Source organism: Natator depressus, chromosome 9 (genome assembly GCF_965152275.1).
Source record: "Natator depressus isolate rNatDep1 chromosome 9, rNatDep2.hap1, whole genome shotgun sequence".
NCBI classification, from domain to species: domain Eukaryota; kingdom Metazoa; phylum Chordata; order Testudines; family Cheloniidae; genus Natator; species Natator depressus.
Window position 1 is genome coordinate 90,192,733 of NC_134242.1, and position 266,341 is coordinate 90,459,073.

Below are 266,341 nucleotides of genomic sequence, written 5' to 3' on the forward strand. Positions count from 1 at the left end.
AAGCCAAACATGACACAGTTTAAGCCATGGCTTTGCTGTGAGCTGGATTGTGCCACCCTGGCTCCCACTGATAATACCATGCACCAGGAATAGGCCCATTGAGTTCAGTGGGGCTGTTTGCAGAGTAATCTGCTACTGCACATGGTTAAAGGAATAGAATTTGCCAGTAGCATTTGTTGCTTGCTGAGCCCTCTCTGCTTGCAGGGATCTGTTTCATTCCTGAGTTAGACTTATCTCATTACTTCTGTTCTGAATCCCATTATTTTGACTGCTGGCATGCAGCCATCCTGATTGCAGTCAATTTGCAAGAGGAAAAATAAAATGTAAATGAAAAAAACAAAACCACTGACACGAATGCAATCTCAGGGGAGAAGTATAATTAAGGAATTGGACATAAATAAATAGCTTGCTCAGGTATCAGAAGTTGGGAGGAAATAATAAGAGGGAGAACACAGTTAGGAGAAAAAAAATTCCTCCATAATTTAATTATGACAATGGAAAACATTTTGTCTGAAAAATATTTAAAAGCAAATATTTAAAGCCTGTCAGCAGGAGAGATTCTGGAAATCACTGATCAGACAAAGGCCCAATCCTGTTGTCCTTACTTAGGTGCGTAACAAATCTTTAATGATTTGACATTGATGACTGACTCATGTTGTAAATAAAAGGTGTCTCTCGTGTGTCTTATAATTAACATAGCCGTCTGTGGAAAAGGGGCAGAAGGAGCAAACTACATCTTCAGGATTTGAAACTCAGTTTCTCCTTCCCTGGGGGGGGGGGGGGGAAGAAGGAATCAATGATGCTTGACTTTCATAAAAGAGAAGAAAGGTTTCCAAATAACCATGGGTCTGATCCTGCAAGGTGCCGAGTGCCCTCATGGGATCATGTCATCGTATGTCGAGTCTGCTCCTGCAAACCCTTCCCCACATGAAGTTCCCAATGGCTTTGGTGGGACAGTTTATATGAATAAGGGTTTGCAGGACCGAGGCCTGAAGTCAACACAGAAGCAAACGAAAATATTAGTTGCATTGATGTACCATGCAGAGACAGTTTCCAGGTATATCTATTGAACAGGCTGATGGTGTTCTAGTTAACTTATGTGCAAAGCAATGGAATCCTTCAGCTGCTGAATAAAATATTGTACAAAGCTGATCTATAAGATCCTCCACTGTTAGGGTGAACAGATATCCTGATTTTATAGGGACAGTCCTGATATTTGGGGCTTTGTCTTATATAGGCACCGATTATCCCCCACTCCCGTCCCGATTTTTCACACTTGCTATCTGGTCACCCTATCCGCTGTACAAGCTCCATTGTTATATCTGAATTGATACAGTGCATGCCAATGCTATTAGTGCTGTGATATTTCATTTGCGTTACTCTTTATTTGTTGAGTTAAAAATATAAAATCCATATTGAATTTAAGCCAACTCTTTAAGTACCTCATTATGTAGGCCAGGCCCAGTCTAAAGAGCTGGAGGTGAGTTCTGATTAGTGAGACAAGTACATGTTTTTTTCCTAACATTCAAACACACACATGGAGTTTGATGGAAGAATTGTTCTGGAGTTGAGGTTGGAAAGCAGAGAGAAAGAAGTGATTGGTGGTGGTAGGGATGAGAGGAAGTGCATAAATAGCTCTTGAGTCTCCTGGAGCTTCAAAGCATAAGCCATCCTCGTATATTCAACAGCACTAAGCATCTCAGGAGAGCTGTATGTACAGCCAATTGTCTCCTGTGACACCGATTTCTGAGGTTGGATTTTCTCCTCTGTATTTTTTAGCTCATTTAGTTAAGCAGGAAACAGCTCACATCAAGAAACAAACAGACTCAAGGATCAAGAAAAGGAAGATAAACCCTATCTGATGGGTGCATTAGGAAATGCCTAGGTTAACAGTAGTCAACCCATGGAACATTTTCAAAGAATCCAGGCTTTGATGCTTTTGGAGTCCAAGGATTTCAGTTTTGTGTGTCATCTCCCACCATTGTACTTCATGGTTTCTCAAAGGAAATAAAGAGGCACCAAAAAACAAATCCCTCACTTTTAAATGTGCAGCAGTAATTTCTGAGATGAGTTGCTTTTAGAGACTGAAGTAAACAAAAAGTAGCAAGTATGGGAATTAAAATGCCCACCGGCACTTTGCTGAACTCTTGTGAGTCCTGAAGCAATTTTATCTAGCACACAAAAGGGGGCTTACAGCTTGGCTTTCCTGCAGTGCAGAAGCGCAGTAGAGGTATTCAATTATTCATGTTCCCTAATCTGACTCAAAGAAGAAGTGACAAAACAATTCTGACATGCACTTTTTCAGAGACGGCTTGTCTGCTTTACTACAGGTGTTATGACAGAAGTGCAGTTAAAATCCTGGCCCCATTGAAGTCAATGGGAGTTTTGATGCTGGATGTGTCTACACTTCGAGCTGGGAGGTGTGATTCTCTGCTGGAGGAGACATACCCACGTTAGCGCTCATCAAGCTAGTGCGCTAAAAACAGAACATAGCCACGGCAGTGCAAGCAGCGGAAGGGGCTAGCTGCCCCGAATGCAAATTTAGCATCTCAGACTAGCAGGGACTTGGGGTGGCTAGCCCCACCCACTGCTCATTACTGTTGTGGCTACATTCTATTTTTAGCACACTAGCTTGATTAGAGCTAGCATGGGTACATCTGCTCGAGCTGGAACTCACAGCCCCAGCTTGAGGTTCAGACACATCCACGGACTTCAGTGGGGCAAGAATTGAACCCGTATTTTTAAGAGCTTAGAGAACTAGTGTTCATATTATCCACACAGCTGATCCATGGCCGCATGAGCTCTCAGCCTTCATGGACACAGAATCCAGGGCCTTGTGATTCAAAATGCTCCTTTCCACTAAAAGTGAAAGGGTAATGAAAGTTGCTGTATAAGTGCAAGAAATTATGAATAGCTGTAATACCGTAGTAGTAAGCCTTATGGATACTCCAGACCATCCACGCACTCTAGAGGAGGTCTGATACGCCAACCAATAAAGACTGCATATATACTAGTCTGTACACACAGTATCATCAACTCTTCCTGGTCCCACCTGCTCAGCACAAACTAAACAACCGCACACTCTAGAACAGAGGAAATCCTGGGAAACTACTTGCCAGAGACTATGAAGTAAGTTAGTTCCCATCCTGCTTGCATAATAATTAGAGCGGAGTGGGGAACAGTTTCCCGTTCTATGAGAATTTTCAAGATTTTGACATTTTTTCCTGTCCTGAACTGGGACAAAAAGTCAAAATCTCAAACATTTTCATAAACCACAAATCCGCAAACGTTTCAGACTGACTCAGGCTAGATGTTTTGCTGAGATAATTTTGAAATGTTTTGACTTTGTCCTTTTTAAACTATAAATGAACTTAAACTTTGAAACAAAAAATCATTTCAACCCCCACAATGGAAACCTTTCATTTTCAAAATGCTGAAAAAGGACCGTTGGACAATCTTGAATTTTTTTGAAACAGGAAATTCATCAAAACCAACCCTTTCCTGCAAACAACTTCAGTTTTGACAAGTCAGCATTTTTCAAATGAAAAAACGTTTTGTCAAAAAGTTTCTACCAGCGCTGATAAGAACACTTAAGCCCGATCCATCAAACCCTTACACTTGTCCATAAATTTACTACTGCGTGTAGTCACATTGATTTGGCATTGATTACACATTCCACTTTCACAGTGTAAAATAAAGCATGTGCATATGTGTTGGCAGGATCCAACCCTTACATAGCACTTTTCACCTTCAAAGCCTTGTGTATTAATGAGTCCCCATAATACTCCCATAAAACAGTAATTTATTAAACTATGGGGCAGGTGGGTGAAATGTGCAGAGTGATAGCGTGCAAGGGATAACATCCAGCATTTAAAAGTGAGGGTGAAAGGATACATTGGCAATATTTCATTCATCTGATCAGGGAAAAGACACAATTTAATGTGACTAAGGCAGTCAGATACCAGCAACAGGTATATAAACAGTTTGCAAACAAGCTCATGCAGGCCACAGCCCATTCAAAACAAACACTACACTGGCGAAAACCAAAATCCATTCACATCATTCATGAAAGTGAGAATGTGCCACCAAGACACACAAAAAAGGAAAAGGGGAAATAATAAGGTGCTAAAAATACATACCACTTGTCAAGGAGGAGAGTGGAACCTGCAGAAGTCAGCTACAAAATGGCCACCTAAAGGCAACAGCTGCTCATTTCTCCTGGATTTAAAGGCCCAGCTGTGAGAAGAGCATGATGGGAATTGGGGAAAGGCTCTTCTAAGAGGGTGAAGCCATTCTGGACAGCCTAGTTGGTAGCCAGTCACTCACAGCTCTCACAAAAGGGGCTGAATTCTCAGCTTACTGGGGGCCAGGAAGCCAATGGAAGCTTTTCCCAGCTGCAGGCTGTTGTGTTTGATACAGTGACATCCTTTGATATTTTGTTTCTGTAATACAAAATCCAGCTGTTTTCTGCACATCAGCTGCTTCCAGATGAAGTCTCCCCCTCCCCCCATCACAACTATGAACAGTTCCCCCAGCACTAGCAAATATATATAATTGGCTCTATCTCTGGTAAACAGTCAATGTGTTGAGGACAGTGATGTCATTATAAATTGGATATCTATATTTATATCCCATTTGTAGTGGTACAGTACCACTGTCCTGGACACGTTGGCTGTTTACCAGAGATACAGCCAAGTTCAAAGGTGGGGACAAGCTTTTTATTTCCTTCTGCTAAGCAGAGCAGGTTAGAGAGACAACCTTTATAGTCTCTGCCTAGGACAACAGAAAGGGTTAACCTGTTATTGCAATCAGTTAGTGGGGAAGTACTGTTTGAAATGGGACTACATTAACACACAGTAGGGAACTTTTAGTGCATGCCAGCAGAGTCCACGTAGGCCAGTTACTGTGTGACATGCTGGTGCCTACTACAATGTACACCCCTCTAAACCACTGTGTAGACAAGACTTAAGTGTTATTTTCCTCCTTTGACAGATAGGGGAAGTAAAGCAAATAATGGTTAAGTGAGTTATCCAAGGCCTCAAAGGGAGTAAATATCAGAGTGAGGATTAGAATTCTGGAGTGTCTGTGGCCAAGGCATGGGCCCAGATTTGTTCTCATTCAAGTCAGTGGGAGAAGGAGCAAGACCCTATGGCCTCCCATCTTAATAGAAATGGTCGTAGTAATTTAATAGCAGTTGAAAAATTCTTCAGTTCAAACATCACATATAAAATAGCACAGCCTGCTTCTGAGTAATGTAGGGAGGAAACTAGTTCTCACCTCTCTCCACACAAGTGAGGATCACACTGGTAAATGCTATTGGTGGCTCAGAAACACGCACTTTAAATTAATAAAACTTTATTTTATTTGAAATTCATGGTTCATACGTGCAGAGAATATGAAGAACGCTGACCTCAGCAAAATGGCCCAGTTCCTTGGCTGTGGCCAAGGAGTGAACAGCACAATTCAAGAGGGGGACTCAGAGGTGGCTCTCTCAATCCTGGGCTGGCCGAGTACTGGGCCAAACTCTGGCATGTTAGAGTAGCCCTGAGGTTGCTCTAGTTTACATGACTGTTAATAGCCCCAACAGAAACCTAATTGTGTCTCTCCCTCCGCCCCCCACAACCACATGAAGGAAGGAGACACTATGCTGTGTCTACCACACTAGATGTCCCCCTGCACTGGGTGATCTTCCTGGAATGCCCACACTGTCTTTATGGCCACTTTGTACTAGTAACATTGTGCAAAGGGGCCTTAACACAGAGAAGAATCTGACCAATGAGTGCAGTTGTCTTTGAAATAACAACCCACCTGTGTTGCCTGCCAAGAAATTACAAATGGAGAAAGACAGACAGACTGGTCTTTAAATACTTTTTAATGAGACTGTTACGAAAATATAGCAACATGCTCCCTAAAGCTTTTTAAAACTGCCTAGCAGAATGATTCAGGAAAAGTTAGGAGGGAGAAAAAGGCTTTTTAAGTGTTGTTAAAACACAAAATTTTCTAAGCCTATTGATCCTTGCTGTTAGCAACCAGTCCCCCTGAAGTGGTGCTGGAAATTATTTAATTGCTAGTGTAGACAGGGCAAAAATCCTGCTCATCCTCCATTACAGGTAGCATGCTTAAGTCCAGCAGTTAAACAGTTCTCAGCCCCAGTTCTGGGGGACGTGTTGCTGACCGTAGTTATCAGCAACAGATCAGCTGCCTAGTGCAGTCAGGGTCTTAGAGAACAGTCCTCTCCCATGATATAGCAGGCCTCCGTTTTCTTTGTACCACTTGGGTTCCCGGCTGGTTCACACGTCAACTCATTCTTGCTGCCAACACATTTATCTGAAATTAAAATTAAACCCTCCACTTGGTTTCAAAGTTTCCGTACTCTTTTGTTCTTAGTTTCTGGGGTAATGATTTATACGTTGCCATTTCCAGACCCTGTGGAACGCCCATTTCACCTAGCATTACTCCAGTCTTTCCAGTTAACACCATGCTTTCCATTTCTCCATGTCCAGCTCACTTAATTGGGTCCACCTGTGTAGTTCTCACTGCAGGATCCAACTGAACCTCCGAGCAAAACATCCTCAGGACAGTGACCTTCGTCACAATTTAGGCCTTTGGAGTACAATGTAAAGTTATGGCATTCATAAACAATAGCCATTCTCTATTTCTAACACTCTGGGTTTCTAGGTCCCCAAGAAGGTAATCTCTACCTTGAACATTTCTCTCTTATTCTGTAGCTGTCTTGTCTTTACCCTGCTCACGCGATTCAGACAAGACATAACTCAAATGGGATAGAAGGAAATGAGATTCACCCTCTGGAAATAACCTGAGTTTTTATTTAATCTAGATAAATATGTGAGAAGGTATTATGGACTAGTAGTCTGGCCACAGGACTCCTTAATTCTAATCTTGGCTCTAACAGTGGCTCCCTCTGGGGACTTGATTCTCTGCCTCAGTTTCCCCATTCATTAAATGGCATAGTAATTTTTCACCTCTTACCAGACTGCTCAGACGATTAACTAGCTAATGATTATAGGGCATATGGGAAAACTCATCATTGCTAAAATAAGGATTAGAGGTTGGCAAAAAAAAAATTCCTTTGAAACTTTCACGGGGGTGGCGGAAGGTTAAAAATTCAGAATTGGTGATACTGAAGCTTTTCACAAATTCATGTTGAATTTGCTACATTGTTTCAGTAAAAAAAACAAAACAATCAAAATTGAAATGTTTTGACATTTTTCCAAAAAAGAGTTTTGTTTAGAAATTTCATTTCATTTTTTTTAAGTGAAAAAATGCTCAAAAGCAAAATTAAATATTTAATTTGGCTCAGACACTGCACTTTGTTCAATCCAACATTATTAATTATTATTATTATTACTTTTTGGAATTGCTGGTGAACAGAAAAATCCATTATTCACACAGCTCCTTAAGGGCAGGGCAGTCTATAAACCCACTGATCTGGTAGTGCCTGAAGATGTAATCCTAAACACCCAGCATATGAATCCATTAGCAAGCGTCTAGAAACAACAAACAGCGTTGTGCAATGCACTTAAATTAGGACTGCAATCAAATAAAAAAACGTGAGATCGTGCAGCTCATGCTAAATTTGGTCATGTCATTAACTTCAGTACAGTCTGTTTAGCTTTTTGATTTTTTTAAACTGGAAAATAAAAGTCAAAGTCTATCTCAGTCTGATGTACCCGAAATCGAGATGTAAGAAGCTGTTATCTCAGGAAATGATCACTGAAAAGCAATAGATTTTCTAGAAGACCTTACTTCCTTTCATTCAAAGAGAAATCTATATTTTAAGGAGACTTAAGTTTTAATCAAAGCTCTTCTTTATGTTTGTCAAAGGCAGGAAAAGTGAACTTGAGCAAAGCAATTGCTTGTCGGCTGTTGATTCTTGATGAGTAATACTATTTGAATATTATTACGGCTGATTAAATTTGCATTGCTAATAGGGACCATGCCATATGCCTCACACACCTGTAGGGTGCAGCTCCTAGTTTTGAAAGGTTATTAGCTTCTCTGTTCTGGCAAGAAAGAATGTATGAGAAGCCCGCTGGCAAATGGTGATGTACAGGAATGCATTAGGTTTTGTGCTGCCTCTCTCGTTTCCAAACTTGCAAAGTGGGTGCGCTCTGCTTGTTTAGCCATAGAAGACCTGGAACACACAAACTGCTTGCCAAGATAATTGTAGTGTCAGGGGAAAGAGGAAACCTCGTGTTGGTGCAGGACAATACATCTTAACACACGGCTCTGGCATTGCAGTTGCTGCTAAACGGCCCAAAGCCTCATGGGGGTGGGGGAAAAGACAGATAATTATGTCTCTGTCTCCACTTTAAAAAAAAATCTAATGACTTGTTCTCTAGATGGCTTCTTCTGAATTCTGAATGGTGTGGGGCGGGGAGAACTTGACAATGGGAAAAATAAAACCCTATTTTAAGAGTTTTGTCATCACTAGGGATTGCTGAAATGACCTGCTTCTCCTTTAGGTTACATTCCAAAAATGAAACTGATTCCTCCCCCCCACATATGATAGTGTGCAGGGATTTTATCCTGATTAAAATCATTTAAAAATTAATGGCACAAAGACAAGTCCCTCCTGATTCTAAAGAGTAAAACAACTACATGTCTCCTCTGGTATTTAAATCTACTTACCTGTAATTAATGATACACTTCTTACACACTGGCTTTCCTTCAGGGAATTTTAAACAATTGTAAGGGGACTGTTGCCCCCTTACTAACATTCAGTGGGGGTGTTTTAGTTGCTAGCTCCCAATACTAAAAGGGGGGTCGATAGGAAATCAGGACCCTGAGACTGACAGTCCCCAGGAGCAATGGGGAGAGGCCAATGCTCCAGGTCAGCCTGAATGACAGAGTGAGCAGGCTAATCAGAGAGTCAGGAGGCCAGGGAGGTCCCGTCCTCCGTGTGAGCTGGAATTGCCTGGGTCAGACAGAGTGGGGCTGAACTAAGGAGAAAGCAGGGGCGCAAGCTGAGCTGGGGAGCAGAGCTGTGCCAGATCCAGAGAGAGCAGCCTCTGTCCTGGGAGCAGAGCTGCAGCCCCAAAGCCAGAGGCACAGCCCAGAGAGAGCAGACTTGCCCTGGGAGCAGAGCTGCAGCAACCAGAGCCAGAGGGGCCAGAGAAGCAGCCCAGGGAGCTGGAGGCAGAGTGGAGCTGGAGCTAAGACAGAGTGGAGCAGAAGCTGGAGCTGGGGCTGGAGCAGCCCCGGGGCCGGGTGTCGTGAGCAGCTGGGGAGAGTGAGGGGGGACCCTGAGCAGTGGGCCCAGCACAGGGAGATGCCTCAGCCAGGAGGCTCTGCAGGCCAGACTCGGAGGGGGACTGGTAACCCCAACAAGTGTGGGGGCAACGCTGGGAAGAAGGGCCCTGCCACTGGGAGCGTGTGGCCACCACCAGAGCAAGTGTCCAACCCACAGCATCCCTGCAGCACAGCCAGGGCCGGAGAAGGAGGCCTGGGACTTACAAGGAACAGACTGTGAACTACCCTGACATTCCAGAGACACTGTTTGTGATGTTCCCTGCCACAGAGCGGGGTGATGTGTTTCCTTTAACCTTTCCCATTTTTCCTTATTCTTTTTTAAATTAAGTGTTAATTAAATAACTTGCATTTGTTTTAACATGTATGTAATGATCAGTGGGTCAGAGAAGTGCCCAGTGCAGAGAGAGTACCTCGGAGTGGGGACACCCTAGCCCCTGCCCTAGGTGTCCAAAGCAGGGTTGGGGGTCGAGCCCCCCAGGAATCCTGGGCCCAGCCTTGTTGGGACTTTGCCAGACAGGAGAGTGGAAGGGGAGCCCTCAAAGACAGGGAGGCCTCTGGGTAAAGAAAGTGGGAGCGAGAACTCAGATCCTTTCGCTAGCCCCCTTCACTGGGGTAGTGCAAAAGCCAGGAAAGTTCCCCACAATAGCGGGACTATTCCCCCACTTACACAATGCCAACTGTGGGCTTTCCCAACCTGTTCTAAAACAAAGCTCACAATCTGGGCACACTTCAAAACTCACCCTCTTTCTGGGATGTGGCTTTATTAACAGAGAAACAAACAGTATGTTAAGAAAATTCAGCTCAAGCCTTCTCCAGACTCGCATCTCATCTCTTTCAAATTCCACTCCCACCTCTCTGATATCCAAAGAAGCTAATGAGCCACATGCGGTAGGTTAACCCATTAACACTTTCCTTGGAAGGGTCAATACCTGAAAACAGAGTGGTGGGGTTTCAGGCAAACCCTGCCAGTCTATTACTATATGTGAGACACATTTGCGGCCGTGGAGGATCGTTGACTGGCAATTGTAAACATTTCAACCAGGAGAGTCCATAAAGGCTAACTTGATGTGCCGTGAAAAGAAACCTAAACCAACCAAAGTTGTAAATACTGCCACTACCAAGAACTAATCAAACACTATGGAAACAGAATATGTGAATAGTCGTTCAACTTCCAAAGCCTTAACTGTTTCAAAATGCTCATAGAGCCTATGCTAAGGGGAGTTAGGCACCAAAATACCTTTAAGGATCTGGGCCTAAACCCACATACTCAGAGCACTCATGGTAAAATTAACCATGTGTAGATATTAAAGTATTTGTTACCTGCTTTTACTAGCTTCCAAGTAACTTCACTCTTAAGCAGGGGGCATCTTCCTACAGAAGGATAATAAATAGCCAGCACATCTACAGGATGTAAAAGTGTAACGTACAACAGGTACCTAAGGCTCATTATTGTGGGAGACCCAGAGTCAGAAGGGAGTCTATGGTTGTGAAAACATAACTAACTAATAGAACAAAAAAGAAGAATGACCTTTTGAGGTTTACAGGCAAAAGCGACCACTTTCTATGAGACATCTAGGCACCTTAAACATAGCAATGGGCAGGGTCATAAACCACAAGAACATTGTTTCTTCGTATAGGTTTTCTTTACCCTACCCTGGCATTTGTTCCTTCCTAGACAAGAAGCCAGTAACACCGGGACATGAAAACTGCCAAGTAATCGAGAGATTCCAGTGGATAACGAACACCCTTGGGTAGAGCAGCATGTTACTAATATAAACCAATCAGACCTATATTAAAACAAACTAGGGGGTAATGAAACACGTGCAAGGATTTAAAAATTAATTTCTCACAAAATACTAGAGATGCCTCACTGGTTTGGTGTTGACGTTGCCACGTACTGAGACACCTCATTAGAGAATGTTCCTAGTAATAAGTATGCAGTGTAGCTGTAGCCATGTCAGTCCCGGGATATTAGAGAGACAAGGTAGGTGAGGTAATATCTTCTATTGGACCAACTTCTGTTGGTGTAGGCATAGCCTAATACAAATGAAACACTTTCTTGTCACTGTAGATAATTCACCCAGAGGCAGTAGGTAGGTCAATAGAAGAATTCTTCCATTGACTTAGTGTTGTCTATATCAGTGGTTAAGATGGATTAACTAAGTTTCTCGGGCTGAAGACTTTTCACGCTCCTCTAAGAGACACAGCTATGCCGATGTAACTTTTCAGCATAGACCAGTCCTTAAAAAACCTTCCTCCCTCTCCCCAAAAAACAACCATGAGACACTGCCAGGTTGGGATATGTTTGGGTTATTTATTTTTCTGCAGATGACATGTTTTGAATAAAAAAGAACATCCAAAGATTTCACAATTCAGGGATGAAGGGAGGAGGTAGTTGAAAAGATTTAAGGGAGATTTAGCTGTGTGTTTCTGAGCAATTTATGACAGGAGTCTACTGGCTTAAACCCATCTTAAAATTTGCAGAAGTAGAGCCTGGTCCACCACTTCCCAGAAGTCAACAGCTAGACTCCTCATTGACTGCAACAAGCATAGGGTTGAACCTTGAAAATATTATGTTGCAGTCTGTCTCTGCTACTTACATTGAGAGGTACCATGGGGCTGGATCCTGCACCAATTAAGGGAGGGATTTACAAAATGCTTATGTGAGTTGGATCAATTGGACTTGTGTTCCTAAGTTGCCTAGACACTTTTGAAAAATCCCCCATAAATGAATGGGAAGATTGCAGTTGACTTAAGTGGGTGCAGGACTAAATGCAAGTACTACTCACTATGAGTAACAGTAATAAGAATCAGGCTCTTTGTTTTCAGAGTCGCTAAAGATATGATTCCACCTCTCTAACTCCTGATGAGCGGTTGCAACTTACTCGCTGATTAGTCCCATTGATTTTAGTGGGATTCCATGTACCACTCCGGGAGACTAACGGTGGCAGAACTGGGCCTTCATACTTTTGCGCAGCCCTGACCTTCATGCTGCAAAAGCCATCTAGCACTTTACGTTCACGTAAACATCCTTGTCTCCTTCTCCCCCAACTCCTGCAGTGTGTAACTGATGCAGATTCCCATTCACAAGACAAAAATGAATAAGAAAGGGTTTCTCACTCTAGCAATTAACACACCATCTGAATCAATGGAGGTTTACACAGTGCTCATTGCATATGGTGCCCCACAGCCATGAACAGTAGCAGGATGAAGGCACAGGAAGCAAATACCAACCTAAAGAGATTGTTACATTTATGTGTCATTAAAAGGACAGGAGGACTTGTGGCACCTTAGAGACTAACAAATTTATTAGCGCATAAGCTTTCGTGGGCTACTGTTCTTTTTGCGGATACAGACTAACACGGCTGCTACTCTGAAACCTGTCATTATGTGTCATTGTCACTGTTCAGCTGACACTTCCTGTGGGTCTGGTGGCAGACTGAGGGATTTATAAATTCTCTTTCAATATAATGGACATATGATAGGATATGAGACTGTATTACCGGTACGGACGAAGACCAATCTCTGCCTGGATTTATGGGATGCAGAATGTGGGGGGATGGGAGAAAGTAAACAGCCTTTCTTCCCCCTTGCACAGCCCATTAGCCCCCTGCAAAATTCAAGTCCCTGAGGAGGGCCAAAGGAGGCAGGGAGGGAGAGGGTGGAGCCATGGCCATTCCACTATGTGCTGCCCGGCAGAGCTGGCTGGGTATGCAGGATGCTGTGGGGGGTGTGACACTGTGTGGCACCCCGTACAGGGGTATAGCAGCATACACCCTCCCCATGTGCACCAGGCCTTCTACCACAATGCTTCCCGGTGATCCCCTTCTGTGGCAGTATGACGCCAAAATGCCATCCTAACATTGCCTTACCCTCGTGAATCCCCCAATGGAGGCCAACTCACTGCCTTAGGGGGCTTAATTGCTGGACCCCCCCATGTGAGAAAGAGGGTGAAATTTACAACTCTCTGCACTGTCGAGTGAAATTCAGGTTGCCCTGTATCTAGCTTTGCCATAAGGCTAAGAGAAGCTAATGAAACCTACTTAAAATCTTAATGACACCCTCATCTCTTTCTCCAACCTTAGGAAACTGTAATGTCAGCCCTTCTCATCCCCACTGTACAGTAAGCTCAAGGGCATGTAGCGTTTCATCATGTAAATCCTTGCCCCCTCCATGCTAAATTAGGAAGGCCCTTGAATGTTCTGTTTAAATTTAATTTATAAACAAGAAACGCAAAGTTTCTTAAAAGAGCACGTCAGTAAATTAGCATAAATTTTTGCAGCCTTGTCAAGGATTAGCAATTTTAATCAATTTCAAGCGTGAATTAGGAATTAGAAAGTAGAGCTGATATATTAATAACAAGTAGTTCAATATGTGCCCTTAATTTGCTTGAATTTAAGGGGGCGGTAGGAACGTTCATGCACACTGTAGAATGTGCTGAGTAGTGACAAACAAAAATGAGCTTACTGGTATTATAAATTTAATAGGACATTTGGGATAAAGCCCTGTTTTCCTCCTGGTTTCCACATCAGTCTTTCAGTGCACCCTGATTGTGCTCTCATTAACTTGGGTGTACAACACAAGTAATTCCACTTACATCTCTGGAGTAACAGGTGTAAAGCTGTGCCGGTGAGCACAGAAATCAGGCCTTGGGGTTGCTGTAGCATGTGCAGTCTGGTGACAATGTGCAGATATGCAGTTCAACTTTTAACTTTAAAACAGTCCTAGCGATTACTGTGAGCCTCCTTTATATTCCCATCAATTAATTTCACATGATAATGTGGGCTCCTGACCCTCAAGAACGAGGACTCATCTGATATAATGAAACATAGGCGCTGACTCTGTAGGTGCTCCAGGGCTGGAGCACCCACGGGCAAAGAAAACAGTGGGTGCCACCAGCCACCCACTGATCAGCTGTTCGGTAGGTCCTGGGAGAAGGGGTGATGTGGGGGCAGGAAGAGGCGGAGCGAGGAGGGGGCATGCTCGGGGGTGGAGGCGGAGCGGGGGCGGGAAGGGAAGAGGTAGAGCAAGCGTGGGGCCTTAGGGGAAGGGGTAGCATGGGGGCATGGCCTCAGGGTGGAGTGGGGGTGGAGCACCCACCCAGAAAGAATAAAGTCGGTGTCTGTAATGAAAGGTTTTAACCTAGGAGGAGACCAAGCACGTTTCTCAAGTGGAGACTGGATTTCAGTCCTTGCTTTATTCCTGTAGTGAAATAGGGACGTCAGTTCTCCTCCTTTAAGACCAGAAGTCTCTTTTTTCACTACAAAGTGGAAAAACAAGAAGTAGTTTACAAGCGTGCACCACAACCTCTTTGGGGGAAAGGTTACATTTAAACCGCTGATCATGACAATTAGTATATTATATATAAACTTGTTATCTAGGGGTTTGCATAAACAAACACAATATTATCAATATTGAAAAGAGAACCACCAAACCAAAAATCCCTCTTGACACAGCAATCCATATGTATGATACTGGCCTACAGAGATTACCCAATGCATTTCAAAGCAGAAAAATTCCCACATGTAAATCCACTGAGACAGAGGTGGGATGATCCAGTAGCTATGGTCAAGGCTAAGACTTGAAAGTCCTGGCTTCAAGGCTCTGCTCGGCCACCACCTTCCTGTGTGACCTTGGACAAGTCACTTAGGCCTTGATCCTCAAAGGAATTGAGGCTCTGACCTTCCTTTTCCATTGAAATCAATGGACTTTAGGAGCCTAAATACCTTTGAGGACCTTGCTCTCTGGGCATCAGTTCCCCACTGGTAAAATGGAGATATGAGTACTTCCCTAGCTCACAGGGGGTGCTATGAGGATAAATTAAAGATTGTAATATGCTCAGATATTATGGAAAAGTGGGCCAGAGAAGTACCTTAGGTAGATAAAGATCTGATTCCACTTTGTCAGAAATAAAGGGCAGTGTCCATTAAAATTGTGGGAAGTAAGCAGTCTTTGGAGCTCAGTGTCATCTTCAACCTCAGCAATTTGATCATCACGATTATATATAATAGATTGTTACAGAGGAGGGATTCTCAAACTTTCTCCACTCAGGAACTCTGCACCAGCCCTGGTTTCTCCTTATGATCGACAATCTGGCAATCCTTTGCAGACATTCACAGTACAAATCATTTTTTGCATTGAAGTCAGTAAGTAAAGTAAGTCCTTCCCTTCTAAATTAACATGCTATTTTGCTGGAAAGGTAATTGATACTTTGGCACCTTCAAAATGTAAATGCATGTCTGAGTCTAGCGCTGAATAACCCTTATGTGAACTAGGAACTATCATACCCATATGCGAACAATTAAGATGCACGGTTAGGAGATACTTCTTGTGACAAACATGTCAATTTCCTACAATATCCTGGCTTAATGAATTATGTTGAAGGATTTTTATATCACTGTATTAAAAACCTTAGAGACTAACCAATTTATTAAAGCATAAAGCTCCTTTTCTTTTTGCGAATACAGACTAACACGGCTGCTACTCTGAAACCTGTATTAAAAATGCAAATGCAAACCTTATTCATTATAGTGGGATTGTATATAATGTTCTCCAGGGGGCAGATGTGACTAAAGTAACCACTGGGAAGCGTTAAGAACTTCAAAGAACTATTTGAAACCATGGGCCAGACAAGAATTAACTTTAAAGTTAAGTGAGTTTCCTAAGAAATCTCTAGAGGAAGGTGTATACAAATGTACCCTCTTCTGGTTACGTAAGAACTCAGCCTCTTGAAGCTTCTCCCTGCGGAGGAAACCTGATCACCTATTAAATGAGGACAAGATCAGAGACCCAAACTGTATTAAGGAGTGACTCACAGAGTCACAGGGGCTCTCATTCTGATCAAAAGGTGTATGAATTTGTAACTACATAAAATCCCCTGTGTGGGGTTTGAAGGACTGACCACCTGCCAGAGTCCTTGTTGGAGTTGGGGGGGATCTCTGGTAAGCTTATTAGCATGTGTGTAGTTTATTGTTTTTAATGTTTTCACCATAAGAACAAATGTGCTTGCATAGAAAGGGCTGTGTGGTAACTTACCTGTGGGTAATTATGCTGTTTGTAGCCTCCGAGGAGAAGGCAAAGCAGACCGGCTGAGACAGTCTGACTTGCTGAGGAATTCACAGTGTAGGCAGGGAACGGAAATAACCCTGTCAGGAGGGAGAGAGATGCGTGTCTCCGCCCAAGAGAGGTGATGGCTGAGAAGCCAGGATCCTAAAAGTGAGTGCTCTGCGGCACCACAGATGGGGAATAGAGGTGCAGTTGCCCTGAACTGTGACACTTCTAATTTATGCTCTGCTTCTCATTTGTCCCTATGGACAGTAAAAAGCAAAGAATAGCCACAGTGCAGTGCACTCTGACCCATCCACTCCCTATCTCTCCCAGCCTCCATCCCACCCTGAGCATGCCCACTCTGCTAGCCTTACTCCCAGATTACAGCAAAGAGCCTTTATGCTGGTTTCACACCAGTTGGGAGACACCCTGCATGTGGTACTGTCAAGGGGCTATTTCTGTCCACTTTAAGGTCCCTTTATGCTGCCAGAGTGGCATTAAGTGTAAATAAGACACGTCATCACTTTCATATCTAAAATTGCCTGATTGGAATTAAATTTGCATGCATATGGCTTTGAACTTTTTTTGGTGGGGGGGGCGGGGCAAAGCCTAGATTCATTTTTTCGCTTCACTCCCTGTTTGCAATGTACTCAGTCATGCAACGCTACACACGTGGATTAGCAATAGCGACCTATTTCGGGATATACACCACACTGTATTCCTGGCATGTCCCCTTAAACATGCGCACAAGCCTGGCACAAGCTTTTTGAACAACTGCCACTGTTGGTCTCTATAGACAGGATGTACCATTTAAATGTATTATATGGGCTGGATTGCGTCTCAGACTACACCCCTCTGCAAGGGAGCAACAATTCTCCCCATCACTGTGGTCTACTCAGACCTGTGGAGCATGTGCCCTGGAGACAGCAGGGATACCCGCCCCCCGCCAAAATGGGTGGGAAGAGAGTAGAGAGGGAGGGTCAGAGAATGGGTCGAGTTTTGGCTCCAAGAAGGTCCCTTTCATTGGCCTGGGTAACTGAGCCAGCCCAGGTAATAACTTAGCGCTGGAATAGAACCAACAGTTAATGATCACAGCAGCAAGGATGGAATCCTGACTCCAAGGTCTTTCTCCAGGCTAATCCTGGGGTGATCCAGTTTATCCACCAGCCCTTGCCCACAATTGTGACTCAAGACACACTCTGCCCCAACATCCATGTTGTCACACCGGGTGTCACACTGTGATTGTTGTCACACCGGGTGTCATTCTTCACTGTGAAAAAAGAAAATAAAGACACATTTGTGTTGTTGGTTCCTCTACCCTCAGAATAGAATTCTGAAGAACAGATACACTTAAGGCTTTTAAGCTGATCTTTAATGTTTTAGGGAGAAAAATAACATGGCTTGTAGTCCTGGAGATCATCCACAAAGAATGCTTCTCCCTAATGAGGCATCACTGATTTAATGAGGTTGAATAGGCTGGCACTTTTCATGCTTTTCTATCAGCACAAAATGTTCACCCTTTGATAAACTACCTTGATCATTTAATCTACTAATTATTTTTAACTCTCAAGATGTTCTATGGACTGTCTAAAAGCAGACCTTGTGACGTAGCATGGTGGTATCCATTAGAGTTCTCTAAACATCTGCCAGCCAACTATCCAAAGTTTGTCCACAGCTGTAATAATAAAGTATGATCAATATGGATTAAGTTTCTGTTTAAGCTCCCCTCCTCATCCTCCAAGATTATTGTAGATGAAATTTAGATAAGTCAGCCACAAAGGACTCGACAAGAGCAGAACATCAAGGCTGTAAATCAGAATGTCTTGACATCATGACCTCCTGTCCTATGTCCATTTTCCGCTCTTATTACATTCATCATCGCAAAGAAGGTACAGGCAGCAGCAGCAAGTTTAGCAAACTGAGAAAGGATATAAAGGAAAATTTAACTGGAATGTAAAAATATTTGAGAAAGAAGGTTCTATCTTTGGCCATAAGTAAGGAGTATGGCTCTCTACAGCTGGGAACTCGCACCCTTGGTTTTTATCCTGGCTTTGAAAGGAGAGTGGAGGTCGTTACTTGCTCTTGCAAAACCTGAATTTGTCTCCCCAGTATCTGTTGTTTTGGTTTGCATGCCAAATGGATTGCGGGAGTGCTACAGAGGACAGCTTTCTTACTTACCAGATCAGTAGTCGGGGGTCACCAGTGTGGTTAGATGTTCGGCTGCATGTGTGTATTCTCCCTGTGTGCTGCCCCAGCTCTGTACAGACAGCCGGCACAGCAGACCTTGAGCGAACCGCCTAATGACCACAAGATCTGTTAAGGTACGAAGGCACCAGCCAGGTTTATTGTTGACAAATCGCAGTAATAGCCCCTGGCAGACTCTACGAGGATACTAAGACACGTATGCCTGTGACAATGGACACAGTTCAGTGAATGGCAGGACTTTCCATTCCCCATCAGCTGACCAAGACACACTCTCAGAGATACCTCTTTATACCCTGATACAAACAAGTTACATACTGCCCCTCTGACATAGTTGGTTACTGCCCTCCGACGTGGCTAGTTATTTTTACCCATCTCCTTGTACATGTTAAAACATCTCTATTCATCGCACTGTCATCCTGACCTTATCTTTTAGGAGGGGTTAGTGTGTTCCTGTTCTCCTTGGGGAATGTTTTTGTACCATCCTTGCGATCGGGATGTTCTGGTACCACTCTTCTGGAATGTGTTTGCGTGAGTGCTCTGTGCCCTGAGCACTGCTTCGGAATGCACGTGTGTCTGCAACATCAGCCCTGTGCTTGCCCGATGCTGTGAACTTGCACGCAGGCAGAGCCTGTCATTTGCTCACAGCCTGACTTGTGCTAACCTTGCTTTAGATCAGCAAAGCTTGCCCACGACTTTAGCTCAGGCCTCCTACCAGGCCTCTGATAGAAGGGCTGATGTCTCAGGCTCTCTGCCTACTATACGTACCTATACCGCACCTTCCACCAAGGATCTTCTTTTAAATTGAGCCACTGAATCTGAAACACTACCTCATAGCCCTAATCGAGAACGGGGCACCACGAACCTATCTTAAGCCTTGCGCTGGTATTTTTGTACCCTGTTCTTGACATATATATTGCTCATATAGCTCAGGGCTCAGCTTTATGCTGGAAGTGGGGCATGGAGAACGCTAGGGCAATGGTTGCAAATTCCTGACATCTGAGGCATTCCAAAAGTCATAGAGTTGCTCTTCAGAAGTATTTCAGGAAGCTCAGGGTTAAGTCACCAGTGGCAAGGACGATTTAGCAGTGTTCAGACAGTGGGGTGAATTCCAGCACAGCAATGCAACCACCCCCATCTCCCTTTCAGTTTGGTGGCAGAATTTTAACAAGGGGCTCCCCGGTGAGTCGCTTTTCAGCAATAGCGCAGGAGGCGTGAGCTCCGTGGGGCTTACTAGAGCCAGGAGAGTGCATCGTTGCCACGGGAGAACAATGGAGGGATGCTCACCTGATGCTCTTTAAAAGAAACAACTGGAGCCTCTGCCCAGGCTGTGCTGTGCACTACACCCTTTGGAGAGCAGAGGTCCTAGCCGAAAGACCATGCGTCCCTGCAGTTGTGGTGTACCAATGGGAATGGTATCTGGGCCTGGCTTTTAGCACAGAGAGCTGCCTCAAGCCCATCACGTGTTACTTGCCATAGCAAAGTTTAGCAACCGCTCTTGCTGCACATTAAGCCTTTAACAGGAATGGTTTCAACAATTAAAATCAGCCAGATTGCTGCCTACTGTACCCTTTGTCCTCGCTCTGCCAGTACTGTTCAGACGCTCTTTGGAAGATGGGCACTCAAAGCAGTTAAACTCCTTTCCTGGGACAAATGGGACAGCTCATTAGTCCCATTCATCGTGAACAGGCTTTGGAAAGACAACCACTAAAGGGAAAGACAAGAAGTTTTCCCCACCCATAAAGCTATACCATCCATTCCTCTCTACCAGTATAGAAACCCTCCCAAAAGTTAGCAAAACTTAAAAAAAAATTTTTTTTAAACTAAAGACAAGATTATCTGAATCTGTATTTATGCTGTTTCAAATTAATCTTACTACACCTAGTGATGCTGGGATAAACCACTAATTCTGGGCTGGAATAGAGGGAGACAGTGGAATGCAAACCAGCATATAGGAAGGAAATTCTTTTCTATGTTTAAGAAGAGATTCATTTCTTTCCCCTCAGCTTTATTTTGTGTTTTGGAGACGTTGGAGGCATTTGTAACAGAGTGGAAGCACGTCAACCAAAATAAAGGCATCAGCTTGTGTCATCCCTAACTGAGAAACAGTCATTAAAGCACGTTGAGTAGAAATGGTTATTCCACTTTAGCTATAGTTCCAGGACACGCTTTCAAAAAAGAACTAGCTAAGTTCATGGAGGATAGGTCCATCAATGGCTATTAGCCAGAATGGGCAAGGATAGTGTCTCTAACCTCGGTTTGCCAGAAGCTGGGAATGGGCGATAGGGGATGGCTTACTTGATGATTACCTGTTCTGTTCATTCCCTATGGGGCACCTGGCATTGGCTGCTGTCTGAAGACAGGATATTGGGCTAGATGAGCCTTTGGTCTGACCCAGTATGGCCGTTCTTATGTTCTTCATTAACTTTATAACAGGCCACATCAGCTTTCAGTTCTTCAACGTTGTTACTACTGTTCCAAAAAGTAATCATGTTTCCTTCTAGAAGAGGTAGATTGATGGGTATCTATTTTGACGGACATGATGATGCCGCTAACCTCAGGTTTCCAAGGTTATAGTTTGACAGTCATTAAAAAAGTTATTTCTTGCCTGACAAGTTTTTGATCATCACAGAAAAAAATCTTATTTTATAAAATAAATTGTTTTGAGCTACAACACCACAGTTGTTTTATTAGCAGACCTTTGTAGTAACCTTCTCTTGTGCAGTGGATTGGATCTGGCAAGGACGTGCTGTTTCCATAACATGAGGGAAATTTATGGAATATTTCATAACTCGTAGGGAAAGATTTTTCTTTTCTAATACACTTAGTGCTGAATGACATGTCGGGCACATCCACGAAAGCTTCTAGAGAGGAGAGTAGCGTGATGCATGCCAGAACATCACATCGGATTGGGTGCAGCCATCAGGCTCACTCCCGAGAAAAGGGTGCTGCATAGCTCTGCCACCCCAGAAAGACACCTGATGTAGAGTCACAGCTGATCCCTTCTGGCCCTTTGGGGGAAATAAGCCGCAACACCCCTTTACAGGAGGGCAGCTTTCAGCATGTTGCTGGGAAAGGACACTCTGCACTTCTCAGGGTTGGGCCCTAGTCTTCTGAGAGAGGTGAAGGAAGGGTCTCAGGACCTGAGCTCCAGGCTGATCAGGAACATCTACACTAGTATTTTTAGTCCCATAGGCGCAAACCCTGCGAGCCTGAGTCAGTCGACCTGGCTCTGAGACTTGCTGTGGCGGGTTGGGTTGGATTTTTGCAGTGTAGACCTACCCAAAGTGACAAAGGCCCAGCAGGCACCTAAAATCAATGGTAGTTGAGTGTGTAACTCACATGTTTTGAAGATCCCACCCCTAGATGGCCATCTTGGCATGGGTGTAGCAGAGCAACTTTAGAGCAAGTTTATATTTAAAAAACTCCAGGTTTATTTAATCTAGGATTAATACCAGAGATCAATGTGTTTCTTATTCCTCTGCTCTCATTTTTCAGTCGATAGATTTAAGTGCAATCCATGGACCCCCTGTGCATCCATATTAGTCACTGTTCTTTACCAACATCTCGAAGACAGGCTTGTAGCAATTGCACCACTTTATCATTATTAGAGAAAAAACATATTGGACTGTATTAGAGCCAGGCAAACTACAGATCACCAGCTTTGTATTTCTACTTGTAGAGGACAAATACCTCCCTCTTTCAAGCAAGTATACACCTGAACTCATTTCTTTAATAAGCCAATTATAAGCTCGAAAGCTTTTCTCTCTCACCAACAGAAGTTGGTCCAATAAAAGATATTCTCTCACTCACCTTGTTTCTTTAATAAGCAGCATTATATGTATTTTTAAATATAAAGTGGCTTAGGGGTATAGTTAACTCCCATCAAATGACATCATATGATGAGCCTGGGGCAAAAACTGGGGCTTGGTCCTGCTTTGAGCAGGGGGTTGGACTAGATGATCTCCTGAGGTCCCTTCCAACCCTGCGATTCTATGACTCTATGAGACAACTATCTATTATACTTATATAAAGCATTAAAGGTTTTACGTGTGGAAAATAACCATTCAAAAAGGGTACAACCATAGGGCCCAATCTTTCATTCCTGGCACAGCCCAACTGCTCTTTGATTTCAATAAAGTCTTAATCAAGTAAAGATTTCTTGTGGTCTTTTGGGGTATGCAAGGAGTGCAGGAAAAATAAACCTCCAAAGCTACAACCAAATAAGGTTTATAGGAAAACACAAATGGGAATCCCATCAGTACCTAATGAATGGAGATTTGACCCTTCAAACCTTTGCTCACTGGAAAACCCCTAATGGAGATTAGACTGAGTGAAGTCAATGGGTCAAGTTTGTAAATACACCTGAGTGATTTAGGGCATATACAAAGGGACTTAGGTGCCTAATGGAATTTACAAAAGGATTTCAGTAGTCTAGAAGCCTAACTCCCACTGACTCCAATGGGAATTAGGCCCCTAAGCACTTTTGTAAATTTCACTAGGTACCTATCTGCATCTTTAGACCCCAAATACACCTTTGTAAATCTGACCCTTTGCAGCTTATGTCATTTGGTGCTTTTGAAAATATTAACCATAATCCTTAACTGGAAAATGCCCTGCTTTTGCCAAATTGCAAATAGGTAGAATAAAAAACAAACATGACCTGTACCTTTAACGGTGAGCATGTTTTCATTACAGTGTCTGTAAACTCTTACAATACGGGTTTAAAATGGGAACAAATAGACCTTCAGAGACACTGGTTGTGTGCAGGAATTCTAAAACTATTTTAAATGCATTGCTTATTACAATCTCCCTTCTCTTTATGCTCCATTAAGATGCAATTTAGGCACCATTCCTGCAAAGACTTATGCACGTGCTTAACTTCACACACAGTCCCATTGAATTTTATTCACAGTGCATACAATTAAGCATGTGTGAGAGTCTGCAGGATCACGGCCTGAACATGGAGTGGATATTACTTCAGGTGTGCAATTACCAGGATCACCATTGCACAGGTCAGCTTCTGCCAATAGTCTCTACACTGAGACCTTGCAATTTTCCTCTGTACTAACAGTAAATAACTTTGGACCCCTACTCCCAGGAGCAGTCCTTCCTCATGCAAGTAATCTTGCTGAACAGAACGACTCATATGAATGGAGAGGACTTGCTGAAGGTGATAGCATCTGTATTATTATTTGATTTATACAGTGCTCAAGTTGTGCTAGTCCCTGCACAGCACTATCTCAGCCCTGAAGAATTTAAAATATGAACAGAGTTGGCACAACAAACATGCACACAATTCAAAAGAGGCAAGTAGGGGAAGGAAGGACAAGAGTTGAAACAATACGACTGTGGGGGGGTCTATTAGAAGTGTGCGGGAGGGTTAGTTTCATGACACAGTTTTTGTTAATTTTATACATTTTTACATTTGGAGGCAGGCACTGAGGTTAAAAAATGACAGTTTTTCTGTACGCAAAAGATGCCATTGTAATAATGGCCACTGTACTTTGAAAATATGACTGAACTACGTAATTACTTTTGACGGTGTTCATTTTCCCTCTTGCGTTGTGGTTTAGTCTTTCTCGGGAAAATGTATTCCACCTGGAGTCATAAAAATTCGGAATGACCCAAGGTACGAACCTCTGCCAAGTATATTTATCCTTAAAGAAAGATAGATGAAATAAAGTAACTGGAAATTAAATGGGATATTCTCGTCTTGGTGCATGAGAATTTATGAGGTGAACTCCCTTTGGAGTGCATAAAAATTGCATGCATTAATTCTTGTGCATCAATAACCTGTTTCTAATTATTTTTTTAAACACTAGATTGATGGGTTGAAAAATAAATTAAATTTTAGGCCCTGGCACAGCAAAGGTTTATGTTTATGTTTATGTTTAACTTTACACACTGGGTAATTCCTTTGAACCCAAGTTAAAACACATACATAAGTCTGAACTGGAAGACAGCCTCAATACTTCTTCAAATACTTAAGAGCATTTGTGATTTTACATGGGTGAGTAATTTATAAGTAGACCTGGGTGACATTTATTTTTATCAATAAATCTTTTTAATGAAAAATGGCTTTTCAACCAAAGCATTTTCATGGAAAATGTTTGTGTTGTTTGAAATTTTGCAGGTTTTCATTTAAAAACAAACAAAAACTGAACATTTTGTACTGAAAACCAAACTTTTTTCATTTTTTAAAGGGTTTTCAGTTTGTTTCTGTTTTCTTGTCAAAAAACCTAAACCTAAGCAGCCTAAAATGTGGGATACAGGTGAAAAAGTGAATATTTTTAAAAATTTCCCATGAAAAATAATTACCATTTTTGATCAGCTCTACCAGTAAGGGCTAATTTCATTGAACTAATCTGTTTTATGAGGCAGTTAGCATTTATTTTTATTCAGTATTTTGTTACCCAGCACACAGTAACACACTACTTTGACTCCTTATATTGGAAAAACAGTGATGTACAAGTATATACTATATTGTATCTCTTAGTATATTTATTGTATATCTATTTTTACTCCCCCTATTCCTATCTCCTCCCTTAATTCTTTTTTCGGTTAATTAAATTAAACAGAAGTTAACAAGGAAAAGTCAAAGTACAAATAAATATAGGCTGTCACTCTGTGGTCTTTAATTTTTAAAATCACTCTATTTTACCCACTTTGGAAGGAATGCCCCTTCCACTATGGCCCCTGTATGCTGCTCCACTAGTGTGCTGAGGTAAAAGAACCTTTGCTGGCTTTGGGAGAATTCCTCCAGTGCCCCTGTGTAAATCAGTCTATGGATGGCTTGTGCAGAGCACCCCTTACAAACGTTGGCATAGAGGGTTTGCTTGAGGCTATGGAGACTGGGGCAGCTCTAGGTTGTGACTCATGGATGCTGTTGTAACTTACAGCCCAAATCTCCTGGTTCCAGGAGGCTAAACTACTAAATGACACTGCTTCCTTTCACAATGAACGTTCTCTGGTTAGCAAGTGTGTCTTTAAAAAAACAAAACAACAAACTTCAGCTTGCTGGAGAGAATTGAACACTGAGGTAAAAGCCCTGGATGCTCCCCAAATTGTAACATTGCCCAAGATTTTAGCTTCCAGTTCAATGGAGTTTAAAATTAGAAAGTTCCAGAATGTGGCAAGTGTGTTTGGAGAATTGGAGGCCCAAATTCAGCAAAGCACTTAATGTGTTCTTATGGCTGAATTGGGGCTTTAGTTAATAACTTTAAAGATAATGAACCAATTTTCTTCGACTTAGCTCATTTTGAAGACCTCATTTGAACTTAATCAAGCCAAGCTGCAACTGCCTTGTAACTCACTGTATGAAAGGTTATATAACTTTCCAGCTAGGATTATATTATATATATTATTAAATGACAAATAACTTATGAGATAAAGAGAATCTCTTATTTTAAAGGTTTAAGAGCTGAAGGAAAGAACTAAGGTAGAGCTTTCAACTATACCTCTGCATTTTTGAGAGCTTGACTTTTCAACCTCAGCTAAGAGGGCAAATGCAATCCTTAGATGTATAATCAGGAGAATATTAAGTAATAGTGAAGCGGTATTACCTCTGTATATGGCATTATGAGACCAATACTGGAATGCTGTGTCTATTTCTGGTATCCACTCTTCAAAAGGCTGTTGAAAAACTGGAAAAGGTTCAGAAAAGAGCTAGAAAAATGATTACACTACTTTATAATGCCTCTAGAAAACATGCCTTACAGTGAGACTAAAAAAATTCAGCCTATTTAGTTTATCCAAAAGATGGTTAACAGGTGACTTGATCATGGTCCACAAGTACCTACACAGTGAAGAGATTTCTGATGATTAAAAAGGCAAAAGGAGATCCAATGCTGGAAACTGAAGCTAGACACATTACGACCAGAAATGATGCACAAATTTATAATACTGATGGTAATTAACCGTTGGAACCTACCTAAGGATGTGGTGGATTCTCTATATGATATGACATCATGTGGAAGTTCACAGCTTATTGAAAACTTCAGGGATCTTGGAAGGGAGCTGAAGAAGAGGAAAGTCCAAGTTATCTTCTCGCAGAGCCTTCTGGTCCCATGAGCAAGAGAAAGTAGAAAACTCCAGAGGTGAACCTTTGGCTACACAACTGGCATAAAGCTGAAGATTCTGGTTTTGTGAAACACTGGGCTACATTCCAGTGGGGTGGGGGGACTGTACAAATGGGACAGCTTGTGTCTCACAGGTGAGGGGCCATTCTTCTTGGCTAGAGACTAGCTTGAGTAACCAGGAGTGCTTTAAACTAAAAACACAAGGGGAAAGAACTAAGGGTGCAAGTGCAGTACAAACTCAAACTCAGGGTGTCGCGAACAAATTGAACTGAGGTGGCAAAGAATGAAGAGAAGACATTTTCCCGTTGATTATACGCAAATGCAAGGAGTCTGGGTAATAAGCAAGGGGAATCAGAAATTGTTATGGAGAAGAAATGTGATGTAACTGGAACCTGGTGGGATGAGTTCCACGACTGGAATGTTAAAATCACTGGTTACAACCTGTTTAGGATAGTGTGGGTAAAACAGTGGGAGTGGCATTCTACATCAAAGCACCATTACCCACTTTATTGTTATTGATCGTTTAGAACCACAGGATCTCGAATACATATGGATCAATGTTCTAACTTTTTATTATCAGGTTTTTTTCCATTTCATGAAAAATGTTGATAACCATTTGATGATTATTTTCATTTTTTTTTCCACACTCCACGCTACCTCCTTTCTCGATCACTGTGGACAACACCATCATCCTGCTGGCCACTCAGGCCCATAACCTGGGCATCGTCTTCAACTTGGACCTCTCTCTTGGTCATCACATCCAGGCTACTTCTAAATCTTGGAGGTCCTTTTTCTGCAGACCATCTCTGATACGGCCTTCCCTATCCATCCACACAGCTAAAACTCTCGTCCGGGCTCTCAGCATCTTACATCTTGACTACTGCACTATCCTTCTTTCTGGCCTTGACAGATACCATTTTACTGTACTCATATCCATTCAGAATGCTGCTGCAAAGATCACTTTCCTAGCCCATCACTTGCATCATTCCACTCCTCTCTTTGCATCTCCCGCACTGGCACCCCCTTCTCTCACATCAAACATAAGCTTACAGTGAGACTAAAGAAACTTCACTTTCAAGGCCCTGTCCTGCACCCTGGTCATCTTTCATTCACTATTGTGATGTGGACTCCCACCTCCAATCGGCTCATGACATCAATTTCCGTCACCCACTTGATATATTTTCAAACCAGCATCTTTGTGCTTTCTTTCATGCTGCCCCTCACGCTTGGGAGGAGCTCCCCAGAAACACTCACAAAACACAAAATTTTCCTTCAAAACCCTCCTTTGCCATGATAGCTACAAAAAAACTTAATGGTTAGGCTGCTGGTGTCGTAGGACCACTGCCTGCCATGCTGACCAATATTGTCTCATTGGTTTCTTTGTATTCCCCCATCTGTCTGAATTCATCTGTTGTCTCTGCTTTTATACTTCGTTGTAAGCTTTTGGGGGCAGGGACCATCTTTTTGTTCTGTGTTTGTTCAGGGCCTACCACAATGAGATCCTGGTCAATGACTGGGTGTGATCAGTCATTCCTGAGCCTGAGCTGGGGAGTCATCTGAGATAATTACCTGCGAGTCCTACGATAGGCACATCCCAATTAACCAGGGCCCAGCCACTCCACAAGCTAGGGTCTAACCAGGTATATAGGCTCCTAATGTAAGCAGCCACTCCAATCTGCTGACTGTCACTACCTGGGAGGAAGAATTCCCAGCTGTATAGTACTTCTAACAGACTGCACCAGCCTCCCCCAGCTATCCTGATGCTGGGGCTCCTACAGTAACTACATATACACATCGTGAACATAGCCTATTTCCTTCCCATCTGAAATAATTCATATTGTCAGAACATTTTTCTAGGCATAAATTGGAAAGATTAAAGATAACATCTAATTTTCCGGCTACATCTGGAGGCTTAATCTTAGCATCTATAACAGCATCCTGACCCTCGTGAATTTTAATTCTTATAGACATGAGTGTGAACCCAGTAACAATCATGTGCCCAACATTATTCAAATTTTGCCCAGATGGACAAGGACTAGTGGGCCTAACTGAAATCCTTATATAAGTAAATATAGCCTCCGGATTGTTAGATCTGCTCAGTATGTTCCCCCTTGAGGTTTCAGAAAACATCTCTAAAAGGATTGTCACAGCTTCCATTTGGCTTGACAAACAAGCCTCCAATCTCTAACATTGAAGTGCAGACTCCCTGAAGCATGGAAAGCCATGTGTCTTTCTAACCTTCATCTTAATTAGCAAGCTTATCTCATGGAGCCCTTAAGCAGACAGTTCTCTTCCTCCTCTCATGCCTATATAGGTTTGCGAATAACGCATGTCTGTTGTGTTCATTAGATCCACCACCCTGCCAGGAGATTCCTCTTCTAGTCAATAAAATCTTGTTTTAAATTCATCTCAAGAGCCTCTTTGTGTGGGGCCCCTGGGAAAAATCCTGAGTTGTTAGAATATGCAAAAACACTAGTTGATTCCATTCGGGAACTGCAAAGTGTCAGAGCTTGGGACAGGTCTGCTCAGGCCATGTCTACACCATAGGGACTAAAGCAGCTTTGGCACCATAGCTACACTGGCATAACCCTGTAGTATAGATGTAACCTATGGAGATGGAAAGGGTTTTTCCAGCACTGTAGGAACACCACCTCCCCAAGTGACGGTAACTAGGTCAATGGAACAAGTCACTGGGTGTTAAGTTGGCATAGCTACAGCACTCAGGGGTGTGAACTTTTCACATGCCTGAGCAATGTAACAATGTTGACCTACATTTTAAGCATACACCATGACTCACACAGGGGAACTTAATGTGTACGAGTAAGGCCAGCAGGATTTTGGTGCTGGTGAATCATCACAAGGCTTTGCCATTGACTCCATTCTACAACCCTACTCAAGCTGATTCAATGGGACTGCTCACATGAGTCGGTACTAATCAGCATGAGGAAGGATTGTAAAATCAGGCCCATTGAGAGGCAGCCTCAGGCTTCAAAGCTCCTACCATTTTACTGGGATGGCAGATTTGCTCCAAACGCAGCCCTCAGGGACCTCAGTCCTGTCCTTTAAAAACCCTGATCCCCACCACCAGCCCTGCCCCAGAATAACCAATCTTACTCCCTGTCATAAATATAAAGGGAAGGGTAAACCCCTTTAAAATTCCTCCTGGCCAGAGGAAAACTCCTCTCACCTGTAAAGGGTTAAGAAGCTAAAGGTAACCTCGCTGGGACCTGACCAAAATGACCAATGAGGAGACAAGATACTTTCAAAAGCTGGGAGGAGGGAGAGAAACAAAGGGTCTGTGTGTCTGTCTTTATGCTGCTTTGCTGGGGACAGAACAGGAATGGAGTCTTAGAACTTTTAGTAAGTAATCTAGCTAGGTATGCGTTAGATTATGATTTCTTTAAATGGCTGAGAAAAGAATTGTGGTGAATAGAATAACTATTTCTGTCTGTGTATCTTTTTTGTAACTTAAGGTTTTGCCTAGAGGGGTTCTCTATGTTTTGAATCTAATTACCCTGTAAGGTATCTACCATCCTGATTTTACAGAGGTGATTTCTTTACTTCTATTTACTTCTATTTCTATTAAAAGTCTTCTTGTAAGAAAACTGAATGCTTTTTCATTGTTCTCAGATCCAAGGGTTTGGGTCTGTAGTCACCTATGCAAATTGGTGAGGCTTTTTATCCAACATTTCCCAGGAAAGGGGGGGTGCAAGTGTTGGGAGGATTGTTTATTGTTCTTAAGATCCAAGGGTCTGGGTCTGTAGTCACCTAGGCAAATTGGTGAGGCTTTTTACCAAACCTTGTCCAGGAAGTGGGGTGCAAGGTTTTGGGAAGTATTTTGGGGGGAAAGACGTTTCCAAACAGCTCTTCCCCAGTAACCAGTATTTGTTTGGTGGTGGTAGCGGCCAATCCAAGGACAAAGGGTGGAATATTTTGTATCTTGGGGAAGTTTTGACCTAAGCTGGTAAAGATAAGCTTAGGAGGTTTTTCATGCAGGTCCCCACATCTGTACCCTAGCGTTCAGAGTGGGGAAGGAACCTTGACACTCCCATTAAAAATCAATAGGAACTTTGCTAACTAATCCAGTGGGAACAGGATCTGGACTTTAGAAAAGAGAGCGGGAAATAAGAGGAAAAGAAAAAGTCACATACCTCGTTAAAACTTAGCTGAGTTTGGAAGAGAAAACTCAGTGACTCCATTTCTGCTCCATGCTGGAGACATAGGGCCAAGGTTAGAAGGAGACAGGTCTAAAAAAAAAATAAAGTGTTATTCAATAACTAATGTTGAACACACTTTGAAATTAAATAATTCTGCACTTGCAGGGAGACAGGGTTCAAAAATCATTGTGTCCTAATACATTTTTCTCTATAAAACCCACCCATTTTATTTACATTAGACACCCACTGACACTAAAAAACTGGTGCTCTGATACCTAGCTTCTCCCTTTCCCTCAAACCCATTCATTCAAAATATTCATTCCTGATGCACAGTAAACCTACTAATTCTTCCATTAAATAGCAGCGCCCAGTGTAAATTGGGATTCTCTCCAGCCGGCTAACTCCGTTTCTCTCCAGGCTTGAAAGAGTACGCTTTTCTTCTGGCCAGCACCTGTATAAACAAGGTCCAGCTCTTTCCCCTACAGTGATAAAGATCAAATTCAGGGTTATCATCGCAAAGGGATGTAAACTAAAGGGCACAGTTTCAGCAGTGAGTGTGGTGGATGGATTAGCTAGCCAGTTTCAATTAGTGCTAATAGGATTTATGTATCTATTCCTCTGAGGATTGTGCTGAAAATCTACACCAAACTGACATCACCTGTGGGTTTGTTTCTTAAATGTAGCTGAGAACATCCTGCTTTTATAGGCATACGCATTTAAAAGTGTGGTGTGTACAGACCACAGCCTGGGTTTTGGACGAGTGGCAGCTCCTCTGCTTCTGCAGAAGGTATACGTTTGTGTAGAAGCTCCTAACCCTTACAGTGGTGAAGCAAACCCTCTGGATGCAAACCGCTAGGATCCTGTCTTCCTGCCTTCTCATAAGGCTGACCTAACAGCTTTGGGAGACGTGCGAATTAGGCCCACTTGTCTCGGTAGTGGGGGCTAAGTGTGATGTCATTTGAAACCTTAACATTGTTAACTATTTCCTGGCTGATCATTTTAGCAGAAGTATCCAGCTACCCTGATTGTCTAATTAGGCTAGATTTCCTAAGTGCTAAAGGAGATCAGTGGAAAAGGGCCAGGGCCTGACCTTGGCTTCAGTGGAGGAAGAAAGTCGCAGTGGGAGTTGGGGAGGAGCTTAGGGAACGATAGATAGGCTGAGCCTCTGGGGAGGCCCACCACCAGCAGAAGCAGCTAGCAGGCGAAAGGGAAAATTTTCAAAAGTGTCTCACGGCAAGATATGTAGTCACATGATTTCAATGGGAGTTAGGCACTGGGGTTCTTTTGAATAAAGCAAACCTACTGGGCACCTATCTACATCTTTAGGGGCTTCAATCTGGCCCTTCCTGATTTAGGAACCTACATCCCAGTCTCAAACTGAGATTTAGGCACTTAGGACAGTGACTTGGAAAGTGGTTAGGACGTGTAGGCTCCTATGTGACGTAGGCTTTTAAAAATGTACCCTAAGTTTTTGCAAGCTTTACCAGTCATCTTCAGGATTCTGGTTTTAGAGCCTTTTTCAGACTTTAGATCCAGGTTTAGTCCCAGATAGCATTTTCTCATTGTGATGCAACAATCCCTTTAAGGCATCTGCATGCTGTACATTATACAAATACCAGTGACTGATTCACTGATTGAGCCTTCCTTTTAACTTCTGGAGTAGAACCTGTGAATGGTAATTTTCCAATGTACCCTATGGTTTTATTGTTGCAAAAATAGTCAGAATGATTTGTTCTGAGAGCCTGTGTCTTATATTCAGTTAATTCTTCTTGAAAATGTAGCTTATTTGCCAGAAGACACACTGCAGTCAGAGCACAGAACACTTAATCCACTCTGGCAATATTGTTTCGGTGTAATATGCAGTCAAAGGGAAGATCCACACAGCTAGGACTGGACTATGTAAAGCAGTATTAACTCAGATGGGAAGGGAGAAGCATTCTGTGAAATAAAGAGAGAGAAAGATAATATTCTACAGAGGGAAAACAGACTTATGGTTTATACTGAGACCCAGGGCAAACGTCTGTTCTGAAGAACCATGAACCCCTTTGAATCTCACGTGTATGTGCATTTCACATTTGAAACCCTGCATCCAAACACCTCCCACATAATTTTTATTCCAGGTTGGATCCAAATCAAAAAAGGGCCTATTTTCCAGTTCAGGTTTGGCTACAGCTAAAATCTTGAGCTGTCAGTCATATCAGAACCCTGGATTCTGGCCTTGATTTGAACCCATAGCCTAAACCTACCCCTGATCCAGCTCTGAGCACAGTCACTCTTTGGAGCCCATTTCTGTTCTTCCTGGAATGGAACACAGTGTCTAAGCTGAGTATTTGTCTTGACATGCTTGTGTTCACTACATATTGATAAAGCCAGCTGGCAACTTTAGGAAGGCTGATAAGCTAAGATCCATTTTAATCCACCTTTGAACATATGCTGCCTCTTATCCCAGTCTGTTAGGATTGTCAAGCGCAGACAGGAGATCATTCACTATGAAAATTGTACCTCTTATAGCTTTCTCCTCCAGCAAAATATACAGTGCTACCACAAAAAGAAAAGGAGTACTTGTGGCACCTTAGAGACTAACCAATTTATTTGAGCATGAGCTTTCGTGAGCTACAGCTCACTTCATCGGATGCATCAGCTCACGAAAGCTCATGCTCAAATAAATTGGTTAGTCTCTAAGGTGCCACAAGTACTCCTTTTCTTTTTGCGAATACAGACTAACACGGCTGTTACTCTGAAACCTGTCAGTGCTACCTCATTTGCTTATCTCCAATATTTATGCTGTAATGATACAGTATAGAGATCACAGGGTGGTATGAAGCAGTAAATATAGAGATGACACCAAAAAAGCCATTTGGCTGGCAGGTGGAAGAGACATTATCAGACAAGTAGGCATTGCAACGTGTCAAGAACATTCTGGAGGTGAATACATCTTTTGTAACTATCTTCCTGGTTGTTTGGGCTGCTTTTTACTTCCTCTATTTTTTCAAACTTTAGCAACTTACCCCTCACCTATTTTAAAATCTTTTCTCACCTTTTTAAAGCTTTAGCCAGCTGACTTTTTCCACTCTGCATGGCACTCGCCTGCCGTTTGCTGGATGTGCTAGGAAGACTGTTGGAATTATTATTTATGCAGGATATTATCACGACACTAATGTAACCATAAATTCCTTTATTAAATCCAAAGGCCAAATGGTATTTACATAATTGCTCCAAACATGCCTAAAAAGCCTAAATAATAAGCACTTTACTACATCCAAACAATAACAAAGTTGATAAACATTTAATCAAGATACTTACAAACGGGCTTTAAACTCAGGGGTGCTTAGAGCGATAGTGGTTGGCTCCAGCATGGCCAGGCAGTATTAGCAATGAATCCTTTAGGAGTTCACTTTTTCATACCCTTAAACTAGCAAGTGATGGAATTGCCAAGTGCTGACTTCAGCTAAAAAACAATTTGAGACAGTTCACTCTTATTTCTAGTCTTAATCCAGATACGATTTGCAACCCTCTTTCTCCACATGGCCATTCCTCCCTATCTCTTCCTCCTCCTTTCTGCTGACCAACAGCTTTTCCTTTGCACCTGAGTTCACCTAAACCCTAATTTTTGAGATAACACTGGTATGTGGGGTGGCCCTTTTTAAAGACAGATTCTCTTTGTCTTATTTAAAACCATCTGGAGTCACCCCCTATTGGTCAGAGCCTCCTTTTTAGAAACTTGCCCTGACTTCATCAGTTATTCTTTGAACCAGACCTCCTCCCGACTTCATTCCTTCTGGCCATACAACACACCTTCAAGGCCTTCCTTTTCAGCACATATTTCTTGAACCAAATTTAAGCTAAGTTTGATTCTCTAATTTCCCATTTATTCTACAAAGGCTGATCCAGGCTGTGTTTTCTCACACGTGAGAGATGAAAGGGGTTTACGTGGCCTTTCTACAAATCTCAGGACCATTCCAGCTACCATCGCAGCTTGAAGCTGATGAAAGACGATGAAAGGGATGGCTCTGAAATACAGACCAAGGTATCCACGGCCTTTGCAGTTCAGTAGCTACACCCTCACCCTAGCCACTAGTGACAATGTGGCCCTGGCCATCACTCAGCCTAGCTCCTCAAGAGCGCCACATCCCCGACACCACAGCAGAGGAGCTATGAAAGTAGAGAGCTGGTACAGAGGAGAGGCAGAGCTGAGACGCATGGGTGTCCCAGACCTGTTTAGTCCAAACACTGCCCTTATAGAATTATAGTCAAATGAATGAGACTTAACATTATTTTTATGCTTTTTGTTCAGAGATCCATTGCTCACCAGCATTAAGTTCCACATGGAATTTTTCCTCAAGCAGGTGAGTCAAAGGTCTAACGAAATAGACCCCCTTCCATCCCACGCTGCTGACAGAAACATTGCTAGATCACTTGGTATACTGGGCATAAGCAAACAATATACATTTTAGCATGGCTACAGGTAAATGTATGGAACTAGGAACAAAGAGTGTAGGCCATACTTCCAGGATGGGGGACTCCCTTCTGGGAAACAGTGACTCTGAAATAGATTTGGGGGTCATAGTGGATAATCAGCTGAACAGGAGCTCCCAGTGTGCCACTGTGGCCAAAACAGCGAATGTGATCCAGGGATGCATAAACAGGGGAATCTCGAGAAGAAGTAAAGAGGTTACTTTACCTCTGTATTTGGCATCAGTGCAACTGCTCCTGGAGTACAGTGTCTATTTCTGGTGACCACAATTCATGAGGGATGTTACCACCTTGAAGAGGGCTCAGAGAAGAGCCACGAGAATGATTAAAGGATTAGAAAACCTGCCTTATAATGAAAAACTAAATAGATTGAGCTCTTTGAGTGTAACAAAGAGAACATTAACTGGTGACTTGATTACAGTCTATAAGCATCTACATGGGGAACAAATATCTTATAATGGGCGCTTCAATCTAGCAGAGAAAGGTCTAACACGATCTAATGGCTGGAAGTTGAGGCTAGACAAATTCAGACTGGAAACAAGGAGTACATTTTTCACAGTGAGAATAATTAACCATTCGAACATATACCAATTAACCATTTGAACATATACCAAGGGTCATGGTGGATTCTCCATCACTGACAATTTATACATCAAGACTGGATGTTTTTCTAATAGATCTGCTCTGGGAATTAATGGGGAAGTTCTATGGCCTGTCTTGTACAGGAAGTCAGACAAGATGATCTCAATTGCCCCTTCTGATCTTGGAATCTCTGAAACCTAGCTAGCACTTAAAGGATGCAAATTGCAGTATAAATTCTAAGTGGCATTGCTAGTGACCTGGCGGGCCAATGCACTGAGTCTGCTCTCTCTTTTCCCACAGACAGGAGACTGGTAGATTGCATACTCACAGACAGCTCCCATGGAAAAAACCCAAACACTTGTGTTGGAATCCTTTTGACATAAAATTGAAATTTCCAGCCATAACAGCAAGTGCAGTGCTGCTGGGAGTGTCTCTTTATTGTTAGCTTAAGGAGAGAGAGTTTCCCCATGAAGAATAGTTAAAGAAAAGGCTCTTAAGCCTGAAATGGCAGCTGTCAATCTCTCTCTCCAGATTACTACACAGGTTCTCTTGTCTCAGTCCCTCCCCCCCCCCCGCCCCCATTAAAAAGCTTATCCAGTATGGAGTATCCACAACAGAGAGACAGTATATGTTCATTTCCTCTGGGCCCCATTCTATCACACTTTCCCCTTACTTTGTGAGTAGATCCACTGATTTCAATGGAACTACTTGCAGAGTAAGTTACTTACTACTCAGCATCAGCAAGGGTGGCAAAAACGCTTTGAGCGTGTCTGATTTATTGGGTGATAAATGCTAGCTCATCACTGAAAGAGGTGAAAGAGAATGTCTAGTGTGTAGTGCTCCATGAAATCCACTGATCTACATTCAGATAGGTCCAGCAAAACAAACCCAGCACGTTCAGTTCATACCACCTGCTTGGCTCCTTTGCAGGTTTCAGCAAACAATGCAGGTTTCATGCAACAATACATGCAAGTCTCAAAGTCAATTCCAGGGAAACCAGTGAGTTTAGCAGAAACAAATATGGTGACTTTGGTTACCTGCTATGCTCCTTGGGCCGCCACTACTCCTTGTGTCTTACAGAAAAAAAAATAGCCTTTCTGAATGGACTGTGGATGAGTAAAGGCAGAAACTTTGCCTTGTTTGAGCTTCTGTCTTGCATGACATTTTTTACTGATTGAATTGTCTCAACCTTCTTCCATAGCTTTTGTGACCTGTAGATATGTCCTTGGTTCCTCAAAGACATTATTCTAGTCCTTACAGAACCATAGCTGGATCTAAAAACAGATCTAAGAGCATTTTTAGCTGATTCCAGAATGCAGATCATGTAAGATCATACTGAAACTGTACTTATAAGCCTCAGTCCTGGTGCATTAGCCAGACCCTGCCATCTATATCATTAAGCCCAAACTCTGATTATTCATTGGGAAACAAACATGCAAACCGATCCTGATGGAAAATATTACTAAGCTGACAATTATCAAGTGGCATTTTAGCACTGCTGATGGGTTCTGCAGAAATTTCTATAATAAATCATTATCAAGGCAATTTCACCAGGGTTCTTATTTTTATGAGTATTTTCTCATCCTCATCACTATTAAATGCAAAAAATGCAATGCTGAGATGGAGCAGGGAACATTTAAAGAGTCATAAATGCAAATATATTATTCTTTCCTATAGCAATCAGGACTTCATTTTTTATTCTTTATATTGCAGTATTGCCTAGAGGGCCCATCTCAAATTGGGATACCCCTGAGCTAGGCATGAGGAAAGTCTATGGAGGAACTTATGCCCAGATCCCAAGAATTAGGCACCTATATACTTTGAGGATCTTGGCCCTAGAGTTTACCTAGACCAGCTAACTCATGTGAAAACTACAAACGGCTGTGCCTTCACTAGATGTCACCTCGTGGTAGCTAAATTGAGTTAAGAACACAACCTTTCCCCTAGGGAAGAGAAGGACCCTGGGGCTCGTTTGTGGAACAAATGGACTGTTGGCTGAGAGGGAAGTTTTCTAGCCTGCCAAAACGTGGAGAGCGAGCATGAAGCAGCACTGCCTGCCATGATGAAGACGAACACTGAAGAGGAAGGAAGTGGAACTTGCGCACAAAGTTTAACTTTTTACTTTTATTTTAAAATTTCTCACCGGAACCTCCAGGCCCTGGGGAGTTTGGTGCCAGCCCTGGTTAAGCGAGAAGCAGCCACAAAGCACATTATCCGAGCCTCACATTATCATTGAACGCCAATCAAGTTACAGCTGCCAAACTGATCATTTGTCCCAATAGCTGGGGCCAGCTGGCCTCTGTAACACAAAATGCCAGATGGGACCTAGTGTGTCTAGTGACCCTAGCTAGCAACAACAATGCTGCCTGCAAGCTGTGGCTGACACATTTGGCTCAGGAAAGAAGTGAAAATGACGGAGTATAAGAAGAGTGGGGATGGGAGTCTCTGAGGACTGCTCTGGGCCCAGCAGGGAAGCTCTATCCCCAGACCACTGTCAAGTGACTTCCAACCCCTGCAGACCCACAGCCTGTCTGGTACTGATGGAATTAGTCAGTTACTCTGCTACCACAACCAGCCCAGTCTAGCTTTGACCTCCCAACCCTCCAGCCTTCCGTTCTGCTGTCATTTACATTGGTGAACGTGGGGAGCAACTCCACTGAAATCAGCTCCTAGAGTTAGCTGGAAGCTACCGACTAAGAAACGGTTACACCTGAGTTTGGCTTTAATTATTGTAAAAGGTGTAGTGCTGGCATGATACTTGTTAACACAATAATACCGTCTAACTCAGTGGTTCTCAACCTTTCCAGGATGGCGACCCATTTGTAAACCTTGATGGCCTGTCACAACCCAGGGCCTGTCACAACCCAGACCCCGTCCCCGTCCCATACAGGGGTCCATGGGCTAGGGCCTCAGAGCTAACATTCCAGCCACTACGGTCAGACGTGAATAACTAGAGAAACCCCCCCAACAACAAGTGGGGGAGGGTCAGTGAGCAAAGACACCACCCAAAAACACAGTCCCCTCACCCCCTTGGGGACAGAAGGTAAGGGGGGGAGGGATTTAGAGGCCTAGTGGGGTGATCTGAGGATGTAGTGAGGAAGGATATAGGGGCACTAGGGTGTGGAGGAGGCATGGCGAGCTGATAGTGCTCTAAAACCACACACAGCCTCCACACACAGCCCATTGGAGGCAGAGGGTAAAGGGATGGGGGAAGAAGATGGAAGAGCAGGGAAGGAAGATCTGGGGGGCTCGGGGCCAGAATGGGTGGTACGAGAGAGGGGAAGTTGCCCATCTACGAAAGAGAGGTAGATTGGGAGGCCCAGGCTGGGGGGCAGGTCAGAGGGTATGGAAGACAGGGTGTCTCCTGGCCACAGGGCATATATCAGTGGGGCTAGCGCTCACTGGAGAATGTGACACCAACTGCTTCCTCCCAGTTCCTGTCCTGCAGGGCTGGGTCTCAGCTCCCCACTCTGGGCATTGAGAAGTGGTGCACAGAGGTAGAGTGCCACTCACTCAAACTTGGCCTGGCCAGCCTCGTGACCCCACGCGCCCCCGGAGCGGGGACCCGAGCCCACCCAGCCCCATGACCCTGTAACGCACTCTGGCAACCCAATTTTGGGTTATGATCCATGGGCTGAGAAACCCAGATCCAACTTCCTTTTTATGTCACAGTGCCATTATTGTGGAGACCATGATTTGGGGCCTGATTCTGGTCTCATTTTATGTGGTCATTAAGCAGTTAAGCCCAGATCGTGAAAGGTATTTAGGCACCTAAACTCTACTTGACATCAATGGCAGTTAGGTTCCTAAACACCTTTGAGGATCTGGGCCTTAATGCCATAGCCCATGAGAAAGAAGCCTGAAGCTTTAACAGCATCAGGACCAGTCAACCACCACATGACCACCTCTTTACACAGGTTGATACGATGCCTCTTTGTAACCTTTGTATTTCACTTTTCCTAGATGGTAAAACTCTTTGGGGGCAGGGACCATTCTTCCCTTTGTGTTTGTACAGCCCCTAGCACAATGGGACTCAATCTTAGGGGCACTGTTGTAATAGAAAGATCAATCTCGTATTAAGAAAGGCACGATCTGTATATTTAAGTTGAGAATGCATCTATCCAGGAAAGTATTCCTAAAAGTTTTAGCACATGACCATCTATCTACAGCGAATTAGATTACAGAGAAACTTCTAGGGATGCCGAGTGTCTGAAGCTTGCTCAGGCTGGTCACATTTTAAGCAGAACAAGATACTTTACAGCAGACCTCTTTTTATAAATAGATCCCCCCAAACTGCTTCAGGTGGACGGTGTTGACAACCTGAAAAAAAAAAAGAATTTAGCAAGTATAATCGGAGATGAATTTAAGGGAGTACAGTTGTATAATATCAGTGTTGCCTGTGAAAGTAAACAGAACCACAGAAGAGATCAACACAAAAACCGGAACTGCTGGAAGTAGTCTAAATGCTTTAAAATTCTCCTGTCCTTCCCATCTAGCTTGACTTGTGGTACTAATGCCAGACTCCAGGCTTGCCTACACTAAAGAGATGGTCATTCTGAGAACCAATTGTCCCCTAGATCAGGAGTTCTCAACTTCTTTCTTTCCGAGGCCCCCCTCAATATGCTATAAAAACGCCACCGCCCACCTCTGCCAAAACAACTGTTTCCTACAATAAGAGCCAGGGCATTAGGGGGTAGCAAGCTGGGCAATTGCCCAGGACCCCATGCCATAGGGTGCCCCACCAAACTAAGTTGATCAGGCTTCTGCTTAAGCTCCAGGTGGCAGGCTCAGGGCCCCAGGCTTCAGCCCTGCACAGTAGGACTTAGACTTTCTGCCCTGGTCCCCAGCGAGTCTAACTGTGGCCCTGCTTGGCGGACCCCCTGAAACCTGCTTGCAGCCCCCTGGCCCCTGGTTCAGAACCACCTTCCTAGATCTCTTGTAGAACATCTCGTCTCCACAGATGGAATTGCCTCTAATGGTTTACATGCAGATCAAGTGCTATCTGGATTAGACTTACTTTCAGCAGGACTTAAATACGATTCATTAAATACGAACATTAATACCAGTGTGGATGGAGGTCGCTGGCCTAATAGCACAAATGGCTCAAAGATGCCTCCTATTACTGTCCCACAATGCCTCAGTAGCCATTTGAAATCTCCCAAAATCCACTGCTTCTGGGGCCCATGCTATAGGTATCCAGACACCATTGCCACTGAGGGCCAAATTCTCAGCTGGGTGTAAATTGTCCCCAAGGGAATGATTGCACCACCTGAGCTTCTAGCTCTGAAACCGTTTAAAAGAGCCCTACCTGGTTACAGAACAGCCAGGCCAGTTCAGAACAAGACTCAGCAATGTATAATGTGGAAAAAACTGAAATGTTTGTGCTTACACCAATTTTATCCTGCCACTTCCATCAGAAACAATTCAATTCTTTGATTAGACATGGAAAAAAAAAGTGGATAAATACAATTTCTTGGTGAAATCAGAAAAAATCAAATAGGCTTCCATCCATCTCTTATACTATACTGCTAATGCATTTGGAGCGTAATGATTTCCATTCCTACCGAATCCCATTCCTAGGGACACTGAATATCATTATAGTACTTTCTTGTTTCATTAAACTTTTCACTATGTTGCAAAATGCCAGGAAGCCTTATAAAAATTATTTGTAAAACAGGGTGTGGGCAACCTACGCAGCCTGACAGGAGTAGAGAGGACAGTTTAAAACCATTTTGTGATAGGCTTTGAGTTGCATGGATACACAGTTATTAGTTTAGCAGGTGTGCTGAAACCTCTCTTTTCCTAGTAATTTCATGATGGGATGCTAAATGCAAGCAAAACAAGAGAATTACGAGACCAACACTGAAAACCATGCGCCCTTGCAATTCTTTTTAGTGAAGGATGCTTGCAATTCTCTATTCGTTTAATAATACCAGTGTTCTTTAGACGGAGCAACTGATTCACAGTCGCTTCTAAGTTTCATGTGAACTTGAAACTGTGATAGGAGAGAAAGGTTCTCAAAGAACCCTGTCGCTCTTTTGCCAAGTGGTAGCAGATTTGGGGGCCTCGCAGATTGCTCTCTCATGGGACTAGATGCGAGTGGGCGTGGCAGCTGGGTATTTTCATAGCATGACCGGTTTTAGTTACACCACTCCTTTACCAGAGGCGGTCACAAAGGTCACCCAAGCAGTCCCCTCTTTCAGAAATCCCAGCCAACACTGCAATGCCCCGCTCCCAAGGAAGCAACAGTGTCCCAAGGCCTGACTCTAGTCAGAGAGCCGAAGAATGATTTGAAGGAAAGATTAAGACAATTAATTACCCTGCGGATAGCTGAGCTAAGCTATGGCGAAGGGGTGTGTGATAGCAGTCTACAAATTGATGAAGAGTGTTAAGGGAGAGGAATTAGAAGGGAATAGACAGAGAAGCATCGTGGATTCATCATTCAGGCATCAGAAGACCTGGGTTCTGGTCCCAGCTCTGTCATTGGCCTTCTGTGTGAGTGAGGGCAAGTCATTTCATTACTCTATGTCTCCTTGTGTATTTAGATTGTAAGCTTACGAGGAGCAGGGACAGTGTCTGACCATGTGCCCGTGCGGACCCAAGCACAACGAGACCCTGATCATGACTGAGACCGCCAGGCACGGCAGTAATATACATTCTAACATAATAAGGAGGAATAGGATATAATTATAATTTAGCCTGCAGCACATGAAATGTCCTCAGAGGGGATACAGTCACCAGTGAAGCTACATTCAGAGAATCACCAATACAGCCATGGAAACAGAAATCCACCCAAACTGAGGAGGGCAGGAGCAAGTCAAGGGAAAATTGCAACTTGGCAGAAAAACAGAAGCGAACAGCAGAAACACCATGGAAATAAACACACCAGCTACAATGGAAACATGTGCATCACCATCAGAAGGAAAATAAGTGTCCATCAGGGTAATGCAGGCACAGAGGAAGAATCAATAAAGGTAAACAGACTCGTCACAGTAGGCTCAGAACAACTGACAAACAAAACAAAACAAAACAAAACCAGACCGGCTTCTATCAGTAAACTCATCAGCCCCATAAAATCCCCAACCATGCTATGTATTGCAATAGAAATTTCCCTAGGAAGCATATAGACAGGAGTGTTCTCTGGTGGTTAGAACAGGGGACTCCAAGTCGGACTTCTTAGGTTACCTTCCCAGCTCCACCACGAATATGTTATGTTTGACTTTAAGAAAATTATTGAATCCCTCTGTGTTTCAGTGTTCTCATTTATATAGGGGGCGTTATAATACCTGACCTATTCTGGAGGGTATTCTGAACATTCATTAATTAATTACTGAGAGGTGCTCCAAAAGGATATTGTGATATTCATTAGAACTAACTCCATGGTGCGGCACATTTCAACAGCAGTAGTGGGAGTTGTCTGGAGAGTCTCTTATCATCCTCGGAAGCACAACACATTCTCATTAAACTACACTCCGCGCATGCCCCGTGGAATCTGGGGTACTATAATGAACCTGGTGTAGAAACAAAAATAAATGCCAGATTAAAAAAAATCCTGCAACCAAGTGAATTTCAAGTTTTAGTTCCTAGTCTGGGCAGGTGCTGCATCCATGCCTCCTATGTGGTGCTGAGTACTTTCAATTTGTATCGACTTCAAAGGGAGTCGAGCTAGCAGGAGGAAATCCACACTTGCAAGCAAGTGGAGTTTTGAAAATTGGTGATTTCATGGGATGCATCAGTGTGTCTGTATTTAAGCCACGGACTGGCAGGCGGGAACTACACTGTGTCGTCTGAATAACAGTCCATCTTCGGTGCCTAGTGAGGATTAGCCGTAACCAAAACTTAGCTATGTCATATAATAATGGCATGTTTCCTGAGGTTTTGTAGGGAGCTTTTATAAAATGTCCTGCTCATGAGCAGTTCTGCTCTGAAAACTGCTGTACAAAGATGGATGGGAATGAGGTGGCCTGGGTATTCCAGTCTGGCCTGCAAGATCTTTATCTTGCACATGGGAAGGAAAGACCTCAGACTGACTGTCAGATCCCAGGCTGAGTCTGCAGGGCAGGTAGTTGATGGTGGAGGGAAAAAATCATTTTTATACTTGTAAATTGAGTACCTTTGACATGGATTATGCCGAGAAACAGTAAACAGAGTGTCATTAGTATGCCATTTTTACAGTCATGTTTCAGAGAAGAAATACACTTTTAAACCTTCACAACTATTCGTATTCCTACTTCATGCCAACTCCCAGCCTACTTGAAAAGACAAGAAGATACATTACAAACGAAGTGGCTGGAGCAGTAAAATATTAGGGTCTCACAGTAGCTACTATACTATAATACTCACCAGGCTTCATTGAAAGAGGAACCTCCGGCAGAGTTAGCTGGTAAGCTAGAGTTCCTATTTCATACAAAAAAGGACATCTGGGGCTTTACTGAGGTCAGTCACCATAAGTACAGCTGAAGTCTTCTTATTTGCAATTCCTAGTGAGATACCGCTGCAAATTCAAAGGATTGATCGCAACCAGCAGTCTGTCATTCTAAGTGATGAGGGAAGCAATTGCTCCTGATCTCTCGAGGATAGAAAGGAAGAAGCCAGTCAACATCCTTTTCCTTCAGAGACAAGCAGCATCTGACAAAAAAGAAAAACTCATTGATACCCTTATCTTTAGGACAGACAGAGAAGGCACAATGCAAGATTCCCGCTATTACATAACAAGTGGTTAGAAGTCTCTTCTGATAAGAGGTATAAATTGAAGGAATTAATAGCACTTCTGTTTCTGTGTCCCTGCTTGACATTGTCGTGCTGCAGTGCTCAAGAATAAAATATGAACAGTGTTCCACTGAAGAGGCATTGGAAATTCTTAACCTCTAGTCTGCAGCTGTACGGTAGGATGGATAAGGCTCACGTCACTAGAGGACAAGCAGGGCTGTGCTGTTGAAGACTTTAAGTGGCAGAGCACTGAAGGCAGCAGGTGATAATGGTGACAGAAGAGTCACCATTTAAGTCTTTATAACTGCCTTGTCAAGTGATTCATATTCTCACAGCATTCCCCAGACGTCCCCAATACGAATAACATGTAGTGAAGTACAAGGACTACAGCAGTAATGTTATGGACTTGCAAAGGAAAAGCAGTAAAGATGTTAATGGAAACCATTGAACTGATTGTTAACTAGCATTTAAAAAAAAACAAAAACCATTTTTCAAACCCCAAGTGTGAGCAGCATTATTAAATGGGCACATGAGGATCCTGTTAGTCTATCCTGAAACAACACATAATGCTGTGGTCTGAAGTCAGCTGGCTATCACAGGCCCCCAGACTTCAGGTCAGGTTCAGACCTACATGTTCTGATCTAGGGTTTTGTTTGAATCTGGGCACAGGTGCTGTTTCCAGTCTGCTCTCAAACAGTCCACACATGGTGTCAAGCAAACATGCTCCTTTCCTGGGATTTGGCTTTAGTTGTCACAAAATAAGCAAGGATACAAAAAGGTTCAGCTTGGATTTTTCCCCCCAGCTTGGCTGCTCCCAAGGATCGGGACCATTCAGTCCATACTCTAGATCCTCTCTCTAGAGAGTCACTGCTACCTGTTATCTCCAAGTAGGTTGGTAAGTCATCTACTTCTGTGAGTCACTAGAGCCCATTTAACTTTCCCTAGCACAATCAACAACTGCTAATGTAACCCCCACACCTCCTGGGTGTGGTGCTCTGTCCCCTCTAGTGGCACCGAGAACACTAGAGATTAATGAGTCTGCTACAGCCTTAGCTAAGTGGTATGTGGCTTTTAGCTCATGCAGTAGAGGGTCATGCACTAAGATCCAGAGGTTCCAGGTTCAATCCTGCCCATCAACCACTGGGGTCTGTCAGCGTTACAAGTGGGGGGCTCATCTGGGATATCAACTGGGAGGTCTCTGAAGCTTGGGATGCACTTCCTCAGCTGGGGGAAGTACGTGACCCACATGCCTCTTGGGTGTGGTGTTCTATCCTCTCTTGTGGCACCGAGACCGCTAGAGATTAACGAGTCTGCTACAGCCTTAACTAATGGCCATGTGGCTTTTAGTTCATGCAGTAGAGGCTCATGCACTAACCTCCAGAGTTCTTGACCTAACTTTAGCTGAAGAAGGCAGGGGTGGCTAACATGAAGATTCCTGCCACCACCCAGACACACACACACACACACACACACACACACAGAGTATGCTGAGTTAGTTAGATCTGGGTATTTACCAACCCCTGATTTTGTTAAACCTCCCAGAAATCGTCAGGTCCCCTTTACACCCCTTTAAGGGTGTGATCTTAGTGAACAGAAGTTAGTCATCCATAGCAGTTAGCCTAATACAAGACCAAAACCCGGGGAAAAGCAACAATACCACATTGTCCTATGGCTCAATACTGAAAGGTGCTAAGCACTCTGGGCCTGATCCAGCAAAGCCCGTAAGCACATTATGGGACTGCTCATGTGCTTAAAGTTAAGCATGTGCTTAAGTGCTTTGCAGCATTGGAGCCAGAATGCTCAACACCTTGTGAGATGGAGCCTCGAATCATTCCACTGGCTGTAATTTTAGTCTGAGTATATTTATTTTTTTTACATACCATACCAATTCTCATTTTTGTTTTCTCTCTCCGTTATCCTCCTTTTATGGACCAATAAACAATGAAGTAAATTCAGCTGGATTTTCATCAAGGCTTGTGGGCATGTGGAGCCAGGTCTTTGCTTTTGCTGAAACAATTCCACTGAAATTCTTCATATTGACACAATCTTGGAGCTGTAACTCATGAAAGCTTATGCTCAAATAAATTTGTTAGTCTCTAAGGTGCCACAAGTCCTCCTTTTCTTTATGTGTCCTGTGTAATTAGACAGTATACTGTAGAGTGAATGGCGTGGTCAGTGAAATATTTTAAAGGCTGAAGTAGTGCTTAGTGTTGGAATTTTTGCATTTAAATGAGTGGACGGAGTGTCATACAATCAGGAATGCTTCCCTAAACAGCTATACAGCGTGTAGGTCTCAGTTTACTGGCTAAGTGGATCAGATGTTGCCCCAGACGGAGCTAGCATTTTAGCTATTTGTGGTTAGCATATCAAGAGAGCAAGAGGGTTCAGAACGTTGGGTAGGGATAGCTCCGGGGAGCTGACCAGACAGCAAGTTTGAAAAATCAGAGTGGGGGTGGAGAGTAATAAGCGCCCGTGTAAGATGAAGCCCTGAATAATCGGGACTGTCCCTATAAAATCGGAACATCTGATCACCCTGCCTGCAGGAGAGAAGAAAGCAAAAGCTGCAGGCAGAGAGTACGTCTCCAGGCTTCTTCTAGCCTAGGAACAAAAGTGCAGCCAGTTATTTAAAAAAGAGAGCAAACAGGGAAGAAAATAAAGCACGATTCTTTTTTTCTGCAGCCTATCAGCTTTGGAATCAGACAGCCTCCTTGTGGGGCAATGGTCTTTGCAGGAATAAAGAGGCTTATGTTGAGGAAACAGTATTTCTGTGGCAGCGAAAAGGGAGGCTTGGTCATATCAAAAGTGGGACAAGTAGCTACAGCATGGGGCATCCAATAAACAGACCATTCACTATGGAGCACTGAATGAAGCTGGGGTTATTGTTCATTGCTATTCATGACATTAATACGTGATTTAATATTCCTGGGGGAGATAGGAGGGTCAAGGTTAAATGCAAACATGTAAATTAATGAAACATTCATGTTGCACAATTACGCAGTCCAAAGAGAGATTTCATGTTGAAGGTATATGGTAACACAGCTTCCTATGTATATGGCACATTATTATGTAATCACATTAAAAAAATTACAGGTATTTTTTAAAAACTCTAAATTACTAGAACTATCACATGATCACTGCATACAGAAAGCTAATCTTGAGTTGATACAACTTACACATTATCCTGGGCTGCACTTAAAATCAGAATCTAGCCCTTACCTATAGGAGTATCTATATAACTCACAAATATCATTAAAGACTATATTCTTTACTGCATACATGCAAAGGGGAAGTTAAAGTTGCACAGGCGGAAAGGCAGAAGTCAGGAAATATGAAAGTTAAGGTTGAATGTGCAACTTTAATGCTCTGAATTTAAATTTTCTACATTTGTTAAGGAAAAAAGAGAGGGTGACAGAAAAGCCAGAAAAAAGTCTCCTGCAGTGTTCTAACACAAATGTGCTCTAGTGTCTACCAACGCCATTAGTAAACAGAACATTAAGAGACTTAAGAAGCAGCAGTGAGCCAAACATTGTCTTGAATCTATTAATAGCATAGCAAAGTTTGCATTTCCATGATGTGCATGTCCTAGAATATAACATTAAAAGCACAGCATTCAGATGATCCCAGGACTTGCTGTAATGCTCTGGTTCACCATGGTTAAAAAATTTTAAACCCAAAAGAGGTCATTTCTTTCCCATCTTTGTCAAATTAAAAAATAATGTACAGGAATTTTCTACAACTTAAAATAAAAATTAACCCAGGCAGAGGCCAGGCACAGAACATTTCAGCTCAAAAGCTGAACACGGCAGATACTCGTAACTTTCCAAGCATATGGGTTGATCACTGACATTGTTCTAGAGCTGAGGTTGCAGTAGGCTGTGTAAGAGATTTACCGTTCAACAGAATTCCTCTGAGTTCATTACCCAGTGGGTTCCCTATTTCAGTGGCTTGACTTTGAGTATGTCACAGATTCATGAATCCTTCCTTTAATTTACTCTTCTTCATTTTCTGTGAAGCCTCTAACGTTAAAGACTGCACATGGATAGTAGACCAAGCTCTTTGGAATCGAAGCAATCAGACAGCATGTTAAATTGACAGCTTGACCATATCAGCAAGAACCACATGTTTTTCTTGCCAAAGCTCAAACAGGTCAAGGCCTTTTAATTTCATGTGGGCTTTATCTGTATCCTTAGAGAAGACAAAAATGTTAGCCTAGGCCAGCGACATCATCACAGAGCATAACAACACTTCAATAGTCCAAAGATGATGTTTTGATTGACATCACGTTATCAGTATTGAACCCCCCTGCTGGAATACTGCAGGCAGATATACTGTGCATTAGAATTGTGGCACCACAGCACTAACACACAGTACCACACTGATGATCATATATCAACCCCAGAATGAACAAGGAAGAATTATCACAGACGGGTTATGGTACAAGAACGCAAAGATCTCTAGTAGCTAACAAACACTCATATTTAAAAATGATCTTTTCTGAGGCTCAGTGAACCACTGAGGTCGATTAGCCAGGAGGAAGACAAGCTGATTTAAAAAAAGCTTTGACAAGCTAAACACCTCTGGGAAGAATAGTTAATCAGGAGAAGGGAAAGCATTGAGCAAAAATGTAAAAACGCATTGTTTGATATCGTATGAGATTTTTAGGACCATAACATGACGATTTTGCATAGAAAAAAGCAGGAGAGAGAACGAAGAGAAATATTTGAACGAAACATTAATAAAAATATCAGCAAGAACAATTTGGTTTTAAATTTAAAAAATTCCTCTACAATTTTGGAAGCCCTAACACGATAGCATTGTGCCAGGAGTACATAAGAAAGTAAAACTGACTATAAACAAAAAGTGAAAAAGGCAAGCCTAGTTTTGCTGTCCAGTCTCAGTGAAATGAAGAGTGTGTAGCATGAGGACACAATCACAAAAACGAAGAGAGGGAAGGCTCTATCTTGATTAAGCTCCTCCTGCAACACATCGTCTCTGGTAACTGTGGAGGACCAGTAACACTATAACCACTCCATAGAGTAAACAAAATTTTTTAGATGTATAGTTTCACTTATTTCTGTTAAGAACAGAAATAGAGGGGGGTTTGTTTTTTTAAAATCACTTTTTTCTTGACAAGTGTTCCTAAAAATAATTGACTTTTTAGGGCCTAACTAGACTTGGGAAATTTTCTAACTGATTTTAAAGCCATTTCCAATTGAATTATTTAAGACGGGTTGGAGCTGTAGTATAGACTTTTGGCAGTTTAAGATGATCTGAGCCATTTTTACCAAACTAGTTTCACAATCACTTTGAAGACTGTCTTGAGGCCAGTTCAGTGAAATTGCATCATGCCATTTTAAACCACGCAAAGGAGGGTCTGCATTATGGCTGGCAATACTTTTAAAATGAGTTTAGTTGACCCAGTTTTAAAACCAGTTAGACAATTTCTGAAGTATATACAGGGCTCCTAGAGAGCTCATGAAGGCCAGATTTCAAATAAAACAGGTGGTTTTCTGTAGCAGTGGCAGCTCAACCAGTGATTTAAATGCTTTATGTACACAGTTCCATCGACTTTACATTTTCAAAGTACAGATCAATTAACATCATGTAGTTTCCAATTTGATTTTTTTTAAATGAAAGTTGAAATGAAGTTGAACCTACCAAAGGCCCTATCCATCTTTTACAGTGGGAATGTTGGGCAACTGAAGCAGCTGATGTCATTGACTTGTCAACATGGATCTATTTGTTTGATTTTACTCTATAGACTGCTTAAGTGTCTACTGATCATTTCATTAGAGCTGGGTGGAAAACAGTTTTCCTGACTTGCAAGAATTTGAGATTTCAGAAGATTTTCCCATCCCAAAAATCGGTACAAAAAGCTGAAATCACAAATTCCCACAAACCAAAAATAATTCAGATCAGGTCAACAGAAACACTGTTCCAATAATTTTGAAATGTTTTGATCTTTAATTTTTCCCCTCTAATTTAAATTTCAAAACGAAGTCATTTTGTACGGAAAAACAGAACTTGTTTCAAAAATGTCAAAATATCCCAGTCTCAACAAATTTCAAAAAAATTTCAGTGTCCCATTTTGACAATTTCAAGGGTTGTTTCTGTTTTTTAAAAACAAAACAAAAACAAGAAGAGGAGGAAATTTGTTGAAACCTGTGAACACTTTCAGTTTCAACAAACGAATATTGTCTGACAAAAAAACATTTTGCCAAAAAATTCATGACCAGCTCTAGAATTAATCTCACATGTCTTAACCCTGCTGAATTACAATGTATTACAGCCATTTTACCTTTGAAGGATTCATCTGAGCTCTGGATTTGACCATGATATTGTGCTGGGACTGCAGAGGGTCTTCATTAGATCTCTTCTCTGATACTGACTGAGGAGTTTTTTCTGTTTTCTTTTATTAGACCGTATGGCAACATTCCATACAGTTGATCAAGGATGGGGTTCTATTCCATTAGACCCAAAAGAGAATTTTGTAGATCCAAGGGCTGCATGTGTTCTTTGTACAATTTGATTTATGTCTTTCCACACACATTGCCTGTTTGGCCCATAAATGTTCCCCAAGTCCTGTGGCAGCTAATGAAGAGGTTCTGCTTTTGGGCTAGCTATGTGCTTTCTTTGGCATCTGGTTTTCAGTTAAAAAAATCAAAAAAACAAAAAACCCACACATAATTGGCATGCTAATCACACCCAGATCCATTTCAGTGCTCTTCAGTCTCATCCAACCCAGCCAAGGCACTCTCTCTCTCTTCCGTCATCATGCCTGGCAGAGAAGCAAAATATGGATGCCACAAAATTTCTTTCAAGGAGTGACTGTTGATAAAAGGAAACAAACAAAAAATTATGAGTGTTGGCTGCCTGCACAAAGTGTACTTCTAGTCCTTAATTTTATGTGATAGCGTATGCAATTTGTCTCTGTCAATACCACCAAGAATTAAAAATGCAGTAAGCAACCCAACTCTGTTTTTTGAGGCTCGTCTATTATTGTTTCATGATCTGTTTGCTGTCCTAGAACCATTATTTATTTATGCAACACTGATGTGGTGCAATGGCACCTGTTGCACCAAGTGTTGGGACTGAGACATTATTAAGGGCACAAGAGGAAACTATCCCACTGCGTACGAAAGATAGGAAGTATGGCAAGAGACCACCCTGGCTTAACCAGGGGATCTTCAATGATCTAAAAATCAAAAAAGAGTCCCACAAAAAGTGGAAACTAGGTCAAATTACAAAGGATGATGATAAACAAACAACACAAGCAGGGACAAAATTAGAAAGGCTAAGGCACAAAACGAGATCAAACTAGCGAAAGACAAAGGGTAACAAGAAAAAATTCTACAAATACATTAGAAGCAAGAGGAAGACCAAGAACAGGGTAGGCTTGTTACTCAATAAGGGGCCGAGGGTGGAATAAATAACAGAAAATGTGGAAATGGCAGAGGTGCTTAATGACTTCTTTGGTCTGGTTTTCACCAAGAAGGTTGGTGGTGATTGGATGTCTAATGTAGTGAATGCCAGTGAAAATGAGGTAGGATCAGAGGCTAAAATAGGGAAAGAACAAGTTAAAAATTACTTAGACAAATTAGATGTCTTCAACTCACCAGGGCCTGATGAAATGCATCCTAGAATACTCAAGGAGCTGACTGAGGAGATATCTGAGCCATTAGCGATTATCTTTGAAAAGTCTGGAATCTCTCCTGTCTTCCAGGAAGACTGGAAAAGGGCAAATATAGTGCCCATTTAAAAAAAGAGAAATGAGGACAACCCAGGGAATTACAGACCAGTCAGCTTAATTTCTGTACCCGGAAAGATAATGGAGCAAATAATTAAGCAAATAATTTTGCAAACATCTAGAAGATAAGGTGATATGTAACAGTCAGCATGTCAAATCAACCTGATAGCTTTCTTTGACAGGGTAACAAGCCTTGTGGATGGGGGGAAGCAGTAGACGTGATATATCTTGACTTTAGTAAGGCTTTTGATACTGTCTCGCATGATCTTCTCATAAATAAACTAGGGAAATGCAACCTCGATGGAGCTACTATAAGGTGGGTGCAAAACTGGTTGGAAAACCTCTCCCAAAGAGTAGTTATCAGTGGTTCACAGTCATGCTGGAAGGGCATAATGAATGGGGTCCCGCAGGGATCAGTTCTGGGTCTGGTTCTGTTCAATATCTTCATCAATGATTTAGATAATGGCATAGAGAGTACACTTATAAAGTTTGCGGATGATATCAAGCTGGGAGGGGTTGCAAGTGCTTTGGAGGAAAGGATTAAAATTCAAAATGATCTGGACAAACTGGAGAAATGGTCTGAAGTAAATAGGATGAAATTCAATAAGGACAAATGCAAAGTACTCCATTTAGGAAGGAACAATCAGTTGTACACATACAAAATGAGAAATGACTGCCTAGGAAGGAGTACTATGGAAAGGGATCTGGGGTCACAGTAGACCACATTCTAAATATGAGTCAACAGTGTAACGCTGTTGCAAAAAAAGCGAACATCATTCTGGGATGTATTAGCAAAAGTGTTGTAAGCAAGAAACGAGAAGTAATTCTTCCACCCTGATTAGGCCTCAACTAGAGTATTGTGTCCAGTTCTGGGCGCCATGTTTCAGGAAGGATGTGGACAAATTGGAGAGAGTCAACAGAAGAGCAACAAAAATGATTAAAGGTCTAGAAAACATGTCCTGTGAGGGAAGATTGAAAAAATTGGGTTTGTTCAGTCTGGAATAGAGAAGACTGAGAGGGGACATAACAGTTTTCAAGTATGTAAACGGTTGTTACAAGGAGGAGGAAGAAAATTTGTTTTTTCTTAACCTCTGAGGATAGGACAAGAAACAATGGGCTTAATTTGCAGCAAGAGAGGTTTAGGTTGGACATTAGGAAAAACTTCAGGATGGTTAAACACTGGAATAAATTGCCTAGGGAGGTTGTAGAATCTCCATCACTGGAGATTTTTAAGAGCAGGTTAGACAAACACCTGTCAGGAATGGTCTAGATAATTAGTCCTGCCACAAGTGCAGGGGACTGGACTAGATGACCTCTCAAGGTCCCTTTCATGTTATGATTCTATGATCATTGAAACACGTATCTGTATGGGTTTCCTGTTTGGCCCTGAAGTGCCTACAGATGGCTCAGATTACTTCAACTAGGATACTCAACCAGACTGGATGATCTGGTTATTACTTCCATTTTGCAACTGTTTCATTGGCTTTCTGTCAAGTAATATGTGGCTGATAAAATTGCCTGCCTGACTTCTTGTATAAGACAATGAGATGCCTTGTTCCTTCCTGTTTAATGGATTCGCTTTTCCATATGTTGCAGTCTTCTGAGTTAGCCCATCCCCCCAGATTATGCGTACCTTTCTGTTACTGATGGATGAACTCATCCAGGTCACTAAGATGCCCTTACTCTCTTCAATCAAACCTTAACCTTTGAGCTGAAGGCGAGTTTTAGTTAAGGGGCTCCCCATTTCCTGCTCCCATTCTCTATCCAATTTCTATCCCTTGCTGTAGCCTTCCTCCCACTCCAATCCCCACCCTGCAGAATTCTTCCCCAAACACAACCCCCCCACTCGGTGATTTTAAATCCCTCCTCAACTGCAACTTGGCCCCTCACCCACGCTGAGATCAGGGCCCAGCAGGCCTGCTTGCCCCCATTTCACCTCTCTGTACTCTGGGCCTTCTTTATTAGGTCCATACCATGGGCCAGATGCTCAAATTCCTCTGAGCTATGCTTAACACATCCCAGGAGAGGATCCAAAGGTGGCTTAAAGCCAAATTTATGTCCCACTTCCTAATCATGGGGCCATCTGACAACTGGTCCAGTCCCCAACATAGAGCAGCCTTTAGAGGCGCTCTACTGTATACCATAGACAATGGCTCCCAAGGACCATTCTGATAACCAGAGATCACAGGAATTCCCCATGGATGCCCCTTTCCCTGGGTTGACACTCCTGCTCCATGTGATTATAAAGAAATGTCTTTTAGATAAGAATGCGACAACAAGGGGGAAAAAACCCCAAAAATTAAACTTCAGATTAAAAACTGTCCATATTTCACATAGTGTGTGGACTGTTTGCTTTCCTTAATGTCAAATTTCCTGGCTTCTGTCAGTTTATTTAAATGTAAAACGTGGATCAAATAACTACAGCAACAAAACCTTAAGTAAATATTTAATCATTCTGTATTTTTTCAGGCATGTCTCCCAGACCCTGTGTTGTTTTAGCATTTCTAACTATTAATTCCTGGTTCACAAAGTCAGGGGATAATTTTTATTTGTTTTTCTTTAGCCTCAGTGGATGCAGAAGTCATTGAAATAATCAAGATAAAAGAGCTTGCCCCTAAGTAATAAAGGACAGTTTTCTTATTCGTTCCAAAAGGCTCTCATAGTAATCCTTCAAATGCTGTTGCCCAATAGCTTAGAGAGAAGCCAGAAAAAGAAATCCTCACATAAAGTCATATGTCTGAGAGCGTCTAACTGATATATGGAACCTACATGCAATTCAGAAAGCCACAGAAATCCCAGACTCTGAGAAATATTGGAGATTAAACTATAAGGAATAAAGCCTTACTGTACTTTTAATTCATCCATGAGCTATCCATAAAACAAAGTCATAACTAAAACATAACTTGTTATAAATAGGCCACAATCCTGCAAGCACCTATGTACATGTTTAAATTTTACACACAGAAGTAGTCCCATTGAGTTAAATGAGGGTTTATTGAACTAAAGGGGACTTAAGCACTTGCTTCAATGCTTTGCTGAGTAGGGATGAGATTACTTACATGCTTAAAATTAAACATGTGCTTAAGTGCTTTGCTGAATCTGAATCTTAAATCCCATATTCTAAGAGGTCAGAGGAGCTGCTCTGGATCTATCCTAGTGTAACTGAAGGCAAAAATTGATTCAATGGGACTAATAGTGAGTTAAGTGCTAATACACATGCATAAGGGTTACAGAATCAGGCCCTGTGTAAGAAGGTAAACTCTTATGGTGTTAGTGAGGACAAGGGGAAGTTTAATAATTGGAGCTTCTAGATCATTGGGTGGGCTTTTATAATTACACCATCTCAGCTCTACTAGATTTTAGGGAGAATTTCACACAAAATCTGCAGGATTTTGACCTTACTATAAATTTATTGTCAGCAGTAGTGCTCTGGACCATTACTGGAGAATATGGTAGTATTTCCATAGTGATAATAGGGGAGATATGTTTGAAGTATCTGACTGTGATAAGTTACACAGTAACTAGGGATGAGCAAATATCAAAAGCTAGACTTGAAGTCACACATTATTGGGCATATGTTCTTCTTAGGGCTGGACCAATGCCTGCTAAAAAGTCAATGAAAAAGTTCCCACTGACTTCAATGGTCAGTGGATCAGATGCTAAAGAAGCAGAGAGAAAAATTTCATTGGGAAAAAACGTGATGAAGCCAAAAGCTTTGGAGTGAAAAACAAATAGAGAAAGACCAAGACAAAATGGCAGAGGAGCTGGGGAGACAGGAAAGTTCTTATGGAAACGTAGCTGCAGTGTGGGCTTTTTGTAGGGCACTCATCTGTACCAGGCTAACTTTTCAGAAGGTTTGCTATCCCTAGCACCCAGCCAGCCTTTCATTTAAAAAAGCATGATTAAAAATAGAATCCCTTTTTAATAAAACATGGCTTTGAGATTCCAAGTAAAAGGGTTCAGGAACTCCGACTAGGCTTGAAAAGCCCCAAAATAACATGAGAGCTGGCAAACCACACAGCACAAGAGGTTCACCTCTCTCATACTGAAATGATTTGGGCCGCCTTAGTTCTACATGCATATGACACAGTCTTTCATTCCAGGATCAGGTCAGGAAGTTTGTACCGACTATTTCCAATAGAAATAAATGGGGCCATTTGTTTCATAGACACCTGAAACCTTAACACAGCTCTCATTCAAAAGCTACTACTTAAATTTATAACAGACACACAAATCCACTATGGGCTAAATGCATTAGGGATACAGAACTAACATCTCACCTCTGACAACCACATTTTCATCTACCCCTGGGATGTGCATATGTGAAGTACTTTGGTAACATTTTTCAAAGGCCTTTTAAATGGGCTTTTCTTGCAGCCATGGTGACCAACATCTAGATCCTCAAAGTCATTTAGGCACCTAGTTGCCATTGAAATCAAAGGTTTGACTCACCAAAAATATGTCTGAGACACCCTAGCACCCCAATATTCACCACTGTCATGTAATTAGGGCATGTTTAGTACAAAGTATGTCTTGTGAGGTATCATTCTAAAAGCCTTGATCTGCTAGACATTAATATCTCGTTGGATTGTGTGTGCTATCGTCGTATGTGAAGTGATGAAGTTTGGCTCTGTATGTGTTACTGAAACATGTTGTGAGGTTGAGAACACCCACAAGCAGCCTTTCAGGTACAACAGTAAAAAGAGCATATAATGTGAATTGCTCACTGAAGAAATGCACACAAGCACAAGGATTACCGCAGGAACTGTATACAATAGAAACCTCTCTGAGATAGCACTATACAATGGGAACTGTTTGACCCAGGTCACAACAAAAGAGCTTTCTAGCAAGTGGGAAGAAGATATAAAAAGGGGAAAAAGACATCATGATAGGACCTCACTCTCCCTACAACACCACATCTGGAAACACCTGAGGAATGAAGATTGAACGGGGGAAGGTGATGGTCCCATGCTAAAGGGATTTCTAGCCTCTGTATGAAAACCTGGGAAACCCAAGCTGCAAAACCAACACAGCTTGTGCCTTAATAATCTGGCAGCCTGTTTATCACTCAGGGTGAGAATTTGCTAATTCATATCCTACCTATCTAGTATATTAAGCTTGGCTTGCGTGTTTTGTTTATTTGCTCGGTAATCTGCTTTGATCTGTTTGCTATCCCTTATCATCACTTAATCTATCTTTTGTAGTCAATAAATTTTCTTGCTTTGTCTAAAACCAATGTACGTGGAAGTCATAACTCGGGACAGAAAGCTGTTGTATATTTCCTCTCCACATGGAGGGAAGAAGTGAATTTCATGAGCTTATGCTCTACAGTTCTTTGAGCAGCGCAAGACGGTATAAATTTGGGTTTACACTCCAGAGAGGAGGTGCATGCCTAGGAACTGGTAGCTGATCACAGCACAGTATGTAACTACAGCTGGGTATGTCCCTACCTTTATGTGTACTGGTAAAGTGCAGGCTGGAGCCTGGGAGAGGGCTTGGCAGGCTGGTCACAGCAGTACAGTGTAAAGGGAGTCCAGGCTGGTGGGTCAGGGAGGCACAGTGGTACCCAAGTTCCAGGTGGCACCCTGGGAGGGAACCCGTCGCAATGTCATTTTAAAATGCTTACAACAGATTTACCAGAACAGTCTGAAAATAAAAATCATTCTGTTCTTAAATCATAATCGTGCTGTAAGTGCTTGGGTAGGACAAGAAGCAAGGTCTTAAATGGCAGCAAGGGCAGCTTAGGTTGGACATTAGGAAAAGATTCCGAACTGCCAGTCGCTGGAATACATTGCCTAGGAAGTTGTGGAATCTCTGTCATTGGAGATTTTTAAGAGCAGATTAGATAAACACCTGTGAGGGATGGTCCAGTAAATACTTAGTCCTTCCATGAGTGTAGGGGACTGGACTAGAAGACCTCTTGAGGTCCCTTCCAAGTCCTATTGTGATGCATGACCAGAAAGGGTTAAGCATCCTGCGGGACGAATGCCTCAAATTCAACCTTTAAAAACATATGGGGAAATAATGTTTGTGTATTTGCATATATATTGGAGTAGTCAACAATGTAATCAACAGTCCCTGACTATGCTGTATTCTGTTAATTCAGAGATCAAAAGAACATCTTAGCATTTAAATGAACTGTAAACATAGGATGTCGCTGTATTCATCTCTCTTTGAAATGTATAGCCAATCAGCTGCGAATGGTCAAAAAACAGGAAATTGCCTTATGTTAATTCATGTCTCTAAGTACTGGTGAGGGACCTACTTCAAAGTCTCCCTGATTATCTATTGTAAGACAAAGGACTCCGACCTGTCAAAGAAGGCCTGAAACTGTATGATAGATCCTTGGGTCCCAATCCTTTTTATCTCAGATCTGCTTAAGCTTCATCAGGGGAAGTTTGAGTCACAAGATTGAGATCCCAGTTAAGCTGGTACATCCTGAATATAATATTGGACATTGGACTATAACCTATGGACTAAATTCTAAAAGAACTCTTTGCAACTACAAAGCTCACCATCTCTGCTATGAATCTGAACCTCAAGAACTGAACTCATGTCTGTATGTATATTGATCTTTTAACCATACTATCTCTCTTTTTTAATAAAATTTAGTTTAGTTAATAAGAACTGGCTGTAGGTGTCTATTTGGGTAAGATCTGGAACATTTATTAACCTGGAAGGTAATGAGTCCGATCCGTTAGGACTGGTAGAACTTTTTTATATGATGAAATAAGATTTTCATTAATCCTCATCATATCTGACTTGGGTAACTAGGTGGAAGCCCGAGGCTGGGTTACTTTAAGGGAACTGTGTTTTGGACTTCTGAGTAACTGGTAAGATATAATAGAAGCTGTTTAGTGCTGGCTTGGTAAATCTAAGTATTGGAATATCCACCAGCTTTGGCGATTGTCTGCTCCATTCTTTGCAGTTCACCCTAATTGAGTGACCTCAGCTGGCTCTCCCGCGACCCCGGTCACACCTATGAGTCTATAAGTTTAGAGAGAACACACCATACCAGAGAAGTGTATTCCCTGCTTTAAGTGCAAATCTCAAGTATGCACCACTATAATACAGAAATTCTCATCCCTCAGGAGTTAGTCAACTTCTTAAAACAATTAGTTAAGGAAATTTCAGAATGATGTTCTTTCACAGGCTGGAGACTTTAAAATGCTGGCAAAGTACTCTTTCCAATGCAATTTTTAAAAACTCCCAACTGACTCTGTATTTTGATTTGAGCGGTCATGTCAGAGTACGCCAGTCATGTTGGGCTACATGACATCACATAACTCGATGCGCCTTGCAAAATGCAACTTGATGTTTTCACATTCGACTGTCAGAGCGTGATGCAGGTATTTCTGTGCATTGCCAGAGGGGAAACATACAGAGATCTGCACGGAAACACTGCAGCTGACAAGACACACCAGTAACTGGGACAGCTAGTACATGTAGATGTGGTGTGCCATTTGGCTGGGCTACTGCAGGCAATACATGACACAGAGAAGGGTATATTTGGAAGCATGACGCAAGACAGCCTTGGGAGTTGAACAGAATTATACACTCAACATATTCAAGGAGCAGCCTGCAACAATGCCAGACTTGGTGTTGCTTATGTTTCATAAAGTTTAAGACCAAAAGGGACTATTAGGACATCTCGCCTGACCTCCTGTATACCACCAACCATTACAGTTCACCACGATACCTCTAAATCGAGCTCAATGGCTTTAGTTAGACCAAAGAATATCACTCCTCAAGAGAATGAACTGTTGAGTGCCATAGGCAGAGAACAGAAGAGACCAAGGAGCACCAATGCCAGAGGCCCTTGCAATGGCAGGGGATTGATTAGGTGAGATACCCTGATGATCCCAGCAAGCAATCCATGTCCCATGCTGGACAGGAAAGCAAAACATTCCCCAAGATCCCTGCCAATCTGACCTGGAGGAAAAATTCCTTTCAGACCACAAAACTGGACTCTGAGCACATGATCACCAGCCAAGCATCTAGGAGGATTTTCTGTCCCACCTCAGAGCACTGCTCCACCAGTGTCCCGTCTCCAGCTGTGGCCAATCCCTGATTACTTCACAGGAAGATGAAAAGACCCAGAACACATCTGGCAAATTTGGAATTGTGGGTAAAATGTCCTGCCTGAACCCTACAGACAACCAGCTGAAGCCCTGGAACATAAGATTTGATTATAGTCATTGTCTTAATGCAGAACTCTAAGTGTTATGAACATGCTGAAGGCACTGTAGGCAATCCTCTTCTTCCCATGGCTTCTGGAGGAAGAGGATGAGAAGGGGGATATATAGATTCACAGATACCAAGGGCCCACTAGAACCATCCCGCCTGACAGCCCACGCACACAGGCCAAAGAACTTCTCCCACAAGATGAATTAAAGCATCTCTTTTAGAAAAATATCTAGTCTCATTTCAAAGACTCCAGGTGATGGTGCACCCACTCCTCCCCTGGTAAGCTGGTCCAGTTCTTAATCCCCTTGCTGCTAGGAAATTGCATCTTATTCGAATTCAGTCAAACATCTAAACATGTTGTCTACCGAGAGGACAATATTTTAGGTGGAGGAGGTGATGTTAGCATACATAAGGAGCTGTTAGTAAAGCTCCAAAGAAGCTAAAAGTTGTTGTTTAGCTCACGTTGTGAAGAATTATAATACACATTTGTACTTTGATAAGCTCTGTAAAAAACAAATAACCTGAGCACTCCTCTTCTGTATTTACATGATAGCATAACTGTAAGCCCTTCAATATTCAGGGTGTCATGGTGTCCAGTGAAGGTCTGCTGCTCCCCTCATACTCTCAATCCGTTAACACTCCCTCAATGACATCACAGGGATTCCATGTTCCTCCTGTCCTCTCTGGTGTCACTGAGCACAGCTGAATGGAGCGGCTAGTGCTCCCATTGAAAGCAAAGGCAGGAGTCCCATTAGCTTTAGTGGGAGCAGAACTCGGGGCTCAGTGCATATAAAAGACTGAGCTCAAAATTAGGTGTAGACCGGGCCTTATCCTGTTGTGTGGCCGAAAGCACAATGAGCGAATCTGCTCCTGGAGTAGCTTACATCCCTCCTTTTGATTCTGGCAGACACAGGCTGCATCAAAGCAATTTTCTCTTCATTCATTCCAAAGTCAATTCTCTACAGCAACGGATTATTTTGTTCTCTGGCCATTCATGGAGAGAAGTAGCTGAAGTGCAAAGTGTCTGTTTTTTCATCCTGGATGGCTCAATTACACTCGCTTTCAAAAAAAATGCAGTTTCCAAGGTAACGCATGTAACTTTCAATCTTAAAAGAAAAATCCTGAGTAATTGCTAAGGTCTTCTTTAGTATGAAGCCAGAGCCCCAGCATAACTGGATGAGGCTGATTTCAGAGATGGCACTGATGTTTCTGGGTGGGCTGAAAAGCAGGTGCCCATACTAACACTGGGTTCTTAACCCTGAACTTTTGGTCTAATTCTGTAGTAGTCAGCTCTATAAGAGAGAGCTCCTGTTCTCCTGGGTATACTGACACTGACTCATCTGTTTGGTTTTTCTAATTTATTTTCCTTGGGAATTTTATTGGAGTGCAATTCTGAACATTTTTCAGTAAACATTTTAAAAAGAGCAAGTTGCAGTGCGGACAGTGCTTAAGAGAAGAAAGGAGAAAGCACCGAAGACCAAGCTGGGTTTGTATTGTACAAGGATAAAACATGATGATGCAAATTGATCAGAAGAGCCATGTGTGGAGGTGGGGAGAAGGGACAAATTGTGATGAGTAATGAAAAACATTCTGCATTGTAACCACTCTAGCTGGCTGCTGTTAAGAGGAAAAGGAAAGTCGATAAGAACACTGTTAATCTGGAGACTAGTTAATGATGTTGGCCTTAATTAGGCTAAAGCAGCATTCTAAAGTTTCTCAAACAGTAAGTCATTAGATACCTTACATGTATGGTCCAAAAGCAAACTTTCTCATTCATAGCTCTCAGCTGTACTTTACTGATAGCTATGATACTCACTTTAAGTCCACACAAACCTGCTTTTCTCTTGCTCTTTATTACCATCAAGTATTGACGTCACATATACTGATTATTAAAAATCAGTGAAAACTTGAATCCCACATTATTTCAAAAAGAAAAGGAGTACTTGTGGCACCTTAGAGACTAACAAATTTATTTGAGCATAAGCTTTCGTGAGCTACAGCTCACTTCATCGGATGCATTCAGTGGAAAATACAGTGGGAAGATTTACATACATAGAGAACATGAAACAGTGGGTGTTACCATATACACTGTAACGAGAGTGATCACTTAAGGTGAGCTATTACCAGCAGGAGAGTGGGGGGGAACGTTTTGTAGTGATAATCAAGGTGGGCCATTTCCAGCAGTTGACAAGAACGTCTGAGGAACAGTGGAGACTGGGGGTGGGAATAAACATGGGGAAATAGTGTTACTTTATGTAATGACCCATCCACTCCCAGTCTTTATTCAAGCCCAATTTAATGGTGTCCAGTTTGCAAATTAATTCCAATTCAGCAGTCTCTTGTTGGAGTCTGTTTCTGAAGGTTTTTTGCTGAAGAATTGCCACTTTTAGGTCTGTAATCGAGTGACCAGAGAGACTGAAGTGTTCTCCGACGAGTTTTTGAATGTTATAATTCTTGACATCTGATTTGTGTCCATTTATTTTTTTACGTAGAGACTGTCCGGTTTGGCCAATGTACATGGCAGAGGGGCATTGTTGGCACATGATGGCATATATCACATTGGTAGATGTGCAGGTGAATGAGCTTCTGATAGTGTGGCTGATGTGATTAGGCCCTATGATGGTGTCCCCTGAATAGATATGTGGACAGAGTTGGCAACGGGCTTTGTTTCAAGGATAGGTTCCTGGGTTAGTGGTTCTGTTGTGTGGTGTGTGTTTGCTGGTGACTATTTGCTTCAGGTTGGAGGGCTGTCTGTAAGCAAGGACGGGCCTGTCTCCCAAGAGTGATGGGTTGTCCTTCAGGATAGGTTGTAGATCCTTGATGATGCGTTGGAGGGGTTTTAGTTGGGGGCTGAAGGTGATGGCTAGTGGCATTCTGTCATTTTCTTTGTTGGGCCTGTCCTGTAGTAGGTGACTTCTGGGTACTCTTCTGGCTCTGTCCATCTGTTTCTTCACTTCAGCAGGTGGGTATTGTAGTTGTAAGAATGCTTGATAGAGATCTTGTAGGTGTTTGTCTCTGTCTGAGAGGTTGGAGCAAATGTGGTTGTATCGTAGAGCTTGACTGTAGACAATGGATCACGTGGTGTGGTCTGGATGAAAGCTGGAGGCATGTAGGTAGGAATAGCGGTCAGTAGGTTTCCGGTATAGGGTGGCGTTTATGTGACCATCGCTTATTAGCACCGTAGTGTTCAGGCAGTGGATCTCTTGTGTGGCCTGGTCCAGGCGGAGGTTGATGGTGGGATGGAAATTGTTGAAATCATGGTGGAATTCCTCAAGGGCTTCTTTTCCATGGGTCCAGATGACGAAGATGTCATCAATGTAGCGCAAGTAGAGTAGGGGCATTAGGGGACAAGAGCTGAGGAAGCGTTGTTCTAAGTCAGCCATAAAAATGTTGGTATACTGTGGGACCATGCGGGTACCCATAGCAGTGCCGCTGATTTGAAGGTATACATTGTCCCCAAATGTGAAATAGTTATGGGTGAGGACAAAGTCACAAAGTTCAGCCACCAGGTTTGCCGTGACATTATCGGGGATACTGTTCCTGACGGTTTGTAGTCCATCTTTGTGTGGAATGTTGGTGTAGAGGGCTTCTACATCCATAGTGGCCAGGATGGTGTTTTCAGGAAGATCACCGATGGATTGTAGTTTCTTCAGGAAGTTGGTGGTGTCTCGAAGACAGCTGGGAGTGCTGGTAGGGTAGGACCTGAGGAGGGAGTCTACATAGCCAGACAATCCTGCTGTGAGGATGCCAGTGCCTGAGATGATGGGGTGCCCAGGATTTCCAGGTTTATGGATCTTGGGTAGTAGATAGAATATCCCAGGTCGGGGTTCCAGGGGTGTGTCTGTGCAGATTTGTTCTTGTGCTTTTTCAGGGAGTTTCTTGAGCAAATGCTGTAGTTTCTTTTGGTAACCCTCAGTGGGATCAGAGGGTAATGGCTTGTAGAAAGTGGTGTTGGAGAGCTGCGTAGCAGCCTCTTGTTCATATTGCGACCTATTCATGACGACGACGGCACCTCCTTTGTCAGCCTTTTTGATTATGATGTCAGAGTTGTTTCTGAGGCTGCGGATGGCACTGTTTTCTGCACGGCTGAGGTTATGGGGCAAGTGATGCTGCTTTTCCACAATTTCAGCCCGTGCACGTCAGCGGAAGCACTCTATGTAGAAGTCCCGTCTGTTGTTTCGACCTTCAGGAGGAGTCCACCCAGAATCCTTCTTTTTGTAGTCTTGGTAGGAAGGTCGCTGTGGGTTAGTATGTTGTTCAGAGGTGTGTTGGAAATATTCCTTGAGTCGGAGACGTCGAAAATAGGATTCTAGGTCACCACAGAACTGTATCATGTTCGTAGGGGTGGAGGGTCAGAAGGAGAGGCCCCGAGATAGCCCAGCAGAAGAATCTGTCCTCAGAGTATAGCTGGATAGTTGGATAGATTAACAATATTGCTGGGTGGGTTAAGGGAACCACTGTTGTGGCCCCTTGTGGCATGTAGTAGTTTAGATAGTTTAGTGTCCCTTTTCTTTTGTAGAGAAGCAAAGTGTGTGTTGTAAATGGCTTGTCTAGTATTTGTAAAGTCCAGCCACGAGGAAGTTTGTGTGGAAGGTTGTTTTTTTATGAGAGTATCCAGTTTTGAGAGCTGATTCTTAATCTTTCCCTGTTTGCTGTAGAGGATGTTGATCAGGTGGTTCCGCAGTTTCTTTGAGAGCGTGTGGCACAAGCTGTCAGCATAGTCGGTGTGGTATGTAGATTGTAACGGATTTTTTACCTTCAGTCCTTTTGGTACGATGTCCATCTGTTTGCATTTGGAAAGGAAGATGATGTCTGTCTGTATCTGTACGAGTTTTTTCATGAAGTTGATAGATTTCCACTCCATACGGCTAAATTCAGTGCCTTGCATAACGACAGGTTTTAGAGTAGCAGCTGTGTTAGTCTGTATTCGCAAAAAGAAAAGCCATTATTTCAAGGCTCCTACTGCATCAATGTGTGTATCTGTCATCATGAGATTAAATCACATTGCAGGGTGTTTAAACCAAGATCCTTGGGGCAGGGATTTCCTTTCTTATTGCCATGTTAGGCACTGCGCGCGCGCACACACACAGCCATCCATCCTGACCCCTGGCTGGGGAATCTTATTGCTACCACAATACAAATAAAATTAGTAAATAATAATGAAGTATAATACAATGGAGACTGATCAGGCAACACACTACTCTGGACCCTTAGTCATTAAGAAGTTGAGATTTGGTATAAGCTTAGACCACAAAATATTTTTTAAACATAAGAAGGTTTTTATGAATTATACTTTGCACAGTCCTTGAATAAAATTACGGAGGCAGAAAACAAGCATGGTACTAGTGCATAAGAAGGGTAACTGCATATTGGTACTTTTTGCGAATGTTTTCACTAAAATTTGCAGAAGTGCCTAAGTGAATTAGGAGCTAGAGTCCAATTGCTATTCACGGAGACTTTTGCTAAGTGACTTAGGAGCTTTTTAAAGTTGTACCTTTGTTATCGATGTGCCCGATACATTGCCACTGAAATCAACAGGACCCTTCCCATGGACTTCACTGAGCGTGGAATCAGGCCCCACACCCTTATCATCGTGTAGTAAAAGTTCTCTCTGCCATGGACTCACCGTCTGCGATACTGTTGGGGGAGAAGAGAGACGGAGGGTGATTTCAGTAACAGCCCATTTCCTGTTCAAGGCTGAGATCTTCAAAGCTGGCTAAGGGTTTTGGTCACTCAGTTCTCATTGAAATTATTGGGAACAGGGCATCCAAATGCCCTAGGCATTTAGAATCCCACCCTAAATTTTGCTCATTAGATTAAAGGATTATTCCCTGAACTACCAAATAAATTACACTTTCACTGTTTAATTGTCACAAGCCTCTTCAAAATCATGTCCAACTGAAGAAAAGATTTAGTGCTGGAGAGCCCCCTCGTGGCTTGGTATGGTGTAGCAGGTTCTCTCCTCCTTAGCACCCATACTGACAGATATGCTCCAGGCCCGTGGTGGTCTGCCTCCTCTCCCGACTCAGCCCACTGCCAGGTCATGTTTAGTTCCATCCCTTCTGGGGCAACAAAGTCCAGCAAAAACAAATGTTGAATCCCTCCATCTGGCCTGCCACCCTCTATTCTGGGCCCAGTGAGTCATACATCCTAAGGCCTTTATTAGTCCATATCCTCTTCTCAGGGGCTTCACACATCCTTACCAGTGAGCCAAGGTTGCCCTCTACACTGGGTTCTAGTCCAGGGACCCTAGGACAAGTGGTCAAGGTTCATTCCACCAGATTCCTTGCCGCTGTCTCCCGAGACGATCTTCCAACCCAACATTTCTCTGGCTTTCTCCTTGCCCTTTATGAGCCTTCTTGTTCCTTACACGTCTCTTCATTCCTTACTGTCTGGAGAGTGATTGCAGTTTCTCCCTGCAGCCTCCTCCTTTTCTGTTTGTTTTTTCATGCAGCGGCCTCATCACAGAATGCTATGAGCACTATTTTCTTCATTTGTTTTTAACCAGTTGGTTGGGGGGGAGGGTTGGTTTTTTTATATATCCTTTCAATCAGCCTGCTATCCTTAAGAAAACTTGGCAAGGCTCTTTTTGCATTACTGCATTTTCACAAGTCCCTTTAGTGAAAAAAAAATCTTTGATTCCAAGCTGACTCAATTTTTCATAAAGGAAACTTTCTTTCCTTAGAATATTGCCCACTGTGATTTCACTCACCACTCTGGCACCTCCTGCTGGCTGTAATGGGAATTAATTCTGCTTGCCAGGGTGCCCTCCTCTGGTCGTGCCCCGTTGCCCTCACGTTTGTTCCAGGACCCTGCCACTCCCAGGACTGCAGCGCCCTCTTCAGTGACACTGCCCTGTGGCTGTGCCACACTCTGTGTTCTTCCCTTCTGGGGGATCTGCAATCTCTATCCAGCCACTCCCTCAGTGGCAACTGCAGCCTATTGTCCCAGGGCCGCTTCCCATGTGGCTCCAAGAGTCGAAAGAATAGTAAATATGGCAGGCGACCAGCTTGGCTTAATGGTGAAATCCTAGCGGATCTTAAACATAAAAAAGAAGCTTACAAGAAGTGGAAGGTTGGACATATGACCAGGGAAGAGTATAAAAATATTGCTCGGGCATGTAGGAAAGATATCAGGAGGGCCAAATCGCACCTGGAGCTGCAGCTAGCAAGAGATGTCAAGAGTAACAAGAAGGGTTTCTTCAGGTATGTTGGCAAAAAGAAGAAAGCCAAGGAAAGTGTGGGCCCCTTACTGAATGAGGGAGGCAACCTAGTGACAGAGGATGTGGAAAAAGCTAATGTACTCAATGCTTTTTTTGCCTCTGTTTTCACTAACAAGGTCAGCTCCCAGACTGCTGCGCTGGGCATCACAGAATGGGGAAGAGATGGCCAGCCCTCTGTGGAGATAGAGGTGGTTAGGGACTATTTAGAAAAGCTGGACGTGCACAAGTCCATGCGGCCGGACGAGTTGCATCCGAGAGTGCTGAAGGAATTGGCGGCTGTGATTGCAGAGCCCTTGGCCATTATCTTTGAAAACTCGTGGCGAACGGGGGAAGTCCCGGATGACTGGAAAAAGGCTAATGTAGTGCCAATCTTTAAAAAAGGGAAGAAGGAGGATCCTGGGAACTACAGGCCAATCAGCCTCACCTCAGTCCCTGGAAAAATCATGGAGCAGGTCCTCAAAGAATCAATCCTGAAGCACTTACATGAGAGGAAAGTGATCAGGAACAGTCAGCATGGATTCACCAAGGGAAGGTCATGCCTGACTAATCTAATCGCCTTTTATGATGAGATTACTGGTTCTGTGGATGAAGGGAAAGCAGTGGATGTATTGTTTCTTGACTTTAGCAAAGCTTTTGACACGGTCTCCCACAGTATTCTTGTCAGCAAGTTAAGGAAGTATGGGCTGGATGAATGCACTATAAGGTGGGTCGAAAGCTGGCTAGATTGTCGGGCTCAACGGGTAGTGATCAATGGCTCCATGTCTAGTTGGCAGCCGGTGTCAAGTGGAGTGCCCCAGGGGTCGGTCCTGGGGCCGGTTTTGTTCAATATCTTCATAAATGATCTGGAGGATGGTGTGGATTGCACTCTCAGCAAATTTGCGGATGATACTAAACTGGGAGGAGTGGTAGATACGCTGGAGGGGAGGGATAGGATACAGAAGGACCTAGACAAATTGGAGGATTGGGCCAAAAGAAATCTGATGAGGTTCAATAAGGATAAGTGCAGGGTCCTGCACTTAGGATGGAAGAATCCAATGCACCGCTACAGACTAGGGACCGAATGGCTAGGCAGCAGTTCTGCGGAAAAGGACCTAGGGGTGACAGTGGACGAGAAGCTGGATATGAGTCAGCAGTGTGCCCTTGTTGCCAAGAAGGCCAATGGCATTTTGGGATGTATAAGTAGGGGCATAGCGAGCAGATCGAGGGACGTGATCGTTCCCCTCTATTCGACACTGGTGAGGCCTCATCTGGAGTACTGTGTCCAGTTTTGGGCCCCACACTACAAGAAGGATGTGGATAAATTGGAGAGAGTCCAGCGAAGGGCAACAAAAATGATTAGGGGTCTAGAGCACATGACTTATGAAGAGAGGCTGAGGGAGCTGGGATTGTTTAGTCTGCAGAAGAGAAGAATGAGGGGGGATTTGATAGCTGCTTTCAACTACCTGAAAGGGGGTTCCAAAGAGGATGGCTCTAGACTGTTCTCAATGGTAGCAGATGACAGAACGAGGAGTAATGGTCTCAAGTTGCAATGGGGGAGGTTTAGATTGGATATTAGGAAAAACTTTTTCACTAAGAGGGTGGTGAAACACTGGAATGCGTTACCTAGGGAGGTGGTAGAATCTCCTTCCTTAGAGGTTTTTAAGGTCAGGCTTGACAAAGCCCTGGCTGGGATGATTTAACTGGGAATTGGTCCTGCTTCGAGCAGGGGGTTGGACTAGATGACCTTCTGGGGTCCCTTCCAACCCTGATATTCTATGATTCTATGATTCCATGATTCCAGCACCCTCTTCTGCCCTTACCTCAGGGCCACAGCCTGCAGGTGCTAGCAGCCAGCCAGGAGCTCTCTCGAGCTCTCCTGGTCCCTGCTTGCAGCACTGCTCCGTCCCAAGTGCTGGCACTCCTTCCTCTTGCTAGGAACCTGGTCTTCTCCCCTCGAGCTCCAGTCAGCTACTGAACTCTACTCTGCCCTGCAGCCCTTCTTCTATGAGCCTGCCAGGCCATGATTGGCTGCTGCTCTCAGCCCCTTTCTAATTAACTGCCTCCAGCGCAGCCTCCCTAGGGCTGCTTTCAACTCTTTTACTGCCAGTGAGGGGCAGCCGCCTCATCACACCCACAATGCCATAGAACACAATCAATGGTGTCTTTGGTTTTGCACACATTACACAGCCTATCTGCATGTATTTTTAATAAGTTTAATTGATCACTTGAGGCTCAATGACTGGTTAACACTCTAAAAATGACTACTTTACGTTTTCTATCGTGGCTATGGAGTATAGCATTAGCTTTGATTTGAGCATATATCATAAAATCTTTATCCTTTTGTTTTCTTAGTCCATAGTTCTTGCCATTTCTTCACAAGCTCTTTCAGGACCACACTTTTAAATTCTTGACTACTTACGGGTATGTTAATACCTACCCCCTCATTTTTTAGTGCTTGTTTGCTGCTTTGTCAGTCATTTCATTCCCAGGTATTCTGCTATGTGCTGGAATCAGTGCTATAGTTACACAAATCTGCTTGCATTATTTCCACAGTTAGGAACACTATTTCAGTTATTATGTCAGTTCTGTTTTCCAAAGTTCCTGTTCTCATCATCAGAATGCCTGACAAGGAATTGGATAAAATTACAGCTGCAGCCAGTCGAACATCTCTAATTCATGTTGGTGATAACATTATCTCCATTAGGAGAGCCATCAGCATGGTCACATAACTTGATAGCCTCTTAGATCTCTGGATTACAAGACTAGAAACACAGAAGGCTGTTCCCACTTTACCTGTTCGGTCATCTTTTGATCCATCTGTGTAGATTTATTGTTCATAAATAAATTCAGCAATGTCAGTGGTGATAATGTGTGGGCTTTTTCCCTTCCCTTCGTTTCTTCATATGGTTCCAAATCCACAAATGGGGGAATAACTGTCCAGCTGAAATTTGACTTCCCATGATTAAAAAATGTTTTGTTTTCTCAATTTTTCTTTTTTACATATCTCCTTTACGCATTTGTTGACCCTGACAGTATGAAGAAGTCTGTGGCAATCCATATAGTTTTATTTATTAAGGTCCCAGCAATCCTCATAAATCTGTTGTGTATTTCTATTTTCATGATCCCCTTGTACCTTTGCCCAAAAAGGTTAGATCCTTAGATTTATATGTGCTTCTCCAGTGGCTATTTGCTTCTTTTCAGCAGTGCAATACATTTTACTACCTTCTAAATCTCTCTAATACGTTTTTCATTAATGAACAGGCTTTAACCTTCCCTTATTGATTCATCAAGCAATTCCCTGCATAGATTCATCAAATCAGATGAAATTAAACTCTTGGTTACTGTACATGTAGAGCACATAACTTCAATTTGTTATTGGTTCCTTCCACCCATTAAAACCACCAGGCTAACACAAACTAGATGGGGGGGGGGGGTCTGTGTAAATTGCTATTACACTTTACTTGCTGTAGCAAGGCAGGGACACTGGGCTTGAGCATTACAGCTGGTGGTGAGATCCAACCAGCAAAGATCCTGGCTATGTGGTCTCTGCTATCCTGGCAGCTTTATCAGAAGTTGAGAGTTGTGCAAATCCACCTTAGATGGAGCCAATATAAGAGCCTGGGGAGATGGAAGTAGAGAGCTGGGTAAGACTACTGAGATTTCTCTCTTTGTCCGTTTCGCCTAAATACTGCTTTTCCATTTTGCACATCCTCCAGGCAAGGCAAAAATGTTGCCAAGCTCACCATCCTAGGATGGCTTTAATAATGTCTCTAAGGAAGGCAGCAAAGCATAAGGAATTGGTGCACAAGATTTAGAGGAGCATCACCCCCCATCGCTCAAATTAACAATATGATCAAAAAACAACCCCTTATGCATCAAATCCCTCTGATGGTCAGGAAACAACATCCTCCATGGCACGCTCAGAACTATACTCTCCTCCTTCCCCTAGCACTCAGGTCTCAATCTTGCCCCCCAAATAATTCTCTAGGATTTTTCCCCTTGATTTCAGTGGCAGCAGGAATAGGCCCTGGCTTGCCTAGATCCTCAATCTTCAAGTTTCTGAGAGGCCCAATCCCACTGAAATCAGTGGAAATTGTGGGCGCTATCAGAGAGTTGTTAGAGTTACCAAATTCTCTGTGCTATATTAGAGATGGAACCATATCAAAACCCCACCTCCAAAGTTTTTGTAAAGTGCAGCAAAAAGAACTCTCTGCTCACAAGACTCCAAGCGGAGGAATTTGCTGCTTTATCCACCTGCAACAAACTGAAGCCTGGTCTACACCTAAAACTTAGGTCAACCTAGCTACATCGCTCGGGGTTGTGAAAAACCTGACACTCCTGAACAACATAGTTAGCCTGACTTAAACCCTGGTATAGACCCTGCTAGGAAAGAATTCAACAGAAAAATTCTCCCTGCTAGGGAAAAATTCTTCCATCAACCAGCTACCGCCTCTCGCAGGGATGGATTTACTACAGCAGCAGAAAAACTCCTTCCATAGCTGTAGCAAGTGTTTACACTACAGCGGCATAGCTACAGTTGTGCCACGGAAGCATTCGTAATGTAGACATAGCCTTCTGGGAGGTAGTGGAGGGATGTGTAAGGGGGAGGACTCCCACTGAGAAACAGGAAGTAGGGAGGAATGAAGCATAGCTCCATCCCATAATACTCTGGGGTAACCCAGTTAACCCCATGGTGGCCACTTGACTAAATCCTCAACCTTTGGAGGGAGAGAAGTGGGGTGAAGAATCAAAACCTGGACATGGATTTGAATTTGGCAAATGGTCCCTATCTTTACAATAGTTTTAACCAAAAGCCTGGATACAAACGCTGGCGTTTTCTTGATCGGCGCCCCGATCACAATTCTGCAACTTGAGTCCATCTCTAACCAACACGCTTGTTTTTCTCTTTAACAATTTTAGACCAAGAAACTTCCATAGAATTATGCATTCCGAGCATGAGGGCTTGAAATAAACGTCGGTCCACGGGATCAAGACCATTTCAATCATCCTCTCTATTATTTTCCCCAGCAATCGCTATTTTCCTATGTGGCATAAGAATGTGGATCACCCATACTACAAGCTTGACTAGGGAGATAAGTAATAAGTGTCTGGTTTTGTTGGCAAATTAAAATTAACATTTTAGGCCAGGGATGGAACATTTTTGCTTAAAACATATTTGGGGAAAGTCCTAATCCACGTGTGTGCACACATACGGCATGCCACGTTCACGTTCAGATCTAAAGGCCTTTAAAGCATTTCAGATCCAGTGAGAATCGACCCAAAGGGCCGTAAAGCATTTCAGTTCAAATAAGCACAGATTGCAGTGGCTTGTTCCAATGTGTCAGAGCTACACGGAGCCTCACTTCTTATTAGCAGATAAGAATTCACTGAGTTTCAGAGTTATTATAGTTATAAAGTTCCCAGTGCAGAAGTATCCAGTACTTTAGAAATAATACATTGAGTCTTTAGAGACAGCTGGGAAAACCAATTAGCTGAGCTAAATCTGCATATCAATCACGGAAAGAGTATCCCTTGTTCTGCTACCAGGCAAAAAGCATCTCAGAAATTCAAGGTGCACATTTATAATGTTCTCATCCCCCCGCACCAGATTAGTCGTCGTGTGGAATTAATGTCTGGAATAAAATAGAAAGAGATGGGTTAACATGTGGCAGATGTACCGTGCACAGCTCAAGCCAGTGCTCCTGGTCCAACACTTCAGGAGCAATAAATTCACCCACAGTTATTTGCAGTTGGCCAGCATGAGGCTTTCTGTGCCATTTTAATCCTGCAGGGCTCCTGGGCCCAGATGCATAGGAAGTAGGGCTGTCAAGCAATTAAAAAAATTAATCACGATTAATCGCACTGTTAAACAATAATAGAATCCAAAAATATTTAAATAAATGGTATGTTTTCTACATTTTCAAGTATTTTTATTTCAATTACAACACAGAATACAAAGTGTATAGTGCTCACTTTATATTTATTTTTTATTACAAATATTTGCCCTGTAAAAACAAAAAGAAATAGTATTTTTCAATTCATCTAATACAAGTACTGTACTGCAATCTCTTTGTCCTGAAAGTACAACTTACAAATGTATAATTATGTACCAAAAAATAACTGCATTCAAAAATAAAACAAGGTAAAACTTTAGCGCTTTCAAGTCCACTCAGTCCGACTTCTTGTTCAGCAATCGCTAAGACAAACATGTTTGTTTACATTTGCAGGAGATAATGCTGCCCACTTCTTATTTACAATGTCACCTGAAAGTGAGAACAGGCGTTCGCCTGGCACTTTTGTAGCCAGAGTCACAAGATATTTACGTGCCACATGAGCTAAAGACTCATATGTCCCTTCATGTGTCAACCACCATTCCAGAGGACATGCCTCCATATTGATGACGGGTTCTGCTCGATAACGATCCAAAGCAAAGCGGACCTACGCATGTTCATTTTCATCATCTGAATCAGATGCCACCAGCAGAAGGTTGATTTTCTTTTTTGGTGGTTCGGGTTCTGTAGTTTCCGCAACAGAGTGTTGCTCTTTTAAGACTTCTGAAAGCATGCTCCACACCTCGTCCCTCTCAGATTTTGGAAGGCACTTCAGATTCTTAAATCTTGGGTCGAGTGCTGTAGCTATCTTTAGAAATCTCACATCGGTACCTTGAGTTTTGTCAAATCTGCTGTGAAAATGTTCTTAAAACAAACATGCGCTGGGTCATCATCTGAGACTGCTATAACATGAAATATATGGCAGAATGTGGGTAAAACAGAACAGGAGACATACAATTCTCCCTCAAGGAGTTCAGTCACAAATTTAATTAATGCATTATTTTTTTAATGAGCATCATCAGCATGGAAGCACGTCCTCTGGAACGGTGGCCAAAGCATGGAGGGGCATACAAATATTTTGCATATCTGGCATGTAAATACCTTGCAATGCTGGCTACAAAAGTGCCATGCAAATGCCTGTTTTCACTTTCAGGTGACTTTGTAAATAAGAAGTGGGCAGCATTATCTCCTGCAAATGTAAACAAACATGTTTGTCTTAGCGATTGGCTGAACAAGAAGTAGGACCGAGTGGACTTGTAGGCTCTAAAGTTTTACATTGTTTTGTTTTTGAGTGCAGTTATGTAACAAAAAAAAAATCTACATTTGTAAGCTTCACTTTCACGATAAAGAGATTGCATTACAGTACTTGTATGAGATGAATTGAAAAATGTTATTTCTTTTGTCATTTTTACAGGGCAAATGTTTGTAATAAAAAATATAAAGTGAGCACTGTACACTTTGAATTCTATGTTGTAATAGAAAACAATATATTTGAAAATGTAGAAAAACATCCACATTTTTAATAAATTTCAATTGGTATTCTATTGTTTAACAGTGAGATTAATCGCAATTAATTTTTTTAATCATGATTCATTTTTGAGTTAATCGCGTGAGTTAACTGCGATTAATCGACAGCCCTAATAGGGAGGGATCTCTCCAGCCCAGAGTGCTCCACATGGGCTCAGTGGGGTGAGCACGTGGAGGAGCAACAATGGATGTACATGAACTCAGCAGCCTGAAAACCCAACTGAAGCAGGGGCCATGATTTCTGTACAAAGCCGGAAGAGAAACTGCGGAGGGGCTGTGCTAAAGCCCTGCCCCATCTGTGGGCTGAGAAACTGAGTTTAATCCACTCCAGCCCCTGCACAGTTCTCCTCACAACACCTGCTGGTGACTCAGAGTTCATGTGGGGAGAGCTGGACAACACCAAAAGAGGGGGGGGAACCATCTAGAACACCACCATGGATTCAGCAGTATTGCTCCACATTTAGTGATGAGCTGCCAAAATCTTAACAACCGGTTCCCTATAAAAAGTTCTGATTTAAGGGATGTGCCACAGTATGTATTTTTTGTAGTTATTTGTCAGTATGTAGTTTTGTAGTTTTTGTAGGGTTACCATAGTCCGTATTTTCCCAGGAGGATGGCGATTTAAGAACCAAAAAGCCTGACATGTTCGGGAAAATACAGATGTATGTTAACCCTGCCTAAAGTTCTTTTTTAAAAAGATGGGCCTTAACTAGAAACGAGCTCTGTTTCAAATGTGTGGGTCCCCGCCACTCCCTGGGGGTGTGCTAGGGTGACCAGATGTCCCGATTTTATAGGTACAGTCCTGATTTTGGGGTCTTTTTCTTATACAGGCTCCTATTACCCCCCACCCCCTGTCCTGATTTTTCACACTTGCTGTCTGGTCACCCTAGGGTGTGCACATGTGTGGGTCCCAGCTGCTCCCTGCCCCCCTCATTGAAGCAGGTGTGCAGGGTTACTGCCCTGGGAACTGCAGGGCACCAGTGGACATGGGGCCAGCTGCAGACAGGGGCGTGGGCCAGGGCTAGCTGGAGGCTGGGGGTGTGGGGCTAGCTGCGGGCAGGACAGGGGGTGCGGAGCTGGCTGGAGACGGGGGTGTGGGGCTGGCTGGAGACAGGGCAGGGGCTGACTGGAGATAGGGGCTGCTGCAGGCAGGGCAGGGGGTTGCAGGAGTGGCTGGAGACATGGGGTGTGGGGCTGGCTGGCTTCGGGCAGGGCTGCAGGGGGGTGTGGCAGGGGTTGGCTGGAGATGGGGGGGTGTGGGGCTGGCTAGTTTCAGGCAGGGGGTGAGTGCAGCAGGAGTTGGCTGGAGACAGGGCAGGAGGTGCGGGGCTGGGGCTGGCTGTGGGCAGGGCAGGGGGTGCGGGGCTGGCTGGAGATGGGCTGGCTGCGGGCAGGGCACGGGGTGCGGGGCTGCTGCAGGTAGGGCAGGGGCTGGCCAGAGGCGGGGGCTGGCTGCGGGCAGGGGGTGAGCAGGGGCTGGCTGCGGGCAGGGGGTGCGGGGGCGGCTGGAGGCGGGGGCTGGCTGCGGGCAGGGCAGGGGGTGCGGGGCTGGTGCAGGTAGGGCAGGGGCTGGCCAGAGGCAGGGGACTGGCTGCAGGCAGGGGGTCGACAGGGGCTGGCTGCGGGCAGGGGGTGCGGGGGCGGCCGGAGGCGGGGGCTGGCTGCGGGCAGGGGGTGGGCAGGGGCTGGCTGCGGGCAGAGGGTGCGGGGGCGGCCGGAGGCGGGGGCTGGCTGCGGGCAGGGCAGGGGGTGCAGGGCTGGTGCAGGTAATGCAGGGGCTGGCTGGAGACGGGGGGCTGGCTGCGGGCGGGGGGTGCGGGGGCGGCTGGAGGCGGGGGCTGGCTGCGGGCGGGGGGTGGGCAGGGGCTGGCTGAAGACGGGGGGCTGGCTGCGGGCGGGAGGTGCAGGGGTGGCTGGAGGCAGGGGCTGGCTGCGGGCAGGGTGCGGGGGTGGCTGGAGGCGGGGGCTGGCTGCGGGCAGGGGGTGGGCAGGGGCTGGCTGAAGACGGGGGGCTGGCTGCGGGCGGGGGCGGCTGGAGGCGGGGGCTGGCTGCGGGCGGGGGGTGCAGGGGTGGCTGGAGGCAGGGGCTGGCTGCGGGCAGGGTGCTGGGTACTCACGGGCAGGGCGGTTCGGAGCAGCCTGAGCAGCAGGTCGCAGCCCCAGCCCAGCAGAGCAGCCGGGGACCCACCAGGCAGCAGCGGGAGCCCCAGGGCCAGGGGAGCAGCAGCACCAGCACCAGGGCTCGTGCCCAGGCCAGGCGGCTGCCCACATGGCTCCCGCAGCGCAGCGCCCCCGGTGGCCGGAGGAGGAATTACATCACTTGTTGGCCAGAGCCCATCAAAGCCTCAGCACCCCCTGCAGGGAAGCGGGTTAACAACCGGCTCTAAAACTGCTTCAAAATTTAACAACCGGTTTGCGCGAACCGGCTCCAGCTCACCACTGTCCACATTCACATTGGTCTCTCTGAGATCAGAATCAAACACCCTAGTATAACTGTTTCCCATCAGCACGTATGCTGATCCTTAGCTGTATGGGTCATCTTTACTTAGTATTTAAACTTCTTATGCTTCGAGCTGCTGCTTTCTTCTCCCCACCCCTGGTGTCATCTGGAACCTGTAAATACTCCATGTTACCCATGCACTTATATACAGGATGGGTCATAGTCATCTTATGCAGGTGTTTTCCTGTTCTCATTGACTTCAGTAGAAGCAGGATTGAACCCCGAGCTCTACTGAGCATTTGCCATTAAGATAAATGCAAAGGGAGGATTTTCCATGGCAATATCTGATGTATAACACATCTATACTGAAAGCACAAAAATCTCCTCTTTTTTTTAAATCTGGCCTTATTTTAGCCAGTTTCAACCTGTTCTTTCTTTAATCCATATCCATCTCCTCTCTGTTTTGCACTTCTGGTTTTCGTTCAGATGACCTCGTCTTACTGCAATGACCAAAAAAAAAAAAACCCCCAAAAAACCAAAAGAGCCCATGTGAACATCTTGCAACTTCCTATGTCTTTAGGATAGGAAATTAAAACCATGTTTTATTTACTAGCTGAGCGATCTGAACATCCTGTATCCCAACATCTAAGTGTGGCTGGTTACATATGGGCTGATGCAATACTATGTTTAGAGCATGACATCACAATTTTATCTATATTATTACTTCTGACAGTTGGCCATAGGAAAATTAACAATTCTATAAAAACATAGAAACGGAGCAAGGGATGTGTTAGGATAATTGTCAACACCATCTCTGAGACAGGTTTTAACTGCCACCAGCATTTGTACTTGTATTGATACGTCTGCCGGCACATCAACCTATTGCCAACATTTAATGACTTGAATGCTTCCAAATGAGCCTGAACAGATCACGAAAATCATCTGATTATGTGAAAGTCACACAGGAAAGTGGCAAGTCCTTATTCCTTTAATATTGCCCTACAGCTTTTGTAGCATCTCTCTGCAATGTTACTACCTAAGGTTCACTGAGTAATGCCATTAGAAGCCTTTACTTTCCAGGTTTCATGACTCGTTCTCAGATATTCACTTGGGCAAACAAAAGCTACAGCTGAGATTCACTTTTTTTTTTCTTACATTTTGTCTATTTTTAAATTAAGATTGTAAAAAAAATTTGCCGGGTTGTGATGGCTGATTCTGCTTGTAAGCTTCCAAAATGGCTCTGATTTGAAAGACAGTTTGCAAGCAAATAGCCCATTTCATGGTCCAATGAGTTTTACGCTTTTGAAAAAAAAATGAAAACAAAGAACAGAGCTGTTGCAATTTAAAAGTTGGCTGCCCTGTTTAACCAGTAAACAACTCCGATGAATTTACACAAGTGATTTGATTATGTGCTTAAATACATATTTAAATTTTGGAGCTGTTCCAATCTGTTGAGTAAAGAAGGACTTTTACAAACATCTTCTAAAATATAGAGTTCATTAGGTACTCTGAAACGTATCTATATATTAAGAGGTAGTATAAGGCACTGGCACGGGACTCAAAAGCCTTGTGTTCTATCCTCAGCTTTGCCTCTGACCTGCTGCATGACTTCCTTTCTCTGTGCTTTGGTTTCCCCTCCCACTCTCTGGCTTGTCTATTTAGACTGTAAGCTCTTTAGGGCAGGCACTGTGTATGAATATACACAGCACCTAGCTCAATGGGTGAAGCACATACATAGAGTAAGAGATGCTTCTGTAAACCCTTACACATGAGAAGTCCTAATGCACCCAATGGGATTACATCTGTGAAGAGGGGTTGCAGGATGGGGCTTCTTAAAGGCTGGGAAAAGACACCAAATTTAAAAAAAATTACTGGCATGATCCTGCTCCCTGCAAAAAACTCACCTTGACTTACATAGGAGCAGGATTGGGCCCCCTGCTAGTGAGAGATTGGTTTATCAGAAACTAGAATCTATCAAGACAGGACTTGACTCAGTAAACTGAATGACAAAGGCCACACCGCAGTCCTGATCCTAGTAAAGTCCATGGGACTTAGCAGCAGATAAGCCCCAAGCCTCTACTAGTGCAGTGGTACAAAATACCCACTCCTAGGCAGCTTTGGTGAGAAACTTTTGAAAACCTCTGTCCTTGTCAGCTGAAGAGGAGCAAGCACACTTACACAGACTGGCTCTGGATGCTGGTAAAATCTACAACACTGAAAACGCTAAAGAACAAAGCTGATTTTGTCCATGCTGTTTATATATCCCTTCTGGCTATTAAAACAAATAACAATGCCTGGAACAGCACTAAGTTGTATGCAAGTAAGGATCCCCAGGTCCCATTAACATCAATCCCCACACCCATGCAGAGCACAGGGGTCCGTGCTATCTGATCCTGCTATAGGATCAAGACCTAAAATTGCATTTCCTCCCCGATGTCAAAAGACCACAAGCAAGACTGAAGTAAGAGGGGACATTTTAGGTAAAGTCCTAGAAACCTCAGCTCTCAAAGCACTGCAAGCAAACAAGACAGCAAAACTACACAAGAAGCAGCAGGAACATTTTTCACAATTAGTTTAGTTGTGATACATTACCTGAAATGTACAAACAATGGGACTTAATTGGTACGTAGGAATTGGGCTGGCTTTCTGCATAGCGGTGAATTTCACCCTAAGGAGAAATATAACTATGTATGTACAGAGGAAAAAATGTTTTTATGGTTAAGACAGCAGAACAGGAATCAGGGAAAGTGTTCACATTAGGGAATCCAAATCCCACTTCTCACTGGGAGTTTCACTTGTTGGGGAGAAATGGGTCTCAAACATTTTCCCACTAAATTTCTCATCCAAAAAAAAAAAAAAGAAAAGAAAAAAAAATATGATTGTGGTAATCCAGACAGTAGCTTAGAACAATCATGGTTCATTTTCAAGTCCCATAAGCCAAGCTAAATTACTGCCCAAAGAATTATAGAAATGTAGGGCTGGAAGGGACTTAGAGAGGTCCATTCCCTCTGCACTGAGGCAGGACCATCCCTGACAGGTGTTTGTTTAGTCCGTTCTTTAAAACCTCCTGTCAAGGTTCCTCCCCCACTCTGAACTCTAGGGTACAGATGTGGGGACCTGCATGAAAAACCTCCTAAGCTTATCTTTACCAGCTTAGGTCAAAACTTCCCCAAGGTACAAAATATTCCACCCTTTTGTCCTTGGATTGGCCGCTACCACCACCAAACAAATACTGGTTACTGGGGAAGAGCTGTTTGGACACGTCTTTCCCCCCAAAATACTTCCCAAAAACCTTGCACCCTACTTCCTGGACAAGGTTTGGTAAAAAGCCTCACCAATTTGCCTAGGTGACTACAGACCCAGACCCTTGGATCTTAAGAACAATGAACAATCCTCCCAACACTTTCACCCTCCCTTTCCTGGGAAATGTTGGATAAAAAGCCTCACCAATTTGCATAGGTGACCACAGACCCAAACCCCTGGATCTGAGAACAATGAAAAAGCATTCAGTTTTCTTACAAGAAGACTTTTAATAAAAATAGAATTAGAAATAAGAAATCCCCCCTGTAAAATCAGGATGGTAAATACCTTACAGGGTAATTAGATTCAAAACATAGAGAACCCCTCTAGGCAAAAACCTTAAGTTACAAAAAAGATACACAGACAGAAATAGTTATTCTATTCACCACAATTCTTTTCTCAGCCATTTAAAGAAATCATAATCTAACACATACCTAGCTAGATTACTTACTAAAAGTTCTAAGGCTTCATTCCTGGTCTATCTCCGGCAAAGACAAAATGTAGACAGACACACAAACCCTTTGTTTCTCTCCCTCCTCCCAGCTTTTGAAAGTATCTTGTCTCCTCATTGGTCATTTTGGTCAGGTGCCAGCGAGGTTACCTTTAGCTTCTTAACCCTTTACAGGTGAGAGGAGATTTCCTCTGGCCAGGAGGGATTTTAAAGGGGTTTACCCTTCCCTTTATATTTATGACACCTCCATTGATGAGGATTCCGCAACCTCTATTGGGAGCCCATTCCATTGCTTAACAATCCTTATAGTTAGAAAGTTTTCCCTAATATTTAACCTAAATCTCCTTTACTGTAGAGTAAGTTTGTTACTTCTTGTCCTACCAGCAGTGTACATGGAGAACAACTGATCACCGTCCTCTTTATAAGAGCCTTAGTATAGTTGAAGATTGTTATCAGGTTTCCCCCTCAGGCCTAAGACTAAACATGCCCCTTTTAAAAACCATTCCTCACAGATCAGGCTTTCTAAGCCTTATCTCATTTTTGTTGGTCTCTTCTGGACTCTCTCTAATTTGTCCACATCTTTCTTAGCATGTGGCACCCAGAAGTGGACCCAATACTCCAGCTGAGGCCTCATGCAGAGTAGAGAGGGGCAATGACCTCCCATGGCTGCATGTTAAGGCTGAATATAGCAACCATCACGAGAGCATTATCTTGGATGGACTGGCTGGCAGGTTGACTGTCAAAAACTAGGCAAGAGTGAATGAGGGAGGATTTGATAGCTGCTTTCAACTACCTGAAAGGGGGATCCAAAGAGGATGGATCTAGACTGTTCTCAGTGGTAGCAGATGACAGAATGAGGAGTAATGGTCTCAAGTTGCAGTGGGGGAGGTTTAGGTTGGATATTAGGAAAAACTTTTTCACTAGGAGGGTGGTGAAACACTGGAATGCGTTACCTAGGGAGGTGGTGGAAACTCCTTCCTTAGAAGTTTTTAAGGTCAGGCTTGACAAAGCCCTGGCTGGGATGATTTAGTTGGGGATTGGTCCTGCTTTGAGCAGGGGGTTGGACTAGATGACCTCCTGAGGTCCCTTCTAACCCTGATATTCTATGATTCTAAGAGGAAGACTTCACCGCTAACAAAATGGCATCAAGCAATGTGGTAAGTGCACTCAGGCTCACACAAAGAGGATGGGGTTTGGATGAGCGAGTTTCCCTGAGGGAGGGGGAAGGAAAAAGACTGGGGAACACATTCTCAGGAAGGCAAAGTGAGAACCGGCTAGGTAGGATAAAGAATGCAAGTTAGGTCTGTTCTGTCCCTGTATCTCAAGAGGGCAGCCCAATCCAACATAGCTTGGAGTGAAGTGTAAGATTACAGGAGACTAACCATACATGTTGGCTGTTTTGAAATTATTTTCTCTAATGCTTTGTTCCATTCTCTAATAAAGTATTTGTTTTCTGAAAGCAGTTGATCTTTCTATAGCATGGATCACAAGGCACAGACAAGGTGTTGCACCTACAGCCCACTCAGAGCTGGTCTATACTTGGAGCTAGGGGTTTGATTCCCAGCTCGTGTAGACATACTTGCACACACTCTCAATGAGCGTAGCACGCTAAAAACAGCAGAGTAGCTGCAGCAGCACGGGTCACAGCTCAGGCTAGCCGCCCAAGTACATACTCAGGGGTCTGGACAGGTTTGTACAGGGAGTGGCCCTTCCCACCACTGCCCATGCCACCTCAGCTACACGACTATTTTTAGCCTTCATTGAGCTACCACAAGTATGTCTCCTCCAAGTGTAGATGTACCCTAAGAATGGGAGAATGGTAAAATCTTCCCCCCTACCCCATACAGATAAGGACACAAGGCTAAACATCTGAGGGAGTGCACACTGAGAAACCAGAAAGGAGACAGGTGTAAGCAGTACCATAACCATGTCAGCTTGCATATGGTAAGGGGCCAGGGTGTAGGCAGTATGGCCTAGAAGCCACAGCTGGGCTGTTGTCCACAAGTCAAGGACAGCCACAAGGTAGCAGTCAGTGAGCAGGGAACAGAGTAATCACTAGAGCTGGGATCAGCAGGTAAGAGTCAGAGACCAGAGATCAGAGGTAGTTACTAGACTGGAATCAGGAGTCAGGCTGGGGTCAGGGACTGGCGATCAGAAAGCGAGGGGAGGTTTGCAGTCAGAGCAAGCCAACAGCCGGAATGTGTTGCCCAGCCAACTCCCTGGGCCACTCTCCAGGTTTAAATAGTGAGCACAGGCCAATCAGAATGCCACAGGGTGCCATTGCTCTGGTCCTTTTGGGTGGTACTTCCTATGGCATCTGATCTTCATAGTGTTCTTTGGAGATGGCTCTACAAAGCCTCCTAATGGCCATATAGGGACATCAGCTGTCCTAGGCTCTAGAGATCCTGGTTCTAGTCCCATGGTTTACATATATATTTTACCTTTACCTAAAAGAGCTAAATCCTTAGCTGCTGTAAGTGTACATAGCTCAGTTTGGCCCATTATCTCAAAGATAAATACAATTGCTATAAATCGAGGCCACATTTCAAAATATTATGATGCTGATTACTGGGTAGATACATCCAGTTACCTAGAAGATTTTATAAACTTTTTGAGACCTGTAAAATTTGCTAACCAGTGCTATGTAAACTAGATTGATTTTTTTTAAAATGATCTGTAAGAGAAACAAAATTTCTGGAGGAAAATATATCTTGAATAAAATAATTACAGATTCATGAAAACTACTAACAAACAGATGCTGTACAATTATTATAATTTACAGATTTGATGGGTGACAGGGGTGGAAGCTCAGGCTTGTCATGATTAACTCCTTACTGCTGTAGAAACTATTTCAATCTGCTCAGTGAATATCTAGGCCTGATGTATTTCATCCAAAAAAAGCAAAGGTTAGAACTAGTGGTATTGATCCTTCCTTGTAAAAATTGTTAGGGAGGTGATCATTTGGCTATGAAGTTCTGGTATTTCTATGCATCCATTTAATATTCCTTTTTAACATAGCCTGCAGTCAGTGAATAGCATAATTTTAACTAGATTTAACTCACCATCCCCACCAGGATAAAGCCATGGTAGAGAATACCATCAAATCAGTGACGTGTGTTGAAAGTTTATGTTAATGTGCTCACCTCCTTTGTAAAGCGCTTTGAGATCTATTGATGAAAACACTATTTAAGAGTTAAGTATTATTGATACCATTTTTCAATACCACGTCTACTGAAACCTGATGAGCCAGGCCGCCCGCAGAATTTCACTGGCATTGGGCTAGCTAGGAGACGTACAGCACAACACATTCTTGTTCACTGTCACTAGACTGAGTTGGATCCAACAAAATACCCTTTCATTGAATTATTTCTGTCGCAAATACAAGCAGATTCATTGATGGGAACAAAATAAAGGAGGAAAGTCAATTAAATTAACCTACTCACGACTCCTACTTCTGTGATCAAGGACAGGCATGGTCAGACCAGGCCAGGGCTTGCTTTCCCTAATAGCGATTTAGACTTTTGCTAAGATGTTTTGCTAAGGAGTCCTACACTCAGAAGCTTCGCAAATTATGGGTTTTGCACCTGAATCCCTTTGAGGAACACTCGAGAAGCCTGATAACAGCTAAGGTAAAATGTATTCCCTTCACTCTTTCACAGAGCTCACATTCTTCCTTTCCTTCTCCTGTCTCTTCTCCTCCCCCACTGCATCCTGGTGATGTGCGGCAGTACAAAACTCTGTGGCAGGTAGGTAGCTAGATAGATAAGTGGGTGGGTGGGTGGGGAGCTGTGGGAAGCACTGTTTACCTAAGCCAGGGAGAGGAAGGGGAGCTTTTAGCAGAACTGGAGAAGCTGTGTATCTCCCACCCACACCACAGTCCTCCTTACTGTTGATCAATGAAAGCTACACAAGCTCAGAGCTTTGAAAAATCCAGCGTTTAATTCAGGTATCTTTCATACGCTGCAGGCCAAGTTCTCCCCTCAGGTATACAGAACCATGCCTGTGTCTCCAAAAGCCACCCTGGACCCTGTATACCCATCTTAATCCACAAAGGTCGACCACAGAGGCCTGCCTACCAACATTACAAAAAGAAGGATTCTAGGTGGACTCCTCCTTAAGGTCGACCACAGAGGCCTGCCTACCAACATTACAAAAAGAAGGATTCTAGGTGGACTCCTCCTGAAGGTCGACCACAGAGGCCTGCCTACCAACATTACAAAAAGAAGGATTCTAGGTGGACTCCTCCTGAAGGTCGACCACAGAGGTCTGCCTACCAACATTACAAAAAGAAGGATTCTAGGTGGACTCCTCCTGAAGGTCGAAACAGCAGACTGGACTTCTACATAGAGTGCTTCCGCCGACGTGCACGGGCTGAAATTGTGGAAAAGCAGCATCACTTGCCCCATAACCTCAGCCGTGCAGAACACAATGCCATCCACAGCCTCAGAAACAACTCTGACATCATAATCAAAAAGGCTGACAAAGGAGGTGCTGTTGTCATCATGAATAGGTCGGAATATGAACAAGAGGCTGCTCGGCAGCTCTCCAACACCACTTTCTACAAGCCATTACCCTCTGATCCCACTGAGAGTTACCAAAAGCATCTACAGCATTTGCTCAAGAAACTTCCTGAAAAAGCACAAGATCAAATCCGCACAGACACACCCCTGGAACCCCGACCTGGGATATTCTATCTACGACCCAAGATCCATAAACCTGGAAATCCTGGGCGCCCCATCATCTCAGGCATTGGCATCCTGACAGCAGGATTGTCCGGCTATGTAGACTCACTCCTCAGGCCCTACCCTACCAGCACTCCCAGCTACCTTCGAGACACCACTGACTTCCTGAGGAAACTACAATCCATTGGTGATCTTCCTGATAACACCATCCTGGCCACTATGGATGTAGAAGCCCTCTACACCAACATTCCACACAAAGATGGACTACAAGCCATCAAGAACACTATCCCCGATAATGTCACGGCTAACCTGGTGGCTGAACTTTGTGACTTTGTCCTTACCCATAACTATTTTACATTTGGGGACAATGTATACCTTCAGATCAGCGGCACTGCTATGGGTACCCGCATGGCCCCACAGTATGCCAACATTTTTATGGCTGATTTAGAACAACGCTTCCTCAGCTCTCGTCCCCTAACGCCCCTACTTTACTTGCGCTATATTGATGACATCTTCATCATCTGGACCCATGGAAAAGAAGCCCTTGAGGAATTCCACCATGATTTCAACAATTTCCATCCCACCATCAACCTCAGCCTGGTCCAGTCCACACAAGAGATCCACTTCCTGGACACTACAGTGCTAATAAACGATGGTCACATCAACACCACCCTATACCGGAAACCTACTGACCGCTATTCCTACCTACATGCCTCCAGCTTTCACCCTGACCACACCACACGATCCATCGTCTACAGTCAAGCTCTGCGATACAACCGCATTTGCTCCAACCCCTCAGACAGAGACAAACACCTACAAGATCTCTATCAAGCATTCTTACAACTACAATACCCACCTGCGGAAGTGAAGAAACAGATTGATAGAGCCAGAAGAGTTCCCAGAAGTCACCTACTACAGGACAGGCCTAACAAAGAAAATAACAGAACGCCACTAGCCGTCACCTTCAGCCCCCAACTAAAACCCCTCCAACGCATTATTAAGGATCTACAACCTATCCTGAAGGATGACCCAACACTCTCACAAATCTTGGGAGACAGGCCAGTCCTTGCCTACAGGCAGCCCCCCAACCTGAAGCGAATACTCACCAACAACCACATACCACACAACAGAACCACTAACCCAGGAACCTATCCTTGCAACAAAGCCCGTTGCCAACTGTGCCCACATATCTATTCAGGGGACACCATCACAGGGCCTAACAACATCAGCCACACTATCAGAGGCTCGTTCACCTGCACATCCACCAATGTGATATATGCCATCATGTGCCAGCAATGCCCCTCTGCCATGTACATTGGTCAAACTGGACAGTCTCTACGTAAAAGAATAAATGGACACAAATCAGATGTTAAGAATTATAACATTCATAAACCAGTCGGAGAACACTTCAATCTCTCTGGTCACGCAATCACAGACATGAGGGTCGCTATCTTAAAGCAAAAAAACTTCAAATCCAGACTCCAGCGAGAAACTGCTGAATTGGAATTCATTTGCAAATTGGATACTATTAATTTGGGCTTGAATAGAGACTGGGAGTGGCTAAGTCATTATGCAAGGTAGCCTATCTCCCCTTGTTTTTTTCCTACAAACCCCCCCCCAAGACGTTCTGGTTAAACTTGGATTATTGCTGTGCACATTGTAAGATGAGCTATTGCCAGCAGGAGAGTGAGTTTGTGTGTGTGGTTTTTGGAGGGGTGTGGGGGGGGGGGTGAGAAAACCTGGATTAGTGCTGGAAATGACCCACCTTGATTATCATGCGCATTATAAAGAGAGGTTTCAAAGAGGGATGGGCTATTACCAGCAGGAGAGTGAGTTTGTATGTGTGTCTGTGGGGGAGGGAGGGGGGGGGAAGGGTGAGAAAACCTGGATTTGTGCTGGAAATGGCCCTCCTTGATGATCACTTTAGATAAGCTGTTACCAGCAGGAGAGTGGGGTGGGAGGAAGTTTTGTTTCATGGTCTCTGTGTGTATATAATGTCTTCTGCAGTTTCCACGATATGCTATGCATCCGATGAAGTGAGCTGTAGCTCACGAAAGCTCATGCTCAAATAAACTGGTTAGTCTCTAAGGTGCCACAAGTACTCCTTTTCTTTTTTCTTTTTACGAATACAGACTAACACGGCTGTTACTCTGAAACATAAAAAAACAAATGTGTTGTGAGCGAGCAAAACATTCCTCCAAACTCAAATGTCTTTGGAGACCTAAAATGCCCAGGGAGATTAAATCCACTTCATCCTGCAAGAATAACTGTTATAATTTGTGACATTAGAGCCATTCCCCCAGGAAAAGAGCAATGTCGGCAACCCAAGGCTGAGACTTCACTGCTTACGAAGCAGACATTTTATCCAAACACAGTAATAATGACAAAGTGAACAGAAAATTAGCAGCAAAGAAATTGTTTTGTAGTTTTGGGAAGGTTCCACTGAAGTAATTGTTCTACGGTGTGACACTCCAATGCATTCGGAACAGTTTGTGAATTTTATTTTTATGTAAAGTTTCTAAGATGAAGTGTGAACACATAGTGGCAGATTAATTTATTAACGAGTATTTATAAGCAGTTGGATGGGACTGTAACTTTTTCATAAATAATAATGATATACTTATGTGAATATGGGACATAACTAATGTGCATTTAACAGGGCTGTTTTGCAGCTCAGGATCTGCTACTAACAGTTACCTGGCCACATTTTGCTCTGGAGTTTTACATCAGTGTTAAACTAAGACTTACTCAAGTATTAGACAAGTGCAAGTGACAGCAGAATTTAAACCAAAGTGATCACAAAGGTGACTATTGCTTTGGTTCTATATCCAAGTTTTGCTTTATTTCTGCTGCAACCTTTCCATGCTTTACTCCCCGGCAATCTAGAGTTGGCTTGGTATCCCCACTTGCTCTGCTGTTTTGTTGAGCTGAACAGTTGTCATTAATCCCCACAAGCACGCCATCGTGGCTCATCCTTCCCTTTGCTGGAGCCTTTAACTGAAAGCAGTTATTTGTACCGCAGTAGCACCTGGAGGCTTTAATCGGGAATCAGGGTTCCACAGTGCTAGGTGCTGTACATGCATTAACATAAAGCTAATCCCTGCCCAAAACAATTCACAATCTATTGAATTTGCAGCATCACTTAGGGTGAGGAATGCTTGTGTAAACACAGGTTTTCAAGCTCAGGCCATTATGCAAATAATAGAGAAGCCGAAGGGAAGACTACGCAGCCATTCTAAGGGTATGTCCACATTGCAGCCAGAGGTGTGAATGGCAGCTGGTGTAGACAAACATGCACTAGCTATACTCCAGCTAGCTCACTATACATTGTAGTGAGGATGCCAGGGTGTGGGCTAAAGGGATGTCAACATGAGCTGCCATTCACACCTCCAGCTGTTATGTAGATCTACCCTAAGCATGGTAGGAGCAAACATTTAGTTGTTCCAGACCACTGGCTCCCAAAGTGTGTGGACTACCAGTGGTCTGCAGAGCACTTGATGGTAGTCTGAAGGGGACTGGGTGGTCAAATGGTGCTGGCTGCACTTATTGGACCAGATCCAACTCATCCCTGACCTTAATCAAACTATACAAATTAACTGCACCTGGGGATCTGGTCCCTTGTTTCCAGCTGTTGAATTGTACTGAAAAAAGATACATTCAATATTTCCTTAATATTACTTAGAGAGATCTTATTCGACTAACAATGGGAGAGGAGGTGATCCATGAAATCACAAGCAAGTTGATCGCGAATGGCACAGTGGTCCACAGCATAAAAATGTTTGGGACCCCTTACTGCAGACACACCAACCAGCAACACATTCAAAGACATGTAAGAAATCCTACAAAATCAATACCTGTGGATTGCAAAGCCGTTTTGTTCACAGATAAGAAAAGACAAATCTCTTGTAAGTCATGTAACAGATAAATGAAAATTAGCTGACCAATTGCCACTCAGGTGATGGTTACACAATTGGGATGGGCTGAAATATTGGGGGAAAATTCCCTTTTGTTATGCGTGATTTAAATTTAACTAAAAGGAAATGTCCAAAACAATTTGCCCTCACACACCACAGGGATGAGCATCTAAAATTACGTAGAGAAAGAGAAACAATGTGAACAGCGGATACCTGTGGCGTGGAACTGCAACATTCACTTAATGCAGCACACAAGACTCAGAGCCTGGTCCAAAGCTTAATGAAGTCAAATAAAATAGACTCCCATTAACATTAGCCCTCATTATATAAGCAGCCAGAGTTTTTTCATTGCTGACTGCATCCTTCTCAGACTCAATGAGAAATTGAGAAAGCTGAGCATCTCAGTACAGTACAAATTCCAAATATCTGGAAATGCTCATGAAGATACATGGTGAGGGGTCGTTTTTGACAAATGAAATCACACAAACAAAATCCTCCTTGGAGTCAGATAAACCTTATCTCACAACAGAAACAGCTGTCAAGCTATGTGGGGAACAGAACGTCTGTCCCATGGAAAATTTTGCATTTCAAATTGGAAATGAAAATTTTTCCCTTAGGATGGGAATTTTCAAAAACTTTCATTTTGGAAGATCCAAAATAGAATTTTTTGAAAATGTCCTCGCCGGCCATGCCCCAGCTGCCTGCCTGGCTTGCAAGCTGGGTAGCATGGTAAACCAGGGAGCCAGGCAGCCCACCCACATGCCAGGTGGGTTGATGGGATCCCAGGACGCCAAGCCTGTCTGCCTGGTTTCCACTGAAAGTTTTGACTAAGTCCACACATTCCCAGAGAATTTTGATTCTATCTGTAGCGAGGAGGCGTGGCCTCCCGCAGAGAGTGACAGGGAGGGACCACAACATGCCCCCTGCAGTGGGCTGAACCAGGAGAGCCTCATCCGCTCCGCCGGAAGCGGAAGGGCAGGACAGGAGGGGAAGTACAAAAGGCGGGACCTGCAGCTCCGTTGTGGTGAAGCCACCACAGGTGACAGACGCATCCCGCCTTCTACTGGAGCTTGCAGCGGGGCTTCCGGGGTTGCCTCCTGAGGACTGGCCAGAGCTCCTAGGACCACCAGCCGACCAAGATGCTGAGGAGCTGCTGGGGCTGCCGCCTGAGGACTGGCTGGATCTCCCCAAGATAACAGACGCAGGTACACCCAAGGGGGAAGAGTAAGCAGCAGCGCAGGGAAACCAGGCAACAGTCTGATTGGGACCTGGCCTGATACAAAGTCAGCGTGTTGCGGGCGGATCCCAGCTGATCCAGTGGCGGACCACTCTGCCACTGTTAGGGCCCTGGGCTGGGACACAGTGGAGTTGGGTGGACCCATGTCCCACCCTGCCATGCCATCCCACCCCTGGAGTGACAGTCCTCCCGCTCCTTAGGCAAGGACACCTGTGCTCCTCAGGTCACCCTACTGGAGCCCCATAGACTGTTATTGGTGCTCAACCCTGCCTGAGCCCCTAGACTCTCTTGGTGCTCACTCTTACCTGAGCCTCTAGACTCTAGACAGTGTGGAGCAGGCTGTCCAGCACCATCTGTGATTTGAGGGGGGCATGTCATAAACATACATAAGGGTAGCATAAAATCCCTCCTTTACCTGTAAGGGGTTAAAAAGCTCAAATAACTTGGTTGGCACCTGACCAAAAGGACCAATAAGGGAAGAAGCTCCTTTCAAATCTGTGGGGGGAGGTTTTGTTTGCGTGTTTTCTTTGTTGTTTTCTCTGAGACGAAGAGAGAGACCAAGCAAGTAATCCAGCTCCTGCTGAAATGATACATCTAAAAATTACAGAAATAGAAAGTAATAGCAAGGAAATGTGTTAGATTATCTTTTGTTTTAGCTTGTGAATTTTCCCTTTGCTAAGAGGGAAGTTTATTCCTGTTTTTTTGTAACTTTAAAGTTTTGCCTAGAGGGGAATCCTCTGGGTTTTAAATCTTATTACCCTGTAAAATTACCTTCCATCCTGATTTTACAGAGGTGCTTCTTTTTCTTTATAATAAAGTTCTATTTTTAAGAATCTGATTTAGTGTCCTAAAAACCCAAGGGTCTGGTCTGGGCTCACCTTGTTTACCTATTTGGCTGGTATATTATTCTCAAGCCTCCCCAGGAAAGGGGGTGAAGGGGTTTGGGGGGATATTTTGGGGAAACAGGAATTCCAAGTGGTCCTTTTCCTGAATCTTTGTCTGACTCACTTGGTGGTGGCAGCGATACCATCCAAGGACAAGGAAGAATTTGTACCTTGGGGAAGTTTTTAACCTAAGCTGGTAGAAATAAGCTTAGGGGGTCTTTCATGCAGGTCCCCACATTTGTACCCTGGAGTTCAGAGTGGGGAGGGAACCCTGACAGAGCCCCTAAACTCTCTTGGTGCTCACCCTTACCTGAGCCTCTAGACTTTATGGTGCTCACCCCTACTGGGACTCATAGACTGCTTAGCCGCTCTGCTCTGATTGCAGGCCAGAGACTACCCATTGCTTTGCTGCCCCACCCTGACTGGGCCTGGAGCTCATAGACTGCCATGCTGTTCTGCCTAGCCGAAGGACCGGAGCACTACGTGAAGCTAATTCCCCTCTTTGAGCTCACCTTTACAGGTACGCAACAGCGAGGCTGCATGGCCTCCCTCAGAGACTGACAGGGACGGCCAGCCATGTAGCCTACACCATCAAATCAGCTTTGTCCGATGGACAACTGTTCCATCAGAAGACTTTTGAACCGCTATTCATATTCTTGACCAGAACTGCTCAGCTCAAACATCAAATATTATTTAGACTTTCCAGTAACGAAAGGGGAGGTTGCTCACTCAAACAAGAATTTGCAGCAGATTTGGTCATGTCACAACTAGACTGCAAAAATATTTTTTGTTCACACAATTGCAGAAAAGAAGCGTAATGCTGGGAACATACCAAGTAGAAGAGCTCAGTCCTGACGGGTGCTATTACTCTTACTATAAAATTATCCACAATAAAAAAGCTGTCAAGCCTTGAATGGAAAGTATATATGGAATAGCACAGGATCACATCCCTCAAAATGCTGACAAAGCCGATCATGTAGGCACAAAAGTTTGTTCATACTTTCTTAGCTCCATCAAAAGGCAGCTTATGGAAATGCCTGGGTCAGATGGAAGTGCTCAGACAGTACCTGATTTTGCCCGGAAGAGAAACCTATCAATCAGTTCCTAATGTGCCCATTCCTGGGGCATGTAGACACCAGCTTGCTGGAATCTGACATTTTGTTAAAGGCTAACAGGAGAGGATGGGCTACACATTGCACCAGATAGAACTCAGAAAGGTGCTGCTATTGAGTGAATACAGTAGCACAATATAATAATACCCTTCAAAACTATCTTTGGGTCTGAACAGTCGTTCTCCTGCTCCCAGGAAGGGAAATAAAGAAATTTTTAAAACATACCGGGGAGTTGTGATTTGGCTCTGATCTCAGCAATGGGTGCCAACAGCAACTGCAGGAAGAAACATCATGAATGCTAGTTTTCATTAGCCACCTCCACAACACCACACAATTGTTCTCCATGAGGACGCAGTAATTGTCTATGTGGCCCCCATCTTTAGAATTCACCGCTAACCTTGGTCAGTAGCAGTCTGAATTTGCTGATCTTCAGAGCATGCTGCAAAGCTCACCAGTCTATTCACTCTGGCCCTGGGGAGAGCCAAGATGTTTGGGGAAGGTAGCATCTTTGGGAAGGTCTTTTTGGTTGACTGTCCTTTTTGAACAGAATCTGCTATTTCTGGGGTTAATTGTGCTTCTAGCAGTTGTTTAGAGACTGAGAGCCCAGGATAGATGTTCTTGGTGCATAAAGACCAAAATAAATAAAAGATGCATCAAATAAACTTGGAAAAATGTAATACAGGTTTAAAAACAGAATTAGGTATTAAGAGGAGTGATACCCAGGTTAGAGTCCAGTCTGGAAACTAAACAAAACCCTCAAAAGAACCAAGGTTGGACCATAACTCACCTTCATTAGCAAGAACTCCTACATTTAAAGCCAGTGATTCATAACCATATTTTTATAGTGGAACAGACAGACATTCATTAGTTACCTCCCCAAACGCCTCAGGTGTCCTGCCAAACAAAAGCAGAATCTATTGCTATTTGCCATAACATAATAATTAAGGGCCCACTCCAATACCCACTGAAGTTTATGGGAATCTTGGGTCAGGTTTTAAATAAATAGTCCCGAGGAACCAGCCATCAAAAGGTCATTTTTCTTCATCAGGTTCAAATAATACTTCCAAGGCCAGACAACACTAGGTGTACTCAACTCTCAGTGACACCAAAGTGTGCTCAGTACCTCACAAAACTGAGCCCCAGGTGTCTGTAGTAGACTTCCCCCATTGATGATGAGCATAGTCTAGATGAATGCTCCTGACCCTTCACACCTTAAATGAGTAGTTCTAGTGATTTCAGTGTGACTTCTCATACAAGAAAGAGCTGCAGGATCGGGTCAATATTGATAAAGCATTCAGGCCCTGATTCACAAAAGCATATTTACTTGCTTAAAGTTACACACTTGCTTACGTACCTTGCTGAACTAGGGCCTTAGAGATCCTTGGATGAGGATCATACATCAATACATGTGCTAATAAAATCATTAATTTTATTACTACTATTCAGATTCATCTGACTGTGCATGTACTAATGAACCCACAGGTAGAAGCAGTGAGTCCATTTACCCATAAAATCCAGAGATTACTGGAGCTGTTGGATGATTAGCTCATTCACTGGATATTTATAAAGAAAGTATAATAGTTTAGAACAATGTAAGAAATCTTTTCTAAAGTAAAATGATGGCACAGGCTCCAATTTCCAAGCAAATCATTCAGAAAACTCAGCAACCATCTTCACTAAGACCTGATCCTGCAAGCTCTTACACATGAGCACTTCCAATGAACTCACGTCAGAATTACAGTGTGAGCCAGGGTTGCAGAATTGGGTGCATGGAATGTGACTACTCCCATGAGTCAAGTTCCGTGCATAAGTGTTTGCAGAATTGGGGCCTAGCACTAAAACATTTGACAGTTTATCAGTTAATGTCAATAGTTTCAGACTTTCACGGCAAACTAGCGTGAAACAGAGGAGCACAAACACGTTTGGCCGGCTTTGGCCTGGGATATTGCAAAACTGCTTTGTTAGTTTTAAAAGCAAAACAAAATTCTGGCCTCTGTCCAAGTTTGTACAACACACTCGTTGGCTGTGGAGCAGCCATGGTGTCAGATTGTGGCTCAGTCGCGATGAATTCCGTTTCACCCACTCTGTCTGGCAGAGGAAGGGGAAGGGTGGGATTCTGTCTCAGCTTCATGCCAATAGCAAATCACACTGGTACAGCTGTGCTGGCCAGCACATCGAGGAGAAGAGTGGATAGGACAACGGTTCAACCAATTCCAAATCCCCACCCACCCATTTTCCCAGAAGGGCGAGACACTGCCCCACCAAAGTTGCTCTCCCTTGCACGGATATACAGGTAGGAAGCCACAGGCTCTGTTATCCATAGTCCCCTGTGCAGGTGCTCACCAGAGTCACAATCTGGCTCTGTGTCAACTACACTCAAACTACTTCGTTCATGTACAAAACTGCTTTATAATGGGGTGCCTGATTCTGCAGGACTTGTGCAACCAAAACCCCCTCTCTGTTTAGAGCTGGGCATCCTTGAACGAAAGTCGCTATTCAAGCACTGTTGTTGTTATCACAAGTGATAAACCTCTTGTTGAAATGTCCCCTCCGGGTCATTTTCATTGTAGGTGGAGCTAGGAATGCCACCGATAGTTCAAGTTGCCTGACCCTTCTGATTATAAGGCCCAGTTGCTTATAGCTTTTCCAAACATGAACCATTTGGGCTGAAATTTTCCATGCTAGTCATCTGCTTCAGGCTGGATTTTAAAAAAACAACAACTTTCAGCTCAAATGGTTCTGAAGGAGGAAATTAAGGGAACCAAAGTTGTTCTGCCCATGTTAAAACAATTCTTACATGCATTTTGCTGAGACGCTCTAGAACCCCTATACTTTGGGGCAGGGACATGAAATTTGGCAGGTGGGTTGCTGTGGCGTCAGGGATGTGCCTTGTGCTGTCCCTGTGAAATTCACCCAAATTTGGCCAAGATAATAGACACTGAAAAACCTGCACATTCTCAGTAGAGACACGTTAGATTTGGGCCTCTAAATTCTCTAAAGATTCTGTCCGCATGGAGCGTGCGCCAAGCTCTCTCAGCTCCGACATATCAAATGGGACTCCCACGTGCCATCCCCACAAAGTAACTGAGTTTGCTCCATCTTGGGGCTGGGCACAAGAACTGAGAGCAGGGAGACCTTCTCTCTTCCGTGACTGCCCCCCAGGCAGCATGGAAGAAAGGGAGGAAGCAAACTGACTTGAATGCAGAGGAGTAAGAAATGGAGGGAAGTAGGACAGGAGGACAAGAGGAGTGGGAGAAGAGGAGATTGCAAAAACCAGCTGGGGAAGGCTGTAGGTGCAGAGGGGGAGGGAAGCAGGACTCAGACTGGGGATGTGGGGGGGAATGTTGGATAGAAGCAGGGGGGGGGAAGCGCACTCTAGAAACCCCCATGAGGAAATTAGTAATTTTGCATTCTGTGCAGGGCTTGGATGGTGTGCAATGACTAAATCCTGGGACCACACATTGAATGAGAATAATAGAGAAATATTGAAAAACTACTCACTCATTGAATGAAGCAGGAGACCTGTGGAACAAAAGTAGTATGTGATCATATAATTAAAGACTGTATCATAATACATATGCATTAGCATAAGGGGGGCAAATTAATTCTGGCATTTCTTCACTTTGGAGTGCTTGACTTTGCAAATTGTTTGCGTTAACCATTTGATGTAATATATGGTAACCTGAATGGTATTATTCCTAACCACAGAAGCACTATAGCAAGAATCCTAGATAAGATATTTAGATGATGTCCCTCAACATAACAGAGGCATCATCAAACCCCCTCCATTATGCTTCCGTTCCTGCACAATCAATACTAATTACATCCATTCTGTCACACTTTAGTGATGAGGAGAATTATGATGATGATAATGGGGTAATAGAATTTTTTATCCCATGCACATCAATAATTTGAGCTAATTCATATGTTTTAGATGCATTACCGTAGATGCTCTCTAGAAACTAAAGATTCAAATCAGTATCCAAAATAGATGTGCAGAGATTCTAGTCCTCAACCCTAAAAGTTAATTAAAATATCTAATGCTTCTAAATTAGTGTCTCATAAAAAAAATTTCAAGAGCAATCTTTGATGAATGCTTGAAAAACTAATATTGTGCGTCAGTGACAAAACAGCCCCCATACATTTTGACTATAAATATCCTACATAATGCAATATTAAAATCTGTATTTTATACACACACACACACACACACACACACACACACACTAGAATTGCAGGACAATCCCATCACCTTTCTCCCTCCATTTCCTCTCACTAACTTTTGGTTACTCTGGAAGTGACAGCTTAGAAATTTACCAGTTTTCTATTCTTTGAAAACGGAGGGCCAAGAGCTTTTAGTTATTAAGGCCTCGATTTTGGTGGTAAGTGTTAAGCCAGGGGTGGGCAAACTGCGGCCTGCGGGCCAGATTCCAGCCCCTCAGGGCTTTGCCACCCCCGTGGTGCCACCCCCGTGGCGCCGCAGGCCCCGCGCTGCTCCAGGAAGCGGCCAGCACCACGTCCCTGCGGCCCCTGGGGGAGGGGGGCAGAGAGCTCTGCACACTGCTCTTGCCTGTCGATACCTCCCCCGAAGCTCCCGTTGGCCAGGAACAGGGAACCAATGGGAGCTTTGGGGGAGGTATCCACAGGCTAGGGCAATGAACTCTCTGCCCCCCCCAGGGCCACTGCCACCCCGAACCCCTGCCACACCCCAACTCCCTGCCCTGAGCCCCCTGCCGCACCCCGCATCCCAACTCCCTGCCCTGAGCCCCCTGCCACACCTTTCTTGCACCCCAACTCCCTGCCCTGAGCCCCCTGCCACACCCCACACTCCTCCTGCACCCCAGCTCCCTGCCCTGAGCCCCCTGCCACACCTTGCACTCCTCCTGCACCCCAATTCCCTGCCCTGAGCCCCCTCTACACCGCGTACTGCTTCTCTGCCCCACCCCTTGCCCTGAGCCCCTTCCTGCACATCGCACCCCCTCCCACACCCTGCACTCCCCCCCGCACCACAACTCTCTGCCCTAGCCCTGCATGCAATTTCCACACTCAGATGTGGCCCTTGGGCCAGAAAAAGTTTGCCCACCCCTGTGTTAAGTACTTTGCATGATCAGTTGTGCATCTGTTCTTATCACTAGATCTTCCTTATACTACTTTGCAGTATGCCTGGCATCAATCATAAAACTCAAAAGGACAGATCTTTCATTTAAAAAAAAAAAAAGATTGAGTCTTTAACAAGAATAGATTTATCCACAGTAATCTCATGACAAGAGAATCAATTACTTCCTTAGAACACATTCAATCCTTTACTCTAATGGTATCTTCCAGCCATTTCCAGGAAGGTTAAGTATTTCTTTAGAGCAGTGGATTTAATTTAGTTTTGCAAGGCAATAACTGGAATTCTGAAGAGCTATACATTGGGGCTGTCAGTTAACTCACACAATTAACTCAAAAAAATTAATTGTGATTAAAAAAATTAATGATTAATCGCACTTGTTTAACAGCACATTTAATCACAATTAATTTTTTTAATTGCTTGACAGCCCTAAAATAATAAATAAGTAGAAAAGTGATAGGCAAGAAGTAGTGTGGTCCAATGGAGTGGAAGTTAAGAAATGGATTCTGTTTCTGGCGCTGTCACTGACCAACTGCGTGAGCTTGGGCTAGTCTCTTCCCCCACCTGTAACTCTGTTTCCCCCTCTCACCTCTCAGCTGTTGAAACTGTACATTCTTTGGGCCAGAGACTGTTCCTTTTTATGCGTTTGTGCAGTGCCTAGCATAACAGGGCCTCAATCAGAGTTGGATCTTCTAGGTGCTACTATAATACAAACCACAATCTGAACAGAATTCCCTTCCTTGAACCTTGTTTCTTTTGCAAAGACATTTGGATACAGACAATTATATGTATTTTTGGTAAACAGAAATATCTATTAAAGTAGCGATTATAATATCTTGGTTGAAATTTGCATTTTATCTGTACTGGACACAGCATTAATGACATCTATCACCCATTATATTATTAATATTATTATTGTTCCATCATAGCTTGTATTTTTAGTTTCTACCCGCTAAATAAAAACACATGGAAATATACTACTACTTTGCACTTATATGGTACCTTCCTTCCAAAGATCTTGGCGTGCTCTGCAAACATTAACAAACTTAGCCTCATAGCTTAATGTGGAAGCTGATGCACAGAGACATTAAGCATTTTGCTCATGGGCACAGAGAACATCTATGACAGAGGCAAGGATAGTATCCAAGGATGAAATCCTAGCTCCATTGAAGTCAATCGCAAAACTCCCATTGACTTCCATGGGGACAGGCTTTCACTCCCAGGGTGCGTCTCTGTTGGCAGATACACACACTAGCTTTCATCGATCCGTGTCGATAGTGGCCTGGTCACTGTAGCATAGGTGACAGCACTGGCTAGCCACCCAAGTACAATCTGCCCATGCCACCATGGCTACACTGCTATTTTTAGTGCATTATCTTGATCAAAGCTAGCGGTCATCTACCTGAGCTGGGGATTTACACCTCCAGTTGCAATGTAGTTGTGCCCCACGTCTCCAAAGAAAGCTCGCTGTAAGTTTAGCATATTTTGCATGCTCATTAAGAGCCGCTCGGGTTAAATTATCCCATGGTGTTATATGAACCCACTTAAATATTATTGCATATGGACCCAATCCTCCAAAGACTTAAACATGTGAGTAGCCTCCCTTGAGAGTAGCTATGCTGACATCCCTGGGAGCTACACACGTGTGTAAGTGCTTGCAGGATCGGACCCCCAAGTGATTTCAAGTAAGAGATAGTCCATGCTGGCCAAAGTGATTGGTAAGAGTTGGTACAGCAGTAGGATGACCATAATTCCCTGTGCTGAATACGAATACAGGACACCTATTAAAATTACTCTTATTCAAGCGAGTTCAACGGCACTCAATCAGAACTATGCAGTACAAACATTCAAATTTACATAAAGTTGACTGAGCCCCTGTTAAAAAGAAATACTGCGTAGTTGGATTCTTTTTATTTACTTTCTTATCTTTAAGGCTTTAGGGTTCACACAGGGAGGGGTGACACACGCACCCCTCCCGCCCCCCACACGGGGAGAGGTGACACAGACACACTCCTGTACACCTCTCTCACATGGGGGGGGGGAGGATGACCAACTTACGTGACCCTCCCTGCCCGGCGCTCTCCGCCCTCCATGCCAAGCAGGGCCCCCGAGGTGGACCCACCTCTCCTAGTACCTAAGTCTTCCTGAGGCAACACGTGGGGGTGAGGGGGTAGGGTACACAGGGTCACAGGCCCTCCATCCCCAGATTTCTGCCAGGGTTCACACCATAATATGGCCAGCCTCAGCCTTTTGGTACTGTGCAGGAGGGAAGGGATAGGAGCTGCTTCCAGCCACAGGGGAAGGGCAGGGAGAAATGACCTGGCCCATGTCTTTGCAGAGCTCATCTCTCCCGCTCATCTTTCCCATGTGGCTGGAAGCAGCTTGTCCCTTCCTGCCCGCACACTGTCAAAAGGCAGCTAACACCTTCAGGCTACTGCTGCGCACTGACATAACCCAGCCGCCTCTGGCTACAGCGCAGCAGGCAGGAAGGGGTTAAGCCCTCAGGATGCATTGTGCACCAGGGCCCAGGGAACCTGACTGCAGGGGCTTCAGCGAACCCAGCCAGAGAGGAGGCTCAGCAGGGGAGGGTGCCTAGGGGACGGAGCAGCTCCATGCACCCTGGGGGAGGGCCCAGCGGGTGTCGGGTGAAGAGGGTGCTAAGTTACTGCCCGGGGGCTGCTGTGGAGCTTGCAGCTTTGGGGGCATGAACAGGCTGGAAATTGCTTCTCCCCCTCACTCCAGAGCTTAGCTGGGAGGCGGAAAGGCTTTTCCATGCCAGTGTTGTGCTGGGCTTTGGCATGTACAGGGCTTGGCTTCTCCTGGCCAGCGCCTTGGGCTGGAGGGTCTTGGACTTTCCCAGGGCATCAGCCCAGCCAGAGGCAGTGGGGGAAGGAAGAAACCTGCCGGCCAGGCTGTTAGTGAGCTGAGCGCTCCCACCAGGGGTTGGTTCTCCACACAGCACTGAGAGTGGGACGTGCCCTGCCAGGGGTGATATGGGGAACACATAAAAGGGCCAATGGGTGGGCTGCAGGGACAACACGTAACTGGCTGCTGCTTGGCCCCGCACGCACTCACCAGCCACCGCAGCTCACATCGCGCAGCCATCGCCGGCTGGAAATAGGCCGGGGCCCTGCTGGCCAAGAGCTGGCACGCAGCGGGGGCTGGGCTGACGGACCAGCATGGAGAGCGGCTGGCCCCCATCGCTGCATCTTTGCCCCACCACCAACCTTGCACACCCACCCCCATTGTCGGCCACGGGACACCCCCTCCCCGCTTGTGGGTGGGCAGCTGGCCAGCAGGGATCTGGCCAGCAGCAGGACCCACCAGTACTGAAGGGAGGAGACAGAAAATACGGGACAATTTGCCCATTTTTAAGAAAAAGTTGGGACACCTCCAGGAGGGCTTAAATATGGGACTGTTCCTTTAAAAACAGAATGTCTGGTCACCCTATACAGCAGTCCCCCTACAGGCAGGGGAGTGGCTGTTCTTTGCACCTCTGCTAGGCTGGGGAGCTCTCACTAACCAGCCCTGGAGATGCTTCTGTTTTCTTCCTTTTCCTCAATTAAGTTTGTGTGGACTCTCGGTAGATGTGTGAGCTGGTTGCTCGTGAGATTAAGAGACGAATAAAATTGCCTGAGAGCCAGCCATAGGGCAGTTAGGAACTGTGCACATCTCATTCCCCTAGCTCACCAAATATCTCCCCAAGCACTTAAGCCTGACCTGAAATGTGCCCTACTACCCAAGTCCAGGGTCTATGAGCACAGAATGGCAATTTTGCTGAATTATTGGATGGCTCTGTGATGTGAATCACTAGGAGCTGCTGTAGGAGGAACCAGCACACACATTTTCAGTTGTGATCTCATCGGTATTTGAACACAGATGTCCAGAGAATAAAGGCCATTGTGGGTAACAGTGCTGCTTAGCTCACCCCACAAAGTGACTGAGCTTAACTAACAGCTTCTCTAGGTCTCCAGAGCCAGTCGCAGGGCCCCAGACAGAACTCCTGTGGAAGTTAATCGTGGTTTGAAGGCCCCAAGCTTGTAAAACATCAAAATTAATAGCATGCACGTTTGCGAGATGGGGGGCTGAAAGAGGACTGCAGCATTTGGCCTCCTGATTCTGCTGCCCCGACTCACACTGAGTAGTACTTTGTAAGCACGCTGCATTTACACTAGTATAGCAGAGATCAGAAGCTAGCTCTCAGAAATCCAATCTTCCTCCCTGCTTGGAAGCTGCCCGTACAGTTGATCTGAAGAGCTAAGCAGCATTTTCACACAGCTTCTCTGCTTTGGCTTAATACGTGGATTCCAATGACTGTAAAGCAGAGGATCGTCTCAGGAAATACTTCAGCTCATTGCAGACAGACTCAGCAACTCTTACACTGTGTATAGCCTTTACTCACGTGAGCAGTCGCATTGAAGTCAAGGGGGTTGATCTGCATTTACACTCAAATAGCTGAGATTGGAATCCAGCCCTTGCAGAGAATTTTTTCTTTTTGGGGAGAGAAATAAATGCCACAGACACCGAATGCAGCCTATTGGGCGCTGCACTCCTGAACAGATACAGCACACTCCAAGTGAAGTGCAGATGGAGCACAGAACCCCAGGACACAGCTCTGTTCAAAACGCTCAGCCAGACTCTATCTGACTCTGCTACCCTCACATACAATTGGCATTGGCCTTCAGTTACTAAAGCTTCCAGTACTGCCCCTCCCATTCAACCATCTAGGCTCCTGTACCACTGGAGTCAATAGAAGTTTTGCCAGTGACTTCAATGTGAGCAGGATCAGGTCCCTCTTGTTTTAATGCTGACCATGTTCTGTCCATGTGGTTCTGGGAATCGGGCAAGTGGGCTGCTGTCTATGGCTGCTTTGTAGCACAAAGAGACAGGCCCTCGAACTCAGTGGCACTTGAACTCAGAGACAGGCCCTTGCACTCCTTCTCAAACACAATTCACCCTGCTGTAACTCCACTGAAGGCAGTAATGCCCTATGCCCACCTACAGTATTCCTGGTGCAATATTCAGTTGACTCCCTCAGTAGGTGCTGTACAGGGCTGCATAGTCTGTTACCCACCTCTGCAGATTCCTAGCTAAGATCTAATTTACAGCTATGAGTAGACAGTTCAGACCTTCCACTACTGACCAATTAAAACGTCATTGTTTTTAAAAGGAACAAAGGCAAGAGAGTCAAGCTATGAGCAGAAATGGCATGAAAAGCCCTAAAGATAATCACAATAGGGTGTGCTCAACTTCTCATGGCATATTTATCAAGAATACTTACTATACTTCCATCCAGCATAATAAGCAGTGGGAAGGAGCAGTGTGTCCTCTGGATACAGATGGAAACCAAGAAAGTAAACGGGTACCTGAAGAGGAAAAAAATTAGGAACAAAGGGAATTTCCAAAAAATCCAAGCCCAGATGGCTGTAAATCCAAGATATTTTTATTCATTTCTATTTTTCATTCCAGGGGATTTTGGACTAATCTATCTAGCTGGAAAAACCATCTCTCTCCTGCATTCCAAGAAGCTTTCCTTGGAAAAATATTTGAGCAATAATGTTTCTCTCATTTTACTAAAAGGACTTTTCTGGGAACACTTTTCATGTCTTGTGAAACCGAATGGTACGCGGGGCTCAGACTAAACGAAAGAGAAAGAAATACATAATTGTTCTCTATACCGAAAACAGACAGTGTTTGTAAGGCCCTGTTTGTGTGATGGCCGAAAACCTCTCTGAGAACCATGGTTGCCAAATGGTGCTGTGGATTACCCTAGAGCAAGTTGTATATTATGGTAATAACATGGCTTTTAGGGGAAAAGATCTCTGTCCTCACTGATTGCAACAACTATATTTAACACGATATAGTCACCAGATTTGTGGGGAGCATTGTTTTAACTATAGAATGGAAAGGGTTGAGTCACGCTACGTGTTCTCCATTCCAAGCAGGGCCGGCTCTACTGTTTTTGCCACCCCAAGCACTGAAAAACCCTGTTGCCGCTGAATAGCTGTCGCTGACGGCAGGAGAGAGAGAAGCTACCGTCGAATTGCCGCCGTGGCCGGAGAAACGGAGAAACTCTGCCACCCCTTTCTGACTGCCGCCCCAAGCACCTGCTTGGAATGCTGGTGCCTGGAGCCGGCCCTGATTCCAAGGACGGTATTAGCCATTTACCAAACCATAAAAGAAGGGCGGCAGTAATGTTCTCTGTTTCCCCGATACATGTCCTGGATGCCTTTTTATCCTCATTGCTACCATACTGTGAATTAACTACTGTTCATCTCTTTGATGGACATACTCACTGGCAAAACAAATTGACTTTGCCTACTAATGGTATTAGGCTGTGCCAAGCAATTAATTATAATGGGACTCATCCATTGTACACGCATCTATTCCCAGTGCTATGAATCTGAGTGTGTTGTAAGAAGTAATCAGATGCTGTCTGGAGAAGAGTCATTATGAAGTACTTAATAAGCACTATGGTTGAGAGGACAGTTTCATTTTAAGAGGAGCAGTATGTATATAATGATTTATTTTCACTGGAAAATAATGCAAGTCTAAAAGTACCACTACATTAATTAAATGGTTATATTCACAGTATAGTGCAGCATACTATAAAGTGATAAGCCTATTGGCTGGCATTTATATTCAACTATAGTTCAGAGGTTCTGGATACTACTAGAGTTTTAGCAGCTTCTCTTTTAACTGAAGTCAGAAGAGGCAGGTCTTTTGAAGCAGGAAGATCAGAGAGTTTGATCCCAGCTCTTGCCTAAAGTTCCAACTGGACTACACAGAATAGTGACCCCCAGGACATTGCTAAGTGGCCACTGATTTATTACTTCTGATTCAGGGTGGGAGTGAGAAAAAGTCACATCTGAAAGCGTGTGCTCATCTTTAACCCTACAAATTCATAAGACAAGATAGGTAATAGGATGTGGGGCCTTCATGACCAGATCACTCCAACCAATTGAACAGAAGTCATCATCACCCAACAGCTGTTCAATGGTAAATGAAGCAAGCTTCATTTAGATCTTAATCCAGTATCTAGTGATTCAGGGTGAAATCCCATCCCCACTAAAGTAAATGGGGAAACTCCCATTCACGTGAATGTGGCCAGGATTTGATGCTAGGTGTTTTTATCACAAAAAATTGCCATCAGAATGGACAGTGTAACCCTTGTTGGGATTCTCAGCTGAAAGTTTAAAGACCCAGGGGCCCATGGAAACTGAAAATCTCTCACCTTGAGAAGTAGGCCCCTCCAGAACTAGGTTGAGGAATGACTTGCATTGCCATTGTACGTAGATGAATAGCAGACTTCCACCCCAAAGGTTTCAGACCCACATCTTTCATTTTAGAAAGAAGTTTTTTTTTTTAAAAAAAGGAATCACAATACAGAATTACTGTGCAATAGATGTACATTATAAATATATATATTCATACAACTTGGACATATGCTGTCCTTCAGCAAGCATAATTCTAATATTTGAAAATAAAGCACCCGTTTCCTCACATCTGTGTGGAAAAGTGTCCAGGCAAAATGAGTTGCTAAGTTGTTACTTAAATGAGCAGTGAGGTCTAGAAGACGTGGCTTCTGTCCCTGTGCCACACGTTCCTCGGTTCATATACTGGTTCTGCCATTGACCTGCTGGGTAGCTTCAGGCAAGTCAGTTAACATCTGTTTCTCAATTCTTCTTGGCATATGGCTTCTGATGGCACGAACAATGAATTAGATGTTGGGTAAGTGATGTAGCCACTGTCACAGCAGCAGTTTCAAGCTCGTCCACCCACCATCAAGGTGGCAGAAAACAGATGGCTCACTGTCTGTTCTTAAGCTCCAGCGAGGAAGGACAGGAAGCTCAAGAAGTCCCAACAGTAAAGATGCAAGTTAAACTGCCCGTGACCATCATGCATCCTGTTGTTAAAAAGAAGAATCTTTCGGTTCACATGGTTGTTCTGGGAGGCATCCAAGAGCTGACATGCAGAGACTGATCTTTTCAGCAAAGTAGGACGATCGTTCTTTGCGGGACTTGGTGCTCAGTTCTGACGCAGGGTGTAGGCACTCAGGATTGATTAAATGGTTTCCCAACTCGGATAGCTCCTGGGGGGAGATTTGGCATCTTCAGTGCGGGGGCTGACAAGAAGGTTCTGTTGGCCAAAGCATAGGCTCAGTCTCAGATGTCTCATTTTTTGAAAATTCATTAAAATTTTCTTGTTAATGAGTGGTGCCTCTGTTCTGCATTTACCCTTTTAATTTGGTTTTGCTAAGGGGGAAAATATCCAGGACATAGATAGGAGTGCGGTAGGTTAGAACTGAGATGCAGCATGGAGAAACATGCATAGTACCTTTCTATATTATGCCTGGCTTTATTTAAGGCTGATAATCTTTCACTTTTGTGAGCACTAAAATTAATCAAATGCAAAGCATAATAGTAAACCAGCATAATAGCCTGTTTGATGTGCTGGCACAGGATACTGGACAAACCAAACAGCTAAACTTTAAAGAATTACACACTTTCCTTTGCTGTTAGCAGTGTAGTTGTAGCCAGGTTGGTCCCAGGAGACCTGAAGAGCAGCTGTGTATAGCTCAAAAGCTTGTATCTTTGACCAACAGAAGTTGGTCCAATAAAAGTTATTATCCCCCCCATCTCGTCTTTCATATTTTCCATTTGATGGATTTAAATATTGGGCACAAGCATAATTTTCGGTTTGTAGCAGCAGAAGAAAGTAGTGGAAGCATTATCAGCTGGTCTGTCAGCAGATACATATACAATAATTAATATAAGTTAAATCGATGTATGATTGCATTGCCAAAGGTGCCTTTAAACTGATGCACAAAAACTAGCAGCAGAAAATGCACAAAAACTACCTGCAATCGTATGTGCTCTATTCCCAAACGTGTCTCCTCCATAAAAAGCTACAAATATTGACAGCTTGTGGGATAATAGGAAGATAGTCTAGTTCTCCAATACTGTCAGCTTGTTCAGTGCATCTCTGTGTTTCCAAAACAGTTGTCCCTAGTGTAACCACATCGGTATTTTAGACTGCTTACGATCATGGTTCCTCGATCCTGCAGTCTGCATACTGCAGTAGTAGGATCTTAAAGGGTTATGTTTTGATAGCTTCAGTATACCTAAAAGAGAGCCAGCCTACTTCTGTGCTATCATCACGAAAGCACTTACCCGTGCGGAAGCAACACGTGATTGTGTGTGTGCACGCACATGCTCCTTGCGCTGGCCTGCGCTATAGCACAGCATGTACAAGCAAACCAGTCCTCCCTGGGGGTCTAGTTATTTTGTGGACGCTTTACTCCGTTTGTATTGCATCAGTTCCGCAGTTTGCTTTGGGTGGGTAACTCACTATCTTGCATGAGTTCACAGCCGCTATCCAAGAGGAGCAAACACAGAAAGGGAAAGTTCATACAGCACCTGATTGGATTTAGGGCCTCTGTGTGCTACTGTCATACAAATGAATAGCAGTAGAGAGTCCATTATCTCACTTAGGAACATCTCAGACACACAAAGACAGGCAAGAATGAATAATATTAACAAGGCTTTGCCCTTCTAGTCCAACACCTCACGGACCTCTGCAAACATTAAGGAATTAAGCTTCACCACAGCCCTTTGAGCACGGTAAATATCTGCAGTGCAGTAACTAAGGCACAGAGCAGTTAAGGAGAAGACTGTGCCCAGCTGTGTGGAAAGCAGGGACGAGGGCACAAGGAACTGCTCTTTCTTGTACCCTATATGGAAGCCAGACACAGCATGGTCCTCGTGTGCTCCTGAGTTCAGCAGTGTGAGGCTAGCACTACTGGCCTCTCCAGCATCAGCGTGGTTTGCCTTTCGCTGCCTCCAGGCAGGACTCCAGAGAAGGGAGTGGATACTGTGATTTGGTGAGGATGGGGCAAACAGCCACACTCCCTCTGCATACCCACAGAGCTCTGGGATGCTTTGTGCTTGGAGTACAATACTCCTGCTTGAAACTGGGGTCAGCACCACCCAGCTCAAAGCACAACGCATCCCAGAGCTCCCACAGGGTTGGTGCAAACAGCTGAGACTTAAAGACACAATATAGCCCTAAGGAGCTCACTCAAGCTCACAGCGTGTCTGAGGCAGAGCTGGGAATCAACCCTAGATCTCCTGACTCCCACTCCGATGCTTTAGCTGCAAGACCTCCTGCCAGGAGGGCTACAAAACTCACGTGCAATACAAACAACTGAAAACTTCAAACTAGATCAATGACAATACATTTGAGTTCACTGTAGGCGTACAGGCCACCGACTTACACTGATATGCACAAAGTCATCTCTGACTCCGTCCATGCTTCCTTCTGCTGAGCCCTGGGAAAGCCCATTTAGAGCCAAAGGCGGACAACGTTTACAGTTAGTCAGCGCTTAGACTGTATTTTGTAGCTAACCAGTAAAGCAACTGACTGTTGGACTCAGACACCCTCTGAGCATCCAGCCCCTCATGATGAGAAGCTGCAGAAAACCAATTTGTCAAAACATCTGGCCAGAGTTTTGAACAATGGCAAAAACAAGACACCAGTATGCTCATTAACCAGCCCAGGGGACATTCTTGCTGAGTCAGGTCTGTTATTTAGTTTCTAGGGAACAGAGGGCTCTGAATCAAACTGAAAAACAAAAAACCATCTGAACATTTCAGAAAACAACCCTTGTATGTTACTGAGACACCCCCCAGACGAGGAGTATTTTCTTTACATCCTTCTGCCTAAATGCTTTGTCCCATCACCACTGTCAAGCCTACATCTATAAGGAAGATAGGATTGTGATTCCAGCTCGCAAGACTATCACCACGATCCTACAGTGCTTACCTGAGACCACGGTCTAGGGATATATATGAGGATTTGTCCTTGTCAGAGACATTGGTGGCCAACCACAGAGGTAGCTGCCCCAGTGCAACCCTTGTATAGAGAGGCAAAACCACTATCTGCACCAGTGCAGTGCACCCCTGCTTGAAACTGGGGTAAACGGTATCAATGTAAATCATAGCTTAGAGTGCGTTTCGCAGACATTGCTGACAGCAGAGGAATGGTGAGACTTGGGAATCCTGGGTTCCATTCCAGGCTCTGGAGGAGAGCATGTCCGAGTGGGCACAGTCCATTCCCAAGTTGTATCCCTTGTGTACCACCTCTTCCAACCTCTTCCTTTCCCCATCCCATTCTGCTTGCCTACCCAGCCCCACGATCCACTCCCCAGTCTTCTTATGTTAGACCCAGTTTCCTTGCCCAGACAGTCCTAGTCTCCCTCTCTGAGCTTGCTATCAGAATCCGAATCCCTGCCTCCTCCCTCCCCACACACATTCCCAATTCCCCCCTCCCACCTCCTTGTCACATAAGCTGTTCCCTTCCCTCCCTCCCACCCCTTACACCCCCGTCCCACACTGGTCCCTAGTCTTTGTCCACCCAGTCCTGATCTCCCTTCCCACAAGCTGCTCCTCTGATCTTAGTGTCCCTTCCCACCCTTTTCTTTACCAGCTTCCAGTCTCTCCTCTCCCCATGGATCCCAGCCTCAGTCTCCTCCATGTCTCCCACTCACAGTTTTCATTGCCCCAGGTATAAAATAGGGATAATAATCCTTACAATACCCATTTCATGGATGTGTTCTGCAGCTAACTTAATTGGAGTTTGTGTTCCCGTGGGATTCTTGGCTAAGGTATTCAAAGGGCACCTTCAAGCTGAAACGTTGCTACCTCTACTCTTAATACTTTTAAAGAGGTAAATAGTATCACATAACTGCTGTATTTCAGTGTCAGCTGAAATTCCCTGTATTGTTTAGTTTGTACATGGACTGACTGTTTTAAGATGGAACTGAAGGGGACCACAGTATTTCAGTTCCCACTGAAACAAAAACACTTTAAAGAGACTTTATTAAATATTTGTAACGTAACGCTCATTGCAAACATTCAGCAATTTTGACTAAACAAAAAGTTTTGCCAAAAAAAAAAAAAAAGTCAAAAAGTTTCAACTTTTCATAGAAAAAAAACCCCTAAAAATCAGAAAAACAAAAAAGTGTTTTGGTTTATGTGTTTTTGGAATAAGTATGTGTATTTGCACACACACACACACACACACACACACTTACACTTGTTTCCACTTACCCATTTTCTAATCATTTAGGGTCTGGTGCTTCCCCATTAAATCAACAAATTTTCTGCAAACGTCAACAGGAGCAATTTCAACCGTTGGACATTGTTTGTGGTCAGGCTGTGTCCGTGAACTAGCTGTGCAGAATGTGAGTACAGAGGAAGTACACACTGTATTACTGAGTGAATGATGGGTTAAGTATAACAGATCAGTGTATCCTTCATTTAAACGCAACTTTCTGGTTTATACTAATAATAACCATCATCAAAAACACCATGGAGACTGTTTTCACTTCTCCCTGCCCTAGGCCATAACCCTTTATTTTTCTATGGCCTTATCCCTTTGTCACTGCCCCCATTTTCTTCCTAACGGTTGCAACTAAAAACCCACAAAGAGTTTGGAGTAATTAAGGGCACTCAGAGGAAATCAGACAAAACCTTGGTCCTGATCCAGAACACTTTAAACCTGAACTAAAGCAGAGATCAATTTTTTTTTAAATGTTTGACGAGGAGGAGGAGCAGAACTGTGCGACCAGGAGAATTCATGGGGTGCTGAATAAGTTAGGGGTGAAAAATACTCTATTTCTTGGCTTTGCACACAAAAGGTCTGTTATGGCACTAGATCCTGCTTTCAATGTTTTCAATAGCAGCCAAAAATAATTGCAAAAGAGAGTTTGTCAGTTTAAAATAAGGAATTGGGAAATGGTTTGATATAACATCTTCAGAGAAGAGTAAAACCTAGAATTGATATAAACCACTTCAAAATTTCAAGATGAACCTATTTTGGTTCTGGGATTGAGCCAGTTTAAAAAGGGCTTATGTTCTGTTTACATGTTGGATGTGATGAAAACCTCATTACAAAAATAGATTAAAAATCATCTCATGGACTCGCCCAATCTTGCAAGATTTGGGAGAAATTTCAGCCCCATTCTAACTCTAGACACAGGTTCACATACTGGCTCTGCTCATTTTGAACAATGTTTATTACTACCTCAGAAAGGCAAGACTACTGGAAATTTGGTAATTTTCACTCATCAAGTAGAAAGCTGTCCCTGCTCTTCTAGAATGAAAGTTTAAAAATCTATCTGAAGAGAAAAGAAGGAACAGGAGAGAAGGTAGTACGAGTTTTAAAGACGAGTTGAATCATATTTGGAAGAGTAGGGACCTGTCTTATGTCATATGCAGGGGTGAAAGTAAGCCGGTACGCCGTACTGGACTGGCTTCCCCTGGTGGCAATTTAAAGGGCCTGGGGCTCCCAGCAGTGGCTGGAGCCCTGGGCCCTTTAAATTGCTGTCAGAGCCCCGCTGCTGGAGCCCCAGGTGAGCGGAGGTGGCCAGGACCCCAGGGGCTCCAGCAGCGATTTAAAGGGCCTGGGGCTCCGCTGTGGTAGCGGCAATTTAGGGCTCTGGCAGCAGGGCTCAGGTGGTGATTTAAAGGGCCCGGGGCTCCGGCTGCCGCTACCACCCCGGGCCCTTTAAATCTCCGCCAGCTCTGGGGCTCAGACAGCAATTTAAAAGGTCCAGGGCGGTAGCAGTGGCCCGAGCCCTGGGCCCTTTAAATCGCCGTCTGAGCCCCGCTGCCAGAGCCCCGGGGTAGCGGTGGCAGCCGGGACCCCCAGGACTCTATCGGCAATTTAAAGGACCCTGGCTCCGCTGTGGTAGCTGGAGCCCCAGGCCCTTTAAATGGCCTCGAGCCCCGGGGCTCCCAGCCACCTCTGCAGCTGGTAGCTCCAGCAGTGATTTAAAGGGCCCCAGGCTCCCAGCCGCCGCTACCGCAGCCCAGGGCCCTTTAAATCTTGATTTAAAGGGCCTGGGGCGCTAAAGGCCCCGCCTCTTCTGGTTGAAGCCCCGCCCCCTGCTCAGGACTCCTGCGTACTGCTATGTCCTTTAAGTTACTTTCACCCCAGTCATATGCACACCCCCATTCATCTCAGGTGTACATCACTTTTCCCAGTTAAACTTCTTTTTAATCTTTCATGACTGGGCGACATGTGCAACCACCATCTTCACAATGATGATCCCCAGCATTATAACGCTAGTATTTCAATAGTCCTTGTGGTCTCCAGAACTGAGTTCACGTCAGAGAAACCTGCAACAACATTTTACTTCTTAAGACAAGACTAAGCCCATCATTTTTGCTTCACTACTCTTAATAATTAAGATGCACTATCAATTGCTCTTCAGTAAAGAAATGCTAACCCTGAACTTTGCATGTAGTGCTGGAGCTGAGCATAATATGTTTGGACAATTCAATTGTCTCAGTGGACCCACACAAACACAATAGTTCAAGAATCTATTATTCATTCCACCTGTTCAATGTTGCCAGCATATGGATCTTTATTTTGCTCAGACACAGGAAACAGGGCCCCTACCCCCATCTGGTAGGTGACTTCACTTTGCTGCCTACACAGGACTGTAGCTAAGGCTCAAAGCAAGACCCGCACAGTCCATAGGAATGTAAGGGGACTGTTGCCCCCTTACTAACATTCAGTGGGGGTGTTTTAGTTGCTAGCTCCCAGTACTAAAAAGGGGGAAGGGTCGATCGGGAATCAGGACCCTGAGACTGCCAGTCCCCAGGAACAATGGGGAGAGGCCAATACTCCAGGTCAGCCTGAATGACAGGGCGGGCAGGCTAATCGGGGAGTCAGGAGGCCAGGGAGGTCCCGTCCTCCGTGTGAATTGGATTTGCCTGGGTCAGACGGAGTGGGGCCAAGCTAAGGAGAAAGCGGGGGCCCAAGCTAAGCTGGGGAGCAGAGCTGTGCCAGATCCAGAGGGACCAGAGGCACAGCCCAGAGAGAGCAGACTTGCCCTGGGAGCAGAGCTGCAGCAACCAGAGCCAGAGGGGCCAGAGAAGCAGCCCAGGAAGCAGGTCAGTGCTGGGAGCAGAGTCACAGCAGCAGCCTGCAGAGCAGACCTGTCCTGGGAGCGGAGCTGCAGCAACCAGAGCCAGAGGGGCCAAAGGAGCAGCCCAGGGAGCTGGAGGCAGAGCAGCAGCAGCGGTGCAGAGACAGAGTGGTGGAGCTGGGGCTGGAGCAGTCCGGAGCTGGGTGTGGAGAGCAGCTGGGGAAAGCGAGGGGGACCCTGGGCAGCAGGCCCAGCACAGGGAGACGCCTCAGCCAAGAGGCTCTGCAGGCCAGGCTTGGATCGTAACCCCGACAGGGCGGGGGCGACACTGGGCAGAAGGGTCCTACCACTTAGAGCCTGAGAGCGTGTGGCCACCACCAGAGCAAGTGTCCAACCCACAGCATCCCTGCAGCACAGCCAGGGCCTGAGAAGGAGGCCTGGGACTTACAAGGAGCAGACTGTGAACTGCCCTGACATTCCAGAGACACTGTTTGTGATGTTCCCTGCCACAGAGCGGGGTGATGTGTTTCCTTTAACCTTTCCCATTTTTCCTTATTCTTTTTAAAATTAATTGTTGATTAAATAACTTGCATTTGCGTTAACTTGTATGTAATGGTCAGTGGGTCAGAGAAGTGCCCAGTGCAGAGAGAGTACCCCGGAGTGGGGACACCCTAGCCCCTGTCCTAGGTGACCACAGCAGGGTTGGGGGTCGAGCCCCCCCAGGAATCCTGGGCCCAGCCTTGTTGGGGTTACAAGAACTCTGCCAGACAGGAGAGTGGAAGGGGAGTCCTCAAGGGTAGGGAGGCCACTGGGTAAAGGAAGTGGGAGCGAGGACTCAGATCCTTTCGCTGGCCCACTTCACTGGGGTAGTGCAGAAGCCAGGAAAGTTCCCCACAATAGCGGGACGATTCCCCCGCTTACAGGAAGGCAACTGAACTTGCTGAGCCAAAAGGCGGGATGATAGCAGCTGTGCTAAGCATTTCTCAACTGGAAGTGTCTCTTTGCAGACCTTAAGAAAATAGTGGTAATAGATACTTTGGACTTCTATTGAACCTTCCATCCAAGCACTTCACAAACATTCCTGTGGGACAGGGAGTTACTGTCAACCCCAAAAATTAAATACAGTTTTACAGATCAGGAAATAGCCACAAAAGAGCATAAGGGCCTGATCTCAAAGCTCATTTGAAGTGATAATGAGAGTCCCATTGGGTATGTCCTGACAGGTAGAGAGGGTGTGCTTTTCAATCATGTTATCTTGAAAATCCCTATTAAGGTAGCCTAACATAGCTTCAGATGCGTGAGGCTGTATGTCAGCACTTCCCTGCGGTTCAGACTACGGGGGTTTGAATAGCAGTGTGCGCCCAAGTGCTGCACTGGAACTCCCTTGGGTGGACACTGCAGGCATGAACTAGAAGGCTCCTAGTTCACATTAATTTAATCCTGTTTGCAAAGGATTACTTTGTATCCCCATTCACTGTGTCTTGCCTCATCTGCTGTGTATCTTCACTGATGTAACTATGTTAGCCATGCACAAATGTACAACTTCTGACTTCACAAGCTTAGGAAGAAAATTCAGTGGAAAAATGTATGCGAATAGGGCAAATCAATAAAGTTTTTATTGTGGCATTCAAAAGTACATTTTATATCCATGGGGCTATTTCCATGCCAAATTTAAACTTTCTGCCCCCAGCTGTTTTTTTTGTGCTAGCCCTGTACTTAAAAAACAAAACCTTCTGATCCTCCTCTACCACCATCCACTCCTCAGACTTAAACATTGCTGAATTCAACAGTCAAAAACAAAAACAAAAACTTTGGCCAGGACACCAAGCTTGGAAAATTTTAGTCCAAATAGCAAATGTTAAGCAAAAATAACAAGCAGCTGAAATCAGAGGGATAGACTGGAAATGCTTATGCAGCCGTAACCATAGTAGTTGTCACAAGGATGTAATATAAAAGATTGTTTTGATATGTAGACAGTTAATGTGTAGAGCACCATCTACAGAAAAATGAGAACACATTTTTTCATAAATGAGCAGGTTCAATAAAGTTATTATGCATTACAGATGGCTTCATTTTTGCTCCTGTTCTATACAACATTATGCAGTCTCATTGAAGATGCTCTGACTCCAGTGCTGAAGATCTTATTCATTACTCAGGCAAAATTCCCATTGTCGGAAGACAGCACTTCAAGGACTAGGCCCTGTGGTGGGGAAGCAGAAGGAAGTAGGCTAGAATGGGATTGGATTCATTTACACGTTCCCTCCATGCGATGAGACCCTGAGAGACCCTGATCTATGGTTCAGCTGCCAACTGAGCACAAAACTAGCGCTAGAGCGAAGGCACCAAGCATGAAAATAAAAACCCAACTGGGAGATGGGCTGGTACAATCTTGATCCTACTCACTTTGCTACTCCATAAGCCTGATGACTTGCACCCAGAACACAGCAGTTTCAACCTGCTCCTCAGCCAAGATTCAATAGCACTATGTGCTGTAATGCACTCCTGTTACCGGGGCTGCCAAGTGTCCTATCTAGCATGACACTTGTGCATTTAGCAGCCTTGTCACGCACTCCTGAATCCTCACTGAGGTGTCAGCCATCAAGATGGGCAGCTGGAATAGGCTACAACTGCGGCCAGAGGACACCGTGCAGCCTGCTTTGCCAGCAACCCGGCAGCTTCTGTGTCACCCCTTTTACTGCTCCCTCTGCTGGATCAAGGAGAAACGGGGAACAGTGACAGGCGAGGATTGGTTTGAGACTCCTCCACCATTTTGTTCCACCCCTCAGCTAGCCACCCAACCCCATGTTCCTCTTCCACCCCCCGCACAGACAGATATTTTCCTGTCCTGGTGGCACTGGTTTGAGAGGGGCAGCAAAGTTTCAGTTGCTCTTCGTTAACTCATTTGCCCTTCACTTAGGGGAAACGTATTTATTTCCAGGTTTTAGAGTAGCAGCCGTGTTAGTCTGTATCCACAAAAAGAAAAGGAGTACTTGTGGCACCTTAGAGGCTAACAAATTTATTTCCCTTCAGCTTCCCACAGAATAGTGAGCGACCTTGAATCTTTCATTGCTTCCCTCTTTTGCTCGTCCTCTGCAAAGCTTCAGTGCACTCTCTGCCGCCAGTAAAATACTGTGCCCTCTGCTTTCAGCCCTTCCCTTCCTTTACCTTCTCATCTAATATCCATGCTATTCCCAGTTACTCAGTGGGAAATAGTTTAGGTGGAAATATTTAGTATCTTTACAAAGTAAAGCCTGTGCTCTATTTCTTTATGTAGCAAGTAACATATCTGCTGCCCGCAGTAATAGAGAGGGGTGAAGCTGTCCTGAATCGCTAATATAAAAACCTAAGTCCCAGACATAAGCTTACAATAACCTAGTTTCTTAAAAAAAAATAAAATGCTGAGCAGTTTCAAAAAGAAATGAAATATTTTATCCCTTTTAATCCTGAAGAGAGACAGCTGCTGCAGAAACAAAAGATAACAGAACTTCAACCACAACAAAAATGTTTTGAGATTTTCATAAATTAATTTCTGATCCCCATTTTCTAGCCTGTTTTGCCTGACCCCAAACAATATATTATCCACAACTGATGAATTTTTGTTTCATTTAATGATATTTGATCATAATAATGCAGATACAATATAAACGCCTAATTTTGCCTGAGGACACTTGTGGAGTGGAATCTTAAATGACTTGTCAAAATAGAACTATTTAAAAACAAGCCCGTGCTCCATGATGACAGAACGTATCAACTGAACTTTAAGAATCTGGGAATCATACTGATTCCCTCTTCATCAGGTTCAGATGAAAGTGACCCTGATTTGGAGATGTATCACTAGTTAACATAGGTGCAACCCAAGTGTCAGTAAGCAAGGTGTCTAAACAACAGAGATGGGCCCAAAATGGAACCGCAGATCCAACCACCACTCCTAAGCAGTGGACATATTCAGAACTAAACATCATCGCTCAGGCCTATAAGGGGCTGTGATGATTTAGTGTGATCATTTAGTGCAAACATGCCTATATCAAACTTCAGGCCCCATTTTGTGAATGCTGTTTTGATTGCAAACTGCTCTGTACCTTCACTGTTGCCTTTTAATCTCTTTATTGAACTGGGATCCCAGGAGACGTTAGCAGAGATTCTGTGTGATCCTAGCAAAGGGCAAAAAGTAGGTAAGCTGCTCTCACCTTTGTAGCACAACATCCCCCAAGAGCTACCCTAGTCCCTTGGAAATTAGTCCAGTCACAGATGGCATCCACCTGGGACTAAGCCAGCTTCCTAAGGGTTAATGAGATCTACATTTTCAGTTGTTATTTTCCAACTGTTCCTCCTTGGTTTTTCAATTCCCCCATCTAATCTCCTATTGCTGCTGTAGCAAATTTTCTGGCTTGAGCAAGAGACCACGCGGAAGGTGCTTATAAAGCCATTGATATGCTAATGTGTGTTCTAGAACTCAGAGTCATTTCCTTTCTCTTCCTGTTTCCCTAATGACTCTCACTGAAATCTCTTCTCTCAAAGGGGGCTCAGTTGTAGCATTACAGTTATGCTCTATGGGACTTTTATTAAGCACCCATCCTTTTCCATAAATAGCCACCGCTACACCTCGAGGTCTTGGCCAACTTCACTAACAATTTCTTTTTAAACCATGGTGTGTGTCTGCTTAGAAAGACGGCATGGTCTAGTGTCCTGAGTCCAGGACTGGGAGCCAGCTACATTCACTCCCTAGCTATGAAACTTACATGTGTCACTTAACCTCTCTGGCCTTGCCTATGGCTATACAGTTTTCCCCTGAAATGTCCCCCTCTTGCTAGTACTTGTACATCTTCACTGAGCGTAGCAACGATGGGAGAGTCCATATAAAGAAGCCACTAGTACCCTCCAGCATATTGTTTAGATCTGCTCTGAACATAGCAGCTGAAACACCTGCAGCCAGATTACATGAACACCCTACCCTGGATACCACTAGCAATGATATGAAATTAAGAGGAAAACATAGTACAGATCCTGTGAGGAAGGAGGGTGGTCCAGAGGTTAGGGTGCTAGATGGGGATTTGAGAGACTTGGGCTCTGTTCCTTGCTCTGCAACAGAGTCCCTGCCTGACTTAAGGTAAGTCGCTTAGTTTCTGCGTGCATCAGTTCCCACACGTACAATGGGGATAATAGCACAACCTACTGGACGGGGGTGTTGTGAGAATAAACACATTACAGATCATGAGGTGCTCAAGCAGTACAGAAGTGGGAGGCCATATGATTGCCTTAGACGCAGCCCTATGTGACGTTATTGACGTGAACTGTGACCATATAGATCATTGTTGAAACCAAGGTCCTATAGGTGCGCCAAATCTTGTACAAAGGAGGTTAAGTGAAATGTCTATGAAAAGGTCGTAATTTGCTGGTTATGATTATGCGATCTGTATGTGTGTTTCATTTTTGTATCTGAAGTTATGAATATTGGCTATGCACTTGTATCTCAATGTGTTTGATTCTAAGTAGCATCAGTGAAGCATTTGGTCAGCTTCTTGAGAAAGGAGTATTCTGAATAAGTGCCCAATCAAGAAACACTTAACTGACAGTGGACCTTGGGAGACTCCAGTCCACATCTGAGGAGCCTTCCTGGAAACGTTCAAGGTAGCATGTGAGCAATGGCTGCTGCCTGCAAACCGAGTCAGGCATGGACATGTGACTTGCCCATGTGACTCCAAACTCCATCTTGCTGCTGTGATTTTCCACAAAGAAGAACAAAGGGGTCCTTCCACATGGCAGAGGATATAAAAGGCCCTGGAAATCCCTCCATTTTGTCTTCAATCCTGCTTTTGACCTCTGGAGGAACTGTGCTTGAAAGTAAAGCTCTGAATAAAGGACTGAACAACCCATCCGAGCTGGGATGTTTGTACTCCAGAGACTTAATTAGTTTGCAATCAGCAGTAATCCCAACAAGCCTGAACTAAGAACTTTGCAATTGTTGTATGTATTTGAGTCCATTTAACCAATTTTAACTTTTACTGGGGTATTGGTTTTCATGACTATTCATCCCCATAAGGAGCGGTGCTGGTGGGGATACCAGGAAACTGGAGTGTCTAAGGGAATTGCTTGTATGACTTCTGGTTAGGCAGTGGGGTAAAACTGAAGTCCTCGCTGCTTGGCTGGTTTGGTGTGCCTTAGTAGTGAAGGACCCCCAGCCCTGGGCTGTGACTGCCCTGCTCTACGCAATTTGTCCTAAATTGATACTCTCGGTAGTGTCCCGCCATAGGCCGCTTTGTTACAGCCTAGCAACAGTCTCTGGATCTCATTCCCATCTGCCATATGGGAATAATACCAATCCTGCCAGGAGCATTGTGGAGCATCATTTGTCAATATTTTTATGTGGTAGATAAGCACTTCGTTTTTAGCCAAATACGATAAAAATTGTTTGGATTTGCTTTTAAGCTTCGAAGACAATCCCTGTTTTAGCCAACTTTGCATTATTTTTCCATATCAAACTAAAAATAAAGGCTTTAAAACAATAATGAACTTTTGCCAGCGGATTCTATAATGCCAACAAGACACTTGGGGTTGTGTGTTAACACAGCTATGGCCAAGTCAAGTCAAGGGCTTTTTTTTGTAGCAGACTCCAATTCCAGTCCCAGTCACTCTTTTCCCAGGCTAACGGGGCTGGGAACACAGCAAGAAGAAATACATAATGTCCCTGAGGGAGAATGTGTGTTCCATCACCCAAAAGAGATTCTGGCAAACATTGAAGGGCACATGTTGATGGGTCCAAAAAGGAAGAATGGTGGCTAGAAGAGTGATGGCCTTGGGGGAGAGAAAGAGTTTGAGGGGGAAATGGAAGAAGAGCCTTTGATAGGGCTTAGAACAGGAGAAATATAAAAATAGCACAGACTTTAGTAGTGCCTTGAAGCTGTAATCAAATAGATGATGAAGATAACTGTACTGTATTCACCCCATACCATGTCTTACATGTGTATCTAGTGTATCTACAAGTTTGCCAGTCTGGATGCATACTCAAAGCACGTTCTTCGCCTACTCCAAACATGCAAAGGAAATCACTTTGTTCTTCTGAATTTTTATATCCCTCATTCCCAGGAAAGCGTGTTCAGGAAATTGTACAGTCACGCAAATCTAAGCAATAAGCCTGGAGCACTTATTGCCTCCACAACTGTATATCCCCACCACAAGTACACCATTCGTATAGTAGCTGAATGCATTGGAAATGATGGAATTATTCCTTTGGTGGAGCTAAAATCAGTGCCAGACTGGAGAGAGACACCTCAAACTTGGTGGTCACTTAACACTGTAAATAACTGACAAAAATAAGCATCTTAAAAACAAATTATACAGCTGAAACTTCTGCTCTAACCAGAGATCACTAGAGACCAAAGGTCTGCACTGACTCCTTTAAACTTCTCTCTATGAAGCACAGATGCAGGTTACTGTTCAGCAAGCAATATTTGTTACTTAATTTGCTTTACAAATGGAAACTGCAGCGAATAAGTGCATGCCCTGAAAGACTGCATGGTTTCATTGTTTCTTCTTTGGTAAGCCCCTCACCATCCAGTGCCGAAATGCTGTTTTGTAACTTCTCTCGGTAACACTCCTCCTTGAGTTACACTGCAGAGCCTCTGCAACAACTGGAAGGCAATAGCGTGCTGTAGGAAGCACACCGTTTTCAAAAAACGGCTTGCTGTCTGCCACTGGCTACTCACATAGCATCAGACTCAGGACACAGACAAATGGCTCTGAGTTAAAGGAATTCCTCAAATTTGAGACTTCATTTTACAAATGTACTGTTTAAAATAGTCAATGGGAGAGGTATCTCTGCTTTCTGAAACCTGCACTGCATGACCTGAATACTTCAGGAAAATACCAATGTGGAAAGATCAGACACCGATGACCAAACTATCTCTTTGTGGTTAGCTACATATTGCTAGTGATGATGAATGTTAGTAGTCCCTCGCGACAAAGAGTTTGGCAGAGAGCCAAACCCTGAAGTCCTCACTCAGTTTTTACTCAGGTAAATGATATCAGTGGGAGTTTTGACTGAATAAACACTGCTCTGAGACCTCAATGTTATTGTTGATCCAGCGCAAGGGCCAACTTCTGCTCTCATTGAAGTCAATAGAATTGTTGCCTCTGGCTTCAGTGGGAGCAGGCTTTAGCCAGAAATAATGGGACACACACACAGAGCCCAGTCATGCTCCCATGGAATCGATTAGCTAAAATGACTCTAATGTGGGTATGTAATGGGTGGCACTCATCTGTGAGCACCCCCTGGCCAGGTGGGGAGACTCCTGTCAGTGGTTTCTCAGGTGGTTTTGGTGACTCAGCCCTCCGGCCAAGTCACACACACAGTCTGTGGACAAAACCCTTTCCAGGATAAACAGTTCAATGGTAAATCTCAGTCTGCAGTCTTTAAACAGTACCAGCCCTGGTATCAAGCCATACCCCCAGGGCTTCCTCCCTGGAGGCAATGGTTTTGCCCTCGCTGGGCCCTTTTGGCCCCAGCTCTCCAGATGGGTCACTAAGTAGTTCAGTTCCCCTTCCGGGGGTGTATCAAAGTCCAATACCGTCCAATAATCAGGCCATTTCCCCAGTGACTAATGGGAGGTGGGGGGACCCGGGCCTGCCCACTACTCTGGGCACCAGCCCAGGGAATAGCAGCCACGTACTGCTTTAACTCTAACTCTTCATTATGCTGTTACAGTTCCCTGGGCCACTTCGCTGCAGCCTCAGCACCTACATAAATGCTTCACCTTTACCATAGGGCTAAAGTCTTGTACTCAGTTCCGCAGACAGCCAACAGCTCCACCAGTCCCTATCAGCAACTGCTCTGTCTGCGGTCCTGTAACTTCGTCCTCCAGCCAGCCAGGAACACCATCAATGCACCTCCAGCTCCAGACAGCAACTGCCTGACTCTGGCACTGCAGCTACTTTTATATGGTCTGCAATCTTCTGATTGGCTGCTCCCTGCAGCCTTTCCCCAATTGGCTGCCTCCTGAACAGCCTCTCTAGGCCACTTAGAGGACTTATCGTCACTGCTCCTTTCTGGGACAGGGTGTGGTAGGACCCTGAGGCCTCCAGCAGGGGGCCTCTGAGCCTGGTACACCCCATCACAGGGCAGGATCTGGCTTTTCATGTTTTGTGGCGTTTCTTTCCTCTTATTGAAACTGACAGCATCAGTTTGACTTGTAAGCTTTGATTAATGCTCACATTACTTTCTGCTCTGAAGAGATTGTTCTTTTTTGACAGGAATTTTTTTTTAAATTCCTAACTCAACCTTCAAATGTAGCATGTCATCACCAAACACAAAGTTAATCTAAGTAGCTTCACAGGAGATCATGAAGCTTCAGACAGACATTCAAAGCTTTTTTCTAAACACCTCCAAACAAATTAAAGGACGCTTATAAAATGAAAACTGACAATTATTATTATTTGCATTAGACTAGCACCTAAGGGCCCCAGCAAATCTTGGCAAATCCCAAACAGACATAGCCTCCTTGCAAATCCAAGTACAACCCAGACCAGGGCCCCATGATGCTAAGCAGCATAGACACATAATGAGAATCCTTCCTGCCCAAACAAACTTTAAATGTAAGAGACGACAGATAAAGAGTACTATTACTCCCATTTTACAGATGGGGAGTTGAGGCACAGAGATATGAAAGGCCAGATTTTTAGATGTATTTAGGTACCTAACTCAATTGATTTAAACGGGCATTAGGCATCAAAAGACTTAAAAATCTGACCATCGGTGATTTGCGCAAGGTCACACACAAAGTCTGTAGCAGAGGTGAGTCCAGCTCTCCTTAGTCTCAGTTCAGTATTTAAAGTGCACAAATATCCTCTCAATTGGACATTAGCTCCACTTGACCTCACAGACCCAGTCCTGTATTCTTCAGCACCCAAAACCTCTCTCTATACAAGAGAATGTCTTTTAAAAAAATATTTGCACAATTCAAGAAGCATTGCTTAAAGAGACACCCTTACCAAAATAGGATGCCCACCAGACTTTTCAAACCCTCCAGTGTTCAGGTGCACTTAATTCTGAGATTTTGGCTGGGTCAGTTATAAAAGGCCAAATCCTGGAATGTGCTGTGCACCTACCATAAGATGATAGTGATTTGGAGCTGAGGGGGACAGAGGGTTGAGGATACTGAGCACCTAAATCTCTCAGCAGGCCCAAAGGAAGGGGTTATTTGAATCCAGATCTAAGGTTAGATTGCAAAGTTAAGGGTATTCAGGCTCAGGACTTAGGTTTGGGTTCATCTCTACTAATGATTACTTACTGTGCCTTACTCTGTGCTGCTATTTTCAACTGAAGATACACGGGATATTTTGGCACAGTATAAAACACTTTCCTTTTAGCACGAAGGCAACATTCTCACTACCATCCATTCCTCTTTTCCTCCAATCCCCCACGCCAAAAATGGAAAGAGATACCCAACTCCAAGCAGAGCTTTTTCTGCAACTCTAAAAGGAAGAAGAGCTGGAGCCGCCGTAAAATCCACTAGAGACCTTGTTGTTGCCAATCTTTCATGGGGATACTGCCGTGATGGGTAGCAGCACAAAACCTTATGCTAACTAAATAGAGGAAGGCCTGATTCAAAGCCCATTGAGGTCAATGAGAGTCTTTTCATGGATTTCAGTGGGCTTTGGATCAGCCTTAAGAGCATACTTCATAAGCAGCAAGAAACTATGTACTCTGAGTGTGTTCCACTCTTACAACAAATGACAAAGGTTCTTCATAATTGCCCAGTTTCCACCCGAGGCAAACTTTTTACAGACTAGTTAATAGACTCCTGGGATGAGAAGTTTATAATGGAAATGCTGACAACCCTTTGATTACAGTGGTGTGAGCAACACAGCTATAATAAATCACTGAAATCAGAGCTGAAGTTGTGCCATGAGTAAGATTTGGGAAGCGTTGGGGGAGGGGGTGTTCTGTTTTATTTTTGAAAGATTAGCTGTGGCCAGCTCACAAAAAGATAAAATAGAAAGAATTTGTTAATGGTCCATTAAATAAAAGAGTATTAAGTAAAAGAAAGCAAGAAAGACAGCGTTCTAGAACATAAAAATACGAAATGTGCAGTAAGACCATGTGGGCGTTAAAGCAGTGTTGGTGCATTATCCTTTCAGCCATGTTAACAAAGTTTAACTCTTTTTTCCCCATTTGACCCACTGCGGATTTAATTAATCACCTCTTAGTCTAGTCTGCTGTAGATATTTGTCCCCACAAAATCAACACACAGTTTGGCACCAGCGCCAGTCTATGCTGAAGAAAAGCCCAGGGCTGAGGCTGAATGGCAGAGCAGAGCAGGGAAAACAAGGCCAGTAGAGGCTCTTTCACTGCTCTTGATGAAACCTTGGCCCTCTTGAAGTCAACGGGAGTTTTGCCATTTACTTCAACTGGGCCAGGACTTTGCCCTCTGTTTTTAATGAGATACAGTATGTACTTTTTGTTTCTCTCTAGGTTCTTATATGAATTCATCACCAGGGTGCCTGAGCACAACACAAGGATTTAAATCTGTTGTTTGCTCTGTCTTCCCCAGGGGCCTAGACTCTTCCCTGGAGCAAGGAGCCCTGCCGCTCCAAGAGACCAAGCTCCACCTGGGTTTTGCTGGGGCTGGCAGGATCACTGCTGCAAAGCAGCTGGCGTAGCAGCCCCAAGAACCTGGGCTCACAGGTGCTACGCTGCAGAGCTGTGGCCCGTTGGACACGGTGTTTCAACCAGTTTCGTCAACTCCATAACAGATGTGGCAAAAACATTTCGCTTCAGCAAATCGGCATTTTTCAACGAAACTAAGTTTCATCGTAACATTTCCAACCCTGGTTCCTTTGGGGTAGGCAATGTTTATCATGAGGAGACAGTCACTACCACAGCGACCTTAGCAGCCTCCAGACAAGACAGTAACGGGCAGGAATGAGTTGGGGGAGAATGAAAGTCATTTTCAATACAAGGGGCGGGGGGAGTCGGGGAGAGAACGTGCTTGGAGGGGGATAATTATTCCTGCAGGGAGCAGATCAGCTTCATACCTATCTCGTAGCAAACTTAGGATACTTACTTCATGCTATTTATTATTTTAAATTCTCTAGACCAGATCCTGAGAGGCACAGCTACGACTGCCACTGAGGTCTGTAGGTATTGTGGACGTTCTTCCAAAGATATTTTCCAAACAGCACGTCACCCAGTTGCAGGGAGACAATGGGCTAAATCCTGAGTCCCAAATGAATTCAATGGGGCTACTGATCTGAGTAATTATGTAGCTCCTGTATTGTTTGACTGACCATGTATATAACATGACCAGAGAGCTTTCAGGGCAAGCTTTGGTCACGTACAGCTTTGTAGACGTTGTACGCCTTTTTGCCTATTTACTGAGAGTGTTCCCTCCACTGCACAGTAAACATAAGTTTCTTAAAGTTTTTGGTCTAAACTTGTTTAACAGCTGGATTTATTCCCCATGTTATCAGCAATCAGCTTGATGAGAAAAAAATTACATTTTAGCTTCCAAGAAAAAATGAACAATAAATACAGACATTATTTGTATTACAGTAGTGCTCAATGAGAACTAGCACAAGTATATGTACACAAGCAGGGGAACCACTCCCCTCGCTTGTAGTGTAGACATAATCTTAGATACCTGGAACTGAACTACGCCCTAAAAAGCCTGGAATGGTACAAATTTAAGCAACCCTTCTGAATTCTACATTTTTATTTTTATTTTTTTTTGGTAAGCAGAAAACCCCACCAGTTCAGAAAGTATCCACCTCACATACAGGATAGTTTAAAGGAATATTCATAGATTTTAAGATCAGAAGGAACTGGTCTGATCACATAGTCGGACCTTCTGCATAACACAGACCTCAGTAATTCCCACATTACCTTCGTAAGCAGGTAGCTGTTTCTACATGCTGTCCCCATCTAACTTCATAACCGTATGCCAGCTGAATTAGTTATTTTTATTCAGACAAATTTATTATTGCTGATCTGATTAATAGTATCTGTGCAGCAACTACCATAGCAATCAATTTAAGATGTGTTGTTTTTATGTAATTATCTTTGTATCATTAAATCACTTCTCCCTTCTATTTTCTGTTGCCATTAATGAAACTTGTAATAGTCCATTTCTAGCCGACAGAACTATATCTGTATGGGGCCCAATTCTCCTCTTACCCACACCAGATTTATATTAGTGTAACTATTGATGCCAATGGCGTTATCTTTTACACGGGTGTGAAAAGAGAAGCAAGCCCTCCGTCTACCTCTTTTTCTATGCTCATAGTAGGATTTAATCTATAAATACATATGCATGCTCACTGCTTGTTATGCACAATTACTAGCTGTGTCATAACAGGAATCCTATAGCTCAACATTTAATTACTACCACTAATATTCACCAACATAAAATAAAATAGGCTTGATTCTAAATCAGGTGTAAATCAGCAAGTGCAGTTGCACACACTAGTATAAAACTAGATTTAAGTCCAATCAGAACAAGGCCCAACGAGGTCTCTGGAGCAACTAATTCCAGCAAATGTAATTGAGGGAATTTATGAACTGGTTTGATTGGACACCTTAACGTGTTTCTGATGATTACACACATGATGAAATGAAATTTGGCATACAGTCTGCTAGACTCAAGCGGTTTCTTTCAATACACCTTTTTTTAAACTAGGTGCCTAAACAATACTTTTAATATCTGTAGGCAAAATATTATGCTCCGTCCTACGGACCTAGCAGGATACAGGCTTAAGGGAACTGAAATTTCTGGCCTTAGTGTTTAACATTAAATTGTCGTATTAAAATACCTTCTCCCCACTCTCTATCATCAAGGGGCAAATTATCCCTTATGCTACTCCAGATAATGAAACTATATCAAAGCTCTACATGAAATATTGATACTTCAGGTAGGACACGCTTCCATATACCAAGTAATGGGAAGTATTTGTGCACAAGGGGCGTTGGATTCAGTGGATATTCCATGTTCTAGTAAGATCAGGCCCCAAATTCAGCTGACATGTCCTTTGTTCATTGGTTTACATACCTCCAGGTGTATTCCTGTTTTTTTGTTTTGTTTTGTTTTTTACACAGCAGCACTCTGGCCTTGACATTCTTAGACTGGGATGTTGTGGCAAGTTTCATTTTGCAGTGGTTGCGCTTCTGTTCTGCGTTTTGTCCCAGATACTGAATCTACAATTGTCTAATAGACTTATGTCACCTTATGGCTTAGTCCAGCGTCAGAACTCCCAGGGTAATGACTGTGTTTGTTGTGGATTCTAGTTCAAAGGTCTGGCTCAGGTAGGATGTAAGAGAGTAGGATTCACTGAGCCTAGAAAGGCACAGCTATAAGTATAATTCCATTTAATTGCTCCATCCTCAGTGCTCTATGATGTAAGGAATCATCATCGCCATTTTACATATGGGGAAATGGAGGCACAGGCATTAGCTGGCTTGTTCAAAGCCACACATCAGATCAGTTGCAGAGCCAGAAATAGAACCCAAGTCTCCAGCCCTGTGTTCTAAACACCAGACCACGTTCCCCTCCTTTCCAAGTTGCTGTAAGGCACACAAAGTCAAAATCAATTCCAAATACTGAGTAAAAAGCAATACAAATTAAGGCTGGGAAAGTGGGGGCGTCACCATCAATCATCCCACCAAATTGGAATTTAAACCAGTGCCTGTGATACGAATTAAGTTTTCTTGACAAATGGACTTGGTATATTTCAAAGGAGCTGGAGGATAATTATGAAATGGTTAGAATAACTCTGGGCTTTAAATTTTCAAATAGTGTCTGAGCTCAGTTTTAATTTACTCTTCTTCACCGAGCTCTTTATCAACTTAACGTCCCTGTGAAGCCAAACGTAAATTCTACTAGACCTCATTAAAATATTTATTAATGGTCAGACTAAGATAGTTATAGATGCACTAAAACTACAATATTCAGAAATGCTAATTGCGGCAATCCCTGTGTAATTACTTAAGCAACTTAATGAAATTCCATCTGGCAGTGATAGGAGAATATGGACTGATTTGTAGGTTACATAGGAACAATCCATTTAATTAGCAGCTAAAAGGTTTAACACCCGAATCTGCCCTGACGTAACTCCAATGAAGTCTATGGAATTACACTATGGATTAATTTGCCACATTAAAACAACGTTAAACCTTGAATTCAAATACATAGAAGTAAAGGAGTTCAGAGTTATGGCTGAAAACCTGGGCAGATGCTCTGCTTTAATAGAGCTATAGGAATTGCAATGCAGGAAAAGAATAGTCTATTTCCAACCAAGCCTGTACCAGGTATGCAGCCCTGGACAATATTAGAATGCTGTTCCATAGGGGGAAATTTCTTTCCAACTCAAGAGGCTGATCACCACTTCCTCTGCAGCATGAAGGCTGCAGTTCTTGTGATTAATTGTCCACATTAGGGTATCTGAACGTGCTATTCTTGTTCAGCTCAGTGTCTTTTTTTAAAAAAAGTCACTTGCTTGTAACTGTTCAAGATGATGTACCAAATACTTTTGGGATGAACATGCCTCTAGGTGAGCAGTGGCGATTAGATACCACACATGCTTCCTCAGGTAAGCATTTGGGAGAGGGTGTATATAAAGTATAAAACTAACAATAACCATTCTTAAGTTTCTCTCTGTACCCCTAAAAGTTGAAGACCATCAGAAGAAAAGAGAAGAAAGATGTGGAGTTTGGATCTGTGCAGGCCACCATCTTGAAGATCCAGTTACAGGTAAATTCTTTCTTCTTCGGGTATTGCCTGCCCAGATCCCCATTTCTGCCTCTAAATTTCCTGGCTATTGAAGGGACCAGAAGCAAAAAGAGACCATGAAAAAGGCTATTCTTGTGTTACTTTCAAAGCAGAGAGAATGAAGAAGTTCTAGGTATCGTGGAAAAGAACTATGTGATGGGTAGGATCACAGAAAACCCCTTGGGAACTGCCAACTGCTGTGCTGAGACTACCTCTAAGCCCGTTTCCCCTGGCAGCTTGGGACTTCAGAACCCTGCCTGGTTGTGCCAGACATGCTAGCCTGCTGCAAACACAGACCCAGGTCTGAACCATGTCCCCCAAATGAAAACAGCTTAAGAAGTGTTCCTGTCTCCAACACTCAGATATCCAGCTCCCAATGGGATCTAAACCCCAAATAAATCCATTTTACCCTGTATAAAGCTTATACAGGATAAGCTCATAAATTGTTCGCCCTCTAGAACACTGATAAAGAGATATGCACAGCAGTTTCCGCCCATCCCCCAGGTATTAATACATACTTTGGGTTAATTAATAAGTAAAAAGTGTCTTTATTAAATACAAAAAGTAGGATTTCAGTGGTTCAAAGTAATAACAAACAGAACAAAGTGAATTACCAAGCAAAATAAAATAAAACATGCAAGTCTAAGCCTAATACAGTAAGAAAACTGAATACAGATAAAATCTCACCCTCAGAGATGTTTCAATAAGCTTCTATCACAGACTGGATGCCTTCCTAGTCTGGGCACAATTCTTTCCCCTGGTAAAGCCCTTGTTCCAACTCAGGAGGTAGCTAGAGGATTTCTCATGACTGCAGCCCCTTTTGTTCTGTTCCATCCCCTTATATATCTTTTACACAAGGCGGGAATCCCTGGGTTCCCACCCCTCCTTCTAAATGGAAAAGCACCAGGTTAAAGATGGATTCCAGTTCAGCTGACATGATGATCACATGTCACTGTAAGACTTCATTACCCACTTGCCAGCACACAGGTATACAGGAAGGAATACTTACAAGGAAAACACAGACATCTACAGTCAATTGTCCTAGTTGATGGGAGCCATCAAGATTCCAAACCACCGTTAATGGCCCACATTTTGCATAATTACAATAGGCCCTCAGAGTTATATCTCATGTTTCTAGTTTCAGATACAAGAGTGATCCTATTTATATAAATAGGATGACCACACTCAGTAGATAAGCTTTATAATGATACCTTACAAGAGACCTTTTGCATGAAGCATATTCTAGCTACATTTTATTCACACTCATTAGCATATTTCCATAAAATCATATAGAGTGCAACGTCACAAACTACTCATGAGATTTCTAGCTCGCTCTCTTAATTAAAGAGTTCTTGATCCTCTGGGAGAAGCATCTGCACTTTCAGACTCTTATACAAACAGCCTACAAAACCTCCAAGGTTGCCCGATCACTATTTAAGAGAATTGTCCTAATAGTGACTAGATTGCAGTACTTGAACCTCCTTGCTGAGCAAATACAAGCTCTGCCTTTTCCCCTCCCACAAGACTGTTGAGAAGACCAAAGAACAGGAAACATTTCACCTAGGTAAGGCCAGCCACCTAAATGCACTTTGTTTATGCATTCTGTAAACATGACAAAAAGATAATGGGCTTCCTATCTCTGATTGAAAATGTTAAGGAAAATAAAGTAATTCTACTGCAGCTGAAGCAAAGATCATTTTACACTCTGCATTCACTAATTCTTGAAGTGCCGTTCCCACCACATCCCAATTTTGTTACACGATGGCCCCTCAGCAGTCACAAACAGATCAATGCTTCTGGATGGACACAAACACACACAGTTTCCCTTGGGTGCAACATATGGATTTTCAGTCTCTGAAGTATAAGTAAATCTATAAGATATCGCCCTTAATTGCTCCATGTGTGCTTTTTAGGTTACTGAGCAATTTAAGTCAGCAAGGTATCTGAACAAACAAGATAACACTCTTCCCCCCCTCCCCCCCAAAGGGCACCTGTTACATTAAAAACAACGAGGAGTGCTTGTGGCACCTTAGAGACTAACACATTTATTTAGTTTGCTAACAGTTTCTGCATTTGCCTTTTGTTCTGAAGCACCCTGCACAAAGTCAGAGCTTATACATAGGCTTGTGGTACAAAGGTATTGACTGGTACTGATGCCTTGTGGGGAAAATGTGTATATAGGTACATAAAATGAAGAAAAGGAATTATACTAAGAGCAGCTGATCCAAAGCCATTAGAGTCAATGAACTTTAGATCAGACCCATAGTTTTTACCTTTTCCTTCACTATTTTATTATTACTTACTTGAAAACAAGGACCATTGGACCAGGATTCCCACTCAGCACATGACTTCTCAGTCCCATAGAAAGCTGGTGGGGAAAGGGCTGGCTGGCTCATCATCTAGGATGTGTGAAAGGATGGTCTAGTCCACAGTGAATTAGCCTGGGCCTTAAAAGATCACAGCTCAATTCCCAGCTCAGCCAAAAGTTTCCTCTGTGACCTTGGGCAAGTCACTTGTTCTATCTTGTGCCAAGAAATTGAGATAAGACTTCCCCTTACCTCAGAAGGGTGCGTGAAGATAAAATATCTGTTAATGACGGAGGTGCTCAGATACTGTGGGAACAGGGCCCTATATGTAATCATAGGTGAAGCAGAACCTGAGACACCATGTCAGAATTGAATTAGATGGCAGCTATTAGTACATCTTATGGCTTATCTTGCCATAAATGAAAAAAATATACATGGCAAATAAGGGGAAACATTGTTTTATAAATAAGTATTGTAGCACAGCGGGCACACTCACTGCCGCGGCACCTCCTGCTGGTCATCCGGGAATTAGCTCTCTCAGCCCTGGAGCACCCTCTATCTCCACCACTGTACTTCAGGCCCCGCGTCCCTCACCAGCCCGTGGTGCCCCTTCTTCTGGGTACTGCCCCACGGCAGTGCCTCCACACTCAGGGTCCTCCCTTCCCTGGGGAACCCCAATCCCCTAAGCCCACCTTGCATCAGTGACCCACTGCCAGTCTTCATCTAGCCCCTTCCCTCAGGGGTGAACTGCAGTTTGAAGTGGTCACTCATCATTGGCCAAGGGGTTAGACCAGCTGCCTCTTCCTTCCCTGGCTGCCTCCCCACAGCCCTAATATCTCCTACGGCCCTGACAGCAAGGCCTCTGCCTGGGGGTTTGCCAGGCTGGAGCTCCCGCAGCTCCTCCTGCCCTTCCCCAGCACTGCGCTGTCCAAGGTACTCTTTGCTCTTTCAGGCAGCCAGACTGACTACCCCCTTCTGGTCTGCTCTCTTTTATACTAGCTTGGCCAGCTCTGATTGGCTCTCAGCCCCAGCCCTCTCCAAAGGCTGGCTTTTAACCCTTTCTGAGCCAGAAAGGGGTGACCACTCCGCTACAAGTATATTGTTAAATTCCTTTTGCAGGCCAGGCATGTAATTCTTATGATCCATCCCTGAGTGAACTGAGAAGTATCCTTTGTCAGTGCTCTTATGCAGGGCATGGGGAAGGGAAGGCAAGCAAGGCCAAATGTAAGAAATGAAGGATCTAAGTATTTCAAATTGGAACAAGAGACTGACTTTGGGTGAAAGCTTCCTTGGGAATTTAAAATGGGGTGGTGGAGTTAAGTGTGGCAATGGTGGTGCTGAAATGGGATATTTAGCTGGGTGAATAGAGGGTTTTAAATCTCACTAAAGAATAAAGCCTCACTGTAACTTTAACTATGGAGTCACTACCAATAGAGCGGGGTGGGGGAATTTACCATCAAAACCGTTTCATGACAGTTAACTCGGGCTTCGGACTAAACAGAAGTTTTTCCTGAGAAGTGTCAGCTTTCTGAAGAAAATGTTGACCTAAATAAAAAAAATGCAACACCTGAAAACTGACGTGTTTCTGAGTTTAATGCAAAAAGCAAAATATCAGTTCTGAAACCCTGCTGCAGCACCTCAGGGAACTGTAGTTCGGGTGCTCATGTCCCCATTCTCCTCTATGAGCCAGGTTCCCTATCTAGAGTACATCTTCCATGATGCACCACAACCAGAAACTCCCTAAGCAACCCTGGTACATCATGGATCTGGAGAAACTAAGGCCTGGTCTATACTTGAAAGTTCAGTCGGCTTCACTACCTCACGCAGGGATGAAACCCAGGTAAGCTAAGTCGCCAGGTAGACAGCACTGGGTTGGCAGAGGAATTCTTCCATCAGCCTTGCTAGCTACTACCTCTCAAGGAGGTGGATTATCTATACGGACAAGAGAATGCCTCACACTGGCGTAGGTAGCGTCTACACTGAAGCAGTACAGCAACGCAACTGTGCCGCTGTAGCGTTTAAAGTGTAAACAAGCCCTGAGGCAGCATGGGAGACATGACCCAACCAGGGGGCCTGGCCCATAGAGGAGAATGAGGATATGAGGCACTGCAGCAACATTTCCAAATCAAAATTTTCAGTTATAAACCGAAAGGTTTCTTCCCAAATAGTTTTGGGCTGTTTTTTAGCAAAAAAAACAAAACAAAACAAATTTTAGTTTCATTTTTGTTGACATTTTCTGCTGTGGGGAAGGAAACCCAAGTATTTTTTGACCAGCTCTAGCTACCAACTAGTAAAACCTACAACTTGTCTTTGAAGTAGTTTTTACTCTTCTCCTGAAGTTCTGTTAAGTTGTGTAAATACATCTCGATAACCTAAGACGAACAACTCCAGAATAAAGTACTTTGATCCCTGGGGTGTAACATTCTCAATTGATTTCTGAGGCAGTGTGAACACAAGCGTGTGAGCATTTACTCCAGTGCAGGGCTAGCTTTATAACTAACTTGGGGCCCCACCTCATTGGGAGCTTCTGAGACTTCTGGCTAGAGAAGTAGAAAGGAAAGTATTCACTGGCCAACAGCACATCTCCTCGGCAGCAGGACTGTTGGAATGGTGGCAACTCAAGGCTAATTCCATCCCCAGGCAATCAGCCTCTGCTCTTGTTTTGAGCCCTGTTTATCATAAGGCTGGCCCTGAACAAAGATGCATCCAGAGAGCACACAGGGTGAATGTGGGCCTGCAGTCCCCTCTGCTCCTTGGAGTATGGAAGCAACCCTTAATGGGGCTCATGAATCTCCCCATTGCCACTCCCCACCCCATTGCCACTCCCACTGGCTTTGTGGGGTACAGACACGCAAGCATCCCCTGCAAAGGCAGGCTCTGCCCCGGCGGGAGGAGACTCCCCAGGGTAGCCAGAGAGCCCAGTTACATGACATCTCAGTAGGGCTTCCATCCAATGTACCCAACTCTGATGTAATGTTACTTAAACCCCTGCTGGACCCACTCTTACTATGAGGCGAGAAACTCCAGCCTTCAAGCTACGTGTGACCCTGGCAAAAAGTTTTGATTGGCTGCCTTTCCCCTCCACTTCCCTGCCACTGGGGCAGAGACCAGAGGTGTTTGGGGGAGGGGGGAGTGGAGGAGAGGGGAAAAGGAGCAGCCACAGCTGATGCCATTTTCACAAGAGGGAAGCAGAAGGCTCTGCTCCCCTCCTGCAAACCCCAGGTCTACTGCTTTCTCCTCCAGCTTCCCTAATTCTGCAGTACTGGGCCTGAGAAGATGAAGGTGAAGGCCTTTGCTGGTACTGCCTCCCTCCTAAGGCTTGGATGGGAAAGCGGGGGAGAGACAAGGCAGGAGGAAGGGTTAGTCATTTGTTTAATAGGGCAAACATCTTTAGGACTGAAAAAACAACACAACCCATGCCATTAAACTACTACTCTATTAATACCTAGAAGTACAACAACATAAGTACAATGAAAACCATTTTCTAGTCTTCAGAATGGCTTGACATTGTGGTTTTCCACCATTCCAAAAGATTGATAAAGGTCGTAGAATGCTCTCAAACTCATTTAAGGAAAAGATCTTCCTAAACATTTATTTCACCACCAGCAGCATTGTGGATCTAATGTTTCCACAATCATGGTAAGTTTGCTGTATTTGTAGCTGTAGTATTACTTTTCTCTTCAGAATTCATCATGGTTACATTTTTTGCTGTATTTTGTTTAATTATTTGCATTTCATAAGAGTTTTAAAAATACCGCAATTTACCATTTCCCAAAATAATCAGTAAGCCGTATATTTTTTTTTTGCAAGAGTCAGAAAAATCTTTATGAAATCATATTTTTATCATAAAGGGAAGTGATAGGTTGGAACGTGAAAGGGACGATGCAGAAAGTAGCCTTTGATAGACCACCAACAGCTGGAATGTTGAGCATTTAATTTTGCAGGAAATATTCAGTCTGTATTCAGGTGGGAGCTTCCCAGGGGAGTGGTGTTGGTAGTAGAAGGCATTCTTTCCTCTGAGTAACTACTGAATGAATGATCCCATATAGGGGTAGGTGTCTCTTTGCTAACAGAGAGTGCCATCTTTAAGTAATGCAGTATTTCCAGCCACAAGGATTCCAAACAAAAGCCAAAAAAAAACACACACTAGTCAGCTGTTTCCAGCCCCGCAACCCCAATCATGAGGCTGGCATAAAGTCATGAGTTATTAAAAAAAATACATTGTGATTTTATTTGCCTTCATTCTCAAGCTCTTAGGGAGTCACATTTTCAAACTTTCTTCTACAGCCACGAGGCCTAGAAGCATTTTATTTTAAAGGAAAGCTGATATGTTCACGTTATAACGTGACTCCAGGAGTTAGGGCTTTAAGAAAAACAAATACTGCCAAACTAGTGATAAAATTGCAAGAGTAGCAATACCAGGTGTAGAACCCTGATGATTGCTTTTCCATATTCAAGGAGAAACCATTTTTTCCTCCAATGTTTAAATACATGAAGAGAACCAGAAAACAAGTGAGTATAAAAATTAAGCCTCCATGAGGCTGAACCTTGTGTACATCTCCTCTGTAACAGGCTACATTTAGCTAAAAACAAAAGGGCTGCCTGTCTCTGTAGACACCTGAGGCCTGACAGGCAACAAGAAAGGATAACAATATATAGCTAAACACAAACACTGACCACTCTTTGTAGCAAGTCATGCCACGGATTATCGAGAGCCCGGATTGTAGCAAGACCTGTGCAGTTCTGCTGCATAAACACAGGATTCCAGGAACCTCAACGGGCTTGTGCACGTCCTGAACACTGTATAAAAGAGGTTTCCACTAGCTTCTTGCACCTACTCGTGAGACAAAGACATTGGCTACAGGCCAGGGGAGGCTGGTGGTTCCATCCCTACATTGAGCCAGTGAGCCACTGGAGGTTCTATAGCCCTGCGATACAGCAGCACGAAAGTGTAGCCTGAAAGGAAGGAGTCTCCCCATTTACTCAGGCTGTCTCCTGGGATGAGGATTTGCCCCGTGTTATTGTAAATTCTCTATGTGGCTTTTCACAAGAGTAAACTCACTACTCTCCATGTGCTGGCCGGATCCCAGCTTGGGTAATTCTGTTCTCGCTAAATTTGCCCCTCTCATTTCAGTTGGGAAGGACACTTTCTGATCCCTTTCCTTAAAAACCTGGTGTGCATTGCTTCTGTATTGCAGAATGGAGCACAACTTCCAGCTCAGGGGCAGCTGCAATTCAGCAGCTGCTGAATACCGTACAGCTTCTCCAGCACCTTGGGAACCTATATAGAGGTAAGTGAATCTCTTATTCTGATTTAGAAATCATTTTGCAGTCAGCTTCATTTCTATAGGACATTGCTGCGGGGAAACTAAGCACCAGTGTATCACACAAGATTATGGATGTCAGTATTTATTAAAATATGAATTATTAAATATAGTCATTACATATAAAATATCCTAGTGGGTACAAAATCTGTCAGGTGGAAACCAACTGGTATGAGGAAATGAGGGAGCCCAAGAGAAACCTTACGAGCCACCCTTGGCAAGGAGGGCAGGACAGTCATTCCCAACACCACCGAGCAGATGGAAGCAGCAGCTAATGACTAAGGATGGAAGAGATTAGTTTCCATCCTGTGCACCAACACTGACATGAGAAGGATGTAATAAGTAATAAATAATAAATAATAATATAACAAAAATACAAGATCTGGGACATGCTTTCAATGGAAGGATTATAATGTGGTTTGATGGCTCAGCTTTATTTAAGAGGGAATTTTAGACAGCAGTGGTGGTACTACCCATCTCAAAGACATTCAAGTTTCCCAAGCCCTCAGAAGTAGTTATTTGAATTTAGAAGCCTACCAGAAGACCAATTTCTGGAGATCATGAAGAATCACATTTCAATTAAAGTTGTGGTGACACTCTTTTTGGTTTGAATACTAACAATTCAACACTATTACAAATTCTCTCAGATATACAGTGTGCTACTTGATTACATCAAGAATAATGGATATTACAAACAGGCATCACAAAAAGTAACAGTTATGGAAACAATATGATGGTGCTTTCATTCATAAGCGAGTGATTCAGATTTTACAGATCTTACCAATGACTATTTGCATATCCCCTCTCAGTGTTCTTACCAAAAAAATCCTTTCTACTACACTTATCTAGTTATAACACTGAAAAGGGGGTTTTCACAATGAATATTTCATTAGGTGCATTAATTTACATTTCTCCAATGAGAAACTGAATACATCTGCAACTGCTCATTATCAGCTGGCTTCTTGGTACAAATTAATCCTGGAAGCAACCTGCATTAGGACAAATAGCAATTTCTAAAATAGTCACTGCAAGTGCAGTTTTGCCAATGTTTCTGAGCTATAGAACCTGTGTGTCTTTTACAGTTATAGCTTTATCAGCCATCAGTTAAACTCTGCATCAAAAATAAATACAGTCTCTTTGTTAAAGACAATTCTATTCATTCATTTCCACTCAGCTGTAGGTTCTGAGGGATCACCACTAACATATTATAAGATATGTAACTAGTATAAAATTGTGTTTTCAGCATATCCCCAGGTATTGTTGAATTTGCAGGAAAAGCAACAGATACAATCAACTGCAATGCTCCAGGGAGGAGGTTAGCAAAAAGAGAGGCAGATGGGTTAACCTTAACACATGGCTCAGCTCTGAAAAGCGACTGAACAAATGGCACCTTCTCACTCAGATCGACTCCCTGGGGGATATTCGGTATCGTAGAACCTCGGAGTTACAAACACCTCGGGAATGGAGGTTGTTCATAACTGTAAACGAAACATTAGGGTTGTTCTTTCAAAAGTTTACAACTGAACAGCGACTTAATACAGGTTTGAAACTTTACTATGCAGAAGAAAAATGCTACTTTTAACCATCTTAATTTAAATGAAACAAGCACAGGAACAGTTTCCTGACCTTGTCAAAACTTTTTTTTTTAAACTTTCGCTTTATTTTTTTAGTAGCTTACATTTAACACAGCACTGTACTGTATTTACTTTTCTTTTTTTTCCTCTGCTGCTGCCTGATTCCGTACTTACGGTTCCAAATGAGGTGTGCGGTTGACTGATCAGTTCGTAATTCTGGTGTTCGTAACTCTGAGGTTTTACTATATTTCTTATTTTAAATAATAAATGTTAGGTTTTGCTACCTTTTTACTCCGCTTAACACAGCAGCACTACCTGTCTATGGGAGAGAAAGTTTGAGTCTATGCTGGCTCCCAAGTTAACAAAATTGGTAACTAAGTTCCAATTGCAGGACCAAATTTGGCCTGGGTGTAACTGAGGTCAACATTTTAATACAATGAGAAAACTCAATCATGGTTTCAGAGTAGCAGCCGTGTTAGTCTGTATGCGCGAAAAGAAAAGGAGTACTAGTGGCACCTTAGAGACTAACCAATTTATTTGAGCATAAACTCAATCACGATGTAACTCCACTGAAGTCAATGGAATTATACCAGGGATTAATTTACCCTCAGGAGGGCTGCACAGGTGTAAAGAGTTGGCAGAGGTTAGTCTGCACAATCTTTATTACTGGCAGTCATGCATTTACCAGAAAGAATCCAAGCTGGACTCTCAGAGCCCATGTTGAATTTGTAGGGCTGGTAATTAAACAACAAAACTCCCATACACATTTAATCTAGGGTCATTGACACCCAGTAAACATGGCTGTGCTTTGGGTCTGGGAAGCAATAACTCTCCACAATTATTCATTTGTTCGTTATGCAGGTTGTCTGGTCAGGGAATAAAAACAAGGCACCTAATCCACATAACAAACATGGTGCAAATTTCAAATTGTGTATTCAACCATAGCATTCTCATTTCACTTACTCAAGTCATCCATCCAGTTAGGGACCAGAAACAATACCGAGGGACGTTACCAGCCCACCACAGACTGACACTGTGAATATACCGAGTTATTTGCTTGCAAATGATTTACAGACTAAAGAACCATCGGCTGAAGAAATGTATGAAGAAATTCGAGACTTTCAGGAACAATTTGTGGACAGAAAAGAGTGCAGTGTGTTGAATAAATTATTCATTGCGAATTATTTGGTCAGCTCAACCCAGAGTGCAATCCTCATAAAGTGCAGCTCTGCTCCATGAAGGGACTGACACTTGCCTATCACATTTCACCCATTAGCTATGTCCCGACTCCACTCACTCTAACCAGAGCCTCCCTAGCTTAACTTCCCTTATAAAACTAACATGCCACCTGGTGACTCAGCTGTGAACTGCAAATGTTCATTTATTTAAAATGCTCCCCAGAAACAATTTCCTAATAGCAGGGCTTTCTATGAATCAAAGACTCAGTTTAATCGGAGAGTGTGCAGGGAAGTTAATTTCCCCAACGGCCCACTTGGGAGTCCCAATACTGCTATATAATTACAACTGTTAGACATTTGGGGCCAAATTTCCAGAGAAAAATGGAGTAGGTGCATCTCCACAAACATAGTGCCTGACTACCACCCCCTCTCCTCCAATTTCACCCGCAAAGCCTTCTCTTAAACACAAAAGGCTAGAGTCACAAAATAATGTAGGTGCCTAAATCCTAGAGACAGTCCCACTGGGGGTCACAAAAGCCCCCCTCAGCTGCTCCTGAACACTGTACACATCTAAAAATCACTCTGTGCATCTAAATACTTAGAGTAGAAGATCTCTAGGCAGCCTATGCTTCTGCCCCTGAGCATATGCACTGCAGCTCCATGCCAGGCATCCGGACACCTACCCCCCAGAGTGATGCATGAACCGGGGGGAAGATAGGCATTCCTCCACCTAACTCATCTATGGGGCCTGATCTGGTCACTGTGCTCAAACCTCACCTAGCAGGTCAGGCCACTATAGAACAGCTTACACAAAATGATGGCAGTGGGGGAGAAAACATTTAGCCCAGTACTCACCTGGGATCTGGGAGACTTCCCATCCCCCCCACCATCACTAGAAGGGGAGAAAGGATTTGAACTGGGATTTACCTCTCAAGAGAGCACCTATACTGCTGAGCTATGGGACATTCCAATGTAGGGCACCCTCTGTCTATCCTGTTGAAGCTGCTCCACTCTGGCTCTATAATTTAAAAATCATAGGAGCAGGGCAGGGGGACTGGATCCTGGGTCCCCCACCATAGTGCTCTAACCACTAGGCTACAGAGTCATTCTCCTGCTCACTTGCTCTCTGGCCCAATGAGTCTTTACATTATTTATCCACTGTGGAACGGCTCCAACAGGAGAGAGAGAGAGCACAGAGAGACAGAGCACCCTATGTGAGGGTGTCCCATAGCTCAGTGGTTAGAGCATGCACTTGAGAGGTGGCAGACTCCAGTTCAAATTCCTTCTCCCCCTCAGGTAGAGGGGGGACTTGGACTAGGGGTCTCCCATAGCCCAGGTGAGTACCCCAGTCACTGTGCAAAAAGTTATGAGGGAAATCATCCGCCTGCTCCTTCCCGCCGCCACCCCCCCCCACCAGCTTCTTGCAAAAACAGTCTAGACACCTAACACCAAGAGAGGGTTTGCAGTTGAGAATCCCAAACAGAGGGATGCACCTCCCTGCTGTCTGGACTTAGGTGCCTATCTCTGAAGGAGGGGTGGGGCTTAGCATCCCCCCCACACACATCCCCTTGGCTTGGCATCTCTCCTTGTCTAGCTTAGGCAAGGAGCCATCTAGTACACTGGGTTTTGAGAATCCTCTCTCCTCCCATTCATTATATATGGAGCCTAGAAGCGAAATTAAGGCTTTAAGAATCCCGCTGATTTTCTAGGTGCCTAAAAGTTAGGTGTGGTGATGCCGAGTATCTCCATGCCTTGGTTTCTTTGTGAATCTAACCCACACCTAACCAAGCTGCATGTGCAAGGGGTGAGCATGCATTTTTCTAGATAAACTACCATCCTCACATTTGAAAGTTCATCCCTTTGTGTCTCTCAGATACCTTCTTTAACATGTTTTTCCAAAACCTAACCTGTGACAGGTGCAGGTAGGAATGATAAGTCCTCACAACACAAACACAATCAAACGTGGTAACTTGCCGCTTGCCGTTCTTCTGCACTCGTTTTTAAGCAGTTTTCATTTTACTGGTCCATTAACCGTTGGGAATCCATGTACGCCCAGAGCGCGATAGCACAAACACAGATACTGCCATTCATAAAATCTGAATAGTCTGTACATTTCAATGGAATGAACACAGAATCATAAAAATGCAGGACTGGAAGGGACCTCAATAGCTCATCCAGTCCACTCCCCTGAACTGAAGCAGAACTAAGTATTATCTAAACCAGGGGTTGGCAACCAGCGGCACGTGTGCCAAAGGCAGCACGTGAGCAGATTTTTACTGGCATGCTGCTGCCAGCCAGAGTCCCGGCTGCCGCCCCTGCTCAGCCCGCTGCCAGCCTGGGTGAACGGAACCCCAGGACAGCAGCGGGCTGAGCGGGGCCAGCGGCCGGGACCCTGGCTGGCAGGAGCCGGTGGACGGAACCCCAGACCGGCAGCGGGCTGAGCGGGGCCAGCGGCCGGGACCCTGGCTGGCAGGAGCCGGTGGACGGAACCCCAGACCGGCAGCGGGCTGAGCGGGGCTGGTGGCCGGGACCCTGACTGGCAGGAGCCGGTGGACGGAACCCCAGACCGGCAGCGGGCTGAGCGGGGCCAGCGGCCGGGACCCTGGCTGGCAGGAGCCGGTGGATGGAACTCCAGACCGGCAGCGGGCTGAGCGGGGCCGGTGGCCGGGACCCTGGCTGACAGGAGCCGGTGGACGGAACCCCAGACCGGCAGCGGGCTGAGCCACTCAGCCCGCCGCCAGTCTGGGGTTCTGTTAATACACTACACCCGGCCCTGCTCAGCCCGCTAACGGTCTGGAGTTCTCAAAATATGTTCTCTCACCCCTTATCAAAAATTACACTACAATTAGCTTGAAAACTTGAAAACTTTGTTTGTATATTACAGTAATCGTTAAAAAAAGTATGTTAATAAATACATAGGTTTGATGAAACAAAGTAGTGGTACTTATATGCCTGTGCTTAATTTGTGTTTTCGATGATTTGCCTTCTAAAAAATAAATCTTGCATGTCTCACACCCCCAGAAAGGGCATCTCGCACCCCCAGGGGGTGTGTGCATCCCAGGTTAAGAACCACTGCACTAAACTGATAAGATCAGCATTTTAATTTAATTTCAAATGAAGCTTCTTAAACATTTTAAAAACCTTGTTTACTTTACATACAACAATAGTTTAGTTACATAATATATAGATTTATAGAGAGAGACCTTCTAAAAATGTTAAAATGTATTACTGGCATGTGAAACCTTAAATTAAAGTGAATGAATGAAGACTCGGCACACCACTTCTGAAAGGTTGCCAACCCCTGATCTAAACCATCCCTGACAGCTGTTTGTCTAACCTGTTCTTAAACCCCTCCACCCTCCCTATGAGGTAGATTCCACAACCTCCCTAGGTAATTTGTTCCAATGTTTATCTACCCTTACAGTTAGGAAGGTTTTCCAAATGTCTAACCTAAATCTCCCTTGCTGCAATTTAAGCCCATTATTTCTTGTCCTGTCCTCAGTGAATAATGAGAACAATTTATCACCCCACCTTTTATGTACTTGAAGACTTATGTCCTCCCCTCAGTCTTCTCTTCTCCAGACTAAACAAAACCCTATTTTTTTTTTCACTCCTGCCTTGCAGGTCATGTTTTCTCGACCTTTAATCATTTTTGTTGCTCTCCTCTGGACTTTCTCCAATTCGTGCACATCTTTCCCTGAAGCGTGATGCACAGAACTGGCCACAGTACTCTAGTTGAGACCATATCAGTGCTGGGTAGAGTGGAAGAATTACTTCTCATGTCTTGCCCACACACAGCTGCTAATATATCCCAGAGTGATGCATACAGAAACCATGAAATAATTTTTAATTCAATAAAAGAAATAGCATTATTTTTAGAGATTTTAACAGAAGTCAGGGATGCCAGCATGCTTACAGACAGAAAGATCAGTTTACACTGATAATTTAATAATCCTGCCATCCCTAACTATACAGGACTCCTGTGTAAGACCTCACTAGTGATTTAATAACCTAGTGTATGAATGCCTGTCTTCACATCCAGAAGGATAGTGAATATTCATTTACTGCATGGAGAACACACTGGTCTAAATCCCAACTCTGAAAAAATCTGTCAATAGCACAATTTATAGTCTGCTTCTGCTATTTTATAAAAGGGTTCCTCTGCACCATTGCAGCCATATTGATAATTTTATAGAGTATCTCTCAGGAGAGGACAAGAAATGGGTAATAAAGAGATGTAGATGGCATCCCACAACTAGATGACAAACACACATGGCAAAGGGCCCCAGAGCCATCCCAGTCAATAGTAGTTCTGAGCAAGGGAGTTTTTTCCCCCCACTTATGAATGAGACGTCATTGCATAACGACTCCTGTTCCCCAACATCCTCCTGTATTGAAGGTGGACTTGGACCATAACCAGGGATCTGAAGACACTCCCCAGATTTTTGGGTGTTCTAATTCCAGACTGGAATTTTGCAGTCAAGGCTCATGTACGTCCTGGAAAAATTCAGTTCCCACTTTTAATCAGTTGTACCTGCTCATACCAATCTGCTTTCTAGTCATAACCAAAAGCCAAGGAGTCATTTCAGATATTTATTTCAAAAAACATATTTGCTAAAAAAGAAAAACAACAAACAATCCAATGTTATATTACAGTTTTGATAGATAAAGGGAACAAATACTTTTCTTAATGAACAGCAACAGATCAGCAAAGTGAAGAATTCTTAGCCAAATGGTGAAATGGAAACACTGTATAGAGTTGTATATAAATACCTCAACTACATTCTTCTTAAATAGATTAAACATTCATTGGCATCATCAAATGGCAAGAGATTCACCTCCCTTCACGGCAATAAATTCTCTCACTCATGGCTACTATGGCAATTTTAAAATTATGGCCCAAATTCAGTATTCAGGGACACCAGGGTTAATCCAGAGTAAATGGTTTATTACTGGCGTAAGGGAGATCCCAATATGACCTTCACATTCCAAGGCTCAAGGCCAGATCCACAGTTGACACAGCTCCTTTTAAGCTGTGGGATCACTTTCAAAACCCCACTTTGGATTCCAATAGGGAAACACAGACTTTTCCTCAGGATCCCCAATTTAAGATCCATTTCCCTTTTCTCCAGTAAACAAATGTTAACAAATAAGCTCCTGGCAACCAGTTAGCAGTCTCTTCTAGGCTGCCATAACCAGAAATTCAAACAAGGAACTCCTTCTTGGGGCACTCTTAAACGAATTTAATATGAGAGTCAATCTATACTTCCAAGCACCCTCGGCATCATGGCACCAGGTTCTCCCCTCAAAGCTGAACTCTCCATTTTTAACCTGCTTTATGTTGCAGACATCAACTTCAGTGCAGCTTGGCTCAAGGTCCCAACCACAGCTGCTACCTCACCGTGGTCATTTACAGGCAACCTTAACTTACACTGAGACACACAAAGTGCTTCTGAAATGATTGCACTACAGTGACGTTTACATTTTGTAGGATACGCTAAGTTCCTTTAAGGGACCCAATCCCACTCTTATGGGGCAGGATCAGACCCTGTGTTTGTCAGGTGCTGCCCAGGTGATTAAAGGACCTGCAGTTGCAGTGCAGGAGATACCTACCATGTCCCCATATGGCCCTGAGTACCTGCAGCTCTCACTGACCTCACTGTGAGCTGAGGGTGTTCAATGGCTGCAGCAAGAATATTGTACTGTCACATTGTCTAGTTCACGTCAGCAGTAACTGTTCTCGATGCATAGGAGTATGCCACCTCTAATTCCTACAGCCCAGGCCTGGAGTGCTGTTCCACCGAGGCAGTTTGGGCTCCATAATGCAGTCCTGTTGCTGCAGGACTAGATCAGATATCCCAAGCAGCCAAATCTTGGGAATGTCTTTGGTGTTAAAAAGTTCTATTCTGACTTTGACTGGCTGTTATTTCTGATGTGTTTCGAATAAGACATAATGCAAAATGCAAGCTTTAGAAAAAAAAAAAAAAACACATGGCCTTCACTGAACATTCTGTTACAAAGAGAAAGAATCCAGGAGATCAAATCTCAGTAGTGGGGCATGGAGAATTGGAGACATTTGGCAAATTTTAAAGGATTCCATATGGTTGTCTTAGTAAACGAAATATGCTCCTTTTTAAGGATATTATTTGCAAATGTGATTCTAATGAACAACTAATTGCAAACCAGTTGAAACGATAATCACAGTGCAACAGAACTTGCTGTGCGAGTACAACTTGAACTCTCAACCCTGTGGTTACGAATTCCTTGGTGCTTTTTGCATCCAAGTTTGACTCAATGTTTTTTGTTTGCATAGAACGATATAAATCCATTCAGATGGGTATTGTCTGAAGCGAAAAGGACCAATTCCCACATCAGATACCCTTATTTGGCCATACTCTGAAGAGCCAAAGGCCAATTTTTAAAAACATGACTCAGTTTAGCTCCTATTATGAGATAATTGTATCAAGTATTTAAAACACAATTATCATGTGAAGTGCCTGAGACAGAGTCTGAAAACGTGCAGTACCAAATTGTCATAGCCCCCTGTAAATACAATTTGTATTGCAATAAGCCAAGCCACAGAACAGCTTCTTACACTGGATTGCTTATTTAGGAGATGTGCTGTGTACATTTTTTTGGGCTTCGTCCTTCAACGGACAACTTCTCCCAAGTCCTCTCCCTGACAGAATTCAGTGGGAGGTATGTTCAGCAACTCTCAGAAAGCATTCAGGGTATCTACAGACGCAGGTGGACATCTAGTGGGATTTTCAGAAGGGCGTAAGCAGTTTAAGCTCCCTACTCCCATTGACGTCAATGAGAATGAAGTGCTTAACCTGCTTACGTGCTTTTGAAAATCCCACTAGGCATCCGTCTCCATTAGGTGCCTAAATCTTTGAAAAATCTTGGCCTTTGTGCCTCAGAGGATCAGACCTGTGGGCCAAATCCTGCTCCCACTGACATGAATGGCAAAAAATATATATTTCACTAATGCAGAATTGGGTCATTTCTTTGACAAGAGACCAGGTCACATGCTTCTGTCTTTATTTATGTGACTAGTCTCATTGAGCTAAACTGCCATAAGGGACAGATCCTGCCCCCATCAATATCAACAGCATAGCTCCCATTGACGTCAACAGGAGCAGGCTCAGTGTCGCTGTTACACCCATGTAAAGCCAGCCTAATTCTACTGGTTTGAACTGAAGCACACCCTATAACTGACTGCAGAGTTTTTCCCCATTGATTTAATGGGACTGCTTGAGAGCAAGAGTAGTTCACTTTTTGTTCTGCTACCAGTTTTTTTAAAAGACCTCTCAAGAAGGAACTCAATTTGGTCTAAGGGTAAAAAAAAAAAAAAAACACTTCACATTTACAGACAAAGCCCTCCACCAACTAAAGAAGCCTCAACTCTGCCCACTGTGCATATATTTCGCCTGTAACACGGACCTACACGATACTGCAGTGCATTGACAGCAACCACAAAGGGGCAGAGCTCGGGCTTTAAATGAGTATGTTCCCGCTCTTGTTCGGGGCGTGTAAATATTTTTACATAGCTTCCACACCCCCATTTACATATTGTGACTCCGTGCAAGAGTAAAAAGAAGGAAAAAACTCTCCACTTGCCTTTTTCATTGCATTCATGTAATGGGGCACATGCGATGAGACATGTTTGGGATGAACGTTCCCTTTTCTTTCTGCCTTTGTCTGCAAGTGCAAATATTATTTTCACTGAATTCTCCTTTCTATTTATTTATTAAAAGTCGGCATCTGAATTAAAAGGATGGGTTTCTGCTACACTTCATTACATTCACATGACAGGGACTTCTGAGAGATGTTCGGAATGAATGCAGGCCGTTACTGAATATTGCCTAAAATTAGAATTAGGCTCGGAACCTCTTTCTGCAATTAGATTAGGTCGCTTGTTGTATTCTTATTCACGGCCTGGAAAAGGAAGTGCAAGTGTACTCAACATCTGTATAGATTCAATCAAAAACAGTGCTTTTGCCTTGCCTTGCATCTCATACTGGCTAGTTACTAAACCCTAAAGAGACAGTGGAAGCCATCATGCCCATATTATGTGACCACTGACTAATCCTACTAACCTAAAAAGGTACAAAGTTAGTCATGCAGTTTATAGCTCAGATCTTGTACGTTTGGTTCAGCATTACTTAATGCTCAAAGGATGGAATTAGAAAAAAAATTCAAAATAGAGGGCTAATTTTGCCAGGTCTTATAGTTTCAACTACAACTGCATCTACATGCGCTTTGAATGCTTAGGTACTAACCATCTGTGAGAAGCAGCGTGGCAAGTGCATCAAAGTCACCTAGGCACGTGGTGAAAAATGGCATAGAAAAAATAAAGTCTGTGGGTTCCATCCTGGAAATCCTTACTCAAAGCTGTACTTCTGTGAGTGAGTAAGGCACTCAGACACCATGTGTAGGAACGGACCCAGTTCTCGGATGAGTAAATCCTGGCGGTATTGGCCCCGTGATATCAGCTTTTAAATGTGCAGGTAGAAAAGCTTTTGCATCCTATATACACAACTGTACCCCAGAATACACAGCATTGCTCTGATTTCATAAGTGTATTTCGGCTTGGTGGTTGTTGTTTGTTACAGCTGGGGAGGGCTTGCTTTTCAGTCCCTCCGTCCCACCTTTCGACACGTCGATGAACAGCAACCTCGGAGCCCATAGAGTCAGTAGTATTCTTTTGTACTCCTTTCGGAAATTCTGATTGAGAAGCCCATATATCATAGCATTGAGACAGCTGTTAAAATAGGCCATGAAGTAGCTCAGGACAAAGAGCCATTCTGGAATTTTTGGCACTACTTCCGAAGGATTAATAGAGACAGCAAGACCAATGAAGTTTAACGGCCCCCAGCACACGGCAAAGAGGACAAAAACCACAAACATGGTCAAAAAATTCCGAACATCAGCCGCTCTTAGCTTCTGCCTGGATTCTTGTCTTACCCGCTGCTTGACTTGAATCACCAAAATCCAGATCCGTAGGTAACAGAATGACACTATGGACAGGGGGACTATAAAATGAACCACCACCACTGTTATGGTGTATGATGTACTTACAGTCTGGGCAAAGGTGCAGGAATAAATCCGGGGATCATATCGCAGGGATCCAACAAAAAAGTTTGGCACAACTGCTACCACGGTCAGTATCCAGGTCAGGCAAAGACAGCAGCAGGTGTTCTTCAGGTTGAAGAGTTTATCGTACCACAGGCCGTGGCAGATGTAGCAGTATCTGTTGATTGCTATGGCTGTAATGTTAAAAATGGACCCAATGACACTCAAGCCCATGAGGAACCCACTGATTTGGCAGTGAATGTTTCCCAGTGTCCATCCATTATGGAAAATGGCACTCAAGATGAGAGGATAAGGGTACACCGCAACTACTAGGTCCGCTACAGACAGACTGACGACAAAGAGGTTACCTACAAAAAAGGGAGAAGAGAGATGGTGACAGGTTAGCATAGGTTTGTATACACCTATAGCAAAAATGCGAACTCCAGTTTGTTTTGTGAATGCCAGTTTGATTGTAAAATGGTTCTGGGCCTTCACCTTGGCCCTGTACCCTCCCCATCTTGAGCTGAAAACCTCAGGTGGTGTCAGGAGAAGTTTCTGCAGCCAGCGGAAGGCTAACAAAGGAAAGCGATCAAGGCTCATTAACCTGGATGTTCTTCCATTCAAATAGAAGCCCCTTAAGCACATAAGCTAGCTACTTAACTACTACAAAAAACAAAAACAAAAAAACTACTTTTCCCAGGTGGGCTTTTAACCAAGCAATAGATCACTTGATGAGAGACTTGATGCCGATAGGGGTGATCACCTGACAAAGGGGATTGCAACATTATGAAAAGGAGTCACTCCAGCACAGAGGGTGGGGAGCACGCCAGGACCAGAGGCGACAAGGAGGAATACTGGACCACTTGGAAAAGACATTGATCACATGCCAAAGGGCTCCTGGGTTAGTGATGAAACAGACAGGGATTGCAGGCAGGTTTTGTTGTTTTTTGTGGCTCTGTATAGCCCTTGTGCTGTCTAAGAGTAAAGTGTGTGTGTGTTTACAAATTCCTGTGCAGAGTCTGTGTGTCCTTTGCTTTCACTGCCACACAGTCCCCAAAGGGAGAAACTACACCAGAGGGTCCACAGTTTCAGTGAAACTCTGGGAGAGTTCAATAGCTACTGGGAGGCTTGGGAGAGCTGGTGTTTGTTTCACTACCAGAGCTGGTGCTTGTACTGTGGGGTCCCCACTACCAAGAGGGGTATCAGACATGCAGTCTGTACCTGGAGTGTGCCTACTGGCCCAGAGCCAGAAACTAAAATCTGCCCAGCCCTAGCAAACCAGGAGCACATGGGACCCAAGGTTTGGGGCCAGTACTCTAGCTTGGAGTAAGCTCACCAGGAAGAATTCTTTAGGGTTGTAACAGACACAACTGAGTTAGCATTGCATGCACGTACTGGGTGTCTTCAACAGAGCAGCCGTGAATAAAAAAAAAAGTAATAATCATAGATCATTAAACTCCTCTCTTTACATTCAATAGTGAGAAAGAAAGATGCTTCTGATCCTGAGGATTTTCCCATCAATATTCTCATACGAACATTAATATTTTGTTCATACAGCACCTAGCGCAGTGGGGCCATGTCCCTCAGAGCTACCGTTATACAAAGAATAATTAACATGGACAGGCCAATCTCTCAGCTACACCAGTGTAAATCCAGAGTAACACCACTGAAGTTAGTGGAGCTACATTGGATTTACACTGAAAGGAGAACTAATTAGCCTTACAAAACATTGTTATTCGCCATTCATTCTGAACCCTCCATATGATAATGGGCTCATCACGAGACCTCACTTTTCTGAGTTACAGGGAAATCTTCAAGCTCCCTCTATTTTCCTCCCCAGAGAAAGGTTTCTAAGCCCACACAAGGGCTCTCCGATTCTAACCTCAAAGGTGTAACATACAGCCCTGACAGCAGAGAACTTGGGAAGATATTAAATGCTAAGGTTAATGCTGGGCCAATCCCCATCCCAGTCTTCTGTGAATCTCTTGCAGCTGCAATGGGAAATGTGAACACTCACAAGAATCTGATCTTAGAAATAAAAAAAAAGCAAATGCATGTTGGTTTGCCTGCATGGTGGTTTTAAGTGACAAGGTGAAACCTACACTTGCTTATGGATTGAATTTTCCTCTTAAGAAGGGATCTTGCTTGGTTAAGAATCTTTCCCTTTTTTATGCTTATTCTGGGTAGAATCCCACAATTGCTTAGATACAGTATTTTCTTATGATCCTGGATTAAAGTTGCAAGAACCTCCACTATGGCACATCAGCAATGTTTGAAGCCAGGACCGCCTGAACAGACGTCTATTGCTTGAGCTAGCAGCCACAGGAGGCCACCAGCTCATGTGAACTAGAAACTAGAAGGGGATGTGACCTACAGTCGATAGGCCTGTTACACAGCATTATATATGGTAAGATACAAGTGAATTGAGATGAACCCTTCATGCCGTCTTCACATAGTTTGTTTGCCAGCTCAGAACTCTTGAGGTTCAATTGGACGATTTTACTAAAGCTTCTCTCTGCCACGGTCTGGGTTGTACCTTCCTCCTGACTGAAACGTTATCCCCCTTTCTTCTGAAAATACTCTGGTTCCAATTAATTCTTTGTCTTGCAGACATTGCCATCTATGCGTTCTATGAAGGAATAAAGGAAGAGAGCTGTATAACCTGTCCTGCAGAACAGCCACTATAATGCAGCAGAGAGAGGAAGCTACTCAGCAACTGATAGCACCTGCCCAATGTATGAAGGGTCTGCCTACTGCCTTGCCAATAGAAGCATGAACCACAAAGTAAATATATTGGTGTCTGGAAAAGATTTGAAAAGAAAAAAGCAGCAGTGGTGAGGAAGGAAGAAAGGTTGGCAGGACTGAAGATAGGGACAAGAGCTCCAAAAAAGGAGCTGCTTTTGGAGACTAACCCTTTTGGGTTTGTCTACACACGGAATTTTTCTGGAATAGTTATTGCACTTTAAATCTGAATTACCTTTCGGGTGTAGACAATTCCTTAGACTCCAACACCAGTTGTCTTCTTCCTTTCAAAACAGAAGCACCTCCAGTGTCAGACTGGGCAGAGCACAAAGCCGTGCTTAGTCAAGAACATGACCAGGTACAGGCTGAGTTCAGCAGGGGGACAAGAGGATGAAATGTCACATTGGGGGGGGGAGGAGGAAGAGGTGGGATTCACACTTTATCATGTGCTACAAAGTTTAGGGAAAATTTGCAAGGTGTAGAAGCAACAAAGGGAAGAAATAATCCAATGAAGATAAAAAATGAGCAGAGTCCGTCATAAATGCCAAACTTTTTGCAAGAAGCTTTTCAAAATTATTTTTGAAGTTTCCCAAGAAATAAAAGTTTAAATAAAGTTTCCCACTAAAATTTGTTATAAAAAAACCTCTGAGAAATTCTACTTTTGCTATTTAGTAAAAAAATAAAATTCCAAGGAAACAAAATATTTGTATTCATTGAAAAGCCATTTTTCATTTTAAAAGTTATGAGAATAGAAACAAGTAGCACCTTAGAGACTAACCAATTTATTTGAGCATAAGCTTTCGTGAGCTACAGTTCCTGTAGCTCACGAAAGCTTATGCTCAGATAAATTTGTTAGTCTCTAAGGTGCCACAAGTCCTCCTTTTCTTTTTGCGAATACAGACTAACACGGTTGCTACTCTGAAACCTGAGAATAGGAAACAGTGAAAACACATTAAACCAAAATGAACTGGAAAATTACAGGGGTTCTCTGTAATGTCCCTCCCATTTTTCTCATTGCTTATTTTTCCAAATCTGGTACATTTTGAGATGGGGAAACCTCTGCTACCCAGCTTGTCACTCAAACTAGACCAGTATATTGCTACTTCACATAACTAGCAAGAGACTGAGCTCATGGCATCAGTAGATCTTACATCTCAGATAAACAAGTTTGCTGCATATTCCATAGGGTAGGCTGGTGTTTGGCTAACTTCCCAAAATAGACTGGACTTGGCGTCTTAGACAGACCTGCAGGAAAAAGTGGGTCAGAAGGGCTAGGAAACTCCATGACTTTCCAAGTGAATATCCCTTTGGTTCAGAGGAGTGAGCTATCAAAGGTTGTAGCCTCCCAACCTGGAAGATCTTTGGAATCAATATGATTCCTCCTTGCTGGTTCTCCTGCCTTTGGCAGCAGGGATACGCTCATTCAGCAGCCCGTGTCACTGGTAGAGTTCTACAGAGGAGCAACTGCAGAGGTGCCCACAGGGAGAGCCACGAGGAGGAGTTGATAATACTGTTTAATCCTAGCTACCAATCAAATAGCTGCTCATACAGCCAGACTGTGGAGTCAGCTAGGGACAGTGCACTTGGAAAAAGCTACCTCCATGCCTCTACCTCTAAAACACAGGGGAAAACCAGTAGAACGCCAGCAGAGGGCATGCTTAAACTATTATGGTCTTCACTTGCTACAGGTAGCATCTCAACCCATTGATCAGTTTCATAAATTCAAGTCCCATTGTCAAAGTGACTACCAGAGTCTCTCAAGAGGCTGCAAGATAATTGAGCAAACTCTAAAAAGATCTCTCTGTGTAGTGATGCGACATCCATCACCGCGCTTCCAGAGATCTAAATTCAGCTACAATCATTGGCTACGGTGTTGCTGCAAATGCTATAGGCTAATCCAAAATCATGCTGCAGTTAGATGGTTGGCTTGGCTCATTTCTATTTTTAGTCCAAACAAAGCCACCAGGACTGGCCAACAGTTCGTGTCAGGATGAAAGGGCAGCTCAATCCCCCCAGTCTGAAAACAAGAATCCAGACTCAAGAATGGCTCATGGCGACTCAGAGTCTGGAGCTCAGCTGACAATACAAGTAATTTTTAAAGAAAAGTTATTAAAGCCCATGTGAAGTGCTAAAATCTTTGACCCATTATGCACAGGGCCTGCAAAGCCTCAACCTGTCCCTGCACCAAAATGAATGTTCCTGATAAACCTTTTCTTGACAATCACTAACAATCACTTCCTGACTCCAAGATGCTGCAGAGTTCCTTGTGATTTAAAGTGACAATATTATTTCTCTAACCCCCAAAAAACCCCAAACCAGGTTGTTGCCCAGAATCCTTACCTTTAAGCTCTCTAATCACAACACCTCAGTGCAATGCCAAGTGCTTCAATGCGATCTACATTCCCTCTCGCTTGATCAGTTTTTCTAATATAACTTATGACCCCCAACTATAACGTCCTTTTACAACCATGTGCGTATTTTAGGTTCATGTAAGGACATTATTTACTACTGCTTCTGTTGAGCTTTAATGCAGTTTTTCTGCGGATTTCACACTTCATTCAGAGCCTTTTAAAATGTAGTCACTGATCTTGGCCCTCTGATAGAATTAATTCTGTCATGCGCAGAAACATTCATGCTCTGGCTAACCCTCCATCACATAGAAGTGGGTGGTAGCCCTTCTCAGGACAGCTCTACACCACAATACTTCCTCTTCTATGTCCTCCCTGCATTGAGGAATTTCTCTTATCAGTTTACCATGAAAATCAAGCTTTCATTTGCAATTGCTTTTCTAGCCTGGGTGGCTGTAAAGATGGCCTTCCAACGGGCACTGATGTTTTACTGAGTCTGCAGAGAGATGGAAAACACAAGGCACCATGTGGAGCCACCAGAACTGCGGGGGTTCTTCTGCATTGTTCAGGAGGGTGCTGGCCAGGAGGGATGGCCCAAGCCAGGCCCTATCTTACCTCCACCCCCCAATACAGAAGTGCCTGCTTTGACTGCCTCTGCACCTCCCCACTAGGTATTGGAGTAGGTCATCAACTCGTTTCACATAACACACCAAACCACCAAATAGTACCTTTTGCTCATTACCCAGGCAGTACATTGTACACCAGATAAATATAATAAAACGTAAGTGAATGAACTTTACAGACATAAGAGACATGGCCCCCGCCCTGAAGAACTTAAAATATTTACATATAACACACAAGAGGTAACTGACAAGAGGAGGGGGGAAACGAGATCATAATAAAATCATGTAATTGCTGTGCATTCCAAAGCATCAGTTTCACTGCACAATGGGTATTTCACATCCGGTTTCAGACCTTTAGCATCACTTAAGTATACATAGAAGTAACAGAGATATTAGAAGCCAGGGAGAGACAAGTCACGCTACCAGTGATCCTGGCAAAGAATTCATGGCTGAGCTAGTACAGTCTTCCATGGCAGTTGGGCTAACCCTCTGTCTAGATATCCCCTACCTGAGCTGGCATGTCAGCAGGCTTGACTGCAAACCCACCAAAAGTCAAGAGAAAGACTTCCATTGACATCAATGGGCTTTGAATCAGGCACCAAATCATTTTGCAGACCCCTGGAGAAGTGGTGGCACCAGGCTCTGAATTTTGCTCAAATCTGCTCACAAAATTGGGGTGGTTGAGTAAAAGGGGAATCAAATTAGAGACAAAATTAGATGAAGATATGAAGTTCCCAGAAAGGGGAAGGGGTGAGTTATTTGATTGTGTTGTGTATTGGAACATACAAGAATGTTTGTTATTCGGATAGTGGTTTCTTTGTGTGTCACTATGAGCACCTGGGTTGGGAGAAGGAGAGATGGCTTTATTAGAAATAAGGTTTAAAATGATAAAGATATCCCATGTGTACTGAGAAACCCTTACTCAACCAAGTAGCCCCAGTGAAGTTAAGCCTTCCACCCTAATTTCTAAAGGAGCACTCATGATGTGAGTGTAATTTTGCAGAATCAAAAGGTAGAACCTCAGCTGGTGGAAATGGCCATTACTCCATTTGCGTCAACACAGCGACATCAGTTTACACCAGCTGAGGATCTGGGCCTTAAAATGTCAAACACAAAGAGCCCTACAACACTTATGCAAGCAGTCCTACTGAGTCCAACAGGATTGCTCGCATGAATAAGAACTTCTCCTGCAAGAAGAAGGGGCCTTAGCAGGATGGGGCCTCAGCCTGAAAATCCTTACTCACATGAGTAGTGCTTACTTGCACAAGCAATCTCCTTAACATCAAAGGCACTGTTCATGTGGTCAGGCACTCACTGAAGTCAATGGGCAGGATGCTGATTTCTTCTTTACCTTATAGTAAATGAGATCAGAATCTAGCTCTCTGAGGCTGCTCAGGAAAGTACAGGTATGTAAGATGGGGCTGCCAGTCTGTACAGACTTCTAATTTATAAAGCTCCATTTAATATTAAAGGTAGCCTAGAGTGATCACACAGTTGTCACAATAGAATCCTTTTACAATTTTCCCCCTTTAAGAATCCTGCCTGCAAATAATATATTTATATCTTCCTAGCAGGAACTTCCTTTATATATATATCTGTCCTTGACTCCGTGGGTCCCGCGTTTCCTGGCGGATTTTGCTAGCCTCAGAGGCTCACTGTGACCCTCCACGTAACCCTTCTCTCTCTAGAGACAAGGGTCACAGTCTACTGAGCCATTTTCACCATAAGCCAGCGAGGGAGGTGAGGAGAAGCTATCCTCCCTTGCACAGTCTTTGTTGTCTTCCAGTCTCACTGATTAATTGTGGGGGGGGGCAAAGGGGGGAGCCCAGGCCCGCCCTCTACTCCGGGCTCCAGCCCAGGGACCCTAATAGTATCAGCTACGGTAGCTGACCTTTTAGAAACATGACACATACAATTCCCTGGGCTACTTCCCCACAGCAGCCCCCACTTCCTCAAGCTCCACTTCACCCTTACCTCAGGGCCTCCTTCCTTGTGCCTGATATGGTGTGTACTCAGTCTCTCCATCAGCACAGCTTCCTCCCACAGCTCCTGACATTCACCCCCACCTGACTAACTGGGAGGCTTTTAACTAGTTTCAGCCAGTCCCTGATTGGCTTCAGGTGTCCCAATCAACCTAGCATTCTCCCTGCCTTCTGGAAAGTTCTTAATTGGCCCCAGGTGTCTTAATTGACCTGGAGCAGCTGCATTTAACTTATCCTGGTACCAGGGATTTGTTTAGCCTGGAGCTAATGTATCTATCTCCCACTACTTTTCTATAGCCATCTGGCCTTGCCCCATCACAATTGGTTTTGACTGTCATCTAATATAAACAGAAGTTATTGCTTCTCTTCATACCAGAAATCCAAACAGCTATTAAAATTAGGGTTAATATGGGGACGGTATAATACAAGCCACACTTCAGTTCTTTTAAAGTTGCAGTTCGGATCCAGGGGCCCAATATTTGAAAGTCTTCTTTGGCAATCTGTCTGCATTCCTAAAGCTGCACCCAACTTCCATACAAATGTGCATCATTTTCATCAGAGAATAAATGACCATCAAAATACAAATGAGCATTGTATTTTCACGGTTTGCCTTGATGGATTAATAGAAAATACTTGATGTTTGAGTTCTAATTATGGAGCTCTCTCTTTTCCTTGCAATTACAGAGGCAATAGTCCTGGGTCATGGATCCACATTTGGCCCTCTGGCTGCATCATAGGAATCCCTGATTTAAATGCTGGATGGAAAAGAAAACCTCACACCCACCCCCTTAGGAGGAACTGACATTCTCTAAACTGTCTCTGTTCGATACACCTGAACAAGTCAGATGAAAGGCAAGTAATTACCTTGTCCTTTTGTCCATACAAAGCTCTGCTCACACACACACACACCCCGCCTCCACATTCCTTCATCAAGGAAATTGAAATATTAGAAAATTATGTTAGACTGAGGATAAAAAAAAATTAGGATAGATAGATAGATAGATTAGATACCAAGGCCAGAAGGGATCATTGTGATCAGTCTGACGTGACAGGCCATAGAACTTCCCCAAAATAATTCCTAGAGCAGATCTTTTAGAAGAACATCCAGTCCTGATTTAAAAATTGTAACTTGATGGAGAATCCACCACGACCCATGCTAAATTGTTCCAATGGTTAATAACTCTCACCAGTAAATTTGCGTCTTATTTCAAATCCAAACTTATCTAGCTACAACTTCCAGCCATTGGATCGTGTTATACCTTTTCCTGCTAGATTGAAGGGCCCCTTATTAGATATTTGTTCCCCATGTAGGTACAGACTGTAATCAAGTCATCCTTAACCTTCTCTTTCTTAAGCTAAATAGACTGAACTCCTTGGGTCTATAGCTATAAGGCATGTTTTCTAATCTAATTTTTTGTGGCTCTTCTTTGAACTCCCTCCAATTTATTAACATTTTCTGGGCACCAGAACTGGACACAGTATTCCTGCAGCAGTTGCACCAGTATGAACTACAGGGGTAAAATAACCTCTCTGTTCCTTGTCCAGATTCCCATGAGTCCCAGGATTACATTAGCTCTTTGGGCCAAAACCTCACACTGGGAGCTCATGTTTAGCTCATTATCCACCACAACCCCCAAATCTTTTGCAGAGTCACTGCTTCCCAAGATTGAGTCCCCTATCCTGTAAGTATGACCTACATTCTTTGTCCTTAAATGTATACATTTAGCCATATTAAAATGCATATTATTTGCAGCTTGAAAGAAATGGTGGTGTTATCTACCAACAATTCTATTCTTTCCACACACAAACCTGGCAGCAAACTTTGAAGCGTCCTATCTGATAGCTTTTATCATGGAAGTTAAAAAAAAGAAAAACACCGATAAACTACTGGCAACTTGTTAGCTTGAGATCAAAATTCATTTGTTTATTTCATTTTTTATCATAACCAGAACAACTAAAGATATCTCCCAGCAGGCACAAAAGTCTACGCTAGTAAAAACACGCCAAGACACACAATGACAAAGCTAAAGGTTTATGGGGGTTATTGATTTGACAATCTCCGACTGTCACATAATCAAAAGCATTTTAAACAATAAGCTTCCGCTCTCAGATTGTACAGAAAAATAGAAACACGTTTTGAAAGAAATATAAATAAGAATTAAGGCTAAAAGACCAACAGAAAGAGGCAAATCTAAGGCTTGGCAAACAATTTCACTGGCCATCACTATGAAGGAGGCTTATTATAACCTAATGCAAGGTTTTTAACCTACCAAAGCTTGTGTAAGCTGCAAAAAGGAAACAAATTAAATGTTTGCCCCCAAGCAAACTATAAGGTCATAAAAGCTTTGTTCAGCACATGAGAACAATCTCTTCATTAGCTTTGATATTCCCCCTCCCTCAATGTTTTTAACTAGCTATTTGATGCATGTTCACTTGTATGTCGCTGACCTCCATTCTACTGACACAACAGATCAGTTCTCTAAAGTAAAGGAAAATTCATACAAATAGCTTCCAGAAAGCTACATTAGCGCTCCTCTTTCATATTCTACAGACAGCACACAGCACTAATACTCTGTGGTAGTAACTGTCAGCTATGATGTATTGGGTTAGTAATGGAAATACTCTAGTATTATTTGGGCCTCACCCTGCAAGCCCTTACTGTAGTTAGGGTTGCCAGGCAGTCGGTTTTCGACCGGAATGCCTGGTCGAAAAGGGACTCTGGAGGCTCCAGTCGGCAACACCCACCGGGCCGCTAAAAGTGCGGACGGTGGTGTCGCGGGGACCCAGGGCCAACGCAGTCTCACTGCCTGCCCTAGCTCTGCGCAGATCCCGGAAGTGGCCACCTCGTCCTTGTGGCCCCTAAGCGCATGGGCAGTCAGAGCCCCAGTGCTGGATCCACAGGTCCCATTGGCCAGGAACCGCAGCCAATGGGAGCTGCGGAGGCAGCACCTGTGGCTGCGAGACAGTGCATGGAGCCTCCCTGGCCACCCATGCGCTTAGGGGCTGCACTGCAGGGACCTGGTGGCCACTCCCTGGGAGCTGCGGTAAGCACCGCCTGGACCCTGCACCCCCTCCCACACCCCAATCCTCTCGCCCCACCCCAGATCCTGCACCCAGACAGAGTCCTCACCTCCTCCTCCGCACCCGAACCCCCTGCCTCAGTACGGAGCCCTCTACCACACCCTGAACTCCTCATTTGTGGCCCGCACCAGCCTGAACCCCTCTTCCGCACCCAAAACCCCTCATCCTCGGCCCCACCCCAGAGCCCTCACTCCCAGCGGGAGCCCGCAGCCCCTCCTGCACCCCAAACCCCACATCCCCAGCCCCAACCCAGAGCCTGCACCCCCAGCCAGAGTCCTCATCCTCCCCCCCCCGCCCCCAAACCCTAACCCCAACCCCTTTCCCCAGCCTGGTGAAAATGAGTGAGGGCAGGGGAGAGCAAGCAACAGAGGGAGGAGGGGATGGAGCAAGTGGGGCGGGGCAGGTGTGTCAGTTTTGTGCCATTCAAAAAGTGGCAACCCTAACTGTAGTGTGTAGGCCTTGCATCATTACATCAGGCCTGGTCTACACTGAAAACTTCTATTGTCATAGGTATGTTGGCCAGGGTTTGAAAAAAAAAAAAACACCCCACACACTCCCTCAGTGACAGAGCTATAACCACAAAATCCCCAGAAGAGTGCTTCTGTGGGCACAATGTTGTTCAGGGAGGTTGTGTTCCTACACCGGTAGAAAAACTATCGGTATACACTGCATCTACCATAGGGGGCTCTGCCAGCATAGCTATGTCGACATAGGCTCCACAGGGTAGCTATAGCCTCGGCGGGGCTAACGATTCGTTTGAACCCCCTTAAGTAAGGGGGTTTTAGGAACAGTCCTTCGATAACAGGACTAGGATCAATTCCATTATCCCATACAAATATAGCGTTTTAACGACACTGCTATAACGTACATGGTGCGGGTGGACGATACTGAGCAAATTAAATAGAAGCAAGTGAAAAGCCTATGTAAGGCAGGCTAATTCCCTATTCCACAAATGTTTGTTCAGTACAATAGCTGCACATTTAGGAAGTCAATAAAAAAAATCAATTCTCTGAGGTTATTGTTACATCAGGATTTAGGTTAAGATAAAGTGTAGTTTCTTGTCGTTTAACAGGAAATGTAAATGACCTGCCAAATGTTCCAGAATTCTGGCTGTGCAGCGTAAAATGATACAGAGGTAATGAACGGACAGTAAAGAAAAAATCTCATAATGGTCTATGCATCTGTGGGAGGTAAGATTAAAGGAAATGGAACTATCTGAATTCAAGGACACAGTGAAGGTCCTTCCAAATATGAAAGTTTAATGCTGATACTCCAGGTTAATTCAAAGTTTTCCTTTCCTGCAGTGAAGGGCCTTTGAGATATGTTGGAATAATTCAAAAGTCATTGAATGGCTGGAGTCAATAGGTGTTCTTCTATGGGTATGCTTTGAGATACTCACTGCTTCAGAGCTTTTTCCTCACTTTAATGACCATTCCTTAAAGATGGAACTATCAATGCTGCTTTCTGCACCAAATGAATGCAGGTTTGGTCCTCCTCTAACTGAGTGCGCTGCTTCTGGAATGAAGTTTTACTACACCATCAGAAAGCCTGCAGTGCTAAGTCTGAATTTCTACCTGGGCTTCTGGGATGGCCACACATGGTGTCACTTTTTCCATGGTGACTGTTGTCATCCTTAACTGTTCTCTCCAATATATCAGACACTGACGGGCTGCCAGCCTGTTATTTAATATTAAATGTAATGGTAAGGAGTATATATTTCTAGGGAGTAATAAAAGCTCTCACTGTATACTGTGGAAGCCTATTAATTTCTACCAAGCACTTGGGTCTGATTAAAGTTTACCTCTTATATCCTGTGTATTACACTGCTTAGCTGCTGGGGCAGGGGGGTGAATCTGTTACACTGCTAAATTCACGGTTTGCTCTCTGATTTTAGACTTATTCTTAGTTCAGGTCTGTTTAATTCTGTTGCTCTTAAACAAGATTTGAACCAGATCCTCAACTGCTATAATTCAGCATAACTCCAAATCAGAGCTGAGCATCTAGTCCAATTATTTGCAATGGGTGTACTCAAAAGATTCATTACTTCATTTTGGCTAAAACTACCAAATTTAAAGTGCTTTTCCAAATCCTACCCCTTCGAGTCTGCACTGCTGGGCTAGGAAATACTGCGAGGACAAGTCTGCTCACAAGATTTCCAATGTGTCTCACATTGCATCCCATCAAGCTGGAAAGACGGGTTTTTTCCATGGGTCACCAACACTTCGGCTCATCATCTCAGGTTGTCAAGGTTCCTTCCCCACTCTAAACTCTAGGGTACAGATGTGGGGACCTGCATGAAAACCTCCTAAGCTTACTTTTACCAGCTTAGGTTAAAACTTCCCCAAGGTACAAACTATTTTACCTTTTGCCCTTGGACTTTATTGCTGCCACCACCAAACGTCTAACTGGTATATTACTGGGAAAGAGCCCGTTTGGAAACATCTTTCCCCCCAAAATCCTCCCTTACACCCCCTTTCCTGGGGAAGGTTTGATAAAAAATCCTCACCAATTTGCATAGGTGAACACAGACCCAAACCCTTGGATCTTAAGTACAATGAAAAAGCATTCAGATTCTTAAAAGAAGAATTTTAATAAAAGAAAACGTAAAACGAATCTGTTCTGTCCCCGGCAAAAGCATCACACAGACAGAGAGAGTGGCTTTGTTTCTCCCTCACCCCAGCTTTTGAAAGTATCTTGTCTCCTCATTGGTCATTTTAGTCAGGTGCCAGCAAGGTTATCCTAGCTTCTTAACCCTTTACAGGTGAAAGGGTTTTCCCTCTGGCCAGGAGGGATTTTAAAGGTGTTTACCCTTCCCTTTATATTTATGACACAAGTGCATTATGGAAATTCAGAGATTTGCATGAATGAAAATATATAGTTACACTACCCCATCTTTAAATCATCCAAAAAGGCTCAGTTCACCCTTGATTCATGTACTCAGCAACAGTCTGGGTAATTTCTGATTTTTGTGTTAAGGCCAGAAGGGACCATTAGATCATGCAGATTGACCTCCTGTATGAACAGAGAAATTCACCCAGTTACTCCTGCATTGAACCCAATGACTTGCGCTGGGGTAAAGCGTATCTCACAGAAAGACATCCAGTCTGGATATGAAATCTCAAAGGGTGAAAAATCCACCACTTATTAGAAGTTCACATTTTTATATGAACTGGTTCACCCATCACTAATAATTATCCTTCGTGCATTTAAGGTTTAGATTATTTTTTTAATTTAAAATCTGCTATTTTTCTTTTCAGTTGGCCAGTTTTGTTTTACCCTCCATTCTGAAGTAATGTCGGAACTCAATTTAAGAGATGTAATAGTGCTCTTCAGCTATTGCTGCTGGTTAAAGTGCATTTCTAGTCTGAAAAGTGACCACATGCTGGTATCAGCTTCCTACTGAACAGGTCTTTAACCAGTGTGAATCCAAAGGCAGAGCTGAATTTGTAGCCAACTTTAGTGACAAAAATAATGCTTAACTGTTCCTGTTAGCTCTGCAGAGCAAACAACTAAAAAAAAAGGGAGCTGAATGCTCTTCCTTCTTGTGCATCTTTAAGAAACTTTGTATCATAAATTCCAGCGTCAGGCCCAATCAACTACATGCATAGAAATCCTCTGTAGGCAATGAATGTTGCACAGTTGTAACCAAAGGCTTAATTTAACCTGCAGGACCTATAATATTAGCCATGATTCTCTCCAGTCCAAGTTGTTTGCAGGGCTGGCAGTGGGAGATGGCAGGGTATCATGGAGTTTACAAACCCCACACGGAACCTAAGTAGAAGAGAGGGAGAGAGCGCGCGTCTTCCCCGCCCACAGGAAGCCAGGCTGATCGCACTGCGGCATAGCAGCCAGAACTGCCAGTCATGGAGACAAGCCCCCACAGCTGGGACCAATAAGGAAAACACGCCCAGCTATAAAGGAAAGAGAGCAGGAGAGAAGGGGAGGCAGACGGGCCTGGGACAGCAGAGGAACAATAGCCCTATCTCAGGCTGTTTTCAAGTAACCAAATGGGAGATAAGGAAGACAGTAAGCCCAGAGCTTATGGGCTGAATAATTATTTTATGTTAAATTGATGGACTGGGCTACTCTGAGTTAAACAGAGGAGAGCCAGTTTGGCAAAAGTAGGCCACCCAAAAGGGACTATGCATGGAACCCTCGACAAGGGGAAACTTCTTTTTGCTTGTAAGCTGAGCAGGTTTTATATGGAAATCGTAGATACAAAAAATGGAACCCCAGATGTCTTTATTCCAGAGCTTCTTGGAAGAGCGCAGCCATACTGTCATCGATTCTGCACAGACCCTTACTGGTCCAAGAGAGATCGTTACAGAAAATACATTTTTTGAGCAGAGCAGCTAGTAATTTTGAGTTTGAGTAATTGTTCTGACTCTGATCTTAAAGACAGCTGGCTGGTCTGAGCAGCATTCAAAGTCTATAGCTGGTGATCATTCATGGTTCCCAGATTGAACGATAGGCAATGGAAGGTTCAGCTGGATGTGAGAAAACGCAACTGTCTCAGGAAATTAATATAAATTTTTCAGAATACTTTGTGTAGCATGCACTTCAAGCACTCATCCAAGCCTGCTTCTTTGCCACCAGGTAATGTATTAGTTGCTTTTGCCTTCCCACTGATACTATACTAATCAGATTCAACTTTCCTATTAACATACCTTGCAAGACACAAGTTTGTATCTTCAAGAGTGAGAGTAATAAAATAGTATCAGACAAGAGCGGATCTGGGGAGGGTTGTGCTTTGGTCATAAGGTATAATGGCCACAGTTTGGGACAATACTGAAGAACACATTTAAATGCTGTTCTGAATTGGAGCTTCAATTATTAATGTGGCCTCAGGAAAGACCTCTGCCATTGTCACCTTATAATGTTTGCACTAAACTGTGCCACAGTTGTATCTGACACTCTGTCCAACAAGCACAAAGGGTTTGGTACCAAAACAAGACAGCCACCACATTTAAGCAGAGTTTCTCTTTTAGATGAAAAGTTAACATGTGAAATAAATTACCAAGAGCTACAATGCGGGGAGATGAAGAGGAACAACAATTTAAGTGGCATTAGTTGAAAGAGAAAAGAGTGTTGTTGGATACTACTCCTGAGTCCAAGAATAGATGGTCCTACACATCCCAGTCTGGCCTCTTTCCATTCTAAGAAGTTCCCATGTTCCTATTACTCATGGCCATTATAAATAGAGCACACTGGAAATTATTGGCTGTGGAGTGGGCATGCATGTGCATTTTAGAGAGGATAACATAACAGTAGTAGTAGTACAGACTGCTAACTACCTACTAGGAAAGGGTTTTAGCTAGGAGCCTTCCTTTATACATTTTAAATTTTGCAAATGAGGTCTACTCCTTGAGAGTTAGAATCTATCTCAAGTATACTACTGTAAATCAGTAATAAACTCACTGAAGGATTTACTCTTCATTTACACTAGAAAACTCAAGGTCTGCCCCATAAAACTGCCAGGGAAACAGTGTTCAAGGGCTTGACTCTGCAAACTCCCCATTCACAAGAGTATTCCTTAATCGTGCTTTTAAGCACAATTTACATGAGTGACAGTGTCATGATCAGGCCCTACAGAGAAGAATGTGGTCAGAATATACATTGGAAATAAAGAAAGCCATCATGAAGTATGCTACCACTCCAATTCCAGAGGAGTTACAGTGTGAATAGGTCTCAATTCACATTCCACAAGCACATGAACATTTACCATCGCATCATATCCAAGTCACACTGTGTTTGTCTTGAATGTTTATCTAATTCAGAAATGTTAACATAAAAATTCCTTCTTCATTTTAGCCACTTTAAACACAACAGCATAATTTATGAGCTCAAACACTGCATCAGGTAAGTGCTGTATAAAATAACTGGTAAGGAGGGGCCGGCAGGGGATCTATGTCCTTCTGAGCCATATTCCTCACCCTCAGATTTTCTTCAAGGCCACTGCTCTGGAGTTGTGCACTCAGACTTCACATTTGGCAGAGGAAGTTTGTACCACAGCCTCATGAGGTCTCTGCTAATTCAGATCCTACACCTGCGCTACCATGTCAAGGGTGCCATTCAGATGTCACCTGAACAGTCTGGGTTTTGACTGATCTATTTGGTGGCCAAGTGAAGGCAGCGTTCTTCAGGGCTTGGGGGCAGTTAGCAAGGCTGAGGCCAACACATACCACATCCCAGTGAGCAGGTGCCTGAAAGGAGGTCTGCATAATAATTCCTTGGTGGAAATCTCAGAAGTCCTCTGGCTCCATTTTTGCATCTAACCTCTCTACAGACTGTAAAATATTTTAAACTCCAAGCTCATGCTTCTCTCCAAGCAAGGCAGAAACTGAGATACAGCCTCATGACCCTGAACACTTCAAAAATATTGAAGCAGTTTTGAAGTTGGTTTGGGGACCTCAGTTAGGGTCTCTCTCCCCCACTAAATATGCACCCAGCTCCCCATTGATGTGACTGGTTGAATAGGTTTATAACAAACAGATCAGTTTACATGCATCTGACAAAGTGGGTATTCACCCACGAAAGCTTATGTTCCAATACGTCTGTTAGTCTATAAGGTGCCACAGGTCTTTGCCGCTTAAACAGATCAGTGTTTATCACAATATTTATTTACTATGTTCTTGGTATATATATTCCACATAATGGACATCATTTCTGGCCAAAAGTGTACAGCCTTGTGTGAGAATTAGTTCTGTCCCCAGTCACTAAGCAATGGAAGAGAAGGGTGTGGAAAGCAGCATTAAAGAGAGGGGAAAAGGAAACAAGTACTCATAAGGAAGTGGGGATGGAGAAAGGAAGCTAAGGCCCCATTTGACCATAAAGCCATCCTGAGCATGAAAAGGAGGGTCTGATTCTATGCAGAGCTCAGAAGGGTGGGTCTAAAATCACCAGCAACATTGGAGAACGTGAGGTGCTCAAGAGAATAATATTGCAACATAGAAAAAGACCCAGGGACAGAGAAGAGAAAATAACAACTGAAAAGAAGAAGAGAGACACAGTTAGACAATAGCCTGTATAGGTACAATGATATTATTTCACATACATTATAGATAAAGCAGAGGTGGGTTTGCTCAAAACAGGCTTCTCTAATTTTTCTAATTTAAAAGGTGTACTGGGCTACATCCTGATGTAACTCCCCTGATTTCCAAACCTGATTTTCCACATACAACTAAGTCTGGTTGACATTTCCCTTCCCCTTCCCCTCCCCAACCCACCCCAAAAAAGAAAGATGGCCTCTTCCCTTCTCCCCCACGCCCAACAAAAAAGTCTAAAATTTTCCACCAAAACCTTTTAGAAGTTTTATTTTTTGACAAAACTGGAAAATAACCCCCAAAAAACTGTACATTTTTCATAATTTTTCCTTTATTCCACTCCACATGCTCTCTCCTCCTTCCCTCCTCCCTTCCGAGGCAAAGTGGAACAAAGTTCCAAAAGAAGCTTATGGAAATTTTGCATTGTTTATTTATGAAATCTGGAGAGGGGAAGGGAAGAAGAGGACTTCAATATTTTTCATTAAAGAACGTTTTCCATTTTGGGGCCAGTACAACTTTTAACCCTGCTTAGTCACCGACACCTGGGCAAACTGGATGCAAAACTACCATTCTAACAGACTTTTCCACCAGTGCAAAGTGACTATCAGGTGCCAGGCAATGGAGAATCAGGTCCATTACCTTGAGAGCCATAAATCATTAATTCAGTTGTTACACTAGATATTAATTTGGCCAATTTGTATTGGCACTACCCCATAAAGCAAAAAACATACAGCTAGCGGAAACCAGCAAAGAACATCTTGAAATTGTTATGTGCACTTAAAGGCCTTAAACTATTTCACCGTTAGTCAGCCACAACAGAAACTTCATGATTAAAATGTTGTATAGACAATGATTGAATTTATCATGCCAAATCCTTTCAGGAGAAAGGGCGACAAATTAATAGCAGATAGATTTAAATCTGTGGAACAAATAATGTTGGAAGTCTTCCACAACACTGAGTCATATTTTATTAAAATATTAATTAATAAGTGCACCCTGGGTGCATAATATGCTTTATGTAGGATTTCAAAGCCTACTGCAATCATTGCAAGATCTTCTGTATGCATCAACAGGCAGCCAAGGAAATGTAAATCAGAAGGAAAATGAAATGCCAAATATATTATTATGTATGCTAAGAGTCATACTCCTGGGGCTTTAATTTGAGAGACATTCAAATTAAGATTTAAATTATTCTCTACTGTGCCGTTTTCAGATTTGAAATAGCTTAAAACTAGAAATGGATCAGCACCAGAACCTTGCATCCCAACCCCCACCACCAAAGTTTGAAAATGTTTCAAATCCAGATAGATATTCTGCTGTTGGAGTCCTTCTCTACTTGAGTATGCAAATCTTGATAAGAAAAGATAAAACCAGGAGTATGGACAAGATATACAATACCTGATTTACAGGTTCATATGGCTTATGATTCTTGTAGAACTGATTCTGATCTGTTATACTGGTTTATACGCAGGCTGGGATTCTCAATGGAGCATAAGTGAGTTAGGCAACCAATTCTCACTGTATATCAATGGGATCTGGGTACCTACCTAAAACTAGGAGGAAAATTTTTGGACGAAGCTTTTTTTGGTGCAAAATGCTAAATCGGCAACAAAATGTTTTGCAAATTAGTGTTGATTTCACTGTTCATGTCAAACAAAACAATTCCCCCCCAAAATTAAGTTTCATTTCAACCTTTTCTAAACATATTTTGATTTTTTCAGTTTGAAAAAAAAAAAAACTTGTTTCAAAATTTCCTTTAGTTTTATGTAAAAATGGACCGAATCAAAAAACTACAAATGTGTGGATTGTGTCAAAAGGAAGTGTTTTCTTCACCCCCAAAACAAGGGTTTTTTTCCAAAATTGCCAGCTAACTGAAAAAAATCCATTTGCACAGCTCTACATCTCACTCCCTTTCTTAGAAAATTACAGACCTAGTCTATTTCCACTGACATCAGTGGTATTAGTCCAGATGCACAGCAGCAGACCAGAGCAAAATCTAGGCTTCTGGCATAAAAAAGAAGGACTATACAATGCAGTGTTACCTTATACACATATTTACAGCTCTAAAATACTGAAACACACCATGGAGCCGATTCCTTTCCCACAATAACTCCAAGGTCTTTGGAGAAACTGCAACTATTTATTCAAACATTATCCACTTTATCTGAACTTCTTAGTAAGCCTGACTTTCTGAGGACATGACCAAAACTGACTGAGTTGAAGCACATCTGATACAGTAATTAGTAGAGGTGACAACCCTAACTCTTCTCCATTTAATTTTTCAGGACTAAATACAGAGATTCTGGTAATAAGGACTGAACTCAACATAGGTCAAGAAGAGATTGATGACCTAGTTGTTACTGCAGCAGGAAGTAAGAAAACCATTCTAATTTCTCTTTCTGCACAGAAGCCCAAGTTGTCCATTGAGAGTTCTGTTTCTCTTCCAATAACAGCAAGCTCTCAGCTCTTCTCAGTCCCCAGCTAGAACTAGCTCTAGTAGCTACAAGGGTTTGAAGAGCTACTGTAGGATCTGTGGACCTAGCCATGAAGAATGTATCCTACATCACCTATATCCTACCATTATGCAGCTTTTGTCATCAGAGTGTCTCAACATGGTTTTTCAGACGTTAGCTGATATTGTGAAGTAGTAAGTAAGCCTCAACACTGCTGAGGGACAGGCATTATTTCCCACATATTACAAAGGATGAAAATGAGAGCACAGAAAGGATTGATGACCTGCCCAAGGCCACATAAGCCAGCAAGAGAACCCAGGAGTTAAATGCATAAAAGCAACACATTTAGGTGGAAAACTAGAACCTGAAACAAAAATCTCTCAGGGACCATCCAATTCTTTCAAAATCTTTGAGCAATCCCATAAGAAATGAAGAGTCCCTTTCACCTGGGAACGTTTTTGAGATGCATAAGTCATATTGGCTGGGGTCCAATACGAACAATGAGGGATTTTTTTTATTGAGTCAATCAAGAGACCGCACAAGCTCTAAAGGACTTTTTTTAGTTTTAGCACAAGTGATGCCGGTATAGTTCCACTCCCAGGCTAGTGGTGAGATTTTTGCTCCAAATATATCTCAGGGTTTATGGAATAGTTTTAAATCTGGGGACAAGCTAGGCATGACAAGGAGCTGCAGATTTTTTGGAAATTCTGGGCTACTAGACCTATTGCTGAAAGAAATCTGCTTCTCTGGTTTTGCTGATGACAAATATGATGGAAAAAGTTCTTGGAAGACTGAACATGTGAGGATATTAAAAGGAGAACAAGGAGCTTAGCACTTGAAGACCCATCACAGATCCTGCCAATTGTTTCTTCACATAGACTTATGTGCCTAGGACAATGTTGCAGTAGAGCAATGGGTGTGCTCTAGGGTTTCTTTTTCAAAGAGGAGACAGTGGAGACAACATCTCATGGGCTAGAATGTAGGCAAGATGCCACAGGAAGAGAGACCCTGAAATGATAGGGAGAAGCCATTAGAAGTAACTAGAAAGGCACGTCAAAGCTCTCCACCCTAGGGGGCCTGATGCTGTAACTGCATTGCATGTGGCACTACTCTGGCACTCAGTTCTACACGCTGAAGAAGACCATTAATACTGGGTCAGCAACATGATCTAATGAGTAAGTCCCTGGTCTGAGAGTCAAGAGATCTGGCTTCTATTCCTGGCTCAGCCACTGACGCACTGTGTGACTTTGAACAAGTCACCCCTGTCAGTGTCTCTGTTCCCCACCCAGCCTTTGTCTATTTAGATTAGCTCCTTAGAACAAGGACCATCTCTTAAGAGTACGCACAACATCTGCCACAAAAGGCTCTACTGCAGAGGGTCCCAAAATGTTTGCAGGCAAGACCCCATTTTAATGAATTATTTCCTCCCAGGACCCCAGACCTCTATGAGCAAAATGGTACCCTCTGCACAGCATGACCTCGTACATATGGTACATGTAATGTCACGCTGTATGTAGGATTCCATTTTGTAGAGCAAAATGGTGTTCTCCATGTGTCATGCACCATACAGGTGAGGTCACACTGTGTGATGCCAAATGGCATCCTCTGCACACTAGGGATCACCACAACCCCATCTGCTGATGGTGCGACCCCATTTGGGGTCGCAACTCAGACTTTGGGAGCCATTGGTCTATTGCAGTAGTTTTCAACCTTTTCTCATTTGTGGATCCCTAAAAAATTTCGAATGGAGGTGCGGACCTCTTTGGAAATCTTAGACATAGTTTGTGGACCCCCACGGGTCCATGGATCACAGATTGAAAACTACTCCTCTATTGTCATAGAAATAGGAAAAAAAAACACATACATTTCATCTCAGCCAAAACCAGGAAAGGACAAAATCTTGAAAGAAAGCCCATTGATCCAGACCAAAGAAATGCAGATAAAACTTTGGATTGGCAGCCTAAATTTGGAAAGCTTACCCAACTCTCGCTTCTGGGGGGTTTTAAGGGTGGGACCGGACTTTTAAGTTTTATAATGACCACGAGGCGATGATGCTTTCAAGTGTTTTCTCAAACTTTTTCCACTATTTCCCTTTGTACTGTCATTAAACTTTCATCACCCAGAAAAAAAAAATCACAGGGATTTTTCTCCTCTTTTACACTTAAGCTACTTAACTTCTATACCTACAGCCTTCGAAGTGGTAATGTGCAGCTTTAGCCACGTGCCTCATTACAGACCATGGAGGCACAGAGCAAGTCTTTGAATACTAACCATTTGTTGATTTTAAGACACAAATTCAGTTGGTGGTGGGTATGAAAGACTTTGCTTCCTCCTTCAGTGCATCTCAGATAGTGCCATTTAGAGCTGGACCAGGAATAAAAGGGAATATTTCTAGATGTAGCAGGGTCTTATTGGAAAACCCGGGAAGTGGGTGGGCGCAAGCCCACCCACTGCTAAAGGCCCCTTCCCCAGCCTTGCGGGAGGGACCACCGGACCCAGGGACCAACTGATTATGGGGGACAACTAAGGAAAAACAGGGACCAGAGTGAGGGTCAGAGGTTCAAAATGAGGATACTGGATGAGGACACCAAGCAGAGAACCCTGGACAGCGCCCACTGCTCCTCAAAGCTGTCGAGGGAGCCAGCGGACGCTGCCCAGTAGAACTCTGCCCGGATGCGTGAAACTAGGGAGGAATGGAAATAGACCCCGCAGTCGCAGAGCGCCCCCTCGTCCAACATCAACATCCTCCTCCTGGTATTGCAGATGGAGACTTTGGCCAGAGCCAGGAGGAGGTTGACGAGGAGGTCTTGTGACTTCATGGGGCCACAGATAGGGTGTGCAAAGAGGAACAAGTGTGGGGAAAAGTGCAGCCAGAACCTCAACAAGAGGTTCTGGAGGAGACAGAATAGGGGCTGCAACCTGGCACATTCGAGATAGGCGTGCCTCAGGTTCTTCTTTACGCCGCAAAAGGGGCAGGCCTCAGGTGTAAGGGTGAACCACATCAGGTGCATGCCCGTGCTCACGGCTCCATGAAGGAGCCGCCAATTAATGTCCCCAGCGGGCCGTGGGAACAAGGTGGAATAAAGGCTGGCCCACCGGGGTTCCACCTAAAGAGGGTGAGGAAGATAGTCCCGCCATTTGGTGTCGGGGCGGGACACGAGGGTGAGGAAATGTAACATATGGAGCACGAGCGTGTATAGATGGTTTCTGGGTGCAGTTCGGAACCGGACCGGCTGCAGGGTAAGCAGCCGGCTCGGAGTGTGGGAGCAGGGAGGCCGGGGGGCTCGCGGAACAGGGGCCCCAAGAAAAATGTCCCTGCGGGGAACCCCCTCTCGCAGGGCTCGCCGCAGGAAAGCGAGAGAATCGGGTGACAAGGTGGCCTTCACCTGCTGGAATACGCACCTAGGGGTCGGAAGGGTGGAAAGCCCCATGCGTTGTCCGAGCGCGCGGGGCTCCACCCAATCCCCCCGTTGTAGTCCAGGAGGTCTCCGACTCTTGCAGTTTCTGCCAGGACCAGCCTCCGACACACTGAGGGAGGCTCCGCCACCTGCACACGGAGATCGAGGTTGTGTAGCGGGGGCTCCACAAGGAGGTCTGCTCCCTCGGTGGCCACAAATGACCTGGTCGCCAAAAAAAGCTTCCAGGTCCGGAGGAGGTCCTGGTAGAAGACCGGCAGCTCGGAGAGGTCTCGCGGAAGGCCTCTCAGATGGAGAAAAAAGAGCTGCCAGTCATATCGGAGCCCTCAGAGGCAGCGGAGGAAGGCGTGCGCCAACGTGCTCCACACCGGACTACCTGCACTGTAAAGGAGCCTCTGCAGGGCCTGGAGGCGGAAGACATGGACCTGGCTGCACAAGCAAACCAGGCCCTGTCCTCCCTCCTCCAGGGGGAGACTCAGAGCCCCTGCAGAGACTCACTGCAGCCCCGGCCAGAAGAACTCCAGAGCCATCCTCTGGAGCCTGGCCAGGATCCTCAGGGCCGGGCTCAGGGTGTTGGGTCGGTGCCAGAGCATGGACAGGACCAGTTGGTTCAACATCAGCACCCTCCCTCACAAAGAGAGACACTGGAACAGTCCTGTCCATGTCTGCAGCTGCTCACCCATCCTGGCCTCCAAATCCTGCCAGTTCTCCGGCGGAGAAAGATGCGTGGCGGAGAGATAAACGCCAAGATAGAGCAGCGGACCCACACTCCACCGGATGGCTTGAAGCGCGGGTGGGAGGGAGCTCGCCTGTCACCCGTCCCCAACCACCAGGCCAGAGCTCTTGACCCAGTTGACCCGGGCGGAGGAGGCTGCCAAATAAACGGCCTTGCAGGCCTCCACCCGCACCAGGTCGTCCGGGTCCTTGACCACGAGGAGCATGTCATCAGCGTACGCTGACAGGACCAGCCGCAGCTCCGGCTCCCGAAGCGCCAACCCCATCAACCTCCGGCGGAGGAGACGGAGGAAGGGGCTCGATCGTCAGAACATACAGCTGGCCCGAGAGGGGGCACCCCTGCCGTACTCCCCACCTGAAGCTGACCGGCTCGGTCAGGGTCCAGTTGAGCCTGACCAGACACTCCGCATCAGCGTACAGCACCTGGAGAAAGCCCACAAACTGGGCCCGAAGCCGAACGCCCGCTGGGTGCCCAGGAGATACCTGTGGTCCACCCTGTCGAACGCCTTCTCCTGGTCCAGGCACAGGAGGGTGAACGACAGACCATCCCTACGCCCCAGCTCCAAGAGGTCCCGGACCAAATACAAATTGTCAAAGATGGTCCGGCCCGGGATGGTGTAGGTCTGGTCGGGATCGACCACGTCCGCCAGCACAGACCCCAGCCACAGCGAGATGGCCTCCGCTATGACCTTGTAGTCTGTGCTGAGGAGGACTCCATGGGAGGAGGGGCAGCGGCACTGGCAGCCGGGCTGCCAGGGTCACTGGTGGTGGCAGGGCCGGCGTCCTCCCGGGTCTCAGGGGTCCCATATGCTCCTCTGGGCCAGGTCAGGGGGCAGTCCCTCCAGACGTGCCCTGTCACCCAGCAGAGAAAGCACCGGGCCTCCCCTGTTGAATAGTGGACCCGGTAATGGGCCCCCTGATAGGGCACCAAGAAGGACCCCTTGAGCGCCTTGCAGCCCAGCGGGAGAGGGCTGATGATGGAGATGGGTTTTCCCAGGGTGGAGAGGGCAGGCAACAGGGCAATGTTGGGCAGGAAGGGCGGGACAGAGGTCAATACCACCTATACGCCCAAGTCCTCCAGGGGTTTAGGGCAACGAACACGCCCCCCACCACCATGCCCTTCTCTACCGCCTCCCGAGCGGTGGCCTCCGATACTAGGAAGAGCACAACCTTACCATACATCTTGGAGGCTGCCACGATGGCCATGGACCCTACCACCCTCACCAACGCACGCACGTTTCAACGTGGGGCGAGGTGGACACCAGGAGACAGCGGACGCCATGCCTCCTGGTCAGCGAGGGGGAAGGGGCCCCGGCCACCAGGAATGGTACCGAGGTGGCAGTCAGGGCAGATGGCGCAGCATGCGGGGGGGGCAGCAGCCACCTGGGCGTACGCTCTGGGGACAAGAGATGGAGCTCCCCCAGAGCTGGTGGAGGGAATGGCTGGGGAGGAAGGGGCTGCGGCAGATGTCGGGGCCGCGGCAGGGAGGGCGACCCCGCCAACGGGAGGTTGTGTTTTCTGGGCGGGGCCTTTGCCCTTTTCATTCCCCTGGCCCTTTTTGCCGGAGGAAGGGGCAGCCATGGCAGCAGCAGAGTCTAAGCTAGTAGTGGCCGAGAGGGTAGCCTCAGGGGCGGGCAAGAGAGGAACTATGGGAGCAGTGGAGGCAGAAGCAGGGGAAGGGGTGGGCCGGGGCAGAGGCAGAGTCCTCCTCCATGGTGGAAAGAGGCAGGAGGAGGCCCTAAATCGGGGGTGGGACAATGGACAACTGCTCCTCCCCAATAGATGGCAGGCAGGGGAGGAGGGTCCAGCAAACAGGGTATTGGGAATAGGGAAGGTGGGACAGGGCCAACCACTCCTCCCTGCTAGACTGTATGCAGGATGGAGGGCACTAGCGTGGGCGGGGAGGGGGGGGGGGAAACTGTAGGGGGCACCGTAGAGGGCACCGGGGGAAGGGAAGAAGCAACCACTCCTCCCCATTAGGCTGCAGGCAGGGGAAAAGGGTGCTAACAACAGGAGGACAATCACGGGCGCAGGGCGGGACGCCGGCTCCTCCGGCTGCACTCGGAAGGGGAAGGACTATAATTGCATCAGGGGAGGTGCAGTGATCAGGGTAAATAACTTAAAAAAGTGGGGGGGGGGCACAAGCGCTTCAAAAAGGGGACATGGGCACACCAAACTGCGGGTTAGGCGGGGCAGGGGTCAATGGGAGCCAGGGGGAACAGCAAACAACTGAGGGTGGGGCAAGTAGAGCACAAGGGGGTGAACCCAACTCCTGGGGAAGGGCGGGGCAGGCAAAGCAACAAACTTGCAAGGGTTGGGGCGGGGCAGGCACACAAACAAACCCAGGAACCTAGGTTGGGGCCAGGGTGGGACAGGCAAACAACCAGGGAAGAATCTTCCAGGGAGCTATGGGAGGAGAAAACTGAGCTGGGGGGTAATGGGGAGACCCCCCCCCCACCCAAATACAACTGAGGGAGGGGGACCAAGTCCAAACAAAAGGGGGGGGAGACCCACGAGCGCTTGTGGGGCTCACTCCAGTCTTTGCTCGCTGCTGGAAACAGTCCCAAATGGTGGTGGGCAAAGAAGCAAGCAGCCCCGTCGAGGAGCGAGCAGCAGGTGTTGATGGTCAGCTGGGTTGGTGGAGGGGGCGGTGGCAAAAAGGGGTGGTGGTGAAGGAAGATGTGGTGGGGGGCAGCAAGACTGGCAGAGGGCTCCACGCCTCTCCCCTGGCCCCCCACAGCAGCAAAAGGCTACCACCACCCCAAGAGCACAGCTGTTAAAGTCACTCAGTCCAACAACCGACCCCCTCCACAATTCCTCGCAGCGGCCTTCCTCCTCCTCGACAAGGCAGCCAGCTCAGCAGCAGCAGCAAGCGGCTGGCAGCCAGCCAGGCGAGGACCCAGGCAGAAGGGGTGACAATGGTGGTGGTGGTGGTGGGGTCCTCGCTTCTCCTCCCTCCAAAGGGGTGGGGATGGGGGGGGACAGGCCGGCAAGGCCCCCCTTCCCCACAGCAATAGCAACAGCAGTGGCTCCCAGAAGGGGTCCCAGCCAGCAGCAGCCCTCCAGGGAGGGAGGCAGAGAGCTCCAGCCAGCAGCAACAGCCCAGGGAGGGAGGGAGCTCCAAACAGCAGCAGCCCAGGGAGGGAGGGAGCTCCAGCCAGCAGGGCAGCCTGAACAGACTGACCTCTCCTTCCTGTAGCTGGGTGGTCACCTGCTCTTGCCCTGAAGGGCTTAAAATCAGCCCTGGAGAGGGCTGGGGCAGGGGAAAAGCTAGGCTGATTGGGAAGGCAGCCACAGCTGGGGCCATGCCCCAATCAGGCCATAGCTGGCCCTATAAAGAGGCTGGGAGCCAGGAGCTCAGGCAGTCTCTCTCTGGCAATAGAGAGGGTCGGGCATCTAGAGTGGAGTAGGGCTAGGGGAGCTCTAGCCTGGAAACCCCCCAGGCTGCAGGCCTTTGATGAAAGGCCAGGAAGGGTACTGGGGTTGCAGAGGTGTGGCCCACAGTAAGCCAAGGCAGCAGGTCCAAACCCCCCTTTGCCTATGATGAATGGCTTGTACACTGCAGTCTGCCCCAGTGAATGGGGGCTAGATCATGACTGGCAGTAGCCATAGACTGAGGCAAGGTGGGGATAGAAGGTTGGGAGTTACCCAGGGTGGGGAGACCCAGAGAGTGGGTGTACAGCCAGGGGGCAGCACCCAAGGTAAAGGGGCACTGAGGTCTGGGAGGGACATGGGGGCCTGAGGCATGCAGGACACAGGCCTGCAGAGGGTGCTCTAAGGCTGAAAAAAAAGAGCTAATTCCCAGGACAACACAGGAGGCGCTGCAGGGGTGAGAGTCTCACATCGCCACACTAGATCATGAATTCTTGTTACTTACAACCCTAAATACCCTAATACTTCTGTCCAACACCCCCAATAAAAGTTTTTAAAGGCATATTAATCCTAAATACGTTGATAGGCCAGCTGAGTGAGCTAGAAGGTGAAGGTATAAATCCTCATGTCATTAGTGTGTGAATTCTCCCCAGCCAGACAGAATGATGGGATGTATGTAAGATGAAATGAGTTCTGCATTTTTAAATTGTAGTGATTTTTAATGCTGTAAACTTTAGGGGACATGCCTTCATTTCCACGTCTCTCCAACAAGGAGAGACAAGTAATGATTACTAAGCTTTTGATAAAAACCTCATTCTGCATGAATGCCGAACAGCTACCTCTTTTTCCATCCTGCATCCTTCTCCTCTACTCCCCATTTATAGAAAAGAAACAGTCACACAAATAGTTTTGTGAAACCCTAAAAAGTTCCTGAAAACTTTGGAATTTTTGCAAAGTTTTCAACTGCCTCTGGGCTGTCCAACTCCAATCAGGTGACTGTAGTGGGGAAGAAGGGAGAGAATCGGTCTGTAATTTCTGATGCTGACCCCTCCATTTTTGTGGGTCCAAATCACAATTTGAATCTGCAGTTATCTGCACCCACAAAGAGGTTTCAGTTAGGCCATCCTGAAAATGTAGCCCTTTTTGAATTAAATGTAATTACTTTAGTGTGGCAATTTCCTGTTTTTAAAAGTTATTACTCAAGAGGCATCATAAAAATAGTTTATTTCAGCCCCTCTCCCAATTTATCCCCCCCCCCCCACACACACACACACACCTCCCAATTGCTTCTCTCGGGTAAGATTCACTGCATTAGTGTTTGGTTTATCAAAACTCCACATTTTAGTTTGCCAATGAAGTATTTCTGTTTCAGGGGACTAAAATAACATGTGTTTAATAATCTAACTTCTGCCAAGATGATGTGGTACCCAAGAAAACAGCAAAAACAAACACAAACTGCTGTATGGCAACTTCACCCTGAATCCTTAAGGACACTTTACAAATCACATACCATTGAAAAAAGGCAACAAAAGATGGGTTTGTTACTATAGGTTTAGAAAGAAATAGGATTTCCAGCCTCAGCAAAGATCAAATCGGCATGCTATCAGTGTAGATTAAAAGAGCTCGCGCTTTGTAAAAGGCTCCGTGAGCGACCCACAAAAGTGAGCAGCAGCGTGACAAGACATCTAAGACGCAGACTTAGCCTGCATTAAAGAGCTTCACAGAAATAATGTCAGAAAAATTGACGTGGTGCATTATCAGAAGCCAGTGAGAATGTTGATAAAAGCAGAATAGAGCCCAGCAAACATGCTTGGTGGAACCCTAAGGAAGGGTAATTAAACTAAGGGGTGTCTCCCTGTGTGGCAGGGCAGACACTACTTTCCTGCAGAACACAGACATAGCAACAATTGCACCTGTTTGATCTGCCCAAGAAACAGCCCTGGCATATGGAGTACAATGGGAGGGGACATCATCTGGAGTCAGATAGTGTCACCTGTACAAAACTGGGTGATGTTCTCCAACGACAAGGGAGTGTAACTGACCTAAGAACCTGGAAAAAGGTCAATTGGTTGCAGAACAGCTCTCCCCCTGCCTCTGAGAACTCCCAAGAGATAATACAACGTGAAACTCAGCAGGCATGGCTACACGATGGGCCCTACAGCAGCACGGGTGCCCCGATGCTATGGTAGCACCTATAGCACAGATGCTTCCTACATCGACAGAAGGGGTTCTCCTCCCTCCCCCCCCCCCCCATCAGTGTAGGCAATCCCCCTCCCTGAGAGGTGGTAGCTAGGTCGGTGAAAGAATCCTTCCATCGACTGCATCTGCACCAGGAATTAGGTTGGCTTATCCACAGCCCTCAAGGGTGTGAATTTTCCACCACTGTGAGGAATGTCACTCGGTCAATTTAAATTGTATGCCAAGACCAGGGTGCAATCAGTGTGGCACCACCTTCTGTAGATGTGCACCCAGGAGAAGCATGTTTGGTTGGCTGCATTATTTACTCTGCCTTTGTCTCTAGGGGATGTCAAAGCCCAGGGTTCGGAGTAGAACAAGAACAGGGAACATAATTTAATTGCTAATTAAGACTGCACCACAGAAGCAACAGGAGTAGGGTTGTTGTCCGAACCAAGAAATTCCATGTCCTTCCTGAATCCAGCAACAAACAGTCTTCCCAATAAGAGCAATTACTACTTCAATGCTAGTGATAAAGTGGAAACACATGCTGTCATAAATATAAAGGGAAGGGTAAACCCCTTTAAAATCCCTCCTGGCCAGAGGAAAACTCCTCTCACCTGTAAAGGGTTAAGAAGCTAAAGGTAACCTCGCTGGCACCTGACCAAAATGACCAATGAGGAGACAAGATACTTTCAAAAGCTGGGAGGAGGGAGAGAAACAAAGGGTCTGTGTCTGTCTATATGCTGTCTTTGCCGGAGATAGACCAGGAATGGAGTCTTAGAACTTTTAGTAAGTAATCTAGCTAGGTATGTGTTAGATTATGGTTTCTTTAAATGGCTGAGAAAAGAATTGTGCTGAATAGAATAACTATTTCTGTCTGTGTATCTTTTTTGTAACTTAAGGTTTTGCCTAGAGCGGTTCTCTATGTTTTGAATCTAATTACCCTGTAAGGTATCTACCATCCTGATTTTACAGGGGGGATTTCTTTACTTCTATTTCTATTAAAAGTCTTCTTGTAAGAAAACTGAATGCTTTTTCATTGTTCTCAGATCCAAGGGTTTGGGTCTGTGGTCACCTATGCAAATTGGTGAGGCTTTTTATCCAACATTTCCCAGGAAAGGGGGGGGGTACAAGTGTTGGGAGGATTGTTCTTAAGATCTAAGGGTCTGGGTCTGTAGTCCCCTAGGCAAATTGGAGAGGCTTTTTACCAAACCTTGTCCAGAAGTGGGGTGCAAAGTTTTGGGAAGTATTTTGGGGGGAAAAGATGTTTCCAAACAGCTCTTCCCCAGTAACCAGTATTTGTTTGGTGGTGGTAGCGGCCAATCCAAGGACAAAGGGTGGAATATTTTGTACCTTGGGGAAGTTTTTGACCTAAGCTGGTAAAGATAAGCTTAGGAGGTTTTTCATGCAGGTCCCCACATCTGTACCCTAGCATTCGGGGTGGGGAAGGAACCTTGACACATGCCAAGCGCTGCCTTTTAATACTAAAGGTCCTTATTATGCATTCGGTAACAAACTGTGATGAGGCAGATTTATACTAAATGAAAAAGAACAGCTGGGGAAAAAATGTTGCACTTCATTAAAGCTCCATATGACTGACAATCTAAACAGGCCCTGAAGACAGCAACACTAGCCAAAAAACCAAGATGCTAAACCAGAGGGAACCCATTAAAATGACAGACCCATTTTTCCTCCTTTCATATTTAGTTTTGAAATATCATGCAATCAAATTGTGTAAAGGATCCAATTTCTTGTGAAAACAGACAAAGCTTTTAGTGCTGCAGTCCTAACAGTAACTCAAGAACCTTGTAAAGATTTAGATATAAAAAGGTAACATATCCCAGAGTGTTTACTAAAACTCTGCAGATTGTGACAAAGTTCCTCCTCTACCTTGGCGGATCTTGCGCTTATTGGCAGATTTGCTTGCCTCAGATTCATGGCAGCCCTCGATTTGGCCACTTTCATGGCTCAAATCTGCTGTTCACTCAGATAACCTCATCACTGGCCAGCATGCGGAAAAAGAGAAGAACAAACCCTGCAGTCTCTGCTGATCCACCATGTAGGTCGGGGAACAGCCCAGAGACCTCCCCTCTGGTGGAACCCACAGTCCAGGTTAACTCCTGCTGTGTCTGATCAGGAGTTGGGAGGTTTGAAGGGAACCCAGGCCCACCCTCTACTCTGGGTTCCAGCCCAGGGCCCTGTGGATTGCAGCTGTCTAGAGTGCCTCCTGTAATAGCTGCATGACAGCTACAACTCCCTGGGCTACTTCCCCATGGCCGCCTCCCAAGATCTTCTTTATCCTCACTACAGGACCTTCCTCCTGATGTCTGATAACACTTATACTCCTCAGTCCTCCAGCAGCACGCCCCCAACTAACTGATGGGAGGTCCTTTTTAAACCAGGTGTCCTGATTAGGTTGCCTACCATAAGTGATTCTAGAAAGTTCTTAATTGGCTCCAGGTGTCTTGATTAGCTTGCCTGTCTTAATTGGTTCTAGCAGGTTCCTGACTGCTCTAAGGCAGCCCCTGCTCTGGTCACTCAGGCAACGGAAAACTATTCATCCAGTGGCCACTATATTTGCTTTCTACCAGACTCCTGTACCCCACTGGTCTGGGTCTGTCACAAGATGTTAATTTGGTATTAACTACAGCACTCCAATATCAAAGTCATAAATCCGATCAGATTGGGTTGTCGTCCCCCCCTTTTTTTGGGTACTATATGTTTAGAATTAGTACAGTAAGTATTGTTGCTCCTTACTTCTCTACAGATAAGACAAATACAACTGTTAAATATTAACTGAGAGTGAGTTACATTTTATCAACATTGGAATTCCTGAAAGGGAAAGAACCATGTTCTTCCACTCCTGGTGAAGAATGGCCATTCCCACGGGTTTTTTTTTTTAACCTGTAGTGTAAAGTAAGAGTAGAAGTTACTGGCTGTTGTGTCTTCCAGAAGTGCACAGGATCACACAGTATGTCATTTTGAATTCTGTATCCCTTTGGAAATAATGCACTGCAAGCCATCTTCACACTCAGCTAATCGGAGGCGAGTTCCACCCTCTGCTCTGAGCACACTCAACCAATCAGTTATGCACAGGAGGAAGTACAGCTGTCATTAGAGCGACAGACTGGAGGGAACAGGAGTTCTGGTTTCCAGTGATGACTTGCGCACTGGCTTGCTGCCTGGCCTGGAACAAGTCACTTCCTCTCTGGACCATTTCCCCTTTGGAAAGTGTAGAGAATACTTCCCTGCATTCACTGATGTTTGAAATCACTGGTATTAGATGACAGGTGGTACAGAAATACAACATAGTAGGAAATAGTCATTGCAGCCCCCAATCCGCCAATACTTATGCATGTGCTCAGCTTTAGGCACACAAGTAGTTCCACTGAACTGAACGCTTGACACTGAAGAGTCGGTACCAATGTAGAAGAGTTCCTACCAGCCTTAGGACACCATGCAATTTGAGTAAAGGGAGTAATTTGCGTAACCATACCGTCCTGTGCTGGGATCCTTTCTAATCCCCTGAATTAAGCTGGGTTTTGACGAAAGCCCTCCAAGGAGAGCAGAGATGTTGGTGTTGCGGGACCTAGTGCTGGAGAGTCAGTAGGCAGCGCTCTTCCCTTTAAGGATTGAGCCAATATCCCACCCAGGTGTCAGAGGCCATTTGTGCTGTGATGTAAAAATGAGCTCATGACCGCTTGGGGTCATTAGATACCCTTAGAGTGCCGTGGAGTGTGTCTACACGGCCACCAGGAGGTGTGCTGCAGCACATCTAGGTATACCTCAGCTACCTTTGGTTTAACTTCTAATAGCAGTCAAATTGCAGTAGCACAGGCTTGGCACCCAAGTAATTTTCTGAGGGTCCCAAACAGTCTTGTACAGCCCATGCAGCCGCAACCTGACTGCTCTTGGTGCTCCTGCTAGCTAGATCAAAGCTAGCTCAGGTATGTCTACGCTTGCCACAATTACGCACCCTGACTGCAGTACAGACACACCTTAAGAGTAGAGTTCTTACGCTTGGCCAAGTCTTAACTTGGATAATTACATTCAGGATGTTTCTGTAGTTTTAAACGGATATGGAATTCTTCACTTCCTGCCCTAAACTCTTGTGTAGCTGTGTGCTGTTGAGTCATGCCACATTTCACCCCAGAGGTGTTTGCCTTTCTGCATTAGCAGAAAGGGATTCCTGTCTACAGCCTGCAAAGTGTGTAGAGATCTCACCACAAGAAACCATGCTATATGCATTTAAGTCAATTATTAGTCAAGCTACACAAGTACATACTATTGCCCTCAGCAAAGTGATAGCAGATATCCAGGGCCTTGCAGGTCAGCTTCTCAGTGGAGGAGGAAACAGTGATGTGGAGTTTGGGTATAGTCTAAGTGTGACTTGTTTAATTTATGCCAATCGTGGAATAGAGATGATCACAAGCAGCATGCAGGGGATCCCCTCTTTAGGGATCTCAGTCCAAAACAAATGCCTGGTTCCCAGGGAGCAACTCTGCCTCAAGAACAGACTTTGCTATGTCTTGGTTTCCTGTTAAACTCTCCAGCTACTCACACAGCTCCAAGTGGATCTCACATAAGACCACCCACACACAGCTGGTCTTAGAATCATAGAACTGGAAGGGACCTAAGGAGGTCATTTAGTCCAGTCCCCTGCACTCATGGCAGAACTAAATCTAACCTGCTCTTAAAAATCTCCAATGGAGATTCCACAAACTCCCTAGGCAATTTATTCCAACGCTTAACCACCATGACAGTTAGGAAGTTTTTCCTCATATCCAACCTAAACTGCCTTTGCTGCAATTTATGCCCATTACTTCTTGTCCTATCCTCAGAGGTTAATGAGAACAATTTACCTCCATCATCCTTGCACCAGCCTGTTATGTACTTAAACTGTTGTGTTCCCCCTCCCTCAGTCTTCTCTCCTCCAGACGAAACAAACCCAATTTTTTCAGTCTTTCCTCATAGCTTATGTTTTCTAGAGCTTTAATAATTTTTGTTGCTCTTCTCTGGACTTTCTCCAGTTTGTCCACATCTTTCCTGAAATGTGGTGCCCAGAACCAGACACAATATTCCAGTTGAGGCCTAATCAGTGTGGAGTAGAGCGGAAGAATTACTTCTCGTGTCTTGCTTACAATACTCCTGCTAGGTTTCAGAGTAACAGCCGTGTTAGTCTGTATTCGCAAAAAGAAAAGGAGGACTTGTGGCACCTTAGAGGCTAACCAATTTATTTGAGCATGAGCTTTTGTGAGCTACAGCTCACTTCATCGGATGCATACTGTGGAAATTGCAGAAGACATTATATACACAGACACCATGAAACAATACCTCCTCCCACCCCACTCTCCTGCTGGTAATACCTTATCTAAAGTGATCATCAAGTTGGGCCATTTCCAGCACAAATCCAGGTTTTCTCACCCTCCGCCCCCCCACAGACAAACTCACTCTCTTGCTGGTAATAGCCCATCCAATGTGTATGATAATCAAGGTGGGCCATTTCCTGCAGAAATCCAGGTTCTCTCACCCCCCTCCAAAAACCACACACACAAACTCACTCTCCTGCTGGTAATAGCCTATCCAAAGTGACCACTCTCCTTACAACCTGCATGAAAATCAAGGTGGGCCATTTCCAGCACAAATACAGGTTTTCTCACCCCCCCCCCCCACAAACTCACTCTCCTGCTGGCAATAGCTCATCCAAACTGACCACTCTCCCCACAATGTGCATGACAATCAAGGTGGGCCACTTCCAGCATAAATCCAAGTTTAACCAGAACGTCGGGGGGGGGGGTTAGGAAAAAACAAGGGGAAATAGCCACTCCCAGTCTCTATTTAAGCCTAAATTAATAGTATCCAATTTGCAAATGAATTCCAATTCAGCAGTTTCTCGCTGGACTCTGGATTTGAAGTTTTTTTGTTGTAAGATAGCGACCTTCATGTCTCTGATTGCGTGACCAGAGAGATTGAAGTGTTCTCCGACGGGTTTTTGAATGTTATAATTCTTGACATCTGATTTGTGTCCATTTATTCTTTTACGTAGAGACTGTCCAGTTTGACCAATGTACGTGGCAGAGGGGCATTGCTGGCACATGATGGCATATATCACATTGGTGGATGTGCAGGTGAACGAGCCTCTGATAGTGTGGCTGATGTGATTAGGCCCTGTGATGGTGTCCCCTGAATAGATATGTGGGCACAGTTGGCAACGGGCTTTGTTGCAAGGATAGGTTCCTGGGTTAGTGGTTCTGTTGTGTGGTATGTGGTGGTTGGTGAGTATTCGCTTCAGGTTGGGGGGTTGTCTGTAGGCAAGGACTGGCCTTTCTCCCAAGATTTGTGAGAGTGTTGGGTCATCCTTCAGGATAGGTTGTAGATCCTTAATAATGCGTTGGAGGGGTTTTAGTTGGCATACTAAATGTTGGCATACTGTGGGGCCATGCGGGTACCCATAGCAGTGCCGCTGATCTGAAGGTATACATTGTCCCCAAACGTAAAATAGTTATGGGTAAGGACAAAGTCACAAAGTTCAGCCACCAGGTACCCACAGTATGCCAACATTTTTATGGCTGATTTAGAACAACGCTTCCTCAGCTCTCATCCCCTAACGCCCCTACTCTACTTGCGCTATATTGATGACATCTTCATCATCTGGACCCATGGAAAAGAAACCCTTGAGGAATTCCACCATGATTTCAACAATTTCCATCCCACCATCAACCTCAGCCTGGTCCAGTCCACACAAGAGATCCACTTCCTGGACACTACAGTGCTAATAAACGATGGTCACATAAACACCACCCTATACCGGAAACCTACTGACCGCTATTCCTACCTACATGCCTCCAGCTTTCACCCTGACCACACCACACGATCCATCGTCTACAGCCAAGCTCTGCAATACAACCGCATTTGCTCCAACCCCTCAGACAGAGACATTCTTACATCTACAATACCCACCTGCGGAAGTGAAGAAACAGATTGATAGAGCCAGAAGAGTTCCCAGAAGTCACCTACTACAGGACAGGCCTAACAAAGAAAATAACAGAACGCCACTAGCCGTCACCTTCAGCCCCCAACTAAAACCCCTCCAACGCATTATTAAGGATCTACAACCTATCCTGAAGGATGACCCAACACTCTCACAAATCTTGGGAGACAGGCCAGTCCTTGCCTACAGACAACCCCCCAACCTGAAGCGAATACTCACCAACCACCACATACCACACAACAGAACCACTAACCCAGGAACCTATCCTTGCAACAAAGCCCGTTGCCAACTGTGCCCACATATCTATTCAGGGGACACCATCACAGGGCCTAATCACATCAGCCACACTATCAGAGGCTCGTTCACCTGCACATCCACCAATGTGATATATGCCATCATGTGCCAGCAATGCCCCTCTGCCACGTACATTGGTCAAACTGGACAGTCTCTACGTAAAAGAATAAATGGACACAAATCAGATGTCAAGAATTATAACATTCAAAAACCCGTCGGAGAACACTTCAATCTCTCTGGTCACGCAATCAGAGACATGAAGGTCGCTATCTTACAACAAAAAAACTTCAAATCCAGAGTCCAGCGAGAAACTGCTGAATTGGAATTCATTTGCAAATTGGATACTATTAATTTAGGCTTAAATAGAGACTGGGAGTGGCTATTTCCCCTTGTTTTTTCCTAACCCCCCCCCCCCCGACGTTCTGGTTAAACTTGGATTTATGCTGGAAGTGGCCCACCTTGATTGTCATGCACATTGTGGGGAGAGTGGTCAGTTTGGATGAGCTATTGCCAGCAGGAGAGTGAGTTTGTGGGGGGGGGGGGGTGAGAAAACCTGTATTTGTGCTGGAAATGGCCCACCTTGATTTTCATGCAGGTTGTAAGGAGAGTGGTCACTTTGGATAGGCTATTACCAGCAGGAGAGTGAGTTTGTGTGTGTGGTTTTTGGAGGGGGGGGTGAGAGAACCTGGATTTCTGCAGGAAATGGCCCACCTTGATTATCATACACATTGGATGGGCTATTACCAGCAAGAGAGTGAGTTTGTCTGTGGGGGGGCGGAGGGTGAGAGAACCTGGATTTGTGCTGGAAATGGCCCAACTTGATGATCACTTTAGATAAGGTATTACCAGCAGGAGAGTGGGGTGGGAGGAGGTATTGTTTCATGGTGTCTGTGTATATAATGTCTTCTGCAATTTCCACAGTATGCATCCGATGAAGTGAGCTGTAGCTCACGCTCAAATAAATTGGTTAGTCTCTAAGGTGCCACAAGTCCTCCTTTTCTTTTTGCAAATACTCCTGCTAATACATCCCAGAATGATGTTTGCTTTTTTTGCAACAGCATTACACTGTTGACGCATATTTAGCTTGTGATCCACTATGACCCCCAGATCCCTTTCCACAGTACTCCTTCTTAGGCAGTCATTTCCCAATTTGTATGTGTGCAACTGATTTTTCCTTCCTAAGTGGAGTACTTTGCATTTGTCTTCATTTAATTTCATTCTCTTTACTTCAGACCATTTCCCAAGTTTGTCCAGATCAATTTGAATTTTAGTCCTCGCCTCCAAAGCACTTGGAACCCCTTCCAACTTGGAATCATCTGCAAACTTTATACGTGTACTCTCTCTGCCATTATCTGAAGTTTCTGGGAATAAGCCTTTATGCTCTATGGCTGGAGCAACACCAAGGACCTTGAAGCATTCTCTGACAGAAATATACTGATTCTGCTTGTCCCACTTATTGGGCCTCTTACAGTACTTTCCAGACAATTCCCACATTGTTTGGTCATTACAGGAGATAAGGGGCTGCATGTTATGGTAAATCCTACTTGTTTCACAGCCTAGCAGCCTGAAAGGCGGAGACATGGTATTGGCTGCTTCTGGGTATTGGCAGCATTTTAAACCATGCTGGTCTCCAACAGGCCAATTCCAATAATGCAGCCTCCTGAACCAGACCCCACTTTCGAACGATTCAGCAGCTTTGAAGTGATGGCGATGGCAGTGCCTCCGGTTTCTGCATCGGAGTGTTGCTGGGCTAAATTTTCAATGACTTTGCACCACTAAAACTGGTTGCTTGAGATTGTAAAGACTGAGCCCTGGGGCTCAGATGAGGTACACCTGCCAAAAAACAATGCACTGAGGGCATGGCCTAGAAAACTTGCCCACCAAAGCATTTCCAAAGCAGCGCACCTGGGTATAAGCGGGAACTAGTGCTTCACAAACTTGCAGCAGAAACTGTCCAGCAGTGCCTTTACCAGGAGACCAGCCCACATCAGCTACCCTGCAGTGACTCAGACCAGCCACATCACAAAGAGCAGCCAGGGACAGACAGTAATTTGTGTTTGCTTGGAATTGTGGTTGCCTCGTGTGCCCAGTTTACACTGGAGAAAGCTGAAACCCTAGGGGAAGATGGAGTAAGGGGAGGAGGCACAGACCCACGTGGCCTGGGGACTCCAAAGCCCAACAAGATGCCCACATTTGGCTTCCTGGACAGGATTTATTCCTACTCCAGTTGCCAAGGAGCAAGTCTGGCAATGTTAAAGGTGAAATATGGATGTATCCTGAACCCCACAAGGAATTATGAGGTCTCTGGAGAGGTAGATACCCATGGGGGTGCAGACTCTGAGTTATAGCTATTCCCAGTAGATATTGATCTAGGTGAGTTTTGAAGTAAAAGGGCATTTCAGCATGAATCCAAGCCCAACACATCACTGGTACTCACCTGCTGTGTGTCTCATGTTATAACGTTATTGAGATGGCATTAGAGAACCGGAAAACTAGTGGCAATATATGGCATTGCTGAGAGGTTCCTGTTGGCATCAAAGTCAGAGGTATTTTTCTTCCCTAGCTCAGCCCTGTGGTGGGGAAGCTAATCCCTTGCCCTGACTTGGATCCTGCAAACACTTACTATCTATCCAACATAGGGTCTACTACCCTCAGCCGTCCTGTTGAAGTCAATGGGATTACTGAGGATAGCAAGTACTATCCCGGGTAGTGTTAGCAGGATCCAGCCCTAAGTAAGTACCATTAACACAAAATGAGACTGAAAAAAGCAAGAAAGCTAACTGCAATCCGGCCTGCCATGCAAACTGTAGAATCAGCACCCCTCCTGAATGGGAATTCAAGCTGACACGAAGAAACAGGGCTCTCTCAATTACACGCACAGTAACAGAGGCACTTGGTTACAGGCATGAGAAGTGGTAATTGACAATTATGACTGTATTCCCAGAAATATGGTCCCATGTGTTTTCAAATACTGGCCCTTTTGCAAAGAGGAGACTGTTGCCAAAACTAACTAAAACATGGATTTTAAGAGTCTGAGGGCTATATACAGTATCTAGTTTTAAAAGGAGCAACCGTTATATAGTTTTCTATTTGAGCAAAGGTGCCATAGAAACCTGGCTGAATTAAATAAATTACCACCTCGGGGCGGGGGGAGAAAAGCAGAAGGCACTTGCTGGCATTCAAGGTGAACAAGGCTTTAGCTGATGTAAATGAATGAGCTCGCTAATGGGTTGTTACTTAGTTTTATGAGTTGGCAGTGCTCTGACAAACCCATTCTAACGCCCTCTCTCTAACAGAAATGAAATTCACCAATTCCAGAAGATGAACAGTGGCATGCGGAGACATTTATAGTCAGGCATGCGATTCTACACATTCAAAATGGTGCCCTCCACGAGGCATGACCATGCACATACGGTGCCTGTGAGGTCACGGTGTGTGGAGGATGCCATTTTGTTCTACAAAATAACATCTTATGTGTGCATGCGGGGATCGGATGGAATAGTCCTGTGGGCACAGCCAATCCTGGGGCACACAATGCATGTCTTGCCTAGGCAGATTGCACGACACTAATATGGACAGCAAATTGCTTTCTGGATTTGCATTTTTATTAGCTCATCTAGCAAACAAGCAAGACATGAAAAAACAGTGATTGTAAAACTTAAATTGGGATGAATGGCTGAGTCTAGCATCTTGAGTCTCACCGCCATCTTTTCATAGCCTCTTTTAAAAGGGGGCTGTTTGATGCATTCCAGAGGCCAGTATCAAAAATGTACCAAGAAACCAGTTGCCTTAGACAAGGTCATTTGACCTGGCACAGCAACAAATACAGTTCTTCTAGTTGTGGTCTAACATGTGACCCAAGAGCCTACCAGAATAAGAAGCCTTCTTCGGTGGAAGGGCAGCTTTGCCATGTTCCCCTGTTGGAAGAGAAAATGGATGGGTCCAAATATAGCCCCACAGACTGGAAAACAGAACAGATGAAAACCCAACTTGTGATGATTGAAGGTTACGTTTTATTCAAGTCATAATTGGTCACTGGGTGTTCTGAGCCACCTAAAGTAGACTGGAAAAGCAAGTTTGGCTCAGAGTTGGCAGGTACCAGACTGCTCTGACTAGACCGGCAGCCCTGGGGACAATACTGAGATTTGGATCTATATAGTTTCTCTCTCAACATATGAGCTCTAGCTGTAAGAAAGAGCAGCAATGAGGTGTTCTAGAACCTTTAACATTAATTCTTCACTTTAAAAGAAGGAGGCAGGGCGGGGCAAGAGGAAGTGCACATGCAGGCATCGTAACAAAGAGACATGAAGGATTTGACTGAAAAAATAAAGTCCACAGAAAACATTAGTTAAGGTACCATGCATCCTCCAGCTAGAGACAGTGGTCTTAATGGCCATCAATTTGGAAGGCCCTATTCATAATACTGCCCTTTTAGAGAGAGCCTCTCAATTGTAATCTTTCACAAAAATCTCTCTAAAACGTCAGTGGGGTGAGGTGCAACAAAAGCAGGGAAAGACGCCAACACCCTTTCCCTGACTGCGAGGGAAACAGATTAAAAACTACCCACCTCCAGCTCAATCCATGTAAACCAGAGGTGGTGCTAGTGAGCAGAAGGAAGCATTCTGAAGGTAGAGCTCATGCTATGGCATTAGTCTCCGTTAGTCAAGACGGCCCTTTTCCAAAGAGGAGACTGTTGCCAAAACAATAATTAAAACATGGATTTTAGTTGTTTACATAGAGTAATCTTAATATATTATTAGACTCTGCAGATAGGCCTTTCCTCTGTGCACCCCCCCTCACCCGCTCCCATCAGCTCATCCTCAGCTGGGAGGAGACTCCTTTACCACCTCATGTGTGGACCCAGCTGTAGCAGCTCCCTACTTTTCTCCCCTCCAGATTAGATTTTTGCAGCCGACTCAACCTTGGGCTGAGCATCAAGCCCATCCAGAGACTGCAGTGTGTCCAATATTTGCAGTGACCTGAGGCCAGGTAAGACACACTGGCAAGAGCACATCACACCAGTGCTGTGTGCACTGGCTGCTAATCCAGTTCTGAATCCATCTGGTGGACCCACTCCTTACCTTTAAAGCCCTTAGTGGGTTGGGGTCTAGTTATCTCAGGCACAGTTGCTGTACCCCTGGTAGCTGGGTTATATGGTAATGCTCTGGTGGTGGGACACAGGTTTGAATGGGCAGGGAGACAGGGTACTCACTGGAAGGTCCTTGGATGTACAATTCACTACCATTCAAGGTCCAACCTTGCCACCTTCAAGACCAGGGGTGGGCAAACTTTTTGGCCTGAGGGCCACATCTGGGTGGGGAAATTGCATGCAGGGCCATGAATATAGGACTGGGGCTGAGTGTTGGGGTGCGGGAGAGAGTGCAGGGTGTAGGAGAGGGTCCAATGTGCAAGAAGGGACTCAGGGCAAGGGGTTGAGGCAGAGGAGAGGTGCGGGGTGTACAAGGGGGCTCAGGGAAGGGGATTGGGGTGCAGGAAGGGTGCAGCAGAGGGCTCAGGACAGCAGGTTGAGGTGCAGGCAGGGGGCTCAAGGAAGGGAGTTGGGGTGTGGGGTGCAAGGGGGTTCGGGCTTTGGCCCGGCACTGATTACCTGGAGCAGCTCCAGGATGGCAGTGGTGCGCATCAGGGCCAGGGCAGGCTCCCTGCCCGCCCTGACCCTGCACCACTCCCAGAAGCGGGTGGCACCACGTCCCTGAGGCCCCTGGGGAAGGGGCAGGACAGAGGGCTCTGCATGCTGCCATAACCTGTGGGTACCTCCCCCGAAGCTCCCATTGGCTGCAGTCCCCTGTTCCCAGCCAATGGGAGCTGTGGGGGCAGTGCCCACAGGCAAGGGCAGCGCACAGAGCCCTCGGTCCCCGCCTTCCCCAGGGGTTGCAGGGATGTGGTGCCAGCCACTTCTGGGAGTGGCACGGGGCCTGCAGCACCACAGAGGTGGTAATCCCACAGGCAGGATCCAAAGCCCTGACAGGCCAGATCCAAAGCTCTGACAGGCCGGATCCGGCCCACAGGCCGTAGTTTGCCCATCCCTGTTCAAGACAATGCAAGACTCATGTCCCCATCAGACTAAGGCCCAATCCAGCTGTCACTGAAATATGTGACAAGAGGCCTACTGACTTCAGTGGGAGCAGGACTGGGCCCTCTGCAGTTTAGATTACTGATCTGAGCCAGACTTAATGAATATTAGCTACTCAGGAGCCAATTGCTCTGCCATAGGGGTCCAAACCTGTTCCATTTTAGTCACTGTGCACTCTGCAGGGTGCAGTACATTTAGTTCCACAATAGGCAGCTTTGGGAGTTGGCACACATCGTAGCGTGCTTTGTCCACAAAGCGCTGCCATGAACCCAAACAGCAGGAGTTTCAGAACAGGCCTTCCAGAATTAACGCAGAGGCTGCGGGTTCTTGAAAACATCAGGTTTTGTGCCTTTGGGCACATGTTGAACAACATCTACCCCACAATAACTAGTTGTATGAGACCCGGCCAAGCTACATCCCTTCACATCACCTTTCTTAGCCCTCGATGCCAGCAGCAATGCCGCTGCAAAACGCAGAATCCTCACCTCTTACACCTGGTTCAGCTGGCTTGCAGAATGAATCATCTACTTCTTCAACCAGGAGCAGCAGGCTAGGCCCGGAGCTGACTCAATGCCAGCTCAATTTCAGTTTTCCCACAGCAGAAGTGGCAAGCCGGGAACCATTTTAGGACTGGATGTGGTCATATCAGCTAATTCAAATTCCCTTTCGAATGGGCTCCCTGTGCAGCATGTCAGTGAGGAAGTCAGCTCAACTCCTGCCTGCCTGGAGCCTACTTAGATGGTTGAAATAACCATCATCATCAGGGAGCCTTGTTGTGGGTGAACAATCTTCCTATAAAGAAAATCCAACTTTGATTATCTATTCTCACTTTTGTTGTGGCATAATAAAATCCACGGAGCCTGTGATTTATCACTCAGGCACTAGTGCCAGCAGCTCTATAAAATGTCATTACTCACTATAATTATAGGACTGCCTCTTCAGCTAAAAGGTTATTAAATTATCATGGTTATTGTCAGGATGAACGGACCCCTGCTTCAATAGAAGAACATCATATTCCCAATCTCATAGTTTAAGGGTCAGGTTGAGGTTTCCTTTATGAACTCGGTAGTTTCAAATTGCATCAGCCTCAGAAATTGGTATGTTTTCTTTTCTAGAGATTTATCCTAATTCAGTTGTATTACTTCTTCCAATAGGTAAGTGGAAAAGAAGAATCACATTGGAATGGTGAAGGATCTTGCTATGAATGCTTTGAAGGCATCTCCTCTTCATTATGAACTGAAGCCTTCATTTTAAATGGAAAAATTATTTGGAAAGCACTTGCTCTGTTGCCATTATTTCAGGTCCAATGAAGCATAACTATGATTCAGTGTCAGTGGAAGATATTTTGTTTTATTTAAATTTTTTCCATTGGCTGTGGCATTTTGCTTAACGTCAACATTGTAACAGCTCCAGCATCCATGTAAACAATGCTAGACTATCACATCAAGGCTTTGTTTTTGAACAAGTTATTCTTATCTAGTTATGATGGTCATGAAAGCATCCAACCCATCTATCAACCCCTGGTCCAAAACTAAGACCTCAGTAGCTCTCTGGGGGATGCAAAGTAGTGTGGGACAACACAAACCACACTCCAGCATCACCCAACAGACATTTAACCTAAAACAAAATATCAAAACAAATCTACTGAACATCAGCCGACCACAGGTCATAAGCTTTGTCGATTCTGCAGTTCACTGGACATGCCATTGCTCACATACTCACTGTAAGTATATTTTGCTTCTGACATGATAACCCCCATTTGGATAACTACGCACGCCCATACCTCAGAGAGGTACTTGATCACCTTGGCCTTGATGGGGGTGATACATCCTGCCTACGGAAAACAAACTTTTCTATAACAGAGTTTTACTGTGACACAGAAGAGCAGGGAATATGGAACTATCATCCCCTCAAAAAGAGATAAGCTAGACCAATTCTCTCCATTCTGGGGGGGATGCTGCAGAACATTTATAACATAAGAGCTCCTTTTATTGTAAGTCTACATCCCACAATCTAGAAACTCTTCACTGATATTCTCCCTCCCATCTTCTTTCCTTCTTGTCCCTTGGTCTCTTCTTCTCCCTTTACCTCTTATTCTCCCACCTTCTGCTCAGTTTTTTAGCCCACACAAATCAATAAGGTCTCAGTCAATCAATCATTGCCTGATGCTCCAGTGGGCAGATGCTCACATTATTCCACAGTTTACCTAACTACCGCACACTTTGGTCCCCACTGAAACTTTAATTTGCTCCTTTCTGGCTCCCATCCATTGTTGTGTGCACACACATTGAGTGAATTCTCCTTCAGTGGACATTGACCAAGTGTATCTGTAATATTATACATTGTTACAGACTTTCCAAGTACCACTACGTATAATAAAACATTGAAATCTGAGAGCAGCCAAGTTTCATTGCCATAAATATTTACCAGATGGCTCCATGTTGTTGGGATGCCTATTCTGTCCTTAGCTTATGCTATTATTGTTATTTTAAGTGTTGTAGCATACATTATAGTCACCCTCCTTTTCCTGGAGTCAACACCAGGAGGGAAAAAGGTTGGCTGGGAGTTTTAACTCCCAATTTCTTTAGTAAATGCTATGAGTTTTCCTGATTCTAAACTCCTACTCTCCATTTCTATTTTGCAAGGCCCATTTTATTTCTGTAGCTGATCATAGGACAAGCTGTTGGCAAACAAATCCACAGGAGGCCTGATCTGCACTGCTGAGGTCAATGTGAGTTTTGCCATTGACTCAGTGGGTAGACGATCAGGCCCATTACTTTGCTCTCTGAAAACCAGCTTCAAAGTATAGATTTAGTATACTTCAGTAGTAGAATGTTCTTATGCAAAAAAAAAAAAAAAAAAGTTTTACATTGAAAAGGGATAAAGAGCCCCAAATGTTAGACAATACTAAGACACTGGAATCTGGTTACTTGTAAGGTTGCCAGCTGTCCAGTTTTCAACTGGAATGCTAAAGTCCGCTAAAAGTCCAGCCGGCGGTGCAGCAGGGCTAAGGCATGCTCCCTGCCCATCCTGGCTCCACACAGCTCCCGGAAGCGGTCAACATGTTTGGGTCCTAAGTGCAAGGGCGGCCAAGGGGGCTCCGCGCACTACCCCTACCCTTAGCACCAGCTCCGCAGCTCCCATTAGCTGGAAACTGCGGCCAATGGGAGCTATGGGCGCAGTGCCTGTGGGCGCGCACAGAGACCCCTGGCTCCTCCACTTAGGAGCCAGACATGCTGGCCGCTTCCAGGAGTTGCACGGAGCCAGGACAAGCAGGGAGCCTGCCTTAGCCCCACGGACTGGGAGCTGCCTGAAGGAAGCAGTGCCCAGCTGGAGCCCAAACCCTGCACGTCCTGCATCCCAACCCCCTAGGGCAAACTGTTTAATGTTTCTTTGCCTAAGGCTACGTCTAGACAGCGATAAAAAGCCCGCAGCACTGAGTCTCGGTGCCCAGGGCAGCTGTGGGATGGTCTAAAATACAGATGTTCAGGCTTGGGCTGGAGCCTTTACAGGTGGGGAAAGTACTAGAGTGATATGACCTGTGTGGTCACTATGGAAAGATGAGGGGCCAAATGCTACTTTCATTCGCAGGGGTGTGAATCCTGAGTGACTACGGATTTACACCCTTGTAAATGGAAGCAGCATTTGCCTCCTTTGGTTAGAGTGATTACTGTTATTAGTTCTGAAACAGACTGAATTATAGGGCATTAACAAAAGGGACACAATCGTGGCTGCCGGCTGATTTGAATTGATGGATTTCTTCATGGCTTAAAAGTTCCTTGCTTGCTTGGTATGCCCATCTCATTCGTGTAGTATTGTATTGCTGGCTGATAGCTACAACACTCAGTTTCACTGTAGACTAAAGCTTTTTGAAACATTTGTATGCAGAATGTGCACATGAATTATGCTAACTATCAGTGCTTATTGATTTCTTTCTAAACTCTTAAAATAGATGTTTGCGCATCATGATGTTTGAAGAGTGGGGTTTTGTTTTTTTACACAAGGTGCTACATTTAGACTCAGTAAGAGCGTCAAGCATTAGCAGCATAACTTTAGATGAACTTGTCAATAAAGTATCCGGCCACATTATTTTAAACTATATTTGTTGGTCCAAATCCTATTGTCCTTTCAGTTTTCACTCAGCCAAAAACTCCTATTAGGCCCAGTTCAGATCTCACTTGCATCACTGTAAAACTTCACTAAAACTAATGCAATTCTTCCAGTGTAAGACCCATGTAAGGGGGATCGGGATCAGAGCCATTGTCCCTTCCCCTCCTCCATCCCCCAACGGTGGCACCTGAAAAAGGACCTCCACATTGCCCCACTGTCTTTTGCCTATTTCATGACAATGCTTTCTTTGTTTCCTTGGACTATGAAAAGTGAAATTCTCTCACTTTGTTAGCTTTACTGCAGATTAAGTCTTAAAGAACCATGCAAGGTGGGGGGGGGGGGAGGAAGGGGTCTTTAAAATTTTCCTGGGTAGATCTCTATCTAGAAGTGACTGCATCCAGTTTAACTACTGGCAATTCAAATAGTTTTCACCATGGGACTCCCCACTGAAGCCAATGAAAGTTTTGCTTACAGATGAGCAGAAAGATTGGATGTGAGAAACACAGAACATGAATATTGTAGTGTATGTAGCTACGAAACAGACTGCTTTTGATTTACCAGAGCTGCACATTTCTAAGAACTCCCACTGACCCATACATGCAGCGAATGCAGTTCTCAGCATTTGCTGCAGTCCTATGTAAGTAGGCTTGGCCGAATTCAATTTGTATAATTTAAATTGATGATATCGACATCTATTAAGCATTTTTTTTCCAATTTTTATACATTTAAATGTTCACACAGTTGCCAGAAAAAAAAAAAGAAAGCTATTTCATGACAGTAGATGTTGAGATTCAAAAAATTTAAGCTTTATAACTAGGGCCCTACCCATTTCACAGCCATGAAAAACGTGTCACAGGCCATGAAATAAGCCCTTCCCCATGAAATCTGACCTCTCCAAAATCAGCCGGGCTGAGGAGGGACAGGACTTGTCCTTCCCCTGCACGGCTGTTATGGGCGAGGGGGAGATCAGACCCACCTCCACAGGCAGTGCAGAAGTGAGGGTGGTACTAGGCTGGGCACCCTAGTTCCAGGACTTCCGCCCCCCTCCTGCGGCTCCTGCCTGGGCTTGGTGACAGGGCTTCCACCCACTGCTGCCGCCGCACCCCCATTTGTGGCTTCTGCCAGGGCTCTAAGTTGCTGCTCCCCCCTGCAGCTCCTGCCGGGGCTGGGGGTGCAGTGGCTGCAGCTCCTGCCTGGCCTCAGGGACCTGGACTTGGGGCTGCCACCCCCACAGCTCCAGCCTGGCTCAGAGTTGTCCCCCCGCCACCCCTGTGGCTCCTGCCCAGGCTCAGGCTGCTGTCCCACCCCTCATGGCTCCTGCTGGGGCTGGGGACATCCAGGTTCCAGCTAGGACTCAGGGCTTTCACCCCCCAAAGCTCCTGCCTGAGCTCCAGGCTTCTGCTCCACCTCCTGTGGCTCCAGCTGAGGCTCAGGGCTGCTGCCCACCACGGCTCCTGACCGGGCTCTGGGCCACCCATGCTCAGGCCTTCTGCACTCCCTCCCGGCTCCTGGCCAGGCTTGGGGCTTCAGCCCCCGTAGCTCCTGCCAGGATTGGGGCACCCATTTTTCAAATTGTCCAGGGCCCCTTGGCACCAGCCCTTTGGGCCCATGCGTTAATCCACCACTGGCCTGGACTAGCAGCTAGGAGCCCCCAGCTGGGGTGCTCCCAACAGCACTGGGGAGATTGGATCTATCTACACCTCTGGGAGCCTCCTCCAGCTGCAGAAAACTCTGCAGCACAGAAGTGAATATGGCAATCCTGCAACCCCCCCCCCCACTACAGCTTTGGGGGACACACACACTCCCTTTTGGAGCAGGACCCCCATGGTTACAACATCCTGAAATTCTCAACATCACATGTCAAAACTATACAAAGTAAATAAATATCCTTAAATCAAACTCTAATAAGTTCTCAAGCAACATTTTTCTTATCTGTAAATTTCAGTTATTAGTTGATGGAAATATTTTTTCAATAGGTTTGTGTGTTTATGATGAAATCAACTTTTCCTATATTTACTAATAGAAACGTAATCCTTCTGAGCCTATTTACTATGCTCTTTCCGGGAGATTTATGTTGTTTTCACAATGATGTTTTTATTAATGTATTTTACAGTGACAGTCTGTAAGTGGCTTCTTGTATATGGAGACATTTCTAAAAGAAAGGTCATATTGATAACATTTACATTAGTTCCCTCACCACACGGAAACCAGACGATTAACATGCGTCTAAGTGAGAGCAGATGTTCTTTCTCATAGGGTCCTATTCTGCACACAAGTCTGCAAGGCAACAGAATTGCATCTGAGCCAACGGCATGCAGAATAGAACCCTTCTGATCTGTTTGCTTTTTACTTTGTACAGGAGAAAGCAACAGCACAAGACAATGGAGAATCAGGCTACTAGAGTTCAAATAGAGATTTATGGTTTTTCGTTACTTTTCATGCCCAAGGAAACTTTCTAAATCATAACCTGGTTCAATAAATTAAAATAGCTACATAAGAAATCACGGTTTGGATATACTCCTAAGGAGAGCACAAAGCATTACCCAGATTGTCAACATTACATGACTCACTAGCATCTGGATATTAAACAGGTTTCAGAGTAGCAGCTGTGTTAGTCTGTACCCGCAAAAAACAGGAGTACTTGTGGCACCTTAGAGACTAACAAATTTATTAGAGCATAAGCTTTTGTGAGCTGTAGCTCACTTCATCAGATGTATAGAATGGAACATATAGTAAGAAGTATACACACACACACACAAATTGGAAGTTGCCATACAAACTGAAAGGCTAATTAGTTAAGAACAGGAGTACTTGGGGCACCTTAGAGGCTAACAAAAGCTTATGCTCAAATAAATTTGTTAGTCTCTAAGGTGCCCCAAGTACTCCTGTTCTTTTTGCAAATACAGACTAACACGGCTGCTACTCTGAAGCCTGTAATTAGTTAAGCTGAGCTATTATCAGCAGGAGAAAAAAAAAGTTTTTTTCTCCTGCTGATAATAGCTCATCTTATCTAATTAGCCTCTCACAGTTTGTATGGGAACTTCCAACTTCTCTGTATGTGTATATATCTATATGCTCCATTCTATGCATCCAATGAAGTGCATTCTGATCGCTCTAATTTTTATGGAAACAGTACAACTCACTGGGCATCCAGACACTGACCAGATGATTTTTAATGAAGTTGCAGCTTTTGGAAGGATTTTAAAGATTCTGACTCACTTTAAAAAAAAAAAAAAAAAACTATCATGTTTATTATGATCATTCTTGGTTAGCCTCCAAGCACTGTGCCTCTTTGTGCTAGGCACTGTACAAACATATGAGACCGTCTCTGCCTTGAAGAGCTTAGATGAATCTAAATAGACAAGACAGACACAGGACAGAAGACAGGGATAGAACATACATTCTGCTTGTATCCCACCTGTTCACATATGTTTTCCAGCTCAAGTTTTGTAGAGCCCAATGCTAAGCCCTTAGCTGGACACCATGGGCATGTCTACACTTCTCACTAAGCCCAGGCTCTGGCTGAGGTTTGAGCCCAAACCCTGCTTCCATCCATACACAAATAAGTCTGACTTGGATTAGCAAACCCTCAGGACCTGGGTCCTAGGACTCTGCTGGGGTGAGGGAGGATCAGAGCCCAAGTCCTGCTGTAACTCAGGTCCAAGGCCCATCATTTTGCAGTCTGGGGGCAGGTCAAGCCACTGACCTGAATCAGAAGTTCTGCGGAGCGCAGTATGGACTTGTTAGCACAGACATGAGACCCAGGTCCCAGCAACTGTAAGCCCAGGTTTACAATGCAGTGCGGAGGTTCAAGCACATGCTTGGAAACACCAAGCCCATGAGCCCAGGTCCCAGACACATGGGCTTAGAGAACAGTGTAGACATACCCCCAGGTTAGATTTGATATTCATGTCTCTTCTCAAAGACATCTGAAGTGGAGTTCCAGAAAACATTGAAAGTCAATTTTTATCATTTGCTTGAGGGATTTAAATAAAAAAACAAAAACAAGTCGTTTCAGTTTTTTTGAAACCCTTTAAAGGAATTCTTGAGTGCCACCACTGCTAACATACATGATCTTCATCCATCAGGTAAATTAACCGGTAACAGATGTGAACACAACAGAGAAAGCCATTACATACCACACCACTAACACAGTTATGGTACGGGTTACTTAACTGGATACCCAAAGGTTACAGAAAAAAAACAGAAAGGAGAAGACTAGAAGAGGCACAAGTTAAAAAAAAAAAAAAAAAAAAAAAAGAAGAGTGGATTTTACATGCAGTTTAACCCTGACCATTGGCTTCACATTGCTCTCCAGACTGGAGTCGCCTTGGTCCATACTCTCCAGAGAGAGTCAGAAGACCTGGCGGTGGATTGGGACGGTGACAATGGAGGCCATCCACAAGAGGGTCCTTAACAAAACGGTCTGCCAAATAATTATGTCCGAGAGCTCCTCACCTAGGAGATGCCAATCTTAAAGCCAAGAGCAGGACATCTGCTTGAGATCTATTTAAAAACAGCCAAGCTTTTTAGGTAGAGATTTAATTAACCAATCCTTCCCTTAAATTATGACTGGAAGATTTACCAGTGAACAGATGTGTAAGCCAAAATCCACTCCCCACATGCTTAGAGAACACTAAAGAGAGAGATCATTACCATACAGTCTTTTTAAAGAGATGGATCCTTGTCCCATTACCCAGCCTTTCTGAAGAGTCACAGGTCATCCCAAAACACCCACAAGTCCCTCTCGCAATCCAATCCACCAGACACCTGTAAAGGATGAGCTGGGTTGTTAGATTGTCCTTTCCTAGGATAATTTATAATGGCCACTTAAGATGAGGGGGGGGAAAAAAACTCAGATTTGGTTTAAGCTGATGTAAGTCCAATGATTTCAGTTGCACCACCTCACACCAGCACTGAACATGGGCTAGGGCGACTATTGAAACTGGTCACCAGTACAGTTTCATTGTACTTTATATGGGTACAATCCTGATCCTGCTGAAATTGACAGTGACACCCTAAATGCATAATAAAATTTCACTCTCTGCTACATACTTGTCATACTTTAAATCAAGTAGCTGCCATCAGTGCATTGCAGGGTTTGGTTAGTACATGTGGTCACGAACTCACTCCTGGCAATGCAGGTTCTAAGATGACCTCCTTGAAGAAGACTGTAGCAAGAAGAAGACTCACCAGTGTGGCGCCTCCTGCTGGTCATCTGGGAATTAGCTTTTTTCCCCAACTGCAGGCAGGTGTCTCACCTGCTGCTGGCCCCATGTCCCTCCCGGGCCCCAGTGCCCCTTTCCCTCAGGATTCTGCCCCAGCAGTACCCCCACTCTAGGTCTCCCCTCCCCAACCCTCTAAACCCACCTTGCCTCAGTAGCTACTGCCAGTCATCATCTAGCCTCCACTCACTGGGGCAAACTGCAGTCTAATGGCCACTCATCATCGGCAAGGGGTTAGGACCAGCTGCCTCTGCCTATTCCCAAGCTGCCCCTCTGTAGTCCCAGTACCTTTCTACGCCTTGCACAAGGCCTGCAGCCTGGGGGTTTACCAGGCTGGAGCTCCCCAGCTCCCTTTACCATTCCCCAGCCCTGCTCCACTTCAGGTACTTCTTAGGCAGCTAGCCCTTCCCACTCCAGGGCCAGAGTGAGACTCTGCCAGCTTCTGGCCCACAGCCCTCTTATAAGGGCCAGCTGGGCGCTGATTGAGCTGGCCACACCTGTGGCTGCTTCCCTGTATCAGCCTAGCCTTTCCCAGCCACAGCCCTCTCCAGGGCTGCTTTAACCTCTCCCAGGCCGGAGCGGGATGATGACCCCACTACAAAGATGCACAATGAATATGTTGGATTAACCAGCAACACCTGTATATAAATTCTACACGCCAAGAGTTGTCTATCTTTTAAAAATATTACTCTTCTCAAAGTGACATTAACAATCAGGTTTCCTACATAATTACTCTGACAGAACCTGGATTGTCACTCGTAATGCCAAAAGTTATTTTAAAATTCATTTTAGCTGGGTACATTTTTGTTTTCTATTTCTATAACTTTTTGCTATTTAATATAGATACATCTTAATGACCAGCTCAGCTGCTTTAAAGTAGATCATTTACTATTCAAGGAAAGAACAGAGGACAGAAGAGCTTTTGAAACCAACAACTTTTATGTCTTTATTAAGTATATTTTACTACACCTTTAAGTTCTTTGCCAGGGATGCCTCACAGGTACTTTGAGCTTCACGTTGCTTCTTACTTCTCAAGATCCCGCCAACAGAGCCTTGTAGAGAATATTATCAAATCAATGAAGTAGTTAAAAGATCACAGGTATTCGGAAGACACAGAATAAATGTAGAGTCTAAAAGACTTGACCTAAAGAACTGAAATAGGCTCTTCCTCGGAGGGTGCCCATTACTGAAATCAGAGAGTTAACATTTACGCTGCCCTACCATATTTAGGTGACCCTTCGGTATTTCAGACGTGGGAAGTTACTGGAATGATGCCTGATGAATTGTAAAATACTTGGCATCACAGACCATGTAGGGAGACTCAAGAAAACCTATGCTGAATTAAGAGGAGTTCCGGAATACAGCGAGACTTCCAAAGTTTGGGGAATCATTTAATAAACAGAATTTTAACAGGGAGGACAATTGTAAAGAAATTAATACAATTTGAAATGGAAGTTACAGCAGCATGGATTGCCAACCTATCCTCTCCATATAGCCTGACACCAAAAATACACCAATGTCAGAGTATTAATACCCCCGTTATGACAACGGTTCTGCACTACAGTACATTTATGGCATGTGGACTCAGCAGCAAACAAATACCTTGGCTAGCCTTTCTCTAGATAGCTAGGTATTTGGATCACTCAGACTTTTTACAACTGGCTATTTTTTATTTAAGCCAATTAATTTAATACTCATGAAAGATGCCAGCTGCACAGTGCTGGAGAATGACGTCCTGTTTATCCACAGGTAGCATAGTCAACAGCAGTGCAAATTTCTTCACATTGCCTTGCAGCAGTGTGCCTGTATTATCCACAGAGACCATCAATAGAAGTTCAGGTTACCAGGCCTACTCAGTCTTTATCCTTCTGCTGAGGCTGCCAACTGTGTCAGTTAATGCCCATTGTCATGGTGTTTTCCTTTGGCATGGACACCACATATTGAGGCTAGGGGTAATACCTGCCTGGATGTGAATGACTGGACAAGTTCTGGTCTCAGCGATTATTGATACTGAGAGCCCACAGACAGCAACACCGCTGTGCAGAGAGCCAACACAAGGCACAATATAGGCTGCCCCTAAAACATTCATGGCTTAGGTAGAGACTAAGCCACAGTACAAGCATTGTGCTAGCCCTCTCTCCCACACTATGCATAACAGAAAGGACACCACAAGATCCGAGCGGCAGAGCTTCCTGCTCCTCTTTCTGTCTGCCTGACACCCAGCACCTCCCCAAGCAGGGGCAGAAGGAGAGGTTGACCTAGCATGCACACAGTCAAAGAACCCAAGTGATCTCCAGAGAGCCATACAGATTGCAGGAGAGCTGGGGGAAGCTCTATGATCACCTGCTTCTCACCCTCCCCTGGCAGAGACAAATCCGTAGGGTTCCAGGGATGCTGGGGACCAGACCGAAGAGGTGAAAAGCTCCCTCCCCTGGTTATTCTCTTACCCCAGCCAAAAGTCACTTGCACCGCCAGAGGGGAGAACATTACCCAGAATTTGGCCTTTGGTCTTCAGGAATCACTGTAGCAAAACAAGTTGTTCTACCTGAGCATAAGTAACATGGTGCTGTAGAATCTGTACCTCTTCTTTCCGTTTGATGGGTATTCCTCCCTCCCAACTACCCACATCATAACCACAATGACGATTATAAATTAACCATTACAGAACACAAGCTGTAGTCACCCTGCAAGAGCCGTATGAGAAAAATTAGTCACCTTCACAACAAGCCTTCTACAAATCATAAACGTGAGGTATTGAATTTCTAATATAGATGTGTTCTGATTGGAAGAAGTATTCCTGGCCTGTATTTCAAGATTATCCAGGCTCTCATATCACTGGCACTGAAGATACGAACATCACATAACTAGACAGAGCAACATGGCTCGCCTTCCAAAATACCTGGCACGGAAGTTTCATTGATTTATTATCACAAGTATGACTACCTAGACAACTAAAGACATCAGCAATTTAAGAATCACTTCTGTCCAGCTCATGCTCAAATAAATTGGTTAGTCTCTACGGTGCCACAAGTACTCCTTTTCTTTTTGCGAATACAGACTAACACGGCTGTTACTCTGAATTCTGTCCAACAGTGGTTCACCTACTATTGTTACTTGCAACACCATCATTTAGAGAGAAAAATACACGTTTGTTTGGTGCATAGTTTTTGTTACACATTTTTCTCCTGAACAGCAAGTTTCTAAATGGTCTTTCCATGCAGCAACAGAGCAGTGAAGAACATTCTAGCAGACAGACATATACATTCAAAAGCACAAAATTGTGCGGGGCTTCAAGGGCTAGGTTTGGGGCCTGAAACCACTTTAACACATATAATTTACCTAGATTTCAACTTCATGGCATCCTGGCTTTAACTTTGCACTGAATTTTCACTCTGATCGTTAACCTATTGTTCTTCTTTTGCCACCTTAAATACCTCTCAGTAGATGGCTAGACTGCTGTAAAGTGGGTCATTTACCACTCAGAGGAAGGACGAAAAGCTTTGAATCAGATGTGTTTTGTGCTGCCTCTTTTCAAGAATAGCATGAGGCACCTGTGATTCCATTAGAGCAGAGGTTCTCAAGTACTTTGAGCTCTTGGGGATGTCTATGAGATAGACAGTCATGCTGGCTCATTCCATTAAATTCTCTTCCCTATTCCTTTCAGTTTTCATCATTCTCAAAGGGCCCATGTACAGATTCTCTCATGTGAGACATACAAACCCATACGTATGCTAGATACCTAGCACTCACATGTTACACAGCCTTTTGTTTCATGTGGGTATTTGCCAATCAGTGTGGCAGCTCGGTGCTTTCATTGCACATTAAAATACAAAACTAGGAGATAATCCAGTTCTAAGCAGAATAAGGGAGCGGTGCACCATGCCTGAGTGGTCACTAGACCCTGCGTAGGTCAGGCTGCTATAGAAAATAACTTCCAAAGATGGGGATGCTCATCCGAGACCCTGGTACGAGTCCTGGAATGTTAAAATTGGGAGGCTCTTGGATCCTGGAGTTTAAGTGTCATGACATGATATAGGGCAAGTGACAATTCAGGGATTAAAGACCACCACCGGCTGGAATTACACCCAGAAGTGAACAGGGCCCGTGTGATGGATATACAACAACTGGAGGTGAGCAGGTCCACTCTGCACTGGCTGAAGCTTTCAGGTGGACTTCACCTACGTAGAATGCATCTGGAGATGGCAAGGGTGAGGATGATAGCTTCCAGGATCACATTAGATAGGAGCACCCTGGCCAGCAATAGATGGATAGGGACCCTGGGCCACTGAAACTTATTTGAGAAGCCAGGAGCAGCAATGGATGCAATCGAACCTTCAATGATGAAAGGCAGGTTGAGTCAATTTATGTAGACTAACTCCACCCACTCCTGTAGTACATCCCACTGCCTTATCCAGGTGGTGTCACAGCCCATTTATTTTCATCCAGATCTTTACCTAAACAAGGTACAGGGGCAACAAAGAGACCAAAGTCCCTGAATTAAAGACACAGCACTAAGTATGCGAAGCATATTGACAACACTGCAACCCAACACACTTCTCAGTTTCCCCTAGGTGCATCACAGCCCCAGTGAATGAGTTGAATGACAAAGCAGGACACCTGAAGGATGCCACATATGAGAACCTGCAGGGAAGATGAGCAGTCATCTAGCACTGCCCTGCAAGCCCTAACAGAGGGGAAGGCACAAATATGCCAATGAACCAACCCACCACATTGCTGGGATCCATGCCGGGCACGGAGAGGGAGTCGCACCCTGAAGCTGAACTCTGCATTACACAGCTGTGTGTGTTTGGTCTCAGGCAGAGAACACAGCAAGATTTAAGTAGGAGCTTGGCTGCTCAGGGAAGTTGCCCAGCAGAACTAGAATGTAGGCTGGGGCACCTATAACTCCACATGGATGCTATTTGGGAAAAGTGACCATTCCAGTGGGTTTCAGAGTAACAGCCTTGTTAGTCTGGAAAAGGAGTATTTGTGGCACTGTAGAGACTAACCAATTTATCTGAGCATAAGCTTTCGTGAGCTACAGCTCACTGCATCGGATGCATACTGTGGAAAATACAGAAGATGTTTTTATACACACAGACCATTAAAAAATGGGTGTTTATCACTACAAAAGATTTTCTCTCCCCCCACCCCACTCAAGCTATTACCAACAGGAGAGTGGGTTTTGGGGGGGGGGAGGGGAGAAAACCTGGATTTGTGCTGGAAATGGCCCACCTTGATTATCATACACATTGTAAGGAGAGAGTGATCACTTTAGGTAAGCTGTTACCAACAGGAGAGTGGGGTGGGGGGAGAGAAAACCTTTTGTAGTGATAAACACCCATTTTTTCCATGGTCTGTGTGTATAAAAACATCTTCTGTATTTTCCACAGTATGCATCCGATGCAGTGAGCTGTAGCTCACGAAAGCTTATGCTCAAACAAATCAGTTAGTCTCTAAGGTGCCACAAGTACTCCATTCCAGTGGGGTTACTCTGAAATAAAGGTCACTTGTATTCTTAAGTGAAGCGCCCAAACAGGGAGTTAGAGCGATGCCGGCACAGCCATGGTAGTATAAATTATACTGCTCTCGTTCTGCTGGTCACTTTCCCCAGGTAGATAAACCTTGATTTACAAGTTGCTGTGGACGTGCCTCTATTTATTGATCTAACAGAACAAGCCACTCCTACAATCCTTTCCTTAGACAAGTAGCGCCTTCTGCAAAGCAAGTAATCCCATGGAAGCAGAGGAGACTGGTGTACGAGTAAGTCCTATTCAGATGTGGGAGGTTTCACAAGATCAGGCCGTAATATGTTAAATGACACAGCATGCTGGTTGGAAAGGCTAAGACCCAAAGGGAGACCATCCAGCCTTTTGATAGAAACATCATTCAAGAGCTCGGTGCTGGCTCTTGGACAGTTTTCAGGTGCCGATTCCAGAACTTACTGATTAGGGCACTGTGACCTACAGGAAACCTTCTTTTCCTCTGCTGTAAATGGGAGGAAATTAATGTTCTTGCTGCAGGGTTGTATCCATACTGCCAGAACGAGAGCAGCTCTGCCACTGAATTACTTAACGTTTCGCGTCCTGCCAATTCAAATCACACCCAATTCCTTTAAAAGGAGTCAGCAGCACGTGATTAAAACCTTCCTTTGGGAAGCAAAGAGGCCAGGAGTTGGACGAGACCAATCAGAAGCCCTTAAAACAAAAAAGGTGGCTTAGGGCTTCCAAATATAGAACTGTACGATACTGCCAACTGTCTCCCCTCATTGGCACCTTATCTTGGATCTGCTGTTCAGCTATATCTAGCAGCTCTGGAAATGGCACTTTTCCACCATCCTATCCTGCCTCGTTTCCCTAGCCCAGTATCCTGTCTTCTAACAGTGGCCAGTGCCAGGTGCCCCAGAGGGAATGAACAGAACAGGTGATCATCAAGTGATCCATCCCCTGTCGCCCAATCCCAGCTTCTGGCAAATTGTGACATTCAAATCATCACAGTCCAGGTACCATCATAGTGCAGCAATGTTTGTAAATATTTGTTGGATGGTCTTTCAAATGGAAGGGAACTCTTCACCGCAGAGTTAACCTGAGTGTTTCCCCTAACCCCCCTTCCCTTCCCATCCACACACAAAACCGTGTCACCCAATTTTTGTGGTGCATGAAAGCCGGGATAGCTGAGGGAGTGAGTTAGAGCCCAGGTTCTGCTTCAATGGCAAAGTGGGCTGGTTACCACCCTTAGTGAAGATACAGGGTAAGTCACTCGAGGGCTGCAAATCACTTCAGCTCTGTGCCTCAGTTTCCCCATCTGTAAAATTGAGGGAATGATACTGACCTCCTTTGTAAAGTGCTTGGAGATCTACTGATGGAAAGTGCTATTTAAAGAACTAGATATTATTATCATTATTATGAACGTTATAGAGATAGCGTGGGGGGAGGTGTCAAACCACCACCTAAGTCAGTTCTATTTGCTGCCCAGTTTTGTTGGTACCTGGGACCCCAAACTCTTTACAAAAAGAAAAAGCTGCAATTGCCCTTGGTTATAGTAACAGACTGAGCCTTTGAAAGGAGGAAACACTCTTGTGACCCAGTTTTAAGCTGAAGAGGCAGAAATGGCTACACACGAACAATTCATAAGATTAATGGTCCACCCTAAGAATTCCATGTGCTTTGGGAGGAATGTGTCTCTTGGTATATCAGTAAACACAGATATGTGGAAGGGACAAGAGACTGCTAGGGAGGTGGGGATCTGCACAAGGGAGGCTGGAGAGGACCAGTACTTTGTAAAGGGCTTGTTTGTTGCTTGCCCATTCCGGTTGGTTTTATGTATCAGTTTCAAACTTTTTAGAGACTACGTAAAATGACTGTATTGAGGACTGTCCTCCAGGATCTCCTCTGCTTCATTCCCTTTACTTACACCTCCACACTACTCTCAAAGGCCTTGTCTAACCTAGGATTCAGGCTGATCTAGGTAGCCACATATAACAGCACCTGTGTTTCCACTAAGCTGCGCAGTTAGGCAGCCGCCCAGGAGTGATTCAAATGTCGTGCACTTGATTAGCAGAGCCGCGCACATCTGGTGGCATGTGTTCAGGTGCCCCTCCCCACAGCTGCTTTGCAGCCACATTGCTCCTGCAGCTGCTCCCAGGACCCTCGTGCTGGCTGTGCTGAGCGGTTGGGGGAGGGGAGGTAGTGGGAATGCTGATGTCAGGGTGTCCCTGGAGAAGATTCAGCCTTGATTAGCCAAAACACTTAATTATTGATAAGATACAAACGTGTCTACCTAGGGACATATTTGCTAGACTTGCAGCTGGTCTATCCTCGCATATTAGAGGTTGGAGGGGAAAGGTTTCTCATCATTCAATCTATCTCTTGCTAGGCCAGAACATATTCCCTGGTTACAAGATGTAGCTATATTCACATAAAGTGCACTATCTCCATATATATTAGTTTATATGCTCATTGTACAACTGAGCACTGAGCAGCTTAGAGGTAATGGTTACTATTTCCAGGAGGCTCTAGAGAAGAGAGATCTGAACCATGAATGAATGAACGAAGAACTGTTAGTTCCATCCCCCATCTACCCTTCATGAGTTTTCCTGATGTTCACCCTGAGATCACCCTGCTCATTTATTCAGGTTAAGATGTATTCATTCTCAAAGGCTTTGTTTTACCTCAACAAGAATGGATTCTGTTAACATGAGAATCATCTGCCCTCTAGCAAAAGGCAGAGCAGGAGATGTGGAAGGGGAGGGAAGGAGAGGGGATGGAATGGGGGATACAGAGCCCAGACTTTCCAGCCATGCCAGCCTAGACTAAACACTACTGAATGCATTTTGTTTTCATGCCTCTCCTTAAGCCACTGTAGCAGATCCCAGGAACCGGGCTCTGAAAAAGGAAACTGACTTAATTTGAAGTACAACAATTAAATTTAGACATTAGCCACTTAATTAGACATTCAATTGGAAAACTGAAGACTGGCTGACAGGCATCAAGGTCCTGCCCACCCTCAACTTGTAATGTAGGCAGTGGAAGTAGAGGGTTCTGTGCAGCTTGGAGACTGAGCCCTGACTATTGCATGTTGGCTTCAGGGTACGTGCTTGGCAATACCAGCAGATAAATAGCTGGCATTGTCATGGAACACCGGTGGGTTCTGAAAAAAATTGTATTTACATTATTTCAACAACATTATTCAAATCCAAGAGTGAATATTTTGAATGTTGTCTAATCAATTTTCCTTTAGACCAGCCAAGATCAACACCGGACTTTACACGGAAAGTATTTCACCAACCAGGGGGAAGTGCCACTTCTCCACAATCCCACCCTCTCTCAAACCGTGGGACCCTGAGAGGGAGCCTTCCTGCTCTCCACGTTCTGCAGTGCCCCTTCCCCCTCACAAGGCCTTGCCACCTGGCGCCCCCCCACCCCTACCTCTTCCATCGTATTTCTCAAGAGAGAGTTCCCCCTTACCAGCTCATAGTGGGCAGACAGCTCATACTCCATGGCCTTGTCCTTCTGCTATTGACTGCTCTTGCTAATGGAACCACCTCCCATCTCAAGGCCAGCAACCCTCTATCCCAGGCCTCTGGTGTTAACTGATGTTGCCAGCTTCACGGCTGCTTCTTGGCCTGAGAGAGCCCAGAAGTGAAGAGTTGAAGGCCAGGTTGGGAGGGTAAATTCCTGGCAGAGAAGAGGTGAGGCCAGAACTGGTTCAGCGACTTGGGGGAAGGCTCAGCTTCTCCAGGTAGGGACTGGAAGCTTTCAAATGCTCCCTAGCAGAGCTGGTGGAAAAATCTAGTGAAACAGTTTTCCCATCAGAAAATGCTGCTTAGTCAAACCTGAAGTGTTTTGCCGGAACATGTCAATTCTGATTAAATGTAATGGAAAAGTTCCAAAACAATTTGAGATGGAGAATTTCATTTTCCTTACTCGTTTTGTTCTGATGTATTCTGTATAGATATTTAATATTTTAAAGCATCATCAAAACAAAATGGTTCAATAAGGCCGTTTCAAAGTTTTCCAGAAAAAGAAACACTGGGATTTCCAATTTGGACCCCATAGCCCGTGTGTAATGGGTATGTTCTACAGAACTAGGAAGAGATTTTTAAAGGCTAGGAATTACCATACTAGCTCAGACCTGGAGCCTAACCGTGTCCAGAAGAAGCTTCAGAAGAACGTGCAAGAACGGCACAGTAAGCAGATGTGTGATGATCGGATTTCCCACTTACACCCTTTCACAACTCTAATCTTTATCTCCAATAGTTAGAGATGGGCTTAAACCCTGAAACAGAAGCTTTAGAGTAATGCAATATGCCTTTCTCTTCCCCTTTCTGTATAGTTCCCTGTGCCTTTCCCCTGGAGTGCATCTGCCTCAGGCAGCAGCAAAAACACTTCAAAATGCCATTTGTGCAACAGACTCAGGCAACATGCCCAAGCAGGGTGAATAATGTCAACATCCAGGTGACCCTGCAACAGAGGCCCCTTGCATTCAGAAGTAGAGTTGCTTTCATTCTTGGAGGTTGTTCTGTAACCTCTCTTGGGTCTAGACTTAGTTACATTTCCAACAGCAAATGTTACTCCCACCATTTTCCCTCCCACTCTGTGAAATACATTAAAAAAAAACCCTAGAGTAACAAAGAACAGAAAGTTAATATTGCAGGTTAAATATCTTCGCTTTATGGTTTGTTTCCTCCCAATTACCTTACCCAAGGATTATTTGGCTTGGATTCGCTAGAGTTAACTGGACTGAATGCACTACAAACCAAGTAACTGATAACTCTGAGGTCAGAATTATTTAATCCGACTAACCCAGAGACGCGCATCTGCATGACAGATCGTAACGTATGTCAGTCAGTTAAGCCTCTGTAACTGAGCAGGCACTAGCCAATGCATCTTTGTTATACACGCTTCTGGCCTTTTTCAGAGCCATTTAATACAGCTTGTTGGAAACTAGATTTGTCTGATTATGTTGTATCCAAGAGCAGGTCCTGGCCCTGTTTTAGTAAACAAATAAATAGCTCAAATAAGGATTTAAAGTGACAATTGTTTCAGTCTTCCTTCCCATGGCCCTTTTTGTGTCTGTGTACCATCTAGGGCAGGGCCCAAATCGGCAAGGAACTCAATACATCCTCTCATTGACTTCACTAGGAGCAGAGGGCAGCCAGCCACCACCTATTGTGAGGTACCTTTGTCGGATCAGGGCCACAGACTGCAAGGTCTTGGGAGTAGAGGCTGTATCCATCAAGTACCCTGCCCATTGTGTAAATACATACCAGTACTCCAATTGTTAAAATCTTAGCTAGAGTTACATTAAATGCATTAACTTACCCCATTAAGATTAAATTTGTAATTCTTTCTAGGACAATATCTGCAGAAATAAAATCCTCAATGAGGCATTCAGAGACAAATACAGAGGCAGTGAGCAAGGTGAGAGAAATTAGACTCCAAGAGTCTCCTACACAGATTATTAAGGTTGGACAGTGCCTATCACAAAGGTCTAGAACTTAGAGTTGCCAGCTTTCACCATTGGATTGTGAGTCTTGCAATATTGGGCATTTTTCTTAAAGCTCCAGCTGGTGGAATCATGTGATTCACAGGACTCCCAGCTTCCATAACAAGAGTTTCTAGTCATCATGGTTACAAAGAAAAAAAATGAAAACATGAACCCTACAGGCTCGGAAACAAAAAGCAACCTAAAAAACCTCAATATTTCATGATTTTTAGACAGTCTCATGATATCTGAGCATTTGAGGTCAGCGATACTTCTTATCATCACGATTCAATGAGCGAAAAGGAAGAGCCCCGTCCTACTTTGATACATCCCTTCTTCCAGGTCCCACTCTGTGTGGTAGTTACACCTCTGAGGCGCCTTTATAATCAATAGCAGGGCTGGAAGCAGGTCTAAAGGAGAATAAGTTAAACTAAACTAACCCACAGTCAGGATCTATTTGAGCTGTACCCTCCCCGTACTGTTGTATGGCTGCAAAACGTGGACACTACTCCTTTCAGAGTGGGCAAAGCTGGAGGCTTTCCACACAAAATGCCAACATCATATATTGGGCATAAAGTGGAATGACTTCATCTATAATGAAGATGTTTATGCTCGCTCCCGTCTACAGACAACTGGGGCCATTGTCACAAGACGTTCCAGCGTTCTCTGGGTAGCTTGTAACATCCGGGATAAAATTCCAACAACCGAGGGGTGGAGGCAGCCCAGAGGCAGACCCCCTATTATGTGGGTTCATTAAGTCTATTCCAATGTTGAACTCTCAGGCCATCAAGCCCTTGCGGCCATGCAGGAATGAACCAAATAGCGAACGATCGCTCCAGCTGATTGTTCGGCTAAGCGTTGAAGAATACAAACTAACCCTTACACATCACCCCCTAAGCCCAAGCTCTCCTTTCACATGTGGAGCTTCATAAGAAAACCCAGCAGGCTAAGAGGAGAGATCGTTTGCCAAAAAGGCTGTGCCTTCCTTAGGGGACAATAAATGAAGTTGACACAGCGGAGGCGAGGATCTGGGATTCAGCACAAAGTTCATTCATGCGACAAACAGGATTTCCATTTGAAATGTTCAGTCCAAGCCCCTCAGAAGGCAACGCCTCAGTCATTCAGAACCAGATCAACAGCTTTAAGGAGCAGGAGTGTTTGTACCAGAGGAATTTACATTCAGCCCATTGCATTCATTTTGCACCCTCCACAGAGGAGCATGCCCATTGCTAACAGGCCAGTTAATGGAAGGGAACAGTTCACAGCTTTGCTGGGGCATCCACCAAGTACTCATTCCCTCCCCAACAAGCCTAAAGCATAGCCCAGCCCTTATTAGTAGCCCTTCAATTGCCATGGGCCCTGGGACGGGACTAGCCATCACTGATAGAACACAGAGAGACCAGGCTTGTTAAAAGAGGGTTTTCAGAGTAAGGGCTCTTGCGTGGGAAGGTCATCAGAATCCCTGGGGAGGAATCCAGAGAGCAAACCTTTCACAAGAGATGCGAGTGGCCGGGTCATAAAAACAATAGCAATGCCTGGATTATGTTAGGGTGAAAAGAGCATGAAGTAAAGACAAGTGGGAAGGATAGGTCCAACAGTGGCCGTTAGCCAACATGGTCAGGGATGCAACCCCATGCTCTGGGCGTCATCCCTAAGCCTCTGAGTGCCAGAAGCTGGGACTGGATGACAGAGGATGGATCATTCAGTTATTGCCTTGTTCTGTTCATTCCCTCTGACACACTTGGCAGTGGCCATTGTTGGTTCATACTGGCCTAGATGGACTGCTGATCTGACTCGGTATGGCCGTTCTTCTGTTCTTATGAAGAGAGGAGGGTGAGAACAGTTCAGACAACGGGCACTTTTACAAATTGGGGACCCACTAACACAGCCTCTGGGCACCCCATTTTATTTGCCCAGCCCCACAATTACAAGGGAACACATTTCAAAAGACCCAAAACAAAAATGCCTTCAATTAATTTCCCCTTCATTTAGGTGTCACTGCAAGTCTGCCTGCTTAGGGGCCCTGTTTCAACATGTGGAACATTCCCAGGAAGAACTCTGGGTTTTAATATATTAAAGGAAACTCTCTAGACACTGGAAGTAAATATCCAGACTGAGCAGCACCTGATGTCTGTTCAGGGGCAAGACTGGGACTCTCAAACCCCTTTTGCGGCTCGGAGGATTGGAGTGGTAATGCTCTACGTAGGTTAGGTGGAAAGATGGGAAGCCCTGTTGCATTGCTGCAGAAAGGAAGGAAGAGGGAAACAAGATATGTTGGAAGATTATGAAGTGCGACAAAGGTGGACAAGTCACACGGAGGAAGAGAAGGAGTCAAATCCAGAGTGAGAGAGAGACAAGCTCCTCTATCCACAAGGATCTGAATCCAGCACAATGCTTGGAATCATTTCAGTTTGGGAACAGACAGAGGACTAGGCTGGTTTGCCTATCCCTAGGGCATAATGTTTCGCTCCTAAGCACAATTTAGCAGCTGGCACAGGGCAGCATTGTGGAGACTGGCAACCCTCTCAGACTTTACTTGTTTAAAGAAACATCCATTGTGATTTGCATTATGAATATCAGCCTCAAAAATTGAGAAGAATGCTTTGCGGAAAGGCATGTTCAAGCGCCAAAGATAGCTAGGCATTGCTGAGTGCCTGGGATGAATACTTGGCATCTGACAGAAAACCAGAGCTCTCAGAAGGTGGGCTCAGCATATTGTCTCCACACAAGTTGCACCACTTTATGCTGGCAAAGTTATGCTCGGCTATATTGGAAAAAAGGCACTTTAGACCAGTATAGTTATTACTATATCTGAGGGGGAATAAGCTACTCCAGTATAAAGGTGCCTTATACCAGTATTACTGCATACACTGGTACAAACCTTACCATGTAACTATCTGTAAAAATAGAACCCACACAATCCCATCCAAACTAATTATACTGATTCAAAAGTTGAGTGTAGGCCAGGCCTTGGTAGGGCTGGGCTCAAGCCACAAAGCTCAATGGGAACGGCCTCAGTGCTCCTGTTCAGACTTAGCTCTAGCAAAGGAAAGAGGACAAAGCAAAACAAGAATGAGGGTGACCAACTTCTGGAGAGGATACAGAATCCAATTCTGTGTCTGCCCGTGGTAACCCAGGAAACTATAAACTCATGGATTCCACACAAAATCATGGAAAGGTTGATATGGGATGAAACTATCAAAGAAGTAAAAGATGGTAGCAGAATTAATGCCAATAAATATAGTTTTATGGAAAATTGGGTCTTGTCAAACAAATTATTTTTTTTTTAATGAGGTTACAAGTTTGGTTGATTAAACGGCAACCGTACTGCCAAATATTTTGAGACTTCGGTAAGGTATTTGACTTAATCTTACATGACATTCTGATAATGAAAAACTAGCACTACACAAAAGTCACCATGGCCCATATTAAATGGATTAAAAATTGGTTGAACTAGTTCATTTAATTGGAGCTACACCAATGATCATTTGACCCAATGAGCTTTCACTGACATTAAGACAGGCAGCGTCTTTTCATTCTGATGATGGTACATGAGCCAGAAAGAACAGCTTCGCTCTCAGAGTTCGAAAAAATAAACCCCAAAACACCTTTTTACCAGGAAGCTAAGAAAGTGCAATCTAGCATCACTGAGACACAGTAAAATGGAATCTTGTTGCCATTGTTATGATCAATTTTCAGAGCAGAACTAAATTTTTCACACTTGTACCATTCCCTTTTCTGGTAGGCCAGAGAGGAATTATTGTGCCCAGATTAGAAAGTGAATGTTCAAATACACATTTAGCCAAACATCATTCATAGGTCAGTGGAAGGGCATGTACTTTTGTCCATGTACTTTTGAAGAGAGTGGGGTTTTTTTGTGCCAGATACTGCATAACTAAGGCAATCAGCATCCCACAACACAAGGGGAAGATACATAAGTGAAGAGAGAAAGAAAGCCAGAGTGAAATGGACCAGTGCACTGCAGCGCTTGACATTTCTTCTTCTATCTTCGTTGCAAACAAACATTCTGTCGTGAAGCATGAGGGATACATGTGAGGGGGAAAGTCACATTTGCAATGGCCTGTAGCATTAGTGAGAGCTGCAAATATAGATCATGAGGCTAATATACTCGGCAGACAGCAATAGCACTAGACACACAGTCCAACAAAGTTGCCCAAGAGTCTTTAGCTCCCGTCTAAAAATTTGCATGCTGCCTCAGCAGATGCAAAGGTGCGAGTGAGAATTACTCAGTAATCATGAAATTAAGCAAATTAAGATGCTGAATTAAAAAAAACCCATCTACAAAAAAAAACCAGATTCATTGCTGTGTATAATAGTGATTTTTTTTTTGTAACTATAAATACAGAAGTGGGGAGAGAGAATAAAACATGAATTTGCTAGAAAAGAGTCATAGGATAAACTATATTGATCAGCTCTTTGTTGAGGTCATTAGTGTGTCAGGGGCCACGGTGAGCAGGTGCAGCTCCTTTTGTTGTCACACATGTATCTTTCAAACACCACTGGTAGAGGGCTCGACTGTAAGACTTCACTCCCTGCATAGCGAAGCGGGTCCCCCTTTACTGCACAGACTGGGCAACTGCTGTTGGCACGAGAGCAGGAACTTCTCATCCTCTGCACCTCATTGTGAGTGAGAACATAAGAACGGCCAGACTGGGTCAGACCAAAGGTCCATCTAGCCCAGTATCCTGTCTACTCACAGTGGCCAGTGCCAGGTGCCCCAGAGGGAATGAACAGAACAGGTAATCATCAAGTGATCCATCCCCTGTCACCCATTCCCAGCTTCTGGCAAACAGAGGGTAGGGACACCAGCCCTGCCCATCCTGGCTAATAGCCATTGATGGACCTATCCTCCATGAACTTACCTAGTTAGTGGGCAGGGTTGGAGCAGAGAGGGGCAGGCAGTGGGAAGAGCCCTGGCTCTGCCCTGCCCCTCTAACTTGTTGTCCAGAGGAGTTGGCCAGGTGAAAAGGCAGGGAGTAAGCAGCTTCAGGAAATGGATGAAATATTTCACCAGGGGAGGAACTGGGACTGAGTGACAGTTTGCCTCTGGTCTGCTCCTGGGGTGTGCAACTACACACTAGATCAAACTCGGAGCAGATTGTAAATTATAATCTAGCCCAGGATGTATGTGTCCAATAGAGGCTGGGTGTCAGCAACCTGGATATGGATAGTCTGACCTAGTGGTTACAGCCAGAGTCCTTCCTAGTGGATAGAGCCAAGGCCAGGAATCAGGAGACACAGCCAAGGGTCAGAGCCAGAATCAGAAGTCAGGCAAGGGAACAAGGCTGGAAGCAAGACAGGCACAGAAGCAATCGCTGGAAGAGGCTTAAGCATGGATCAGCAAGCAACAGCCTGCTGCTGGTGTGCTTCCGAGCACACCTGCTGGTTCCCCCCAGCCAATCAGGCAGTTCTGCTGGAGCTCACCTGTGTTCATTGGTCTGGCTGGAGACTGAGCTAGCTAGTTCCAGGCTCGGTTGCTGGCTCTCATTCCTGACACTGGGTTATGCTCTAGGATATCCCTAGGAGCTGCCCGCTTGAGCAGTACTTCTTAGACCCAGTGCTCCCACCACCACATACGAGCAACTTCAATGGAGACCTTGCTACTGAACTTACACTTACCAGTGCTGTTCAACATATTCATAAATGTTCTGGGAAAAGGGGTAATCAGTGAGGTGGCAAAGTTGGAACATGATACAAAACTACTCAAGATAGTTAAGTCCAAAGTAGACTGTGAACAGTTACAAAGGGATTTCACAAAACTGGGTGACTGGGCAACAAAATGGCAGCTGAAATTCAGTGTAATGCACATTGGAAAATCTAATCCCACCAATACACACAAAATGATGGGGTCTAAATTAGCTCCAATCTTGGAGTCATCATGGATCATTACAACATCTACTCAATCTGCAGCAGCAGTCAAAAAAAGCTAACAGAATATTAGGGATAGATAAGAAGACACTAAATATCATCATGCCACTATATAAATCCATGGCGCACCCACACCTTGAAAACTGCGTGCAGTTCTGGTTGCCCCATCTCAAAAAAGATACATTAGAACCGGGAAACGTACAGAGAAGGGCAACAAAAATGACTAGGGCTAGGGAACCGCTGCCCTATGAGGAGAGATTAAAAAGATTGGGACTCTTCATCTTGGAAAAGAGACGACTAAGGGGAGATAAGATATTGGTCTATAAAATCACAGATGGTGTGGAGAAAGTGAATTAGGATAGTGTTATTTACCCCTTCACATAACACACAAACTAGGGGTCACCCAATGAAATTAATGGGCAGCAGGTTTAAAAACAAAGAAAAGGAAGTATTTCTTCACACAACACAGTCAACTGTAGAACTCGTTGCCAGGGGATGTTGTGAAGGCCAAAAATGTAACTAGGGTTCAAAAAAGAATTAGATAAGTTCATGGAGGCTAGGTCCATCCACAGCTGTTAGCCAAGATGGTCAGGGACGCAACCCCATGCTGGGTGTCCCTAAATCTCTGACTGATAGAAGCTGGGATTGGACGACACCTGATGAATCACTTGATAAATTGCCCTGGTCTATTCACTCCCTCTGAAGTATCTGATGTTGGCCACTGTTGGAAGACAGGATATTGGGCTAGTGGGACCATTGATCTGACCCATTATGGCCACTCTTATGTTCTAATATATCTGGCATCCACCAAATTCAGTTTATAAGCCCTCTACCCTTAAGTCTAGCTAATTTGCAACCTACTCTTTTCATTAAACCCCAACTTTGAACATAAATGAATATATTTGTGGGAGGATCAGAGACCTGATCTTCCAGCCTCTCGTTAGGGCCAGATCCTACAAATTCCTACAGAAGTAGGGCTTATTCATATAAGTCTTTGCAGCATGAGGTTCTCAGTCCTTGCCAGGAACAACAGCTATTTAAATTGATGGGGAGGTTGTAAGGCTAAGGACTGAGTTAGAACTGAAGGACTGGGCCCCTGGTAACAAAGAAAATTGCTTATTGGCAATAAAATAGGAAAATATGCTCAGAAACTAAGATGAGGTGAATCTTGAATTAATATAAAGATCCTGGCAGGGCAACAGTTAACAGCCTAACCACGTTTTTGAGAACGCCTGGGGGATAAAGCAAGAATAAAAGATCCACAGTGCCTACCAGAAACTCATACCTTGTCACTAGATAGCCAGAACTGTTTATACAAACACACAGTGCACTTTTCGGCCCTCTTGCCACGTCGCAGTATTAAAGTGACGTGTTATTATATTTCTTCCTGCTTCTCGTTGCTAATAAAAACAATGGTTCGGCTATTTACAGTCTTGGGCCCGATCCTGCATTCTTATACATGAAAAGCTCCTCGGGATGCCAGTGGAAGGTTTGGGTTTTCAAGGAACTAGGCTCTATGCCCTATTATTTTTTAGCGTGTTCAAGAAAGCTGGAGATGGGTACTACTGGAGCTTCAGCCTGAAGAACATGCTCCTTTAGCAAAAGTTTTCATCCACATTCAGTTCAAATGTTATCAAGCCAGCGGAATGTGCAAGAGAGAATTTTTAACACACACCTGCTGGAGGCTGGTGGAACCATTTGTCACTATTTTGTAGTTGTCACAGTCTAAATATATTCAGTTCATAATGATTAGAGGTCTCTGTTACGGCTACAGTGGGACCATCACCATGGAAATGACCACACCGCACCTGAAGGGGGTGGGGACGCTGACTTTGTCTGGGCTTGCTGGAGGAAGGTAGCAGTGCTTTGGGTGGGGGGAGGGAAGGAGGTCAGAAACTGCTGCAGAAAAGTGGGGTGAGGGTGATGCTGACTCATCCCCTGGGAATGTAAGTGCAGAAGGCCTTAAAAGGGGCAAGCCCAGGCATTAGACACCCTTTCTCCATGCAGTAGGCAAAGCAGCACCCACTGACCCTCCCTCCCCTTAAGGTGGTGACTAGCAGGTTTGCTTAGGACCTGCCACAGGTATCGCGCTAGTCGCTTTCTAGTGGGGGCTGGGGAGTAATTTTTCCCTCACCACCAGACTGATCTAGGCAGGGTGGGGTTTTTTCACCTTCCCTACAAGTTTTCCGGGAGTTCTTATTACAGTGAGGAGGAAAGGGGATAGGATATGTCGCAACTTATTTTGTAAGTGTGGGGCGGATGTCCAGTGCAGGTACTACATAGAGAAAGCATCCAGGGAGCGGATAAATGGCTTGGAAAAGGACATAAAAAGGAGGTGTTGGTTAAAGGAATGGAACCGGGTAGGGTGGTTCAGGGTCCTACGATTGGCACAGCAGGGAGCCAAGCTCCTTTTCTTATAGCCCACCTTAACCCTTCTACGAGGCGGGGTGGATAGTAAGGTGGTTGTGGGTTGGCTGAGGGACGTGGATGGAAAATGAAGGGGAGCTGGCAGAAGCCACCAGGTAATCATTGAATGAACACGGAGTTGCTTGCACTGTACACTTTTATCTGCCGGGTACTCCCAGACGTCTAATAATAAAGTTGCGGCCTGATTAAACCCATATGAAGTATCTCCTGTCCTTCTTTTGATATAACCAGACGAAGTAGGGGCCAGGTTCTCCGCTTACTCACACTCTTTATACCTGTTTGACTTCAAAGTTACTCCAGATTTATGCCATTCATTGCAAATGGGATGAAGATCAGATCCACTCACTACAATGGCAATAGTACCCATGAGGGAGTGCAGAACTTGTCCCCTGCAATCAGTTGTTGCTCCAAAGTTACATCTGTTGATTCTATACTAGCCACGTTCTGATTTCAGTTTATAAAACAATTTAATAAAAACTTAAGACGGTTAATGAAGAGGGTCATTTTCATGGGATTTATTAACAGTAGATCCCTCTGTCTTATTTTTAAAGCAGTGAGCTCCTGGGAATCATCAAGGTTTGGAAATATTCCCCATTATCACTTAATGAAAAAACCTCTGTGTGTTCATATTTAGATTCTGTTTTACCTCGATTTTCCTGGAAAGGGCCTCTTAAAATCTGAAATGCAATCAAGCGATTGAATTTCACACCTCTATCATTCTACTCAGAACATACAAGTTACTGATTATCAAGTTTTTATAAAAAGCATTCTCTATTGTCCCTTCCCATGAACACGGATCAGATTTGGAAACCAAACTTAAGTCAACTGAATATTTAAACTCACATAAGCCTAGTGCAATGTTTTCATATAGAGTGGATGTCCTGGGCCAGATTTTGTTTGCCATTAAACCATTTTAATTCCAGAGTAACTTCACTGATCTCTATTGAGTTACTCCAGATTTACACAGAGATCATGGAGGTAAAAAGTGTCCCCACGTTATGAATGACTTTGTTGAACACATTGCAAGCAGTGGCGACTTGATATCTAAAATAGTTTACTAGCTGCAGAGCTAGAGGTTGTTTCACTCCCTCTACAGAAACAGACACAATGGTGCATTTTTAAGAGCCAACGCAAGGAATACACAGAGTTACTGCAGAACCATTTATAGCCAGCTCTTTTCACCAAACTAATGGACCCCAGGAACAATAAATGCCACGCTTAGACATTACTAATACTGGTGTTGATTTTGCTAGTTTTCTTGCCATTTAAAAAAACATCAAAAGTGGTTTCAGTCATGGAGATTGAATGCAGACGTGTGTCAAGGAAGTAGGGTTTTAAAACCACCAATACGGCGTTCAAAGTATACATTGACAAGCAACCGGAAAAATCTTTACTCCCCATTTATTTGGTTATTACCAACTGCAGTGAAGATCAAGTATGCTAACTACATGTACAGCAGGGTCCTACCAGCAAGTGTTTACAATTGTCATGAGACTTCTCTCTTTTTCATGATCCCTCTTTTTTTGCACCCCAGCCTCCCAGATCACATGTGTTCATGCTTATATTGAGAGCAATCTTGCAGTTCTCTCTCAGGCAAGACTCCTGTCATAAATATAAATGGAAGGGTAAACACCTTTAAAGTCCCTCCTGGCCAGAGGAAAAACCCTTTCACCTGTAAAGGGTTAAGAAGCTAAGATAACCTCACTGGCACCTGACCAAAATGACCAATGAGGAGACAAGATACTTTAAAATCTGGAGGGGGGGGGGGGACAAAGGGTCTGTCTGTCTGTGTGATGCTTTTGCCAGGAACAGAACAGGAATGGAGTCTTAGAACTTAGAAAGTAATCTAGCTAGATATGCGTTAGATTCTGTTTTGTTTAAATGGCTAATAAAATAAGTTGTGCTGAATGGAATGTATATTCCTGTTTTTGTATCTTTTTGTAACTTAAGGTTTAGCCTAGAGGGATTCTCTATGTTTTGAATCTGATTACCCTGTAAGGTATTTACCATCCTGATTTTACAGAGGTGGTTCTTTTACTTTTTCTTCAATTAAAATTCTTCTTTTAAGAACCTGATTGCTTTTTTCATTGTTCTTAAGATCCAAGGGTTTGGGTCTGTGTTCACCGATGCAAACTGGTGAGGATTTTTATCAAGCCTTCCCCAGGAAAGGGGGTGTAGGGTTTGGGGAGGATTTGGGGGGGAAAGACATTTCCAAGCGGGCTCTTTCCCTGTTATATATTTGTTAGACGCTTGGTGGTGGCAGCAATAAAGTCCAGGGGCAAAAGGTAAAATAGTTTGTACCTTGGGGAAGTTTTAACCTAAGCTAGTAAAAATAAGCTTTAGGGGGGTTTTCATGCAGGTCCCCACATCTGTACCCTAGAGTTCAGAGTGGGGAAGGAACCTTGACAACTCCCATCCAAGTTAATGAGAGTTTTACCAAAATTATGGCTGCAGGACTGGATCCTTTGTTTGCAGCTATCCCTGGGAGACAGAAAGGAAAAAAGTTTGGAGCCGTTTGAAGACAAAACGCAACATGAGAAAGAAAAGCAAGTTTGTAACTCAGGTGCAGCACAGTCTAATGGAAATGGCACAGAGCAGAGAGTCAGGACTCCTGAGTTTTATTTCCCCCACTGTCACAGACTAGCTGTGTTACCTTGATCCCCATCTCCTTTTCATCAGCTAAGAAGCATGGGATAGTCACAGGCAAATTCTTTGCAAGGCATTTTAAAGAGTACCGGTGAAAAATGCTACAAGTGACAAGTATTTAATATTTTAATCACACAAAGTGAAGGCCCAATCCTGCTTCTTTTCCTCCAGCTGACTTCACCTGAAGCAGGATCAGGTCGTCATGTTAAATAGACACTTTGAACTTTGCACATAGGAAGTCAGGGAAAGTGATACATTGAGCTATGCCAACTTGGAAAAAGCCCTGAAAGTTTGGTGTGATTGTATCTTAGTGAAATAATGTGGTGCTCAGTGACTTGAAGAGATTGCACATGCAGAGTATTAATTAGAATAAAGGGTTTGGACTAGTTTCACTCCCCAATTAAAACCATAATCCCAAGGAAGAAATTGATTATACCCTTCATTGTCAAATTTTAGTTCTGCAGTTCCTCTAATTGCAGATAATCACCCTGCAGCTGGATTACAGTGGGGCACAATTGCTGCTTTGTTTCGCTTTCCATTTTATTTTTAAATCCTAAATGCCCCTCACATTTAGGATCCCAGAGGAATCCCGGAGCTGGTTGAGGGCTCGGTAGCGGTAACAGCTGGGAGCCATCAGCCCCAAAAATATAGCCACAGTGAAGGCAAAGGGGAAAGAACCTGCAGCGCGAAGGGGCCGGTCCTGCTCCGGTGGGGGAGTCAGTACCCAAACTCCCATCCGCTGCAAAGCGGAGCAGCCTCGGGCTTGGGGTGAGACGATTTCTCTTGCCCTTGGGATTCTCCTGCTGCCTCGGGGACGCAGGGTGGATCTGAAACACGGGCAGCTCCGTGCGGCCAAGCGCCCCCCTGGCTGAGTCCCGGCTCCGTCTGTGCAGGGGCGCAGAGCACACCCCGGGGCTCGGCGCGGCTGAAGAGTTTGCAAAGTTCCAGTGCGCGTCTCCCGGGCTCCCCACAGCTCCAGACTGGGAGCCGCCAGGCCCCCCGGCAGATGGCCCAGGGGTTCTGGGAGTTTGCTCCCCACACTTAGCCGGGGGAGAGGGGTCCGAGTGCCTTCTCCTGAGGCCCCGGGACTGGAGGGACAGCCCCGGGCGGAGGTCGGAGCAGCCCCAGTCACAGGCTGGCCTGGCACCTGAAGGCGCAGCGCCGTGCGCCCCCAGCGCCCCGCGGAACTCACCGGCGTTGCGGAGCTTCTTGTTCCTCAGCACGGACAGGATCACCAGCGCGTTGCCCACGAGGTCCCCGACGATGGTGAAGATGATCACCGCGGCCAGGGCGGTGGTGGCCCCGGCGGACGGGCGAGCCCCCGGGCTGCAGTCCGGGCAGCTCCCGTTCCCGTCCGGCAGCTCCATGCGCAGCGCTCCCAGGGGTGCCCCTCCAGCCCCCAAACTCAGGCTCCTCTCCGGGGAGCTGCGCTGCCTCTGACACCGCTCTTCATGCTGCCGGATCCTCTCTGGCTGCCAGTCCCACCGCATCAGCCAGGAGCCATCACTTCCCCACCCCCCCGGCCCGTTCCCTCCCCTGCCAGCTCCCCCTCCGGACAAAGACGCTGGCGGCAGAGCGCTCAGCCAAGTAAGAGGTCCCCCCACCTCTCCAAGGCGCAGGGCGCCCCCCCCCCCGCCTCGCCTCACCTTGGGCACCTGCCCCCCTCCGGCCCCACCTGGCCCCACGCCGCCCGGGGCGCTCGCACACACCCACCTTCGTCAAGCCAAGCCCGGCCCGTCTCCTGCACGGCCCCGCCACTCGGGGACCCTCCCGCGCGGTGTCCGCCCCCCTCGGGGAGTCGCCGCTCTCCCCGTGCGCAACGGCGGGGCTTCCTGGCCGGGCCCGGGGCTGACACCTGCCCCCGTGCCCGGGAGCTGGGAGCGCCGGTGCCACGCCCCCGTGAGCCTCCTCGGGGAGTGGTGCGCTCCCAGCGGTGCGCGCTGGCCGCGGGCTCCCAGCCCGGCACCGAGCAGCGGCTGCCCCGGGGCCCTTCCCTGCCTGGGAAGGTGGCTGACCCGGCTGGCCCCAGTCGGATACAGAGCGCCCCGGTTCTCCGCCGCCTTCCCTGCTTCCTGTTACTGACCCCAGCTGGGGAAAGGGAGGGGGGGACAGAAGAGCACCCATCTGCCTGGGACCACTGTTCCCTCCAATCTGTGGGCGTGCACACAAATCCCAAACCCGCTGCACACGGCAAAACACGGCAGGCACAAAAATCTGCACACGAGCACAACAATTTGCACAGAAGAAATTTTTTGCACAGACGGACTGTCAAAAATTAGAGGGTACATTGCCTGGACTGACCACAGGGGTAGGGACACGTGGGGCCAGCCACCCGGCAAAGAGCAGGTCCAAGCCGGAGAGACCTCCACCGTGGGCCAGCGCTCCCAGGACTGACTGACTCCTCCGTGCGGGGGAAGAGCTGGACTTTGTAACCCCAGCAACCTTTGGGATCGGCCTGGACACAGCGAGAGCTCGGCTGTGTGTTCCCAGGCCTGGGGAGAAAGAACTAGCAGAGTCAGCCCCGGAGATGAATGTGCAGCAAACCAGAGAAGTGAATGTAGCCACTGTAGCTCCCAGCTGAGACCATCTCAGCTTCCAAGCACTGTCCAACAGTTTAACATGGAGATCTCCAAACGGTGCGCCGCCAAACTATTCCCGGTCACCTACCCCTGGCTTTTCTCCTTGCTTCCAACTGATCATTCTCATGAAAAGGCAGCGGGAAATATTTCTCTTCCAGGCAGGGACTGAGTCACAGGCGCGCTCAGTTGTGCTAAGGCTTGGCTCTGGGGCGACCTTAACATGAACCTAACTGAATATGAAATCAATTATCATTGCTGGAGAGTGGCCCATAGGGACGTTATGGGCTTGTGAACAGATGGGGAGATAACCCTGAATGGGAGGGGAGGCAGCCAAGAGACGTGGTCTGTAAGGAAGTTGGAGGTCTCTGGTGTAGGACACAGGGCTGGAAGACAGAGAGAACTCCGTTATTCTGTGGGAACCTCAGCTGGGAAAAAAAAAAGTTTTGCCAGTCGCAGGGCGTGGGAAAGCTGTCAGATGGCGCCACCACGCGGTCTCCTTTCGCAAGCGCAGTTCCATAAGGGCATCCTCTCGAGGACTCCATGAAAGGGCATTTTCATTTTCTTTCTCTCAACTTTTTAATGCTGGTTTCAGACCTGCCTTGTGCCGTCTTGTGTTAGGCCCCGATCCTGCAATGAGCTGCACGTGGGTAGACCCTTGTGCTCGCAGGGAGCTCCCCTGAAGTCAGCAGCAGCTCATTGTAGGACTGAGGCCTTACAGGTGTTTACTTTGCCTTCCTAATACAAGGCCATGTAAAAGTACACAGAATAAACTACAACCACCAATGAAGAACCTCTCAAACCCCTTTCTTTTGTTTAAGTTATAACCCATGTTTAAAGGAAATCAGGGGTGATTTTTCAAAATCTCAGGTTCCTACAATCTTGTACCAAACACGCTGGACATGGCTTAATTTAAATTAACAGCGTATTTAACAAAAGACGGTAAAATGTGCTCATTCCACCAAGGTTCCCCATTTCACCACCCAGACTATGTGTTTGATTCACCAAGATGGAAAAAAGATTGTATCTCAGTGATTGCGGGGGGGACACGACGACACACAACACTTGACTGTGCAGACGTTTGGGGGGGCGAGATTTTAAAACAGAAAACAGAGAGTAGTTTTGACCCACCTGAGCGCATGCTTTTGTTTGCTGTACAGCCTGTAGCATGCAGCATTTGTACCTGAAAGGTCAGGAGAAGGAATTCCCCCACACGTATCCAGGCGCTCACTCAGAGTCACTGAGGCCTTTATTGGAATCTCCTGCCTGTTGCTGTAGCAGGGGTGCGGCAGCACTGCTGGTTCCAGATGTTGAGGACGCTTTATCACACATCAGCTACCATTATCTTCAGCACAGTCTTGGGTAACCCAGCAGGTCCAGATGTCTTATAAGAAGGCTGGCAGCCAGTTTATACTGGTGCGCCAACTGGCTAGAATCAGTTCAGTGGCATTCTCCCAAAATCCACAGTGCAAACAAAGCCCCCGTCTAATTTACTCACCTGCTTGTTCTCTCGCCAGGGACTGGGCGAGGTAAGCTGTCAGCTAGCTTCTCTCTTTAGCCCTGTCTGTATCAGGAGATTCAGGCCCAGGGCTAGATTAAGGCATAGGCTCTAGCTATAGGCATGTGCCTAGGGCCCCAGTTCCTGGAGTCCTCTGATGTCATCTGTCTCTCGGTTTTCACTTTTAAAAATAGATCTCCAGGCTTTCCGGTTGCGGAGAGAACCTCAAAAAAGGTGACCTGAGTGTACCTGATGCAGTGATGTCTGCCTGAGACTGCAGAGGGGCTGAAACAATTGCTCTGAGAAGGGTGAACTGTCCCATTCATCTCAATGGACTGCTAACTCTGAATCCTGTTTCTTTGGGTGCACCCCGCCACAGCACTTATCATAGCTTTGCTGGGATGGTGTCAGAAGGAGCCCCCCTGCCAATAAAGGCACGTGGGGACTGAGTCTTCCCTCCTGTGGGATGGACCCCATCCTGCCTGAAGATAGATGATGGTATGGGGATGGATCTTACTCGCCCCCAGTAGGAATGGGGATGAGGCCCCCACCAGTCCTGCAAATAGTTCTTGTCCAGGCAGTCTCCACTACTGCTTCAAATTCCCCAGGAAGTGTCGAGTCATAGTGCACAACCACAGCATGGAGTAGTGACCATCATGTGGGAATACAGCCAACAAGGGCTCTCATTTGGGAGTGTGCCTAGGTCTCAGATTACCTTAATCCAGTCCTACTCTAGCTCCCTATTTTTAAACCCTTTAAAACAGTTTTTGGTTCTATTTTAAATCTTAAATAATTCATGAATTTATAGGAATTCAGACTTCCCCTGGGTTTAGTCCTCAGTAAGATGAAGCATGTTGGAAGAAATGTGGTTTAAAAATGATGATGGTGGTGGTGGTTGATTAGCATTCAATTCTTAAAGAAACACGGGAGGTGGGAGGGAGGGAAAGACACTTCATTGAACAGGAGAGAGAAGAGCCTGGACTCTTTCCAAACAATAATACCTCGCTCTTTCACCCATACATCTCAAAACACTTTACAAAGGAAGCCAGTATGATTACCCCAGTTTACAGGCAGGGAAAATGAAGCAGAGGGAGACAATGACTTGCCCAAGGTCACCCAGCTAGGTGAGTTGGGGCTTTAACTAGGCTGCCTGAATGCCAGTCTGCGGCTTAGCCATTAGGCCACATCACCTGGGGAATAGCTATTATTTTTAACCTATTTTACATGTGATGTATGAAGAACTGGCACCATCAACAAGGTGGGGGTGGGGGCGGGGGAGAGAGACTTATTCTACATGCTGTTGGGGAAGATGTGTACACAAGCCCCACCTTACTTTCTATGCTGGGTTTCTTTCCACAGCACAAGTACAACTAAATGCACCTCCCCCCAAAGGTACAGCCCCTGCTAGCACTGATCACTGCTTAGAGAGGCAGATATGAGGGACAGCTGGGCAGAAAGCCCAGCCAGCTTTTGCACAGTATAAAACCTTGAATATGGGGTAATCTGCTCGGAGTGCAAATCTGCAACTTCCATTGAGATCCTGATTTCCACTGGGTTAGCGTGTGAGTGGCCTGCGATATACAGTAGATCAGACTAGATGATCTGGGGTTCCTTCTGGCCTTAAACTCTATGACTCAGAGAAAAGACACATTCAGGTCTATTTAAACTCATTTATATACATACCAAGCACATGAAAGCGCTTGGAGTCTCTGCTGCCTCGGACAGTCATTTCGACCTGTGCAAGCCCCTGCTCCCACAGCTTCAATCCAGCTGGAAAGTCAATTTGATTGGCTGTCTGGGAATTCTCCCTTGGTAGGGGGATTCCCTGGATGGCAGAAGGCGAGCAGAGAGGCTCTACCCCACCCTGCCTCCTGAGCAGCTCAGCCCTCCAACTATTCCTGCTTGCTGGATTGGGCCCTTGGGGCATGGGCATGTGGGCCTCAAGTAGAGCTGCTCAGGCCCCAGCCAACCCGAGGCACCAAGACGAAATGCAGACCAACACTTTTGCCCACCCCCGCTGAGCTGCACCAAGCACAGCCTGGACTAAGCTCAGAAACTGGGCCTTGAGTACTGAGGGCATGCAAACTCAGCACCAGACTGGAAAGGTGGCATTTTACACCCATATTGCACACAAGCTTGTAACCACACAAGCTGCAAGACAGGAGAGAATCAGGCCTAAGGTTGCTGCCCCCATTCCCGGGGCTGGTTCAGCGCCTAGTCTTTATTCAGATGAGGGATCCTTTTAAGTCAATGGGACTAGCAGTGTGAGTAAGGCAAGCAAAATCATAGTAATGAGGCTTTCTGGTCCTTGAAACTGGTCCAAACCTCTGTCTGGAAGCTGCAGCTCCTTTACCCTACCTTGTGTTTAAGCATGTCTTTCAAGTTAACGAACAACTGAACAAAGTAAGACTGCTTCATAATTTAGGTCAGGCCTGTCTAAGTATCGTCAGGGGACGAAAGGAAATGCAAGCAATGTTAGACAGCTTCTGTAATGATCTGCAGTTCATGCAGTCAGGCATGGAGCATGGGCTAGCATATCAGAGCCTGAGAAGGAAAAAGGATTCTATTCTGTTAGTGAAAGAGAGGAATGTTGGCTAGGGAGCTGGGGGGTGAGAAAAGCTAAGGAAAGATAAAGACATCAGATAAGTTTGCAAGAAGAGCGAGCAGAGAACCAAATATGAAACGAAGCAAGGACAATCATCTTAACTAGGGCTGCAAAAGAGCTGTTTTCCTGAGCTCTGAATTAAGCATTTGGCCTTCTTCTGCCACACGGTCAGATCCTGGATTGATGTGTATGGTCTATTACACTGGGACACTTTGAATTAAGGAATCTGGATAGGACTTGCCTACATGAGGAAATTGACCAGCATAGAAAGGAATAATTGACTGTGGAATAAAGCCACTTTTATTCCAGAATAGCGTGTCCACCCAGGAGAGTTACACCAGCATAACCAGGGAAGAATAATTATGCCACTAAAGCTATGCTGGTCAATTTCCCCATGTAGACAAACCCTTAATTAAGATTTTTCCCATGGAACCAGTTTGACCTAACAATAACAAATGTCAGTTGATTGCTGCTTAATTAGGAGAGTATTAGTATGAATTCTACTTAACTAGACTGATCTTCACCAGTTCCAAGTAGCAAAGAGAGGTTTGCCCTGGTGTTAGACAGGTGTGAAGTTCTGGTCTGCTAAGTACAGAAGTTGCCACATTAAAAAAAAAAAAAAAGAAAGAAGAAATGATGATAAAGTGCAGTGAACAGCATTTTTCTTCAGTAGACTATTTCATATAGTTTTCAGACTGTTTTCTCCATGTCTTCACTGGACCAGTTAAGACAACCCGACTATACCAGGAAACAAAGGTGAAAAGAATTAAAGAGGGAGGTTTCAATCAGTCCATTTAACATATGCTTTAGTGCAGAGGGAGAGTCACCATGGATTTTAATTTAGGTCACAGAATTTAGCCTTTCTAGTTATAGAAAACCAACATGGGAAATGTGCGGATATGCAGAGCTGTGCTGTGAATCAGTATGGACTGATACAGGCTTAATCCTCAGGTAGCTTTGCGTAAACTTTCCATTTCCCTCACTCATCATCTTAGGGCTAAGGCGGGGGCCGCTCTAAATTATGCCAGCTGTGGGAACAACCTGCTCTGGGTTGTTACTCTGATCCTGGATTGCCAGAATACAATGTACTCCAGCCACACCCTTGCCTGCCTTGCGATGCCCCACTACGCCGAGAGGGGATGCTTGCAGGGATGGCATAGACTCTGTGCTTTGGAACCACCCTAAAACAGCTCTAGGGAGGATGCTCTAAATTCGAGCTTCCCTGAGACAGCTCTAATTTAGTCAACAGGGTATTTTGGGCCCCAGAGCAGCCAGGAACCGCAAGGACGCAAAGGTAGTTGACAGTCTCCTCTGCCTCCAGGAACATACACACGACCATGACAGCATCTAAGCTAGGATCAGAATTCAGGGGCTCCTGCATACTTAGACCAGGATGAGACAACGTCTCTCAGAAGTATAATTTAAGCAACAAGCCAACTTGACTCCTGGAAGGGTAAATCAGTCCGATCTGAACTGTTAAAATTCTTGGCAAGAATTAACAAAAGAGTATATTAAAGGAGAAAACAATTAATATAATTCATTTAAACATCCAGACAGCTCTTGGAACAATCCTTCAGAAGAGCTGCTTAGGAAACTTGTGTTAAAAAAAGGGTGAAAAAGAGACTGTTGCCACACAAGGGGAGCAATGAGAGATTTCTAGCATAGCCACTAGCATGCAGCCAGTGGAGTTTTAACCACAGTGGCCACTATTTTCAACAGTGACTAGTGATTTTTGGGTTCTTGACTCAAGATGCCTTAAAGGGGCCTGATTTTCAAAGAGGGGTTTCTTTCTGAAAGATCAGAACCCTTTATAGGGTGTCAAGTTGTGCTCCTAAGAACAGAGGCCCTCAAAAAAATCACTTTTGAGAACTTGGTCTGAGAGCAGGTCTAAACAACATGGGAGTTCAAACGCCTGAGGATTGTCCATCCCTGAGTTTCCGGGAAGCGCAGAATTGTTTAGTCACATCATTACAGGACATAAAACTTAGCTGTAATTGCTGACAATTACTGTTCTGAGAGCTGCTTCTTTTTAGCCTGGTGGATAAATTGAAGTCTAGTGTCAACTGGAGATCTAACATTGGGGACTTTATCAGGAACTATAGTCTGGTGTTAGAGGAAGAGGTGAATACTAGGGACCAAATCCTTCACTGCTTTCCATCTTGTGTCATCATCCTGTGCAAAAGCAAGCAGAGTGAATGTAAGATGCTTCCATTCTGATCTGGAGGGGTTTTCCCAATCCCTTTGCACAGGTGCGCTCGCCCAGGAGCGAACCAGAGGACAGCCAAGCTCTATCCAGGCTGGATTTAAGGTCTGGGAAAGATGATGCTGGAATTGTGCAGTTTGCACTGATGTCTAGACTGCGCGGGTCAGAAGCGAGTGAATCCTTTCCCTGCTGCTGTGTAGTACACATCCATCTCAGCAACAGTGTGTCACTGGCTGGCTAGGTTGAAAGTGTCCCTGTTTCCGGTCCATACCCAGCACATCACTTAGCTCAGCAAGGGTTAAACCAGGTACACTGTAACAACTGAAACCCCTCATAATTGAAAAATAGCTGAGGCGTTAATCTGCTGTCTCGCTACCAAGAGTCCTCCTTAAATAGATTATTTTGTCTTTAGAGACAGCTTTAATACTGCTTAATGAATCACTTAGAAATGATGGATTTTTTTTTCTGCACAGAGACAAGCTGATTACATTGACTCAGTCGAGGTAGGCAAGACAATTAATTTTTGTCAAATATACAAAGATAACGATTGCTCTCCACAAACACCACCATAGTTAATTCATCAGATTTCAGGCCAATTTATCTTTTCCCTGTAGCCAAGCCAGTTCAGTGAAAATGACATATCTATTTCCCTTAGTCTAATCTGGGGAGCTATTGGTGCTTGCCAAAATAATTAACACTCACTTAAAGGCGAGAGGAGCAGGTATTTCAGCACCTGATGATTGTGTTGGGGGGGGGGGGGGGAGAGAAATCACAGTCCAAATTGGAGTGTAATAAAAGCTTTCATTGGGGTGACTGATTTCAGAGGCAGGGCAGTCAGCCCGTGAGACGATTCATAAACTGGAGCATCAGGGGAGATCCCCCCACCCCCATCTCCTGTTCTAAAATGAGCTTCTTGGTTACAGCTGAGGTCCTGCCCAGAGCTCTATGGCACGGTCATTCATACACTGGAGAATGGGCCCGAGCAAGAAACCTGTAGCTGGATTGGCTGCTCATGAGATACTAATAACTCCCACTGAATTGCAGCAGGGCTCCCACTACGTTAAGGTGTGATAAGAGTTAGTCCCATCCTGCAACTGCATGCTCAGGTCCCTGGATCTAAATATGGTCATAGTTTGGGTCTAAACTGCTCAAAGCCATCGCTCCATAAAGCGCCTAATCAAAATCTCGGATTCAGACACAATATGTAGGTGTTCAAGCAAATAGAATTCCAGATCTCCCATTGCAATGGGGTTGCTAGGTACCAATGTGGCAAATTTCACTTCTGGTGAGCACAGGAGGGAAACAAATTTGAGACAGGAAGGAATGTTGGGGCTTATGCAAGAAGTAATTTCCTTCTAAAAAGGAGAAATCAGTGGACACAGAAACAGGGTTCATAGATCATTGTAATCTACTTTATTTACAACATGTACAACCTGAAGCATATAATTTTGAATGGGGAGGGAAATGGGATCCCATGTATTCCCACAGTTATGCCTGAGCTAGGTGGATTTGCAATTGTTTTAACCCTCTGAGGGGACAGTCCTTCTCACTTTGTCCAAAAATGCTTTTCCTGAGCTTTGAGGCTTTAGGGCTTCTGCCACTACAGCTGTGTCTGAAGCAGGTGTAAAGTCTCTATAGGACAACCAGCAGGTACAAGTACACAGATCAATGTGGTTAGTTCTTATGCCTTAGCCAAAACATGCTAAATTCCCGTTACCAATCTATTAGTGATCTTGTAGGAGGGACTAGCCCCTCAAGAGTTATGGTTGAGGCTAGCTTCTCATGTTAGGAATCAGATTTCAGAGTAGCAGCCGTGTTAGTCTGTATTCGCAAAAAGAAAAGGAGTACTTGTGGCACCTTAGAGACTAACCAATTTTATTTGAGCATAAGCTTTCGTGAGCTACAGCTCACTTCATCGGATGCATAAAGTGGAAAGTACAGTGAGGAGATTTTATATATACACATAGACCATGAAAAAATATACATTGTAAAGAGAGTGATCACTTAAGATGAGCTATTACCAGCATGCTGCTTCATTCCCTTTCTCCTCCCACTGCATTTCCCAGGGAAGGAGGCATTTGAAAACAACGCATGCACACGCACTGGGGACACGGTTGAGTTCACAAACACAGGATCTGAATGGGGCTAACTCCTAGTCTAACGAGCTGCTTGGCACTGGAATTTCTGCTCAGCCTATAAACAGCCCCTTCCTGGCAGGATTGTTGGCAGCGCTCCCGCGACGGCACTGCCATTGAGAAAAGCAGAGTTAGCTGGGACACACGCTGCACCATCAGCGCCTTCCAAGCGGCTGGCGGCAAGAAGAGCCTCATCACGCAGCAAATTGTCTGCTCCCAAAACGAGATGCCCCCTGATCTGAGGGGAATTTGTTTTCTCTCGGAGGCTCTCTGGTCACTGAATCGCGACTTTACATGGAAGGATGAGCGAATGCTTCTCGGGGCTGGCAGATGAGTGTAAACCCAAACAAGGGGATTCGGGGATGAAGATGGCCGTCACATCTCTGTAGGACTGCAGCTGACTCGTAGCCTGGGGAATGCCAAGTCACAACACGGACGGGCAGGGCAATACAACAAGCCCCTCTTCCGCACCCGTAGCCATTCATGCCCTGTTCTGGCACGCTGGGTACTTAATAGTATTGCCCCTGAGCAAACCGTGGTGGAACAGTTAGGCCTCCTTATGGCGGAGCTACAAGGCGGGGGGGAGGGGAGAAAAGGGGCAACTGCACCCAGGCAGCTTTGAGTATATGTGGTGCCTTTTCAAGCCTGTTATGCAATTGCCAAGAGGAGGTGTACAACATGGGCCTGGAGAGTGAGCCCATCCCATGCTCACCCCGCAACGGCGGTTCCTGTCCCATGGGATCTTGCCCAACTCCCCACTCTGCGTGTGGTGACCTGGCACACAGGGTCATGTGGCCCTGTAGTGAGCCATGTTGCAATGCCACTCACTCAAACTTGGCCCAGCTGCCCTATTGCCAGGTTGCAACACTCTGAATGGGGGAGGTGGTCCCAGCCTAGCAGGACAGGAGCCTCTGCTGCCAGGTGAGTGCAGGGCAGGCTCACTCTCCAGCCCACCATTGCCTCCACCAGTTGCAAATCTCCCTTTCCCCAGGACCCTGCAGCAGTCTCTGTACTGTAGCTTTGCACAGGAGCTCCCCTGGGCTTCAGGGATAGAACAGGGAGGGTGGGACTCTCTCCTGATGACACCATGTCACAAGGGAGCTAAGAACCCAGAGCCAGCACAGAGGCCAAAGGGCTCACGTGGATGGTGCAGGACTTCCTGTGGAAATGTGGGGGAGGGAGGGAGGAATCTGTCCATGGCCTCTGAGGACTGAACTGCTACCCCATTCCACGAGTGGAAAATTCCTCCTTTTTCCTCGCTATGGAAAAGTGGGGGAGGGGGGACTCCAGAAGAGGGTGCTCACAAAGGTCTCCCTTGGGTGCTTTCATGGGAGGTGCAATAAAGTCCATCTTTGCCAGGTGCCTGTGAGATAAACACCCTGTTGGAGACATGGGGGCCACCACAGTATTGAATAGCCACAGTTCTGGGGTAAGACAACCCTAGTATTTTGCGCCATCAGCAAGCGGGCTGTACTCTCAAGGGCCAACATCCCCGTATATGCAGCAATTCCTAGGCATTACCGTGGGACTTTGCTGCTGCTGTTTTATCTACATTTATTAGTATTTGCCTTGATCAAACTGCAAGAGGCAATTCCCCACCACCACCACCCCCCAAAATTAAACTCCTCAGAATAGTGAGTAACCCACACAGACCAACACACAAAGCGTTTTACGAGGCCGCAGCAGAGCAACCCGTCTCGTTTTCACACAGCGCCACGGTTACAGCCCTGGCTGAGCTCCCCAGACTCCAGTCTGCTCTATTGGGCCCAAAATGGCATGGTAATGGGGTCTCACTTGCCTCTCTCGAGTGCCCCCTGTCCGAGTGTATGTGCTCACACACACTCTCTCTGTTTGTGGTGGGTCTTCAGTGACTCAGCCCTCCGGCTAGTCACACAGTCTGTATGTGAAATAAAAACACCTTCCAGGGAAACAGTCTGACAGGAGCCTCTCTCAGTACCCCTCGTTGGCCTTTCTTTCCCTGTAGCCCTCCCTGGGCTCAGCCCTTTAATTAGTCCAGCAGTCTTTAAAACAGCCTCAGCCCTGGCATTGAGCCATAATCCAAGGCTCCCGCCCTAGAGGCAATGTCATCACCCTCTCAGGCCCCAGCTCTCCTTCTGGGCCACTAAAAGAGTTCTGTTCCCTTTCTGGGGTGCATTAAAGCCCAGGCCATTTTTCCGGTACCTGGTGAGGGGGACCCAGGCCCTCTACTCCAGGTCCCAGCATAGAGACCCTAAAGATAGCAGCATCTGCCATGTCCCTTTAACCAAGATGCATTGCTGCTATGATTCCCTGCAGCACAAACACGTTCTTCATCCTTACCTCGGGGCCTTGTCTGGTTGAGTGAGAGACACCAGCCCAGAGCTCCTTCTCATTCCCACCGGTCTCTGCAGCCCTGCTCTGTTCAAGAGCCTGTAGCTCAGCCAGCCACATTCCTCCAGCTCCTGCAAGGAACTGATCTCACACTAGCCTTCAGCTCTTCTTAGAATAGCCTGCTGGGCCCTGATTGGCTGCTCTCTGCGGCCCCTTTCTGATTGGCTGTGCCACTCTAGGCAGTTGGAGGACCCTCTCCACTGCCCATTTCTGGGGCAAGGTGTGACAGGGCCATGAAGCCTCCAGCAGAGGGACTCAGGGCCTGGTCCACCTGCCAAAGGCATTCAGAAAACATAATGGAGTTTGCAAATCGATCTCGACATATTCAGCCCATCACAGGCACACTGTGGAGATTTCCGTAGCTGTTTAGGTGGTGTTTATTTCACTGAGAATACCTAGTTCCTTGCAGTTCTTCCAACTGCCCCAGTCAGAACAAATTGGCTCCAATCTCAATAGCCATTTCTACATGACGCCAATCCATTCACGGAAATGAAAGGGTTAATTAGTTTGTTCATTTTTAACCTGGCCTGTTGCTGACTTCCCTTGCCCAGTGTCAGGGCAGGTCCACTTGTCTCCACAGTCTGGAATTAGAAAGTGACAGAGAGCTCATCTAAAAACAGGTGTTCTGTTCTTGCATGGCAAGACCAACCAACCCACAGTCAGGGAGAGGATGGCTAGGTTTGATTTGTATCCCTCATTAAACATTGTGAAGGGCAAAATAGGTCTCACCTGGCCCTGGACGAGAGGGCAGGTCAGGGTGTGGAGGTGTCTCATCTATTTGGATTGAGTGCTGGGACTGTCTCTCACTAGGTGTTTCACAGGACCAAGCGCAGTGGAGCCTCCTGTAAGAGTTGCTTACTAGTTGCTACTGTAAGACAAATCATTTTAAAAATTGCACATTGAGATGAATGGCCAGGCACTGATGCCCTCGAAGAGAGATCAGCAAGAAACAAGCAAAACCCACTGAATGCTTTCATGCCCAGAGGAGCAGTACCATCAGACCAACCAGAGTCCTCATGTCTCGCCACTTCCCCTTTTCTATTTCCAGACCATCAGCCTCATGTTGGGCATTCAGTGATTGCCCAGAGAACAAGTTACCAGAGGTGACTAGACACCAGCCAGTTCATTCAACTCAACATATTAATGCAGAAATCTGAAAGAAAACAACCCACTTTGTGTTTCTCATACTTTGAATATTAAATGACTGTAAACGTTGCCTAAGGAAGAAACATCAAACCACTTCCTTTGCTCAGATGCTCAGAGAGGTATATGATTTTAAAAGAACGACTTTGATGCTGACTTACTGCCTCCAATCTTGGATTTTTTTCATCTCAAACTTGGGCAAACAACATGAATGAGATCTGAATTAGGCATATTAAAAACAAATACACAGGATGACCTAGATTTACTTCACATCTTAAAAAGGAAGTGACGGCAGCTCTAATCCAAAGGTTACAGACTGACACTTGGGAATCTCAGCTCTTGGCACATCTAGGGCAAAGTTGATTGCGATCAAATTTTCCTTTCCAAAAAAGCTTTTACTAATTGAAGGATTTGTAAGATGATGACTGAATTATGCATATTATTTCTATGGGCTCATCTCAAAAAAAGACTCAACACTTTCGGTACATGGAGGGAGAGGGCCAAATTTCCTCCTGACATAACTCCACTGACTTCATAGCCACTGTATTCACCTCTCCCTGGTGGCCAGATAAGCGGTGGAATAGCTAGCGATATTAATTAAACATAGTGGCTGGTCCATGGTTTGCAACTCAGTCAGCGTGCACGCTGCAAGCTGTACATACAAATAGCACTATGAGCACAGAAGCTATGTAACAAACAAAAATTCAAACAGAATCTGAAACATCAGGCCAAATCCTGATCCCATAAAAGTCAAATGCAAAAATCATCAACTTCAGTGGTTCCAGGGTCTGCTCCACTGTCCTCGTACTTAATTAGTGCCTGATTCTGCTCTCCGAGTAGCCCCATTGAATTCAAGCAGAAGATGGAAACGTATATACACAGACCACCAAACCTACTATACATATCACCATGCAAGGGAATCCTGTGAAGTTAAAACGCTGGCACCTTAACTCCAGGGAAGAGGGCGTATATATTTTTTCTGTTGCCCTCTGACAGGGTGTGTCGAGTAGATGATTTTAGAGATCTGATTTTTGTGTGCTCATTTTGGAGCCCAAAATCCTTTTGGGGACTGAGAAAGTGCACGTGTGTGTGTGCATGCACATGAACCAGTAACATCAGTAGTGTCCTGCATTGTGACAATTAAAAATAAGTGAAACTGTAAATCTCTTGTTACCGTCATGAAATACTTTTAAAATGGCCTTACAATGAATCCCAAACAAGAGACCCTCCCCTTCCCTGAGTGAGGCTTTAAATCTCTGTACAACTGACAACCCTATTTCTTGTATAGATTATCAATATAAACAAGCCCGGATCACACTGAAGGAAAAAGATACAGATAATCAAGCTGGTGGGTTTTGTTGCTGAGTGCTTGGAATTCCCAGCTGCAGAGGCACTGCTCACTGAGGAAGTGTTGCCATGTGTCAAGGCCACTGAAATAGCCTGTTTACGTGTAAAAGAGGAGGGGGTAGGGGAAGGCATTTTACCCAACTTCTGTAATCGCTTAACCCAGCATGATTGCTGACAACAGAATAAAGTAGCTGTGTTTGCATGGAAGGTCTTCTGTCCACTTTGAAATGCTTGACACATCTGGTGACTAGTCTGAATCCTAGAAAAGTTTTAAGTGGTTTAATTATTTAGCAAAGAGGAACTTTCCCCTTACATTTCCTAAGAATGGAGGAGTTACTTCAGGCTCTGCTTCTTCAGCAGATGTTAATGGTACAATTCAGAGGCCTACTAAATAAAATAGTTGCTCACATGACAGGCCACCTCCTTGGGGAGGAAGGCCCTCTTTGGCTTCAAGCTCTGCTTTTAATTAGAGCAAAAGAGGAAACTTTCTCAGCTTCATCTGGAGACATCACCAGCGAATGTGTTGAAAAGCAGAATGTGAATTAAAGGGGCTACACACCAAGCGTAAGAGTGGGATGACTGAGGGTACAGTCAAACACCTGTCCCTTTAAGGCTGAAACCTCCTAGGGGATATTTCTCTGTTACAAAAAGAATAGCATTTAGGGCTTGTCTACACTTAAGTGCGACAGTGGCATAGATGCGCTGCTGTAGCACTTCAGTGTACACACTACCTATGCCAACAGAAGGGATTCTCCCAATGGTGTAGGTAATCCACCTCCCCGACACAGCCCCTTACACCAGGGGTTAGCTCAGCTTAACTACGTTGTACTTATGCCAACTTAATTTTCTACTGTAGCCCAGGCCTTAATAGCTTTTCCATTGGGATTTCTAATGTAGCTCCTTAAGCCCCGAAGAATGCTTTCCGCTCCTTCTTTTCTTCAGCTCTACTGTTCACCTCACTCTGTTCCTTGTCCCCTTTGTGGCTGCTGCTGAGCTACCTGACTTAAAGCCTAGCCCATGGCAATGCAGGAACTATGTTGCCATGCTTGGGGATGGGTGTGACGAGGTTTGCCTGAGGAATGGCTCTAAATCCACTGGTTTGGGGTGGGGGATACAGGCCTCAAAATCTGTAGGCTCCTAACTCCTCCCATCAGAGGAGCCTCTGCCTCTTCACAAGCCTCTTCCATGAGGAATGAAGTTCTAGGACTGAGTTTGGAGCTCATAATTTGGCCCTAATACTCTTAACAGGGTTTGATCCTGAAGTCCAAACTCAGGTAAAACTCTTACTGGAGTCAATAAGAGTTTTGCCTAAGGACTGCAGGATCGGGCCCAAAGCCCCTTTCATTCCACAAGAGTCTCACCTTCTGCAGCTATAAAATCTGTCTTCTGTTCAGGATCTTTAAGCAATTTAGAGGGGGCTCGTAGAATACATTACTACCGTCTAACAGCTTAATTAACCCCCTCCCGCCGGAAGTTTTCCATCTGGATTTTATCTCTGACTGCCACAGCAGCACCAACAGGACTTGCAAGACAAAGATTTACATTCAGGATGTGCTTTATGCCCAAGGAAAGGGTTATTTCTCTTTGTACCATGTGGAAGTAGTGGCACAGAGCATGCAAAGTCCAGACATGGCAGCTCACAGTTAGGAGCAGAGCTGGGAATCAGCCAAAAAAAGAAAATTGCCTGGTTGCTCTTTTTGTGAAAACCACCTCCGATTTTGGAGCCTTTTTTCCATAAATTATTTTCAAAAAGCCCCTTTTGCAGCTGTCACACTGTTGTTGCAAAAATGAACCCAATTCCACACATATGCATGCTTGTGCCGCCCACAACATCCATGCTTGGTCTCACTGAAGTGTGCACCAGTACATCTATTTGCAGGATTGGGCCACAACAAATAATTTCTTCTGGAAAAAGGACAAATATTTCCAGAGTTGTTTCAGAAGTGAAATTTCCATATTTAAAAACAAACTCCACCACCACAATATAGTGACTCCTTTGTGGGTCAGTGAGGGATTTAGAGTTTCAGGTGGAAACACTGGGGTTTCACATGGTTCTGAGCCAAAACTGGTGGATCCTGTCACATCCAGCCTTCAGAGTATGCATTTTTTCAAAGTGAAATGTACGGGGTGTAAATTTATGAGGTACAGAATTAAGGGTTTCATATGAATCCCCTGTGAATCAAACCCACCCAGATTTTCACAGCTCTAATTAAATCTGCTTTTGGGGGACTCTCTACCTATGCCTTCTAAAAGCTCAAGATCCTAATCCCTCCGCTTTTTCCTTCTGTCCCTTGGTCTTTCTGATGGTGAAGGTTAAAACATTGCTCGAGACAGCGCTCTATAGGGGGACCCTCCTCCTATTTCTGCTTTCCCCTCCCTCCCCTCTCTTCATTTCCTCACAAAACAAAAATAAAACCACCCATGACTCTAGAATGAGTTCATGACACCCAATAGCTGCAGAACCTTAGGTGGACTCTAACTCACTAGGAAATATTTTGACAGCTCAGCAGCCCAGGGGCTGATTTGTGACTCTTTATTGCAAACTTTACAAGTGCTTGGCAGTAAACATCTTGTTGCAAGCCCCTCCCCCGGCTCAGACAACACCAAAAGGACAGAGGGATTGCACACGTCTAGTCAGAACACTGATCTCTTAATTATGTAGCCCAGTTCAAGCAACGCCACTGCACTTGCATTAATGGAGTCCCACTAGCTAGATTACATTTTATTTTCTTCTTATTATTGGAAATAGCAGCTGGCGACTATTGGAGATGTTTCATCGTATGAAATATATTGCTTTTGCCTGTCAATTATGAGAGGAGAGCTTTACAGCCCTGAGCTCACTAGGAGTGAAAGTGTAATAGGTGTACATGAGACGCGATTATGTTCCCAGTGGCAGACTTGCTTAAAAACCGCTGATGGAAATGGATAGGTCAAGAGAGATAAATGATGACAACGGTGATAAGCATCATGAATGGCACCATCCTTCTAAAACGAGTACCTCCCACTGTGGCCTTCCTTAACAAAATACAACTCTCTGTAGCAACATTCAAAAGCTTTGTGTGGCTCTTAAAGGAATGTGAAAATGTTAACAAAGGGGTTACAGCAAGTTTGTTCTTGAGCCGGGATTCTTTCCCTCCCCTCCCTCTGAACAATAGGACTGAAAAGGCTATGATATTATTAACCAGCAGTAACCCACGAAATACTCACACCGGCGCTGCTTTCCTTCGGAAGCTACATATGCTAGAGGGCCACTAGAAACCAGCACCTCATCCGCTCACTGACCAAGAACATATCACCCCAATTTGGTGCTCCCTATGCTGGTGCTGATACACTCAGTCCAAATCAAGGTCGCTGTACAGATTTTCCCGGCCCTGCATTATATTGGGCCCAGCCTCTCTCTTCATCATGATGACCTCACACGACAGCGTCACTCAGCTGGAAAAATAAAGCTGGGGAGAGTGAGGGGAAGACTCATAGCCACAGGAGACAGGACTTTCATAGGCTCCAGAGCAAGCCTGTGGCCAGATGAAATAAAAATGACCTCCATCCTCAGTGCATTCATAATTAAGACCCTGATTCAGCAAGGTACTTGAGCATATGCCCAGCTTTAAGCATGGGAGGTCAATGGGTAACATTTTCCAAAATGCTTAAGTGATTTGAGAGCCTAAGTCCCAGTTTCAAAAGCACCAAAAGCCCACTGAAAATTAAGGTGATTTAGGCTCCTTTATGACTTAGGTGCTTTTGAAAATTTTCCCAATGTGCTTAAAGTTAGGCACATGCTCAAATAACTTGCTGCTCCAGAGGCTAAATGCAAATCCCATCTCTTCCACTTAGATAGCCTGCTATGAACCTCTCAAACATATCAGCTTCCCAACACACACTATACACACACACACACACACACACATATGTAATCTCGACTATAATTTTAAACTTGTTCTTGATGTGAAGGCTGGAAAAGAGAGTTTAGTTTTCATTGAAGGTGCTCCGATACCATGGTGATGGGTGACCTTATAAAAATCTAAATAGATGATACAGATAATTATTAGTAGTGATATGAGTATTTAACATTAGTATTACAGAAGTTCCCTGTCAGGTTTACTGCTGCACTGGGGTTGTGCTGGGAGCTGTCCAAAGAGAAAGAGGAACCCGAAGAGTTCAGTGACTTTCCCAGTAGCATCTTGTATAAGCTCCCAACCATTCATAACTGCACCATAAAAGCAAGTCCCTATGATGAGGCTGAAGAGAGAAGCTCTTGCGTGCAGAAGTCTCTGTTTCAGTTTACATTTGGTTGGGATCCCCTCTGTGCCCAGCCCAGAGATTTATCTCCCAGGTTTTATCAAATATAATTTTATGTCTCCAGAATTTCTATCTTGCAGAAACTGAACCAGTGGCTCACCACTCTCCCTGGCCTCAATCAGATTAATCAGAACCTCCTTGAGTAATTATTCCCCAGGGGGAAGGCTTTTCTCCTCTGATTAGAAATGTCTGGAAGATACGGGACAGCAGAGGAAATTCACTATAGGAGACAGACACACCCAGAAGTGGTGTTTCACATGAAGCAATTCTGGTTTCTCAGTTCATTATCCAAATGAGACAGAAAGTCAATGTCTGCTTTTTCAAGTCTTCTGAGGACAGTACAATCTTTTGTCTCACAAAAGTTGGTTTTCATTTCTGCTTTACCAGAATCAAGGAATGGATCTCAGGGATCATTACAAGAGCACCCTTTTCTCTAGCTGATTGTTTTGCTGTTTTAAAGGTGCTTAGGTGAAATATTCAAGCAGAAAGTATTTTTACTCCATTGCTCTTACTTTAAAGAAGTGGTGGACAGTTAGAGCATCTGAAGAGTTCTCTCAGGGCTTGTCTATAGTACTGCTTAAGTTGATGTAACTTACGTCTTTCAAGGGTGTGAAAAAGCCACCCTCCTGAGAGACACAAGTTACTTTGACCAAAGCACTGTCCACACCAGCGCTAAGTCAGCGGAGCTTAGCTTCTGCATCTCGTTGAGGTGGAGTAATTATGCCGATGGGAGTGTGCGTCTTCACCAGACGCACTACAGCAGCACAGCTGGATCGGTGCAGCTGCACGGATGTACACAGTAGTGTAGACTAGCCCTCAGTGTCCATTTTCTTAAAAGCCGACTAAAGAAAACAAATTTGGAGCTTTTAGGCCAGTTGATGCAACAAGTCCAGTTAACAAAAATTTTAAAAATGAACAGGAAAATTTTAAAACCACCGTGCAATTAAAAATCCTTTTCTGATTTTTACAAGGTTTCTCAGGAAAACTCTACTCTGGCATGAGATGTGAAATTTCAGGAGGATCATTTTTTGAGGGAGGAAGATAAAAATCAGGCTTACAATAGGAAGTTCGGTTCAAGTCTTAATTATGGAGCTGTGCGTTAATCCATAGAGAGAGGTACAGTGAACGTTAAATTAAATGTAAATTCAACAGCAAGAGAATGAAAGAGTTGCTGATCATAGCGAGGTATAACATTTTATATAACTAGCAATCTACAAGTGATGTGGGCAAGATAAGGTTGCAATGAGAACTTTAACTTTGTATCCTTCAATTTTAACAAATATTATCCCTCTCTAAGTTCTTTGGGGTGAGGGCTGTCTCTTTGTTATATGTATGTGCTGTGCTTAGCACAGGGAGGTGCTGATTGGTGCCTCCAAGAGCTACTGAAATAGAAAAAACTACTAATACTGATAACATCACCATTGTTGTAGGCTTTGGATTCAATTTCCTTTTTAAAAAATAGAGACAGAAAAAGAAACGGTAGCATTGACATTGTCTTTGATGTTGGCACATCACGGAGATGAATCAGGTTCTGGATAGCAGAGTTCACATGCAGTGGAATAAATGGGGTGAACGAGGAGTGAAGTCATGCCCTTGGACCTGCTTTTCTTTGGCTGGAGGCCTTTTCTGGAAGGCTGGGTTAACAATTCTGCAGCACAGCAAAAGACATGAGCAGCAGCCATAGAAAAAGGATCCAGGCCTGATTGTGATCTCACCTTTCACAGGTGTAAAAATCTTGAGTAACTCCACTGAAGTCAACGGAGTTATACTGATGTAAAACTGGAGTGCAGCTGGGTGAGAATCAGGCCTGGCACTTTATTTTCATTTTCTGGAGGCTTTTGCTGCCTGTGTTTCAGTGAGGCCCTGCTCCAAAAAGTCGACAATCCAAACAGACTGGATGTGAGAGGAAGGAATTATTATTATCATCCCCATTTTACGGATGAGGAACTGAGGCACAGAAAGAGCATGTCATTTTCCCAAGGCCACACAGGAAATCTGCAGCACAGCTAGGAAGTGAACCTAAATCCCCTAAGTCCCAGTCCAGTGTTTTATCCACCAACCCATCCTTCCTCTGGTAGTTGTACAGCGTGACCTACTGTATAGGGTGCTGGAACTCTTACTAACCACTGTTGTGAAACACACGGAGATCTATGTATAAGAAGTGCTATATTGGAGGGAAATATTATTACTATTAGAATGAACTGGGAACTGTTGTATTTGAAAGCATGAGTTTTTCAAAGAATACAGAGTTTAGGGAGACCTCTGACCTGGCATTTTAATCAGCAGGACAAGGACCTTGCCACTTTAGAGATAGTGATGCATCAATTAACACACAAAGGCTAATATGCCAGATAGCAAAGCTCCAAGCTTGAAAGTGGAATGCAAATAACAGTGAAAACAAAGAGCCCTTTCTGACTGCGGAGGAGGAGCAGAATATATGTGCAGATTCAAAACAAGGATCAATGAACACACATTCAAACAAGACATCTGAAAACAGCTCCTTTTCCTGTAACCGACTAGTCAGAGTTCAGAGTTCTATGTTTCCCTTACAATAGTGGATGGCATCACAAAGATATAGAAAATCCCAGCAGAAAAAGTATTTAAGTTAATAGAATCAGTGGCACAGGAGAGCACACAGCTCCAGAAAGGGAATGTTTTAAAGACCAAGTGTCTCTCCATTCTTATACAGCCAGGAAAGCAAAGACAGACATTGTGCTCCCTGGACCCCTTCCATTCGCTACAGCATAACATATACCTGTTATTACCTCCACCAGGGAGACAGGGGCTAAGAGATGCTCACCATGGAGTATCAGACCCCAGAATAGGGCATTTTTGTTTCAGACAAGGACTACTAGAACTCTTGAGTTCCATCACTGATGTTGTGTGACTGTATTTTGTTTTCAGAGCCTCCAAAAGACCGGGCTGTACCTAAGCCAGCACATACCTAGCCTGGTTTTGAGCCCTTGTTAGAGCTGAACTGTGTCTAAAGAGTTGGGTCTGTGAGCTTAGTGACGATTTAATAAACCCTACAGAGGGACATTATCCCTTTATTCCTCCGCTCACACTACATGCATTCTATTTTATTTTGTTTGTTTGATTTTCTGCAGATTGATGGCACTGACTACTCAAGGCTTCTCTTTGTTCATTTATGATCTCTGACCCGGAGTGGGTCTCCTTGGGCTGTTCGTTGACAATCGCGTGCCAGGGAGAAGGCACTTTCGTGCTTCTCTTGTGGCAGGCAAATCACGGTGCAAATTTTAAACTGTGAAATTATGAGTCATCTGGAGCTAAATTACATTATATTTCCCCTTCCTGGGCCATATTGGAGGTGATTGTCAGGGGTTGTGTTGTATGTCTGACTTCAAAAGGCAAAATTGGGGCAGTTTACCAATTATATAAGCAACTGAATAGAGATTAGGCAGCTGCCCCCTGTGTAAACTCCAAGTGAAAGCTCCAAGTTAGGACTCAGTTGAGATGTGAAGTTGACAAATTACATAGAGCATAAGCTGAGTTTGCTCTATTTTGACTTACACAATAGTTTGGGGAATCATGGGAGAAAACAGGTGAGTTATTGCCTTCTACAGCCTTAAACAAATGGAGACTTCAAACAAAATTGCATTGCTTAGAGATTCATAGGGGAAAATATTTACCTCTCACACAGAGATAAATGTTATATTTTATGAGTCCTATAAAACCTTTTATGCTGAAAATCCCTCTCTGAATGATGAGGATATTTTTTCCTTGTGATCTTGAGCTATCCAATTTATTTATGGGGCAATGTGATCAGTTAGTTCCCCATTTTGTATAAAGGTAGGCGATGAAAAAAATCTTAAAATGGGCAAAGCTTCTAGGACTGATGGATGGATTCCTATGAGTGTTTGACCATGTGAGGAACCCTCACCTTCATTACTACTGAAAGTTTTTTAGATCTAAGTCACTGGCACTCACCCTTTGGAAAAGCCTACACCTATTCAAAAGCAAAGGCAATGTCCAGATGGGTGTAGTAGCCGTTCTGCCATTTCATTAATTAACGGCGACTGGAAACTCCTTGCTGAGCTATCAGCTAACTTTGTTGGAGGAGGGTCCCTTTCCTCCACCATGCTTTTTCACGTCAAGGTTATTTTGATACGCAGCATACGTAGAGGTGTAGTAACAGGATGTCTTATAAGGTATCCCCCTGCATCATGGCAGGAAAGTGTCCTGGAAAAAGTAGATTGGAGGTACTGGTTTGGTCTTTTAGAGAAATGGCTGGTCCTCTGGGTTATTCATGGATGTAGGTGGCACATAATGCTCAAGCATCAGGAATGGGTTCATCCCAAAAGCATTTAATTTAGAGTCTGATTCCACTACCCTTGCCTATATTGAGTAGTGCCTTCCAACCCAAGGAATACCTGGCTCCAACACAGAGTTTTCCTTCCAGAGATCTCAAAGCGATTTACAAAGAAGATAATTATTGTGGCTTTCTGTAGACCTTTATACCCTCTTGAGTCACATGAAGGTGTTGCAAAGGGTGTATTGGACAAAGGATGAGTGATTATTACTGGCACATGAAATAGTTTGCAGGAAAGGATGGTCTGTAGTTAAGGCACTGGGCAGGGACTCAAGTGAGCAGGGGTTCACTTCCCACCTCTGCCACAGACTCTGTGTGGCCTTGGGCAAGTGTCTCTCTATGCTTCAGTCCCCTTGTCTGTAAAATGGGTCTACTGATGCTTGGCCTGTAGTGCAGATAAAGTCACTAATGTTCCCGAGGTACAGAGATACCACTGTGATGGGCCCACAGGAGTACCTAGATTGAGACACTCAGCTGTATAAAATAAGAAAAAGATCCCATCCTTTGGGAAATAAGTTATTGCATCAGCCTCGCTTTGGACAGAAGAACAGCAATTCCAGCCATGCCTTAATGATTTAGTCTGGGAGAGGCTTTATTTAGAGCCAGTCATATCAGAAGCCTAGGATAAATCATTGTATGGAGTAACCTTGAAAGCAAGAAATTCAATGAGTGCAAATGGAAGTCTTCACTGGCTCCTTCTATGGAGGATTAAGCTGGGGAGGGACATGAGTTGGCAGCAGTGAATAGAGTGGTTCTTACAAAACAAATTGCTATCTCCCATGATACACACTCCTTATGTCTACATTTTTATCCAACAAATAAGAGCATCTCTTTATTCTACTTTTTCCTACTGAGTACAGCTTGTGCCTCTGTTCTCCACAGCTGCTTCATTCTCTTACAGTGCCAGTTGTCTTAAGTTAAGTTAAGCAATGGCTACACAACTGAAAGATAGCAGGCTAACAACACAGTCTCAGAGACCTCTGCTGCACTCTGTTAGAGTCACAGAGTTCATGTACCATAAGATCCCTCCTATCATTCCACCAACACCACCCAGTGCCTGCTCACGAATCCCAACACCAGAAAGGAGACTGAAGTCAACGAGACCCTCAGGAGATTAGACGATTATGGGCCAGAGGCAGAGAAAAGGAAGGACCGAGGTGCACCAGAGCTCAAGGCCCCCGCAATGGTATGGAAAGGATTAAATGAGACGTACCAAGGCGATGAAAGAGGCCCCACCATCCCTTCATGCTAGGCATAGGGCTGCACTCCCCTCTCTGCTCACAGGAAGACAAGGGGCTGTCAGACCCCACCAGAGGAGCACTGAGCCAGGAAGTGCCAGCTTCACAGCTTGGCTCCCTGTTCCCTGGATCCTTGGTGAAGCCCTTCAGTGCAAGCTCTGTGGGGTCTGGGTTCTGTGGTTAAAGGGGTGAGAGCAAGGAGACAGGATCAGATGGAAGCAGCAAGCAGCCACTTTCCACAGCATAGTCCCCTCCAGACTCTAAGCAGCATTAACTATCACTTGGTCCCCTCGGCTCTGCACAGCAGAGGTGGGAGGCAGACAATGGCTGCATGGCACGTGGGGTCTGAAGTCAGGCAAAACGGTGGGGAGCACAGCTCTGCCTCCTCTTCTCATCGAAGAGGGGGAGTTCCTCCTGCTCTCCCTGGCTTGGCGCTTGCCCTCAGCTCCCCCTTCTTGGCTGGAGCAGGGAGAGCTCTCCTCCTGTTGGAGTCTACTTTAACCACTGGGGACTGCTCTGGGGGAAGGCAGCGGCGGCAGCCCAGAGACATGAGGCCTCCATGGATGTTCCAAGAGCCTCTAGTTCAGGGAGAAAATCCTCTGCCTATTCTGCAGGGGAATCTCTCCCACTAAGCTGGAATGATGAGAAGGAAACTCTCCCAGAACTCCTGTACTGATTTAAATCAAGCGTTCATCTAAACATGGGAACCCAGCCTGTGCAGTTCTGGGGTCCAGATTTACTTGCAAGAGCCACAATGTAAACTCCCTGAAAGGAAAGCCAGCTGGCCCTCTCCTACAGTAGCATGGCTAGGCGCTCTTCCAGCAGAGACAGAGGAGGCGGCTGACAGCAATCAACGGAAACCCACAACATTTGGTTTACGTATTCCCCAGGAGAGAGGTTAAAACAGAAGTGGCACTAATGCATCATGCTGCACTGTAACAGAATGGATCTGTGGCCCCCAATGTTGCTGATGAACCAGCGATGACCTGCAGTACACACCAGCTCCCTGAAGATGGCAAGAGAACACTGTGATTTATCATACGTGCAAATAACCATGTCTGAAAAATAAGGTACTCCCTACAAATAAGAGCAGGACTATATTTTCTTTACAGCCCATGTAATGCCAGAGCAGAATTTAAATTGCAGTGTTTATGAAACAGGTCTGGGGTTTTTTAAGAACACTGTCTGTCTCAAAGATTTTTTTTTTTTGTGGTCATATTACTGTACTGCAGCAGCCTTTGAACCCAAATGCAAAGACTGAGAAAGAAATTGCACTGCATTCAATGGCACCAGGGAGCCGTATAGCTAGTGTGTGCCTGTAATAATTTATCCTAAGCCTTCTAGTGGCATTTTATGTCTTTTTGCTGTAGAGCTATTACAGCTTTGATTACTCCATTTTTATATTTGTCAGCACAGCATATGGGCAAGATAATTTGTATTCAAAGTATTAAACTGGTAATGTAAATTATTAAAGACCCAATTCATAAAAGCATTACACACCATATGCAGATTCCTCCTCCAGAACCCTCCCGTTTTTTGCAGATGTGGCTTTATGCACTTTTTAAAGCAAAATTGTGACTTTCTGCAGTCCAGCCACCCTCCACTTTATTCGCTGTAGCTAAATATCCACCCCTCTGCTATGCACCATCACCTGGAGGTGCCCAAGAATGAAAGGCAGTTGTGTTAGATGATGATCTAGTGTGTCCCCCTCCCAACTCACTCCACGTACCACAGTGTTTTAACTACCATCTGTCCAAAACATTTATCCAAAATACCAGTACACCTGTAATCTGTCAGCTCAGCTCATGTTCACAGATCAAAACAAACACACATTTTCCAGTTCTCCTGCACATTGATAAATAGACGAACAAGCAATCTCTGAAGCCTAAATCTTTAACCAGATCTGTAAAGAAGGTATTGAAACTAGAGTGGGGAGGAGTAGGAAGGAGGAATGCCAAGCGTTGCTGGGGGGCAGTGTATCTATTGTGGCCTTTCTTTTTTGTCTTGCATTTTACACTTCGCACACACACAAAGATGGCAGCTAGTTGTTAGTTTTGTGATTAAGGCTGCATGTAAATTTAAGCTGTAAGTACCAGGCCAAAGCCTCTACTGACAAAGGACTGTGTGTATATTAGAATTTGCAGCAACTCTAAAAAAATAATGTGGAGTCTGCTACTTATGTAGGGAAATTTTCATATGCACCCCATGTAATAACAGGCAGATAATTCCAGTAGCTGTTTACCAGACCATATACACGGTTGTTGTGTTGAGCAGATGCTGTCTTCTGTTTTTCTCATTACCAAGATTTACCGTCTTCTAAGCTTATTATTGATAGAGGCTTTAGCTTCCTTTTGGGGGTGGAGGATAAGGAGAGTATTCAGGCTCTCAACAGCTCATTTTCAAAGGTAACCCACAAAAGGCCTTGGGACTAACTAGATGCTCTGGGCTGTCACCTCCAAACCTGCATCTCATCTTCCTCAGACTAAAGGCTTCCCTGCCCTGATCCTGAGCACACAGCACAACTCAGGGGGAGGGACAAATGTGGCTGGCGCATGCCGTGTTGGTCCTCCAGTATAACCTGGAGCTGCCAAAGGGATGTGCAAGGCCGCAGCCAGGGATCAGGAGTGTGCAGGGATCCTGGCAACTATACCCCTTTCTCCTAGCCTGGCACTGAGAGCTTGTGGTGTAGGAGGTATTCATGCCAGCTCTACACCACAGGGGCTTGCTGGCTATGCTGCTTTCTCTGCCAGAGGTGCTTCTTAAAGTGCCCTCAGCACAGATGAGGATCAGGGCCCTAATGTTTAACATTATTGAGTCTGCTTAAAATTGTTTGAGTCCAGTAATCTTGACTCTTTTCATCATGTACAATAGCTTTGCTAGCTCCCATTACAGCTCTCTGATAGGAGCGGTTATTAAAAGTATTGTCCTTTTACATCCTTACAACGGGGATTGTAAATAGGGGCCTGCGGTCCTGCCATGCACCTTTCCAGCATCCACAGTCTCAGGGATTTTTAAAGATCCATTACCAGGGCATTTATTGTGTGTTTTTAATGCTCTTCTGCTGCATGTGGCAATCAGAGCGGGAGATATCTGGAACTGCTTCAGAAAAGATCTCCTTTCATAACCTGTGCTTGGGTCCTTTGCCTCTTAGTAATATTATGGTCGTCGGCTTTGCTGGAGTCCATCTCACAGAGGGACAGGGATGGGGTGAGAACAGACCCCAGCCTGTATCCAACCTAAAGCAGGTAAAGTGTAGCAACTGATTTATTCCCTCACCTGTATGAAGAGGCTGAGGCAGTTCACCTCTCTGAAACCACAATAATGAACTACGGCATCTGCCATTGCAGATGGTACCCAGTCTCCCAAAGCCTCGCACAAGATAGGCACATCTGAACCCGGAGCCAGAACTGTCTTCCCCATTCCCTGTCCATGGAGCGGTCTAATTCCATCGCCTGGGAGAGGGCCTGGCAAACTGAGTTCCCCACCTGTTTCCCTTCTCCTATTGAAATACTGTAGGTCAGCCCCACCTCGTGGCCTCCGCAGAGATGGCGGGGAAGCTACCAGAGGCCATTGAACCTCACACAAATATAAAGGGAAGAGATTGCCTCCTACTGCTTCAGGGGAGCTGGGAAGGGTGCCTTGGATAAGCAGAGATTGGGGAGGAAGTGACAGGCAGGAAGGAGTTGGGTGGGTTACTGTGTTATTGGTCTACTGTAAATCCCAGACTGCCTATTTGGGGCCCCAGCTATGGTTATCTTAGCAAAAGCTCAGCTATTTCACCTGCAGTGATAGCTCACTTCAGTGTTTGCTGACAGCACCACTGTCTTCAGAGCCCAATATCTCAGCAACTACACGTGATGTACAGTATATAGCTTCCTCGGTACACACACACATTTGGAGGAACAATATAACAACCGAGGAAAAGCAAACTGCAGAAAAATTGTAATGTTTCGGTTCAGCTTTCTATTATTTTATTGTTGCAACATGCTTTTAACTCTGCATTTCTGAACAAAACGTCCCGGCCTTTGGATCTTAATAGTGTAAGTCTGCAGTCAGGAAAAGTACCAATTTTGTAATCCTGGAATATAGGCAGGATTTTACACTACCTACAAGATTTCCCAGGTGTTATTTATTAACTGATGTACATTCCTGTGCATAAAATGTGTCCATCACTATATCCAAGGCCATGTGCAGGCAGTACAATGACATCCAGATTAACCCTCGCATGACACCAAAGCGCTCTAAAAAGAAAGTCGGTAGAAGCTGTTGCACCAGTAAGGAAAACAAATGTCAGCATTCACTGAGAATGCCCTGTCTCCAGCCCCAAGGTGTAGGTGTGGACATCCCAGCGGATCACAACTACCAGGCAGGAGTATGAAAAGAGAAGTCATCTCTCTCTCAGATAGTCAGACCCCAAACCATATGGGGCTTAATAGATTAAGACCAACATCTTGAATGCACTCTAAGCCAGTGCAAGCTAAGGAGCAGCTGTGTAAAACACGGTCTCGGAGAACAACCACAAGGCAAGCACTCAGCTACAGAATATTACGAGCTGAATTTCTGAATGGCCTTCAAGTGCAGCCCCTAAGCAGAGCATGTTGCACTAATCCACTCTGGAGGTGGCAGAGGCATGGAGAGCTGATAAGATCTGAATAGAAAAAAACCTGAATAGAAAAAGTTCACAACCTTCTTGTAAAGCCAAGATTTAAACTACTGCTGCTGCCAGGACCTCCAAAAATAGCTGATGATCCAATAGGAACCTCCAATTGTGCAGGTTATTAACAAACGGCAGTCAAAGAAGCCTTTTTTTTTTTTTTTTTTTTTTTTTTGGTGTGGCTTCAAACTTACTTCAGTTCTTTTCCTTTTAACATAAAGGTGATTTTTATTTTCTCTTACTCTGACATCAGACTAGCTCCTGATTTCCTGACCCAATCAGCTGACGGCAGCGGTGTCAGGAAGCACGAAAAATGCAATCAACTTTTGAAAAAAAATTATGCAAAATATTTTTTTAAAAATACATATGCCTAAACTTTGTTAAGACTCCAGTATGATTTCTGACACTCCTCCAGACTTTAATAATGTGAATATTTCTATGCAAAAATTATATATTCTGAGGGAAAAATTTGCATCTCCATTTGTATTACAGCAACTTCCCTGAGCAAACGAGCAGGACAGTTTGAAAACAAATGACAAAATAAAGCAAAACAACAGCAACTGCTACTGTTGAAGACAGGATACTAGACTAGATGGATCACTGGTCTGATCCAGAATGGTCAGATTTACATTTCTAATGACAGCTAATGGGTAGAACAGCAGCAACAAGGAATAGTCAGGCAAAAATCAGGGTAACAAGGGCATCTTAGGAAGATGTAGTGACGGCATAATTAAGTCACTCCAAAGCAAACTATGTGGAGTCAATGGGTGGTCGACACTTCTCAAGTTTGGGTCCTAGACTGCAGCTTCCACCTCAACTACTTATGGTCCTTCTACCCCAGTTACATCTATACCACACCACCAAGAAAGCAAATAAGCAAAACAATCTGAATCAAGGAAGCCAAAGATAAAACTAGGCCATCCACAAACAAAACTACTGAAGTTTGATAATAATACTTATTTTGCTACAGTGATAAAGGTTGGAGGGAAAGTCATGCTGCTTTATCTTTGGGCGTACCTGACTTCATCCTAAGTCAGTGATACTCAGACCTCAGAGGTTCAGGAGCCAAATTAGTGATCAACATGAACCAAAAGAGAGACAGTAAGTGTGAATTCGTTGTTTCATTTACTCTCTCTCTCTCTATATATATACACACACACACACATATTATTCCCAAAGCAAAATGACTGGCCAAGTATTTGTTGATAACATAGTAAAAGCATCCTGATTGGTTAATAATTAAATCAGAGCGCTTTAATATCACGTGCTGCATAGAGCCGCAGGAGACACAGTAAAGAGTCACTTGCAGCTTGCAAGCCTCAGTCTCTGTATAACTGTCCTAAGTCATATTGGAAATCATTCCACTTTATACTGGAGCTGATTCTGCAGCAGCATACATATGTACCCCTGTATGGACTAGGTTGATTCAGAGACAGGAAACATACACAGCCCTTACCTTTATCTCTGAATGCTTATAAGAGCCAATTCTTTTACTCCTTACTCTGCCATATCTCCCAGAGAGTCACTGGGAGTTTTGTGTAAGCAATGCCTGCCAGGTTTGGGCTGCAGTCCACACACCTCCATTGCTACTTACAAACACTGGAGGGTAGGGAGCAAATGCCCAGCTTTACAAGATGCTGCTGCTCTAGCAATCCCTGAGAAAATGATCGCACACGGTACAATGGTGCCGGCTGCCGGGGCCTTTTTGGCCCACAGATTTCTATCGACTATCCTCTTCAAACAGATTTAGTGTGGTGCAGCTTGGAACATAGTATCTATGAATCTATAGTGCAGGGATCTCAGAAAGTTCTTGCCCCAAGAGGACACCACACAGTGAGACTGGAAATTAGAAACGAGAATCAGCAGCACACGAAGTGAGTGAAAGTGCATGTGGCTGTGATGTGATAGGGAAGTTTTACTGCCGAAGGAGCAAAGATCTGCATGGGCTCTGGCAGGTGTGCATCATGTAACTGGTACGGAAGGACCACGAATAGCTGAGGAGAGAGCTTCTGTCTCAGGATCCAAACCTGAAAGGTGCTGAGCACTCTGAACACCCATTGATCCCCCCAGCACCAGTGGGAATATAAACTGAGGTGGTGGGGTAGACCCTGGGCCCAGTGAGAGATGGGGCTGGGGACTGGAAGATGCCTGGATTCAACTCCATGGAACCCAGCAAGAGGAAAGTGAGGTAGAACATCTGATTGCAAGTGGCAACTGCAAAATGTTTTGCTGTAACATTTAGGAAATGGTGTGAGTGGGTGATCCATGTGAGCAATGGCTCGTAGAAATTACGGCAATTAAATCTGCATATGTGAGCACCGGTGTATGATGTTAATGGTAGGATAGAAGGCTCCACACTGGTTATCCAGGCAGATGTTGGAGCTATGAGAGTGGTGTAAGGGAGATAGAGAAGCCTGAGAAGGGTAACTGATGAATGGAGCATAAACAGGGGATAAAATCAAGTTAGTCAAAAAATGTCATTCCTTACCTTTTTTTGCAGCAAACTAACCTCCCCTGTCCCCAATGAAAATGTTTCTTTCTAAATTTTCTGGGTTTTCCAGTGAAAAAAACAAAAACCTGAGATTTTTGTTTGTTTTCAAACACTGACAATAACTGAAAATTTTTCAGTTTTCATTCTTAGACTTTTTTTAATCAAAAAGGGGGGGGGGGAATGAAACACTTCTTTCCAGTTTTTCACCAAAAAACATTGACCATTTTTTGATTCGACTGCTTATTTCCTCACTTCTGACAGCCTGCAGGGGGGAGCTGTGCAGTCTAGCACCCTTCATTCAGTGGTAACACAGGGTTTTTGAGTGGAAATTTCCCATATTTTCCTAACTAATGTGTGACAAGGTGGGTGAGGTAATATCTTTTATTGGGGCAACTTCTGTTGGTGAGAGAGACAAGCTTTCGAGTCACCCCGAGCTCTTCATCAACATTGCTGTTTATTCACACAGAAGGTTCTCAGTAACAATTATATTATCCCCGTATGCTCCCCTGCAGACACCTGTTACCTCCTTTGACCCCACCCCAGCCCCACTCTTCCTGTCGCGCCCTACACTGCTCCATTGATCCCAGGGTGCCTCTGTTCTGAAGCATGGGTGCATCGTGGGCTCCCTACAGCACTGCTGATTTAGTATACTTTGTCTCAGCTCCCGCACTCAGCTCCTCCACCCCAAGTCCCCCCTGCCCAGCCACGTACATCTCGGCCTAGGCTCCTCTGTGCAACAAGCCTCTTTCCCGTCAGGCCACCTGCAGACCCCGTTCACCTCCTCCCTCTTTCCCCCTCCCCACCGTCGCACAGCTCCACTCAGCCCCTCTGCAAATGTCAGTTCGTATTTTACTAAAAAAATTACATCAAAAGTTCAGTTCTCCTCCGAAGAGCTGTTGGGCCACAGTTCTGCCTCTGTAAAATGACAGTAATTGTCCTAACTTTCTCCCACTTTGTCTGCACAGTCTATTTAGACTGTAAACTACTTGGGGCCTGGATTGCCTATTATGTGCACGCACAGCGCCTACTACAACAGGGCCCTAGTGTTAGCTGGGGCCTCTAGGCATTACTGTCTTGGGCTCAGGCTACAGGGCTAAAAATAGCAGTGTGTACGTTCCCGCTCAGGCTCTGAAACCTGGCAATAGTGTCAGAGTCTCAGAGCCCAAGCGGGAACATCTACACTGCTATTTTTAGCCCCAGAGCATGAGCCCGTCAATTGACCCAGGCTCTGTGACTTGCTGCTGTGGCTTTTTGTTTTTCAGGGTTTTTTCAGTGCCTAAGTCCCATTTCCAAGAGACATAGGCACTTAGGAGCTTAAGCATCGATGAAAGTCAGTGGAACTTCGATTCCTCAGTGGCTAAGTCACGGGACTTAGGCTGCTAAGTCACTTTAGGCGCTTTTGATCCCGAGTTTACACTACAAACTCAACATTGCAAGGGGAATTAGTTGCAACAGGTTTTATTGCAATTAAAACGTGTTAGATGGTTTAGACAAAACCTTAATCGCACTGCAGTGGCTTGTGCCCTCACTGGTATATTAGTTATACTAATAACTACAATCCAGGGATTTAACACGTTAGTGTCATTGGTAAAGGCCAGTTTTATAACAGCACTGGGGGAGGAACATGTTGCAGTTGCATTACCCAACAGGCTTGTTTTGTACAGTAGGTGGGCCTGTGACTCATTAGCTAGCGATGGCCATTCTCAAAACAGTTGCTTCTCTAGTTAACTCACAAGTTGCTGAGCAAGGCTGCCATTCCTAACAAACATGTATTTTACAGCACACAGATAAATATCTTCCCTCTACAGCCCTCCTCCCCATTACAGCCACACATTTGAACATGTTACAGAGAAACATTGATAGAAAACAGAAACTGACAACATTTCAGCTTCTGTCTCCATGATAAATGACAGGCTGATGAGCAGATACAAGGTGAAGAAACTGGACAAGGATCTACTCCTGCAGCTTGGCCATTAACACATCATGCCATCACCCAGGAGAACATAACTCAGGAATGGCCTTCAGATTGTACATCCCCATAGCAGTGGATCTTGGTGGATCATCATTTCACAGATGGGCTCGGAGGACCATATTCATACCTGGCGTAAGCAAGTGCAGTTCCACTTAAGGTCTGCATTCACTTACATCAGGTCTGAATTTGGTCCTCAAATCTCCAGAGTCTATTCAGCAATCCAAAATCCATCTCTCAGTGGCAAATATGCAAGCACAGCTCTATAAGGTCCTTATGCTGTCTCCAGGCCTAAATTAGAAAGAACTGGGGGCCTAAATATGATATGTTGGTGGACCAAGAAGATAGAGTGCATTAATAATTTTTCTAAATTGTGCTCCCGGGGACCAGCTTTTTAAACAGCAAATGAAGGTGAGATGCCGGAGGGAGGTACATGCTTAACTGTCCGGGGTCCCTCTCAACAGAAAAGCAGCATAGGTGAGGGACCATGAATTGATTGCATGCTTAAAATTACGAAAAGTGACAATTCCTATTTGCATAATGCCTAGCATGAATGTGTGTAACATTTTGCTACGAAGCCTCAAATCAAGGATTGCAGTCAGCAGTGCTCTGTGAAAACCAGTGTCATAAAACCTGGGTTTATTTCTTAAGCTTTTAGAGGGTGGTCTTTTAATGTTTTGATTGTATTTTAATTGGGTTTTCATTACAATACACAGAGCTTTGGCTGTGTGGGTGAGGGAGGGGCGCTTCATAAATAAAAATATCCTTACATAAGACATCCTTAGAAAGCAATTCCCATCCCGTTGTACTGTAATTTTTTGGTGAGCATAACCCATATAATGAATACAACAACGACAACACAACCCAGCAGACAAGCTAGCTAAACAGCAGGCTTCCAGATCTCCACCCAGCTCTCCCATCTCAGACTCTTAATCCTCTACTTAGTCTGAGCTCTAGCTGATTTCTGATGCATTCAGATTATCCAGCTAGCATAACTGCTAGCAAACATCTGAAAATTTTCACCCTTCCATCTCACATTTCACCTTGAAGGAGCAGCACTCTATGCGGCTCAGAGCCTTCTTTATCAAGCCAATTAGCTTAACACAAAAGCAGTGAATAGGGCTCACTTACACAACGCTCACGGGCCTGTAAAATCCTCAATATTTCAAAATGGTCTCAGGCCAAATACTGCTGTAAAAACAGTAACCAGTGCCTTAAGGAACCAAAGCGTTAGATTTTCTGACAGCATTAAAAATAAACTTAGCATACATACATTTGACGTGGAGATCTGGTCACGTAATGTAAAGAAAAAGTTCATGAACAGATCATATACAATTTCTTTTCTAACATTTGAGGACCAAAGTTTGCAAGGAACAAAAGGAAATGATTAACGGGAAACATGCATGGTACAAAAGAGACTTTATAGTCCAAAAAGGGATGTCCATATTTAGAAACACTTGATTCCTGCCATCAGGGTTCTTTGCTTCTTCCTGAATGTGTCTGTCAGCCATGAGAGAAAGAGAGCCTGTGCATGTTTGTGTCACACACACACACACACACACAAAACACAAATTACCTATCACCAGTTGATTTGCTTACTGTTTAAAAGCAAAATGTTAAGATTTCATGAGGCGTATTTTCATGATTTGTATTTTTAAGAGCCCCATTCTGCCAAATGCTTGCCCCTCTCCAAATTCTCATCGACACTACTGCAAGCTCAACTAAAGCCTTGTCTGTAGGGAGGGCAGGGAAGGAATCCTGTTACAAAAACATTAATTAACCCGTTTGAATTAGCATGATGTGAAAGTTCTGCCCTTAGTGTGGGCAAGGACAATCACTGTAAAAAACACATTCGTTGGCCGTGGTTATCTCGAGAAGGTACCTGACTATGAATCACAACTCAGACATTTTTCAGCACCACCTTTTCTTGTCTAGTTGCTAGGTTCTATTTACAAGGTGCTGCTTAAGGCATTTTCTAACAATGCTTTTTTCCAGTCTAAACAGGACCACAAAGAGATCTGGTATGATAGGGCCCTTATGCTGTAAGCACTGAATTTGGGATTCTGTGGATAAAGCAGATCTCTGCCTACACTAGGATGTTTTTTCCTAGAATTTCTCATCTTTGCTACCAACAGTTCAAGTCCACATGATCTAGACTAGCATATACAAGAGGCTAGCAACGGCCAGCATTTTAAGCAATTGGCCCCGATCCATGACCCTGCTCCAAGCCCTGCTAGGCGAGACAACATGGCGTTTAAAATGCTTGTAAGCACTTGTGACTGTCTACACTAACGCTCCCACCATTGCTACTACCAGAGGAAACAGTGGGAATTTTTAGAGAAAAAAGGCTAGTTCACACACAGCTGCTGTCACAAGGTTTCACGTAATAAGCTTTTCTTCCATATCTTCTAAACCAGTGGTTTCCAACCTTTGTTCACTTGCAGAGCCCTAAAGAGTTTCAAATGGAGGTGTGGACCCCTTTGGAAATCTTAGACATAGTATGCGGACCCACAGGGGTCTACAGATCACAGGTTGAAAATTACTGCTCTAAACCCATAATAAAAAATAATTTCCTCTTCGTTAGGACTTCTTACACCGGGGCAGATTCTCAGCTGGTGTCGATTTGTCACAGCCCAGCAATTTACACCAGCTGAGGATCTGCCCAATGCTTCTAACCAAGAGAAAGCTGCTACAAAAAGTTACAGACTTTCCCTAAAATTTGGAAGAGCGCAAGTTAGTGGTTTCTGATAAGCTTTGCTCACCTATAGCCAGGATCTGTATCGTACTGGGTTTCTACAGCCAGCACAGTGCCATACAACGTAAAACTGGCAGCAGTGCTAATTGTGTCTCATCTCCATGCTCCACCTCCTTCCCCCTCTGCCCCACCTGTTCCCTGGTAGTTTTGGAGAGGGTCATTAGTGCCCCTTAACAAGGTCTTGCAAAGAACTAAAGATTGGAGAGAAAAAGAATGGAGTGGGAGATAGAGAGGAGGAAAGGAAGAGAAAGTTTGGGTAACTGGATTTAAAAGTGACCTACAAAGTGGGGGGAGTTGGTTTATGCCCTTGTTTGTTTCTTTAGGGCATATGGAAGACTGAATGGTGGTTGTTTAAGGGTTTGGGGTTTTTTTAACCTGCTTGTTTTACCACCTTCAATATATTAGGAATGTCAAGTTTGATCTTCCCTGGCTTTGCTGGAGAACTTCATGGTGATCTCAGGTGAGCACTCACACTTAAATCGAAAGTGGTATGTATTCATTAGGGAGCATAGTTGGAGAGGTGTTAACAAAACCCAGAGCTTTTAACAGGGCATTGACCACTTGATTGGGAAACTTCAGACCTGGGTTTTATTCTCTACTTTGCCAGGAATAAATCAAAATCTCTTTCTCTGAGAGACCCTGTTCAGTCTCTTAATTCTTATATTGGTGTAGTTGCATCAGTTCTCTAGTCACCATAAATTCGTGCAGGGTAGAGAAGGCTGCATTTTTTCAGTAAAAAAACGCCCAAAAAACCCGCCCACAACTTTTTGTTTAAATATAAAATTAAATGTATACATTTAAAAAAAATCAGACCTTCACAAATTCTAAAGAAGCAAGGTAGAGCCAAGCATTTCTGCAGATCACCTCTAAGGCTTTTTAGATTAGAAATATTAGGTCTGGTCTATCTGGTCTAGACTATGGACTACCAGGGAGTTTTCTAGATTGTGGTGTTGCAATGGAGCAAAACACTTAAGTAACAGTGAGGAACAAGGGATATTTAGTTTAACTGCTTAATGCTGTTTTGTGGGGGTTTAATATATATTTTACACAAATTCCTGACAAGCCTTTGAAAGAAAAAGCTCTTTGTGGAAGATTTAAACACGCTTTGACCAAAAGCTGAGAGAGCTTCTACCAGTCACCAACACCTGTAACAAAACAAGCAGGAAGACAGAACTCTATTCCTAAGCTAAAAAGGAAATAAAATGCACCCTATGTACCCTTCTCCTTTAAACCTTTCTGGCTTCCTTTATAGGTCACAAATCAAAAAAGGATGCAAATAATTTTTCTCTCTCTTTTGCAAGGCACTCAGTCTTTCATGAATCATCCTCAAGAAATGTATGGTAGGCAGGCAAAAGCAATCAAATATCTTTCCTTTTGTCAATTGCCTTTCATCACAAATGATCCCAAAGTACTTTATAACATTTCAGCCTTTCATTTTTGTTAATTTTCTAAATTAACAGGAAGTAAATATTACATTTTGCAAGTCAAAAGTACTTATAAATAACACTCTTAAAATCTGAAAGCCGAACCAAATTTGATCAAAAATAGAAGTGGGCTTACTATGATCTAATTTCAACTTACACCAACAATATATTTGGGCTTCCCCCCCTCCCACCGTGAACTGTTTGAGAGTGTTTTGTTGGAGGGTGGGGCGGGACCCCTGAATTTTCTACATCATGTACCTCGTTATACAGGATCTAAAAAATTCTTCAGTCAATGCAGGTTTGTGTAGGCATACAGCACTATCACGACAGTGCTTCCAAATCCATAGAAGATTCACACCAGAATTCAGAACTGAATACTGAGCCTAAAATATGGTCAGAAAACCTTTATACACAACAAAGAATGAGGTGCTAGTTCAAAGCAATGCAGCTGCACACTGTTTAATATCTTAAATGTCAGTGCCTGTGTTAAAATTTCCCAGTCCCATCACAAGGCTTAATTACTATTGTCCTGGCTATTAGTGTTCGATTTGGTCAATCACATGAAATCACCCAGGGCAGTCCCCACAATGTGGTTAAAACAGTTCCACCTTGCAGTGCAGACAGGATGGGGATTTGCTTTAATTGCTTCCACGTACTGTGCTGTAGCCTCTAAGGAGCTAAATTTTGCTGTAGGACTGGGATTCTCCATCTCCTGAGTTCTTATCCTGCCCCAACCAATGCACTCTGTGGCCTTGGCCAAGTCACTTATCCTCTCTGCCTCAGCAGCCCATCTAATAAAGAGAATAAGCCTTACTCAGCTACCTTGTAGGGCTGGTCAGGATATGCCATTCTCCTCAGGGATAAGAGAAGGAGAACAGGAGGGAAGAATACTTACTAGCTGGAAGATTAGGAGATGCAGCAAGCACCAGGTAGTTGCAAAATGGCCCCTCTAGAGTAGCTACTTGGCTCTGTCAAACATAAAAGGCCAGCCACTGAAAGGCATGCTGGAAAAAAAGTTCTTATAGAAGGACAACAGTGTCAGAATTAGTAGGACCAGGAAGCCTGCTCTGAGGCTAGCACCAGTGTATTACATACATTACGAGGAATAGATGTTTTCAAAGCACTTTGAACATTCTGCTAAATCCTCACACATTAGCATGCAGAATGCCAAATTACAAACTAACTCTGGAAAACAGGGACAAGGGTACTTCATAGATCCTAAAAACTTCAGGTGAGGATGTTCATGACTTGGTCCCCTTTGCACTGCATGTTGGAGTATGTTCAAGGAATAACTGTATTGGAACCAGGTCCCTGGAACAGATTTTACAGTTCAGTTGCAATTTACAGTTTGATGTGCTGCTCTAATAAAAAAAGACAAACAAGTGACTTGCTAATTACTAGTGTCCATTCAATTACTTCCTCAGGGAGGTGGGTTTGGTCTCTGTCACTATTTCTACACTGGATCCCATCCAGGTATACACTCGAGCGCTGAGCGCCCCCTGCTCCCAAGGACATACTTCTATGTTTAGCATGCTAGCTCAATCAGAGCTACTGTGGGACATCTCCACAAGCTGGAATTTCCACCTTCCAGCTCCGGTGCAGACATACCCTCTGACTAATTAAAGGATCAGAAGGTAATTAAAAGGGGGCTCGACAGAAGTGGAACACCAGCAGCCGAGCTTCACCGTGATCCTGCGTCAATAGACAAGAAAGGCTGACCTACCATGCCCCAGAATCCCAAGGGTGTTCCTATAGCCAAAAAATCCTCCTGGGATAAGAGACTGAACTTGCCCCAGGAAGTGCTTAATCCAAACTGGTGCCCATTTATAATTTTAGATTTTGTTTTAAATAATACCAAGAAATTAACTGTTCAAATGTAGCAGTTACTGAAAACACAACATTTTAAATATGCTGACAGCTGCGATCAGATTCCCAGGGTCCCACTTTACCATGGAGCTGCATTAGGGTCTACATTGTTTGCTCTTAATCGATTCAATATGTATTTGGGCTACAATTGTTAAATCACTGTATTTTAGGTAATTAATGAAAGTAGCAGCCGCATAGATGCATTGATACAAATACAACAGCGAGACTTTCCCCCCCGATACAGCTTTCTGTGGAGACTGGCACTTCAAAGAATCACATGGGCTAATCAATAGGCTATAACACACTACTGTTTTTTTAATTTTTTTTTTTTAAATTCTCAGTTCATACAAAAATAGTCATTAGCTTTTCCATCAAAAAACTTAAGTAAACCTTTCTGTATTCAAGTACACTGGGACATCAGCTTAACATGCCTCATTGGGCCTTTCTAATACAGATCTGGGTCTGATTTTTCAGAGGTGCTGTGTACAGGCCATTCCCAGTATAATTAAATGGGGTAGTGGGTGCTCAGTATTTTGAAAACCAGGGCTATATTTGCATGATTCTTCCACGTCGGTGGAGCTTGTTTGGTTAGTTCATAGTACAACCTTGCCATTAATGTGTAGTTTTTGAAGGAGGATGTACATTTTGCTAAAAAAGTAGATTCAGGCCCTAAAGACAGCTGTCCTAAAATCCAAATACAAAAAGCAAATGTTCTTAGACCACCATTAAATAGCAGCACAGGACACTAACATGCACAGTCCTCCCTGTCAAGCAACTCCTCTGTACTTTTTGCCCAAAGCATTCAAATTTCAGTGGTCACACCCCACTCTGAACACACTTGTCTGTAACATAACTCCATCTGTGCCTTTAGATTGCAGGTCCTCTGATGAAGGGACCTGGTATGTCTGGCAACAATCTTCCACTGTGTACTACCAGATAAACTATTCCCCTCTTGTGTTAAACATTGTGCTCCTAAGTCTGTCCCTCTACAGTGAGGTGGCATGGATGGAACTGGAGGTCAGAATTTAATTCCATTTGATATAGAAAGTTATCCCCCCCGGTACATTTGACCTTGATTTAAGGCTCTAACGACAGGGCAGATTAGAGGGACAACAACTTGAAAGACACAATTTTCTGTCTATTTTACAGTTACTATTATCTACTTCTAACACTCAAGTACTGTAACAGAGAAGTTAATGGAAAATGTCCCATCTCTCTCCCCTGACCGTGTTCAGTCTGATTTTCAAGTCAATTTAAACAGCTTCAAGTTTGAATGAAAAGCCACCCTAGTAACCGGGAAAGCAAAAGCACCTGTTTTACTTTTTTTAAAAAAACCCAAGCATTTCAGAAAGTTTAGAACATACTATTTAAAAGTGTGCTTTACCAGCCATTAGAGCTTCCTGAAGTGATGCACTTTCAAAAAATTCAAGGTGATAGCACCTAAACGTAACAAAAGCCACGGGGAAAAATGTTATGTTCATTCCCCCCATGCTATTTATCAGTGCAGAAACAAACCGTGAGACGTATCATTACTACTACTGTCAAAAAACACTTGAAGCATGGAAGTCTATCCATCGCAAGACCCTTACAAAAGCAATTCCGTTTTGTATCATCCCAAAGCATGATATATCCTAGGACTTTTCAGGATGGTATTATGGTTTGGAATAGCTAGTAATGCATACTGCAAGATTGTGACCAACTGTGGCAACTCAGAAGACTGAGTGTAGCTGAAACCAGGTCTTAACTGTGCACTTCTTGGTAGTATCAGTCAGCTATTGTGTTTGCTCAGATGACTTTGAGCTGTTTGATTTACATTGAATTAATAGGCACCTACTTCCACGTGGAGTTATGGATACAGTGCTGCACTTAATTATACCAATTGAACAGCGAAGGTAGTATTCCAGCTCCTGTACGTGTATTGCCAGTCATGCATTTCCAGGAACTATAATTTCCTTCCAGCAGAAGGATCTTGGAATAGGAAAGGGGGTAGGGGAAGTGTACCTACTTTTAGTTCTAACTTGCTTCCATGAAAGAGAAGCCAGTTTAACACTTCTTCCTCTGCATTAAATGCAAGCACTGTTTGTCTACACTGAAAATGCTAGTGGCACACGTGCAGTGCTTCAGCATAGATGTTCCCTCTGCCACTAGGAGGCTTCTCCTGTCATGGGTAGGGAATTCCCCCTTGGCAAGAGCTTGTAGCTACCTCAACAGAATTCCTCCATCAGCCTAGCACTGTCTATAGTAGGGGTCAGGTTGAACTGCCTACATTGCTCAACGGTGTGTGTGTGTGGGGGGGGAAATCTACACTCCCAAGCAATGTTGTTGTTTCAACCTGTTTAGCATAGACCAGGTCTTAGTCACAATTCATCACTACAAGAGAGTAAGTGATCCAATTGTAATTGGGGTTATTTAAAAGTGGTAAATGTTTGAGATACGACTACTTGCAGTGTCTAGTAAATGCTTTATAGAACTATTTCAATTAACACAGCATTTTAATCAGTTGTCC

At 44.6% G+C, this 266,341-nt stretch overlaps 1 protein-coding gene and 3 long non-coding RNA genes across 4 annotated transcripts; all 4 read right to left on the reverse strand.

Annotated features, from left to right (window-relative positions):
- Positions 1-22,013: 22,013 nt before the first annotated feature.
- Positions 22,014-26,126, reverse strand: LOC141993722 (uncharacterized). The gene is made up of 3 exons (XR_012640930.1): positions 26,088-26,126; positions 24,059-24,182; positions 22,014-22,118 (listed from the first exon to the last, which is right to left on the reverse strand). It is a non-coding gene; the product is annotated as an uncharacterized LOC141993722 (long non-coding RNA).
- A 4,628-nt stretch (positions 26,127-30,754) lies between these two features.
- On the reverse strand, positions 30,755-50,905 carry LOC141993628 (uncharacterized). Its single transcript, XR_012640913.1, has 3 exons — positions 50,823-50,905; positions 44,159-44,443; positions 30,755-30,850 (listed from the first exon to the last, which is right to left on the reverse strand). It is a non-coding gene; the product is annotated as an uncharacterized LOC141993628 (long non-coding RNA).
- On the reverse strand, positions 50,904-224,795 carry LOC141993629 (uncharacterized). Its single transcript, XR_012640914.1, has 4 exons — positions 224,646-224,795; positions 103,432-103,516; positions 96,539-96,559; positions 50,904-51,352 (listed from the first exon to the last, which is right to left on the reverse strand). It is a non-coding gene; the product is annotated as an uncharacterized LOC141993629 (long non-coding RNA).
- Positions 147,203-224,299, reverse strand: GPR50 (G protein-coupled receptor 50). Its single transcript, XM_074963180.1, has 2 exons — positions 224,125-224,299; positions 147,203-148,668 (listed from the first exon to the last, which is right to left on the reverse strand). The coding sequence occupies exons 1-2, from the start codon at positions 224,297-224,299 to the stop codon at positions 147,800-147,802; spliced, it is 1,044 nt and encodes a 347-aa protein (XP_074819281.1). The 3' UTR covers positions 147,203-147,799.
- Positions 224,796-266,341: the final 41,546 nt, after the last annotated feature.

Coding starts and splice junctions, on each gene's coding strand:
- GPR50 (XM_074963180.1), bottom strand. CDS start 224,299: ATGGAGCTGCCGGACGGGAACGGGAGCTGCCCGGACTGCAGCCCGGGG. Junction 148,669..224,124: donor CAAGAAGCTCCGCAACGCCG/GTGAGTTCCGCG, acceptor CCTTTTTTGTAG/GTAACCTCTTTGTCGTCAGT.